Source organism: Aedes albopictus, chromosome 3 (genome assembly GCF_035046485.1).
Source record: "Aedes albopictus strain Foshan chromosome 3, AalbF5, whole genome shotgun sequence".
Taxonomy (NCBI): Eukaryota; Metazoa; Arthropoda; class Insecta; order Diptera; family Culicidae; genus Aedes; species Aedes albopictus.
In genome coordinates this window covers 148513810-148802167 of record NC_085138.1, presented here as the reverse complement: position 1 = coordinate 148802167, position 288358 = coordinate 148513810, and the positions used below count along the sequence as shown (strand labels likewise).

General features: G+C 40.9%; 6 protein-coding genes across 12 annotated transcripts in view; 2 read left to right on the top strand and 4 right to left on the bottom strand.

Annotated features, from left to right (window-relative positions):
* Positions 1-68108, bottom strand: part of LOC109416416 (solute carrier family 12 member 1) — a 304485-nt gene extending 236377 nt beyond the window's left edge. Inside the window, exons 1-2 of one of the 4 annotated variants that reach the window (XM_029871839.2) lie at positions 30305-30908; positions 13567-13751 (exon numbers count right to left, since the gene is read on the bottom strand). The gene's annotated coding sequence lies outside the window, so the exon portion shown is untranslated. Of the gene's footprint in view, positions 1-13566; positions 13752-30304; positions 30909-68004 lie in introns of those variants that run through there. The other 3 variants (XM_029871840.2, XM_062843069.1, XM_062843070.1) reach the window with 3 other exon arrangements.
* Positions 68109-88498: 20390 nt separating this feature from the next.
* LOC109426709 (RNA polymerase II-associated protein 1) lies at positions 88499-187195 on the bottom strand. Its single transcript, XM_062843068.1, has 10 exons — positions 187069-187195; positions 186768-187000; positions 185486-186708; positions 184977-185426; positions 184825-184907; positions 107524-107752; positions 107274-107422; positions 89730-90450; positions 88898-89461; positions 88499-88706 (listed from the first exon to the last, which is right to left on the bottom strand). Exons 2-10 carry the CDS (start codon positions 186931-186933, stop codon positions 88515-88517), a joined length of 3777 nt encoding a protein of 1258 aa, XP_062699052.1. The 5' UTR covers positions 186934-187000; positions 187069-187195; the 3' UTR covers positions 88499-88514.
* LOC109426243 (general odorant-binding protein 83a) lies at positions 141652-161266 on the top strand. Its single transcript, XM_062843082.1, has 3 exons — positions 141652-141831; positions 160539-160839; positions 160905-161266. Exons 1-3 carry the CDS (start codon positions 141763-141765, stop codon positions 161012-161014), a joined length of 480 nt encoding a protein of 159 aa, XP_062699066.1. The 5' UTR covers positions 141652-141762; the 3' UTR covers positions 161015-161266.
* LOC134284287 (uncharacterized) lies at positions 166547-179865 on the bottom strand. The gene is made up of 2 exons (XM_062843066.1): positions 173582-179865; positions 166547-173527 (listed from the first exon to the last, which is right to left on the bottom strand). Exon 1 carries the CDS (start codon positions 179860-179862, stop codon positions 173914-173916), a length of 5949 nt encoding a protein of 1982 aa, XP_062699050.1. The 5' UTR covers positions 179863-179865; the 3' UTR covers positions 166547-173527; positions 173582-173913.
* A 3082-nt stretch (positions 187196-190277) lies between the features above and the next one.
* On the top strand, positions 190278-220112 carry LOC109424031 (stalled ribosome sensor GCN1). Its single transcript, XM_019699085.3, has 5 exons — positions 190278-190430; positions 190545-190647; positions 211643-212613; positions 212685-213934; positions 214001-220112. Exons 1-5 carry the CDS (start codon positions 190416-190418, stop codon positions 219633-219635), a joined length of 7974 nt encoding a protein of 2657 aa, XP_019554630.3. The 5' UTR covers positions 190278-190415; the 3' UTR covers positions 219636-220112.
* Positions 220113-229607: 9495 nt separating this feature from the next.
* Positions 229608-255643, bottom strand: LOC109424032 (fatty-acid amide hydrolase 2-A). Of its 4 annotated transcripts, none has more exons than XM_019699087.3 (3): positions 255239-255643; positions 229997-231467; positions 229608-229925 (listed from the first exon to the last, which is right to left on the bottom strand). In XM_019699087.3, the coding sequence occupies exons 1-3, from the start codon at positions 255322-255324 to the stop codon at positions 229827-229829; spliced, it is 1656 nt and encodes a 551-aa protein (XP_019554632.2). In that variant the 5' UTR covers positions 255325-255643; the 3' UTR covers positions 229608-229826. The 4 variants fall into 4 exon arrangements, with proteins under 4 accessions (XP_019554632.2, XP_062699056.1, XP_019554633.2 ...); XM_062843072.1 differs by lacking the exon at positions 255239-255643 and adding an exon at positions 254120-254813; XM_019699088.3 differs by lacking the exon at positions 255239-255643 and adding an exon at positions 253987-254127.
* Positions 255644-288358: the final 32715 nt, after the last annotated feature.

Below are 288358 nucleotides of genomic sequence, written 5' to 3'. Positions count from 1 at the left end.
TTTCTGGACATCCTAGGTCATCCAAACTATTCTTGAGTTTAGATCCTTAAGTCTATGGCTGTAACGGTAACTTCTTTTATTATACAAAGCTGCGATTTGTAATCTATCATGTCCAGTAAGTCTTCTGAAAATTCAATAGACAGTAACAGATCATTCGGGATATCCTAGGTTATCCAAACTGTTCTTGAGTTTAGATCCTAAAGTCCTAAAGTGGAGGACGATCTGCGGAACCTACGCAGAGTGCGGAACTGGAGACAAACAGACATGGACCGAGTGGAATGGAGGCGGCTACTATGTGCAGCAGAGGCCACCTCGGCCTTAGCCTGATCGATAAGGTAAGTATGTCTTCTGGAAGGTAAATAGACAGTATCAGATCAGTCGGGATATCCTAGGTCATCCAAACTGTTCTTGATTTTATATCCATAAGTCTACGGGTGTAACGGTAACTTTTTTCATTAAAAGTTATGATTTGTAATCTATCATATCCAATCCAACAAGTCTTCTGAAAGTTACAATTGTTGTTTTTATCAACTAAGCTTCATAACAGTAAGGAGCCCATAATATCCCAAAAATATATAACAACGCGTATTGTTCCTCTAACTGCTTTGGTAAGTACAGTGGCTTATGTAACACCTTAACGTAGTGGCAAAAGCTATTATCACAAGTGTAGACCTGAAGCTATGGTCTCCGGAGTAGTGATGTTGATCTGGAATATCTTAAAACTATCATTACAGATTACAGTCTAAAGTTCATTGTGAGACTAACTACTGTTACTATCAACATCTAAACTTCAGGATAGTTTGGACGACCCTCAATGTTCCAAAGGTTCATAAAAATATATAGTAAACTTTAGGTTGGTCCAGTCATCGCTATTGATTATGAAACGTTACTCAGTATGTCAGATACAGCTGATGTTACGAGTGTAGACCTGAAGTTCTGAACTCATGGATAGTTTGACTGACCTGGAACATTCCCATAGTGTCTCTAAATGACATTTCAGATTTCAAGAGTTTCATGGATCTCAGCAGATCCTATGCTATTATTTATGGTAAAACACAAAGTTTTTCTTGTAGATTTGAAGGGCTTCATTATAGAACAGTTTGGACGACCGTGAATGTCCCAAAGGGTTATAATAAAAAAAAAGTAGACTTCTGATTGCTCCAGTAACTGCCGTTGATTATGCAGCGTTACTCAGTATAACAGATATGGATACTGTTACGAATGTAGACCTGAAGTCCTGAACTCCAAGGTAGTTTGGCTGACCTGGAATATCTCTGTAGTATCTCTGAATGACATCTGAGATTTAAAGAGCTTCGCGGACCCCAGTAGATTGTACAATACTATTTATATGGTGAAAACACATATAATTATTCTTGTAAATTTGAAGGACTTTATTATAGAACAGTTTGGACGACTCTAGATGTCCCAAAGGTTTAAAATAAGCTGTTAGACTTCAAATTGCTGCAGTAACTGCGATTGATTATGTAGCGTTTCTCAGTTTAACAGATATACGAGTGTAGACCTGAAGTCCTGAACTCCAAGATAGTTTGGCTGACCTGGAATATCCCTATAGCGTCTATAAATGACATTGTAAATGTCAAGAGCTTCACGGATCCCAGTATCTTATGTAATGCTATTAGTTGCGGCGGAAATACATAAAAAATTTCTTGTAGATTTGAAGGACTTCACTACAGGACAGTTTGGAACACCTGTAACATCCCAGAGTATAAAACACCTTTTAATATTCTTGATGAAGGCTAAATGGATACATATAAACGAAAGCCAAATACAAATATCCCAATTTTTCCCTAATAGAGGACTCAATTTGCAACAACTTTGCCGAAGACAGTATTCTGTTTTATCGAATGGGCGAATTTATACAGCCGTTTCTCTGGCTCTAAAGGGGTTTAAAAAGGAATTCTATGGAATTCCAGGGATTCCGAGAATCCAGAGTCAGAAAGCACTATTAACGCTCTCGAAACACATTGAAAGGCACTGCAACTCACCAAAACATCCCCGAATGCCCACTCAACTACCCTCTAATCTAAGACCCTCCTAAAACGTTCCTAAACAGCCTTAGGACGCTCCTGAGACATTCCTTTAATTTTGAAATGTACTGAAACGCTTATCAAACACATCTAATGAGTCCTAAATTCTCATGAGACTGTAAACAATGCTCATGAAAACCCATAAAAACCCTGAAACACTCTCGAAACCTCTTCAAACGCCCTGAAGCCCCCTACGATATCCCTGAACGAACCCTTAAATCTCGTGAAAAACTCCTTAAACCGCTCTCGAAACCACATCAATGGCCGGGAAAGAGCCCTAAAACTTCCCTAGAAACGCTTCTGAAACTCTATGAAACGTGCTTTAAACTCCTTTAAATGCATCTGAATCTCCCCGGAAATATCACTGAAACTACTCTGAAACCCTCTTTAATTTTGGTACCACCTTGGTCAGACCTCATATGAAACGCTCCTAAAGCATTCTCCCCCGGTCTTGTAGCAACGTGTGCGACACGTAAAGAGTTTCGGATCGCATCTTAACCATAGGTTTAAGAGGAGTTGCCAGAGTATTAATGAGGTTTAATGGCAGTAAAGAAAAACTTAGAAAACGCCTCTGAAACGCTCTGGGAAGCTCCCTGAAACCCTAGTTTCAGCGGTATTCCAGGAAGTTTAAAAGTGATCCAGAGTGCTTCGGGGGGTCCCAGTGGTGTTCTAGGGGTGTTTCAAGGGATTTCAGAGGTTTCCTATTACGTTTCAAGAGGTATCAGAAGCATTCCAGGGAGATTCAGGGATGTTCCAGGGGATTTAAGTAGCGTTCCAATGGGATTCAGGGACGTTTCAGGGTCTTTCAGCAAGTTTCTGAGGGTTTCTGAAGAATTAACGGAGTTTTCAAGGAGCTTCTGGGGCCTTCCAGGGAGTTGCTAACGTATTCCAGTGGATTTCAGGGACGTTCGATGCGTTCCATTCAGGGACGTTTCAGGGTGTTCCAGTGGGTTTCAAAGAGTATCAGGAGCGTTCCAAGGGGTTTTCAAGGAGTTTCAGAAACATTCTAAAGAGTTCCAGGCGTGTTGCAGGGGACTTCAGGGGATCCCTGAAGAATTCTAGGGTGCTTCAGGGACGTACCATGGTATTTCAGAGATTTACAGGACCGTTCCAAGGGGTTTCAAGGTGTTTCAAGGGTGTTTCAAGGGCGTTCCATGTGGTTTCAGGGACACTGCAGGGTGTTCCAGCGGGTTTCAAGAGCGTTTCAGAAATTTCATGGGGTTTCAAAGGCATTCCACGGGATGTTATCCTGCAACGCCTTGAAACCGCTCCGAACACCCATGAAACTCCCTTGAAAGCCCCCTTAATTCTCCATGAAATCCCTCGGAAACCCCTTCCAACTCCTTCTGAAACCATCTAAAAGTCCTTCAAACTTCCCTGAAACATCTCAGAAACCCCAAGGCCCTAAGCAACCCTCTGGACCCCGAGAGCTTTTTCGAAATCATTTTGAAACTCCGAAGAAAATTTTCTCGTTAATCTGGTTAATTTGTAACAGATCATTTAAAATATCGACTACCGGAGAGACCGTACAAAATCGGTCAACATTAGGTCCAGATTTGGGCTCCAGACATCCGTTACAAGTGTTCTACAATGGAACCTATTTTTATCCACATGGGGTGCATAAATTAAAAAAGGCAAAAAGAGGGAAAATTGTGCATAAATTAGGTTTGGGTTTTAATGAGCGAATCAAGTTCGCGAGAATAGGTCGAGAAAGTTCCAAGAGAGCCCAGAAAAAGGGGCTCTAAGAGGTTTCATGGGCGTTTCAGCTTCAGGGGGTTGTTTAAGGGGATTTTATGAGCTTTTCAAGGGCCTTCTGTTAGGTTTTGTTGGCGTTTTAATGGGTGAATTTAGGAGAAATTCAGTAGTATTTAGGGGGTTTCAGGGACGTTTCAAGGGGCTTTGAGAGGATTGCAAAAGCCTTTCAAGGGCGTTATAAGGGATTTTAGGGACATTTCAAGGCATCTCAGAGTCATTTCAGAGAATTTCAGGGGGTTTCAGGAGCATTTTCCTAGAACGTTCCAAGAGGGTTTAGGGGCGTTTGATAGCATTTCAGGGCGTTTCAAGGGGTTATCAGGTGCGTTTCAAGGGGATTCTGAAGCCTATTCAAGGCGCCCAAAGGGGTTTCAGAGGCATTTCAAATTGATAATGTCGATTTCATGGGCGTTTCAATGGGATTACGGAGATCTCTGGCCAGGGTCGTATCAGGGAATTTTAACACCAGGGAAAGAACACCTTTAAATCAAAAAGCACTTCAGGAGCGTTTCAAAGGATATCGTGACGGGGCTCTGGAAATCATTTGAAACTTCCTGAAATGCCTCAAAGATCCCCCTAAACCTCCTCGAACACCATGAAACGCACCTGAGACCCTTAAAAGCCCTCAGAAAAGCCTTCGTGACGCCTCTGAATCCCACCAAAAACGCTATGAAACTTCCTGAAATGCCCATCAAATCGCCCTGAAGCCCCCTAAGACCCCATGTAACGCACCTGAAACCCCGGAACCCCCAAAAACATTTCCGTATCGCCTCTGAAACTAGTTAAAAATGCTCTGAAACTTCTGAAATGCCTCCAAATTCAGCTACTCATCCGATATTACAACAGACACAGTGTGGTGGACCAACAACGCTCGGGACATACCTCTTCAATCTAGCTGAAGTCAGAGGGTCAACAGTGTCAATGGCTTTACTACCAGACAAGCAAACAACTATTAGCTGGCGGTCTTCGTCGTGGATTGACCCGTGAAAGCAACTTGTGAGGACCAGAGCAGTGTAGCACTGGAATACCAAACAAAGTGAACAGGTCTAGTGTCTAACCTTGAACGAGTCCCCTTGCCCAACAGAACTTTAAATAGGCATATATTTTTTTGCTCTCTATCATCGAGCCCTAGGCCCGTCGTACCTACTCGTTCTGGTTTGCCTTCGCGTTGAGTTTTTTTTTTTCATTATTATTTGCATGCGTTCGCTTCATTTCGCATCGCGCAGTCATCCATAATCTGTTATTTACGCGAGCGAGCCCAAGCAGGAGCAGCACCCCAAGAGCAAATAAGCATCATTAAACAAAAAAGTGAAATAAAAACACAAACCATCTTCGACGCCACCGCCGCAGCATCACGCCTCGTTTTCAGCATCCATTCATTCATCTTCGCAGGTTCTACACAGAATAGTTTGATTCCGAGTCGTGCGGACTACGGGGATAGAATCTGCGGAGTTGCTTCTCACGCACGCAGCACGCAAGTTTCGCAGATATGAAATGGGCGAGCTATATGGAAATGGATTGTATACATGTAGGATGTAGGTACTGTGACGAAAATGCTGGTGAAGGAAAGTGTAGCGCTTATAGCTAAATATTCATATGATGAGTAGGTATAATCGCTATCACAATCGGCGTCGGAAGGAATCGAGTTACTATTTTGCTGGTCTTGCTTGACCTTACTCAAAATATTCGAGTTGCGCAATAAGCTGCCGGGTGTGCGAATATTGTGTATGAGTGTATGAGCAAGGCGACAAAGCGTGGCTTTTAATAATAAAAGCTACATGACGTGTGACTTGTGACATTGTGTCTGTTAGGTAAAAATTTCAGTTTTCGACCAGCTGTTCCAAATATTAAAAGGAATTTCGCCAGTTTCACTAGTTTGCAGCATTTTTGAAACCAACAAGCTGCAGATTGCAGATTGTATTTGATATACTAATATTAGTCAATAAGTTATTAACTTTCTGTTAATTAATTTAATTACACTTTCTTTAAAGATAATAACTTCTTACGGGAAGTGTAAACGCTTTGTACTTTTTTGAAATAAATGAAAGGAAAAGTAAGTTTTATGCCTATGGGAGAAGAAAGTTAAAATAAAATAAAAAGAAAAGAAAATAAATTTTAAAAAAAATCAAAAACGTGAAGGAAAAAAACCACAGTAGAGCAGATTGTTTTTCGACTTCCCATGCAAGACACCAATCAGTAGGTCGGCTCCAGAGGCACATTTCCCTCCATTTACAAAATTTGTACCATTACTGCAAGACTGAAGATCTGCTTTGTTCGGTTTTTGTTATATTGTTAGTTTTTCACTTCATACATTTCATTCCCCATAATCAATGCTTTGAATGAGCTGAAGATGTTTCTGTGAAATCAGAGTTTAAAATTTTTATTGTCAATGAGTACAAAGCGTGAGTTTTGAAAATTCTATACAGACGGATCAAAATGAAATTTATTTTGGTGAATGAATTTTTTCCTTATACATTAATTTTTCTGCCAGTTGAAATATTTATTGAGAAACAACAGGGCCATAACGACCGATTATACTTTCAATCACCACAAAACTTGTGTTACGTGATAGATTGGAATCCTATCCAGGTAACCAATAAGCATTTGAATAAGCCGTATTCCTGTTTCATATCTGCATTCGACCTGCTAACTGCCGTATCATAGCAGTTCGACTACTAAACTGCCCTATATTAATCATAATTGCTACTTTATTGCCATAAAACTGCTAAGAAAGTTGAGTGATGCTCAAACCAAAACACATTTCCACTTACTAATTTACGTGCCACGGCCGTAGAAGCCACTATCATTCGCATGTACTGCCATTCATAGGTAAACAAAGAAAATTAATGGGAAAAACATGCTTTGGCAAAGAAATTCAATTGTTGGTTATGATCGATTTTATTATCAGCATCTGCCGAGCCAACAGCATAACGAAACAACTGCCGGTGTAAGCCTTAAATAGATCAAAAATCCAACGCACATTATCTAGTCATCTATAGCTTACCCTGTAGCGCGGTTTGGCACCATCGTCAATCCGAGGGTCGAGGGATCGAATCCCTCTGTGGCCGAAATTAGCAAAAAAAAAACAACAACAGCAGTTCAGAATGTTCCCCAAGCCTCAAAAGTTCCACAGGAGTGCAAAAATAAATGAGAAAGGAAATTTGTAAAATGGGCATGGAAAAATATTTGTTTATATTTTTGACAATCCGGGATAAGGAGGGTTAAGCATTTAATCAGCCGTATATCGGGTCAAAACCTGCATTTAATTAGCACACATGGCGCATATATGGCAGATTAGCATTTAATGACTTACTGCCGAATTAATGCCATTTCAACTGCTTATTGGTTACCTGGGTAGCTACCTGTTCTATTTGTTCATTAAGTCTGTACATATGTTTCTAAATATTTGATATTTACCGATATGTAAGAAAATTCTCATGGCAGAGAATTGAATGAAAAAGAGAAGCATTCAGCTGATAAATGAATGCAGCGAAACGCGAATGAAAGAAATGACAATGTCAATCTTCACTTTGGATCTTCGAACACTGGATATAATACGTTAAAATCCTATATTTGAAATGTAAGTTGAGGAATTATTTTTTCTCACTAAAAAAAATATGTATATCCCAATTTTTTTTTTATTTTGCAAAAAAGTAAGGATGTCTTTCCATAAACTCGTCAATATCTCGAATTGCACCCATAAGATACAAAACGTGTGTTCAGATGATATTACATTCATCTTTAATTTCATGCAAAGGGATTGAAAATGTGCTGGCTTGAACGTAAGATATTTGAATTTCAGATCGATTCAAAATTTTTAAAAACAGTAAAACTCGATTTTCATTTGAAATGTAAAAAAAAGTTCACCTATTTTTTTCGAAGCACAAATCCAAAATCAGCTCTAAATTATGTATGAACCATTTTAATCGATGATAGATGTTCATCACTTTCGTTCAATGTTTTAAACAAGTGTAACAAATTCTTCTCCATCGTTCGTTGGTTAGAAAACTCTTTTAATGCATTTTTCATGCAGATTCAGTTAATGCAACTATTGTTTATGAGGCAAAGAGCCAGTGGATAAGTACCAGTATCGCACATAAGAAAATGTCATAATGATAGTCGAGACTCTTATAAGTTCACTGGTCGGGGGACGTAATAGGAATCCACTTAGTAGGAGGGATTTCGGATATGTTAAGAGATAGCACAATACTTTCTTCGGCAAAGTTTTAGTCCTTGAAAAGAATTTTGGTTTATATGATTAGTTGAAAACTTGGCCGCTAGAGGTGCCATCAATAGTTTGAAGCTAAATTGCAGTACAGAAACCATATAAGGTTGTCAAACAACTGTTACGATATGCAACAGCGGATGACTCTAATAATTTGGAAGGATAGTATCTTCTAAAAAATCTGTGGGATGGTCACTTACTTACAGATTTTGTAAACTAGTTCACTGCGAAGCTTTTAATTCTTCCCCTAGGCGGTGCTAGTGAGCAAGTTCATTTTCAAAACCTCTTGTCGCAGAGTTCTATGACAGAGTTGTTGTCATTGTAACGGTAAAGGACGGCGCAATTGAAAGTCTCGAGGAGCATTAAGACGTTGCCAACAGGGGCTTATAGGCTTTACATCTTAGCGGATTATCAAGGTTTCAGAGTAGTTTCAGTGACATTTCAGGGACGTTACAAAGGCTACTTCAGGGAGTTACAGAGATATTCCATGGGGTTTCAGGGAATTGCAGGAAATTTCAATTGGTTCCAGGGGGGTTTGAAGCATGTTAGGAGGATCCATTAATCTTTAGAAGGGTTCTAGGGATATTTCGAAAAGGCTGAAAAGGGGCGTTTCAGGGGCTTGTTGGTAATTTTCAGAGGCGTCTCCCTACGATTTCAGTGCTTTGCTAGTTATTAGTTAGACTGGGGCTTTGATAAAGCTCACTGAAGCCCTCTACAAACCCCACTCCTGAATCCCTTCAATGACATGAGTGAATCCAAAGCTGGCCGTCACTCAAACTACACACATAATTGAAAAAGCCTTTTAATGCTTGCTCACTTGCAGTAAATATTGAGTAGCATTTTCAGCCTAGTGCGTTTTGTGGATGACGAAGCCCATGACCTTGGAACAGTCAATCAAAAATATACCTGGACGTGCTCCCATCTATACAATTGTTTGCACGTATAACGAAGTTCAAGTCAAGGTGTCTTGCACGGCAACGAAAAAAATAAAGGCGTGGGTGTGCAGTGTTTGGTATTGTGTTGTTCCTTGTTGTGAATGCATCGCGGATTTCGTGCGAGAATATTCGAATATTAGGCGGGTCACAGTGTTTCTTAGCTCCACGACGTTTTTGATTTAGTCGGCTGGATCGTGGCTTGACTCGTTGCGCTACAGACGCAAACATTTTTATTTCATAAAAGCACAGCCCGTCAGTGGGCGATGGATTGTACATGCACACATACTACATACATACATACCCAAACAGCACACAAGTTACAAAGAAGTGTCGACAGCGTAGTTTTTTGGTTGTAAAGGAGCTATCCAGTCAACCAATCATCGTAAAAGATGCTGCATAAGATGTTAAAGTGGAGGCGATATGCGTACATTTAACATGCGCCTAAATGGAGGCATGCACGCATAAGGCCTCCACTTTATCATCTTATGCAACATCTTATACGATGTCTGGTTGTCTGAGTACATTCATGTTATTCTAACTCAAAGGCAGAATAACTTGAATATGGCTCGTGTCAAACCAAAAATCTGCGCTGTCGACACTCCTTTGTGACTTGTGTGCTGCTGGGGTACATACATACATACATACATAACGAAGTTTAAGACATTGTAATACGAACTATTATATGAAAAAGTTACATAGCTTAAAATTCAGCAAAAGCGCCATATGCGTACAAAATTGAGGTGAAGTGCGTACGCTGTAACGCTGTATGACTTCAAGTGATGTCTTATGCAGTTTAAAGTGTACACTATTGCAATGTAATGTAGCGTTGTAATGTAACATTCTTGTCAACGCAGTATTGAACCAATCCAGACAGAAACTCTCTCGCAAGAAAATGAGGAAGCGATTTCGGCGATTTTCTCAGGAGTGTAAAAACTCAGAAATCACAACGCAAATCCTCAATAGCACCGAGCGCGAGCTTGTCGCGCAACGAGAAGTTCGTCCAACACTCATAATTGCTTGTTGTGTTCACGTCCACTCACACTCAAAAAGCACTCGGGAGTTCCACTCCCATACAAAGAAAGACTCTCGAGGCAAAAATCGCACTCAAAAACCCGAACTAATCATCGGCTCTTTTTTCGTTCCTCTCTTCCTCGCTCAGTTTTTATTGCCTCTCTGTTTGGGGTTCGTTCGCTCCCTCGTGACGAGGCAGAAGCAAAATACCGCTCTGCCAAGGGCTGAAAGTCCCTTTAATAAAGAAAAATCAATCAATCAATCAAAATACCGTTCTAGAGCATATTGCAAAACTCTTTTGATTTCGAGGAGGAATATCAAGCCTGGAACCAATGACCTTTGGATTCAGAAGCCGCACTTTACGCTTTACATCAAATGTCAACAAACACGATTCGCGTTTAAAGAAGTTTGCATGTACCCTTTGAGAAGTTTATCTATACATTTCAACAATTTTATTTATACACCTATGCGAGTTAAGCTGTCATAGTAAGATAAAGTGCTGAACGAAGTCGCTTAATCATAGCATTACAAGGGATAGACAATATTTTCACTTCTCAAAAAATGGTCAACTGGCTGTAACTATTCGAAAAGTGTACTTTTGAGCGAATTTTGACAGAATAAATCCACATTATCATTATTGATTTCAAACCCCACTTTCTGCCAATAGTTTAAAGAGCATAGCCCAAACGCACTTTTTGCCTTACTAATCACGGACTCAATTTAAGCATTCCAATTCAGTTCTGCATCCAAAATCAATCCTAAGTATTTGACCCGATCGCTACGATGAATTTGTACCCCTCTAAGCTGAAAAGCTCTCCTAGTGAAAGGGACAATTACGACATTTGACGGGTTGACGCTAAGGTCCTCCTTAATACTCCATAAATTTGTATAGTTTAGGACCCTTTATATTAAGGGGATTTACTTAACAGCGTAAACCGCTTATTGAAGTTTATTCTGATTAAACGTTGCGATCACCAAGGCAATCTTCGATGATTTCTTTCGCACTCTCACTATAATAACTATATCGTCTACAAAGCCCACAACTTCGAAACCTCCTTCCTTCAAGCTTCTAAGAAGATCGTCTACAACTAAGGACCACATTAGTGGTGAGAGGACTCCTCCTTGTGGGCAACCTTTACAGAAGAACTTCCCTACTCAGAGGTGTTCCCTATTTTTGCCAAGCACAGTGTAAATCCAATGTATGATATATTGATCGATGTTTATATTCCCCGTGGTACGCTTCATAGATGAATAGGATGCATTTTCAAAAGCTCTTTCTATGACTAAAAGACACAAAGAGCTATTTCTTTTGCTATAAACGTTTTTTCCACCTTCGTTACAAACGAATGAAGAGCCGTACCGTTGATTGATAAGCAAACTGGAAGTCAGATAGGGGATGCTCTTTTATGTAAGAATAACTGATAAAATCCTTCAAAACCTTTTCCATAGTCTTCAACAAAACTGGAGAAATACTAATTGGCCAGTGGCGTAGCCAGAAATTTGCTCTGGGAGGGATTTTCGACGATCAATGATAACTTTTTTTATTTGACGCTCACATTTCGTAAACACCAATGAGCAATGAGGTCAAATTTTGAGTCGTAGTTTCCAAAAAAAATTTTTGTCAGGAAGTGTTTTGTGCTGAAAATTTTGGTTCTGGGGGAATCGTGTTGGTCGTCATAAAATAGTTTACTATTTTGTTTCAGAACTCCAAGAATCTTTCGTTCGCCATGGTCTCTAATAGGTCCTGAATAAGCGCCACTTCCTTTAAAACTTCGACTTCGAAACACATCAGAAGTACATTTTGCGTGATGAAGGTTTACCTTTACAAACTTAATTCCTTCCAAGAAACTATGCATTTACCCACTTTTATCAAGCCATGGAATTGAGACTTAAGAAAAGTAGCCGATAATCCTGGAGACATATAGGGGAACTGCGGGCATAACGCCCCCCGGGGGCAAAACGCCTTCACGCGATTTCATCATATTGTGGAGGTTTCCGTTAGATGCAAGCAAACTAGAACTCAAACTGAGCATGTTAAGCCCAAGAACGGCTGCTATTGTCGAAAGAAAAGCGTGAAAAACGACGATTTTCCACATTTGGAAAGATTCCCTAATTTGCAGCGCACAGAAATTAAGACATTGCGCGCTGATTATATGGCATCAACCCATGAAACTACCACGCGCCTCCTACTCCTTCATTTGCTGCTGGGAAGAGTTCGATGGAGCCCCTTGGTATTTCACAACAAGTCAAAGCGGGAAATGCCAGCGGGCGTTTTGCCTCACCCAAAAAGGCGTTTTGCCTCCTGCAGTTTTCCGGCACCTAAAAAGTAACACTTTTTTGAATTGTTTATTTGAATGGGAAATTTTGTGGGCACGCGAGCCAAAAGTTGGAGTCTCTTAGGTAAAGGAGTAAACTGCTCTCCAAGGCAGAATACGACCTTAAAATAAGCATCATTTGAGGTTTATTACCACATATGCTTAGCCGGGGCGTTATGCCCCTCTTTCCCCTAAGGTCCACTGCGTCATTGCTCCGTTTAAAACAGTAAGGGCAAAATACCGTCGAGGGTGCCGTGGTACTCAACAGGCACCGTTAACGGTGAGGTTTTTATTAGACCCCCACAGCCATCCATTCCTTGGCACGGTACGCATAAAGCCGCTTGACACCATGAAGTAGAGGTCGCCTGTTAGGTGCACTCCTAAGCAACACACATGTCACATAAGAGCTACGGCAGCGCAGATTTTGGTTGTATAGAAGCTAATTTGACGTTATTCTGGCATTGTGTCAGAAAAATGTAAAAAAAAACATCTATAAATCCAAAATTTGCACTGCTCTTACTCTTATATGACCTGCTTGTTACTTATGGGCTTTTACCGTCGGATCAGACAATCCGTAGAGATATTCTTAGCTAGTTAAAGGAACTGCTACCGACATTACACGGCTATCTAATATGATGCAAAAGAAGATGGAATAGAAACTAATATTGATGATCAACAGCTTTCAAATACCTAACCAATTCTAAAACAAATTCTACCTTTGTATGTTATATGTTGTTATACACAATCCAGTAATCGTATTTAAACAACCTGAAAGACTTGCAATATAGGAAACCAAACTGTAAATCCTGTTTAAATATACTTCTTAATACAATCTAAACTATGTCACACAGTTTATTACAATTCCTTATCGCAAACATCACTCGTGTCCCTTTAACAGATAACACATAAATGACACCAATCCCAAACGATCGTGCCTTGGTTCATCATTCTTCCGATCGACTCGGCGCGCCGCACGTGACATTTACTCAGCTGAATGCTGAATCTGAATGTGTTATCGCCGGCTGAAAATCAGCACACAATCCTCAAAACCATCCAACCGCGTGTGCGCGCGCCAGTTGCTACCTTCCATTCAATAGCAATATTTACGACTTTGTCGTGCTTCAGCAAAAATCCCTATATTAGGTAAACAGAACACAACAAACCTCACGATCCCTCCCCAGTGCTGCTGGCCCACAATATGCCTATTACAATATAGCAATAAGTTAACCCATAAAAGGCGACAATGGAAACCTATAAAAATTCTGATAACTTCCACCTACCTTTTTGCATAGATGCACACCAATCCTCAACAAAACAGCAGTTTTTTATTACACCTGCGCCAGCGCGAAAGTCAGCAGTTTTTATTGTTACTCTTCACTTCACTCACTAACAAGCAATGCAAAAAAAAACCAGCGTTCACACACAAAAAACACAACTCAGCAATGAGTTAAAGTTTAAAGATTCACTGAAATAAGAAGCGCAGAATGACAAAAAAAAGAAATTTATAAATAAAACTCCTCGCACGCCCGCGGCAACAGAAACTACAGCAACAAAAAAAAGAACTGGAGAAACAGAGACACCCCTCGTGAGTTAGTTCACAAGAAGCAAGATCCGCTTGAGAGTCGTCGTCGTCGTCGTTGTCGTTGTAGTCGAGTTGCGCCAAATGTTTCACTTTGTTTGAACAGTGCGTCGAAAAATTGTCCGTACAGGGAGTAGAACTTCCACTGATACTTTGTGTTGAGCTGTTAAATCTTACCTCCACTTCTATATATCTATTGTTTACTCTATGTCCAAGAAAGTCAAAGAAAATTTCCTATACGAAAAGATCCTGAACCAACCTCTTAACTAGTTTTTAGTGAGCTAGCTCTACTAGAATCCAGGGGTCACAACGGCCTAGCCAGGAGCTGTTTCTTTTTTTTTTTTTTTTTGCTCACTCTCGTAAACAAACAGGAGAAAAAGTGGGAAGAAACCATTGGCGAATGGCCCCCTCTGCATCCTTCTCTTTCACATATTTGATGGGGAGAGCGCTATCGCCAGGGTCCAAATATTTTATGGTGTTTTTTTTATTAAAAATTATCCACAATTCTAAATAAATCTTTAGAAATTGAGCCTAAATTTATGAACAATATTTCTGCAAAAAAAAAACTGACGCAGTTTCAAATGAAGGTTTTTGTAAACTTCTGAAAACGACAGGTTTTTGCACTTTTAAACGGAATTTAATTCGAAATTTTGAAAACTTTATAAAAAGTCAGTTGCTTAATTACTGAAATCTCTGGATGATATCTTCAAAGCATAATTTCAGTAAGTCCTGGGAAAAATGGTGAATATATTTGAGTAGCCCAGACAATCAGGAATCGCATAAGCATGCACGCATTACATCGAATAAAGTACTGTATTAAGTTACTATCGCATACACATGTACGGCGGAGTGACAATTTTCTTCGCTAATGATGTTATATTTTGAACTTTTAGCGATGTATCTGGTAAAGTTTTTTTAGGAATACAAATCAAATAAGATATGGCTAGATCGCAAACAAAAGATATGCTAATATTTTCTTGTGATAAACATAACTTATTGGAATAAATGTGCGAGTGATCTCACAAAATGATAAATAAATTCGCACAACTACGTACTGCGATGATTTTACAACTTCTCTTGGTACATTTTCATATTTTGACAGTTTAAGTCGCATACGTGTACATATAAAGTTGCATGATTGTTAGGAGAAACTTGTTAAAGAGTACATACAAACTCGCATAAGCGTGAATCATATATGATGATATAATGCGATTTGATATGTGATTACAATGAAAAATTTACTGTTAGACTGCGAATTCAATGCCAAACAGCTGCGAGAAAGCAGTCATAGTCATAGTCGTCATAGTGGTTTTTTCGTGATTCTGATAATCAGCAATGGGTAGCACTAGCCTGTAGATTATACTGGGAAATTGCGACCCGTCGTTTTTAACTCCAGGTAGCGTAGGTAAACAAAGCACATTTCAACAATCCCTGAGGTGAGCTAGAATGCCATGATAGTTCATCAGGCAGTCACATGTGTACTGTATGGTGTAAAGTTTGAAGTGTCGCTCGTGAATCTAACGGTCATTTGTTCGACACTGAGGATACAAGAATGGTTTCTTTTTACGAATATTATTGTATTGTATTTATTTCACGATTAAGTCGCCAAACAGCTGCGAGAAAGCAGTCATAGTCATAGTCGTCATAGTGGTTTTTTCGTGATTCTGATAATCAGCAATGGGTAGCACTAGCCTGTAGATTATACTGGGAAATTGCGACCCGTCGTTTTTAACTCCAGGTAGCGTAGGTAAACAAAGCACATTTCAACAATCCCTGAGGTGAGCTAGAATGCCATGATAGTTCATCAGGCAGTCACATGTGTACTGTATGGTGTAAAGTTTGAAGTGTCGCTCGTGAATCTAACGGTCATTTGTTCGACACTGAGGATACAAGAATGGTTTCTTTTTACGAATATTATTGTATTGTATTTATTTCACGATTAAGTCGCATAAAACGCTACGTTATCGCAATAGTGCTCACTGTACATCGCGTAAGATATCACTACAAGTTATATAGCGCTATTATTGTCCTGACCATGCAGCATACCGCCTTCACTTTTGCATGCATAAGGCTCTTTTGCTGCATCTTATGCTATGTAACTTGCCCGTATAAGAGTACGAATAACACGATTATAAAACCTTTGATAGATACGCATATTTTGACTACAACTTGTAATCTTCTTCAGTGTCAGTTATCCACTTCAGTTATTTCAGGCATGTAATTGAATTTTTATCTCTACGTACACTCGAGGAAAAAGATATATCGAGTTACACTAAAAATTTCATATCAATCGGAGAATGAGATGCCTATATAAGCAACTTTGCTTCAAAATAGGGCAAACAAGGATTTAAAATCACCAGCCGGCATGTCAGACAATTTATTTTCGCCTATTTTTTTTTTCCTTTGCGTTCTCGACCTCACGGCTTAATTCTATAGGAAAGTGGAACCATCTCGACAGGGGTCCCATTTTGGGCACTTTTCTGCTGGGCATTTTTTTTATTATCGTACAAATTGGGCCGAAGGGTCTCAGATTTTCATGAAACTTTTTTCACAGGCAGGGCTCATGGATATATGAACAAAAAAAAATTGAGGAAAATTTAGGGTTGCCTATTTACCCTGAAAACTCAGGTGGATTTTTTTTGTTTTCTCATGACACTACTTACTTTGAAAAATCATAACTCAGGAACGAAGCGTCGTAGAAACAAAGTTTTTTTTAGTGAAAATGAAAGCAAATTTTCTCAGGAATTCAAAAAAAATGAAGTGGGAAAAGTTTTCCACAAAATTTTTTCACCGTTGAGAAAATTCATAAAGAAAAGCCGGAAAACTATGTTCAAACTCGTGGAAAATTTTCAAAAAAATATTTTTGGGAATGTAATTTTATAAGCTTTGGTCGCTGAAATTATTGGAATGTATTTTTTTCTCGTTTCTGAGTTATGGTCAATTATATGAAAATGACCATGTAAGCCATGGTCATTTTTCACAAAATTTGCCATAACTCAGGAACGAAAATTAAGTGCATTTCAAAAATTTCAGCGATCAAAGCTCATGAAATCACCTTTTCAAAAATATTTTTTTTTTAATTTTCCACGAGTTCGAACATAGTTTTTCCAGCTTTTCTTTATGAATTTTCTCAACGGTGAAAAATTTTGTGGAAAACTTTTTCCAATTCATATTTTTTTCATTTTTTTCATTTTTTGGGTTCCTGAGAAAATTTGCTTTCATTTTCATTAAAAAACTGTGTTTCTACGATGCTTCGTTCTTGAGTTATGATTTTTCAAAGAAAACGCTTTAATGGCACATTTGGACATTGTCCAACAAAATTGGCCATAACTCAAAAACGAAAAAAAGTGCAATCCAAAAATTGCAGCGATTAAAGCTTATAAAATAACCTTCCCAAAAATATTTTTTCGAAAATATTCCACAAGTTCGGGCATAGTTTTTCCGGCTTTTCTATACGAATTTTCTCAACTGTGGAAAATTTTGTGGGAAACTTTTTCCAGTTCATATTTATTTTGGATTTCTGAGAAAATTTGCTTACATTTTCTAATAAAACTTTGTTTCTACGATGCTTCGTTCTTGAGTTATGATTTTTCAAAGTAAGTAGTGTTAGGGGAAAACAAAAAATTTCCACCTGAGTTTTCCGGGAAAATAGGCGACCCTGAATTTTCCTCATTTTTTTTTCATATATCCATGAGCCCTGCCTGTGGAAAAAGTTTCATGAAAATCTGAGACCCTTCGGCCCAAACCCGTACGGTAATAAAAAAAAAAAAAAAAACCTGCTATAACTCAGCCAATTCTGAACCAATTGACACAATTTTTGGAATGCGATGGGATACCTATAGTATCTAGCCATGTACAAAATTTCAAATCAATTGGTTTGGAATTGACTGAGATATAGCGAAGAGTGCCCAAAATACCGGCCGCTGCCCAAGTGGTTCGCTACCCTACTCATCATACTATACTATCAGCTTACCGAGTTCAAAAATGCTGCAAGAAGTACCATTAACTTCAAAGAGCTTCTAGTAATCTCTGCTAGAACCTCTGTGAAAACATGTATAGAAAATATTCCTAAATTTTGATCCCAACATTGCATAAACTGCAATATTTTTGATAATTTGTCAAGAAAAAATGAATTTAGTAATTCAGTGCTTTCCACTGTGCGTCGTTAATCTTTCACAGGTGCGTTGTCTCACCCTCCTTAAATCCAAAACACATCATATCGGAATTCACCTAAATCCTTCCATTTTTTATCTTTACTAAGGCGCTGTCCATAAACTACGTAGACTCGTTTTGAGCAATTTCAGACCCCCCCCCCTCCCCCTCCGTAGACTTTCGTTCATACAAAATTTTCGAAATTTGTATGGAGCGTAGACTTTGGCCAGACCCCCCCCCCCCCCCCCCCGTCCCCCCTAAGAGTCTACGTAGTTTATGGACAGACCCTAACCCACCAGCAGTCGCGTCTTTGACTCCTGTAGTCACCGAGCTCACGCTGTGCACCACATGAGTACATTTTTTATGGTGCGTGTACTCAGTACACAACGCGACCGCTCCCGTGTTAACGAGATGTTTAATCCGGTGCTAGTTCACGTGGGATTCGATGCCAGATCCTCGTCGTGATAGTCACGGACTTTAACCATTTCACCAAATCCGCTCCATTTCGATTACATTAAGATTCTGAAATTGCTTGCTGAACTGCTGAATGTTGTAGTTTTATAGTCAATTCTACTAAAAGCATGGTCATGTAAATAAAAAAAAACAAAGATTTGAGTCTCCTTATAAAAAATATTTATAGAATAATTACCGTCGATTTCCCGTTCTCATAAGGACATAATACACTTAAAATAGTAATACCTAATTTTTTCATGTTTTTTTTCTTTCCACACACTCAGTTTTATTTCACGAGCTCGGCGATATTTATTGTTAAAATAACCATGAATTATTTGCAACATGTAAGGAGAATTTATGATTTTTTTTTTCATTCTTTTCCCAACAAACATGTTTGGGTGTAATCTAAGGAGACATCATGAGCATTTTTTTAATCTGTTCCTATCAACATTTAAAAAAAGACGTGACAAGTCTGAGTCCTTTTACAAAAAAAATCCAAACCTTTTCAGATTATTTGAAGAATATGTTAATTGTATCAGTTTTTTTTTATTAGGGCCGATATTTATTACAGTTCTTGTTCTTGGTGGACTGCTGAATGCATGAAATTTATTCAATACTAGCTGTCCCAGCAAACTTTGTCTTGCCAGATGTGGTGGTTTGACAGCTGCTGAGGTTATAGCAGCACAGCACTCTAGATTGGTGTTATTGCGGTCATGTTGACTTTGTACCCAGTTCGCACAAATCTTGTTAATATTTCTACTTTCTCAGTTCATTTTTGTAACTTTTTGTACATATAAACACAGCTACCACGAATACGAACCGAACCGTGCAAGAGTCATGCTGATCGGTTCAGCTGTTCTTGAGTTTTGTTGCCTCAAAGGAACTTCAAACTCATTTTTATATACATAGATTTTGGAATGCTTTCCTCAACAAATTGTTGAAATGGTTTCAGAAAAAAAAAGTTCTTTATTTCCATACTGGAAAAAAACTGAAATTTGTGAAAAAAAAACATCGCGTTCTGGTGGGATTTGAACCCACGACTCCGTATTTGCTAGATGGCGCATCAACCAACTAATCCAATTTTTGCCACAAATTTCATCTCTCAATTTGCCAATTAGCATCATTTCGTGCCTTCTAATAACTAATTTTTCCAGTATGTTTCGGACATACCAGCAAATCTGGCAAAATGCCAGTAAAAGGGCAATATTATTACTTACTTACCTTACCGGTCAGGCTAAGGCCGGGGTGGCCTCTGCTGTACATAGTAGCCGCCTCCATTCCACTCGGTCCATGGCTGTTTGTCTCCAGTTTCGCACTCTGCGTAGGGTCCGCAGATCGTCCTCCACTTGGTCGACCCACCTAGCTCGCTGCGCTCCACGTCTTCTTGTACCGGTCGGATGACTCTCCAGAACCATTTTAGTCGGGTTGCTATCCGACATCCTGATGACGTGACCCGCCCACCGTAGCCTCCCGATTTTCGCGGTATGGACGATGGTTGGTTCTCTTAGCAGCTGATGCAGCTCGTGGTTCATTCGCCTTCTCCAAGTCCCGTCTTCCATCTGCACTCCGCCGTAGATGGTACGCAACACCTTCCGTTCGAAAACTCCAAGGGCGCGTTGGTCCTCTGCACGTAGGGTCCATGTTTCGTGCCCATAGAGGACGACCGGTCTAATCAACGTTTTGTAGATGGTTAACTTCGTGTTACGGCGAACTTTATTCGATCGTAGAGTTCTGCGGAGTCCAAAGTAGGCACGATTTCCTGCCACAATGCGCCTCTGAATTTCTCTGCTGGTGTCGTTGTCGTCGGTCACCAGTGAGCCCAAGTACACGAATTCTTCAACCGCCTCGATTTCATCACCGTCGATATGAATTCGGGGTGGCGGGTGCGGTGATTCCTCCCTGGAGCCCTTTGCCATCATGTACTTTGTCTTCGACACATTAATGACTAATCCGATTCGCCTGGCTTCACTCTTTAGTCGGATGTACGTTTCCGCCATCGTCTCAAATTTGCGAGCAATAATATCAATATCATCGGCGAAACCAAGCAGCTGAACGGACTTCGTGAAAATCGTCCCACTCGTGTTTATCCCCGCTCTTCTTATTACACCCTCCAAAGCAATGTTGAACAGCAAGCACGAAAGACCATCACCTTGCCGTAACCCTCTGCGAGATTCGAAGGGACTCGAGAGTGTCCCTGATACTCGAACTACGCACATCACTCGATCCATCGTCGCCTTGATCAACCGTATCAGTTTATCCGGGAATCCGTATTCGTGCATAATCTGCCATAGCTGTTCTCGATCGATTGTATCATACGCCGATTTGAAATCGATGAACAAGTGATGTGTGGGCACGTTGTATTCGCGGCATTTCTGCAGTACCTGGCGGATGGCGAACATCTGGTCCGTTGTAGCGCGTTCACCCATGAATCCAGCCTGATATTGCCCCACGAACTCTCTTGCAATCGGTGATAGACGGCGGCATAAAATTTGGGAGAGTATCTTGTAGGCAGCGCTCAGTAGTGTGATCGCGCGGTAGTTTCCGCAATCCAACTTGTCGCCCTTTTTGTAGATGGGACACACGATACCTTCCATCCACTCCTCCGGTAATACTTCCTCCTCCCAAATCTTGGTAATGACCCAGTGTAGTGCTCTCACCAGTGCTTCTCCACCGTATTTTAGAAGCTCGCTTGGTAGTTGATCTGCTCCAGCGGCTTTGTTGTTTTTCAACCGGCCAACCTCCTCCTCAATCTCTTGAAGGTCAGGGGCCGGAAGTCTTTCGTCCTGTGCACATACTCCTAGATCTGTTACCACGCCACCTTCGGTACTTGCAACGTCGCCATTGAGGTGCTCATCGTAATGCTGCCGCCACCTCTCGACCACCTCACGCTCGCTCGTGAGAATATTCCCGTGATTATCTCGGCACATGTCGGCTTGTGGCACAAAGCCTCTGCGCGAGCGGTTCAGCTTCTCGTAGAACTTTCGTGTGTCCTTAGCGCGGTACAGCTCTTCCATCGCTTCGCGATCTCGTTCTTCCTGCTGGCGCTTCTTCATCCGGAAGACTGAGTTCTGCCTGTTCCGCGCCTGTTTGTAACGTGCCTCATTCGCTCTCGTACGGTGTTGCAGCATTCTCGCCCATGCTGCATTCTTCTCGTTTTTCAACTGTTCACATTCGCCGTCGTACCAGTCGTTTCTGTGATTCGGAGTCGCGAAGCCTAGTGCTGTAGCCGAGGTACTACCTATGGCGGATCGGATGTCCCTCCAGCCATCTTCAAGTGTAGCTGCGCCAAGCTGCTCTTCCGTTGGTAGGGCCACTGCTAACTGCTGCGCGTAGTCTTGAGCCACTTCTACGTTACGAAGTTGCTCGATGTTGAGCCGCGGCGTTCGACTTCGACGCGTGGTGATAACTGTCGAAAGTTTTGAGCGCATGCATACAGCGACTAAGTAGTGATCCGAATCTATATTCGCACTGCGGTATGTGCGGACGTTGGTTATATCCGAGAAGAATTTACCGTCGATTAGAACGTGGTCGATTTGGTTTTCTGTTTGATGGTCGGGTGATCTCCAGGTGGCTTTGTGGATATCTTTGCGGGGGAAGAAGGTGCTTCGGACTACCATACCACGGGAGGCTGCAAAGTTTACGCATCGCTGGCCGTTATCATTCGATACGGCGTGCAGGCTGTTTCGCCCGATTACCGGTCTGTACATTTCCTCCCTTCCTACCTGCGCGTTCATGTCGCCGACAACGATTTTCACGTCACGCGGCGAGCAACCATCGTATGTTTGCTCTAACTGCGCGTAGAACGCTTCTTTCTCGTCATCGGGTCTCCCTTCGTGTGGGCAGTGGACGTTGATGATGCTGTAGTTGAAGAAACGGCCCTTAACTCTCAACATGCACATCCTTGCGTTGATCGGCTGCCACCCGATCACACGTTGTCGCATCTTGCCCAACACTATAAATCCTGTTCCCAGTTCATTGGTGGTGCCACAGCTTTGGTAGAAGGTAGCCGCTCGATGCCCGCTTTTCCACACTTTCTGTCCAGTCCAACAAAGTTCCTGCAACGCCACGATGTCGAAGTTGCGGGGATGTAGTTCGTCGTAGATTATCCTATCACATCCTGCGAAACCTAGTGACTTGCAATTCCATGTTCCAAGTTTCCAATCGTAGTCCTTATTTCGTCGCGTGGGTAAAAGGGCAATATTATTATTGTTATTATTATTATTTATTAGAGACACTTTATACCGAAAAGGTGCATTCGTGTCAGATTATTTAAAATACAAATACAACTATGTCATATTTTTTTTCTTCGATCTAGCTAAGTTCAGTAAAAAGATAGTGAAAGATAATAGAAAATAGGTTATATAGAGGTAATCACGTTCAAATGTCTGCGTGCCTTTTTTGTAGATGTAGTTGTGAAACTGCGAGGAAAATATTTGCACTCTTGCCCCGGACGTTAGTTTTATCATTATTTACCCGTTTTACCCAATTCGATTGGGTAATATTTGCATATGCAATCTGAATAGCCTTTCAATCGGCGTGCACTTTTGTGTGAGGAAAAACTTGCGCTAGTGTTCGTGTGTTGAAATGTCACTTATCTCTATTACCGCTCTCGTCTTAAAATTTGGTCGACCCAATTTCCAGCTACATTGGTTAAGTTTATATTCATTTTTTTAGAAAAATTTGGCAACTTTGGGTTATGTTTACATACCAATATTTTTGAAAAAGCTTCACCTGAATCATGTTCAAAGTTACTTTGACTTATAATCTTTTGAATGAGACCTAGGTTTTTGAAATCGGACGCAAATTGGCGGAGATATGGGCCTAAAAAACATGTTTTTGAAGGGGTGACCCCAAAACTTTTGATCGGGAGTGTATAATGCTTTCAATGACATATCAGAGCAACTCGAATGAACAGCTCTTGATTTAGAGTAGGACCAATCTCTAACGGTAGGGTCGGCAGTCTAACCAACAAAAAACTCACCAACGCTATACTTTAAAGAACAGCCCATTTTCAACAGGGAAAATCTCAGATGATGTTAGCAGTTTGATCGCTAGCCAAAAATATTATGTAACAGAAAACTTGAAAGAATAGCCTATTATCAAAAGAAGGGCAAATCTCCTATAGAGTCATCAATTTGATCACCACACCAAACTACATTAACAGCCTTTGATGAAAAGTAGGTAAACGTTGGAAAATTCAACAGTCTCCTATCAGCGATGTTTGGATAGAACAGGCTTATTTTGAAGAAAAGAAAATCCCTGATAGAGTTAGCAATATGAGCGCTCGAAAGTACAACCTATGTGACAATGATGGCTTGTTGGTTATTGCGCCTAAGGTGTATTCAGCCTTATTTCCATTCGACCTATTGACATTCGGACTAATGGCTTTTAGCCTATCGTTTAGATGTCAGAAGAATAGCCTACGAATCAAAGAAGGTAAATTTTTGTTCAGAAAAGTAGGGAATCGCGCTACTTGGGCGGTGGCTTCTATATTCGTCTGTTTTCCACTATAACTCAGTCAATCTTGAACCAATTGACACAATTATTGGAATGCAGTGAGATAGGTATAGTATCTAACCGTGTACAAAATTTCAAGTCAATCGGTTCAAAATTGACCGAGTTACAGTGGAAAACAGACGAAAATAACAGACGAAGAAAACCACCGCCCAAGTAGCGCGATACCCTATAAGATTTTTTTTTTTTTTCTATTGCGTTTATTTGTTAGGCTCATCGTTTAACTAAAAACTTTACTGAGCCGAAACTCAAGTGAATACATAATTTGTTATTCTAGTTATTCAATTTAAACACATCTATCAATAGAAAGTCTTGCGGGCGCACTTTTTCTTAGGACGCGAGCTTGATCCGGAACCAGAACTAGAATGGGAAGCTGCGAATTGAGCCCGTCGCTGATTGGCCAGGTGCTCTCCCATTGCTTCCTTCAACGCCACCGCCACCGCTTCCAAATCCACTTTTTTCTTCACAGGCGTGTGGTCCTCCAAATTAGGTTCGCTGATTTCCGGCTGCGCCTGGTCCACTTCTGTCGAATCCAACACCTCGTCGATGATCTCCTCTTCCAGAATCTCAATAATAGGACTCTCCGTTACGTCAGGTACCGTTCGCGTTTCTGATGCAGCATGTCTTCCTGCCACAACCCCAGCATACGAACATGATGCGTTTTCCTGGTTTCCTTGGGATCGGCGTCGTGGGCATGAGTCCTTCCGGTGACCTACTCCATGGCACAAAAAGCACGTATCTTTAAGCCCTTCGTAGAAGATTCGACCTTTCCGGTTTAAAACCTCTATCATCGGTGGTATATCTTTTTTGATGTCGATATGTACACCGCGTATTCCGGTGAACACATGATCCAAGCCCAAGTTTGCAGGAAACCGTTCTCTAACTACGCGCTCTACCTTTCCAAACTTGCTAAGTTCGGACGCTAAAGTGTCATCACTCAACTCAGGCGGCAGATCAAACACCCTAACGTAGTGTACGTTGGTGCCGGCTACGGTCATTCGAACTTCCACTGACTGTCCGTTTGAATAGACAAAGGTTTTCGGCTCCGCATTTCTCCTCAATGCCTCTCTCATTGCAGCATCAGAAACAAATTTAACAAACAGAGACCGATCATGCGCTGTTTTATATGCTGTTTCTATCAGCTTAACATCCGTGTCCAGTTCCTTGAGAAAACTGGCAATGTCATCCCAAGTCGGTCGCGGGCTGCCCACCGGGAACCGAAATTGTGCGGTGTTGATAATCACACTCATAGCGATAATCGATTTCAATATCGCACCGAAAGCACCGTCGTCGCCGAGTTGTGCAAAAATGTTAACAATCGGGAAACAAAGCGACCGAATAAACTAGGGTATCGCGCTACTTGGGCGGTGGTTTTCTTCGTCTGTTATTTTCGTCTGTTTTCCACTGTAACTCGGTCAATTTTGAACCGATTGACTTGAAATTTTGTACACGGTTAGATACTATACCTATCTCACTGCATTCCAATAATTGTGTCAATTGGTTCAAGATTGACTGAGTTATAGTGGAAAACAGACGAATATAGAAGCCACCGCCCAAGTAGCGCGATTCCCTACCTACAGCGCGGGCTGATTGGAACAAAAAACGACCTACAGAGCGCAAATTGCCTCCGCCTGTATTCACCGACAGTTGCGACAGAACTGAAAAGTATAAGATTTAACATCAATTAGAACAACGTACAACCGTAGAGCCAAGGAGATTATGATTGCTCATGAATCGGTGATGGGGCTAGTAAAATTTAGCAGAGAAATTATGATTCCATTGTTATTTGCAAAATATTAAATTCCGCGAAATGGTATTCCGCGAAACAGTACATTCCGCGAAATGGTGTTCGACGAAATGGTTTATTCCGCGAAATGTTACACCGCGAAAGAAAAATCCGCAAAATGGTTTTCGGAGAACCGAGTAAAACAATTTACATAGTGAAAAATCAAGAACAATTTCTAATCTGTTTGCTGTTTCTTATTTTTTTTAGGAAATATCGTGTCAAGTCTGACTATTTCTACAAAAAAAACTAAACTTTTATATTAACCGTTTAATTTTTTATGTTCAAATTGTTTGAATGACAACATACAAAATTTGGTCAAAAACTTTGTAGAAAAAAGGAGAGTCCGAAAGACAAAACATCAGCCTTATTCATTGTTTTCTTTCATATCGAACTCTTGAATTTGTATTGATCGAAATGTATTCAAAAACTTGAAAGGAATGCTTTGCAAATAATTTTTGAAATGGTTTCAGAAAGTGGGGTTTCAGGATTTTCACCAAAAAATTTTACGAAAATATCGCACAGATACTATATTTCTAGAAAAAGCTGCACAATTTTCGATGACAATTGTATGTCAAAAATCAATTTACCTAATATTTGTTCACAAACAAAAATGCATTATCATATTCGCATTCAAATTTATACAGAAACGACTGTAGGCCAAATGTTTGCAAAAGATCATTTCTACAGACATTCCAGGCAACGTATTAGAATTCTTCACAAAGCACTTTATAAAGAGGCATTTAGAAATTTCTTGAAACATTTCCCAACCAATATTCTCAAGAAGTCTTTCGTTAGTAGTAATAAATCATAACTGTAGTTCTATACATTAAATCTGAAACTTCTGTCTGAAAATCATTTAGGCCGTTACAAAAATAATAAACCATTTAATCTGGAAAATATTTAAAACTCATCGGATTTGTTAAAGACTTTTCACCAAACCCCGAAATTTTGATAAATATTTTGCAAAATCCAGCCAAAATTTTTTGAAGGGGGGGGGGGGGCGAGACAAAAAGTCAAAATATAATTTGTATCAGCCTTATGTAGATATTCATAATTTTCTCGAGATTTCAAAATCTATCAGAAATTGACAAAATCAAAGATCTTTGCCAAACATTTCTAAAAAATACTTTAATCAGTTACAGGTGTTTTTGTTTGTTTTTTTTTTTAATTGAACAAACAAATTTCTTTAAAAAAAAATGCAGGCAACGCTTCTGTTGACTTCAACTCTACATATTTTTGGAGATTCCTATACATTTAACGTTACTATTGCTTTTGTTTTTGTGAAGACATTTTACAAACATTTGCTTCATGTGTCTCGATGGCATAATTATTGTCAACCACAGATCCTATAATATGGATCAAAAAACCCAAAGCATGAGCTTGACTTATTTTTTTGCTGACAAACATTCTCTGAATTACACTAGAATCCCACAGGTTTTTCACATTAAATGTCAAATGTAAAGCTTATTTCACGCTAGTATATTTATATTCTATAAGAAATTGAGATCAATGTGACCCAGACAGGCCATCATGGTGAGCCTACCGTAATATCTGCATAACATTAAAGATTTTCGGCAAAATATTGACGTTTTGTGGCAACGATTTCTAGAAATGAAATCATAGAGAGCTCCGAAGAAATAAGCCTGAAAAATCTTCTGTTGAAACCCCTACAAGAGATTATGATGGGATTACAAAAAAAAAAAAATATTTTGGCAAAACTAATTTACGTTTTTCTTAGAATACCTAATTCATCAATAAATTACAGGAAAGTTATCAAAGAAGGCCTTGCAAAAATTGATGGCGACATCCAAAGAATATGAATCGAAGATGTTTAATACATATCATTTATGAGAAAGGTTCCTGGGAAGAAAAATTTAAAAGAAAAGGTTCTGTCGATGGAAGAACCGATGTCGGAGGAAGAATCCTTAAAATAGTCTTTAAAAATGCGCATCTCTTTGCATCTTTTTTTTAATTTTGAGATTTTTAAAGGATTCTTCCACAAACATGGGGCCGTACACAAATTACGTCACGCTTTTAGGGGGGAGGGGGGGTTTTGCATAACGTGACAACCCTTCCAAAAAATATTGAAGTCCCATACAAAAAGTGTGGCATACGGGGGAGGGGGGTTGAAAATGGTCGATTTTTGCGTGACATAATTTGTGTATCACCCCCATCGACAGAACTTTTTCTTCGAAAGATTTCTACCCATAAACTTTTTTTTTTCTTAAATGCTCCCATCCGTGGCAATTGTCGCACATTCCGAGAGAAATTCACGAGAAACCCATCGGAGAAACCATTCAAATGATTTGTTGAAACTATCTAGAATACTTTTTTAAGATTTATCAAGAAGTATAATAAAGAAATACTAATAACTAATCCAATCTTGTCGGTTAGTTTACACAGTGTTGAAAAATTGATTTCGTCATATCCAAATTCAATCACCTACAGCTCATTTTAGAAGCTGAAGCTGAGAATATGGTATATGGAAAACATGTGTGGCTAGACCAGTTCTGCAAGAAAGTCACGGAAAAACCGCTATTTTTCGAATATTTAAGGTAAATGTCACGGACTACCTTAAAAAAATGCGAATGATATTCACGGTGAATATCATTTGGCATTTTTCAAAGGTAGTCCGTGACATTTACCTTAAATATTCGAAAAATAGCGGTTTTTCCGTGACTTTCTTGCAGAACTGGTCTAGCCGCACAAGTTTTCCATATACCATATTCTCAGGTTCAGCTTCTAAAATGAGCTGTAGATGATTAAATTTAGATATGACGAAATGAATTTTTCAGCACTGAGTTTACACATTATATAGCTAAATATTATGAACTAAGTATGGCGTTTAAAAAGTTTAGTGGTTTAAAAAACATGATTAGCACCAGTGCCGGATTTAGGCTTTGGGGGGCCCGGGGCAAACCCTATAATGTGGGCCCCCAAAAACAAGATTTTGAATACATAAACCATACATTACCGGTTTTTTCAATGTTGTGAATCATTTGTTTTTTTGTTTGATGATTATTGCGGTTTAGGAAGAAAGTATGTCACACAACTGTTTCAATAATTTGAATTGGCTGAAATATAAACGACTCATCAATAATTCCAAAAGTCTCAAAAAAGAAACAGGGGTGTAAGCAGTAATAAATAACAAAATTCCCATAAACAAATAAAAAATGCATAAATAAATCAAACGTTTCTATAAATAATTGATTTTTGAGCAATTAAAACATCAAAAATGCAATGAATAAATCAACTGTTGCAATAACAAAAGCCAATTTTCCCACCAAAAAACTTCGAATTTTCCATAAATAAATCCGATTTTTCCATAATAAATTAGAAAATTCACAGTAAAAAATATCGAAAAAGCAATAAAAAATTCAAAAAATGCAAGTGCTCAAAAATCAATTATTTATGGAAACTTTTGATTAATTTGTGCATTGTTTTTTTTATTTGTTTATGGAACTTTTGTTACTTATTACTGCTTACACCCCTGTTTCTTCACTGAGACTTTTCGAATTATTTATGAGAAATTTCGTATTTATTATGCAACGTTTAATTGTCTGCTAATTGTCTGCTAATTGTCTGCAAATTCGAAATTCATTTATTTTAATTTTTTATGATCTAGGCAGCAACTACAGCAATAACACTAAACAAAATATTTTTCCGAGATGCTTTTTAACTCTTTGAACCGTTAAATAATGTACTAAATCTGGGGTCAATATGATCGTTTGGATTCCCTAGACTGAGTAGGCCAAATCCTCCAAACATATAATTTCCAGTCGAAAATTTTCAGCAAAAAAAAACTTTCGCTTCACCTAATTACTGTAATACCTCTCTAGATATGAATTTGTTGCAACCAAGCATAATAAGCGATCCGATCCCTCAAATAAGTCATTCTGGAAAATTAATATCAATTCTACCATTGGATTGCTTAGCAATTAAAATATAGTTTTTTTAAACTTAATCGAAAGAACAAAATATGTTTGCACTAAATATCATAAAACATTTGATTTTGAATTAACAAAAATGATCAAACTTTGGTTCTTAAAACAACTACTCTAGTACAAGTATGAAACGTAATCGTTTTTTGAAAAGCATTGTTTTGTTGACGAAAATATACATAGCTTCAGGATTCTTGGGGGCCCCCCTATTCGGGTGGCCCGGGGCACTTGCCCCCTTTGCCCCCCCTTAAATCCGGGCCTGATTAGCACTGTACGGAAAATTTTTCGATTCACTGTAGGTCCACAGTCAGTGCCCTAATCGGGTTAACTTTGCGTTTGTTTCTTTTTCCCGCAGTTCGTAACAAGCTGCAACGTGGACTTTGCCGGCTTGCCATCCCGTCGTTCCCGGTCAGAAGGCTGGACTTTTCGCAAAACTATCACCAGAGACACCAATATAGTTGCTGCTGCCCCCACACTCACTGCCGGCTGCCACGCATGAAGGTTGTTCAATCGGGTTCCTCTTTGATTGTACCTACATACCAAGGTACGATTTGGTGTATTTTGCACTGATGAATGGAAAGACAAATAATTACCCGGGTAATAATGGGACTGTTGAATGCGAACGGAGACACACTCCAGCGACGCTTCAGTTAATGTTTCCTTCTTGTCGCATCGCACCCGCCGGCCGCGGTCCCACACAATCTATGCACATAAATTATCGTTTAAGTTTACTTTCCAGCCAAACGGGCAAACAACAGTGCAAATAATTCTTTCACTAGAGAAAACACCGATTCTCAATCAGTGCGAGGCGGAACGTACAAGCCACACTCACTTCTTCCCTGCACTGGCACTGTCTTCACCGTCCACACTTCGCGCAACCGACACTTCTTTACCGACACCTGGACGAAGCACTTCTGCAGAGCCTTAACCGATCACCGGCCAACCTTATAGCTAGACCGCATCGCTACCCCCCTTAACACAACCACTCGCACATGATCCACACGGGCCTGATTCGAACCACGCCCGTGCCCGAAGCAATGATGATCGGTCGGTAATCACACTTTGATTACCGTCGTCGCAATATAGGAATAATACAGCGATCGCGGTAAATCCAAAAAAAAAACGACTACCAAAAAACACTGAAACCAACCCAACAACGTGTGTGTACTAGGTAGGTAGGTAGGTAGGTAGGTAGAGGTATGTACTCGCCTTGTTCAACGACACCTTTTGCACACGCGAACACGAGCGAACAAACGTAACGTTCCGCGGAACAACCGAATCCAAACTGAGAAACCCTTGCCGATGCTCGCTGGAATTATATATGCGCGTATGCGACGTCTAAAGACGCTGCTGGCTGGAGGACCAGACCATCAAACGAGAGCACGACGACGACGCCACCAACTACCTACAATGAGATCTGCGACGATCCGCGATTTCCATGCTTGCGGCGCGGTGCGGCGATGCTCTGCAGAAGCCGGTCTCGCGAAAACGTGCCGCTCAAGCGCCAAGTCAACTAACCAACAACCGGTCGTCGGTGCGCAGAATCTCACGTGGTCGGAGGCGTCGCGACGTGATGCGAGATGCGCAGAGTACTCACTCTCTTTGTGCGAATGGCGCGACAGACGTTGCGCGGAATAAATTTGCCCGCCGTCCCTATGTACGCGCGAAAACTGTTTTGCGGCTGCTGTGAGGAGTGATGACACCACGTGGTCGGTGCTTAGTAGTACGATACAGAACAGTCGAGCCCAAGGTGTCTCGCAATTCATATTTTCAAATAAGTTCGATATCAATAGTCTAGTTCCAATGAAATAAACATGATTTCCTGAAAAATAAATGAATGTCTGTGACGTAGTTCCAAAAAAATGTTCAATGTTGGTCCTTATATAAAAAAAACACTTATGCAGAAACTCATACGTTCAGGAGTTTTAGTAGTACATATTCTTCCGGACATCCACTAGAATTCCTCCTTCAATTCCTTCAAGAATAACTCTAAGATTTCTTTCCACGGCTTCATAAATTTCTCCTGAAACATTTCCAAGACATTTGTACAGCATTTCGATCGGAAATTCCTCAAGGAAAATTTTAAAAATCGGTGGTGGTTGCCAACGTGAAAAAAAAAGTTTTGGTATAAAAATCCAAGATGGCGGCCAAAATCAATAGAGCCGATCCAACTTTTTATGACTGTGAATAGTATCTCTCTCTCTCCACTTTTCAACATTTAAGGGAGTTTTAGAAGAAACTTTCGAATTATAACAGTTCAAATGAACCAACATTTGACCAAAATCAAGGGGTCCACGAACCTGAACCTGAACCACTGTGAAGCCGCACAACAGTTGCTATGGCAGTCAGTCTCGGAGTCAAGTACAGACATCGCACTACTATCGGACCCATACCGCATCCCTCCCGATAACGGAAACTGGGTAGCGGATAAGGCCAAGCTAGCGGCGATCTGTACAACCGGTCGTTTTCCGGTCCAGGAAATAGTTTCCACGTCGCACGAGGGCTTCGCAATAGCGAAGATCAACGGGGTATACTACTGCAGTTGTTGTGCCCCTCCCAGGTGGACGATAGACCAGTTCTCGTCTATGCTGGAATCGTTAACAAGCGCAATGGTGGGATTGAGTCCCGTGATCATCGGTGGAGACTTCAACGCCTGGGCGATTGAGTGGGGTAGCCGCTTGACTAACGCGAGAGGTTGGGCCTTACTCGAAGCTATGGCTAGACTAAACGTGGATGTCGCGAACGTAGGCGACAAAAAAACCTTCAGTAGGAATGGTGCAGAGTCCATCATTGATGTAACCTTCTGGAGCCCGGGACTAAACCCTAGCTCGGACTGGAGGGTCGACGATGGATACACGCATAGTGACCATCTGGCGATTCGATACAGAGTGGAACACGGAGGAAGACGGCCACAGCCGAAGGTCATCGCCCGTCATCGGGGATGACTGACCTCGCGATTCGATAAGCCGGCATTTGTGGAGCGATTGTTTATGGAGAGTAACACCGACGATCTATCCAGCGATGACCTTGTCGGAACCCTAAGCCGTGCATGTGACGCCGCTATGCCAAGGCGATCCCTACCCAGAAATGGACGCAAACTGGTGTACTGGTGGTGTTCAGAAATCGCAGAACTCCGCGCATCCTGTTTAAGAGCTAGAAGGAGGATGCAAAGGGCTCGTACCGATGAGGATAGAGTTGAACGAAGCGAGGCCTACAGGGCGGCTAAACTGGCACTGAAAGAGATTAAGACTCGTAAGCGGGCGTGCTTCGAAAATCTCTGCCAGGCAGCCAACACGACCCCATGGGGTGATGCCTACAGAGTAGTCATGGCCAAAACGAAGGGCGCGTCAGCACCCCCAGAACGCTCCCCAGAGATGCTGCAGAAGATCGTGGAAACGCTGTTCCCGCGCCACGATACAAGACCATGGGCCCCCGTTCCCTATAGCCAAACCGGCCATAGCGAGGTAGCCCCGGTGACGAACGACGAACTCATTGCAATAGCGAAGTCGCTTAAGTTGAACAAGGCTCCGGATCCGGACGGTTTCCCGACATTAGCCATCAAGACGGCCATCGAGGCTAAGCCTGACATGTTCAGAATGGCTATGCAGATGTGCCTAGACAGAGGCGAATTTCCGGAGAGGTGGAAAAGGCAAAGATTGGTTCTACTGCCCAAACCCGGGAAGCCACCTGGCGACCCGTCGGCATACAGACCTATCTGCCTGCTGGACACCGCCGGAAAACTGTTGGAACGGATCATTCTGTCGAGGCTGATGGTCTATACCGAGAAACCTCTGGTCTCTCGGATAACCAGTTCGGCTTCCGGAAGGGTCGATCGGCGGTGGACGCTATTAGGGCTGTAACCAAAACGGCCGAAATAGCGCTCCAAAAGAAGCGAACAGGAATCCGCTATTGCGCGGTCGTCACGCTGGACGTTAAGAATGCGTTCAACAGCGTCAGCTGGACCGCCATTGAGTGCGCAATACACCACCTAGGAGTCCCGGTTAGCCTATGCCGGATATTGGAGAGCTACTTCCAGAATAGAGTGCTAATCTATGACACCGAGGAAGGCGAGAGGAGCTACAAAATCACCGCAGGGGTACCGCAGGGGTCCATCTTGGGCCCGGTACTATGGAACGCGGCGTATGATGGTGTATTGAGGCTCAAACTTCCACCGGGCGTAAAGCTGGTCGGCTTCGCCGATGATATTACCCTCGTGGTATACGGCGAGTCGATAGAGGAAGTGGAACTGACAGCAACTCACGCAATTGGCATAGTGGAGGATTGGATGAGGTCGAGACATTTGGCACTCGCGCACCACAAAACGGAGGTGGTGGTGGTAAACAACCGCAAGTCTGAACAGCAGGCAGTGGTCACCACAGGTGGATGCACGATCAAATCTAAGCGCTCACTGAAGCAACTGGAGGTCATGATCGACGATAAGCTGAAATTCGGAAGCCACGTAGAATTTGCCTGCAAAAGGGCAAGCATGGCGATAATGGCATTGTCGAAGATAATGTCAAACAGCTCGGCAATAGTCTCGAGTAAGCGTAAGCTGCTCGCGGCAGTAGCGGTCTCCATACTACGGTATGGCGCCGCTGCATGGTCGAAGGCGCTAGTGGTTAACCGAAACGTGAAGCGACTTGAGAGTACCCACAGGCTGATGTGGCTTAGGGTGGTGAGCGCATACCGCACGATCTCAAGGGACGCGGTATGTGTGCTAGCGGGCATGATGCCCATAGCTTTAGTGGTGGCAGAGGATGAAGAATGCTTCGAGCGACGCGGCATAAGATGCGCGAGGCGTATCGCCAGAACCTCGTCTATGCTGAAGTGGCGAGCGAATGGGATTCCTCCAGCAAGGGTAGATGGACACACAGGCTCATACCGAGCGTGTCCAAGTGGACGAGCAGGCCCCATGGCGAGGTGAATTTTCACTTGACTCAATTTCTGTCAGGCCATGGGTGCTTTAGGTGGTATCTGCACAGATTCGGACACGCAGGCTCCTCCGCATGTCCGGAGTGTGCAGACTGCGACGAGACCGCGGAGCATGTGCTCTTTGAATGTCCACGTTCCGTGGAGCAAAGGTCGAGTATGCAGGAGGTATGCGGTAGAGATATCACGCCTGACAACATTGTTGAAAGGATGTGTATGGGGGCGGACAAGTGGGACTCCGTTACTTCCACGGTTTCTCGAATCGTACTTGAACTACAGAGTAAATGGCGAGCCGAACAACAGCTAGTCGAGTGTGCCCCCCTTCCCCATCCAGGAGCTTGAGTTCAACGGGTAGTCTAAGTACTAGCCAGGACCCGAGCCTCCAGGGGAGAGTGAACAACTTAAGGCCGTAGCTGGTGGAACGCTTACTATTAGAGTGTACTCATGTACGGCCCCCCCTTCTCGAAGTCATCCCTAACGGGCGTACCGCGAAGGTAAGGAAGAGAGAGAATGACTTTTTAGTGGGTCGATCCCCACATCACCCGAGGAACCACCTCTTGGGTACCGTCGTTGGGGGTGAGAATGGGTCAAAAAAGGATACTCAAAGATTGTTTGTTAAATAACAAATGCAATTGAAGTCGGAATAACTTTTTATTTGGTATGTATACTCTTCTATATGGTAATGAAAGTTTAGCAAGAAAGTATCACATTATATGAATTACTTACTAAACTACAAATGATTGAAAATTGACCCAATCTCACCCCTTAGAGGGGGTGAGAATGGGTCAAAGTATTCGAAGTCACCTATCTAAGAATATAAGTTAATTTTATTGATCATATCTAGTAAATCTATTTAAAATACAATGTAATCATGACGAATAAAAATTTAGGTAATTTTAAAAGATGATAAATCCACCTAAAAGGGCTAATACAACCGAAAAAATGGTTGAAATTTGATAAAATAACGTTTGTATGTTGTATCGCCATTTTTAGCCACCATAATCATCCTCATTTAAAGTTTCAACCTCCAAGAGAGGGGGAGGAAGATTACAATGAGGGAGGGACGCATTGAAAGATTAATTGAAAAAAAAAATGATATTTTTAGTATACTGCATACGAAATGTTCAACCAAGCCCTCCGTTATAAACTCTTATGTACATGGTCATTGGCCTCTCAAGATAGAGGGTCGTTCAAATATTATGTTATACAACATTTCACATTGTTAGACCCTCTCTCGCAATAACATTTAAACGAATATGCAGTACACTAAAGGCTAGATGATGATTAGAGGAGCTGTCCAAACGCATGGGTGTATTTTTATAAATGATTTTAGGCACTAAACGTATGAACACACTCGCTTGACGCTTCTTCGACATATTTTCGAAAAAAGCGTGCTTTTATGAAGATACGGTAAACAAGGCACCACTTTAAAGTCGAATGGGGACTGGATAACAAGTTGAATTTTTTGTTAAGGTTATGTGCAGTCGATAACTTGCTTGACCTAATCTCACCCCCATTCTTAATATTTAGACATAGGGTCGAAAATATTGAATTTTTAAATAAAAAGTGCATTGACAGCCCACTGTTTTCGTTGCTTCAACCAGGTAATACCTACAGCTAACTACTTAAACGAAAATTTATGGTTAGGTGCTTGTGTGGAACATTGCGAAGGAGATTTTTTTTCAGAGTGATTTACTAGTAGTTTCATCACATAAGTTTAGCCACAAATTTAACAAAAAACGATTGTTGCTAAACATTTTATCCTCATAATGACGTTTAAAAACATCTCCTCTTTGAAATAATATAAAGTTTTCAATATAAATTAGCGATAGTTGACGAGTTATTTCAAATTTTATGTTTCTCCGTTTTGACCCAATCTCACCCCCAGACCCATTGTCACCCCCATCGACGGTATCTGTTGCAGATTTTCTCATTCTATAAAAAAAGGGGTCCACGAAAATGGTTGTGGCTCTAACTTACGGGGGGTCCATGAATTTGAGTAACCAAATGCATTTTACTTACTTTTTTGGCAATGTTATTCAGAATCGCCACCTTAAGCATTTTTAAAGACAAGATGTAAATAGTGGGCCGGTCTCAGCGAGAGTTACTCAGATACTCAGAAAAGATTTCTCTAGCAACAGTTCTAAAGTTTTCCAATAAATTCTCTTGGATTCCCACCAAGCGTTCCCTAAAAAGTGTCCCCTGGTATTCCTCCAAGAGTTTCTTCAAAAATTCCTCCTCAGATTGCTTCAAGGATTTTACAGGAATTAGACTGAAGATTTATTCGAAAAATGTTTCAGAAATTTTCATAGCAATTATACAATGAATTCCTTCTGGAATTTCTAAAGGGAGTTCATTCGAATTCCTGCTGCAGGTTGCTCCAGGCTGCAGGGACTCTTTCAGTGTTTGAGGTAGTTTTTCAAAACTGCTTCTGCGATTCCGTTGTAAATATCTCCTGGGATTCCTGATCCCCGCCAATATGCTGATCAAGTACCAACCTTAAACTAACGCAAAGCAGTTATGTCCAGTTCCAGTCGAAGTCACTATCAACCCACTCCAAACCAGCCAGGACGCACGCAAAGAAGCACTTTGGGAGCCCCTTCTGACAAGTTCGTGAACGACCAATGAAAGGAAGCTGGCCTGCCCACTACGATGATACACGATGGTAACTGGAGCACAGACCTCAAACCGTCTGCGACTTTTTCGCCGATAAATTTGGAAGCGTCTTTTCTAATGAAGCAATTACTCTCCGACAAGTTGAACCTGCAGTCGAAGATGTGCCCTTTCTCGGCGAGTCTTTTACCCACATCGAGGTTGATGAATCAATGGTCATGCGGGCCATGAACCAACTCAAAACAGCTTGCACCGATGCGTGGGGCCCGATGGGATCCCGCCCATTTTGCTGAAAAAGTGTGCCGTTAGCATGGTCGTTCATCTCCAACGCATCTTTGGGTTGTCGCTAACCAGCGGCAAGTTTCCAACCTTATGGAAATCTGCATTCTTGTTCCCTGTTCATAGAAAAGGGGATAAAATGTGCGTCGAGAACTACCGTGGTATTTCCACCTTGACCTCAGTTGCAAAACTGTTTGAGCTTGTGGTTTTTGAGCCGATCTTTAGCCATTGTCGTCACTACATCGATGAAAATCAACATGGGTTTATGCCAAAGCGATCTACTACAACCAACTTGCTGTCGTTTACGTCGAATATAATTGATGGCTTCTGTAAAGCTAAACAAACTGATGCGCTTTATTTGGACCTTTCGGCTGCTTTCGATAGCATAAATCATGAAATTCTAATTGCCAAATTAGCAAAACTAGGCTTCGGTGGCAGATTTCTTAGTTGGCTGCGTTCGTATCTCATCGGCCGCCAGCTCACCGTAAGAATAAGAGATGTGACTTCACGTATTTTTGAAGCTCCTTCTGGGATTCTCCAAGGTAGCCGCCTTGGTCCCCTGATCTTTCTTATATACTTCAATGATGTTAACAAGAAATTGAAGGTTCCTCGCTTGCCCTTCGCTGACGATATGAAAATTTATTTTCAAATTAGGGTGACAATGGGTATTATCGGCAGGTTTGTTCTCTTCGTCATGGGGGGTTTTTGTCAGCCAAATTGCCTGAAACTTGGCCATATAATTCAGCTTAGTTGGGAAGGATTTGAGACCAACTCTGAGGTCAATAGGTTTCAAAAAAAAAACCAAATTCGGCTTTGTACTGAAAACAAAAAAAACTTCCAAGGAGTTCCAAATTTCTTTGCAAATTCTGCCTACAGGGATTGCTTCGGAAATTCTTCCCACAGTTTCTCCAAGAATTCTTCGAGAATTTCCTTCAGTGATTTCTGCCGAAATTCCTACAAGGATTTTTTTTTTTTGAAAATTGCTTTTGCGGTTCCCTCAGAAATATCACCTGGATTGTCCTTAGAGATCCCTAAAGAGTTTGTTCAAATATCACATGAGTTCTTCCAAAAATTTCATAAAAAATACTGAAGAAGTCTTTAAGCAATCCTTGGATCAACCTTTCACGAACTCTTTGGAAGATTGTCTAAAAAAACACTTTAAAAGCTCTGAAAAAAAAAATTCCTAAAATAAATTCTCGAAAATTTGTTGGGAGAATTTCTGCACAAACACTCCTTTATTGCCTAAAAAAATCCTTGGGAACTTATGGAGGAACTCTGCAAGTGGTTCCAAGGGAAAAATACTTAAAAACCTCTGAGGAATCCCTCTTCTCAAAGAAAATCTGAAAAATCCCTGGAGAATATTCTGAAGGAATGCGTGAACTCCTAGAGATACCTCTGAAGGAATTCTTAGAAAAAAATCTGAAAAAAATCTGAAGCGATTCGTACACAAAAATCCCAAACCACTACCTGGTGAAATTTCTGAAGAAAATCCTGTAGAAACAGTAAAAAATCCTGGAAGTATTCTTTAGAGAACCACTGAGGAAATTTAAAAAAAAATGAAGGAGAACGAGAGCATCGTATCGGATTAACGTGATTGTAAGGTGGCAACAGTGCTTCGACGAACAGCTGAATGACGCAGAAAGTCAGGCACGTAGCATCAGAAAAACCCACCTCACGCTGAGTAAAGTTAGAGATGACATTCAACAGAGGCTTCACAACAATCCCAAGTAACCATGTAGCTCAAGCCGTAACGCGTACTTAAACGGTGTGAATAAAGTAAGCACTAATTACCGAGAAATTTGTAGCAGTTACATCAGTGGATGTCGTCCCTACCATGGACACCGGGTTAAACCGTCATAAAAAAGAATTCATTCCCGCAATGTTGCATTACGGAAATCTGAAACTATCAATGAACCCGTCAATCAATCAAACCAACAACAGTTTTTTTAATGGATATCTAGTTAACACTGTTTGTATTTTTGATTCCCAGTCTCTGGTGCTAATTAGCATCACATTGCGAATAGAATCCAACATACGTACGTTTTACGCGTGCCATGCTCTATTAATGGGACCTCGTTTGAACAGTAGCAATAACGTGTCATAAATAGACGAACGCTAACCAATTTGTCATCCGATAGCTACCAGGTGTCAGCTAGATTTGAATATCAAAGATTGTCTATAGTAGATTATATACACCAATTCCGTTGAATAATCCAGGGACTTATTGATATGCCAGCGATAAAGCCTCAATTGAACATCACACGCTCTTCAAATCTCAGCGCCAGACGACTCTCTAACTTCCAACTGTTTTGGCAATCAGACACACTGCCTCTGCGCTTCGTTCCCATAGTAAAATTTGTCACATTTCTAATTCCACATACACACAGCTTTGCAGAACGTTCTGAACAAACTTTATGGATAGCATCATTTCGAACAACTGCCACAAACGAGCAATACGGGGAACTGAACTTTTCACACGCGCTCCTTTACCCCCATCATCTGACGACGAACTCCCCAGATAACGTACGGGTAACTGGTGCCGTTGTTCTGAACGACTATATCTCAGGCGATTGATTGTCTTTTGGGTGCAAGCGACTGCCTGGTGGTGGTGTTTGTAGGTGGTATAATTGACACTCAAATTAATAAATTTCCAGTCATCACCTGCATTGTGCCGAAATGAATGAGCTTCCGATGATGGCGTGTGTCTGACCAGCCAACCGCGTGGTATCCGTATCGGTCAGTGGGTGTGATGACTGAATTATGCAAATCGAGTGGAGGAGCTGCTTTGCGAATTGAGTCGTTGAAGTTGAAATGTTTGTAGAGATAGATCAAATTACCATACTTTTTTTCTCCTTTTTTACCTATTACATATTTGATGTTTTGATTTTAAAACTATTATGAGAATCAACAAAAATATGATTTTCTTTCCACAGTGTCACACCCACGTTCATGGTCTTGTGCAATGATCCTTCAGTTTACGCGAACATTAAACATTTTCAGATCTTTTTCAACCGTGCCACCGACCGTATCTACGGGACCTCCCAGAAAGTATTCTTTCGGAGAGGGGCTACTGCACATCGCACCCTCGATGTTAACTGCGTAGCCTGCAGCAACGAACATCGATGACTCGCTTTGAGGAGTCCACCAAGGTAGCATGCTGGCTAGCCAGTTTCCCAAGTGGTCCTCACCCTCACCCTTTGTCCTAGGAAGGCGGGCAGAGTCAACCACCATGCCCGCGCTCAACTGTTTTGCGAGCAAGGACTGATACTTGCGTGCAACGCGATTCGACCTGCTGAAGGCTCAGCCCATATCAGCTAGCACCCGAAGGAGTTGCTGATAGTTTGTCCTTCACCTACCACAGCCCCGGTAATCGCGGGCTCGGATCCAACCCAGTAGACTGACGCCATCACAGCAACGCTACCAGGATGTTCTCTCCACGGCCACTTATCGCTGCGATCATTCTCCTAGTCAACGCGCCATACCTCCTCTGTAGCTCCAAGCCGTTGAAAGGGCATTCCAGCCAAACTTATCCCTACATCCTTTTTTTTCCTTCTAAACCATAGGGGGGAAAATCTGCACAAGACGGGCTTGGTGGTCTAGTGGCTACCGCTTCTGATTCGTATGCAGAAGGTCGTGGGTTCAATCCCTGGCCCGTCCCTTTTCATCCTACTTTGTATCTTTCTATCCACTTCCTCTCACTCTCTCTCTCTTCTCTACATATACAACTCATGTATATTCATATGTTCATAGCCATCGCTACAACCAGAAACGAATTGGAAAAAAGTCGTTTCCCTCCCTTCCAATTTCCACTCACAGCACAGTGTATAGTAACGCCTACAAGTTATGCAACCAAAGCGTGCTGTGCCGCTTGACCTTATTCACCTCATTCACCACACAATCTATACACTGTAAAAATATAACCCCTATCCATGGATCGCATCACCGACCCAACGGTGACTCCCAGATCTCCCATCCTTTCCGACTAACAAATACCCCAGTCCGTGCTGGATGTGGGGATGCAGAGGTGATCTCGGTCTTTAGTAGCAACAACCAGCACACTCTAACATTCCTTTCCCTTCCCAACTGACTATAAGGACGTGGCCGGCGCCGGTATTGATCCAAAATATATGAGCTGCTAGAATTGCACTTTGAGAATAAGTGGAGTGTCCCAGCCCTTATTCATTTGGATCTCAGTGCAATTGGTACCAGCTCAGATTAATAACGGAGTAGCAACCATTGACATGTATAGTCAGATTTGATCGTTTTTTTTTGATCGTTTTTTGATCGTAAACCATAGGGGGGAAAATCTGCACAACAGACACCCTAACAGGAAGGTTAGGGTAGTGTGGGGTTAAGGCCGTCTTCTACAACACTAGTAAAAGCCAGGACTACTCTCTCCTCGACCCACTAAAACACATTCCTATGGTCGCCAAACCCTACGTCTCTCCGGAAACACCAAGAAGGTATAGCTTCAGAAAGGAGCTAGTGCACATCGCACTCTCAAGGTTAGCTGCATAGTCTAGCAGCAACGAACATCGATGACTCGCTCTGGAGAGTCCATCACGGTAACATGCTGGCGCTTAGTCAGTTTCCCGAGTGGTCCTCGCCACTCCCTTTTTCCTCAGGCAGGGTCAACCCCGCCCGCGTCCAACTGCTTGGCAGACCTCAAGAACTGATGCCCACGTGCAACCCGATCTGACCTGCCCACAAAGGAAGGGTATCACTACCCTTCAGGCCCTATCAGATGTACCCGAAAGTTGCAGACAGCAGGGTCTCACCTGCCCCGGGACTTCCTTTCCACGGCCGCTTAATCGCTGTAAGGGTTGATCTCGACCGCAGGTCACCTGACCTTCGAAGCCGACTCCGACCCCTGGACCACCTCTTGTACCGCATCTGAATTAGCCATTCTCCGAGTCCACGCGCCACCTCCTTTGTAGCTCCCAGACGATAAGCCAAACTTATACCTACACATCCTCTGGACCAAATTGTCTGGAGTTGTGTCCTCCCCGCATGTGGCAAGCATGCGGTCACGCATTGTGCGAAAACGCGGGCATACGAACAAAACGTGTTCCGCAGTTTCCTCTAAACCATTGTACATTGGACATTCAGGAGAATCCGCGTGCCCGAAACGGTGTAGATACTGTCGGACGGAAGCAACTATGGCCTGAAAGGACCTGTGTCAGGAATGTTACTTCTCCATGGCGCCTATTATTCCAACTATCTACCCTCGGTATCAACCTATGGATCCACCTTCCTTTGGTGGAACTGTTCAACGTGCGCTGCCATTTGACAATAGAGGCCATCCTAGCAATCCTGCATATATCCTTGTGCCGCGCGTTTCGAAGCACTTCATGTCCTCACTGATAAGGATGCCGATAAGTACCATAACAGTAAGGACACAGAGAGCGTCGTGTGACACGGTACGGTACGCACTCGCAACCCTCAGGCATATAAGCCTGTAAGTATTTTCCAGCTTCCGTCGATAGCATTCAGTACTTAGCGCGGCACCCCACGCCGGGCCGCCATACCTAAGTATGGACGTAGCAACACTAGCCAGAAGCTTGCGCTTACTGGCGTACACCGCAATAGCTGTGGAGGCTCTTTTACAGGCATAATCGACGTGGCTACCGAAGGTAAGCATATCGTCGATCATCACGCCCAAGTCAAAGATTTTTAAGTACAAGATAACCCACTCCTTCCATTTCCCATACCATCGATCGGCGAACAGATTCGTCCGACAAGAGCACCTACTTGCGGCAGGAAATTGAACTATTCAAACAAGGATAATCTAGGTAGCTTTGGTTTTTCACTTCGCCGGACATCACTTTTCAAACGTCATTCGAGAGAGTGCCGGGTCGTTGATTGTTGAAGCACAAATCTACTAAAATTTCGTAATTCGCAATCATTCATTGAAAGAGAGTAACTCGTTTCCCGCTTTGTGTGTTTGGAAACCATTTCAGTTTTTTTTTATCACACCGGTCAATATATGAGATGAGCTTCGGACGGTTTTTGGACTGTAATGAATAATGACCATCAGAATGGTTAATGAATCAGAACTGCCGTTTACGATAGGTTCTATTCGTTATCTGGGGGATTATAACGTTAAGATTTGCCTTGGGCCGGCCGTGAATCAGATAAGGCAGACCAGGATGAGTATCGATTCGCCTCCAAACGTCATCACCCCACCGCAAAATCGCTAGCGTAGAACGATCGACGCGCCACCATTTTTCGAATGTTGGAGAGCACAGGTACCCTTTTCGCGGTGTTGCTTCACCGTAAACAACACCGCGAAGAAGGTACCTACACCCTCCACTATTCGAAAGATGGTGGCGCGTCGATCGTTGCAGTTTATCGTTTGACAGTCAATTGGGTGGGATGGTTTCGATACAATCGTGAGCTTCCCAGAGCTTCCACTATCTACAGAACTCGTTCTGTTTGGTGTAAGCATTTACGTTACATAATAGCAAATTAGAGAATAAAACGGAAAGGGTTCCACGCAACATTGTTGTTGTTTGAAAACTTATTCACCCAGAAATTCCCTTCAGGAAGTGTTGACAGGGACCGGTGGAAATAAAGTAGGGTTTGAGTTGCCTGTTCTGATAAGATGGTGTCTACATTAAGGTCTACACCAAAATCGCATCATTGCTAGACTACCTACCGTGTTTCTAACTCCCATATTGAATTGCATCCACAAAATCCCACAATTTTGGACGTGGAACCTTGGAGCACCGAAAATTGACGTCTGTCCTCCTCTCCTCTCCTCTTCTTGGCGTAAAGTCCTCACTGGGACAAAGCCTGCTTCTCAGCTTAGTGTTCTATGAGCACTTCCACAGTTATTAACTGAGAGCTTCCTCTGCCAATGACCATTTTGCATGTGTATATCGTGTGGCAGGCACGAAGATACTCTATGCCCAAGGAAGTCAAGGAAATTTCCTTTACGAAAAGATCCTGGACCGACCGGGAATCGAACCCGTCACCCTCAGCATGGTCATGCTGAATACCCGTGCGTTTACCGCCTCGGCTATAGGGACGTCTGTGGTTCGTCCAAAATTTTCATTGTTTGTCACGTTTTCTTTTCAATCAAAGCCACCTGCGGCTTTGCAGCAATAAATTAGTTCGACCGCGAGTCAACCGTGTCGCTGCGATCACTAAAATGCGTTCGCCAATTCAATGCTAGAGTGGGTCATATTCTTAATTTATTATATTTGCCCAAGTGTTTGACGGAGCGCTTTGACAGGATAGTGCACTTACCTACACTGATCTACTTCCGGTTGTTAACAACCGTCACCTCAGTCTTGTGGTAAGCCAGCTCCAGTATCCACGCCTCCACAACCTTGATCGGGTGGTCGGTAGTCAACTTCACCTCCTCGATCGTTTCACCGTAGACTTCGAGGGTAATGTCGTCGGCAAATCCGACAATCTCCACTCCCACTGGGTACTCTAACCTCAACACCTCATCGTACATGACATTCCATAACACCGGACCCAGGATGGAACCTTGCGGGACTCCCGAGGTTATGTGAAAGCACTTCCGATCCACCTCCGTGTCGTAAACTAGTACTCGATTCTAAAAGTAACTTTCGAGAATCTTGTACAGGTACTCCGATATCCCCAGACGCAAGAGCGAATTGGCAATAGCAGACCAGCTGGCGCTATTAAACGCATTCCTTACATCCAGAGTCATTACCGCACAGAAACGAATCCCTCTGCCCATAGGCTGGAGTGCTTTCTCGGCGGTTTTTGTAACCGACAAGATAGCGTCTACGGGGGACCTCCCCTTCCGGAAGCCGTACTGGTTACTCGAAAGACCATTTTCGCCCTCGGTGAACCGCAACATTCTATTGAGGATGATCTTTTCGAGCACCTTCCACGCCGTGTCAATCAAGCATATTGGTCTATATGCCGACGGGTCTCCGGGTGGTTTCCCCGCCTTTGGCAATAGTACCAGGCTCTGCCTCTTCCAAGCTTCTGGGAAAACTCCCTCGTCCAGTCCCTCGGAACTCCGTCCGGACCTGGGGCCTTACCTACGCTAAGGGACTTAGCTATCCCCGCAAGTTCCACATCGGTGACCCTCTCCTCATCGCCAGCCCCAGTCCCCGGCTGTCCTACGAAAGGAGGCCAAGGACTAGGATCATGACGCGGAAAAAGTCCTCCAATGATCCCCTCCAACATCTCTGGAGATTGCTCTGTAGGAGCCATCACCCCTCTCGTCTTGGCCATAACGATCCTTTAAGCGTCACCCCACGGGTTCGTATTGGCACTCTGACAGAGACCCTCAAAGCAGGCCTTTTTTCTTGCTCGTATCTCGGTCTTAAGCGCGGCTTTTGCAGCGGCGAACACCACCCACCGTGCGTTTCGCTCTTCCTCAGATCGTGCTCGCTGCATCCGCCGCCTAGCACGTAGGCAGACGCGGTGCAGGTCCGCAATCGCGTCGATCCGCCAGTTGGCCTCCCATTTCTAGGGTGGACTCGCCTAGGCATGGTCGCATCACACGCACGTGAGAGCACCGCTACCAGCTCGTCGCCGTCTAAACCAAGTTGGTTTTGCTCACGGCGAAGCGCCTCCCAAATACCCCTTCGTCGAAGTATGATGTCTTCCACCTGCGAGGGATTGGCCTTGGCCTAGCCGCCTCTTCCTCTACCTGCTGCCTGCTGTTGTTGTAGTCGGTACTGTATCGAACCGCCAGGTGATCGCTGTGAGTGTAGCTATCATCTACTCTCCAGATCGAACTACTTGTTAGGCCAGAACTACAAAAAGTAACGTCAATTATCGACTTTGCACAGTTTGGACTCAAGGTACTCTTCTGGTACCGACATTAGCCAAAACAACATCTGGTATGACCAGTGTCTCTAGCAGGAGCCGACCCCACTTGTTCGTGAAACGGCTTCCCCATTCTACGACCCAGGCATTGAAGTCACCCGCTATTACCATCAGCCCTGTTAGCACGGTCGACATACATTCTAGCATCTGCATGAACTGCTCGATCGGCCACCGCGGAGGCGCATAACAGCTACAGAAGAAGACCCCGTTTACTTTGGCGACCACGAAGCCCTCATAGGTAGTAGACATAGGTAGTAGCCGTCGACCATATCACCGCCATTTTTCTGGACCCATCTACGGCCCAATTGCCGTTGCCGGCGGGTACTCGGTATGGGTCCGTTATGAGGGCGATATCCGTCCCCCACTCAGAAACCGCCTGACAAAGCAGTTGCTGAGCCACGTCACAATAGTTCAGGTTCAGCTGCGTTACCTGCACTGTGATTTGTTCACTACGACTTTCTTGAAGGCCGGGCACCTTGAACCACCCTTGAACCACCCGCTTGTTGTATAGTCTTCGCCGCCGTATCCCCTACACAGTTTGCTCTTGTCAGGGCCTTTGCAGTCACATGATTCGTGTCCTGGTTCCAGGCGACGGTGGCCACTGTTGCCACAGTGCCGTGACGATCTCTTCCGCTTCGGTGATCGCGTCTAGGTTCTTCACCTTTAGAGTCGCCTCCACTGTAAGAGTCCTCTCCTCGACCCCTTCGACAAGGACCAATTCCGCCACACTTTTATAGACGACGCCCTTGCGCCCCATGTCACGCTTGAGCTATAGGATTATTCCAGCCGTACGAGTACGTCTAATACTGCGCACGTCGGCTTCCAGATCCACGAGCTTGGCGTCGCTCTGCATCGCCTTCAAGACGTCCGAGTACTTTAGACTGTTCGATCTTGATGACGAGCGCCTTTCTCACGCTTGGTACCTCTCCTTCTACTTCTCCTGGGTTTGGTGTTCCTACGCTCCTGCCCATCTATCGATTTTTGCTTCTTGCTCTTCCGCTCAACTGCCGTCCAAGGGGGTCCTCCCCCTGGTTCGCTATACTTTGTGGTTGCTGAATGCTGAGAGCCGAACAACGGTCGCAACTCCCTGTTCCCTTCCATCCGAGACGGACCAGCCTTTCCAGGCCTACCCTTCCCAGCTTTCCGGGACGCCTAGCTAGGGTCCGACTTACCGGCTGGCATTACTGCCAGCCTTCGGGGTTAGTAACCGTCAAGCCTTGCGGGCATCGTCTGGCAACTCCTCACCTGACGGGTGCCTCACCCGCTTCTGCGAGTGCTTATCAAAAGCAGTCGCATCCACCATACCTTTTGGACTACTTGCGAATGCGAAGGCTTTCGTCTGGGTAGACGTCGTAACCATTGCTTTCGCCGGTTCTGCCACTGCCGCAGTTTCCACGAGTTTCTCGAGGTCTTGTTTGGCTTCGTTCATCGACTTTCGCACTCGGAACAGGGCCTGTTTAAGGTCCTTGCTTATGTTGGACATCGAGGACGCAAAGTCGATTATTTGCCAAGCCGCTGCACAGCAACCTTCATCGCAGACAGCCCATCTCGATTTTGGTTGATGCCGCGCTTTTTAGGCTACTCGCGAATGCAAAGGCCTGCGTAGATTTCGGAACCTTCAATATCACGGGTTCTACCCTTGCCCCAATTACTTCGAGTTTCACATGGCCTGCTAGGTAGCCATGACTACAATTCACTACAGTGTGTTCAATTCAAATCAATTGATATGATGGGAAATGAGTTATTGCAAAAAGTGGCCAAAATAGGCCCCCTGCCTAAATGATCCCACATCCTGTTTCCTATTCAAATAATGAGCATCTTCTTCTTCTGTAGGGCTCTACGTTCCCACTGGAACTTGGCCTGCCTCTCTCAAACTTAGTGTTCTTTGAGTACTTCCACAGTTATTATTTGGAGGGCTTTCTTTGCCTGCCATTGCATTAATTATATTGTGAGGCAAGCACAATGATACACTATGCCCAGGGAGTCGAGAAAATTTTCCCGACCGGAACGGGAATCGAACCCACCGTCTCCGGATTGGCGATCCACAGCCTTAACCACTAGTCTAACTGGAGACCCCTGAGCATATTCCTAGCAATATGATGTGTCTCGTCTCATGTCTTTGCTAAACCTTTAAGATTTTCACTTCAAACCACTCCACCACAGTTTCCATAAGTGATTTCTTAGTAACTACAAACAACATACCCAGCTGTCTGTGATATCATAACCAATCGAAATCTGCTCTGCAAACATAACCCATATAACTTGTATAACCACTTCTACAAACCATTCAGCCCAATTAACAGCAGGTTGGCACACAAGCTGAAAATAGAACAACGGTTTCATCCGATCCTGGTAACAACGTGCTCCTCCAGATAATTATGCAAAATTCCTCCATTATGATGTTGAAATATTGAATATGCTTGCCGAACTAAGAGCGCACACAAATGAACATTCGGAACGGAATAAATTGCTCAAATAGACAGCCATGCACAGGGCTATCTAGCTATAAACCGGAACGAACATATTTGCCAATTTCATATTTGATTGCTTCTATTGGATGCAGTGTTACACTTCGACCATCGAGATAGGGCAAGAACATTCTCAAATCTTTGCTTGTTAGGTGTGTATTAAACGGCCCTAAATTAACCCTTCAACGGGCAATCTCTGTTTTACCAAACTTTTTTTTCTTTTTATTACAATTTAGATCAATTATATTTTTAAAACTTTCAATAGTGAAAAAGCTCAATTCATGGCAGTTAAAAATAATCACGGAGGACCCTCACTCCGTCTAAGCTATCCTAATAACAAGAGCATACAAAATCTCTGAACAGGATTGGATGAAGCAGTCGATACGAAAAGGGTTATTCCTAAAACTGTACTGGGGTTGGGGTGTAGGCTTTCCAAATCTGTTTCGGAATAATTTCCCGGAATTACCTAGCACCGACTGCATGGAACGTTTTGGTGATATTAGAACCGTTCATAGCTGAGTACACAGCGAGTAAATGTAGGTGTAGATTCCTGGACCGGAAGCAAGCATTCCTGTCTGCTAATACAGGGAAATGCTTTTTGTCCTGTCTGCAAATGGATGCAGCCGAGTTGTAACCATACGAGTGCAAAATTCCATTTACACCACCAACGCACTCTAGTCAATTAGCACCATCCAGTTTAATCTAGTGATCAGCATCCGAAAGTGCTTTTGATAAGTGAAAGGAAAAGGCTGAGATTGAGTAGGTTAGTTATAATCGATGATGAGGATAACTCTTTACATGGAATCAATGAATTTTAAATCGGAATTATTTTAACATGTAGTATGTATGAGTTAACTTTAAACTCAGGTATCAGGTATCAGAAGGCCGGCTCCGGAGGCACGTTATCCTCCATTTGGGACATTTGTGCCATCGCCATACATATGAGCCTATTTCATCATTTACCTGAGGGAGAATGGGACAAGGGATGGGAATTGGGAAAGGGAAAGGTGATGAAATAGGAAGGGGTGCCCTAGAAGAGGGAATGAACACCTAAGCGCAACGAGAGCTCATAGCCCATACCACAACGGGGTTAATCAGTGCCCTGAAAAGGACACTGTAAAACGCATAAGCGTAAAGAGAGCCTATAGCTCATTGGAGGTAGCTTGCGACGCCATGCGACTTTCAATATGACATAGAAAGGCACGTCATCAAAAGCATCCTCAATATTCAAGAAATCACCCAAACAAAAACTACGTTTGAGCGAGTGCTTTCTTGAAAACGTATACAACTTTGTGTAAAAGAGTCACTGTGGACATCCCAAATTGGGAGACATGTGAGTTCACATGAACAGGCATGTTAGCCAGACGAACATCACAGATGTGATAATCGACAATGCGTTTCAAGCATTTCAGAAAGAACTAGGTAACCAGATAAATCTGGAACTTATTCCTTCTTTTTACAACGCACGCACCCTTTCGGGATAAAACTACAGAGTAATTTCACGCCATGAAAATACCCAGTAGAAAACTACAAGAGTTCAAAACATGTATGGAAAACTCAAAGCCCTCAAGAGAAAAATAGGACAAATCCTCATTCCCGATCAGAAAGGCATAACAAAGCCTCATTCCCGATCAGAAACGGTTGATAGATATATCACCGTTTGTTATATTTAGATATATTTGACAAAAAATATTTGAAAACCTGATTTAATTATATCAAAATTATAACAAGGTCAGTTATAATACAAATAAATTCATTCTGATCATCTTTATATGAATATTATAACAAACTCAGTTATAGTTTTGAAAATGCAGTTTATTTGAAATGATTTTTTTTACAGGTGGTGTTTGGTATGCAGTTACGCCGCTGTGCGGTGCTACTGTGCTTGTAAAATACAGTATTTTTTACAAGTTTGAATCATGATCCAGACCCTTAAGAAAGTTCAGGATATTTATGCAACTCGGCAAGCCTCGTTGGATAAATGTACGGCTCGTGCTGTAAAAATCCTCATTTTGCAACTCGTTGCATAAATAACTATTACTGACATACTTGTAGATTGAGGGTTATCCCTCATTGGAAGTTCACAATCGATTTCTTGATTATCTAGGCTCAAAAACACTAACATAAATCAAACCTTTAATAAACTAATGCAGCATTTTTGACATGTTTGAATCATGATCCAAACTTTTAAGAGAGCTCAGATAGATATTGTCGCGCTTGTCTTGGATTCTTAGCCAGCTGCGTTCGAAATGCGCAGCATTAGATCGCGCCAGGCCACGCACGCACCCTGGGACAGGACTGAAAATACACTGCGGCTAGTTAACGTTGAACAATTCGTCATTGAAATCATCACCGTTATCAAACATATGAAAGCAATTTTTTGTTCAAAACAAAAGTCTTTGCTATGAAAATATATTCACTGTACTCCACATGAAGAATAGAATGCAGTGAATATATTTTCATGGTCCATGTTTTGATTTACAGCAAGAAAACTCCAAAAAGGATGACGGTTGCTTAAGCCTTCGCATCGCACAGAACGTAGTTAAAAAAAAATAAGAAATGAGTTTCCCAGCAGTTGTCATTGTAGGTGAGCCACACAAGAGTATATAATCAAATTGAATGCCCAACGTATGCAGTGATGTAATCCTCCTAAGATGTTAGGTTTTTTGAATCACGATGGCGTAGTGCACGTTCAGCGTGCCTGTCTGGGTCATATTGACATCAACATCCTACTAGGGTTAATGCAACTCTCAAACAGTCACATGAAGCTATAATAAGTGAGGCAACATAATGGATATGCAAAAAATGACTTTTATTGAAACTGTTAACATTCCTGAAGTAAGTTTCACAATCTTCCATAGGTTTTACAGTTTGTAGATTGTTTTAATAAATTATTCTGAAATTAAATGATTCATCATTGTTATTGAATTAACATGACACATCTGGATCAATTCGTCGTCTGCAAATTAAAATCACCTTAGTTTTTGAAGAATTCATCGATAACAAATTATTTGTGGAGCTTTGAAATTTATATCTAAATTCGTCACGTCGTGTCGCTAGTCACGTTTCATTGCCATGCAATTAACATCCATTTTAATTCAGTAGAAATACAGCTTCTTGTCATCTGCAAACATGTGGATATTACATACTTTCTAAGATGATGGAAGGCCACCGAAAAATATGGCTGGTCCTGAAACCGATCCTTGTGGCACTCCCGATAGAATATCGATCGGACTTCAATGATTTCCATTAACTTCCACAATTTGAAAGCAATTATTCAAATAAGACTTACTCAATGAAATAGAATCTCAACTGAAATCAAATACAGTACAGTAGTTCAAAATAAGAAAGTCTGAAGCTTTTGAAAAACCAATCAATACCTAGCAGAAGGCTATTTCTTTTTTACCGAAATGTTGATGGACATCTTCATGCATTTTGAGCAAATTCCGAAGCAAATGCTGACTAGGTGCTTTTGACTAGTGGGGGAATTTTTTGTTTAAATTTTTTTTTGCTGAAAATAAAAACATAATAGGGGTACTCACTAAACAGATTAAATTGCTGCGTAAGCCATGATTTTCTGCTTAATTGAAATGTTCCATGATTTTGCGAATGAAATAATCAAAGATTGCCTTGGTGATCGCGACGTTTAATCAGTTTAATCAGTTTTCCCCTAATGATCTCATAATCACGAGGCAAAGCGAACGTCACAGAATTGCTTTAGTATGTTAATTGTCGTACCATGTGTTAAAATTGTGCTTTAAACACTATTTTTGCCTTTCTCGTACACTAAGTGTACTGGAAAGGCTATATGTTCACTCCAAAAATGACTTTTTGATAGAAGGCCCGGAGGGTCGAGTCACATATACCAATCAACTCAGCTCGACGAATTGAGGTGATGTCTGTGTGTATGTATGTGTGTGTGTATGTATGTGTGTATGTGTGTGTACAAAAAACTCACATCACTTTTTGGCAGTAAACCTCAACCGATTTTAATGACCGACGGTTCATTCGACGCGGAATCTGGTCCCATTGTTTCCTATTGAAAATGGTTCGGATCGGTCCAGCCGTTCCGAAGTTATGGCCATTTAGGTGTTCCGGACCGGTACCCCAGGAAGGGGCCAGATATGAAAATGCTACAACCCTATGCATGCGACACATAAAACCGCGGCATTTTCCGTAACCTGATGAACGGTATGCAGGAAAATACTCTCAGACCATATCTGAACCGGTAGTGTTCCAGAACCGGTTCCGGGTGCCCCGCCGGAAGTGGCCAAATAAAAAAGTGAACCAAATCCATGCATGCTACACATCAAATAGCGGCTTTTTCGATAACCTGATAAACGGTTAGCAAGAAAATAGGCTCACACCACATTAGAAACTACAGGTAGTGTTCCGGAACCGGTTCCGAGTGTCGCGCCGGAATTGGCCATATACAAAAGTGAACCAAACCCATGCATGCGACACACCAAACTGAGGCTTTTCTAATAACCTGATGAACGGTAAGCAGGAAAAGAGTCTTAGACCATATCTGAACCGGTGGTGTTCCGGAACCGATTCCGAGTGTCCCGCCGGAAGAGGCCAAATACATAAGTGAACCAAAGTAATGCATCAACACATCAAATTGCGGCTTTTCCGAAAACCCGATGAACGATTAGCAAGAAAATAGAACCAGACTACATTAGAAACTACCGGTAGTGTTCCGGAATCGGTTCCAGTTGTCCCGCCGGAAGTGGTCAAATGTAAAAGAGAACCAAACCGTGCGGCTCATTAAATACCGGCTTTTTAGATAACCTGAAGAACGATCAGCAAGAAAATAGTCTCAGATCACAATAAATACTACCGGTAGTGTTCCAGATTCGGTTCCGGGTGTCCTGCTGGAATTGGTAAAATGTTAAAATGATCCAAATTCCTGCATGTGACACATCATTTCGTGGCTTTCTAGGAAATCGGGTGAACAGTTAGAGGAAACTAGTTTTATGTCATATTTGCAGGGTGGCCACACAGAATCAAAATTGAAATTCCCGCATTTTTCCCGACTTTTTCCCGCATTGATTTTGAAATTTCCCGACTTTTTTATATACCTGTGGAGCATGTAAAACATCCAAGAATCCAAGCTTTCAAGTGGATCTGTAAAACTTACTGAAATATTCACAATGTCATTGTGATGCTGTGACAGTTTTACAATATTTTGGAGACGTTAACATCGAAAGAAATTTACATGTCACATATGCTTAAAATTTGCGTCTAATTCTGGATGATTTGTAACTTGAAAATATATGTGTCGGAATCACCAAAAGTTTTTTATAAACTCTGTAAGGATTCCTTGATGAAGTTCCAATAACAAAATCTAGTTAGTTAGTGAAGGAATGAAGGACGGCATTATTGATGTAATTCTGTTTTGATTCCTATAGCCCGAATTATGGGAGTGTTTTCTGGTGAAATTCTTCGACGAATTAGCTAAAAAAAATCCTGGTAGAAATTTATTGCAAAAATACTGAATGAAAAAATAAATAAATAATGAGTTTTGCTATGAGAGCACTAGCGATGAATTCCTTAGCGGATTTGTTTCTCAAATTTTGGGAATTACCATAAAAGGTTTTCTATTTATAAACAATTTCTAGCTAAATTTGAAGAGAAATTCTCAAACCCTGAAAAACAAAACTATGACATTTCTGACGAAATTTGTAAGGCCCTTTTTAGACATTCCGGGAAAAAATCGATATTCTGGGCTTAATTTCTAATCCCGTTTTTTTTAAAAACTCACTTGGAAACTCGTGAATATTTTTGTATGGAACCTGTTGCGTAGAGTATACATCTTTGAAAAAATGAAGGAATTTGTCCAATTTTACTCTAATTTCTTTCGGATAGGAAAATAAATCTAGGATTAAAAATGAGATCTAGCACCGGTTTTGAGTAGCATTCAGATCATTGGATTAACCCAGGGTAACGCAAAAAAAAATCATCAGATGTACAGGTACTCTTCTATATAACGTATAAAAAACTTTTCTCTTTGTACGTTATATCGAAGTGTACGTTATATCGAAGCAGAGAAAAAATTAATATTTTTTATGATAGTGTTGATGTATTCGATGTGAAATTAACCCCAAATAATGATTTCGGTGAAATTTACAAAACAAATAATGAAAAACATGAGTTTTCACGCAAAAGTAATTTCGTTTTTTGTGCTTCGATATAACGTACACTAAATTTTTCCCCAAATTGCATTAATTCTGGGTAACAAGGCTAATACTGCAACAAAACATTGGTTTGAGTAGTGTAGAATTAGCTCTAAGTTAAAATACACAAAAATAAAAACAAAAAAAAATTGGTTTGAGTGATTTCGTAGTTTATCTGATCATTATTCTTTTAAAAAATAAAAAAAAAAATCAATGTTGTACGTTATATCGAAGCAAAATGTACGTTATATCGAATTCGCTATATCGAGGGTACGCTATATCGAGGGTACGCTATATCGAAGATTACCTGTACCTACAAGAAATGGGCTTAAAATATTTTCAGTACTTATGTTTCAAATTTCTTTTGACATTCAAGATTTCAGAACAACGTTTCGTCAGAAAACCCTGAAGAACCCCAAGAAGCACATAAAGAAATTTTTCAGATTTGCATTAGGAATTATGGTTAAAAACTAAGCTTCTACAATGTTCATATGTTTGTCCTAAGGAATTCGTGCAAGAAGCTTTTCATGTTTTCCATTGGTAACACCAGGAATTTCTTCAGTAAGCAGACCATACATAAACAAAATCATAAACAAAAATCTAGAGAATGTCTTCAGGTTTTCAACTTGCAATTTTGCTTCCGTTTTAATGTCATGAATCGCAAGGATTCTAGGTATTTATTTGTAAATTAATCCAGTAAATTCTACAAATCGATACGCAGAAATCACTTTAAGAGTCCCTCCCAGAATCTCATCATCAATTCACAATTCCATGACAAATTCACCAGAAATTCTTCCGCGATGACTGAATTTTCAATGTTTTCAGTAATCATTCAAAAAACAAAAAAAAAATTCCACTTTTCGAAATTGTTAGTATGATGACTTTGGTGATTGCAGGAAGCTTTTCTATGAACTCATTCTGAAATTTCTAGGAATACCGTTATATACCCATTTCAGAAGTCCTTCACTAGCAAATTAAGAAATATGTTTAAAGTTTCAATGAAAACATTCATTAAAACTTGTCCCAAAGCTCAGCCAGATATCTCGCCAAAAAATCTAACTATTACAAGGAACTACTACAGAAAAAATCTGAATCTCTAAAATTATGTCAATAATTTCTCCATGGTCTCAGAAAATCCTTTTCAAAGTTCGTGAACATACACAATCTTTTCATCAAGAATTCTCTGATAACCACCAGAGATTCAGGGGTTTTCGGCTAAAATAAATTTGCTTAGTTTTTCCTGGCAGTAGACAGTCGAAACCTTGCAAACCACGTGATTCCTCGATTATACTCGAACTGTATTTCTCGACTTTATGAAATATTGTGTAGAAAATAATTGAAAGAATTTCATACTCTTCTAGTTGAAATAAAAGCTTTTTGTGCGCATGATTTTGATGATTTCTGCTTAACGTCATCATTAAGCTATGATTAACCATGTATCAGTAGGTCTGCTTCAGAGGCACGTTCTCCTCCATTTAGGAAATTTGTACCAAGTAGGTAACAGGCTAAAAAATGTCTAAGAAAATGTTGAAGAAGTAGGGTGACAATGGGTATTATCGGCAGGTTTCTCTTCGTCATGGAGGGTTTTTGTCAACCAAATTGCCTGTAACTTGGCCATATTCAGATTCAGCTTAGTTGGGAAGGATTTGAGACCAACTCTGAGTTCAACAGGTTTAAAAAAAAACAAAACCAAAGAGAAAAAAACGGCCGAGAATAGGTAATTTCCCCTATTTTATGACAATTTTGATAAAATCAATCAAAGTTTGATTACATACCAAAATTATTTTTTTGCGATACTTTTTTTCACGTATTGTAGATTAGGTTTTTAAGTCGTTTAAAACATTATTCGTAAAAATTGTGATTTAAAATATGTTCAACCTAAATTTAAGGCCTAATCGTTGACTCAAGCATCTGGACAATTGAAACATGTCACCCGGATAATCTCTATCAAACAAGAAATCACTCGTAGTTCTGAATCCAATGCTCATCTACATCATTTGGTTTTTGAGATTCCTGAGTGAAACTTCTGAAACTGTGTAAGAATCTGGATTTATAGTAAGTCAAGTGCTAAACCTAGGTTTGAGTTTACATTCTGCAGGCGCTACACATCATTTTGAAAATTCCCGATCATAAACGAAATTCCCGACTTATTCCCGCATATTTCCCGATGGATTTCAATTCCCGACTTTTTCCCGCATTTCCCGAATTTCCCGAGTCTGTGGCCACCCTGTATTTGGGACAATTGGTACTATCCTGGTTCCAGATGTCCCGCCGTAAGTGGTAAAATGTAAAATTGAACCAAACTCATGCATTCGGTGCATCAAATCACGGCCTTTTCGATTACCTGATGAACGGTTAGACGGCTAGCGTCTAAAGTTACTACACAAAATTCTGATGTGACTGGTTGCGCCCTCGCGCTCTGTAATGTGGTTGAAATTTGATAAGGATTTAGTTTGGGAAATTTCACTTGCTTGCATTTTTTTTGTTCAATTTTACATGGATCTTGTAATCAGCGATAATAAAATAAGTGTACAGAAAAAACTTTGTCGACGACCCCAAAGTGATCTGTGGTTGTGAAAAAGGTTATATCTTAGCTTGTAATCATCGTCTTCATATTGATTGGCCTCCAATGACAGTGAAGGTGGTCAAGCAGTCAACTGAGAGCTCTGATATTTTTAAGCTCTGCCTATACGTTGAACATAACGTCGGAATATGCGTCATCAATAAGTTTTTCTATTCGATAATGGCTTTGATAAAATTCTTGCTTTTCTCAATAAAGTATTCTCAGGATTCAGGAACACTTCGGCGTACGTCGACATCATGAGTACATATTCGACGAGAAAGGCTCTATCACCACTAGGTGGATTAATCAGGGTTTTTTTATTTCACAAGCCATCTAAATCTGACAATCTCCAGAAATGTACAATAACGCCACGAAGCGGTGAAGTTTCCAACCCCAAGACTACTGCATAACTATGCTATAGACAGAAACTTCCTTGATGGTGAAGAGCATTAGATAATTATTTAATAAAACATGTCAAAATGTTCTAATTTAATTACTCGCTAGCACCAACAGAAGGTGAAATTGTATACCCCTATTTTCACTGTTTAAGAGGCATTAACTATCTCTACAACTTTGATTAAGATACGACATGCATTTATTTCTGGTCTGAATCATGAGATGAAGCCAAAATGCAGAGATAATTTTTGAGTTACAATTATAACTTAATTATATCCACTTTTGTTATTATATCCTAAGATGACGTAATTGCGATCAATTGTACCAAGGCACTTTTATGTGACGTCATATTTTCACTCCCCTGTACGTTGGAAAAGTGAGTCTATTTATAGACCGACCGTCAAAACGAAGAACCACTTGATCATATACCGCCCTTCACTTCAAGTGCTGCAATGGCCTCATTGATAAAGGCGCCGGATTGCAATTGAAGGCTGGCGTCCTTGGTTCGATTCCCGTCTGAGTGAGGGTTTTTTATATAGTACGTGGGGGAAATTTTTTATACAAAAAACTTGTCGCTAAAAATGAATAACACTTTTAATAAAAATTACCCAAAAAATGAGTTAAAATTTACCCAACTCAATTTTTACCCAATATATTTATATCTAATTTATAACAACATTTGTTATAATTTATTGATTATCCAATATTTATTATATCTCACGTTGTTATAAATTTGTTAAAATTGTATCAACACCTGTTATAATTATGTTATGGCTAGAGCAATTTCAGTTATATTTTTTGTTATTTTAACACCTAACCGGCAAATTTTATAACCCCTTCTGTTATGAAAAATCTTTGAAATAAATAACTCAATCCGTTATAATTTTGTTATGCCTTTCTGATCGGGTTTGCTCCAGGAGATTTGAAGTAAGCAGAGCTTTTTAGTGCCCACTAAATCGATTCTATAGTTACAATCCTCGGGGTAGAAGCAAAGATTCGTAGCTATACAAAAGACTGGTTTATCCGAAGATATGTAGAACTTGAACAGGTCCGAGTTCCGTTCAGGAATACCTCTTGCGGTCCGCACAGACCGCAGAGGACAAGCTTCTTTCAAGGCAGTAGCTATGGTATACCACAATGAAGGGCATTGTAATAACAAAACCACAATGAAACTCTCTTGGAGTAGCAATAGAAGCGAGTTATCCATAAAATGTGATCGCAACCAATTAGGTTCCCTAGTTTGTTGAGCAGGGACGCCTGAATACGCAATGTTTGCGAAGGAACACTCAAAAGTACAAAGAAGGTCAAATGGAGATTCCTTATCTGACACATGCCAATCAGTCAACTCATGACAAATTTTGCTCATGCAGAGTTGGGTTAGGCGCAATTCTATGTTAACTATGAACTGTACTAACCTAAGAATTCCATCAAACTGAAGCATCTCAAATCAATGTTTGAGCTACTTCAGATGCCAAAAATCAGCGAAAATATGCTGAAAACAAGAGCTTGCTTGAAGGCATCCATAAGGAAAGGTTGAAACATACTGTTAACGAAGTAGATCCACTTGGGCTACATACGCTTTTTACGTTGAAAATTGATCTGACGTTTCCTTGCCGTAGCCACTACCCAAACTAGACAGGATTACACTCTTCACAATCACAGCATAAAAAGGAAACATCAACGACGAACCAAATCGGTGTCAATTGAAAAACGCCAATGGCGAAAACGCATTAAGTGAACCCATATAGGTAGAAATGTAAGCTAATTAACAACATTTGAATAACCCCGCCCTTATTTAGCCTCAAATTTGAGACTTAAGGACAGACTTGTTAGAATCCCAAAATGGCCGCCACAATGCACTAAGGGCCAGAATCGCAATCTAGCGGAACTAAATTAATTACTCCAAAACGAAGCATTTCCGACACATGGTGTCTTCGACAAAGTTGTTTGACATCAGCAGAGGCATCTATTGCTAAGAACGTAGTAGTTCGCAACTCGTCCGCATAGGTGGCGCCACCATCCAACTTCTTTGTATTACGTCCTAGAGACTTGACGTCTTCGGCAAAAATGTTTATTTTGACAAAATAAACAACTCTTTCTCAGACGTTAAAATTCCACAGCCTACTGTTTTCGAGTTATTTAAAAATGAAAACCAATCAAAGAAAAAACAGTTTTTAGGCTAATTTCGACATTTTAACCAGAAACCATGTGAGTTTAATTTTTTTCCTAATGCATATTTGTCAAACCAAACACATTGTACGGGAATATGTTGAATATTATCATTAAAAATAAAAAATAAAAATACAAATTCGATAAAACACTGTGAATTTCATGCCTTAATATCTCACAAAGCGCAAAAAATCGCAACTTCAAATTTTCAGCAAATACGAAGCAATACTAGGTGAACATACTGCCAAAAATTTGGAGAGGTATTTTTTGGTGTTTTTGAGATAATAGCTTTTCAGTAACAGTATAAATATAAGTAGTGTCAGCATGTAACTTTTTACTGTCACACATTAGAGAGTTTATGTCTTCGAAAAAGTTGTTCATTTTGACAAAATAAACAACTCTTTCTTAGACGTCAAAATTCCACGGCCTACTGTTTTCGAATTATTGCATATAAACTAGATAATATTGACAAAAAATGACTATAAAACACATTTTTATGCAAAAGTATGAACTATTTTCATTGTTTTTACTTTTACGATACATAGTAGGTCATGAACATGTCAGTTTCGTGGAGCTTGAGTTTCACAATCTTCTATCAACGTCCTTTCCATCCAGGTACAGATCCTCGAGCTTTCGACAAGATATTTCGCGCTTTAGAATTTAAAATAATTGACAAAATAGGTTAAGTTTAAAACATTTTGAAAATGACATGCAAAAAATTAAAAGATATCTTGACCCATGCTAACAATAGTAAACTGACATTTGCTGACAATAGTAAACTGACCTACTTTGTATCGTAAAAGTAAAAACAATAAAAATAGTTCATACTTTTGCATCAGAATGTGTTTTATAGTCATTTTTTATCAATATTATCTAGTTTATATGCAATTATTCGAAAACAGTAGGCCGTGGAATTTTGACGTCTAAGAAAGAGTTGTTTATTTTGTCAAAATGAACAACTTTTTCGAAGACATAAACTCTCTAATGTGTAACAGTAAAAAGTTACATGCTGGCACTACTTATATTTATACTGTTATTGAAAAGCTATTATCTCAAAAACACCAAAAAATACCTCTCCAAATTTTTGGCAGTATGTTCACCTAGTATTGCTTCGTATCTGCTGAAAATTTGAAGTTGCGATTTTTTGCGCTTTGTGAGATAAGGCATGAAATTCACACTGTTTTTTCGAATTTGTATTTTTATTTTTAATTTTTAATGATAATATTCAACATATTCCCGTACAATGTGTTTGGTTTGACACATATGCATTAGGAAAAAAATTAAACTCACATGGGTTCTGGTAAAAATGTCAAAATTAGCTTAAAAACTGTTTTTTCATTGATTGGTTTTTATTTTTTAAATAACTCGAAAACAGTAGGCTGTGGAATTTTAACGTCTGAGAAAGAGTTGTTTATTTTGTCAAAATAAACAACTTTGCCGAAGACGTCAAGTCTCTAGAACGTAAAACAAAGAAGTTAGATGGTGGCGCCACCTATGCGGACGAGTTGCGAACTACTACGTTCTTAGCAATAGATGCCTCTGCTGATGTCAAACAACTTTGTCGAAGACACCATGTGTCGGAAATGCTTCGTTTTGGAGTAATTAATTTAGTTCCGCTAGATTGCGATTCTGGCCCTTAGTGCAATGGCCGACTTTGGCACCTACTCACGATTTCGAGGGCACAAATCTCTTCGTAAACAAAACCAGCGCACCTGATCTTCTTATTTTAAACTTATTACAAGTGAGCAAGAACAGAATAATAAAATGCACTATTGTGTGAAGCTTGCTTCTTGAGATTTGTGCGTTTGAAGTTCTGATGCACTTTTGAAGGGGGATTTCAAGACGTTTGTCCTTAAGAAGGGCAACTGATTATCTCGGAAAAACGCAAGGTCCACTGCACCATTGCTCCGGCTAGCGCAGTAAGGGCGTAATACTGTGGAGGACGCCCTAACTCTCCACAGGCTCCGTTTGTGATTAGGTTTTTATTAGACTCCCCTAACCATTCATTCTTTGGCACGGTAAGCATAAAGCCGCATAACACCATGAATTAGGGGTCACCTGTTTAGTGGACTCTTACCACTGGATCAGGCGGTCCGTAGTGTTATTCTTAGCCAATTGAGACAACCGCTACCGACACTACACAGCTATCTAGGCTGATCGGGAAAAGAGAATGCTTTTTGTCCTGTCTGCAAATGGATGCAGCCGAGTTGTAACCATACGAGTGCAAAATTCCATTCACACCACCAACGCACTCTAGTCAATAAGCACCATCCAGTTTTATCTAGTGATCAGCATCGGAAAGTGCTTTTGATAAGTGAAAGGAAAAGGCTGAGATTGAGTAGGTATAATCGATGATGAGGATAACTCTTTACATGGAACAAGGAATTTTAAATCGGAATTATTTTAACATGTAGTATGTATGAGTTAACTTTAAACTCGGTCGTTGCATGTATTTTTTATGAATCTTGTGGAAACCCGAATATTACTTGCAAGTGAGAACCACCCAGCTTCGCGGATTCCACTTGATGCGTCCGTATCGTCCGATGGACCATCGATCAAAGAGGACGCAGCACGATGCCGCCGCCGCTCGACGAACGGCACTCTGCCGGGATGGATGAATGCACGTTCATCCATCTGTCAGTGGGGGGGTAACACTCGGTACCATTCACACACTAAAGGGAAATAAGTCACAGGGCAATGTGCACCACACATCCCACTTCCACTCTAATAAAAAAAAATAAAAAAATGATTTTCACTGACACACATCAATAATACAAACATCACTCAAGTAACAATGACGACTGCTGAATAACAGCTTATTCAGCCAAAATTTTCAAAATCAAGCTTAAGAGCGGCTTATTCATCTATTTTTACAGCAATTATGTTTGTTGGGCAATCTGCTTTTAAGCCTAAAATGCCATAGAAAGGAAAACCCAGAACACTGATATCACCACAATAAGAAAATGCTTGTTGGTGTAAGACACCGGCGGAGAAGTAGTATATTATATTTAGAGTCCCTTACAATACGGTTCTGGAGTACAACGCATTGAAATTATTTCAGGTTCCTATTTTCCCCAACTTGTTTGTGAATAGCGCATCACCCATGCTCTATGACAATTCGAAAGTCGTACATGGCTTAAAACATTAATTAAACCACAGACGGCGCAGCACAAAACCAGATTTCGCCAGTTTGATTAGCGAAGCAAAACAAACGTTTATTTCCTATCCAGCCCGAAAAGCATCCCGAATATTTTCAATTTTAGTCCGATGACGTGCTGACGATCATGCTGACGCAACTATCCTGATTGAGATCTTTCAAAAGCGCCAAAATTCAAATCAACATGTGTACTGAATCAAATTTCAGCCGTCGCGCAACAATAATGACAATGTCGCAACCGAAATTTGTTGTGACTATCCACTCAATGCATAATCCCGCATAAACGACGTGCTTAATCGCCCATTCGGTATACAATTCGAACAATATGCGGTATTGTTGAACCATATATATTACAGTCAGTGTTTGGTGTTGGTTTATTAGGGTAAGTTTGTACCAACTTGAACAGAATAGGATAAATATCGTATACCACGAGTTGGGAAATAAAGTTTTGCATTGCAACTTCTGAGCGGCAACCTCGAGTCGATAAACACCGCAAGGCTAACGAAAATCTATCATCAAACAGTTTCGATTTTGGGTTAGTAATATTTGACTATTCACTAGTTGAACAGCACTCACCAGACTCAGCTTCCGTCTTGTCTGCAACAAATTTTGCAAAAATTTCGAGGTGGTGTCATTATCCCCGCGTTATCTTTGTTGCTCGTTTTGCGTCTCTTTCTTCCGACAACTCTCTACTCTGAACATGTAATTTTAATGGTTAATTTGTGGTTATTCAATTAATGCTCTGATCAAGCCTCAATTGATCTAGTTCAGTTTTGCTCCCACTTGCTGATTGATTAGCGACGTCTCTGGCGTTCCCGCGGTGGATTCATATCGTCGCCTTCGATAAGGTGCAACATTTACAATATATCCAGAACCAATTACTTCATTTTTTGATAGTCCTTGATGCTCCTGTTAACCTACGCAAAAGCAAAACTCTACTATGCAGTATAAACCTCATGTGAAAAAAAAAATCAAACGTTCAATTTCCAAGACTCACAAGCGCCACCTAGACGATCAGTTTAAGATGGAGTACTTCATTATCGGACAGCCCTAGATCCTGATCATGATTCAGCCGAAGACAACCATCATCTAGCACAACCTAGCATATAACACTATAGTGAACTAGATCATCGGATAGCTTTTGATATCCTGGTCAACTTTTAAAGAAGACTCCGCGCACAATCCCAGAATAGTCACAACTTATGCTTAGCTTATTACGTTTTGTTAAACTACGCTTGTTAACATGAACGCTATGGTAATGACAGTGACTGTTGAGGAGACGCTAATCAAATCAAAATGTTCCATGTTCACTAGAGCCATCTGCAGGAATAAAAATGTACTATGTAACGTAGTCTCTGACTGCTTGAGCAACTTTGCTGACGGCACCAGTTCTACAACAGGCATCACATCTCCTGAAATAAACCATCATAAATAACCACAATAAATCACCATTTGACATGATCCGGCACATCTTGCGGAAACAAAACTACATCTCCGTTCCCATTTTGATAGTATCGTCTTGCTCGTCGTCACCTCTGTGTTGCAATAAACGCTGGTAGCACATGGTCTGCGAAATGCTAATCAAGCAAATTAATAGGCGTACAAAACGGTCGTCGCGTCACTACTTCGCGAACGTTAAAATTAAATACCAGTTACTTCCTGGGGTACCTGCTTCTCCACAATAATTTTAAGCTCCACAAACGCGACTGCCTAATTTTCTTGTATGGTAGTAATCTTATCTTCCCCTGCCACAGAAATGCTTCTCCGAAACACGAAATTTCCTCTCAAATACCTTGAGCAACATGTATTGTTTGTTTGTAGTGTTTTTGTTTCTCTGTTTTTTTATTTAATGAAAAATCTTTTCCTATAGACAGGATCATTGTTATTGACTTTCACACAAGAAGACTAGTGTCATAGTTTCCTTACAGAAATATGAACACTGATTCGAGTATTCACCAGATATGTTAAAACACTACCCAATTGGAAACTGTGAAACAAGTGATCTGACAGGAACTAAAAAAATACATCACCGCTTCACGGATTCAAAGTACACATACAAGAGGGCCTGTGCAACGAGCGGATTTTCAACGGGCAGATGTTCCAAACATTACTCAATTTCCTTTTTTTGAGGCACATTGATACATGACTGTATCCATCAACATTAATGCGTGAACTCTGAATATAAAATGCTTCAATTCATGGCCGTCCAAACAACATGTAACGTCTTCATGCATGGTCACCCCGATAAACACACAAATTCGTCATCCTCTGAGAAAGAAATCCTTCAATGCAGGTCATCCCAAACAACATGGAACGTCCATTCATTCGTATCCCACAGCAATGGTAAAGTGTCGTTAAATAATAATAATGCCTGGTCGTCCCGATCAGCACGCTAACCCGTCTTCCTTTGAGATATTCCTTGAGTGCATGGTCGTTCCGAACAACATGCCACGTCGTTTCATGCGTGGTCGTCCCGATCAATACGCGAATTCGTTACTCTGAGATATCAATCCTTTAATGCACGGTAGTTTCGAACAACATGCAACATCCCTCTATGCGTGGTCATCCCGATCAACACGCGAATACGACTTCCTCAGGGCAGAAGTTTTATAATGCATGGTCATCCCGAACAACATGCGGCGTCATTTCATGCGTGGTCATCCCGATCAACACGCGAATCCTTTTTTCTCTGAGATAGGAAATCCTTGAATGCACGGTCATCCCGAACAACATGCAACATGCCCCCATGCGTGGTCATCCCGATCAACACGCGAATACGACTTCCTTAGGACAGAAGTGTTATAATGCATGGTCGTCCCGAATAACATGCAACGTTTTTTCATGCGTGGTCATCCCGATCAACACGCGAATACGACTTCCTCAGGACAGAAGTCTTATGATGCATGGTCATCCCGAACAACATGCAGCGTCTTTTCATGCGTGGTCATCCCGATCAACACGCGAATACGACTTCCTTAGGACAGAAGTGTTATAATGCATGGTCGTCCCGAATAACATGCAACGTACTTCCATGCGTGGTCATCCCGATCAACACGCTAATCCGTTATCTTTTGAGATATCGATCCTTTAACGCACGGTCGTCCCAAATAACATGCGCCGTATTTTCATGGCTGGTCGTCTAGATATACACATGAATCCGTCTTCCTTTGAGACATAAAATCCTTTAATTTACGGTCGTCTCGAACAACATGTAATGCGTATAACTGACAAATCTTTCAAGGTGAGGACGCTTGAAAATCAATAAATAACATTTCAAAATGCAATAACAACTCATATAGTCTAAGGAATTTTGCTATTTTCAGTTGTAATAACGATTTAACCCACATTGCAATTACTTACGTAATTTCACTCACCAATACCGTCTGTAGTCGGTAGATATTATATTGCCATTCAATTATTGCATACTGTTCATACTTTTATACCGCAAACCTAGGCTAAAACTGTTTTTTCCCACCGTTTCGTTTAAATCAAATTAATGGTTGAGATCACCATGATCTGAGTAATTAACAACTAATATAGTATTAAGTGGTTGTGATAATTATTTTTTTCTTTTTTATCTTTTGGTTGTACGTTAAACTAGCAACCGACTCACAATGTATTTTACTATACAACGCTCGGGTCATGTGAATCATAATGCTGCATTTTGAACTTCCTGAATAAAATATCATTGGCAATGGGTTCAGCCAAGGGTATTAAAGTCTCTCTAATAAAGACAAATCAATCAATCAATAGGTGAATTCAGATGACCCCCAATTGTAGAGGCGCTTTGTGAGATAAGGAGAAAATCGTTTGTTGACATAAAAAAGTCAATTTTTTTTCGTCAAATTTTATTCATTTTTTTTGCTCTAGAAGTTGCTATTTTCCATTTGCAATGACTTCCATTATCATCATTCTTGATGCCCACGCCGACAGACATCGGATTGGCCAGCTAACAAAAAAAACGGAAGATCGCCCTCCGGAGGCATAGCAAGAGCTCCTCAAATTAATCACATAAATTGTTCGTAAGTACCTACCGGATCTAAGCGCATCTGAAAGAGAATCAAATTTTCTTTCCGAAACGTGCTCGTTTGTTTCTCTACGATGCGGAATTCGATACGAAAAAGTGAAAAAAGTGCACTTTTCCTATGCTGCGCCATGGAAAATGTTAGCGGAGCCACGTTTTTCATAGGGTTCTTATTCCTGCCACCAGATGCGGAAGGATCGTTAGCTTCCGTTGGATTTACCTATTCAGCCAAGGGTAAACTTTTAAGAAACATCTTATCTGTATTAGCGAGATTTACAGCTCTATGCTTGTTCATCTCGATTTGAAGAAGGATCCCTTATACATATCCTGACACTTATAATGACCAATAAGCAGCAGAAAATCATCCGGAACGCTTGTGTTTTATCTTGGTGTAATATTAAAACACGTTTCCAAACCAAGTCATACTCGAACAGCAAACAAACAGTGAACATAAAGATCATTTGCATATGTGCCACTTTGACCCGCGCCCCTTAACAACTGAACTCTCGCAGCGCGGTGTCACGACCACTAATGCAAATCTACTGATTGCATTGAAATGTGCCCATTTGATTTGGCCGGGAGCGGATGATTTTTGTTTACTTTTTTCAACAGTAACTAAGCTAGTGTTCGTATAATACAATGTGCACGTACACACAACCCTAATAAACGCAGAAACTACTATCAGAAGCATTAACTTACCATCACGCACGACTTCTTCAACAAGGTAACGTGAGATGAACTGGTCATGGAACTGCTCCACACTTTCACACGATCACCACAACCTCGATCTTCGAATCGCACCAAGAAATCAAAATATTTAATCATTTAAAACACAAGCGAGCATGAATACTTGGAACACAAACATGTTTCATCTCTTCCCCTCACCTCGGGAAAGGCTGCACAAAAAAAAAATCACCGAAAGGAATTAAACACTGTCAAGCTCAATCTTCACTGCTTCATCACTGCTGATGGAATTGGTGCTGCTCTTCAATCAAACGCACACACACAACACACTAGACAACGCAATTTGCACTGCTTTTCTCCATTTTTCAGTCTCCCGCTCGACGCGAATTTGTTCCACCAAACTTTTCGAAAACTTTGCTGGATGGTTCTCACTATCCTTGTTGGTTCGTTAATTTGTTTTGCTGCCAAAAACGAACAGCAAAACCTGGCAGGATCGCCATTGTGGAAACCCGAATATTACTTGCAAGTGAGAACCACCCAGCTTCGCGGATTCCACTTGATGCGTCCGTATCGTCCGATGGACCATCGATCAAAGAGGACGCAGCACGATGCCGCCGCCGCTCGACGAACGGCACTCTGCCGGGATGGATGAATGCACGTTCATCCATCTGTCAGTGGGGGGGTAACACTCGGTACCATTCACACACTAAAGGGAAATAAGTCACAGGGCAATGTGCACCACACAAATCTGATATACCTGTTGTTGTACTATCACTTCACAACTCTTCGTTTCATTTTTTTTCTATGAATATAGAATGTCGTTTGCCTTGTGTCTCTTTTCTGCAATATTTTTATTCATTGCTTCGGCTATAATGTTCTTAACTGGCAGCTTTGATAATCATTTCGTCTATTTATCTGTGACGATGACCGTTTGTAAAATGGCAAACAACTTTAACAAAACTCACTAGCATTTACCATAAGTTCAAGCTGTATAAAAATTAACTTATTTAAGCTTCGTTTAGCTAATCATTCATATATCTACCTCCACAGTCCTGAGTGGTTATAACTAAATGGCTTCAGGTGCACTACTCCAGCATCTCCTTCTGCCAGTATCAGATATCATTCAAGAAGCTATCAGCAATCTTTCCACCCCCATCCCGAGTGGAGAACTGGTTGGTTTGTACACTAACGAAAGCGTAGGTACATATCTACATTCTACAATGAACTTCACGCTTGCTCGATTGTGTAAAGACTTTCAATTACGGTGCGTTGAAAAGAAAGGAATTCCTATTGGTTCATTGTCCACTTCTATGGCGACGAGACAGCAGTTCTACATTGATCTGGATACCGTAAAAAATGACTGTCAATTTACAAGGCATATTGGCATATTATGTGATTTTTCTTGACTAGTTACCTTGGCACGCAAACGGAATCTAATCCATATTTTATTTATTTATTTATTTATTTATTTATTTATTGAATACCTTGTAACGTAAGACATACATCTTTTTTGTTGTTACAGTTTAGATTATTAATTGATAAACAGATATCTAATGTGCATAATGAAAGATTGTTCTCTTCAACTAACTAAATTACCCGTCTATTGCAAGTGCTGTAGGAGATTTCTTCTAAAACCTGATTTAGAAGTGATTGTTTTAACAGAAATTGGTAAACTATTCCAGTTAACAATACCTCTGACGAAGAAGGATTGGCTGTAATACATAGAATTATGTTGTGGAACTCTGTAATTTGCTGTACGTGTGCCTCTCAATGGAACCAGTTTTTCGAAAAGGAAGCCTGGACTGGAGGTAATTCTTATTCTGAAAACATTGAAGCACGATCTATACTTGTAGAAATTAGCGAAGGGGAAGCCTATAAGGTTCTTTTGTAGATGGGATACATGAGAATACCTAGAAAGGTTATACACATATCTTACACAGGCGTTTAGTGCAATTTTAAGCTTGTGAATTGTACCACTTAAGGCGTTTGTGTAGACAAAATCGCCATAAATAAAGTGGGGAAGCAATAGTGTTTTGAAAAGTTGTAATTTTGTTTCGGTACTACAACTTCTAGTGGTCAAGTTCAAACGTTCTAATGAACCATACACTTTTGAACACTGATGATTTATGTGATCATCCCATTCTAATCCATATTTTAATAGCTATTTATGTAATGAGTTGCAAAAAGTTGATTTTTTCAGCACGAGGCGTAGGATAAATACGAAGAGTGCTGAAAAAATCGAGTTTTGCAACGAGTTCCATACAAAATTTTATGCAATGATTTTTTCATAATGCAACCCATTTGAGTTGCATAATGTTCATAACGCAACTCAAATGAGTTGCATTATTAACATTATACAATAAGTTTTCATTATGCAACTCATTTCAGTAGCATAATGAACCAGTTCGGAAAAATTGGCCATTATGATGCCAAAATGAGTTATATAAAATATAAATTTTGATATTGAGTTGCATAAAACAAATACTGGCCCTGTGAGATAGTGTTAAGCTGCTTGAAAACTATTTTGAAACCTTTGAACATTCTTACAAGTTGTGTGCTTTATGAGTAATTTTAGGAGCACCAAAATCTAAAATTTAGATATCACCTAAGGGTAGGCCATTTCTGAAGAAATAAAATACAATTATTTGGATTGCGACAGGGTTTTTAGAAATTGTCCCTCTGTTATTGGCTATTTCCGGTCAAAAATGGTTTTAGGCAAAATTACTTAATAGCTTCCAACGTTTCGGCCCTTGGTTTGGGAGGTTATAGGTGTACCGCTAGCGTTTCACCGCCCTTTGCTGATCAGTTGCAGTTGCTTTGATTCAGTGTTCACACTGTTCACTTCCATTATCATTTCATCCGTTAGACTAGCTACCATACGCTAGGAATAGTAGAACAAATCTTTCAATTCGGCCCTCTGCACCACTTTGGGTGCCCAGGACTGAAAGTAAGTAAGTCAATGTCTACGAGGGGGGAGGGAAGGATCTGAGATGGTATAAAATTGTGTCAACGTAGTTTATGAACAGTAAGTGCCTCAAGGGTTTCTTCGTTGCATTTTTGCAAGAATGCCTCCACGGATTCGTCCAAAATTTCCTCCAAACTATTCTTCAGGAATTCTAACAAGGATTGCTGCAGGAATTTCTTCAGGAATTCCTCTAAGTACTCCTTCAGAAATTCTTCCATGGATTTCTCCAAGAACTCCTCTAGGGATTTCTCCAGGAATTCGTCCAAGGTCTCCTTCAGGAATCCGTCCAGGGTTTCCTTCAGGATAACCCCTGAGATTTCTCAAGGAATTGTTTTAGGGATTCCTCCTCGAATTCCTCACATAACTGCTCCAGAAATTTTCCAATGATTCCTCCAGAAATTTGTCTAGGAATAACTCCAGGAACTCCTCAAAAGATTTCTTTAGAAATTTCTCCACGGTTTTCTCCCAGCATTGCTGTAAGGATTCCTCCAGGAAATCTTCCAGGGGTTTTTGTTTTTCAGGGATTCCTCTTGGGTTTCATACAGGAATTCCTATTGGTATACTATCTAAAATTACTATTGGAATTCCATTAGGAGGATTCCTCCAGGGATTCCTTCAGGGTTTCCTCCGGGGATTTTCCAGGAATTCGTCTAGAGATTGCTCTAGGAATTCCTCTAGTGATTTCCTCAGAAATTTCTCTCGAGATCTCTTCCAGTAATGCACCCATAAATTGCTCCAGGATTACCTGAAGATTTTTTGTATTATTTCAAGGAGTTCTAGAGAAAATCCTCCAGCGATTTGAATTGGAATTCTCTAAGATGATTTTTAAAGAAGCCAGGAAATTCTCCAAGATTTTATCCAGGAATTCTTACTTAGGCCTATGTTTCTACAACCCCAATATTCACGGAAAAATTAAATGCGCGTAACTACTAAAATACATTAAAATAATCGCTTTCTTCTTTCGAATGATGTCTCCTTCTGAAATTTACATGCCATTGAAGAAGCTTTTCTGCATAGTGTTTGTTTAAAAAAAAAGCACTCACTCACTGTTACTCTGCGAGTCGCAAATCGACAATCACTGCGTTTCACTTTTGTCAAATAATAATATGATGAGGGATTTCGAGTCCAGCAACGCTCACTATAGAAATTATGCTGAATGGATGGGCTGTGCCTGGCTTTGCTAGGTAACCGCCAGAAGTCAATGCACTTGGCAATTCGCGGTCCTTATTTGATACGAAATTGATGGGATCCTATTAACAAGCTTAAGGAGAGAATACGCATCCTTTCAATTCAAGCTGATTATGTGGAAGCACGCCTCAGCTTATGACCCTTGCAATACCGAAGCTATAATGAAGTATTAAATGTCTCTTAAAGGATTGAAGACTTTTCGCATAATCACTGATGTCTAGAACGTACCAAGCTCATTAAATTGTATTAAAAGTTAACATCAAAAAGTGAAATGTTTCAAGTATTCTGGTTTCAAATGGGATAATAAGGCTGAATGGCGATTTGGTTTCTGCGTCGCAAAATCATTGTTCGCGAGACAACAACCGGTGTCTCTCCATCAGCATCCAATAAATTCCAATCTTGTCACTGAATGCCACATCTTCCCGTAAGAGACCAATTAGGGTACCATTCCTCCGAACTCCACCTCATCTGCATCTCGACTTCCTAGTACTACATCCTATCGTACATATCGTCCAACTTTCGTTGATAGGTGGTCATATGATAATGATGCCTCCGGAACAAGGCGACACGTGTTCATGTCATGTCATTTATTATATGAGTACTCCGTGCGTGACGCACCTCCAAGCACGAGGACAATTGGACATCGATTACGATATGATTACGATATCAAACTTGTGCAATGTCATGGTTTTCTTATAGCAGCAGTTGAACATAACGACGCTTCTAATTAGTGGTTGTGGTTGATTTCCGAAAGTTGTTTGGAATGGTATGGCAAGGATTTGGTTTGATTAAGCGATTAGCCTCCTTTTTGACGTCCTGATAGAGAAGGCTGCGAAGCATAGAAATTGGCTGGATACGTGAAAACCATTTACACGGGCGAAGGCCTGTTCACTTTAATTCCTGCAGTAGAACGTCTGATTATCTGTGTGATCCATCATCGAGTGTGAATTTACCGGATACATCCTGTAAATTTAATTCCCATTCATATGTCATAGAAACATTCACGATTATACGATACTTGTAGCCACCAGACGCAAACCGATATCAACTTATCGTAACCAACATCTGGACCACCCGGTACCGGTAATATCGCCAGCGAGATCTAGAATTCGCACACTATTGATAAGCGTAATTGGAAAATGAAATTATCAAAACATGCCAACGTGCATCGATATCGTCTCGTCGTCACACCTTTGGAGAATGCTCAAAACCTGAGATCTAAATACGTCATCGAGTCACCCGCACCAGCAATCGGTAATGAAAATGCACGAGAAAGCGTCAAAGCGATAAGATAAGATGATACCTACAAATGAAATCTTTTGCCGATTGAACGACCGTTGAGTGATGATGTGAACTTCGAGATTCGATTGTTGATAGACATCTGAGAAGAAGTCGTCTCCGTAAGATAAGTTCGTTTATCAGTCAGGTCGAAAATGAATTCTATGAGATCTTCAGGTTTTACCACTGGTCGTTCGTCAATCAGGGAAGATTGGTGCTGTTATCTACTTACGAGATTTCTTATTTAATATGAGATCTCTATCACGTTTGTTATGACATAGATGCGTGAAGTTATTGCCAAGCATTGCAAAATCGTTTTGTTATTTCAAAATAAGAAACGCTCAGACTGCGCATAGATTTTTATTTTATTTGCTAGGTTTCTAACTACACTCTGAATAGAGTCGAAACCTCTGCACTAGACCTGCGGATAGAACAGAATATACATTTTTTCAGAAGCAGTTTTTCAGACGTACGCGGATACTGACATGCATTAAGACACTGTTGGGGATTTTTTTTTATTGCTGGTTGCTTTCAAAGATGGATTTTTGATGCACTTCAGCTATCACACTATTTCTGTGCTCGGGCACGGTTGCTGACATCATTTTCATAAATTATACATTTCAAAAACTTTTTACTCTAGAAGAAACGCACAAACCTGCATGACTGGCCACACTGCGCCAACTTTCGCGAGAAAACAGAGAGAAAATTGAATCGGAGAGTTGTCAGATGGCTGAGAATCAAAACAAAACCGAAAAAGAATTCGACGAAGACACACCACGAGCTAATCTGTGACATTTCTCGACGTCAAAATGCTGTCAGACAGCATGGTTGCACTTGTCGTCACACTTTTTAACCGTCACACTTTCATACTGTGCAGTTCGATTTGGTGGGAACAGTGCAATATTATCGTTTAAATTGGGCCGAAGGGTCTCAGATTTTCATGAAACTTTTTCCACAGGCAGGGCTCATGAATATATGAACCAAAAATATTTGAGAAAAATTCAGGGTCGCCTATTTACCCGGAAAACTCAGGTGGGCATTTTTGGTTTTCCTTCCTTACTTACTTTGAAAAATCATAACTCAAGAACGAAGCATCGTAGGAACAAAGTTTTTTAAGTTAACCCGTAAACACCCGGGACGATCTACAGGGGGTGGCCAAAATGTTTGGAATAAGCATGATTGGTACAAGTTTGGGCTCGATTGGTTAATTTTTCGCGAAGCTGGAACTGTTCTCGTAAAACACTATTTTTTAGACAACTAATTTTTAAGCTGTCATATCTCGGAGACCAGTGAACTGAATTGAATGAAATTTTGAACGTTTATCAACAATATATTAATGCTTGAAAATTCTCTAAAACATAGGTACTTTTGAAAAAAGTTGAAAAATGTTATGATGGGCTGACACTTTTAAGATCTTTCTCAAAAAATGTATTTTTTTCACATCTATGCCATTAACCCTTTATAAGGCCGAGAAAACCAGGCACGGAATCCACTTGTTCTACATTGGAATATAATGTACATGTGGTGTAATGAACAAAAACGATTTTATTTTCAAAAAAATCGATAGTCGATTTTGTATGAAGAAATTGGTTTTAATTTCAACTTTTTGTCAACAAAGTTTAAAATGTTGTTATTTTGTGATGCGTTTATCAATCACGCTAATTTTTTGATAAGTTATTGCCGCAATATTCATTAGTAACATGTGTGGATTTGAACTCGATTGGTCAATCATTTTGGACGATATGGCAATTTTAGTACATGCCCATTTATAATAGTACATTTTTTCAAAAGGCTGAGTTCCTAAAACTAATGAAGCAATCAAGTTGAAATGTTGTCCACACGTATGAGGAACATTGGCCTTTTATTCCCCATTATTTGATTTTCAATTCGCTCACCACAACAGAAGTTCGAGCTTAAAAACCTTTATGCACCCAAAAATGGCAGTTTTTGGACAGACATTTTGTTCTAAAAAAGCCCATTCATATTTGTTATGGCTCAAAAAAAATATGAGTGTTCACAAAGGCCTAATGTGTCCATCAGTTAAAACAGAAGTTGTAAAAATTTTCTAAACGAACAGAAAAGAATATGTGTATAAGGTGGCAATATCTTATTTTTGATATCCAAAGATTTTCTACTTCTGTTCTAAAGATATCTATAATAAGATATATTGCACTGTTCCCACCAAATCGAACTGCACAGTATGAAAGTGTGACGGTTAAAAAGTGTGACGACAAGTGCAACCATGCTGTCTGACAGCATTTTGACGTCGAGAAATGTCACAGATTAGCTCGTGGTGTGTCTTCGTCGAATTCTTTTTCGGTTTTGTTTTGATTCTCAGCCATCTGACAACTCTCCGATTCAATTTTCTCTCTGTTTTCTCGCGAAAGTTGGCGCAGTGTGGCCAGTCATGCAGGTTTGTGCGTTTCTTCTAGAGTAAAAAGTTTTTGAAATGTATAATTTATGAAAATGATGTCAGCAACCGTGCCCGAGCACAGAAATAGTGTGATAGCTGAAGTGCATCAAAAATCCATCTTTGAAAGCAACCAGCAATATAAGAGCCCATTTAGATTAAAGGAAGAACACATTTAGTATTTTTGTGCGGTATTGTAAATTTGACTCATTTTCCTCTATATAGGTGAAAATGTCAAATCATCATAACTTTTTCCAACGTTTAAAAAGTACCAATGTTTTGAGTAATTTTCAAGCTGTAATATATCGTTGATAATCGCTCAAAATTTCATTCAATTCGGTTTGATGCACTCTATAAACAGTTAGAGCATGTTAAACTTTTTAGTGAGAAAAAAAAGTTGGCTATCTCAAACATTTTGGCCATCCCCTGTACTTTTGGCAGAAATGTATTATCTTCTTTGTTTTTAAACATTTCACCCTGGATTTTTTTTTATAGTCAAGGGGAATAGTTGTGCTAAGGAATGCATGGTACCTCCCCCCTTTGCACCCTCCCCTCTTTTGCTAGAAGCCGAAAATACATGGCTTTTTTGTATTTTTTTTTTTTAGATTCTAGGGTATTGGTTCCCTTATGTGGCTCCCATTTTCATCCTACGAAAAACAAAGGATTGAAGCGCTGTTTGTTTTGTTTCTTATTTTTGCATTTTTTGTTAGAAGTGAGTACCCATGAAAACAAAAAGAACTAAATCAATCGAGCGGTAATCGCTTGTTTTCGAATAGGATGAATATGGGATCGTGAGATTACTGATGGCACACATACCCTACATGTTTTTTCTCAAATTTCATCTTTTTACTAGTCATCAATAGTTTTCACTGATCCTTGATATACAATGTATTACTATAGTACACCCATCATAGTCTGTTGAAGTTTTGATCCCAGAGCTATTCTAAGGTCTCCAAAGTACTCCAAAGTAGTTTGTGTCACAAATCCAATATCCTATACCAAATTTTATACACGATGAATCATCACAGAACAGAGTCTACGGTACTCAGAAAGCCTTAAAGCACTCCTGAAATATTCATGATACATGAATTGGGTAATCTAGGTCATCCAAACTACTCTGGAATTCATTTTCTTAAGATCTACAACAATGATGGTATTTGTGCTCACTCTGTTCATGAAATTTAGTCACGTTGATGTCCATTAGACCTCGCAATGCTACGAGCAACTCGATATTGTGGTAGTTGGACATTCCGTGAAATACAAATGGCCTCCAAAACACTTTGAAGTTTGGGTTACGATATCTACATACTGTATCATGCTTTAATTGTAAAAAATATTCGTGGGATGTAGTCTATACTGCTGATGGAGCCTCAATGCACAATTGTAATGCTTTTGGTACATTCATGGGGTATTCCAGGCTTTCCAAACTATTTTGGAATTAGGACCTTCAAGTTCGATAGACTTTGCTCTTGTTTTTCTTCACTCTATCGGCATAATTCTTTCACGATTGTATCTGTTGCACCTCATAATATTGCGAGTATCTCTATGTGTTACTATTTGGGCCAGTGTACACCCATTAACCCAATGTATTTTGAAGTATGGGTCGCAATATCTGTAAATCTTATGTTATTTTTATTGTAGCGAATGTTCACCGAATATAATCATCACTACTCTTAGAGCCTCGGAGTGCAATTCTGATAACTTAGCAACATTCACTTGGTGATCTAGGTCATTCAAATTATTCTGAAATAAAGACCTTCAAGCTCCACTGAATCTCTTTACTTTATCGGTGTGGCTTTTCCAAAAAATCTTTCAGGAATTCTTCGAAGACTTTCGCCAAGAATTCCTCAAATAATCTTTCCAGGTAGTTCTCCAAGTATTCCTGGAAAATTCTTCCAGGAATTTATCAAGAAATTCCTCGAAAATTCATCCAAGAGTTCCTTCAAGTATTCTACCAGAAATTCTCAAAAGATTCAAGTAATCAAGAATTCCACCGGGAATTTCTTCAAGAATTTCTCCGAATTTCTCTCTAAAAATTCTGCCAAGAATTCCTCAAAGAATCCCTCAAAGTATTCTTCTAACAATTTCTCCAGGAATTCCTCATAGACTTCGGCCAAGAATTTCTCCAAACATTCCTCCAGGAATCCCTCCAAGAGTTTCTCCAGGAATTCCTCAAAGAATTTCTCCAGTAATCCGCAGGAAATCGTGCAGAAATTCTTTCAAAAATTACTCCAGAGATTCATCCGAGATTACTTTCAGGCATTTCTTCAGAAATTCCACCAGGAATTCGTGAAGATTTTTTTCAAGGAATTCCAACAGAAATTACTTCAGGAAATTCTCCAGGAATTCCTCCATGGATTTTTCAGGAAATTTCAAGAGTTCCTCCAGAGATTCCATCATCAATACCTCCATGAACCTTCAGGAAACCATTAGTAACTCCACAAGAAAATACTCCAGAGATAACTCTGAGACTTCGTACGAGAATTCCTTCAGATATATCTTCAGAAATTCCTCCAGAAGTTCTTAAGGAATTACGGCAAAAATCCTCCCAAAATTACTCAAAGGACTCCTTCAGGAATTACTCCAGGAACACTGTCCTTGATAAATTCTACCTGAAATTCCACCAGGAAGTTCTTCAGGGAACTTCCCCAAGAATTCCACCAATAATTCCTCAAGAAATTTCTCCAAGAATTCATCCAGGAATTCCTCCAAAACATCTTCCAAGAATTCCTCCAAAAAACCTACGGGACCTTTCCCGAGAATTTAACAAGGGTCCCTCTATGACTTCTGCCAAGAATCCCTTCAGGAGTGTCTCCACAAATATCTCCCAGGATTTTTTCAAGAAATTCCTTCAAGAATTCATCCAAAAAATCTACCATCAATTTCTTCATGAATACCTCCAAGATTCTTCAGGAAACCTTCAGAAATTCCTCAAGAAAGTACTTCTGGGACTCCTCCGAGGAACGGCTTCGAGACTTCTCAGAAATTTCTCCAAAAAATCCTCTAGGAATTTTTCCATGAATTTCTTCAGTTATTGCAAACAAAAAACTTCTGCTAAGAATTTCTCCAAGAATCCGTCCAGGAATTCCTCCAGAAATTCTTTCAAGAATTCCGACAGTAACTCTGTTAAGAATTTCTCCAAAACCTGCTCCATTGCTTCTGTCAAAAGTTCCTCCAAGAATCCCTCCAGGAATTTGTACAGGGATTCCTTTATAAATTATTCTGGGAATAGCTCCAGGGATTTTTCAATAAATACCTTCAGGAATTCTCCCAGGAAATTCTTGTGAAATTTCTCCAGGAATGCCTACAGGAAATTCCTTGGGGAATTCTTGGAGGACTTCCTGGTGGAGTTCTGAGAAGAATTTATTAAAGAACACCTGGAAGAGTTCCTGGAGGAATTCCTGGAGTAATGCCCGAAGGAGTTTCTTGAGGAATTTTGGGAGGAATTTTTGGCATAATACCTCAACAGTTTTCGAAGGTATTTGTGAACGAATTCTTAGAGCTATATCAGGAGTTTTTTTTTTATTTTTTTAAGGAATTACTAAAGGTTTCCTGAAGTATCCCTGGAAGAATTATACGAAAAAAAAATCTCTGGAAGAATTATAAGAAGAATTCCTGAAGAAGTTCCTGGAGGATTACCTGAAGTAATTTCTTCTAAATTTATTCAAGAATTCCTGGAGGAATGTTTGGAAGATTTTTTGGACGATTCCCCGGAGGTTTCGGGATAAATTCTTTGAGGATTTTCTAAAGAAATTGTTTGAGAGCTTCTTGGAACAAAACCATAGAGGAATTCTTGGAGGAATTCCTGGAGAAACTCTTGGAGGAATTTCTGGAGGAATGTTTGGAGAATTTCTAAGCATAAGTCTATCAGGAATTCCTGGAGAGTTTTTTGGAGGAATACCTAGAGGGATTCTTTGAGGAATTCCTGGCAGAATTTTTAGAGTGATATCTGGAGAAATTCTCGAAGAAATTCCTGCTTCTTGTAGGAATTCCTGGAGAAACTCTTGGAGGGATTCTTGTAGGAATTTCTGGTAGAATACTCGGAGGAACTCCTGAAAGAATTTTCGAGGAATTTCTTGAAAAAATCCTGGATGAATTCTTCCTGGAATACTAGGAGGAACACCTGGAAAGATTTATTTGAGGAATTCTTGGCGAAAGTTTCGGAGAAACTCCTGAAGGATTTTTTGGAGGAGCTACACCGATAAAGTAAAGAGATTCAGTAGAGCTTGTGGAGCTTGAAGGTCTTTATTCCAGAATTATTTGAATGACCTAGATCACCAAGTGAATGTTGCTAAGTTATCAGCAAGGGTGCGACCATTCATTTGCAAAGATTTACATTCACTTGCTATTATCTCAGTTCAGAAGCATACTATCGAAAAACAATGTATGGATGAATTTAACCTTGTAGTTTTATCTGAAAGTTTGCCGAATAACATTGGTGTCGCACACGCATACCAAAGTCGTGAGCGAGCTGTGTGTAGAAGAGCGTGTAGTTCGGTTGTTTACTATATTCACAATGACGTTTATTTCCTGATTCCTAGATTGGCCTACTATAATAACAATTGTGATCTCAGCCTACTACATCTCTCCCTTTCTTCAAAAAATAGCACTATTGTATTTAATATACCATATCATGAATTTAACAACATTCGATGATTCTTGATTTTAGCTCTGTTGAACTCATATACCAATATCAGGCCACCAATCGTCAGGCCTTCCCATGCGTTATCTGACAACTTGACATAGTTTTGGTTATCTATAAAGAAATATAAAATAAGGATTTATAAACCATTTGATATCTTCAAGTAAGTGGCGTTTACTTGGCCATTTTCACATACGTTTACCTTGTTCTTTTTCTTCATTCAGTGGAATAGTCTTACCAGAGTCATTGGGAAATTTTATGTTTTATGTTACGATCCTCCTTTGAGCCCCAGCTTCAGCTTCGATCTTGATAGTTTCTTCAATTGTTCAATTTATTTTTCTGGGATATTAGCTACAATGAACTTCAGAATATATAATTTACAGATTTATAAACAACATACTAAATATTGCGCCAAATGAACTGAGCTGGACTCCTTCATTTTGGTCTTTACTTTCGCTTTTTTTTTTTTTTTGAACTCCAAATAGACTAGGATAACTTTATCCCCTATATTTGGTAACAGAAACGGACTAGAACCATCCAAAAGCTCCCTTCGTTTCATACTAGGAATGGACTAGGATTCGTGATCCCCTACATTCCATAATTTCTTTTTTTTTTTCGAACTCCAAATAGACTAGGATAACTTTATCCTCTATATTTGGATACAGAAAGGACTAGAACTCCTTGAGAGGTCCCTACGTTTCTTTTTAGGAATGGACTAGGATTTTTATTCCCCTGCATTCCATGTTTTTGTTTCGCTTTCCAAATAGACTAGAATGTTTTCATCCACTTTATACGAAAACGAGCATTCTTTGAACTTCCTACGTTTTTTTTATGCATTTGAATTTCAGTGAATCTACGTAAATTCAGCGAGAGTCTGGAATTGTTTTTTCTGTCGTCTGTCGTTGAACCAGAACGTTGTAGTTTAGTGATCTTTTCTTATACATGAACTTTTTTTTTTTACAATACCACTTTTTTCGTTAACAGAAAAATAGTCTTAATTGCTATTGCTTCTACTGATTTATTAATCACGTTCACAAGCATAGGAAGGAAACACTCATTTAATTTTCACTCACTACCACGTGTAATCTGACAATTTACTGAATGTGCCTCAGGTTTGTTCTAATTGAATCGAATACTTATGGCTTTTTTTTCATCTTGCATTGCTCTTTTATCTGATAAATCTCTTCTCTGCCAGTAAATCTCATGTATTTTTTTAAGCTCTGATATACAGGGTGTTAGGTTCATGAGTGCAAACTTTTTAAAGGGTGATAGAGGACCATAAATGGTGAAAAAATTGTTCTACGCATATGGTCATATCTCAACCGTTACGTAGTTATTGAACTCCCCATGTTTTTGACTCTTATTGCTTTAACTGGCTATAACTTTAAAATGGTCAAACTTATCGCAGTTTTTTTACTCTTATTCGAAAGATTATTGAATTTTCTATCAAATGGCATCTTTGAACCGATTGGTTTAGCTAAATAACTAAGTTTTCTGGAGCAAAAAAGCTAAAAATAGCGTGTTTTTATTTGTTTATGTCCATTATCTTTAAAACATGCGTAATAAATTAAAATTCTTTCTTTGGCAAAGTTGTGGCCCCTGTTTCACTCTACAATTTGTTCTTTGACGCCAAACTTCTCTCTCTTATCGTTTTCTTGCAATTTTGATTTAAATGTGCAGCACAGTGCGCAAAAAAGTGCTTACCATGACGATTGCAAATTTCTGATCTGAAATGCGACGTTTAAATCAAAATTGCAAGAAAACGAGAAGAGATAGAAGTTTGATGTCAAAGAACAAATTGTAGAGTGAAACAGGGGCCACAACTTTGCTAAAGAAAGAATTGTAAATTATTACGCATTTTTCAAAGATAATTGACAAAAACAAATTAAAACACACAACTTTTAGGCTATTTGATCTAGAAAACTTAGTTATTTAACTAAACCGATCGGTTCAAAGATGCCATTTGATAGAAAATTCAATAATCTTTCGAATAAGGGTTAAAAAAGTGCGATAAGTTTGACCATTTTAAAGTTGTAGCCAGTTAAGGCAATGAGAATAAAAAACATGGGGAGTTCAATAACTACGTAACGGTTGAGATTTGACCATATGCGTAGAACAATTTTTTTCACCGTTTATGGTCCTCTATCACCCTTTAAAAAGTTTGCACTCAGGAACCTAACACCCTGTATTTATGCATGTTCATTTTCACTCCAAACTCTTTTTTTTTCTGATACGTTGACGATACGGTACGATCTTTCAAGACATTTTGTGTTTCGCGTGACGAAAACTGATAATTAGGCCTTTACAAATATTTATTTCACTTTTTGTCCCACTACTCATTGGCTGGTCGAGGGGGGGGATAAAAATAATAAAGTATTTAATTTGAAAAATATTAAAAACTCATCGGATTTGTTAAAGAATTCTTAGCAAAACCCGATATTTTGATAAATATTTTTTTATCTGCCCCCTCAAAATGCCAAATCCTGCCAAACATTTTTGAAGGGGGGGGGGGGTGGTGGTGCAGACAAAAAGTCAAAATTAAATTTGTATCCGCCTTATTGATAAACGACCTCCAGTTTGTAACATTGAATAAGTGAATGTCTTGCTTAGCTTTTAACAACCTGATGATGGTGATGAAATAATGAACCATTATACAATATAATCTATTCTAACAACTGTGTATCTAATACACATTTTTGTTTTGTTTGAATGTTTTTTTTTTAATTTCAGAACGCTACTATGTTAAGTAAAATCGATAAACAAATCAGTTTATCTAATATAGATGCTATTCGTAAAGTTTTGTCTTTAATCAATTCGTTTAATGTAAAGATACCGCTACAAACACAAATATCCACAATTTAGATATTTTTTTTTATGTAAGAACGCATTATAAAGCAGCTCAAATTAAAAAATATATAACAAACCTCTCGTATGTAGTTCTTGATTATTTTTTTTTTTCGTTTTATTTTCCAGTTAACTATGTCAGAAAGTATGCATGCTGTCCTCATTAATTTAACATAAAAATCAATTATAGATTAGGTTCAAATATGTTTTCGGATGTGTATAAAATCAATAAGTTAATTTTTTTCTTAATCCGATTTCTCTTCCTTAGATTTTATAAGTGGCGTCTATTGCAACTTCACAATATATTTTTTTTTACAATACTATGACTTATAAGGACAGTACAACTATGCCTATCCGGACATAATTTGCGAAAATATCCAAATATTAGAAATCACGATATTCCTATTCTCGTTAGTTCCGACAAGGGATAAAGAGATACAAATGTAAATTCACGTTCCGAGCAACATATATGCAAATTTATGTTTTTTCGATAAGACTATGTTAAGTTATGTTTAAGATACAGTACCCAAAATTTTAAGATACAGTAGCCTCCATTTCTTCAAGTTGATGTTTACTGCGAACAAACAATTAACAAATTACAAATTTACAAACTACAGTCGAACCTCCATGAGTCGATGTTCCTTGACTCGATATCGACTCATGGAGGTAAATTTTTCCATACTGAAAAATAATTTCTGGGTTACTATGATGGTCCCTCCAAAAAGCTTCCCAAAGGATTTTTGTTCCACTACTCGATATTTCCTTGAGTCGATGGTCCCTTCAATATCGACTCATGGAGGTTTTACTGTAGTATCAATTATTTTGCCGTCACGTCAACGTAACTTAAGAAGGTAGAAAAATGCCAAATCAATGATAAAAATTCAAAATATCATTTGGTGTAAGGCTTTTTTAATGGCAGAATAATCTATTCTAATACAGATAATAACAAATAATTGAGATAACTATACAATGGTTAAACCGATATAATATTCAAACTTATGTCCATATTGTATCAAGATCGTTCCATTACAAGTTAACGATCATTTTAAAATTGGTTTGTTTCATATATCTGAAAAATGAACACACTATATCAAATGACTTGATCCACAGAACGAAGCCATTTTATTTCCAATTTTAAATCTAATTAACAAAGCAGCTATACCATTTGCTGTCCCGTTGCTAAGCAACTGCTTCTGTCAGCAGCAAACAACAAATTATCAGAACAACGTCTCAACCAAGCTTTCGTGATAAATTACATCAGTGCACTGATTTTTTTTTTTTCAATGAGCAAATTTAATCTTGTAACATTTCTCACAGGAGTTCCCATGGGAATTCCTCATACGCGAATATGGCGTTTCTTACCTCCCACCTTTGATCAATAACTCCTTATTTTTCCTTTTCTGATGGCTTTTTAGATCAATCTTTATCTTCCTTCTTACTGTTTAATTTTCTAATTGAACAAGATCTTGTCACAGTTAGTTTTTTCTGCAGGCGTTTACCATCCAAAAGACAAATCTCACAATATTACCTCAGAGCTTTCATCGACGACGCAATTTCCTTGTCTTTGTAATGAATACACTCTTTCAACAGTCCTGCTTAATGATCACTTCTAAACACTTCCAAGGGCTGAAAGTCTCTTTAATAAAGACAAATCAATCAATCAATCTAAACACTTCACATGCACTTCACTTCTCAACAGTTCTGCTGTTTTAAAATACAATGCACTATTTTTTTAAGACAAATATCTTAATCGCGGAAAATAAGTTTTTATTCTCGTCGCCAATGTAGAAGAGCGTGTAGTTCGGTTGTTTACTATATTCACAATGACGTTTATTTCCTGATTCCTAGATTGGCCTACTATAATAACAATTGTGATCTCAGCCTACTACACTGTGAAGGCAACTCTCCACGCCGTGAATGTAATTCCTACTATCTTGAACATCCCTAGCTACGACCAATTGCGACTCTCGATGTACAAGCGCTCCAGTGCTCTTGCCATGCATCCTAGATGGTTTGGGTCTTCAGCAAAGTTGTCTAGGTTGATTGTTCCCGGGTAGAGGTGAATGGCAAACCAAAAACAAAAGAATAACAAATTTTATTATCATAACTTATTTTGTCATTCATGAGTTCTTCATGAAGAGCTTAAAACAATATGGTGAGATATTGTTGACCTCTTACGAGTTTGATGAACCATCGCTCAGTTTGGCACTTATCAAGAACAACATAATGACAAAATTTGAATTTTAGTTATTCTAATGATAACTTTTGATAGTTTTTTTAGTTGACAGGCGAATAACTAATTTTGATATTGTTCTGTTTTCAATAACTTAATAATGGTATATTTTGCAATTCTCAACCTTTATTTTTTTGTCCTTGGTTTGCCATTGTACCGTCAAGGCGCCATTCACCGTGGGGGCTCCATTCACCGTGTGCCTTCGAATATTTTTTCATTATTTCCATATTATGATTGAATGATATGACAATTTCAACATTGTATTGGTGAAATTGAAGGGAAATTGTCATATCATTCAATCATAATATGGAAATAATGAAAAAATATTCGAAGGCACACGATGAATGGAGCCCCCACGGTGAATGGCGCCTTGACGGTAATATCAAAATTTGACATTCTTCAGTTATTTAAAAGAACAATGTCAGTTATTATTTTTGCACATTTGTCGCTTATTTCAAACAAAACAATGGCAAATTTTATTATTCAGTAATTCTTTTTGAATGGTAAAATTTGCAATTGTTTTGTAATTCTTTTCTACCCGGGTTGCTACACTTTTATGTCTTTGGTTTTGATATAAATCTACAGAAACTGATCAAGAAAAGTTTTATCTTTCAATACGACGCTCTAGTGTTCCCGATATACATCCTAGAGGGTTGGAGTTTTTGGCAAAGTGCTTTGGATTGGTTGGTACTACATCCTTACGTCTTCGGTTTTAATCTAGATCTGTAGGAATTGATCTAGATAAGTTTTATCTTTCATTGCGACGCTCTACCGTTCTCTATATGTATCCTAGAGGGTTGCAGTCTTCGGCAAAGTACTTTAGATTGGTTCTTACTACATTCTTACGTCTTCAGATTTGATCTAGATCTGCTTTAACTGATCTTGATCAGTTGTATCTTTTGATATAAGTGTAGTGTTCTTGATATGCATCATGAAGGGTTGGAGTCCTTGATGAAGTTTTTATTGGTACCCCATTCAGAAGTCCTCGATTTTACTCTAGATTGGCTGTAACTGCTCTAGACCTTTTTTTTTGCTTTTTGTATGTCACTCCCGTCCACTGGAACTTGCACCATAGAGGGTTGCAGTCCTCAGCAAAGTGTCTTAGGTTGATAATTGCTACATATTACATCTTCGGTTTTTGTATAGATCTGCTGTAACTAATCTAGAGAAGTTTTTTTCTTTCGATTTACCTCTCCAGAGCTTTAGATCTAGATATAAATCTTGTAGGGAGGCAGTCTTTGCTATAGTGCTTCGGATTAGTCAATACTACGTTCTTACGTCTTCATTGCTACCATGAGATGAACCAGCCAACGGCTGAAAATCTCATAAATAAAGTGAAGTGAAGTCTTCATTGCTGAACTTGATTTGTCTTTAGTGACCTTGATGAAAGATGAATGGCAACACTGTTAGGCTGACACGCAACTTGATTTATTGTCCGCGTAATTTCATTAAATTTGTTGTGTTATTTGATTATTTAAACGTTAAAGATGTGTTTCTTTCAAAAGTGATAACGTTCTTAGTGCAAAAAAGAGTGTTTTTTTATTCTATTATTTATTTAAAAGGCTCATTCGTGCAGAGCACATTACGGAGCCAATTTCAGTTATTGTATTACATTTTGTTTTACAATTGTTCTTACAAATAAACGTCACTTTGAGCTTTTGCGGGCGGCCTTCTTTGGACGCAGCATCTCCGTGGATCCAGACGCTGCAAACTGGGCCCGTCGTTCACTCGCTTGATGTTTAGTAACCGCTTCTTTTATCGAGGTCATCATTTTCACAAGACCTTGCTCCTGCATCCTGTATCTTTGCTCCGCTTCTTCTGTCCTCTGTTGTTCCGCTACTGTTTCTTGTGTGTCCTCTTCTTCAATCAATTCCTCCTCAATGATATCGTTCTCTACAGAACCCGTTTCATCCAACAACGATACTACTCCGGATTCAACCACTCCCGCATACGATAGTTCCTCGTCTCTTCTCTTTCTTTTTCCAAACTTTCCGTTGCGGGCAAGAGTCTTTTCGATGCCCTTCCATGTTGCACGCGAAACACCGATTCTTAAGCCCATCGTAAAATATCCTCGCCCTCCACTTGTCTAATTCCAGGGATGCTGGGATATCCTTTCCGATGTCTATGTACACCCCGCGTACTCCAGTTTGTACATGGTCGAGTCCAAGACCGACTGGGAATTTCTCTCTCACTACGTTTTCCACTTTTCCAATTTCATCAAGTGCCAGAGATATGGTGTTGTCCGGTAATTCCGGGGGCAAATCAAACACTCGCACGTACGAAATTATTCTTCCCGCAATAGACATGCACACTTCCACGATAGCGCCACTGAAGTAGGCGAACTTAAGCCGTTCCTCATTCCGTTGCAATACATCTTCGAAGGCGTCCGATGATTTCAATTTGATGCAAACAGATTTATCCCGTGGCATTTTGTAAACCGTTTCCAGTTGCGTTTGGTCCAAATTCAACTTTTTTATGAATTCCGCGATCTCTTCCCAGGTAGGAGGTACTGCTCCTACGGGGAATCGAAATTGAACCGTGTTGCAAATCATTGCCTTCGACATATTCTGCCACAGTCCAGCCGCAAAGCGAACAAAAGAGTTCGAGCACCGACACTAGCTATCACAAAGCCGGAAAAAAAAAAAAAAAAAAAAGAGTGTTGTTGATGGTGATTTTTTATTGGATTAACACAAAATCGTGTAATAAAAGTCCGCCTCCCCCCCTCCGTAACGCTTTTTTGTATGAAAACCCTATTTTGTATGGGCCGTAACGCTCGACCAGATTCCCCCCCCCTCCCCCTAGAGCGTTACGTAATTTGTGGACAGCGCCTTAAAAATAGTTCTCCACAACTTGATATTTTGGTCGCGTTATAAAACCCGGCTAAGATAAAGCTGGTAATCGATGGATGCGGTGATAAACTAATAACGTCAACTAGGATACACATTGATATCATGTTAGAATCCGTTTATCTGTCAGCATCATTAGAAGCTTTTCTTTCGTTGGTCTTTGCACGGTACGCCTGTAGGTGGTGTGTTGCTATCCGAGCGGGAATGGACCCCGGGCGCAACAGGTTCGAGTTCAATGCTTGGCTGTAGAACTTGAGGAGGGTTACATCTGTCTCCACTGGTTGCAGATAATCTTCCATTGTCCCGAAGAGCTGTGATAAACAAGGAATAAGAAACGAGAACCAAGAACAGAAAAAAAAACAACTGTAATAAAAGCTCTTCTAGGAGAAATATTACTTAATCTATTCAGATTTGAAGATTTTTTTTCAGAATATTGATGTTGCATTCTTTTTTACTTTTCTAGATCTGTAGACAATAAAAATAGTAAAGAGGCAGATCAAACCTGTTGCTCGCTGCAGGTAATAAATCGCAAAACGGCTACGTGCTCCGACCACACCAAGTTCCGCCACTGGATGTCATAGCACTGGGCCAACGGAGCCATCACCAAAGCGCTGAACGGTGCATGACCGTAGCTTGAACTCTGGAAAATGTCCAACACCAGCTGGTACAGCCCGTGGAAACTCTTTCGCTCCTCAAGCCGGACATCGAAGTCGAACCGTTCGCCACTCCGCAGCATCTCGGCGCGCAAGTCATCGATCCGGCGTGTTATGAGCGTGGAAATGTCCCCGTCGAGGAACTTGGCATCCGGTCCCAGGAAGGCCGTCATCAGATACATCAGCCGGTGGGTGACGCTGGCCAGCAGGATGGAGTTCTGTTCCAACAGTTCGGAGAATTGGAGCGTCGTTTTGATGATTTGCTCTTCGGAGTAGTACTGCAGTTTGGTCGATCCTTGCTCGGTTTTCTCCAGGAGCAGATATAGCAAGGAGTAGGGCCACGTCGGGGCAAGGAGTGGGGTGCGCCACTCGGTAACTGTGTAATTGTTGTGACGACGGTCGGATGAATTTTCCTGGAGGTAGGAAAAGTTGTGCAGCGTGAGTTAAAGGATGTTGAAAGTGAAACTTTTTACCAGAAAATGACGATGGGAGTAGAAGCGATTTTTTACGCTCGGATGGGATAAATTATTTTGTAGCCAATACGGTATCAAGGATAGGTATCAACAAGGTATTGATCGGTTGTGTTGATATTTTAAATAGCTAATGAACTGTGTAAGAAAAATATATGTTTGATCAGTTAAAGCAAGATATACATAATAGTTACTTGTAAAGAACACTTACCTCACGTTTTACCAGCGACTTCAGCTTCACCTTGTAGTTGAATTTCCAGCGCTGCAGTTCCTCAGCTGTGACCGTTCCGTTACCAACCGACCCCAACTGACTGGGATAAAAATCTCGAACGAAAATGATCTCATCGAACAGCCGCACAATGGCAGGATAGAACTCCTCGCTCAGATGCAGAAGCACTTTGAATGCCACCGGCAGTAGTAATCGCCCATCGTCGGTGGGTTGTGTCGTTTCACTGGAAGTCAATTGTTCGTCTGGTTTCTCCATTTCAAGGTCATCGCCCTCGTGTCGTAAGGGGACGCTTGGTCCTTTGTTCGCACCGCAACGGCGATTTCGACCATCCTTCACCAGCAACGCCAACACATCGAGCAAATAATTCAATTCGCCTTTCAGAAACCAGTTCGTCGACTTAATGGCCGGCGGTACAGATTTTCCCGATTGTTGCCCGGAAACCATGGCGGCCAGTTTGGCCAGATAATTGTGGTGACACTTATTGTTCACAAAACGCCGCAGTGGAAGCTCGTCGCATTCGGCATGGGAACGCAACAAGCCGAGCATCGAGTGGAGCATAAATATGGGGTAGGATTTCGTCAGGATTAGCGTGGGTGCCGTGGGTTGATTGGGGCGCGTCAGAACGCCACCCACGTTGGGAAGGGGTGCGATTTTCTCACTGCGATCCTCCATGCCGGAGCTGAAGCCGAAGAGCGGCGAGTGGCTGTGGGAAGAGAATAATGAATTGATGAAAGGCATTGAATTGTTCCTTAACGAAGTGGAAAGCATTAATAGGTCTAAGTACTTTAAAGTTATTAAATTTATAGTTATATATATAGTCGGTGATTCAGAAGACGAGTAATGGTGGACAGGTATGGTAATGGTAACAGGTAAAATTACTTTTAGTTAGTTCAGATTATTATTAAAACATTTAAGCCTAAAAAAAATAATAGAAAAATACAATTGAGGGGCCCAGAATCAAAGGGCTGTAAGTGAGCATTTTGTAGATTTTGAGCTGAGCATACCATAAAATTCTTCAGATTTCAAGCTTTCAGAAATTTTTTTAAGATTGTTTCTACGATGATTGGAAAAATTACAATAAATCAGAAAAAATTGGGTTGATTTTGAAACTTCATACATTTTGTATGGGAAGAAAAATTGGTCAAAAACTTTAAACCTCATTTACTCGAAAGTGGGCTTTTGTCACTTACACCCCTTTGCTTCTAACCCCCTCAATTAAAATGTGAAGATAGCACGTGGTTATCGTGAGATTCGAACTCACGACATCGTATCCCTACTCCAGCGCTGTAACCAATAATTCCTCTAAATCTAAATCTAAATCAAAAGGTAGTTTTCATTTTTTAGGGGAAGCCAAAACCAGACCAAATTTCACTCGCTTCCACCGGTGTTTATTATAAATTCCAAATTGCGTTTGTCACGCCATCATTGTTTTGAAAAGTGAAGTATGATGATACCTGTTTCTGGATATGCCGAGGATTTTCGAAGATAGCCGTGGTTTCGATCTATGATAGTATTCTTGACATAACTTTGAAACCACTTATGACCCTGGGAGCTCCTGCTGGCCCTGAAGGAGCCAGCCTAAACCCCAAGCAGCTGGTCTAAGCCGCGGCCGCTTCCGGGGTGGGCACACAAGGCCTCTTTTGCTCCCAGGTCCCAGGGCGTTTGACGGAGGGAGAGCTTTCGGAAGGAAACAATACTTGAAACAATACACAGCAAAGGAAATACATTTACATACCTTTTCTTTTATTGTGCGACTACGGCAGTGATCCTCAGGCTAGCTGTCTTTGCGGGCCAAAATTGAATTTTGAAAAGGGACTGAGGGCCGCAAGTCACTCAAGATATAATTTTAACAATTTTCAGGTTGCACCAAAAAATCCATGCGTTTGATTTCAAAGTTCATGTAAATTTACGACACTTTGGATGCACATATGCAAGCAGCATATATGACGTAAATTTAAACGCCCAAGTGACGTAATTTTCTGTCACATTTAACTGAATTTTTCGTCATATGAAACGTAATGAAGCACGATTCACAAAGTGTTTACGTCACATTGAACTCAATTTTACAAGAATGACGTATTATTAAGTCAAAAGGCTTATAAATTTACGTCATTAAATTGCTTACGTTTTGTGCAATAAATTAAGGTCACGTGTAATTCTGATTTTGTAATTTCTGAGTGTGTAGAAAAAATTCTGAAAATCGTAGAAAGTTAAAAAAAAATTAGGTTTTGTAGTTCTTTGCATTTTGAATGTTGAGCAAATTATTTCAGACAAGTTACTAATTCATACAAAAAATATACAATAGCGAATCTGGCTAGAAAATTATGGACATATTTCGCAAAGATGTTTAGAGGAACTCACGAAAAGGATTCCTATGAAGAGTATCTTGCCCAATCCTTGAAGTTTTTAACGTTATTCTGAAAGTTTTGGAAGCAATTCCTTTCGTGAGAAATTATAGTCAAAATATATGAAAAGTTATGGAATTTATTCCTGGTAGAATTGCTGAACATAAAGTGTATTGAATGCAGCGATTTTTTTCACCGATAAAAACAAAGTGAAAATTATTTTTATTATCGTAAAATTAAACAAACTAAACACTAATGACGATTTTTCTTAAAAAGTCCAAAATCCATGGCAGAGATCTTGTGAAATGTAACCTAAACTCATTATTGAAGCGAAAGAATATCTTCGCAGCCAAATTAGGGTAAGAAATATTGGCAAAGTTTTAGTAATTCTCAAAAAAGTATCAAAATATTGTGAAATTTATGATTGTCATTATGAAGTTTTTTAAGTGGACCACTTTCCAATGCATTTCAAAATCCGTTCGCGGGCCGCACAGAATCTGCATGAGGGCCGCATGCGGCCCGCGGGCCGCAGTTTGGTTACCACTGGACTACGGTGTGAGCAGATGGCGTATAGCGTGGATGAAACATTAGTCTACGTCGCGCTGAGGGGGGGGGTCTTGCTAGCAGGTCGTTCACCCCTGAAGAAACGCCGCCCAATAAGGGGGGGGGGGCGGTACGGTTGATCGTGGTGGAGAGTGGCAGTGACCACATCGAAGCGCCGCATTGGCCGCGACAAGCGCCGACGTTGACAGCGACGAAGGGCGCCGGTGGTGGAGACCGCCGAGAAGGGTGGCGTCGGCCGCGGTGAGGTTTGACGACGATGGGTGGTGACCAACGTGGCAGTGGTGTGCTCTAGCTTGGAACGTAGTTAGCCGTCGTGAAGAGCAGCACCATGAGGCTTCGACCTCGATGACGAGCGGCTGTGGTAGCATATGAAAACGGCGGGGGCCGCCGTGAAGCACAGTGGTGGCCGCAACGAGAATCGTCGACAAAGGGTTCTGGCCACAGGTGGGTTGGTCGTGGCTTGGATCGGCGTTGGCCGCCGCAAAGGGCAGCACAGCGCGGCTTCGGCAGCGATAATGGGCGATAATGGCGACTGATGAAAACTGCAGTGGCCGAAACGCGGATCAGCGACGAAAAATCTTGGTCACCGTCCACGCCGCGAGTTTTAGAGACGCGTGGTCCTGATCGGATAATTTAGAAAAACCGATCTTCGCAAATCGACGCGGAGAACGATCCGACCTCTCGGTCTAACGAACACCGACTGACCCCTGTTCTTGATGCTCATCGTGCTCCTCCGCTCATTGCTCTTCATCCGCTTCGAGAACAAAACGCGAAGCTCTACCCGAGGATAGCTTCGGTATAACGCCCAAAATGTCCAAAACGCAACTTTTGCTCACACCGCATTTAAACCGAACGTTAAAATAAGTTTCGCGAGCTTTGTTACCGTTGAAGACGGTAACAACTTTGAATATTTCAAGAAAGAGCTGGCGATTTCTTGCAGAATAATTACGAGCTCCTCCTATAGAAGTATTTATATAGGAGTTTTTTTATGATTCATTCAGGAGCTCCACCGATGAATCTCTTCAGTATTATGTTTGGGTCTCAAGAAGTTCTGCACAATTATTCCAGGTGTTCCGCAAATGCTTTTCAGGAGTACGGGAATACTTTCAGAAGATTATAGAAAAAAAAATCCAGAAGTTGGCACGGGAATTGATCCAACAGTTTCAACAGTTATTTTTGCAGTTCTAACGGGAGTTGCTCTAAGAGTTTCTACGACAATAATTGTCGGTAATACAGAAATTGTGGAACTCCTGGGATTTCCATGGGAGTTGCATGTGCATGAGCATGAACATATATGACCGTACAATTCGTAGTTGCTACTCCGTGATTGACCAGAACAATCGAAATTGCACAAGGAACCGACAAACGGAGCTTGGGAGTAACGGTCAATAACGGCGCCGGCCACGTCCTTACGCTCATCGAGGAAGGGAAGGAATGTTAGTATGACGTACGTTGCTACTAGAGACCGAGATCACCTCATCTTTTCCACGATTGTCACGGGAAGAAGTTTTTGTTAGTGGAGAGGGGGGGTGTCACATGATTTGGATTCACTTTGGTAAGTGATGTGATTCATGCAACCTTTATTTGAGTCAAAATATTTATTCATTTTGACTATAATATAACAAATGTCGACACCGAAAATGACGAACCATTCACATTTTTGTGTACATGCAAAATATGAAAGAAAAATATTTATTATCAACTAAATATGCATTTGGAACTAGCGCCGACACATGACGTGACGAACTTTTCAATATTTGTTAGATAAATACGCAAAAACCAGAGCAGAGTTTTATACATCCTTTAACATTAATTATTATGATAAAATTGGAACGAGCTCACCAATAAACATTTTTCGAAGTGTCCAGTGCGTATGTGATGCAGCATCTTCCACTAACTGGCCTCTTCTCCGAAATCACATTGAACCGCTACAACTACACACGGGTACGACGATGTGCACATTCAAATTGACGACGACGACGACGCGGCCGATCCGAATGAAAAAAAACGGCGCTTCCACTTTGCCTCCAAAAACACACTCTCCTGGGTTTTCCATGGTAGTTTCTCAATAAGTTTCTAGTTGAATTCTCCATGAGTTCTTATGGGAATTTCAACAAGAGATCGTCGAAGAATTTCTTCAAATGAGTTTCTGTGATTATTCCTCTCGGAGTTCCTATGAAATCGCTCCAAGAGTTCCAAGGATTTACTTCAGGAGTCTCTACGGCATTTCTTCCTACAGTAGACGTTCGGTCGGTGCAAACGGTTTAACTGCAATGCTTTTTAACTGCAAGTCCGGTAAGTGCAACAAATTTGCAGTTATCGCACCGCTATCCGTCAAAACGGTGCGCCAGGTTAGCCCAAATGAACAATCGAATGATTTTTTTGTTCATTTAACGTCAATTGATGGGTTGTTGACGCCTATCTGACGTTGCAGTTATCGAATTTTGTTCGCTAAGTGAAACGTAAACATGTTGCAGTTATCGAACGTCTACTGTACTGGAATTTCTTCCTACTGGAATTTCTTCAGGAGTTCTCAAGGGGAGCTCTAACGAGAATTGCTCTAAGTGATCCTCCACGAGTTCCCATAGACATGGACTTTTCCAGGAGTTTCTGTGGGAATTCCTTCAAATTCTCTACGGGAAATTCTCCAGGAAGCAAAAAGAAAATCGGTTAAGTACTGTCCCAAGTAACACACTTGTCACAGAAGAGTTACGGCGCGGCAGGTTCATGTTGCGCAGAAGTCACTGTGACTTACTTCTAGCTAGTAAGTATTTATGTGAGGATGAAAGAGACAGAAGAAGAGTAGCGAACACGAAGTCCAAGCCGAGCGCTTCAGTGAGCTGTGGACTACCGCGAGATAAAGAGTAGATTTTCGACCGCTCCGCGATAATTTGGTCAAGTGATTTTTGTTATTATTCTAAAACACTGAATTGGCAATCTTTGTAAATTAAATAAAGAAAAATCGATAAATCGTTGTTTTTCTTACATGGGGGCTCAACCGGGATTGCCTCCAAGTGTTTTTGTTCCGGAAGAGTTGGCAAAAGGCGATTTTCATCCGTAAATGAAATCGGATTGTCGCGACGCCATTTTGTGTTGTCTGAGGTTGACCGAGTGTTGTGAGTCCGGAGAGAAATCTCTACACTGCGAGCTGTGAGACCGAAGTGAAATCCCACCACCACTGCGAGTGATGTGGCTTGTGGGAGAATACCTTCCCCTGTGAGAACAGAGTAGTGTTTGTGTGGACGAGAAACGATGTTGCTGCGGGATGTCCGAAAGCGAAGAGCAGCTTGCACAACGGTCACTAAAAGTGTTGCGTGAATTGTGTGCGGAGAAAAGTTTGCCCACCAGCGGCAAAAAAGCGAAGCTTGTACGAAGGCTTCTGGGTAACAGTGCGGTGGAAGACGCCACAGTGATAAACGTCGATGAACAAAAAGTTTCAACGTCAACCCCGAAGAACGCGAAAAACCAGCACGAGATGGATTCCGACGACGGAGAAGAAATCGCGCATTCGCCAAGGTTTAGCTTCCATGACATCGGTGACTCTCTCGAGAAGTTTTCCGGAGACCGTTCGGACCGCGATGTGCGCGAGTGGTTAGACGATTTCGAGCAAACTTGTGACAATTTCGGCTGGCAGGATGTGCAGAAGTTTGTTTACGGCCGCCGGCTGCTAAAGGGCACGGCAAAGCTTTTTGTGAGTAGTTCATCTGGGCTGAACAATTGGGCGTCCCTAAGGGCGGCCCTTGAAGAAGAATTTGAAGACAAAGTGACGAGTGCGGAAATCCACGAGCTGCTGCGTATTCGCAAAAAGAAAAGCGACGAGTCCTATCTGCAGTACATCTACCACATGCAGAATATCGCGAAACGTGGCAAAATAGAAGAAGAGGCCCTGTGTGACTACGTTGTTCGTGGAATCGTCGACGACCCGGTGAATAAAGTGTGTTTGTTTGGTGCGACCGAAGTGAGCGAGCTGAAAAACCGAGTGAAACAATACGAGAAAATGAAAAGCCAAATGCGAGACAGTGGTCGTAGTAGTGCGAAGCCCGCCGCGAGATCCGAGAGAGAAAAAGTGAAAAAGAGCTCGAAAGTCTCCACCAAAGGCGACACATCCGAGCCGACAGTTGAAGAGGTGCGATGCTACAACTGTGGAAATCGTGGGCATTACGCCAACGATTGCGACATGAAGTCACGCGGACCAAAGTGCTTCGTGTGTAGTGATTTCGGGCACCGTGCAAAAGACTGTAAGCAGCAGAAGGAGAAAGAACCCGAAGTCAACATTCTCACCGAAGAGAGAATGCCCGTGCTACAGGTCACAGTGGGGAACAATGCACTTCGTACGTTGTTCGATACCGGTAGCCGGTACAATTTAATTTGTGAGAGTGCATACAAGCGAATTGGAGAGCCGCCGCTCACCACCACCCCGATGGTGTTCAGTGGTTTTGGTGCCATGAAAACGCGAGCCCGAGGCAAAATCGTTGTTGGTGTATGTGTCGACGCGGAAGAGTATTCGGATATGTCATTCTACGTGGTGCCCGCCGGTAGCATGTCGTACGACGCTATTCTCGGCATGGAGGCGCTAAATCAACTGGATGCGGAGATCAACAAAGAAGAAGTGAAAATAAAGAAGAAAAACGAACTGAAATGCGACGAAGAAAGTGAAATGTTGTTGGTATTGGAGGGAGAAAAGCCTGAAATGGCGATCGACGTGTCGTCACGGTATGCGGACACAATCAGAGGGATGATCGAGAATTATGTCCCGAACAGTGATATCAAGAGTCGAGTGGAAACGAAAATAATTCTGAATGATGACGTGCCGGTGCATATTCCCCCGCGACGGTTTGCACCGAAAGAAAAAGCTATCCTGGAAAAAACTGTTGACGAGTGGCTTAAGGCTGGTGTAATAAAGGAAAGTGTTAGCGAGTACGCAAGCCCCGTGACTCTTGCACCTAAGAAGAACGGATCGATGAGAGTGTGTGTTGACTATCGACAGTTGAACCAAAAAGTGGTTAAAGACTGCTTTCCGATGAGAAATATCGAAGATCAAGTGGATAATCTCAAAAAGGCAAAGGTGTTTACCACACTCGATTTAAAGAACTCGTTTTTTCATATGCCAGTGGAAAAATCGAGTCAAAAGTACACTAGTTTCGTAACACACGCGGGACAGTACGAATTCCTGAAGACGCCATTCGGATTTTGCAACAGTCCGGCCAGTTTCAGTCGTTTTGTGGCCGACGTTTTCCGTGATCTGATCCGAAGTGGGCACCTGATAATTTACGTGGACGATGCGATAATTCCGTCCGAGACCGAGAAAGAAAACATTGAGGTGTTGAAAAAGGTGTTGAGAGTGGCTGCTGAGAATGGGATTCAGTTCAATTGGGAGAAATCTCAATTTCTGAAAAATGAAGTGGACTATCTGGGGTATGTGATCGGCGATGGAAGTTACCGCATATCTCCAACGAAGATTCGTGCAGTGCAACACTACCGTGAACCGTCTAATGCAAAAGAGCTACAACGGTTCCTGGGGCTCACGAGTTACTTCCGCAAATTCATTTCGGGGTACGCGTTGATTGCGAAACCACTCACGTCGCTGCTGAAGAAGGATGTGTTGTATGAGTTCGGAGAATCCCAGCGGAAGAGTTTCCGGTCGCTGAAACAGTGTTTAGTGTCCGACCCCGTTTTGAAGATTTACGATCCTGATGCCGAAACCGAACTACACACCGACGCCTCTAAAGAAGGGTACGGTGCAGTGCTGCTTCAGAAGAGCGACGACGGGAAGTTGCACCCAGTGTACTATATGAGTCAGCAAACTTCGAGCGCGGAGAAGAATTACAGTGCGTACCATTTGGAAGTGTTGGCAGTGATAAGAGCCGTAGAACGATTCCGTGTCTACCTGTTGGGAATCCCGTTTAAAATCGTAACGGATTGTGCGGCGTTCAAACATACGATGAAGGCGAAACAGTTGGGACACCGAGTGACAAGGTGGGCCCTGCTGTTGGAAGAGTTCACCTACACTGTCGAACACCGAGCGGGAACGAGGATGAAACACGTTGACGCGTTGAGCCGTGCACCAGTAATGCTGACATCCAGTGATCCAATGGTTGAAATGATTCGAAGTGCTCAGAAGCGAGATGAGAAGTTAAAAGTGATAACCGAACTGTTGAAAACTCAAACTTTCGAGGACTATTTCGTGAGTGATGACCTACTGATGAAACTGATTGATGGTCGAGAGGTCATTGTAGTTCCTTCAGAACTTCAAGGTGAGGTGATAAGGCGAGCTCACGAGAATGGTCACTTTGGTGTGCGAAAGCTGGAAGAAGTGATCACATGGGACTATTTCATACCGAGTCTGACTGAGAAGGTAAAGCGACAGATTGAGTGTTGTGTTAAGTGCATTTTGGCGAATCGGAAGCGAGGAAAGATAGACGGGCTGCTGGCTCCGATCCCTAAAGGCGACGTGCCTTTTGACACGTACCACGTGGATCATCTGGGACCAATGGACGTCACCGAGAAGTTGTATAAGTATCTGTTCGTCGTGGTTGATGCGTTTGCGAAGTTCACCTGGATATACCCAACCAAGACCACAAATGCTCAGGAAGTGATCCAGCGACTGCAAAATCAGAATGAGATTTTCGGGAACCCACGTAGAATCATCAGTGATGAGGGGGCAGCGTTCACTTCGAATGACTTCAAGGCGTACTGTGAAGAGCAGAACATCCAGCACGTGGAGATAACCACCGGAGTACCACGAGGAAACGGCCAGGTGGAACGAGTAAACCAAGTGATCCTGGCGATGCTCACAAAGCTCAGCGTGAACGACAAGACGAAGTGGTACAAACACGTTGCAAACATACAGCGGTGGATAAATGCGAGCGTTCACCAAAGCACAACTGTGTCCCCGTTTGAAGCCATGTTTGGGGTACAGATGCGCCACGCTGGTGATGTACGTCTGTGTGAATTGCTAGAGGAGATTCGCGTTGCGCAGTTCGATGATCAACGGAGAGACGTCAGAGCGAAGGCCAGAGCAGCGATTGAGAAGGCACAGCAGGATCAGCAACGATCTTACAATCTACGAGCACGGCAGGCACCCACTTACAGAACTGGGGATGTCGTTGCGGTCAAGCGAACGCAGTTTGGTCCAGGCAAAAAATATGCGACCGAATACCTTGGGCCGTACAAGATAGTCAACGTCAAGCCTAACAATCGATACGATGTTGCAGGATGACCGAGTTGTGAGGATGAAAGAGACAGAAGAAGAGTAGCGAACACGAAGTCCAAGCCGAGCGCTTCAGTGAGCTGTGGACTACCGCGAGATAAAGAGTAGATTTTCGACCGCTCCGCGATAATTTGGTCAAGTGATTTTTGTTATTATTCTAAAACACTGAATTGGCAATCTTTGTAAATTAAATAAAGAAAAATCGATAAATCGTTGTTTTTCTTACATGTAATTGTCAGAAGTAAGTCACAGTGACTTCTGCGCAACATAAACCTGCGCCGCCGTAACTCTTTTGTGACAAGTGTGTTACTTGGGTTTTCTTTTAATGTCGAGTCAAGTACGAGACACTAAAGACTGTTTTACAGTTGAGGTCGAAATACGTATAACGTATACGTATAAGGATGCAAATTCTTAGTGGAATTAAAAGGAGCAATACTTAACCCGATTTTCTTTTTTCTTGTAGGTATTTCACTAACACGCCCAGGTTCATCACATCCTCCAGGAGTTTTACGGGATTTCCTCATATGGGGATTCCTTCAAGATTTCTCCCGAAGTTATGTACGAATAAGGAATAAGGAATTTTCTGCGGAGGTTCCTTCTACGGAATTCCTCCAACATTCCTTTTGAGAATTCCTTTAGAAGTTTCTATAAAACCTCTACAATAGTTCCTTTGCGAATTACTCCAGAAGTTCTTAAGAGAATTCCAACATGAATTCCCATGGATTTTTTCCAGGAGTTTCAAAAGAAATTCCTCCAAGCAATTTTACGAGAATACCCACTGGAGTTCTGATGGGAATTTCTCCAGGAGATCCTATGGAAATCCAGAAGTTCCGTTGGAAATTCCTTGAGGATTACACAGCTCAATTTATAGGGCAAAATATGCGATTTTGGGCTTTTTTGACTGCACGTTATTAAGCATGGAAATATTTTTTTTAATCAATCAAAAGGTTAATTGGTCAATTAACATCTAAATAACCGACTCATGCAAAATATTTCGTTTTACCAAATCGAATTTGATAGTTTTAAGTGATTTATGTTAGGTACGATATTTCCCATACAAGTCACCCTCCAAAAGTTGTATGCAAGTTTTCATACTAATATAAAATGCTTACATCTATCTAATTTGATTAGGTAAAACGAAATATTTTGCATGAGTCGTTAATTTAGATGTTAATTGACTAACTAACCTTTTGATTGATTAAAAAAAAACACGTGCTTGCTTAATGGCTTGCAGCCAAAAAAGCCCAAAATCGCATATTTTGCCCCATAAATTGAGGTATAGCTCAAAATTGTGACGTGTTGGAGCAAATCTGAGCCCGGATTCGGATTCAGCGGCCCAAAATCCTTCGGAGACACATAAGTTTGCTCTTGAGACAAAAAAATGTTGCGCTGTGTTACCTATGCATATTCCTACAGGATTTCGAACGAAATTCCTGAAGCATTTCCGGGAATTTCACCCAGCATTTTTCTTTGAAAAGTCCTCCAGGATTTCTACGAAATTCCTCCACGAATATACATGAGAATTACTTCAGGATTTCCTGAAAAAAACTTCCTCCAGTTGCTATGACAATTCCTTCGCGAGTTTTTATGGAACTTCTTACGGGAATTCTTCCAGGAGTTCTTACTGAAAATCTTCAAGCATTTCCTACAGAAACTCGTACAGGAATTTTTCCAGAAGTTTTTATGAGAATTTCTTTACAAATTCCTATAAAATTTCTCCAGAAATTCATATGCGGAAGTTTTTACGGAAAATCCTCCTTCCGGAATCTTCTATAAAACTTCTCCATATGTTAGTTCTTCAGGAGTTCTACGGAAATTCTTTCGCAAGTTCCTATTGAATTTCTTAAGAAGTTCCTATGAAAATTCCTCTAGGAGTTCCTACATGAATTTCTCCAGCAGATCATAAGGAATTCTTCCAGGAGTTCCAATGAGAATTCCTTCAGGAGCTCCGGCAAGATTTTCACTACGAGTTTCTATGGGAATTCCCTTATGATTTTTTTTCAGGAGTTTCTACGAGAATAGGTTTACAGGGAGTTTTACAGCACGCTAAAACTGCTCAGAACTAAAATGTGTACGATCTACTCATAAATGCATAATTTCCATACCACTCATAAAATGTGTAAGAGTTACACATTCACAAAATCTGCTCGTACACTATTCTAGATGCTAAATGGCTGTATTTTTTGGTTCGCCAAGGTCACTAGTAAACCTAGCTAGATTGCCATACAAAAAAATTGCAACTTAAACGATTTTGTGGACGTAGGAGCAGATTTTGTGAATATGTAACTCTTACACATTTTATGAGTGGTATGGAAATTATACATTTATGAGCAGGTCTTACACATTTTAGTGCTGAGCGGTTTTACTGTGAGGGCATTTATACCGGAATTTTCCAAGAACTTCCTTTTCACCGGAAATGTGACCATTATTTTCTTCGGGAATGCTTAGAATATACTTTATTCAATGCATCCAAAAATTACTTCGGAAATTCTGCGGATACTCTGCAGCACTTCCTTCGGGAAATACTTGATGGTTTCTCCGGGAATTCCTTCACGGACTTCGGAATTTTCTCAGTACACACTCAATCTTGGTTTCTCTGTTCGATAATTTATTTTACGGTTTTTGATCCGCAAAATACAAAAAGTACTGAGTCTTCAGCTTTTTCATTCACTATTACTGATCTTCATCATTATTTTTTGACGATTTACTGAATACCGTAACATTGCATACCGATAACTCAGCAAAAATTCAGATTTACTGAAAAGAATCAAAAGTCAGTAAAAACCAAGTACCGACTTTTCGGCATAAGATCACTTTCACTGAGTTTTCGTCAAAATAAAATGTAAACATTCAGCTGCGCGCGCATCTAGCTGTCAAAATAATATTTCCAAAGATGAAGCTCGCAGATCCAGATTCAACGACGGCATCGAATAAGAGAAGATTCTTATTTAATAATTCTTATTCCGATTCATGCGCTCATGCTGCTTTTTTGGTAAGTATTGGCATAAAACTGGAACCATCTACCGGGAATAATTGATTAGGCAGCTTTCGGTTCTGCCACTTCAGCTGCTGCACGGGTTGTGCCGGCAGGATACTCCTGCGGCCTTGTGCATTGCTTTTCAATTACACAAAATTCATTTTGCTGGAGTTGTGGCAAACTTCTGTACTTTACGGCGTTTGTAATCTTTCCATGCAAATCTGACAGAAGCAACTACATCGGATGCTGAAAACAAATTGAAATTGAAAGATTTAGAAAACATGAACCTGGTGAGGGACCAAAATCTTTTCCAGAACTGAAAAAGTCAGTAAAAAAGAAGTAAACAAAAAATCTACCGAAAAAGACAGTAACTATTACTGACTAAGTCAGCTTTTATTTTGACAGCTTGATTTTTTTTGCTTTACTGAGTTTTCGGTACTTAGAAAATATTACTGAGTTAACTCTGCTGTTCAAAAACCCAGTAAAATTTTACCGACTTCGGTAATCGAATCTGAGTGTGTAGTTTCTTTTTGAGAGGTGCAAAATTATGTCAGGATTTCTTGCGTATTGCTTTTGGAAATTCCTTCAGAAGCACCTCCGGAAATTTTTCCAAGACTTCCTCCAGGAATTTCTTTGAGAATTCCTCCGAAAATTCCTGAAATTTTCATTAACAGTTTATCCGGGAACATTTATTCAAGGTTTCTTCGGGAATTCCTACATAAATTCCCTCGAGATTTTTTTTTCATGAACTTCCCTAGAAATTCTTTAAGAAGTTACTCAGGGTGTTCCTTCCAGAATTCCTTCAGAATGTTCTCTAGGAATTTCTTCAAGAGTTTTTTCGAGAATTCCTGCAGAAATTTCTTCTAGAATTCCAGAGAAAATTCGTGCCGCAGGTACTCCTCAACGCACCAAAATCCATTCTGAGCTCCTCTGGAAATTTCTGTTAGAGTTCGGAAAATATCTCCTATATCTCCTTCATAATCTCCTACGGAAACTTCTTAAAGAGTTTGTCAGAGAATACACTTAGATATTTCCCCGGGAATCGCTACACAAGTTTCTCTAGGAATTTGGGCGGTATTTTCGACTGGGTGTCACCTGGGATCTTTAATTGTAATGGCTCGGTAGTTTTATAAAAGAATAAAGCGAACTACAATTTTCTCGCTCCGGCGTTTCGGTCCAGGTTTGGGATCTTCTTCAGGGAATGTTCGCTCTTGTCCTAATACTTTTAGCCTGTCGTGTTGCCGTTTTCGTTCAAACATTTGTGGAATCCTATTTTGTGTTATAATCTTAATTTCAAATTGTCTGTGTCGTAAAATCGTTTACTCACTATCGTAGGTGTACTAAACGGTCAACGGTATTGTATGTTGTTCTAGTAGCGGGAGTATTTGGCGTTTTCTTTGCACTGTTTTTACTGTTTCATGGTCGGGTGTAGGCGATTCTAATGTTTTCCAGCTTTTTAAGATGGTTACTTCAAGAGTTCGTTTGAGAGAACCTTCAGAAGTTCCTCAGGGAAACCATTCAAGACTGCCCCTGGGAATTTCTTCGACACATCTTCCGAAAATGCCTTTGGGAGTTTCTTCTGAAATTACTCCCAGAATTATTCAAGAAGTTCCACTGAAAGTTTCTTCTGGCATCCCTCCGGAGTTCCTCCAACAATTTCATCAGGAGTTCCACCAATCATCCATTCATAAGCTCCAATAGAAATTTATTGAAGAGTTGATCGGAAATTCATTCAGTTGCTCCGGAAATTCCCATGCGAGCTCCTGTAGGGATTCTTTCAAATTTAGCATAGCATAGCCGACCGTACACATCCTGGCGTGGCTGTCGATAGAGAAGTTTAATGCGCCAGAAAAGTTGCCTGGGACTTGACAAACCTTTCATTTAACGAACTCTCGACACCTGGCCAGGTCCTTACGATCAGCGGGGATGGGAAGGAAATGTTGATTAGATATCTACTCAGAATATGTCCAAGAACTTGGCCCACTTCATAGATATCTGGAGTTGGCAAAAAAGCGTACGAGAAATTGTCACGGTTTAATAATTTACCTGGTTACCACTGAAAAAGTAAAAATAAGCATTAAGCAAGTCGCACAAATTTCGTAGGTAGTACAGCCATAGACCACAGTTATGAGGATTGCGTCCTTTCCGTCGGATACCGAAACACAAAGATTGGAGACTTACCTCTGACTTCTCGACAAGACTGACGCAATCCTCCAACAGTCGACAGTTGTCCTGGCCTCGTTTTTGCGACTGCTGAGGAATATGAAAGGATGGTTAGTTAGACACCTCTTCTAGACCAGTTCTCAGGCCTAGGTGTCAAGGGGATATGGGTGTTGTTCTAGGTGTTGTTAGTGGAAGGGTACTCCAAAGGATGCGGTTGGTCAACGTTCAGGTACACCATTATTAGACTGCTCCGAAATAGTTATCTGCCCGATACGTCCTGGTTTCCTCGTCATCTTAATAGCATTTATTTGTATTACTTGATTTTTCGGTTGAGAATCTGAAATATTCCTGTAGGGATTCATTCAAATTTATAGATAAAATACAAAATCAATTTATTCAGGAAATTTCTCCAAGAATCACTACAGCAATACTTAAGGCAGATTCTTCAACAGCTCTTTCGAATAAACCATCAGAAGGTTCTCTAGAAATTTATCCTGCAATTCCTTCAGGAGCGTTCCCGAAAAAAATCTCGAAAAATGTCTTCTGATTCGGAGGAGCGGACCTGGTGTGATGGTTAAAGCACGTGACTATCACGCCGAGGACCTGGGATCGAATCCCACTCTCGACAAACTCACCAAATGTGAGTTCTTCGTACGGAAGGGAAGTAAAGCGTTGGTCCCAAGATAAACTAACCTAGGGCTAAAAATCTCGTTTAATACAGATAAAAAAATTCTCTGATTCAAGAGTTCTTACGCCATTTTCCGCTCCAGCTCCAAGGAGAATCCATTTTAGGAATGCTTTGGTGAATTCAATAGGTTTTATAGTTTCCTTGGCAATTCCTTTCCTCCGAAATTTCTTTGAGAATTCCGTTGAAACATCCTTCCAAAGTGTTCCCTGGGATTCATTAGTGGATCCCCCGAGAATACTTGAGGTGTACCTACTTCTGAAAAATTAGTCAAGAGTTTCGCTGGCATTTTTTATGCGAGCTTCTCTGGGAAATTCTTCAAAAGTGTCTCCGAGTATTTCTTGTGGATTTTTTTTCTGCACAAAATCCTTCGTAAATTACTTTAGGAATAGCACTAATTAATGTTTGAGGAGTTCCTTATACATTTCCTTGAAAAATTTTCACGTAAATGCTTTCAAGAGTTTCCCAAGGAATGCATTTAAGAGTTTTCAGGAATTGCCTCCGCAGATTCTCCGGTCATTTCTACAGGCATTCCTGCTAGAATTCCTTCAGGAGTTCCTCACAATATTCCTTAGGATATTCCTCTAAAATTTCTATTTTCTTTAACATGAATATAAGCCGAAGCTTAACCGAGAATTCTTTTTGGAGTTCCTCCAGTAGTTTTTCTGTAAAATGTAAAGAGGAATAACAGATGGAACTCAAAGGAAAATTTCCGGAGAAACTTTTGCACATATTCTTGGATATGTTTTCGAAAAAACTGATGCAACCTGCCGGAGAAACTCATATAGAAGAGTTTCCAGCAGCTATCCCGATAGAATTTTTGGAGGAACTCCTGGGGAAAAAAAATCAGAGGAACGATAACTCCTGAAGGAACAGCTGGAAAAATGTGCAGACCTACTTCAAAAATTTCTGTAAGAACTTCCGGAAGGATTCCTAGATACTTCGAAATGGATTCCAAAAGCGTTTTGTTTTCTAGAACTTTTAATTGAAATTTCAAAAAAAAAATAGGTGGAATTTCCAGCGAAGTTCATGGTAGAACTGCTATAGTAATTATTGAAGAAACTTTCAGATGAATTTGCAGTAGAACTCCCAGAGGAATTGCGATTGGAACTTCTAGAGGAATTCTTGGTGGAACTTCAGAAGAAATGACCGGTGGCTTTCCTATGTAAATATTCAATGAAGTTCTTATAGGAATTTCCTGTGCAGCTTTTGGAGGAATACTCGGTTGAACTTATACAGGAACTAACCCCCCCCCCCCCCCCCATTTTCCTATTAAAGTTTACGTAGTTTATGGACGGGCCATAGATGTACACTGTTTACATATAGCTAAACTTAGAGATATTATTTACACAGGACACCCGTGCCCAGAATCCGAATATCCATGAAAATTAAACAATCCAACATAAAAATACATATTCTGACAAGCTGGGAAATGAAACTTTGTTGGAGCAAATTCTATGAAGCCATTGAACTATCATATTTCTCCACTTTGGTAATTTAGTAATTTTTATCTCTGTGTAAATTTAATCAAACGTAACATAAACTTTTCAAAGATAGTGTGCTTTAAACACTAATTACTCACCTCAGTTGCTTCATCAGGTCGTCCAACTTGCTGCTCTTCAGAAAGGCGCCAAAGTAACCGTCGAAAAAGCTCCGATAGAAACTGCCGGCGAGGGTTCGCACCTTGGCCGCCACATCCAGACAGGCCCCCAGCAGCAACTTCTGGGAAAACTGAAAAAGGAAAATTTACGACGGGCAATCAATTCGAACGTTGGCGGCTGGCTGTCAAGCATCCCACCTCTGCTGTGTCCCCGCAAGTGAAAGGTAATTACCTCATTAACACCGTACTTGGCCGCCGTGTTGAACCACTTGCTGAAACAGGCAAACAGGCGATCCCAGTTCTGCGAAGTGAATCCGGTGGCGACATGCTGAACCCGGTCGTAGCCAATTAGCGCTAACAAGGACGCACAGTGCTGACGGATGATGAACGGGCCATTTTCATCCAGGACGAGATGCTGGTAGTGCCACTCCAGCAGGTAGAACAGCGCCGGATGCATATCGCTGTTGGAAGGAAACGAGATGGACGACCGGGTTAGGTATAAACATGATAGACTTGTTAAAGGCGATTTAACAGACATAATTTAATTGAAAACCGTCACATAGCGAGGCAAGGCAAATTTTCCGACTGCCAGCCAGCGTTACGACATCTATTGCGAGAAGCTGTTTGTTCCGAATCAGGAATCGATCCGAGCTTCAGCTTATGCAACAACCGATAAAATTGCTTTTGAATCCAAGGGGAGTAGACGTTTGCCTGGCAATTAGCTACCTAATGTAATAGTTGCATTGACTGGTACGTAATCATATAACTCAGTAACTCATCAATCTAGGGACGTCATATGCATTGCAATCAGAAGCTTTCGATATGTGATGAAGGGAGGTTTACGGTTGTAGATCCGCTGAGAACATTGAGTATACATACATACATTTATTTGTTCAACATCACATTTAAGACAAGACATAATCAATAGTACACTCATTGCACAATTATGGGCTACTCAAGGAGCAATGATTTCATAATATGAATCGTTTTTCATACAAAAATAACATTTTCATTATTTTTATTTTATATTCTCTTTATTGAAACTCCTTTTTATTGTTTTATATAAAAGTCTGCTTGTAAAACTCACTTCAGGTGGTGCAAATTACTAAAAAGTTGGTAATTAATGAAAACTACAATAATGGGTCAAAATTGGTTGTGTAACAATTATGGGTCAATTTGTTGCCTATTATGGGTCACTCACTAGGAACCGGCTCAGCAATAATGTTTTGTCTATTTTTCGATGAATGATCACTTATTCTCGGTAGATCAACTATAGTAGAATCTAAACCTAAACCTATAGTAGAATCTAAACCTGGTCTCAAATCTCTTAACGAAGCGTGTTTTCACGATTTGGAATCAATTTTTCAAAATTGAGACAAAATCTCCAACACACCCACCGATAAACGCCTAAAAGTATGTGTTCGCTCCCAACGCGAAGTACCATTTAGATTTTGACCGCATCTCCCACCCAAACTAACCTCGAGTCGCCGCGAGTATATTACGGCTCCAAACCCGACTAACAACCACCCTATTACCCTCACACACACCACGTCGTTTGTTTGTCCATCCCACCAACCGAGCGACAACGTGAACAAACATGTACGCAAGGATCAGCCAACCGACCACGCATTCTTTGCGTGTCCTTATGTGCCAGCCGCCGACGACGCCCCAACCACCGCCGCATTGCCTATGTACATATAAGGAAATTTCCACCACCGCCACAGCGCAGCGCAATTTTCTACCTCCATTCAGTTGCTACCCAGCCTTCAAAGATTGCGTGCGCGAACATAAAAGAGTCTTCATTCAACCACAGAACTGTACAAACCGAAGAACAGAAATATAGTAGTTAAGTAGTTTTTAGTGTACAAACCGCCTTTTCCTCCCCAGTGGAAGCCATAGCCTTTCCGAAGGTTAAGATTCCCTCCCTTCCCATCGAGCTACCGGTTCTGTGTGTCTGTTCCTCCGACGGAACATTTGGTCCTAGCGAACCGGATAAAGGATCCAGTGCCCTGTGAAGCTGCAACCGCAGCTGTGTTGTCGCCAATCAGCCGATTGGGATAATTCCCTTCCATTGCTATCGCCGATAGCATAAAGCTTTCCCACCGAGTGGATTGCTTGTGTTCCTGCCCCGGTAGTTCGATCCCAGTGTTCAAGTGATTTTCCGTGGCTTTCTCTGGCGGAGAGAAAGAGACTGCGTTTCCCAAAACAAAAGTGATGAAAAGCGAAGAAGTCCGAAACCATTCCTTCCGAAAGTCTCGCGCGCGCGTGTAGTGGTTCCCAATCACTAGCGGTTCCCAAACCCAAGAATGGCCGAAGTGAAAGTGCTATTCGCCCAACGTAGTCACGTTGAGGCAAGAATTAACAAGATTCAAGAACAGATCCGATGTGACAGTGGTATCCAACCTGATTACTTGCGAGTGAAAAAGTTTGAACGTGAACTCCAGTGCCACTATCAAGAATACCAGAGAGTGTATGGTGAACTTTTGTCAGCACTCCCAAACGACAAATTCGATGAATTAGATGAAGATTACTGGCGCTTCGAAGATACCCACAACGAAGCCTGTGTTCTGGTGGAAACCCTGTTGATTTCCTGCCCGACCACCAGTGACAGGTTTAACAAGCGAAAGTCGTCATCCAGCTGCTTTGTGGCGACCACTGTACCACGCTGGCTCAGTCCTTCTCCTCGAAGAAGCCAGTCACCGAGTCCAACGACGGAACAGCCCGTTCCGAATCCTGACGTGATGGAGAGGCCACGCACGTCTTTGCCGAAAGAGAAAATGGTGAGTACGAATGTTACCAATCCAATCCAGACTGCGAAGCCGCGTTGCGGCGAAGATTCCTCCAAGAAGAAGACGCCTTTGCGTGGACCGGCCGAGGTCCCATCCGAGAGTGGTTTCGTCGAGGTCACTATTCCTGAGTCAGCAGCCCCGCCGGCCGAAGAAGCAGTCAAGCGTGAAGAAAAGGTAATAACCGTTGCCTTTGAGAATCCTTCGACGAGCCAGGAGGACTTCCTTGTCGGCAACGAGCCAGCCAAGTTTGTCGGCATTCCATCCGAAGATCCAGAGACACCGACGTCAAGCAAAGCGCTCTCCGGAACCAATCCGGTGGCGAACCCGTTCCGATCTCCATTCGATCCGACTGGAGTTTATCCGAAGCTGTTAACGATTCCTACCGGATTCCATCCGGTGCTGAAGCCGTTCCGACCGCCACCAGGATTCCATCCCAAGCCCATGCAGATCCCGAAGCCAACCGAATTGCCTCCGGTATCCCAGTATCCGACCGGATCGCTTCCGGTTCCACAACCGCCCCAGTGCAAGGCCGGTTCCCATCCGGCATTCCAGCAACAGAGTCCGACCGATCTCCTTCCGGTACCCCAACAGTTGCAGTCCGTGACCGAATCCAGTTCGGTATCCCCGTCGCTCCAGTGTAAGGCCGGTTCCCTTCCGGCATTCCAACCGAAACAGAGTCCGACCGGTGTCCTTCCGGTATACCAGCCGTTCCAGACTACGACCGGTTCCTATCCGGTACTCCAACAGTTCCAGCGCGTGACCGGATCCTATTCGGCAACCAATCCGATCCTAAGGTCTACCGGAGCCAGTCCGGTGGTCGATTCCGCCCTGATGCCTGCCGGCACCCGTCCGGTGGTCAAGTTGCACGAGATACCTGCCGGTTCCCGTCCGGGGGTTGAAGCCAACCTGATGCCCATCGGTTCCTGCCCGATGGTCAAGTCCTTCCAGATGTCTTCCGGTTCCCGTCCGGTGGACAAGCCACTCCTGATGTCTGCTGGTGCCAGTCCAGTAGGCAAGCCTAGCCTGCGCCCACTGTCTATCGGTACCAGTCCGGTAGTCAAGACAACCGTCGATACCCGTTCGGCGGCCAAGACAACCAAGAGTTCTACCGGTGCCCGTCCGGTCCACTCCTCCATGATGTTCGTCGGTTCCAGTCCGACGGTCAACTCAACCAAGATGCCCATCGGTGCTCGTCCGATGGTCAAGTCCAACGAGATGCCTGCCGGTTCCCGTCCGGTGGTCAATTCCATCCAGGTGTCTGCCGGTTCCTGTTCGGTGGACAAGCCACTCCTGATGTCCGCTGGTGCCAGTCCAGTGGGCAAGCCGATCCTGTGCCCATCGTCTATCGGTACCAGTCCGGTAGTCAAGACAACCGTCGATACTCGTTCGGCGGTCAAGATGCCCAAGATGTTTGCCGGTCCTCCTCCGGTAGCCACGCCGATCCCAATGTCCACTGGAACTAGTGCGGTGGACAATTGCGCTCCGATGTCCGTCGGTTCCCGTCCGACGCTGAAACCGAATCCGATATCTGCTGGAAGCAGTCCAGTAGACAGTTTCGCCCTGAAGCCCACCGGTTCCTGTCCGGCAACCAAACCGAAGTTGATGCCCATCGGTGCCCGTCCGGTGGTCAAGTCCGTCCAGATGTCCGCCGGTTCTTGTCCGGTGGTCAAGCCACTTCCTGAACACGCTGGTACCAGTCCAGTACGAAAACGAATCCTGACGTCTGCCGGTGCCCGTCCGGTGGTGAAGTCCATCCTCCGATCCACCGGTGCCCCTCCAGTGTTCAATGTTTTCCAGATGGCCGTTGGAGCCTACCCGATGGTCGTGCGTATGCTGATTCCCACCGGTTCCCGTCCGGTAACCAAGCTGTGGTCTGTCGGCACCTGCCCGATGGCCAAGATGTTCCTGAAGCTCGTCGGCATCAGTCCGATGATCAAGCCCAAGCCGTTTCCGAAGTCCACTGGAACAAGTCTAGTGGTGAAGCCGCCCGAGACGTCCGCCGGTACTAGTCCGGCAACCAAGCCCTTCGTAAAGCCAGCCGGTCTTCGTCCGGTGACCAAGCCGTCTTCGAAGTTTGCTGGAAGCCGTCCAGTGAATATGCCCTTCCCGATGCCCGCCGGTACCCGTCCGGTGACCAACTCAAGCCTGACGTCAACCGGCACTCCTACTGAGAACCCGCCGGTGCTCCTTCCTGCGATATTAGCTGGCATCCCTCGATCGGTGAAACTAATCCCGAAGCCCGCAACGTGTCAAACCAAGAAGCTACCTCCAACGACAGCCGGAATCCGTTCGGCACTCAAACGAATCCAGAGCTTAGAAGAACGAGTCCCAAGGCCGAAAATAGTCGGAACCCTTCCGGTAGCGAGAGAACCTCCCGAGAAGAAGAAGTGGATCGTGGTGTTCTCGACGATGAACCATCCACCACTGGATCCGCCGCCGATCAGCCCGACTGGTGAATGCAAGCATCTCCATTCCGGCACAAGGCCGAGGAAGCCGCCCGATGGACCATCCAAGCGATCCCGACCCAGCGAAGCCATCTCAGAGCGCGGGTCCCGAACGCGTCCATTTAACGACCCGAAGGAAGCCAAGCAAGACGCCGCAGGTGAGCAAACATTCGATCTGTGGTGTGTGAATTCCTATCCTGGCTTCATGTGGTTCCCCCAGTCCTCCATTGAAGACCCCTAACGAAATCAACAAAGTTCCCTTTTCTCCCTCGTCATTGAGTTGTCAACCATTGTTGAGTTCCTGTCCTTATTGTTGATTATTCCTGCCTAACCCTGAATGAAAATCCATCGAATAAGAAAGATTCCTTGAAGTTTGTAATCCTTGAAACCCTAATAACACCTAGAACCCATACCATAATCTGAATCCTGTATGCCTAGTGATTTCCAATTCCATCGAAGATGAAGATCCTGCTGAAGAATCCAAGATTACCTTTCACCTGACTGAATTTTGCCTTCCTACGTGTTATGATTGGTTCCTCTGTGTTCAAAGTGAGTCCTCTTCTTCAATCTTAGTTAGTTTGAAACCTCCATTCCTACGATGTCAAAGTATTCAGTCATGTATTTTACGCTTTCATTTTGAATTTTGTCCTTATGTCTCCCCTCGAGCACCTACGCTGAGACCATGAATCCTTAGTTGCAAGTTCTTCCAAGATATCTAAATACAGTCCACAATAGAAACGATCCACCTCCGGTAGAATTTCAATTCCTAGCCTGAAGCATGAATCCGTCATTGTTTATCCTCCTAGTTTCTTTCCTACAGTCCACAGTAATCCTCCAGAACATGAGCTCACTTCCTGCAGTTTGAAGTCCACAGAAGTAGTTTTCCTCCTTTCCTAAAGACATAAAGTGATGCATCCAAACCTACAAAGAAGTTTTGTCCTCCCGAGCTCATAGCGTTCCCGAATAGTGAAGTCCCATTGTCCAGTTTTGAAGTTACCAAGTCCACCTAAGAAGTTTCCCTAAGTTATTCTAAAGTTGAACAGTAAAGTGTGTCCACATAGCCTGCCCTAAATCTCTTTTGAAAGAATAATTCTCCTAAAAGATCAATGAAAGTTTCCTGATTGTTAGTCCTCCTGAGTTGCCATGATAGTTGCCTCCCTGTCCAAGTCCACAGTTCTACATGTTTCCACCTTTTCCGGCCCGGGAGTATGTTCGCTCCCAACGCGAAGTACCATTTAGATTTTGACCGCATCTCCCACCCAAACTAACCTCGAGTCGCCGCGAGTATATTACGGCTCCAAACCCGACTAACAACCACCCTATTACCCTCACACACACCACGTCGTTTGTTTGTCCATCCCACCAACCGAGCGACAACGTGAACAAACATGTACGCAAGGATCAGCCAACCGACCACGCATTCTTTGCGTGTCCTTATGTGCCAGCCGCCGACGACGCCCCAACCACCGCCGCATTGCCTATGTACATATAAGGAAATTTCCACCACCGCCACAGCGCAGCGCAATTTTCTACCTCCATTCAGTTGCTACCCAGCCTTCAAAGATTGCGTGCGCGAACATAAAAGAGTCTTCATTCAACCACAGAACTGTACAAACCGAAGAACAGAAATATAGTAGTTAAGTAGTTTTTAGTGTACAAACCGCCTTTTCCTCCCCAGTGGAAGCCATAGCCTTTCCGAAGGTTAAGATTCCCTCCCTTCCCATCGAGCTACCGGTTCTGTGTGTCTGTTCCTCCGACGGAACAGTATGCAATGCTCATGTACGCAGAACTCTCAATTTTATGCTGCACAAAAAGTGACCCATGATTGTATGATTTTCGGTGTTCCTTGGCACAATAATGAGTCACTTAAATTTTGCCTGAAATTACCTTTAATTAGCTGCAATCACATGAATTTCCACATTGAGAACGTAAATTATACCTTTGTTCTGGTGGCGATACCATTTCGCACTTAAAAATCACAAAAGCTCGCTTTTGCAGAGCTTACGAAAGCAGCGCACACACTTTCCGCTATTCACAATCGAAGCGATACTTTGACAGATGGTTATGCGCCGAGCAAAAAAAAAATAATCGAAAATAGGCTCAGTGTACCAGTTATGGCTATAGTACCTCAAATTCGCCATAGTTGATTTTCATCCTTTAAAGATACAAATCAACAAGAAAAATTTCGAGAACAACAGATCACGATCACAAAAGATGATTGTAATCATTCAAACTTCACAATTTGCTCAAATTATGGTAGAAATAAATCATTTTCCTTAACTTTTCGGCCTCCTTGCACCCTATTTCGCCATAGTGTACCAGTTATGGCAAATCCCATAAGGAATGCATGTAAATAGTGCGAAGTGGAACCCAAATTAACAAATGTATCCATAACTGGTACAAGGTTCCTATCATTGGCACACGCCGTAATAAATACTAAAAGTATAGTTTTGGCTCCGTTTTTATATTTTTCCTGTAAAGTATGAAAACTAATCATTCATTTGACTTATTGTTTACATTCGTCGGTCTTCTTCTTATTTTTGTAGAAATAGTTTTTCTTAGGTGGTGCGATAACTGGTACATGCACCCTATGTATGTTTTGACGTATAAGCCTGTGTGCGATACGTATAGTGACATAAAACAAATCAACTTATGGACGAAACATGATATTGGCTAACAAAAGTTTGCAAATAATTAATATTTATCTATTAAAGTGGAAAGTGACTAATAATTGTGTGTGACCGAAGACTACTTCATCAAGAAGACATGCAACTCTGTTATTTTCTCATACTAACGGCAAGCGTTACCGACGGCACTGCCGTCTGTTGAGTTAAGGTGGTACCTTTGTATAAAAGTGTAAGAGTGTATTGGTGCGAGTATGAAGATTTACACACACTATCATAAAAAGTTCCACCTTTATCCGTGATGGCGCTGGTAACAGTGACTCCCGATCTTCGGCAGGGTTGCAAGTCTTCTTGATAAAGTGGTCTTCGGTGTGACCCATAATTGTTCGATGAGTGTACGCCACAATACTCGGTTTGTGGCTGCCGTTCTCCATCCTCGGTCGCGCCCAATGCTCGCCAAGTCACGCTCCACCTGGTCCGCCCATCGTGCTCTCTACGCTCCACGCCTTCTTGTGCCAACCGGATCAGTTGCAAACACCAACTTTGCAGGATTGTTGTCCGGCATTATTGCAACATGCCCTGCCCACTGTATCCTTCCGGCTTTGGCCACCTTCTGGATGCTGGGTTCGCCGTAAAGTGCAGCGAGCTCGTGGTTCATCCTTCTCCGCCACACACCGTTCTCCTACACACCGCCGAAGATCGTCCTTAGCACGCGTCGCTCGAAAACCCCGAGTGCTTGCAGGTCCTCCACGAAAATGGTCCATGTCTCGTGCCCGTAGAGGACTACCGGTCTTATTGGCGTTTTGTACATGGTGCATTTGGTGCGTGGTTGAATCTTTTTTGACCGCAGTTTCTTCTGGAGCCCGTAGTATGTATCGGGCCTTCCGCTGATGATGTGCCTCCGAATTTCACGGCTCAAGTTGTCAGCCATCAGTGTGACATGTGCATCTCACATGTTCCCTTCTTTCAAAATTCTTACAGACCACACTCGAAGCGCAGTCGGCATAACCTTCGTCAGTTATCGACCCATTGCATTCGTATGTCGCAATCGGTCTTTGTACTGCATAAACATTTTCCCAAGCCATATTTCATGACGTAGGGGTATTAGGGGCATAATGGACACCCTAAGCAAATGAGTATGTTAGGCCTGTATAACAGACAAAAACTTAACATATTATCAGTTGACTTACTACTTTAACTTGTTTCCTACGTATTTCAATCATTTACAGCTGGTAGAATGTCATTATTGTGAAGAAATAATGAATTGAAAACCGTGTGTTTTTTGGGGGCTGGCAGCAAAGGTACGGGGCGAAATGGACACCCATCGGGGCATAATGGACACCCCTGCATATTTTATGCTGTATCTTTGAGAATATCGACTAGTTAAGTAATTTGCCAACGGAGATCAATACCACAGATATAATACTCCATCTTAGGCGAGTTTACATAACTTCAAAGTTAATTAAACAAATTTTGGGCTAAAATAATCGGATTGAATTTTTTCTAACTCTCTAAAACGCCTAACAGTATGCAACGCGCGTACATCCATTCATAATTGCCAGTGTTCATTTCGCCCCGAATAGACTACAACATTGAAATTGCTATTTTCAGTGTGTTCTGATCAAAAATATAATACTTCATCCATTACTAAATCTACGTGTACATATAGATAAGCTAACAATTCACTTGTTTGTATGGTGGACACACTCAATCACTCGTAATACTTTATTTACTGCTGCTTCGAAATTATAAGAAATCCACCATATAAAAACATACTTCAATTTCAATGATATTTTGGTTATTTTAAAGGCATATAAATGGCATTTTTGAAAAATAGAACAATGGCTTGATCCTTTACACTTATGCATTGAAAGTTTTACATAAAAGTCAACGGTTTCGGCAAAAACAGGGGTGTCCATTTCGCCCCGGGTGTCCATTATGCCCCTAATCCCCCTAACACATTCAAATATCAGTTTACAAAGTCATTATCCCATGGCTGTTTCTAAGCCGTATGCGGCGCCACATGCGCTTACGATGCAGTCTGTTCTTCTGAGAGAGTCTGATTTCTGAGAGAGAAATATTCACTCTCTTTCAGGTGAATATATAACGAAGCCACAACTCGAATTTTCAAGAGCACAAATCTGAAGAACCAAATGTCGATTTGAGCTGAAAAGTTGATCGATTGGTCACCACCAGCGGGTAACCAATCGATCAACTTTTCAGCTCAAACCGACATTCTATTCTTTAGATTTGTGCTTTTGAAAAATCGAGTTGGGGCTTATTCATATATGTGGTCATTCTGCACTTCGAATGAGGTGACGAAAGTCGAGTCGAATGCGTCACCCGATTCCCGTAGTCGAATGCGGTGAGAAGAGTCGATGTGAGTGAACACCGATGAACTCTCACCGCATTCTCATAGTCGATTTTGATCGACAAACGTCGCTTTCAAGTGACGTTTGCGGGTGAGAATAGTCGCAACCTCCAGAGGTGTCGAGAGCGATCGAGTGTTGTTAAAAACAAATTGAAATTCTGATACACATGCACTTTTTAGGTACAGAACCTTCAATTAATCGACAGGGAATATGGCCTTCACAAATATCGAGCATTATCTTCACTGCAGTCACATCGTTTACAGGAAATCAGCGCTTTCGAAGAAAGTTTATATTGTGGATTTAGCACCACATATAACACATATGGAGGAACTTGTGTAGGTATAGCGCATTTAGTTCACCACTGGACTATCGCACTAGTTTTCACGAGTGCGAAAATGCAAATAAAAGTGCGCGATTGCATCCAATCGGCTAGGTGTCTTCAGAGCACTTATTCAGCATACTTCGAAAAAATAGTGCGCCGAAGACATCAATTTGATTTGATGCAATCGCGCAGCTTTATTTACGTTTTCGCACTTATAAATACTCAATGCGCAGTCCAGTGGTGAACTAAATGAGGTATATTATCGGAAGCTTTGTTCTGTTCGACATGGAGGGTTTTTTGTGTGGAACTCATAGTTGATCCCAAATACTTCCCAACTTAGCTGACTAACATGACCAAGTCTCAGGCAATTTGGCCATTACAAACCACCCATGAAGAAGAGAACAAACCTGCTGATAATACCCTATATGTATCCGCGACAGTTCGGAAATCTGGTACATCTTATCGCCTCAATCGGAATCCTTCGGCCAAAATGGAGCTTGGTCACATCCACAATATCGATATGATTGATTGGCTGAACTTGAAATGCTGCTGCCAATCTATTTGCTCTTCCTAATTCCAGGGCTACAACTCCGATGGTAACGCAGCTTTCTGCATTTTAAAATGATTCTCCTGCCGGCTCTTTTCCGCTATCTCCTGAATACGGTCCGAAAACATTCACCTGAGCAAAGCACTCAGTCATTTTCATCTGAGGATGAAGGAATCAAATCTTACTCTCAAATACATTTTAATATGATTTATTGCTCACACCTACCTGGATAAGGTTGATGATTTTTCAGTCTTTCCTATATGGATGGACATCCAGTTGAAGGAAAATGTTTCCCGGAGTTCGTTCCGGGGCAGGTAAATATCCATCACAACATCCTAGATCACAACCACCGTTTACGTGTGCAAAAAAAAACTCAAAACAAACACCCACCGTCATAGGCGCCAACTTGTGACGTAGTTGGGGGGGCGAAGCTCTCCAAAATTGGACAAAATCCAACTTTTTTTAGCTCAATGCACTAGTTTTCACGTAAATATGCCTAAACTAGATGAACTGCGTCGAAATTTTACGAACTTGGTTGATTTTGAGAGGCCTCGCCCCCCCAACTACGTCACAAGTTGGCGCGTATGCCCACCGTTGTTGAGATCAGGGCGAGATGCGAAAACAAATTTTGGATATAAATAATCAAGAAAAACACCCATAACTAAATAAAACGTTTGCTCATTGTTTGAAAATAAGTTTATTTAGATTTTTCTGGTAGGTAACTTTGTATTTCATTGAATAAAAATAGAAATATTTGAGATTAAAATAAAATACTTATTTTGTTGTTTAATGAGTACGACATAATCCGAGTGCTGTCGTGAAACTCTATCCAGTTGACAGATGTGCGAATGAACATTCGTTTGTTTTGGTTCATTCCATTTCTCACATCGAAAATGAAGCTCTCACCTCACTCGAGTCGACAACCGGAATCGAGTGAGAAGAGTCATGTGACGACGAGGTGAGAATAGTCGACTCGAGTCATTCGCCGTGCAGAATGACCACAATATTCACCTTCATTTACTCCTTGCGAGCCTTCTCCATGAGCCATCGATCGGTGATTGGCTAAATAATACATAAGACTTCACGTGCCTACAAAATGTAAGCTAAGGCTAAGTTAAAAATATTGTATAAAGAGGATTCTGGTTTTAACCACCAAGTGATACGCGTCGTGCATGTTCTTGCAATAATGTCCATGTCGTCCGCAAAGCACACAAATTGACCGGATTTTGTGAAAATCGTTCCCCGGCTGTTGAGCCCGGCCCGTCGCATCACACCTTCCAGAGCGATGTTGAAGAGTAGGCATGAGAGTCCGTCACCTTGTCGCAGTCCCCGGCGAGATTCGAATGAACTGGATAGTTCACCCGAAACCCTTACGCAGTTTTGCACACCTTCCATCGTTGCTTTAATCAGTCTAGTCAGTTTCCCAGGAAAGCCGTTTTCGTCCATGATTCTCCATAGCTCTGCGCGGTCGATACTGTCGTATGCCGCTTTGAAGTCGATGAACAGGTGATGCGTTGGGACCTGGTATTCACGGCATTTCTGGAGGATTTGCCGTACGGTGATGATCTGGTCCGTTGTCGACCGGCCGTCGATGAAACCGGCTTGATAACTTTCTACGAACTCATTCGTTTTAGGTGACAGACGACGGAAGATGATGTGGGATAGCACTTTGTAGGCAGCATTCGCGCTGAAGTTCTCACATTCCAAATGGTCGCCATTCTTGTGAATGGTGCAGATTACCCCTTCCTTCCACTCCTCCGGTAGCTGTGCAGTTTTCCAGATCCTGACTATCAGCCGATGCAGACAGGTGGCCAACTTTTCTGGGCCCATCTTGATGAGTTCAGCTGCGGGATGCGTTGAGCTTCTGATAGAACTTCCGTGTTTCTTGGGAACGGCACAGCAGTACCATTCCTTCACACTCCGCTTCTTCTAGGCGGCGCTTTTTTTTTTTTTTTTTTTGAAGGGTGACCAGGGAAGAGCTGCAGGACAACTTTCCCCCTTCTAGGACCAATACTCACGATGGACTAGACCATGTCGTCAACTTGAGCAAAGTGTGTAGTAATTAGCATTGGGTCGTAGTAGTTTTTAAAAATACTGTTTTTAGCTTTTCCCATCGCACTAGTGTTTTGATCGAATGGAAGCTTCAAAGATGATTTGATAATTGAACAATATTTCAATAATCGAAAATCTCCGAGGTCACTGGACAAAATTCAGAGATAAAAAAAGGTTGTCTATCTCTATGTTAACGCCTTCAGAGTACTATTCTTAAGAAATATACCGTGACTGTACCTAATTCCGTTCACTTAAGGCGATGAACTAAGTCTAATAGCTGTAGAAAATACATGTTCTGCATTTAGTGACTGTAATTGTGCAACGCTGTTCCATTATGTCTCTATACTGCTAGAAAAATATAATCAAGGTTGCAAGCACTTCACTTTTTTGAAAATGGCCGCTATTTAGAACAAGTTGTTGTTCCTTATTCCAATCAGTATGATCCTAATTCCGTTCACTTGTGTTCCTAATTCTGGTCACTCCAAGTAATTATCAAGTTGACAAAATAATCATATTATCATAGGTTGTTATAGTTATATTTATATTTAATATGTCGAAATACATTTATTTACTTATCAAAACATGTTATAGTTCTATAATAATTTGAAGTGATAACATTGGATTGTTTTAATGTTGTTGCGTTTTTGAGAGCTTTCTGGGAAAACTACAAAATTCCACCAGACTGAAACAGTGTCGAATGTCGCGTCAAAGTCGGGTAAAATTTTATCGAATGTTGGACCAATGTTGGGCCCACATCGCATAACTGTTGGGTCTATGTTGGGTTTGGAGACCAAAATAAAAACAGGTCAATGATAGGTTTATGTCGGGTTTGACGTCATCTATAAATTTTAAACCTACGACACCACAATTTATGCTTGCTAGCTGGGGTTACCAATAAATGATATGAACCAAACATCAATCGTCTGGGAGCCTTGACTGATGCTGGAGTTGGTTGTATCGATTGTACTGCAGATTTTTTCATAGTTTCCTTTGAATTTATATGGTGATTGGAATTAGGAGCAAGTACAACCTGTAGTATCCTAATTCCGGTCATGTGCCTTTTTCATTTCTAGCATCAGGAGTCTTCTTCGAAAAGTTGATTTGATGTTAAATTTATAAAAATATGTCCTTTATTGTTCTGCTTTGGTGCTATTTTGATTGATTTTGTTAATATTTCAATGAAAATACTTTAAATGTATAAATTGATGCAATTCACAGGTCCGCAAAAGAAAAAAAGTAGAATGACGGCCGATTGGATAAGTAATGGCATTTAATGTGTTTTCACAAGAAACCCTTTAACTTTTTGATTATATTCTGGCGTGGACATACTTATTGAAAATTACAAAACTCAATTTACTAAAGATTTGCGACAATTTCGACAAATACTCGGTGTTTTGATTCGTGTGAACGGAATTAGGAGCTGATTGGAATTAGGCGCGGTCACGGTACAAAGAGCAAAAAGAAAAAAAAAAATGTGTCGTAGCTAATTTTTAAACATTTGATATTTCTGAAAATTATTCGAAGACAGCTACCAAAGCTAGCGTTTTTAGCCGATATGGGCAACTAGTTTTTCTGACAGCTTCCCCAAACAATATTCAGATAATATCCTCAATTATTTTATAATACATTCTGAAAATTATTTCAAGCTGATTACCAATAGTGTCAATAACCGATGTTAGTCATTGACAGCACCAGCATCATCCGCAAAAAACTCTCATATTAGTGTTAGATAACACTTTGAGCTTCCATTCGATATTGTAAAGAAATTTGTCAAACCCTATTTGTCAAAATATAGTCAATAATGTATCAAATTGTGTTCCTAATTTCGCTAGTCGTCTTCTGCATATCTGTGATCATCTCAGTCCAAAGTAATATTATATCCATCGTAACCCTTTACATTGTCAACCGTCCTAAGTCCTAACTAAATTCCTGCTTTTTTGATCAGTGAAATAATACCGTCTAAGATATGAAAACAAAAAAGTTCAGTCAACTGAAAAATGATAATGATTATTTGTCAACTTTTATAAATTCACAAAACCCATAAAAATAAGAAATACAAATATAAACTCCTATAACACAAGTTTACAAAATAAAACGAAAGTCGTGAACTTCTGTCAACGACCAAAATTTTTGAAGCACAATTTAGTGCTGATTTCGAAACCGACCTTCAAAAAATTTAAAGTAGAACAGTTTTTTAGATTTAGCTCAATATCGAGTTTTGCAACTTTTCAAAATATGTAATTTACTAAAATTCAAATATATTGCGTTTTGTTCAACCAATTCTAAATCTTTTTCCATAAATTAAAAGCTGAATACAATACCATTCGGTCATCTGAATACAGGTTTTGCGTCAGATTGATGAAATTCAAGATATTGGCGAGTTTTAGGGACGATCTCCTTAAATTTTAGCCAAATTTCCAAAAATATATGAAGAAATGTATTTTTTTCACTAAGAAAAAAAATTCTAAAAATTCTATCTCAACGTTTATATGACATATCATATGTAGGCGAGTTACAGTAAAAAATTCAGCTTAATCGGAGCATTGATTACGGAGAATGAGGTGTGTGAAGTGAGCGACGTTGCTTAAAAATAGAACAAAAATCGATTTCAAATCCTCAACCTTGTATGGAAAGTCGAAAAATTTTCCGCTCTACTGTAGTTTTTTTCCTTCGCGTTTTTGAACTCAGGGCATGATTCTACACCAAAAATGATCATCAGCTTACCGAGTTCAAAAATGCTGTAAACTAGTGTAATCAACAGTTTTATCTTTACCTAATCAGTCCATAATTTTCTAATTGTAATGAATCTAATCTGTAAGGCTGTAAGTCAACTTATCCTAGCGTCCCCTGTCCTGTGTACTTTCGATTTCAAGTAATGAATGATGAGTGTAACGCAGAGGCCTCCCCTACTCAGTCTTGCGTTACGTTAAATTTAACAATTATTGGAGAAAATTCAATGAATACAAAGATTAGGTCTATGCAAGCTGAATTATAACTTGTCTTGAACTTGTGATAAATGCACAACGGATACTCCTTTGGTTCCCATTAGCACTTACGGCCGATTTTTTGACTTGCGCTCTACTCGTAAACCAGATATATCTAGCTCAAAGTCCAAGCGGTGGTGAATAAACTGGCACTAAAGTGCTAATGGGTTAAGCCCTCCCATCGCGTCAAGATTGAATATCCAGGGGGAGGGTTCTTCCAGGCGGCGCTTTTTCTCCCGAAAGAGGCGGGTCTGCTGTTTCCACTTCTGTTTGTAACGTTCCACGTTCTGTCGAGTCCCTTGCTGCAGCATTACCGCCCTCGCAGCGTTCTTCTCCTCCAAAACCGTTCTGCACTCTTCGTCGAACAATTCGTTCCGTCGCTTCCGTTCCACGTACCCGATGGTTCTCTCGGCTGCGTCGTTGATGTCTGCTTTCACTGTACTCCAGCAGTCCTCTAGAGGGGCCTCATCGAGCTCGCCCTCGTCTGGCAACGCGGCCTCGAGATTCTGTGCGTATTCTGAGGCGACATCCGGTTGTTTCAGTCGCTCTAAGTTGTACTGTGACGGTCGCTAGTACCGTACATTGTTGATGACGGAAAGTTTTGGGCGCAGTTTGACCATCACCAGATAGTGGTCGGGGTCGATGTTGCCGCCACGATAGGTCCTGACGTCGATAATGTCGGAGAAGTGCCGTCCGTCAATCAGAACGTGGTCGGTTTGAGATTCCATCTGCTGTGGTGATCTCCAGGTGTAACGGTAAGGGAGACTGTGTTGGAAAAAGGTGCTACGTATGGCCATATTTTTGGAGGCGGCGAAATCAATGAGTCGTAGGCCGTTTTCGTTCGTTTGCTGGTGGGCGCTGAACTTACCAATCGTCGGTCTGAATTCCTCCTCCTGGCCTATCTCAGCGTTCAAACCTCCTATGATGATCTTGACGTCGTGGCTTGGGCAGCGATCGTACTCGCGTTCGAGCTGCGCGTAAAATGCGTCCTTGTCTTCATCAGTACTTCCGGAGTGTGGGCTGTGCACGTTTATTATGCTGAAGTTGAAGAATCGGCCCTTGATCCTCAACCTGCACATTCTTCCGTCGATCGGCCAGCAACCGATCACGCGCCTCTGCATATTACCCATCACGATGAAAGCTGTCCCCAGCTCGCGTGTGTTGCCGCAGCTCTGGTAGATGGTATGATTACCTCTAAACGTTCGCACCATGGATCCTGTCCAACACACCTCCTGCAGCGCTACGATACCGAACCCGCGATCCTTCAGTAGATCGGCGAGTGTGCCGGTGCTCCCAATAAAGTTGAGAGGTCGGCAGTTCCACGTACCGAGTTTCCAATCGCAAGTCCTTTTTGTTCGCTGTGGTCGTTGCCGTTGGTCTCGGTTCGTATTATTCTGTTGCTGATTTTCCATTACAGTGGTTTTTCACGGCTGGCTTTCCGGAGCACCATGGTGCACAGTTGAGCTTAGATTCCTTCTCTGGCACTCGGACGTTGATCAGCCGCCCCTAACATGGGGATCAGACGCTGTTGTGAGCCGTTCCTCCTGGAGAACAGACGCTCAGGTTTGCCGAAGCAAACCCCCCCTTCCCTGTCAGCCTACGACCAAAGTTCCCACCGGGGTTGGTTACCCGATCTTCCCTAAGGTTGCTCATAGTTTCCGGCCGGTACCGCGAAAAGGTAAGGATAGGAGTTGCTGGGAAGAGGCTAGTGGATCACAATGGGATCTGAATTGCGCAGCATACCCAGCCTTTACCGTGCCAACATTGAGTATTAGGTTGTCCCAAAATTGCACATGGTCAAAAAGCTTGGGGGCTCACCCTGCAAATGATAGCTGAGGGTGTTAGTAACAAACTTTTTTGTATGACGGCCACTTTCAGAAATTACGTTTAGAGGTCGCCCCGGCGAGATTTTCGAAAAATGGTCATTTTTCGTAATAAATTTCATACAAATATTTTTTTACCGTACAAAAATTGGCAATACCCACTATTTTTATATTTTTTACTGCTTGATATGGATCTAAACTACTTGGGAAAAATAATTAACGACATGTTTTGCAGGTAACTTTTTGATACTAATTTTTTGAATTTACTAAAATTTGTCAGTTTTTGATATATGGTGCCTTTTACCCATCAGAAAAAGTATCTGAACCTAATGCTAATTTAAAACAATTTCCATAAGAAGATCGGAAATTTTATGAGGAAAAACTTTGCCGAAGACAGCATTGCGTTTTTTCTATCCGTTTTAGAGTTATTCACGATTTACTATTTAGTGAAATTGGGATCTCTAAACGTCATTTCTGAAAGTTGCCGTCATACAAAAGTTTGTTTCTAACACCAACTACCATTTGCAGGGTGAGCCCTCAAGCTTTTCGATCATGTGCAATTTTGGGACAACCTATTGAGTATATCCCTTTCGTGACGGAGCGCAAAAAAGTGAAATCTCCATACAAATGGCTTAACTTTGGCTCTCCAGAACTCTAAGATTTCCCAACAAAACAACAATTATGTTACCTCATTTGAAAGAACTACTCTTTATCTTTCGATTTCTAGCTTTGACTACCTAGATAAATTGGAAATAAAAAATATGCGACAAATAAAACTTTTTCATGTTTTACGGTTTTTGTCCACTTTTTATTTACCTTGTTGTGGTAAATCTCACAGGCAACGTAAACAAAAGTTTGTTTACACACAAACAAGTATAAGTAATGGCTGAATTATAGAAACAGTTTACATCAATGAAACAAAGTCTAAACAGATGAAAACAATATGCAAAACTGTTACCGCTAAACAGCACAATTGTGCTGGTTCGTCACGAAAGGGATATAGATGGCAACATGCTTGTCTTAACATTGATAGACAGTGCTCTAAGTCGAAGAAGTCATATTAAGTTCACCCTTAAGGATTAAGTGCGGAAAAGATCTAAGGGCAGAAGATCGAAAAAAAGAAAACATATATTAGGGTATGTGTGCCATCAGTAATCTCACGCTCCCATATTCATCATATTCGAAAACAAGCGATTACGGCACCGATTGATTCCGTTATTTTTGTTTTCATGGGTGCTCACTTCTAACAAAAAATACAAAAATAAGAAACAAAACAAACAGCGCTTCAATCCTTTGTTTTTCGTAGGATGAAAATGGGAGCCACATGCTTAAGAAGGGAACCAATACCCTATTAGCTCAAAGAAAATTCATTCTTCTTTGAAAACACAATTTTGACTTCATAAATACTTTGGAACTGTTAGTAAAACATGAATATCTAGTTTGAATTAAAAAAAAAAACACTATTACTTCACTTTTGCAATAGAAAAACTAAAAACGAAACTTTTAAAGAAAACCTAGAAAAGGACGACCAAATTCTTTTTAATTCCACTACTTGGCTCATGGATGAAAACGGCTTTCCTGGGAATCTGACTAGACAGATTAAAGCAACGATGGACGGTGTGCAAAACTGCGTAAAGGTTTCTGGTGAACTATCCAGTTCATTCGCCGGGGACTGCGACAAGGTGACGGACTCTCATGCCTACTCTTCAACATCGCTCTGGAAGGTGTGATGCGACGAGCCGGGCTCTCAACAGCCGGGGAACGATTTTCACAAAATCCGGTCAATTTTCGTGCTTAGCGGACGACATGGACATTATCTCCAGAACATTTGGAACGGAGGCAGAGCTGTACACTAGGCCGTCCCTTATTTTGCAAAAAATAGAAATGTTATAAGTTCGTTAGTGGAAAATGATCGTTTTAGCTAAGAAATGATCGTGTCAAAATTTGAAGCCCATATCTCAAGGCTAAGTGGTCCCTCAAGGGGCCTAAAGTTGTCAAAAATGGTATGGGACCAAAAAAACATGATTTTTTTTTTCGACGAAAAAATACGCTATTCTATTGAAACCGGTGATTTTAGGACCCTAAAGGGCCGAAAATGTGCTTAGATTTGCGATATCTCTACTCGTTTCTGAGTTATTGACAAAAAACAACCGAAAAGTCAGCATTTTTGACATTTTTTGCCTTTCTCGTACACTAAGTGTACTGGAAAGGCTATATGTTCACTCCAAAAATGACTTTTTGATAGAAGGCCCGGAGGGTCGAGTCACATATACCAATCAACTCAGCTCGACGAATTGAGGTGATGTCTGTGTGTATGTATGTGTGTGTGTATGTATGTGTGTATGTGTGTGTACAAAAAACTCACATCACTTTTTGGCAGTAAACCTCAACCGATTTTAATGACCGACGGTTCATTCGACGCGGAATCTGGTCCCATTGTTTCCTATTGAAAATGGTTCGGATCGGTCCAGCCGTTCCGAAGTTATGGCCATTTAGGTGTTCCGGACCGGTACCCCAGGAAGGGGCCAGATATGAAAATGCTACAACCCTATGCATGCGACACATAAAACCGCGGCATTTTCCGTAACCTGATGAACGGTATGCAGGAAAATACTCTCAGACCATATCTGAACCGGTAGTGTTCCAGAACCGGTTCCGGGTGCCCCGCCGGAAGTGGCCAAATAAAAAAGTGAACCAAATCCATGCATGCTACACATCAAATAGCGGCTTTTTCGATAACCTGATAAACGGTTAGCAAGAAAATAGGCTCACACCACATTAGAAACTACAGGTAGTGTTCCGGAACCGGTTCCGAGTGTCGCGCCGGAATTGGCCATATACAAAAGTGAACCAAACCCATGCATGCGACACACCAAACTGAGGCTTTTCTAATAACCTGATGAACGGTAAGCAGGAAAAGAGTCTTAGACCATATCTGAACCGGTGGTGTTCCGGAACCGATTCCGAGTGTCCCGCCGGAAGAGGCCAAATACATAAGTGAACCAAAGTAATGCATCAACACATCAAATTGCGGCTTTTCCGAAAACCCGATGAACGATTAGCAAGAAAATAGAACCAGACTACATTAGAAACTACCGGTAGTGTTCCGGAATCGGTTCCAGTTGTCCCGCCGGAAGTGGTCAAATGTAAAAGAGAACCAAACCGTGCGGCTCATTAAATACCGGCTTTTTAGATAACCTGAAGAACGATCAGCAAGAAAATAGTCTCAGATCACAATAAATACTACCGGTAGTGTTCCAGATTCGGTTCCGGGTGTCCTGCTGGAATTGGTAAAATGTTAAAATGATCCAAATTCCTGCATGTGACACATCATTTCGTGGCTTTCTAGGAAATCGGGTGAACAGTTAGAGGAAACTAGTTTTATGTCATATTTGCAGGGTGGCCACACAGAATCAAAATTGAAATTCCCGCATTTTTCCCGACTTTTTCCCGCATTGATTTTGAAATTTCCCGACTTTTTTATATACCTGTGGAGCATGTAAAACATCCAAGAATCCAAGCTTTCAAGTGGATCTGTAAAACTTACTGAAATATTCACAATGTCATTGTGATGCTGTGACAGTTTTACAATATTTTGGAGACGTTAACATCGAAAGAAATTTACATGTCACATATGCTTAAAATTTGCGTCTAATTCTGGATGATTTGTAACTTGAAAATATATGTGTCGGAATCACCAAAAGTTTTTTATAAACTCTGTAAGGATTCCTTGATGAAGTTCCAATAACAAAATCTAGTTAGTTAGTGAAGGAATGAAGGACGGCATTATTGATGTAATTCTGTTTTGATTCCTATAGCCCGAATTATGGGAGTGTTTTCTGGTGAAATTCTTCGACGAATTAGCTAAAAAAAATCCTGGTAGAAATTTATTGCAAAAATACTGAATGAAAAAATAAATAAATAATGAGTTTTGCTATGAGAGCACTAGCGATGAATTCCTTAGCGGATTTGTTTCTCAAATTTTGGGAATTACCATAAAAGGTTTTCTATTTATAAACAATTTCTAGCTAAATTTGAAGAGAAATTCTCAAACCCTGAAAAACAAAACTATGACATTTCTGACGAAATTTGTAAGGCCCTTTTTAGACATTCCGGGAAAAAATCGATATTCTGGGCTTAATTTCTAATCCCGTTTTTTTTAAAAACTCACTTGGAAACTCGTGAATATTTTTGTATGGAACCTGTTGCGTAGAGTATACATCTTTGAAAAAATGAAGGAATTTGTCCAATTTTACTCTAATTTCTTTCGGATAGGAAAATAAATCTAGGATTAAAAATGAGATCTAGCACCGGTTTTGAGTAGCATTCAGATCATTGGATTAACCCAGGGTAACGCAAAAAAAAATCATCAGATGTACAGGTACTCTTCTATATAACGTATAAAAAACTTTTCTCTTTGTACGTTATATCGAAGTGTACGTTATATCGAAGCAGAGAAAAAATTAATATTTTTTATGATAGTGTTGATGTATTCGATGTGAAATTAACCCCAAATAATGATTTCGGTGAAATTTACAAAACAAATAATGAAAAACATGAGTTTTCACGCAAAAGTAATTTCGTTTTTTGTGCTTCGATATAACGTACACTAAATTTTTCCCCAAATTGCATTAATTCTGGGTAACAAGGCTAATACTGCAACAAAACATTGGTTTGAGTAGTGTAGAATTAGCTCTAAGTTAAAATACACAAAAATAAAAACAAAAAAAAATTGGTTTGAGTGATTTCGTAGTTTATCTGATCATTATTCTTTTAAAAAATAAAAAAAAAAATCAATGTTGTACGTTATATCGAAGCAAAATGTACGTTATATCGAATTCGCTATATCGAGGGTACGCTATATCGAGGGTACGCTATATCGAAGATTACCTGTACCTACAAGAAATGGGCTTAAAATATTTTCAGTACTTATGTTTCAAATTTCTTTTGACATTCAAGATTTCAGAACAACGTTTCGTCAGAAAACCCTGAAGAACCCCAAGAAGCACATAAAGAAATTTTTCAGATTTGCATTAGGAATTATGGTTAAAAACTAAGCTTCTACAATGTTCATATGTTTGTCCTAAGGAATTCGTGCAAGAAGCTTTTCATGTTTTCCATTGGTAACACCAGGAATTTCTTCAGTAAGCAGACCATACATAAACAAAATCATAAACAAAAATCTAGAGAATGTCTTCAGGTTTTCAACTTGCAATTTTGCTTCCGTTTTAATGTCATGAATCGCAAGGATTCTAGGTATTTATTTGTAAATTAATCCAGTAAATTCTACAAATCGATACGCAGAAATCACTTTAAGAGTCCCTCCCAGAATCTCATCATCAATTCACAATTCCATGACAAATTCACCAGAAATTCTTCCGCGATGACTGAATTTTCAATGTTTTCAGTAATCATTCAAAAAACAAAAAAAAAATTCCACTTTTCGAAATTGTTAGTATGATGACTTTGGTGATTGCAGGAAGCTTTTCTATGAACTCATTCTGAAATTTCTAGGAATACCGTTATATACCCATTTCAGAAGTCCTTCACTAGCAAATTAAGAAATATGTTTAAAGTTTCAATGAAAACATTCATTAAAACTTGTCCCAAAGCTCAGCCAGATATCTCGCCAAAAAATCTAACTATTACAAGGAACTACTACAGAAAAAATCTGAATCTCTAAAATTATGTCAATAATTTCTCCATGGTCTCAGAAAATCCTTTTCAAAGTTCGTGAACATACACAATCTTTTCATCAAGAATTCTCTGATAACCACCAGAGATTCAGGGGTTTTCGGCTAAAATAAATTTGCTTAGTTTTTCCTGGCAGTAGACAGTCGAAACCTTGCAAACCACGTGATTCCTCGATTATACTCGAACTGTATTTCTCGACTTTATGAAATATTGTGTAGAAAATAATTGAAAGAATTTCATACTCTTCTAGTTGAAATAAAAGCTTTTTGTGCGCATGATTTTGATGATTTCTGCTTAACGTCATCATTAAGCTATGATTAACCATGTATCAGTAGGTCTGCTTCAGAGGCACGTTCTCCTCCATTTAGGAAATTTGTACCAAGTAGGTAACAGGCTAAAAAATGTCTAAGAAAATGTTGAAGAAGTAGGGTGACAATGGGTATTATCGGCAGGTTTCTCTTCGTCATGGAGGGTTTTTGTCAACCAAATTGCCTGTAACTTGGCCATATTCAGATTCAGCTTAGTTGGGAAGGATTTGAGACCAACTCTGAGTTCAACAGGTTTAAAAAAAAAACAAAACCAAAGAGAAAAAAACGGCCGAGAATAGGTAATTTCCCCTATTTTATGACAATTTTGATAAAATCAATCAAAGTTTGATTACATACCAAAATTATTTTTTTGCGATACTTTTTTTCACGTATTGTAGATTAGGTTTTTAAGTCGTTTAAAACATTATTCGTAAAAATTGTGATTTAAAATATGTTCAACCTAAATTTAAGGCCTAATCGTTGACTCAAGCATCTGGACAATTGAAACATGTCACCCGGATAATCTCTATCAAACAAGAAATCACTCGTAGTTCTGAATCCAATGCTCATCTACATCATTTGGTTTTTGAGATTCCTGAGTGAAACTTCTGAAACTGTGTAAGAATCTGGATTTATAGTAAGTCAAGTGCTAAACCTAGGTTTGAGTTTACATTCTGCAGGCGCTACACATCATTTTGAAAATTCCCGATCATAAACGAAATTCCCGACTTATTCCCGCATATTTCCCGATGGATTTCAATTCCCGACTTTTTCCCGCATTTCCCGAATTTCCCGAGTCTGTGGCCACCCTGTATTTGGGACAATTGGTACTATCCTGGTTCCAGATGTCCCGCCGTAAGTGGTAAAATGTAAAATTGAACCAAACTCATGCATTCGGTGCATCAAATCACGGCCTTTTCGATTACCTGATGAACGGTTAGACGGCTAGCGTCTAAAGTTACTACACAAAATTCTGATGTGACTGGTTGCGCCCTCGCGCTCTGTAATGTGGTTGAAATTTGATAAGGATTTAGTTTGGGAAATTTCACTTGCTTGCATTTTTTTTGTTCAATTTTACATGGATCTTGTAATCAGCGATAATAAAATAAGTGTACAGAAAAAACTTTGTCGACGACCCCAAAGTGATCTGTGGTTGTGAAAAAGGTTATATCTTAGCTTGTAATCATCGTCTTCATATTGATTGGCCTCCAATGACAGTGAAGGTGGTCAAGCAGTCAACTGAGAGCTCTGATATTTTTAAGCTCTGCCTATACGTTGAACATAACGTCGGAATATGCGTCATCAATAAGTTTTTCTATTCGATAATGGCTTTGATAAAATTCTTGCTTTTCTCAATAAAGTATTCTCAGGATTCAGGAACACTTCGGCGTACGTCGACATCATGAGTACATATTCGACGAGAAAGGCTCTATCACCACTAGGTGGATTAATCAGGGTTTTTTAGATCCCGAAGGAAACCTATCCTATTTTGTTCAATAACTCAAAAACGAGTAAAGATATCGCAATTCTAAGCACATTTTCGGCCCTTTAGGGTCCTAAAATCACCGCTTTTAGTAGAATAGCGTATTTTTTCGTCGAAAAAAAAATTTCATTTTTTTTTGTGCCATACCATTTTTGACAACTTTAGGCCCCTTGAGGGACCACTTAGCCTTGAGATATGGACTTCAAATTTTGACACGATCATTTTTTAGCTAAAACAATCATTTTCTACTAACGAACTTATAACATTTCCAATTTTTGCAAAATAAGGGACGGCCTACTGTACACCCGCATGAAACGTGAAGCAGCAAAGGTCGGACTGGTGGTGAATGCGTCAAAACAAACTACATGCTGGTAGGCGGAACCGAACACGACCGGGTCCGTCTTGGTAGTAATGTCTATGTCACTATACACTGAAAATATAGTTTGTGTTATTGTACGAAATCGCTCGTCCAGTGTTTTTTTGTGCGATCCAATCAATTATCAGCGTTGACTGAAAAGCTTTGTTGCATTCTACGAAGTGAAGTTTTTTTATGCATGGTTGGTAAAACACTTTTGAAATTTGTATTTCTTTTTTTATTCTACAAAACCGTAGTTAAAATCTAAGTGATTTCACTGCAACACTTCGAATGAATCGTACATTAAACGCATATTGTTCTTAATTTACGAAAACTGGTTATACAAAACGTATTTGTTGAGGTTTTACGAAAGAATATTATCAGTGCAGAAATTCCTTCTAAGATTATTAAAAGAGTTCCTCCTGGCATCCTTTCAGAAAATCCTTCTGGGACTGCGTATCGAAAACTGCAAGGTCAAGAAAAAACACCTGTATTTCTGAGATTTGTCATGCTATTTCTCTAGAAGTTTGTTCAGGGGTTCCTCGAAGAGCTGCTTCTAAGCTACTGGCAGTAGTATCATGTGAGATTTCAGTAGGCATACCTTATGGAAATCCTCCAGGAATGCGCATTTATCGGTAATAATATTGGTGAATTGCATGGTCTTTAGATGTAATGTGCCTTCAATTGACAAGTTGAGAGATAACTTGTAAAAAAAAAATATCACTTGGATTGGTTTCGAACTTGAGATTTGTATCGCTAGTCCTGCGCTTTTATCAACTATGCCACAAAACAAGTGATGATTCTGCGGTATAAAAACCAACCTATATTGGCAGCACCACCCTAACCAGATCCGTCTTTCACAAATTTTAACTCTCTATTCGGTTTGAGACGTCAATCTGTGTGATACAATTTTACTAACTTTTTCGAAAAAAAAAGCGACATTTTGATGGGAATGCAACTCCTTACATCTTGTGTTTTTTCTATCGTCAAGCGAAAAGAATAGCGAAAGGATTTTCTTTTCAAATCAATACAAACACTTTTCCCGGGAAATACTTGCTTTGGTAAAGCAAAAACTTCATAGTGAGCCACAACACTAAATAGTTACGGTTCAGTGCAAATGACGCCAATTAGTGTCGGCATATAGTAGCAAACGAAGCGGAAAACAACTAAAAGACGTCCTGATGCTTTTAACAGGATATGTATTGCATGCGATATGCTGGATGCACGGACAACCAAAGCAGCATTTGTAGAGGTACTTGACACCATACAAAGTTGCCTGTAAATCCGTTTGTTTTTCCCCGTACTATTACGCGAATCAGCAGGGGAATTGTGTAGACTGGATGAACAGAAAGATATCAAGCCGTGTTTCGTTTCGATTGGCATATAATTTCACACGCCTGAACTGTTGTTCGCATATAAATGGGCTGCTTTTGTCTTCGCACCCAGCGGCTATCATTTCTAATTAATCCAAGTAAAACACCAAATTTCTTGGCCGCTGGCATTCAAATTGATTGATGGCAGCATTTGTTTTATCGCGGTTGATTGAGTCATCACTCTTCATTTGAGTGCAACAGACTAATGGACGGCGAATTATCGCTAAATGAAGCTGACAACCCAAAACTAATATCTATTCAAGATTGGAGTAGATTAGGCATTGGTGATTTGCATAATTGGAATCGTTTGCTTTCGAATCTTGCTAATACAGTCGAACGTATTTTCTTCTGTGTGAGTAATGTTGATACTGGGATATAGGTAATAGGTTACAATTACACTACAATAATCATGGATTTATTTGCTGAATATACGAAAACACACAAGAAACATGAGACATGAACCAGCCTAGGGCTGAAAATCTCTATAATAATAATAATGAGACACATGAGAAATTTAATCAAAAATTGCAGCCAGCACTTCCAAAGTACTACACTCTTAAAAAAATAGGAATTTACATGTGACGTAAACTATAAACGTACGTAAATATTTCATGACTGATTGGCAAATTTGGCTCAATTTTACATTTATCATGTAAGTTCGGGTTGGTTGCACAAGATGTCAACAAACATATACTGCCGTGTGCAGCATAGTTGTCCCATGTTACTTTTTGACGATTTTGACTTTTTATCATCAAAAGGTCTATTTTTGCGTATACTTTCAGAATCTACTCTCGGTTAGTATACTTTGTTCAGAAATTCCATGCCAGCTGTCCCATATTCACTTTTGCAGCATAAGTCTTGGCATAAGCAGTCCCATGTTCGTTTACTTTTCCTCAAAAGCTATCCCATGTTCAATTTTGTTTTTATTCTTAGGGTAGGTAATCAAAATTTGAACCAAATTACGGCTTTCTGAAGCAGTGCAAATTTTAAGTTATTTTTTCTCCCACATGGAAATAATTTACTACGGCAAAATCGTATGTACATGAAAGCCAAGGGTATAAGCTTTCTGTTAAATGGTAAAAAGTTTGTATTTGCACCGAATATAATTGAAATATTTGATGTTTCATCAACAATGATTTTAATCTTAATTTGAACCATCGTAATCTTAATTTGAACTACTGGCGGCAGCAGCTCGAGCAACTCACAAAACAGCCAATTCCACGCTAAACAATGAAAAATCACATGAATCTGCTAATTCTCATACCTATTTTTCATTAGGCAGTGGAATCCCAACTCAGAATGTTCGAAATTCTTTAGGAATTTGGAAACTAAATTTGGAATTTTTCATCCCCCAAGAGTAAACAAAGCAACCACTAGCGCAATCTACAGGCCAACACTAGAAGCTCACCTCCGTTTACTAGTTCAAATTTAGATTACAAATGGTTCAACTTAAGATAACATTCTCTAAATAAGAATCACTTAAACTTGATAATTTTATGACAAATAATGCGGAATATTATTCGGTTGGTCAATTCTACGATAAATAAGCTTTCATTTGACGTGTTCACATATTGCGTGTACTAAAGTGGAGGCCATATCGAAACATATATACGATTACTGCGATTCCATCCAACATAATTTACGATTTCTCGAAAAATGTCTACGATTTCGCCGATTTTATCCGTCTAAATATACGATTATGCATGATCTTATTACGATTGAGAGTACCAATATACGAGATTTTCAAATAAAAAAAAAAAACAAATGGTGTTCAGTGGGAATCGAACTTAGGTCCTTTGATTGAGAACTGCGCGTTATCTCTATTGGCTATATTGCCAAGTTGAAAATAGAGAGTTCAAAGTGAATGGCATGAAACGAATAAAAATTAGCATGATACGGTGTGAGACTTGTGGTGGGAGCGTTGTTGTTGTGCATTGAGTGGCACATCGTTGTTGGAATCTATACATCACTTATTGTAAGTCATCTGCTAGTATGAAAACCTATATATTTGGTTGAAAGTATTGCTACCATGGTTGGAATGTGTCATCAACAACAAAAATACAAATTTGTGATGAATACCATTTTTTTCTTTTTCTCCATCATACAAATATGTAAACAAAACCATTTACGATTTCCGAGATTGCCATTCGACTATTTAAAGTGCAGTAACAATCATATGCGACTGTAAAAATGAATATACGATTTCTACGATTTCATTCACTTCGTATACGACGCAAGTGTGACGCAAACGATCAATATACAACGTTGTTAAAGTTGTATACGATTTCACCGATTTTCATCATACCTTTAGGTAGCAAGCTCGATTTAGTAGATACATATACGATGTGAAGCGACGATTTCCACGATTCAAAGAAATCAGATATACGATGCTAGCGAACTTGCAACTTGACACTAAGAATGTATGTTTTTTTCACGATTCTATCCGATTCTGTGCGATCCTACCGATAATATCTCGCACCTTTTATGATCGGAGACGACTATATGAAACAAAATCGCAATTGAAACTTAATTTGACATGAAATGCGATTTAACGCAGTCATTGTGAACAAATATACATATTATTATACAATTCTGATTCAATATATTGAAATATACGATTTTTTCTACACAATGATTTACGATATGTGGTTGGCTGGGTATGTGGATGTGATGTGGGAGGCTTAGTGATACTTAATTACTACAATCCCGGAAAGAATTCCTGCATTAATCGCGGAAATTTTTTTTTATGTAATTCATGGAGTAATCCTGGAAGGAAATTGTGGAAGAATATTACATGGAACTACTGAGGGATACAAATAAAAAAAACTACTGAGGGAATCCTGGAAGTAGTTTTTAGGGAAGAAATTCATTGGAGAAATCCTGGAATGATTTTCTGGAAGCAGTTCTAGGAGGATTCTCGGAAGGAATTCCTAGAGGAGTTTCAGAAGAGAATCTTGTAGGAATCCCGAATATAATTCCTGAGCAAACGCGGAAAGAACTCTAGGGGAAAAACCGAAAGGCACTGCCTGGATGATCCCAGAAGGATTTCCTAAAAAAAAACTGGAAAATCCTCCAATAACAATAAATATGAATTTCATGAATTCAGAATAATAGTAATATAATATTTTCGAATTAACACTTACAAAATTTCAACTAATATGATAGGGGTAGGCGGGGCAATATGGACACCCGGGGCAGAAAAGACTCCCTCAATATTTTGAAATATGCGAACTTTTTTGAACTTTTAATGAATGGAGAATATAGTCCATTTGTCTAAAACGTAGTTTCAGGAAAAAAACATTCGAAATTAAAATTATACTTAATTTTACGCGAAAAAGATGCGTCCTCCGTTTTTTTTTTTGCATGGAAATTATAATTTTCACACCATCTAAAATAAGATTTAGTGATTAATTTATTGCAGGTCGATTAAAACCTGATATTTCTAGAACACATGCTAGTAGTTTTGCTGTATCTACAAACTTAACATGTTTATATTTTCTTCTTTATTATATCAAAAATCAAGTTTGGAAATATCTTCAGCTGCCGGGGAAGAATGGACACTCACCTTTTTGAAAGAAGCGGCAAGGGAAAAATATAACCTAAATCACAAACTAACCAAATTCTTCGATTTCAGTATATTTTCGGTTAAATGTTCACTATAGTAGACATAGGGTGAAACAAATTGGTCAAAAAACGACAGCAGTGTAAAATAGTTGTTCTAGGCACAGCTGTTCATGGCGACAAAAATGAAGCTTCATCCAAAACAGCCTGAATTTAAATTAACTGAACAAAAATGAACTACTTCGGCGTATTATTCATAAATTAAAGTTGTTTTGTAATGAAATGACTTTATAGGTGTAAATAATGTACGAAATTCGTAAAAGTCTCATGGTGTCCATATTGCCCCATGGGGGTGTCCATTCTGCCCCGTATGCTTGAAGACGGTCATGAAAAACTATCATTTTTCATAACATTTTTTGAAGTGGATAAATCATTTTTCTTCGTGAGCATTCTTATGCAATAGATGCTAAATAGACTTTAAAAAGATACATGTATCAAAAAACTAAACTTTTTTGACATCTTGCCAGGTAAAGTTGGCAAAAACCTTAGGGTGTCCATATTGCCCCGCCTACCCCTATTAGTGATTAAATGATCAATACCGTGGAAGTTATCCAGTTTTAGACTGTTGTTTATTAATGAAGTATTGCATGGCTGTTCTATCTTATTTATTTAAAAAGGGCTTATTTTAAAAGGCTCAATCAGCTACTTTTATTTAATTTATAGATGTTTTTATTGCACCTTTAATTCTCATATATGAGGAGTTACACAATATGTGGAAGTAAAGAACACTCAAACGTCGTCCTACATGTTCATTAGCGTGGGTCATCGGAACCGTTTTCTCAGCTCAAACCTTTTCTGGTTCCGTTTCGGGTCCTGAGTATCTGTGCAAAATTTGAGCACGATCGGTTGCGTCTACACTTTGCGCATTGCAATTGAAATTTGTATGGGATTTTGTATGGGAAAACATACTTTTTTGCATTTTTGGAGATCGCAGCAGTCCGCGGGCGAGTGCGGACGTGTGAAAGTTTTGGCTGTCACAATTTTCTCGTCCAAATATTGTTTTTGTGTAAAGTTTTCGGTTGACCACTAAATCCGCCAAAGGTGAGGGCCCATATAGCCGAGGCGGTAAACGCACGGGTATTCAGCATGACCATGCTGAGGGTAACGGGTTCGATTCCCGGTCGGTCCAGGATCTTTTCGCAAAGGAAATTTCCTTGACTTCCTTGGGCATAGAGTATCTTCGTGCCTGCCACACGATATACACATGCAAAATGGTCATTGGCATTGCTGTGGAATTACGATATTTGTTGCGATATCGGAGGAGTGGATGCCGAGAATGGTCCTTTGACGGAGAGGTAGGATCGAGTATGGTTGTCGGCATCCAGTGGCTGGTGGCTGCATCGAGCGCAGCTGTCAGCATCTCCAGAACCTTGGCTGGTGACCGGTGCACGGTTGTCGGCATCCGGTGGTCGGTGACTCTGGGTAAGTCGTCGGTGCTGTTTATCCAGGTAAGTGCAACGAACCTATCTCCAGAGAACTTCAGTACGCAACAGTATCAGTTAAATTACATTCAATTATTTCAAACTGTATATATTATTTCATCATTATTATTATTATTATTATTATTATTATTATTATTATTATTATTATTATTATTATTATTATTATTATTATTATTATTATTATTATTATTATTATTATTATTATTATTATTATTATTATTATTATATTTGACCATACCCGTACCAAAATCCCATCTCCTTTCTATTTACGAGGGCGTCGGTGAGTCGCTGGCATCTCGATAAATAGATTCCTTCCCTGATATCCCTTCCCATCTGCATAACGTATTTCTTATCGTTTCAGAGAGCGAGCAATGGCGCTTAAGCCTAGGCTTGTTAGCCAGGACACAGTGTAAATGCCTGTGCCCTATCCCTGAAGCAAGATGACCCAAGGAGTGACAAAACCTTTTTAGCTACGTCACTCCCAACGTTGGTGTTTAAACATACTAAAACACTCACACTCACATGAACACATCTGCATATACTCTTCAAATACACTCCCAAAATCTTGTCGTATCACTCGCTTATAGTGAATCCCAAATCAACCCATTCCAAATATCCAACTCCTTGACACCTATGGGGGCGCCGGTGAGTCGCTGGCCTTTCATAAAGTAGGTGTCATATCATCACATTCTTTCCTATCCGCGTAACGGAGAAGATGGGCATGGCCGGCAATGGAAGATCTCATGTCTTTTTACTTCAACTTCTAATTGGATAGCTATTCCCTCCCAAATAGCATTCCATAAGCAATTAGAATAGGAGTATTAAAGTTTTAACATGACAACTTTCAGTATGCAATCTACGAATTACTCCGTTACCACGCAACGGAACGCAACGCAAAACATACTTTTTTGCATTTTTGTTATAAATTGAAAAAGTTTGTCTGAAACTTTTTAACCGATACTGTAAAATGATAGCCTAGGATGTACTGAAAAACTTTGTTGAAGACCGCAAAGCGATCCGATGCTTGTGAAAATAGTTATAAGCAACAAACCGCATGCATGTGTTTATGTTTTAAAATGTAAATGAATAACAATGGCAACAAAATCATGCTGTTTCGGGAAACAATGACAACGCTATAACTTTTTTCATAAGCATCAGATCACTTCGCGATCTTCGACAAAGTTTTTCAGGACACCCTAGGCTATGTTTTCATTTTATTGGTTACATGGTTTTAGAAAAATTCGAGCTTGTCATGAGAGAAATGCAAAAAAGGATGTTTTTCCATGTAAAATCCCATACAAACTTTAAACGCGATGCGCAAAACGTAGACATAACCGATCGTGCTCAAATTCTGCACTTATTTGGGCCCTGAAATGGGATCAAAAAAGCTTTGATCTGATGGAATACCATTGAATTTTTCATTTTCCATATAAACGATGACCCACTCTAATGTTCATACACGCAATTCTTGTTTACGCGGTTCAAATAAATCGGATGAAAAAAGATAACCAACAGTAATTGAGTTCAAATCTAGCGTTCAGTCAGTGAAAAGGTTATGAATCTTAAGTTTTTTATCCATAATATGATAATTAACATCATTCAGAGTTGTTCGCATTACTTCAAGGATGAACACCCTCTCGCATAAGTCACCACATCAGAAACTTCTAAAAAGCTAAAAAGTTTTTCACCAGCTTTCCTAAACAAATTCAATAAACGATATCGAGAGCGAAACCCACGCCGCCACGCGGCAGCGTAATTACCACCCTTGGCAGTAGGTAAGCGGCTTTTTGCGCATAACGCATCATGAATATGCATTAAAAATTAAAAAAGTTTTCCCCCCACGAGCCAAAAAATTCACATGTCATCGCGCGCGCGCCTGTTTCATTGCGAATTCAATCGACGACATTTGTGGTGTGGTATCATCGTCTGGCGGCCCTCAGGCAGCAGATGATCATCAGGGGGCCCAGCAGGTGTACTGTGAACTTTTGCACAGATAACATTTTCCCCTTGGCAATCGGTGACTCTAGTGGTTAGTGCGTGTCACTTGTGACCCATCATCATTCAATCGCCAGCAATGTGGAATGACACGTGCGATTTCCGTGCGTATAAAAATGCGATGACAACCAGGGGAATATAGTCATTAGGTTGCACTTGTTGAACGAGTAGACGGTGAAGTTGGGAAGCATCCTCGTACGAGATTTGCATTCATTTTACGTTCGAGAGATAGCAGCTGCCAGTATGGTGGGTCAACTTATGCTGGCAGTTTCGCTCGCCGTTCTTCTTGGGCACGTGGTGGATGTTTCTGTGGTAAGTTTTGAATAGATTAAGAGGATTTGTGCCTTATTAAGAACGATTTAATGAAGAAAATCACTCAAAGGGGGTTTCCCACTTTCTGAATTAGTTAACTAAAAGTAACTTTAATAATGAATTTGAAAACCATAAAGTCCTAGTCAAAATCGTTCACTATGATTCGTTTGAGAAATTATAAACTATAACGATTGACTGCTATTTCAATTAAAATTCAGTATCAACTTAAGTTTTGATTGGATCTTAATATACGTATTACTTCTACTCCTCTGGTGGCTGTTACTCGTTCTTCAGAATCTGACAATCAACTGGTGTAGACTGTGGTGCCTAACATTGCCAGGTAATTTCAGGCTGTAATACCATCACTAACATCATTCAGCGAGGAAGTTGGTTAGTCGCCTATACCTGCGTTTCTTGCACTATTCAGGTGCTCAATGGAGGGCTGCTTCCACCTTTCGATCACAACAGTGATCGTAACAGCTCGGTCAAGAGACTTTCGTTGTTATCCATGTACATTTTGACTCGCTGCATATCGCCTTTTCGAATTGAGATCTTCGGATATTCTGGTAGAACTTCCGAGCATCTTGAGACTCTACTCTCTCAGGCGGTACCCGGGTAGAGCGAAAGGGCAAATTTTACCAATGTTTTTAATGGCAATTTCAGGAGGGTCTACTTTTCTGCCACCGTTCCAAATGTTTACGCAATAATATCCATGCCATCTACAGACAAACAACAGGCAAATTGGCCGAATTTTGTGAAAATTGGGCCCGCAACAGGGTATTGAGGCCTGGGTTTCGCGGCATTTTTGGTGGATTTGCCGGTGCAAATCGTTGTCGAGCGGCTGTCAACAAAGCCGGCTCGATAACTTCCCATAAACTCGTTAACTTTGAGTGATGACGGAAGATGACCAGGATAGCACTTTGTAGGAGAGATTCAAAATTGTGATCGCTCGGAAGTTCTCACACTTCAATTTGTCACCTTTCTTGTAGATGGCGCAAATGTCGCCTTCCTTCCACTCCTCCGGAAACTGTTCGGACTGAAGGCTGAACTTTTCCGGACTCATCTTAATGAGTTCAGCTCCGATACTATCTATAGTAGCTGATTTATTGTTCTTGAGTTGCTGCATAGCATCCCTAAATTCCCTCAATGTGGGAGTTGGCTCGTTGTTGCTCCCTACTGACGTATTCATTTCTTCCGCTGATGATGCGGGAAGCACAAACATGGAGTATTTAGTAAGTCATGTTTGGGCTTCCCGCATCATTCAGTTGTTCGTCGTAGTACTGCTTCCACCTTTAGATCACCTCTGTCCGTCTGTCCGTCAGGATTCTCCCGTCCATAGCTCAATGACATATTCTTCCGTGAGGTTACAATGTTTTGACGTCTTTTTTTGGTTGATTTTCCACTGTAACTCTTAAACGCGACCGTAAACCTCAAATATGTTTGCATATTCGGATTCCTTGTAAAATTTGCAGTATATATAGTCTGCTGAACATTTAGTTTTCATTAGAAAAGCTTGTTCAAAATACGAATTAGTAACGTGACGTTACAACGTTGTAACGTCACACTACTAATTCGTATTTTGAATATACTTTTCTAGTGAAAACTAAATGTTCAACAGCTCATAGTGGTCAAAGTCGATGCTAGAACTAAGATAGGTCCAATATGGCTTAGGCAGCGATGGTTCTCGGTTTCCAGCTATGCTTGAGCTTGAGTTTGTGCTTGACTGATCACCCGTTGTTGCTACTCCAGTATTGCCAGATCAAGTACATTCACACAAGATGAGATACTTAGCTGTTTTTGGACTAACAAGTATCTCCAGTGTGTGAGCGTTGGTGATCTTCTATTATTTTTTTTTTGGCGAGAATGGCGTCTGCTACGTCAGGTTGTAGGATAATGTGGACAAGGGGAGCGAAGTGATGATTGCAATCATTTTCCCACTTCAGGCCGTTGAATCGTCTGCGCCTGCAAGGTCATACGGATGTCGGATTGTTTTTGAGTAATGTTACTTTGGCACAGGTTTTACAAATTGGTACACAGGCTTAAAGTGATAGATTGTGTGAAATTACCATTAAGGTGATTCGGCACAGTTCGCTTGGTTGCATAACTTGTAGGCGTTAAATGATAGATTAACACTGTGCTGAGGAAGTTGGAAATGGCTTTTTTTTAATAAGTTTCTGGTTCTTGCGATGGCTACGAAAATAAGACTATACTTGAGATGCATATGTAGGGAAGAGAGACAAAGTGAAAAATACAAAGTAGGAGGAAGGGAACGAGCCGTAGATAGAACCCCAGACTTTCTGCATATGAATCATAAGCGGTAGTCACTGGACCACCAAGCCTGTCTTATAGTTCTCGCGTTCCAGCTGCATCCAGTTGTAGCTGCATCGCGGTTTTTCTAGAACACCCCGAGACGTTCCCACCATGCGTCCTGCCCATTACACCTCCTGTGGGGTTACGATGTCAAGCATGCCGTTTTTTAGTTCACAGAAGAGTATGTTGGTGCTCCCGATGAAATTGAGAGATCGTCAGTTTCACGCCGCAACTTATTTTCTACCGCTGGGATCGTTTTCGTTTGTTTTGCTTTGTGTTTCTCGTGTTGACTTTCCATTGCAAATAATTTCTTACCCAGGGTTGAACACCAACCACCTAAGATTTGGGAAAACTATAATGCACAATGGTACTTAGTGCGCTGTTATGGTCAGGGAATGAAATTATCGATCACGATCGCTAACATATCATTTTCTCTCATGCGCATTGTCATTGAAAAAAGCCTATAGGCAGAGCAGAAGAGGATAACAACAGCATAACAAGTTGTGTTATTTGGGCAAAATTACTGAATAATAGAACCGATTATTTTTAAGTTATTAAGGTGAATATATAACGAAGCCACCCCTAGAATTTTAAATAGCACAAATCTGAAGAACCCCATGTCTGACCACGCTGAAAAGTTGATCGATTGATCACCCGCTGGTGGTGACCAATCGATCATCTTTTCATCACAATCCATTATTTAGTTCTTCAGATTTGTGCTCTTGAAAATACGAGGCGTGGCTTCGTTATATATTCACCTTAACATAACATAACATTATTATTATTATTTGTCTTTATTCAAGAGGCTTTCAACCAAATGGTTGGTTCACCTCCGCACTATATATAATTATTTTATGTTATAAATTCATATGCTTTCGTACAATTCACAATTTCTTAAAAAATTGAGTAATTTGTCTTCTTCGTCGTGATCGTTACACAAGATATTTCTAATAGTTGTAGACAAATTGGATAGATCTCTTTGTTCCTGGTACTGTATGCAATTTACAAGGATGTGCTCAACAGTCAGTCGTTCTCCACAAGGTACACATCGTGGTGGCTCGCCATTTGAGATGTATTGCGCATGTGTTAATCGAGTATGCCCCACCCTCAAACGGGAAAGGATACGTTGTTCACGCCAGTTGGATCGATCACTCATTTGACCGGGTCACCCTTAATTTTACGTAAGAATGCACTACGATCTTGTCTCCACTGAAGATTCCATGCATCGATAACGCCAGCTGCAATCGTACGTTTCGCATCAAGTGCTGGTACTTCGGACACGAAAAGTCTACCCGTTCTTCCAGCTGCCGCCAGACGATCAGCTTCTTCGTTCCCACGTATGCCGCAATGTCCTGGCACCCAGCACAAAGTAACAGTGTCGGGCGCCGTACTCTCTATACGCTGAACCCAGGGATGTGTTGATCTACCACTCTCCAATGCTGCCAAAACAGTAGCCGAGTCCGTGAAGATAACTGTTGGCTTGTTAGAGTGCAACGAGATGCCACACCAGATAGCAGCTGCTTCAGCCGAAAAAATTGAGCAGCAGTCTGGTAACCTGGCTGCACGTGATACTGCGCTATAGATACCAATTCCAACTTGTCCATTCGCTCGAGATCCGTCAGTATAAATACGATTAAAGTTTTTGTATTTATCATTCATTAGGGCATTGAAGCAAGGCAAAACCTTGTTTTTCGAATCACCCGCTCTAACATGTTTTTTCATTGTCCAGTCAATTTTAGGTCCCACTTTATTCCAACGCCTATCTCCCATCCGATGGATCTCAGCAACCGGGGGGAAATTCATGTTGGCGTGCTTCTGGAGAAGGTTCGTAGCCTCCGTTAGGAGGAATACACCTTCTCTTTCCCCATATGTTTTTTCGACAAAACTTGTGGCTCTGTTCGATGCTACCTTGGTTATAAGAAGATTGAAAGGAAGCACACCGGCTTCTGCGCATGTTGCAAGAGTCGGAGAGCTTGGAAGTAGTCCAGAGCAAAATCTGATACATCGGTTATAAATGGGACCTAGCTTATTAATCAAACGATTGGCCGAACCACACGTTATTTCTATCCCGTATACCAAGCGACTAACCACTGTTGCATTCACCACTCGAAGGATAGTGTTCCTGTTGCAATGCTGATGACGTCCGCTTATTGCGCGGATTATTCTTAACCACGCTTCTGCGGATTTTTTAACTTTCTCGAAATGTTCTGCAAAATCCACGTGCCTGTCGATGTTAATTCCCAACACTCGTACATTTTTCTTGTAGGGAACCGCCACGTTATCTATAGTTACCGGGATTTTCCATGGGTGATGCCTCTGGTTACAGCAATGAGTAATCGCGCATTTCTCAGTAGCCATGTGAAAACCACTCAAGTTTGCCCATTTTGCAACAGCTCGCACCGCTGCTTGGATTTTCCTCCGCAATGCTTTAGGATGCTTACTCACAGCCACCAATAAAATATCATCCGCGTATACAAAAATGAAGATCTCTTTTGGTAACCGCTCAAAAACGCTATTCATGGAAATCAGGAACAACGTTACTGCCAACACCGATCCTTGAGGTACTCCAGTGTCTTCCTCTTTTGGCTCAGATCGATGATTTCCAACTAATACTTGAAACGTTCGATTGGTTAAGAAGCACTTTATGAATTTAACCATATTTCCGGAGAAACCCCAATCGATCAGCTTTCGCAGTACTCCTGGGGTCCAAACCCTGTTATATGCTTTCGCCAAATCCAATGTAGCAAGATCCACGTGTAGATTCTTGCCTAATGCATCGTGAAGCACTTGGCCTAAATTGGCTAGATAAATTCCGGCACCTTTTCCTCTCTGGAACGCATATTGTCGCTCATCCAGTAGACTCCGCTCCCGTAGAACAGTTGACAACCGCCTGTTCACCATTCTTTCCATAACTTTACCGATACAACTAGTCAGAGAAATGGGTCGATAATCCTCAGGTTTCGTTGATCCAGATCCTTTTTTAGGAATAGGTATGACGAGGCTATTTCGCCATTCATTGGGGAAGTTACCAGTAGACCAGATGGAGTTATATGCATCCAACAGTGCAAGTTTGCCTCTGAACGGAAGTCTATTGATCATCGGGTAACCCACTTCATCTGAGCCAGACGATTTACCTTTACCAGCATCCAAAGCGAAAAACAGTTCTTCTATAGAAAATGGTTGGTTGTAGTCTGCAGCTTCTAAATCATCCGGTATTATGGTGTCACCAAGAGCCTGGCTGTATACTTCATCTGAAGAAATTTTATGGAAATAATTGGCTAGACTATTTGAAACTGTGTCAGGGTCTCGGCTAACTGTATCCCCGTTACGGATTTCCATTCCAACAGTGCGCTTTTTGCCGCTCAAAGAGTTGATCCTACGCCATACTTCTGCAGAACTTTGAGAACTATTCATGCCATCGAGAAAATTTTCCCATGCTTCATTCTTAGCGTTTTTTACGACAGATCTGCATTCACTGCGTTTAAGCTTCAATTCTTCCTTAGCCTTTTCTTTATCTGGATGGTCGTCGGGCAATCTTTTATATGCTCTTAGAGCTTTTCTTCTAGCTCTGACCGCTATTCTGGTATCCTCATTCCACCATATAGTGGCTTTTTTACCAGAAAAAGTACTAGTTTCCGGAATACTAGCTGAGGCAGCCAGAAACATGATTTGAGTAATTTCATCAATGGTGTATGACTTCTCAGGACTAATTGCTGCAAGAATATGCTGCTCATAATTTCCCCAGTCTGCTGCTTCGTATTTCCATCTCCGACGATGCGAAATTTGGGTTGGTGCTTCGTTGCCAAATATTTCTATCGGAAAATGATCACTTCCCATAGGATCTGTCTTGATGTTCCATCGTAACTTAGTTAGGATGGAGCTGCTACCCACAGTAACATCGATAGCGGACATTTGGTTACCTCTCATGAACGTTTGAGCACCATCGTTCATCACAATCCAATTTCTTTCTTCACAAAGTTTTAAGATTGCCTCGCCTCTTTTGTCGGTCTTGTGTGATCCCCATGCGTAGTGGTGGCTATTCATATCACCCATGATAAGCACAGGCTCCTCAAGTTGATCGAAGAGATCAGACAATTGCTTTTCAAGATTGGGCACATTTGATGGAATGTAGATTGAAACCACTGTTAAACGGAAAGGTATTTCGATTATGGCTCCTAAAGCAATCAGCGGAGTGTTCAGTGCAACCGGTGTAGCTGGTATGGATTGATGAACTGCTAACGCGACGTTTGCGTATCTTGTTGATCCATTTTTGGTGTACCAGTGATATTTTCCACGCAGCGTTTTATCGAGATTTGTTCGAGAGCAATTGTGAATCTCTTGTAATGCAAGGACCGGAATGGGATCATTGTTGACTAGAAGTTCCAAGTCGGGGAGATTGCTATAAAGTCCGTTGATATTCCATTGAACAGCAATACGCGCATGCCGGTGGATGTAACTCGATGTTGGAGTGTGATCGCTGGAACTTGATGACGCATATGAAGCACGAGAATGATCAGAAGTCACGGTGGGACCAGCAGTTGTTAAGTTGAATTCTGGAACAATTGATATGCAACAGGCGCTACGTATCACCGGAGTTGTTTGTACTTGCCTTAGGATGAAGGCAAGCCATATCGACCACCTCACGGAGATAATCAGGAGGACCTGAGACGTTCCGCACAGGGGTCGATATGGAAGGCCATGCTCCAGTGGAGCCGTTGAGTGATGGATCGCTGTTCTGTGGTTCGATGGCGGATGAGGATACTTCATTGTGCCCGTCCGCGTTAGCTGGAAGCGTGGAGACGAGTCGGCAGGAATTGTGGGAACCAGTATGAATGTTTGATAAACTTGCCTGAGAGGGTTGGCAAGCCATATCGACCGCCTGACGGAGATAATCAGGAGGACCTGAGACGTTCCGCACAGGGGTCGATATGGTATGCGTGGCTCTTCCAGAGCCGTTGGTGTTTTGATTGGTGTTCATGTAGATTTCTGTTGATGGGGTGTTAGAGAAACGTAAGTCTAGTTGATGATGAAGAAAAGTTCCGTTTGCAGAGTCCGTTGTTGCGCCTGGGTCCATATCCATGGTTTGGTTGGTGCTTCGTTGAGAAATCGTAATCGTGTCCAGATTCATAGCAGGTTCTTCAATGATGGGAATTCTGTTGACTTTTATTTCATCAGGCGTCACTTCTTTACAGCAACACCGGAGACCACACGTCCAGAGAGAGCTTTTTTGTCCTTCGACCGTAATTCTACGCCGTCTCTCCTGTTGCTTCTGCTTCGATTCCGGTCGTTGCTGTGTTCATTGGGTGTCTCAGTGGTGTTCTTATGCTCTTTTTTGCCGTTTGAAGTAGTAGTCAGATCTTTTCTTGATTGACGAGTGTTAGGATACTCATTGGTCATGGTAAAAGAAGTCGTTGCAGCAGGTGTGGGATGTTTCGTATTTTGCGTAGACGAAGGAGATTTTTCTTCGGGCTTCTTTCGTTTGCTCTTGGTAGAAGGCTGTACCTGGTTATTTTGAAGCTGCTCTTGGAGTTTTTCCTTCAAACTGTTAAGCTCGGCTCTTACTGCCTCGAGTTGTTCGCGAAGCATCTGAATGATTTGATCTTTTTCTGTTGATTGTTCGACAAGCCGTTGTTGCACCACATTTGCGTATGTTTGCTGTGCCTTCTGATCTCGGAAAATTTTCCGAGCTTCCCCGAGACTGATGTTTTGATCAACTCTGTATCGCATAATCTTATCTTCCTCGACATAAATGGGACATGTTTTAGAAAATGCAGAGTGACTACCTTGGCAATTTTTACAATGCGCTTCATTGGCACACGGTATGTCGTCCACCATTTCGTGGATTTGAGAGCAATGCAAGCAAATTTTATCGTTTGAGCACGCTTTCTTCGTATGTCCATAGTTACCACAGTTATAGCAAAGCATTGGTGCAGGATAATACATCCTTGTTTCAACCTTCAGCAGTCCGAAATATACATGGGGTGGCAATTTGGTTCCTTGGAAGGTCAGAACAATTAAAGGTGTGTTTTGTCGTCTTGATCCTACCCGTCTAGAGATTCTTCTTACTGCCTTGACACCCTGCGGAGTAAGGAATTCCAAAATAGTTTTCTCATCCAAATCAATCGTGTCTGGTTCAAAAACTATTCCCTGAACAGAGTTTAGGGTTGGATGCGGAAAGACCTCTACGTTTGTGCCGTCAGCCAACATTTCCAATTGTTGCAATTTATGATATGTGGTGTGAGAGTTTGTCCGCAGTAGATAGCGAAGTCCGCGAGCCTCCCGAATGGATTGCATTGCACGAGCAGCCTCTACTCCGATAACAGCTTCAATCGATTTCCCAACGATGAACGCATGAGGCAAACGTGTACCAGTTCTGTTTAGCACATTGGGGAGAGCAGCTGAATCAATATCGTTTTCGTCTCGTTTCACTTGCATTACGAGAACTAGGTTTTGACCCATCTCGTCTGATCGTAACATCCAACTTGGCTGATTTCCGCCTAGCGACGTAAGATCAGGGGGATCTTCCGCGACCCCCCATGGTGGGGGGCGGGCCACTGCAGCCATCAAGCTGAGCTAATTATTTGGGAAGCACCCAGCACTCAGAGTGGAGATTATAACGAACGTAGCAAAAATTGCGATGTTTTTTTTTAACGGTCACTCAAAGCAGGTACGTTTATTCGTGTAGACGTGGAAAACAAAGCAATACACAAAATAGAATGTGCACCACGTAGAAGCCGCAAAAGGCTTTGTGTTCACTAAACTGGAGGTACGTTAAAGTCGATTATCGCGCCGCGAAACTAGTGAAATTTACGATCTATGAAAACCGTGGCTAGTTACCGACTAGTTTGCACACAAATCTGGATTAAACACCTGATTTATCGCGCAGAAACGATCGAAAATTATCAACGATGCAGGCTTCTGTTATTACGTACAGGTAACCCGATCAAAAACTGAACATAACATATTATGTTAGAAACTTGTCTGTCTAAAGCGGCAACATCACAAATATCATAACAAAAAAATGTTCTTGGAAAACCATTTTAATAACTTGTTTTGTTAGTTTCAATAACAACTTAATAATAGTAATTTTGGTAAATATTTTAACAACAAATTTTGATAGTAATATGTTATTGATAAAAATCTGAGAGCAAAATTTGTTATATGATATCAAATTCAGTTTTTAAGTTATTATAAGAGATTTAAAGTTGGCTCACTACAACGCAAGATAATTGCACTCAATAATGTTTATATTTCCAAATGATACGACTTCCATTCTACAAAGATACCTCCAAAAATTGCTAGAATTTCTCCTGAACTTCCTCTGCTGATTCCTTCAGGAATTTCACCATTAATTTCTGCAATATTTTTCCTAAAATTCCTCCATCGATTTATCTAAGGATTACGTCAGAAATTCTTTCTGTGTTTTTTCAGAATTTCCTGTGATAGTTTGTCCCGAAGTTCAGATTTCTCTGAAAATTTCTTTGAGGATTTCATCAGAAGCTTTTTCAAAAAAATCTCCAAGAATTTTTCAAAAGATTCTTCCAAGAACTCCAATAATTTCTCAGAAGAACTACTTTTGGAATCTCTAAGAAAACTGCGCCAGGAGTTTTTTTAGGACTTCTCTAAGTACCGTGATTTCGGGTGAAATTGATCACTTTTCACACATTTTGGCGTCTAATTTTTGAATAGTGTCCGATATGACCAAACTTAATGCTTTAAAACAAGTACGATCATGGATTTCATCAGTCAACGAGGTTGAAACGGTTACTGCAACAGGTTGTAATGTAAAACTGTAATTTAAAATAAAAAACCTGAAATTTTAGTTTCGGGGTGAAATTTATCAGTCATAGAAGTGCACTTACAAAACCGGAAAGTATAATTCCCAACTAAATTTGACATTCCAGAATGCAAAAAGTGACGCAAAACTTTTACAAGTTTTCTAAATGTTTAATTATTTAAGTTAAAAGTTTAAGTCCGCCGAAAACGCCTGAAAGTATGCAATTTTTCTTAAAAATAATCAATAGCTTACGAAAAAATCACTTTTGTGCATAAATACAAATATTTATAGAATTTTTTATTACAAAATCGGGTTTGTCGATGATTGATTAGCTAGAAACATTCATTGGATTGTTGATTGCATGTGAGATACTATCACGGCGAGTAAAGTTTGGACATGCCTTTCAAGATCGCTTAACACGCAGTTCGAGAAAATATCAAATTTAATACAGAAATATGTCACTAATTAGTTATTAAAATTCATCATTCAATAACCCTTGAATCAGATGACGATCATTTTCCATATATTGTTTCAAGTATAAAGCGTTATATTTGACAAATAAAGATAGACCTCACGGCGATCAATTTCACCCGAATTCACGGTATTTATCGAAGGGTTCCTCAGGAATTTTTAAGTGTTTTTCCGAATACTATTTAAGGAATTCTTCAGACAATGCGTTCAGAAATGTTCTTCTAAACTGAAGACAAAACTTGAACAAAACAAGGGGACACGTCATAATTGTCGGATTGTTCCTTTGATTTCAAAACTTGTTACTGTTATGCTATTGTTGATAAGTTGATCAATAGTACAAACATAACAAAACTTGTACTTCAACAAAACATGTTATTTAAATGGAATTTAATGAATGTATATGAATAGCTTGATTATAACAAAATGAGATTGTCCAACAAAATTTGTTATGGAAAAGCTATGCCTTGATAATTTAATAATAACAAAACAAGATATAAAAACAGGTTATGTGATTTCGTTGTAATTAATTTGCCATTCTCCTCTGCTCGGTTATGAGATCCGATTTTCTCTCGAGAAATGTATTCTGGCTCGTCGGCCTGTCCAATTTATAATAATGTTCTTTGATTCTCGAGTCCACCCCCATATTTTGATTGGCATCCAAGAAGAAGTAACTTGTCAAAATATTTAGCCAAATCCATTGAAATTATGAGGTGCATCAAATCAATTTTGTGTTTTTCGACTATTTTCCAACTTCAAAATATCATAACTTGTCAAAAATTAATTCTTTCAGCACAAATTGAAAGTTATACTTATTCACGGGTGGCAACAAACAAGCGTGTTGGCCATCAAGACACTGAAGACGACCTTACAGTTGAGGTCGAAATACGTATCTGTCAAAGGATGCAAATTCTTAGTGGAATTCAAAGGAAGAGTATTTAACACGATTTTCTGATTGTCATGCTGAACGTGCATTACGCCAACGTGTTGCACTTGATGGGATTCTCTAAAGAACATTAAATTAAGAAAACCTACGTAGACGACACTAAAAATGCTGATATGAATTGAAAAAAGAACCTTAGAAATCAGAACGTTGTGGACAAGAGAGTAAGGTGTCCAAAACATCGATGCGGTAAACATTTGTTTAGGTCATCAAAGTGCGATATTCGAATGCTCACATTTCGAATTTGTAGCGCAAGAAATTTTTCAATTCATGACTATGAAATCGCTCATAGAGCACTACATAAGCTGGCTTTGCCCCAGTGGAGAAATCACGAAGGAAAGGAAAAAGACGGAACTAACCTTCAGTTTGCTGTGAAATAAATCCATTTCTCCAACAAAGTAATCAATCGCAGAGCTTTCCTGCTATGACATATGAATCAATGTCCGTTAGTATAATTCTATATGATCCTTTCGGATCGGAAAATTCTTGCACTTCATCCCAGTGAATGTGCAAGCCACAGCAAACAATTCGATGTACAATGTACAACATTCCCTCCGGGAGGCAACACAGCATATTTTGTGATGGAAGACAGTGCCGAGAAAAGTTAACAAAATTGATTGTGGACGATAGAATGCACCTCTACATCAGCCCTATGTGCGGCGATAGAGGAAAGTTTCGCAAAATTCAATCATTGTGTTGTGAATTCTATTCTGCTGCCAAGGCCTTATTGCACCTGCACTTGGAACGAAATGTATGCAAATCTTTCTCGAATCTCCGGTAGGGAAAACTTTGCCACCAATAATGCGATAACAATTTACAACTTATGTACGAGTGCAGTTTTCAGATGCACAAGCTTAGACTGAACGTCAACATTCGAGTCGTCGACCTCGTGACGACTAGCGATGCCTAAGTAGAGATCATCCAGAATCAAAGTCGACAAAAAAATCTGATGACTTTTTTCACGATAGGGAATCGCGCCTCTTGGGCGGTGGCTTCTATATTCGTCTGTTTTCCACTATAACTTAGTCAAATTTGAACCAATTGACACACCTTTTGGAATGTGGTGAGATAGGTATAGTATCTTCCCGTGTACAACATTTCAAGTCAATTGGTTCAAAATTGACTGAGTTATAGTGGAAAACAGACGAATATAGAAGCCACCGCCCAAGTGGCGCGATACCTTGAAGAAATCGATATATATTTGAATCAGAAATCTTCCAAAGATAAACACTTACCAAGAACTTCATAAGAAAGCATTTGAAACACATAATTGAACTTTTGAAGAAATTGCTAGATGCAAGAATTCATAATAAAACCAGAAAGAAATTATTACTGAAAAGCATCATCGCGAATGAATTGATCAAAATGATGAAAACTCCTCCAACTCTTCCATTACTTACACAGACTGCAGAATTCTACCCCACACAGGGACAAATTTCGCTGTACCCCACCATGACAATTTTCACCAGAAAGCAAAACTTCCAGCAAAACGGATTTATATTTCGGGAAGCGCAGCGCAAAGTTTCAGGAAATTTTGGATCCGATTGCCCAATTTACGCCATTCGCCAAAGTTGGAGTTTGTTGGTGTTTCGTTCGAGAGGATTTCAAAATTTGCCTCTCTGTCGGTATCGGTACCTAAGTACAACAAATGCACAACAACACATCATCACCAGTCGAGAGAGCTAATTGAATGATCAAAGTGGAAAAGTTGTTCTTATTGCCGCCATTAGAGGGTTATAATTGTCTGTAGGAGGTGCTATTACATAGGATGTTGAAATCAATTGAATTACAGGCTCGTGGCAATTTTCATTATTCAGTTACTAACTAATAGTCTGATATTTTGTCAGAACTTTAGACGTTCCAATATATTAAAATTTAGGATAATTTAAGAATATTCGAGATTAATCAATCTATCTGGACCTAGAAGTTCAGCTCTATACTTGTATCCGGAAGCCTTAAGCTTTAGTTTGACAGCCCGTATATGCTCAGCAACTAACATTTTGATTAGGTTTATATTTTGCCAGAATATTTATCGCTTATACTGCTTTAGTATTACGTTTCTAACACAAAACCGAATTAACGACATTATCTTTTATGTCCGCTGCTTTTTCGATAACAAGTTAAACATAATGTCAGAAGCGCGCTGTAAAGTACACAGTTCAATGACTGTCTGAGAGTGACCGAGAACTTCCTGGAGTATGGGCCATAGGATCTATCTATCTATCAGTGATGTTTTGGCACATTTTGAATGAATTTAATGCTACACTGCATCATGAAACTATGTGATGAGGTGAATGTCTGTTGGATGTTTTCTAAGAACTCCCTGTTATCGGGTCATCGAGCCTGAAAACTGGTGAAGCCTTCTGAAACTCTCGCCTTGAAACGCCATGAAATTCCTTGAAACCGCTCTAAAGCCCCTCGAAATTTCACTTTTGAAAGCCTCCGAAACTCTTTAAATTCACGGAAACGCCTTGAAAAGATTTCGAAGGCTTCCTGAAACCTTTGGAAACTTATGTTTAAGCCAGTGGAGCCCCTCAACTCCCAGAAATCCCCCTAAACCAACTGAAATGCTTGGAAATACCCTTGAAACTATCTTGAAACTCTCGTGAAGCTCATCTGAAAGTCTGTATAGCCCTCTAAAACTTGAAACCAACCAGAATATATTGAAAGGCCTTGAAACGCTACTGAGTTACCTTGAAACTTGACGAGGCTGACTTGAGAGTCTGTGAAACTCAACAAAATCCCCTGAAACCCATCTAGAATTCACGACACTCTCTTGAAGCTCTCCTAACAGCAAATGAAGTCTTCTAAAATCTCCCTCAAATTGCCTGAAATTGCCTTGAAACACCTCTGAAACTCATCGAATCCTCCCTTAAGCTCCCCTAAAAGCTTGTAAAGCCCCAAGAAACTTTTCTGGAATCCGCTGAACGCATTTGAAACCCCTTTAAACTTCCATAAACCCATATGAAACAGCTGAAATGGCTTGAAATACCCCGGAAACCCCCATCAAGCTCGCCAGAAAGGATGTGTAGCCTCCCAGAAATCCTCTGAAATCCCCTGAATAATCCTAAAGCTCACCTGAAAGCATGTAAAGCCCCCTAAAACCCCCGAGAATCCCTCTGAAAATCGCTGAAGCTTTCTGAAATCTCCATGATACAATTTGAAATCACTCTAAAACCCTCTAGGTTCGCTCTTGAAATCCTCTAATCCCCTTTGAAAGGATCGTTCATAAACCACATGGCCGGGGTTCTGCTAAACCGAACTAAGCGCCAAAAAGTTTATTCCGAGATAATTAAGCTTCAAGTTCAACCACTCAGAAATAAACAACAGTTACGATTATTTGAAACTTTTTCGCACACATGTAACCTACAAGCCTTTATTAACCATCACAGATGAAGAAAACATGTAAATTATTTAAAATCATTGATATAATACCATTTAATTTCTCAGTACTTTGCACTCAGTTCACTCTGGCTGAACAAAAACATTGGAATATGATTTATAGTTCAGTGTGGCTGACTGTGTTTCTTTGTTTCAGAGAAAACCAGTCGGAATGTGATAAAAAATCTCGATTTTTCAGTGTCTATGAAGTTGAAATCGATATCACTCACAACCCTTTACATGAATCAGAGAGGACGCGTAGTATGGTAGCACAAAGGTCTCAAAATAGTGTGAAATGTAAACGGCGGAAGCCCTCCCAGCTCAGCCCTTCCCATCTATGTTTTTTTTTATAGGCGGTGCATGTGCAGGCGCAGAACAAGAGTGATTATGTCAAATGATGTCCTTGCATGTCCTGAGGTCCTGAGATGTGAAAATGGAGCAATTTGTGTACTTCAAATTTATACTGGTCGAAGAAAACCATGAAAATGATCTGCCAAAGTGAACTAAGACAAAAAAAAAATCGAAAATATTAAAGAGATTTGAACTTGGGTCCTTTAAGTGATAACCAAGCACGTTACCACTAGGTCATTTTACTTAGCTGAAGGTCAGTTGTTAAGTCTGAATCAAGTTCTAAACATTCTTCTCTAGCATGGTTTTCGTGAAAACGCCATTTTTCGATCAGCCAAAGCGAACCAAGTGTTTGATTTTTTTTTCAAGCTTTATTATTCTTATTATCCTTGTTGTTCAATGACGGCTCCTGGGTTAAATAATCAGTATGAGGTGTATCAACATAACGGATGTATTCAAAGCCAGTTCATCTTTGTATTGTTGAGAATAAATTGATTTTTAAATGCAGTGGATTTGGTTCGGTCTGGCTGACTGTGATTTGGAAAAATGGCGATCAACGCCATCGAAATCCAAATCCATCCTCCAACACCCGCATTTTTGATTACGTGTTAAATTCTCTCACAGATTGTTACTATGAGTCGGTTAGAAGTTAGAAATCTAACAGCGATGAGGAAAACTTGAAATGTTCATCATTTGGACCAAAACTAAAATATTTCGCTGATTCTATGGAATGGTTTACAGTTCACTCTGGTTGGATGCAATTTTATTTTTTGTATGTTCTGCCAAACAGAAATTTTGAATTTACTCCACGAAGAGCTGTCAGAATTACTGGATTTTTACACGAAAAGAAGATCATCATATTCTTCATCTAATGGTTAAGAAAACTCAATTTTTCAAAAAATGGTCTTTGGTTCGGTTTAGCAGAACCCCGACCACATAGACTTTTTTTGGGACAGGGTAGTCTGAAAATGTTTGCATGGATAAAAGTCTACGAAAGGAGGAGGGGTATCTTAGAAGGCCAAATTTGGTATACGTTGTTTATTCCTTTCGTGATGAACCAGCACAATTGTGTTATTAAGCAATAACAGGTTTGCATATTTTTTTCATCTGTTTAGTCTTTGTTTTATGTGATGTAAACTGTTTTAGTAACTGAACTAATATTTATACTTGTATGTGTGCAAACATACTTTTGTTTACGTTACACGTGAGATTTACCACAACAAGTTGAACAAAAAGTGGACAAAAATCGTAAATTATCTGTCGCATATTTTTTTTTTTTCGATTCATGGGTAGTACGCAGATCGCAAGAAATTTCTTGGCCTATCTCGATGCGTGGAAAATTCAGGCAAGGAATTGCTCAAAGAAATGAGAAAGCGTCGCTTTATAGGGCACCGCACTGTTTTGATTTTGTATGGGATTTTGACGTTTCTTGGCCTTGTTGTTTACACAATTTCTGTAGGAGTGAAAAAGAAGGAGATAATTTCATGCAGTCCCCTATTCCGGATCTTAGTACGGAGCTGAAACGGAACGTCAAATCAAATGAGGCTTGCTGTGTTAAATTTCTTGACCATTCCGGTCACGGAAAAGTAATGCACTGAACGATAATTACTTAAGCGATTCCGTTTGAAGTGCATACCTAGCATTATCTAAGTAGTCAAAGCTATAAATCGAAAGTTTAAGAGTAGTTCCTCCAAATGAGGGATAAAAATTGTTGTTTAGTTGGGAAATCTAAGAGTTCTGGAGAGCTAAAGTTGGGCAATTTGTATGGACATTTCACTTTTTTGCGCTTCGTCCCGAACGGGTTAAAAACAGCCTCAAACCTATAGAAACGCTCTTGAACATCTTGAAGCCCTTCTGAAATCCCATAAAACGTCCCTGAAACGTTTTGAAACAACTCTGAAAGGCCCCTGAAGCTTACCTGAAGAAATATGAAATGTATGTATAATTATACAAATGTAGTCAAGTTTCTTTCATAAAAGCCTTGCAATTTTATGGAAGAAACTTGACTACATTTGTATAATTATACATTCATATCAGCAGATTCAAACAAATTTAGTCCTGGAGCTCTACTGTATTCCAACGACCCATTTCAAGGATGCCTGAATCTAGGATCGCTATCAGATGTGGCAAGTCTCGCATTATTGCATCCAGACAGATATCAAAAGGATGTCGTATATCCTGCAATAACACTTTATTTCAAATATTATCATTGAAACTAACACGGATTTAGTTCAATTTGTTGTTGCAATTACTTTATGAAGTTCTTTATCGGTTCCTCCCGGAATTTCTTTATGGATCTCTCCAAAGATTATTCCAGCGCATAGACTAAAATTCTAGAAATTACTCAAAAATTTCCTGCTGAATTCCTCGTAGGACTTCACCTAGATTTATAAAACAAAAACAAGAATTATTTTGAAAATTTCTTAGGAATTCCTTTCTTTCTAGCGTTATATAGTTCAAGAGTTCTACAATGATTTTTCCAAGAGATCTTATAGAGAATCCTGTAGAAATTTTTCCAAGAATTCATACAAGAATTTCTCCAATGCCTCGTCCAGGAGCTCCTCTAAGCAACAGTCCAGGAATTTTTCAAAGCTGTGCTCCAGGAACTCTCCCAGGAATTTGTGCAGGTATTTTTTTTAAAGAAATTCATAGATTTTTTTAAAGAATTTTCTAGGAATTTATTCTTTTAAAGATGCTTCAATATTTTTTTCAAGCATTCTCCTAGAGCTCAGTGACTTCTTCAGGATATGTTTAATGGATTCTCTTGAAATTACATCGAAGATTTATGTAGGAACTTCTTCAATGATAACTACAGGAATTCCTCCAAGGAGTCTAATGATTTCTTAGGAATTATTTCATATATATAATTGAAATATTCCAAGGATTCCTCTATGATTTTTTCCAAGGGTTCCTCAAGACTCTAAGTGAAATTTCCGAATGAATCTCAGATGGAATTTTCAAATAAAACCCAGATAGAATTCCCGAAGGAGTCCCAGGAAAAATTCCAGAACCAATTCCAGAAGTAATCCCAAGATAAATTCTTGAAGGAATCCCTGAAAAAAAAATCCTACGGTAATACCACGTGGAGGGCCTGAAAGAATTTTGAGTCGAATTCCGGGAATTTCTGAAGGAATGGCAGGTGAAGTACCGGAAGGTCCATTTCTCGAAGAAATTCTATGACAAAATTCAAGAAGGATTCATGAGAATTACCGAAACAATCCCAGCAGGAATTCCCAAAGAAATCTCTGAGGAAATTCACCAAGGATTTTTGGAAGGATTTCTTGAAGCAATCCTTGGACAATCCAGGACTTGTTTAGTAATTCCATCTGACCTGGGATTCCTTCAAGAATTCCACCAAGGATTTCTTCAATAATTTATGTAGGCATTTGAGTCATTTATTCAGGAACTCTTCTTGATATTACTTATATATATACTACACACACCTCTAACTAACAAACTTTCATCCATTCCTCCCGACAGGCCGCTCAAATCAAGGACTCAAACTTGGAGCTACCGGAGTACTACAAACGGCCGGCCAAAATTCTGCACAACATCTGCCTGGCGGAGTCCGGTGCCATGGAGAGCAAGCTGAAACAGTGCATGGATGGGGTGCTTCATGACGACCGGGAAGTCAAGTGCTACATTCACTGTCTGTTCGATAAGGTGGACGTCATCGACGAAGCCACCGGACAGATCCTGCTGGACCGACTGGCGCCGCTGGCACCGGACAATGACGTGAAGGATGTGTTCAACCATTTGACGAGGGAGTGCGGTCACATCAGTAAGTTGGACTTTTTAAAGTGGTTGTACGATATGATTCAACTGATGATCCTTTCTCACCAATAGAATTGCAAGACTCCTGCGACACGGCCTACGAAGTGGCCAAGTGCTACTTTGCGGCACACGATCAGGTCGTCAAATTCTGCCACCTGCTGATGGCTGATGTTACTGGTTAAGACGGCATAGTCTTACGCAGGAATATTACCATGTGACCTCCGAAGCAACGTACGAAAGGCTTATCCCTCCGGTTTATATGTACAAGCAACTGTAAATAGCAGTTGCTTGTAGCACTGCAATACTGATCGAAACCATGTAGACTACGTAGATAAAGGCATCATGAGCATACGTATGGGACCACCTCGCAGCTAGTAGGAAAATTGTTAAAAATGAGTATTTTTTTTACATAATAAACGATTTAAGTGAATTAACTGTATTGTGTTTTATTTATAGACAATTACTAATAACCTTCACGTACCCGATCCCCGACAACTAATTGTCAAAATGCTGGCAATTAGTCAATTTTCATCTGATTTTTTTGAAGTCGCCCTCAAGCGATCATAAATTGTTGCAAGTTTATTATACTCAAGTGGCCATGCATTATCCGGAACCATTCCGGGGATATTCCGGATTGTGCTGGGGTCAGGGGTTTGCCAAAATGGCTAAAAGTGATCATTTCGTGTGTAACTGTGTTTGCACCATCGATTTTTAGCGAAATTTTTGTTGTGAACAATGAAACACAACGGCGATAACCAGATTTGAATAAGTTGACCCATCCGGATCCCCATGACAGGTTCCGCGGGGCCTCATTGGGGACACTTCTGGTTTTCAACCTAAGCATGCTGTGCGACATATCAATTTTCATGATTTCGAATGACTGAGTCAGAAACGATAGACAGAGGTCTGTATCAACTAATATGGCAGCCCCGGACCATCTGGCACAGGTTCCATGGGTGTGTTATCGGGGACATTTATGGTTTGCAACCAAAACATGCCGTGCCACGTATCAATCTTCATGATTTCGAAAGAATGGGGCAGAAAAAAATGACAAACACAATAACACACGAAAAAAAAACAGATCAAATTCAGGTAATGCTGAAGAAATTCTTGGAAAAGATGATGGAAAGATTTCTTAAATTTCTGAAGGAACCCTTGAATAAAAAAGAGGAGGAATTTATAAAGGAATTGCCAGATGAACTCTCGGAGCAAGCCCTGGAGGAATTCCTGGAGAAACCCCTTGAGGAGTACTTGGATGATTCCCAGGAGGAATTTGTGGAGGAATTTCTGCTGGAATACCTGAAGGTAACCCCGGAAGAAATACTGAAAGTATACCTGGACGAATTTTTGAAAGAATTCCTGGATGAATTTCTGAAGGAACCCGTCAGGTATCAGGTATCAGTAGGCCGGCTCCAGAGGCACGTTCTTCTCAATTTGGGAAATTTGTGCCATCGCCATGACCACGAGCCTATTTATCATTTACCTGACGGAGAAGGGAAGGAAAAAGGATAGGACAGGTAAGAGAATAGGATCGTCATACACGCAAAAGCGTACCACAATGGGTTCACATAGCGTCCTGAAAAGGACACTATAATGGCGCTGTGTTGACACCGCTCAAACGTCAAATTTTCTATGAGAGTAAGCAGGCCAGCACAAATTCGTGCAGTGGACCATGGTCCACTGCACGAATTTATACTGACCTGCTTACTCTCACACGAAATCTGACGTTTGACAGGTGTCGGCACCGCTCAAACGTTAAATTTCGTGTGAGAGTAAGCAGGCCAGAATAAATTCGTGCAGTTATCCATTTTATGATTGAGCTTCGTCGTAAAGCCGTAAAGCTAGTCGTTACCGATGTTCTATCGGATGACGATGATTTTATTGTTTTCTTCACGGATCGCAGACGAGAAGGACGATTGTCAGCCCTGAGTAGGGGAAACAATCGAGCATGTCGTTGCAGGCTGTTCAGTGTTAGCTGGATCAGCCTACCTCGATCGCCTCTAGGATAGGATGCGTCACGTAGTCAGCCAATTTGAGACCAATTGAGTTCTCGGATAAAAACTAACCATAGGGTGTTTGGTGAAAACCATTCCTGCACCATACAGTGTACCAGCTACAATAATGTGTATTGTAATGAAATGATTCGCCAAAAGCTTTGCACATTGTAGCTACTATACATTAAAATTCGATTTTTATGTAACAATACACTCAGGAAAATTGCCTCACACTCAATGACAAATATCCATGTGCCAAACCACATCCAAAGTATATACAACCAATACCCGATTACGCAGGCAAATTAGCGCATGAATAGTATGTGCTCTAAATTGTATGAGTCGCTGCTGTATAACCGACGAACCGACGTGACAGTGGTGTTTCAAAAGTGTCCCCCCTAAATTTAACGGTCGGCCAGCGAAGCGAGCGATCGCTTCTGTCAAATCAGCGCAGACGCAAACCTTTTCCTATATGAACACACGGGGGTTTGGGATCAAGCTATCAATACAACGCGAGCCGTTATAGGGGTGGCGGTAGTGTTCGGCTATTTTTCATCATGGCGTCTGGGACAACAAATTTGAATTTGTTTGTTCTAGCTGTCACGTCGGTTCGTCGGTGGCTGTATGGTGCCTCATCAAAAGTATGAGTCGCACTAATGGAAAACATTTGTTTACCCCCATTGCAAAAATCCATGTCCCGGACACATAGAAGGAATGGAGATTTTTTTTCCCAGTGTATATTATACTGTTTTTCTTACGTTTGAATCATTCACTTTTACGAAACATTATTTTTCCGTGCATTTTTAATTATTTATTCAGTTTTAGATTTTTTTCCGTGCTTTGTTTTGTTGATGTTTGTGACTTTTTTGATGCAATGGAAAGGAAAGAAAAAAAGTGAATAAGTTGAAACATCAATTTAAGGACAAGGTATTTGGAGTACATTGCTCAAAATTTCTAGAGCACCGTTTTTTAGAACCGATGAACGGATTTGGATTAAAATGCATCACGCTGTTGACAACCACTGAACAATTAGCGTGATGCATTTTCATCCAAATCCGTTCAACGGTTCTAAAAAATGGTGCTCTAGAAACTTTGATCTGTGTACTCCGAATACCTTGTCCTTAAAGTCAGTAAAATGTTTAACCTTCCTTAGTCCCTAAAAAAAAGTTACAAATAAGACCCTGGGGTCATTTTTGACCCCAAACTTTGAACGGCTCTCAAAAATCAGTGGCTGGGCCGATTTTGATTTTCTTTGGCCCAAATGAAAGCCACACATGTCTAGTTTTCAAAACCCCCGGAGAGTTCCGGATTTGGTCACTGTGGCCACCGGGAACCTGCTTCAACTGAAAAATGCCGCTTTAGAGACCCTAACTTTGGCAAGCTATAACTTTGCAACCAAACAAGTAATCAGGACCGTTCAAGAATCGTTGGAAAGGTATTCATGTGGACTTTGATTAAAGACATTAATATTGACTAATTCTTAAGAACCGGTTCCGGAAATCCGGAACATCCGGAAAGTAATGTTTTTCACGATAATGTGCTAGAAAGCACATTCATATTATTAACAGGATAGAAGTTTTTGCATCAAACTTCTTTAGGCCATAATACAATCTGTCGAGAACTATTTCTGTATGTTTCTGGTTATGTCCCGTCCTTCTGGAACCGGTTCCAGGGATCCCACAAGATGGCCAACGAGTTGACTGTAATGAAATTGAACGGTTTTCCACGCTAAACACATCTGCGTTGGTTAACTCATGATGAAATCTCAATAATTTTACATGCTCCATATTGTTGTGATATGTAAAAATATTGTTGGACATTGTGGTCTTATGTGGCCACCGGAGTGACCACCGGAGAAACCCGTATTGAGGGACTTCCATGTTTTTGCAACAAAGATAGGCATTCGACGGCTCTAACTTCATGATTTTTCATGGCCATGTGGCTTCTGGCATTAAATAGAAGAATTGACCATTCTGGTCTGTTTTGGCCACCGGAGTGACCACCGGAGAAATCCGTATTGAGGGAGTTTCAGGTTTTTGCAACAAAGGTAGGCATTCGGCGGCTCTAACTTCATGATTTTTCATGGCCATGTGGCTTCTGGCATTGAAAAGAAGAATTAACCATTCTGGTCTGTTTTGACCACCGGAGTGACCACCGGAGAAATCCGTATTGAGGGAGTTTCAGGTTTTTGCAACAAAGATAGGCATTCGACGGTTCTAACTTCATGATTTTTCATGGGCATGTGGATTCTGGCTTTGAAAAGAAGAATTAACCAATCTGGTCTGTTTTGGCCACCGGAGTGACCACCGGAGAAACCCGTATTGAGGGAGTTTCATGTTTTTGAAACAAAGGTAGGCATTCGGCGGCTCTAACTTCATGATTTTTCATGGCCATGTGGCTTCTGGCATTGAAAAGAAGAATTAACCATTCTGGTCTGTTTTGACCACCGGAGTGACCACCGGAGAAATCCGTATTGAGGGAGTTTCAGGTTTTTGCAACAAAGGTAGGCATTCGGCGGCTCTAACTTCATGATTTTTCATGGCCATGTGGCTTCTGGCATTGAAAAGAAGAATTAACCATTCTGGTCTGTTTTGACCACCGGAGTGACCACCGGAGAAATCCGTATTGAGGGAGTTTCAGGTTTTTGCAACAAAGATAGGCATTCGACGGTTCTAACTTCATGATTTTTCATGGCCATGTGGATTCTGGCTTTGAAAAGAAGAATTAACCAATCTGGTCTGTTTTGGCCACCGGAGTGACCACCGGAGAAACCCGTATTGAGGGAGTTTCATGTTTTTGAAACAAAGGTAGGCATTCGGCGGCTCTAACTTCATGATTTTTCATGGCCATGTGGCTTCTGGCATTAAATAGAAGAATTGACCATTCTGGTCTGTTTTGGCCACCGGAGTGACCACCGGAGAAATCCGTATTGAGGGAGTTTCAGGTTTTTGCAACAAAGATAGGCATTCGACGGTTCTAACTTCATGATTTTTCATGGCCATGTGGATTCTGGCTTTGAAAAGAAGAATTAACCAATCTGGTCTGTTTTGGCCACCGGAGTGACCACCGGAGAAACCCGTATTGAGGGAGTTTCATGTTTTTAAAACAAAGGTAGGCATTCGGCGACTCTAACTTCATGATTTTTCATGGCCATGTGGCTTCTGGCATTGAAAAGAAGAATTGACCACAATAGTCTGTTTTGGCCACCGGAGTGACCACCGGAGAAACCCGTATTGAGGGACTTCCATGTTTTTGCAACAAAGACAGGCATTCGACGGCTCTAACTTCATGTTTTTTCATGGCCATGTGGCTTCTGGCATTAAATAGAAGAATTGACCATTCTGGTCTGTTTTGGCTACCGGAGTGACCACCGGAGAAATCCATATTGAGGGAGTTTCATGTTTTTGAAACAAAGGTAGGCATTCGGCGGCTCTAACTTCATGATTTTTCATGGCCATGTGGCTTCTGGCATTGAAAAGAAGAATTAACCATTCTGGTCCGTTTTGGCACTGGCTCGGTCCACGGCGACGGCGACGACGACGACGACGACGACGAAGTGATGATGAAGAATAAATTAACGACAGTTTGGTTTTTGGGAGACCACGCAAAGTAGTTGGAACGAAACGAGGATAATGATCGAGCATATGATGATGAGGATCAACAACGGGGCGCAAGTATTTTTTTAGGGGTTACCAATCGTGATGTTGTCAGAGGCGTAGCTGGATGTTCATCATACGTTATTTATTTATCGGCGCAAATATTGTGTATACGACAGTTGTGGAAATTTTACTATACTGTTGTTGAAAGCTTTATTGAATTAAGGCTCTGATTCATTTGACGGACTTTGTGGTTTGATGTTTAATGTTCCTGATTACTCCTGGGCACTGGGTTTTATCCCTGGCCCTGGCCAGACTCTTTCAACCTATTTTATAACTTTGTAAATACAGTCGAGACTCTTATAAGATCACTGGTCGGGGGGCGCAATAGGAATCCGCTTAATAGGAGACTAAGAGCTCATGGGTTTTCGGCCTTTCGGGGGTATGGCCTATTATCTCGGGTGTGTTAAGAGTTAGCGCAATACTTTCTTCGGCAAAGTTTTAGGGCTTGATAAGATCTACCATTTAGAACTTTGATTCATAGTATTAATTGGCAACTTGGCCGCTAGAGGGACCATCAACAGTTTGATGCTAAATTGCACTACAGAAACCATATCAGGTAGTCAAGCAAACGTTACGATATGCGACAGCTCAAGACCCTGATAATTTGGAAGGATAGTGTCTTCGGAAAAGTTGTTGGGTACGCCAATAACTTACTGACGATGAGTTGCGAAGTTCGAAATTCCTCCACTGGGCGGCGCTAGTGAATATGCAAATTTTAGAAATTTCATAGCTCAGAATCCTGATAACTTACGAAGTTGGTGTCTAGGGCAAAGTTGATCAGTATGACATAAACTTACATAAAAATTAACACTTGTTTCGCAATTCTGCCACTAGACGGCGCTAGTGAACATGCAAATTTTAGAAAACTAATAGCTCAAAATCCTGATAACTTAGAAAGTTGATGTCTTCGGCAAAGTTGAGCAGTATGACATAAACTTACATAACAGAAAACACATGTTTCAAAATTCTGCCACTAGGTGGCGTTTACCGGTTTTTTCGTCTTTTTCCGACTTTTTTGTAGTTTTTTGGCTTGGCCAAACTTGTGTCGCTCCCCCCGATAACTTAGAAAGTTGGTGTCTTTGGAAAAGTTAATCAGAATGACATAAACTTTCATAACAATGAACACTTGTTTCGCAATTCTGCCACTAGGCGGCGCTAGTGAACATGCAAATTTTAGAAAACTCATAGCTCAGAATCCTGATAACTTAGAAAGATGGTGTCTTCGGCAAAGTTGATCATTATGACATAAACTTACATAAAAATAAACACTTGTTTCAAAATTCTGCCACTTGGCGGCGTTTACCTTTTTTTTCGACTTTTTTTGAAGTTTTTCGGCTCAGCAAAACTAGTGTCGCTCCCCCCGATAACTAAGAAAGTTGGTGTCTTCAGTAAAATTGACCAGTATGACATAGACTTACATAAAACGGAAACCTTGTTTCGCAATTCTGTCATTAGGTGGCGCTAGTGAACTTGCAAATTTTAGAAACTGTATAGCTCAGAATCCTAATAACTTAGGAAGATGGTGTCTTGGGCAAAATTGATCATTATGACATAGACTTGCACAAAATGGGACACTTGTGACAGAATTCTGCCTCTAGGTGGCACCAGTAAACACGCAAATTTTAAAAATCTCATAGCTCAGAATTCTGCAATCTTGGAGAGACTGTATTCTTCATTGATGAGATACTTGGTTTGAAATTCTGCCCCTGGGCAGCATGCACATTTTATTCATTGTATACCTTGATGTCAGCCGGACTCGAAAGGAATCCTCCGTGGAACTTTAAGAGTATGCCAGTTGAAACGACTAGACGAATTAATTTTATTTAAAAAATTAAAGAATTGCGAAGTGTTCATAAAACTCACTAAATGGAAAATATTTGTGACTGAATTCCTCGATTGCAGAACTTGATAATTCCCTAATTCAAGTGAAACATTGTTTGTCTTCCTCAAGAAAGCCCTTCTCCTACCAACTAAGACAACTTTTCATTCTAAAAAAGCTGACTTCACGTAAGTATAAGAAAATAGAGCCAGCAAGAAAGGAGAAAGCATATCAAGTACTAACAAATAATGTGGACATATCTAAAAGGATAATGAAAAGAAACGATGTGATTATCAAGAACAGTGAACATAGACGACCAAAACGTTAAGTGGTGTTAACCAAAATATACGATGAAAGGTTTGTTTGTGAACCGAAGTAAAACTATCCTCAATTCTCGAACTAACCAAATTACCATTGACAGTGCAGTATCAGACTACAAGAATCGTAGTATATTTTAACATGAATTGCCTCTACTACAGAATAACCTTGTTGAACAATAAGAATAACAACTGAGCATAAAGATAATATGTCGCGTGTCGAAGCATGAAAATTGAGCCGTCGAAAGACTGCTTCTGGTGATAAATCTAGATAATATGAGCGTTTAAAAATAAACATAGGAGTTCCCTAGTATGTGTTTCTCCAGGTGGTCACTCCGATGGCCAAAGCAGACCAGAATAGTCAAAATAGTACACAATCATGAAGTTATAGCCGTCGAATGCCCATCTTTGTTGCAAAAACATGGAAGTCCCTCAATGCGATTTTTTCCGGTGGTCACTCCGGTGGCCAAAACGGACTAGAATGGTCAATTCTTTTCAATGCCAGAAGCCACATGGCCATGAAAAAATCATGAAGTTAGAGCCGTCGAATGCCTATATTTGTTGCAAAAACATGAAACTCCCTCAATACGGATTTCACCAGTGGTCACTCCGGTGGCCGAAGCGAACCAGAATATTCAATTGTTCTTTTTGATACCAGAAGCAACATGTCCATGAAAAATCATGAAGTTAGAGCCTTCGAATGCCTATCTTTGTTGCAAAAACATGAAACTCCCTCAATACGAGTTTCTCCGGTGGTCACTCCGGTGGCCAAAGCAGACCATTGTGATCAATTCTTCTTTTCAATACCAGAAGCCACATGACCATGAAAAATCATGAAGTTAAAGCCGTCGAATGCCTATCTTTGTTGCAAAAACATGAAACTCCCTCAATATGGATTTCTCAGGTGGTCACTCCGGTAGCCAAAACAGACCAGAATGGTCAATTCTTCTATTTAATGCCAGAAGCCACATGGCCATGAAAAAACATGAAGTTAGAGCCGCCGAATGCCTACCTTTGTTTCAAAAACATGGAACTCCCTCAATACGGGTTTCTCCGGTGGTCACTCCGGTGGCCAAAACAGACCAGATTGGTTAATTCTTCTTTTCAAAGCCAGAATCCACATGGCCATGAAAAATCATGAAGTTAGAACCGTCGAATGCCTATCTTTGTTGCAAAAACCTGAAACTCCCTCAATACGGATTTCTCCGGTGGTCACCCCGGTGGCCAAAACAGACCAGAATGGTCAATTCTTCTATTTAATGCCAGAAGCCACATGGCCATGAAAAATCATGAAGTTAGAGCCGTCGAATGCCTATCTTTGTTGCAAAAACATGAAAGTCCCTCAATACGGGTTTCTCCGGTGGTCACTCCGGTGGCCACATAAGACCACAATGTCCAACAATATTTTTACATATCACACAATATGGAGCATGTAAAATTATTGAGATTTCATCATGAGTTAACCAACGCAGATGTGTTTAGCGCGGAAAACCGTTCAATTTCGTTACAGTCAACTCGTTGGCCATCTTGTGGGATCCCTGGAACCGGTTCCAGAAGGACGGGACATAACCAGAAACATACAGAAATAGTTCTCGACAGATTGTATTATGGCCTAAAGAAGTTTGATGCAAAAACTTCTATCCTGTAAATAATATGAATGTGCTTTCTAGCACAGTATCGTGAAAAACATTACTTTCCGGATGTTCCGGATTTCCGGAACCGGTTCTTAAGAATTAGTCAATATTAATGTCTTTAATCAAAGTCCACGTGAATACCTTTCCAACGATTCTTGAACGGTCCTGATTACTTGTTTGGTTGCAAAGTTATAGCTTGCCAAAGTTAGGGTCTCTAAAGCGGCATTTTTCAGTTGAAGCAGGTTCCCGGTGGCCACAGTGACCAAATCCGGAACTCTCCGGGGGTTTTGAAAACTAGACATGTGTGGCTTTCATTTGGGCCAAAGAAAATCAAAATCGGCCCAGCCACTGATTTTTGAGAGCCGTTCAAAGTTTGTGGTCAAAAATGACCCCAGGGTCTTATTTGTAACTTTTTTTATGGGAGCTCCCCTAGGGGTCGTCCAATGTTTTGGATGAATGGAAATGATAGTTTTCCACAAAAAAATAATTGTCTGAAAATTTCAGATTTCTAGGCCTTTCGAAACAAAAGCTATAGCGAATTGAAATTCGGAAAAGGTCAAAAACGACCCCAAGACCTTACTAAGGTTAAATAAGTAGTAAACCAGATGTCCTAAGAACTGCAGATTCAAGAAATATAGCGGGCTAGGTATGTAGAGTGCGATGAGAGGAATACGATTGACGAACTTTATCTTTGACGTAGAGCCATCTTCTAATATAGGTTCGTCTGTGGGTTCGCTTTTTAACCTAACTTATGCTTGAATCAAACTTGACAGTTTTCTCATGAGTTGTTATGTATTTCCCCGTGTATTTCAAACTTTATTCAAACTGGAGCCTCAATATTGCAATAACGATTAAGCATGCTGTAATGGTACTTATGTACCTCGTCACCCACTTCATGCAACTACATTACTGCCCCCATTCGCACAACAGTCCCATGTGAATAGGAAACCCAGCAAACATGGGACTGTTATGCGAATAGGGGCAGATTAGTAGTCTAATAATGCTTAGCGCACTCGGCATAGTTTCATCATGTCGCTCAAAGTGTTGCCATAAATAATTCTTAGTTTGCAAAACCCGGTTATCTGGCTGGTGGTGCATGGGAGCCTAAGCTTCAACTGTTAATGCAATTAAGTAGAGACTAGACTCAGACTTAGACGTGGGCGATTATATAGGGTGCGTGTACCAATTATGGCACTACCTAAGGAAAGCTATTTATACAAAAATAACGAGAAGACCAACGAATGTCATCAATAAGTTAAAAGACAGCTTAGTTTCCATACTTTACAGGAAAAATATAGAAACGGAGCCAAAACAACTTTTAGTATTGATTACAGCGTGTGCCAATGATAGGAACCCTGTACCAGTTATGGTTACATTTTTTAACTTCGGTTCCTTTTCGCACTATTTGCAGGCATTCCTTAGGGGGTTAGCCATAATTGGTGCACTATGGCGAAAAAGGGTGCAAGGAAGCCGAAATTTTAAGAAAATGATTTATTTCTACCATGATTTTAGGAAAATGTGGAGTGTAAATGAGTGCGATTATCTTTTGTGAACGTGATCTGTTGTTCACAAAATTTTTCTTGTTGATTTACATCGTAAAAGGGTGAAAATTAACTATGGCGAATAATTGGTACTATAGCCATAATTGGTACACTTACCCTATATGAAGGGTTATCCAAAACGCTCTGGAGAATTCGCAAAGCGCATTCTTATAATGCTAGTAAGCCTAAGATGCCATTAACAGGAGGAAAATGACAAGATAATATAACATTATATGGTTTATATAATGTAAAACAATACAACATAACAAAAGACAACCATTCCAAAACCATAGTTAACAACCCGTATAGTATATTGTAAAAATCTTATTTACAATTCACTGTATGATGTCTACATTACATCTTATTGTTTTTGTATTTTTATTTTTACAGTGGTGTCTACAGTGGTATTGTAAAAATATGGTTCTAAATAGTACTGTTACATTACAACTTTCGATTTTTCTACTGTATTTTTTATTCGGGTTGTTTAATGAATAAAATATAGCTATTTTCTATAGCCTAATCGAAAGAGCTCATTTTTCTGAGTATTACGAGATTTTACTGGATTTCAATACCTTTATTTTGATGGTCAAATTAACAAAACAGTTTTAATTTTCGTGGATAGAATGACAGTTCTGTTGGCAGATTCCGGAATGCGGCAGTGGAATACCCAAAAGGAATTTCAGATTGGCGAGATTGGCGGAGAAATCACACACGAAGTTTACTTGCTAAATCACACACTTTAATGATTGCAGAAAACGAGAATGAAAAAGTACAGTTTACACGCTAGCGGACGACGAACGAATGCTGAACGACGATGGGCGCGCAACGCAATGTAGGGGTGCGCATATGGCTGTGCGTGATAGGGTTGAGCAAAAGGCACACAGAATGAAAAATGTCGAAGATGTGAGCATTGCCCCCTTCAATACTCCCCCTCAATGCGAAGACTCTTTATCCGGTGGGCTTTCGTCATGTCCGAGCAGCTTGCGTAATCCCGGAAACTTAACGAGATTCAGCAACCTGTTTCCGATGCCCGCTTCTGCCTGGTTTGTCGGGAGAGAATTCGAGGAAATCGGCTTGCTGTCGTCGAATGAATCCTTTCGTCCTCCTAATGGGTACCGGTTGGCCACCGGTTCATCGGTTGCATCGTACCACACGACATCCTCCTGGAACGAAACATTTCTGGACGGCGAATCGCTGGTCATCCTTACGACCACGACTGATTCTTTTTCCTGCACGTGATTTTCTGCAATCCTTGCTGCAATCCGAGTTTGGGGGTCTACCTGCTCTTTTGGCTCATATCTATAACCAGAGGCGGCTGGCGGCTGTATCATGTTCAGATAATACAAGCCGCCATGTTGGTGTCCGGTAGCAATAACCGCTCCATCAATACCTACTTTATCACATCCTTTACCAGCAAACAACACTTTGTAGTTCTTCTTTGCCAATTGATCGACGGAAATCAGGTTTGCTGAAAGTCCTGGCACATATTTCACGTTGTTCATTGCGATCTTCATTACCTCCCCCGAACCGTCAATACCATTGTTATCACGGGCTACGTGACTAAAACTGGACAGCAAACACACTTTGTGATGGTGTAAGCTTCAAGCTAAAATTTCATTTTATTAATGGACATAATCATTACAAGTAAATGGGTCAACTCACGATTTTAGTGTACGTATTCTACACTGAGAGGGAATCGTATCGGTAGCGTGTCCGCAAATGTGTTTACAACTAAAAATATAACAATCAATTTCATGGTTCATAAGCTTTCGATCTACTACTTACAATAGTTTTCAATTCTAAACACTCGGTTAAGGTGTAAATTCACAAATTAGCAATAACGTAGGTTAAACGATAGTATAATATTTCCAATAATTCGAAATGCACAGCTGCGTCTCATAAGGAGAAAAACAATATTATGATGACTTGCATGTATCGTCTAGCATTCCCTATTTTCGGCCTTTTGACACTTCCTCTAGTGTGCTGTCACGCTTGACAAGTTGGTCCAGTGCGGCCAACGGACAAATAACTGCTTCTTTGCAGGCGGCGTCGCTTTACCGAAGAGTGTTGTCGTCACATTCCCCCGCCCGTGAACCTAGGTGATGTTCCGGATCCTCCTAAAGTCTCGTAGGTTCACCTTCTTTCTCGACGTCTAACACCGCTAACCTCGTGGCAGGTCGCCGCACTATTCCGTTCGACGTTCGTACCATAGCTTGACGAACCCTTCCATCACCACCAACAAATACTTGCTCCACTCGTCCCCTAGTCCATTGAGCTCTTCCAGGTCCGTTCACGATAAGGACCAGGTCTCCTTCCACCAAGTCCTTAGTTTCCTCGAACCACTTGCTCCGGCGTGTTATAACTGGCAGATATTCCTTTATCCACCTTTTCCAAAACTCCCACACGATATGCTGAGCCATTCTCCAACTGTTACGCAGAGAAGCGTATCCAGTGATTTCTGTTGGTTCGATTTTGTTTCCTGTAGAGCTGCCCAAAAGGAAATGATTGGGAGTAAGTGACTCTTGGTCTGCTGACTCCAACGGGATGTACGTAAGCGGTCTAGAGTTCACTAAAGCTTCAGCCTCGTAGATTATAGTTTCTAGCGTTTCATCGTTCGGTTTACGAGGATGATCCAGGGCCGAACCGATTGCTGTTTTTACTGATCTGACTAAGCGCTCCCACACACCACCCATGTGCGGAGTAGCAGGGGGAATGAACTTCCATTTTGTTGTAGTACTCGTAAAGGTAGACGCTATTTCTTCGTTTCGAGCAGCTATCTCTTCCAGCAGTTGTTTGCTGGCACCTTGGAAGCAAGTACCATTATCCGAAAAGAACACAGCAGGCGAACCACGGCGAGATACGAATCTTCGGATGGCCATGATGCACGATTCCGTGGATAAACTATGCACTACCTCCATATGCACGGCTCGGATTGATAGGCATGTGAAAAGCGCGATCCAACGCTTTGCCTGACTTCGGCCCACCTTGACAAACACCGGTCCAAAATAGTCCAAACCAACATACGTGAAGGGTCTCACAAACGGTTCTAATCGCTCCTGGGGAAGAGGAGCCATTACCGGTGGTTTTGGGACAGCCTTGTAGATACGACACCATGTGCAGCCTCTCGCAACTTGTTGCACAAGAGATCTCATGTTTGCTATTTCAAAATGCTGTCTTAGCTCATTAATAACTGTTTCTCGATTTGCATGGCGATACAGATAGTGAAACCATCGTACGATCAAAGAAGTTACTGGATGTTTCTTAGGGAGTATCACTGGATATCTTGCTTGGAACGGTAAATATTTCGCCGCTCCTATGCGGCCTCGCATACGCAGTATTCCTTGACTATCCATGTACGGCCAAATCTTGTAGAGTGAGCTCGATTTTGAAACAGCAGAGTGTTTTGCATCTGGTTCGCCCTGTGTTTTTACCAATACAGACCGCTCCTCTGCGAAGGCTTCCTGTTGTACCACTTTCCACAGTAGAATTTCCGCTTTTGATAGCTCTTCTTGGGTAAGTGTATCTCGGTTGAAGTCCCGCACAACATTTCTTCGACGCAATCTATCTATGAAGCGTATGACGTACGCCATCGTTCGTTGAAGTCTTGTCCAATTGCTGAATCTAGAATAATCCATAGGCGGTTCATGGTTCCAATGAATTTGAACACGTCGAAGTTCTTCAAGGGTTGTGGTTGTGGACCGTTGTGTTGGCCATGTCATTTCGTCCAGGCGTAGAAATTCAGGACCTTTCAACCAGCAGCTATCCGAGTCTAGATTAGGTCCGTTCTTCCACTTCGTTGCATCGTCGGAAACGTTTAGTTTGGATTGTACCCATTTCCATTCCTGTGGCTCGCTCAAGGTTAGAATTTCGCCTATCCGTACTGATACAAACTTATGAAACCTTCGATGATCGGACCGGATCCATGCCAGCACAGTGGTGGAGTCGCTCCAGAAGAATCGTTTGGATACCGGAAGCGAATGGTATTCAAGAATTGCCGCGACGAATCTTGCTCCCAGAACTGCAGCCTTTAACTCTAGCCGTGGAGTGGACAATGTTTTTAAAGGGGCGACCTTACTTTTGGCTCCGATCAGTACTGTTTGAACATGACCCTCATGCACTAGCCGAAAATATACAGCACAAGAGTAAGCTATATCGCTAGCATCAACAAAGGTGTGAACTTGTAGATCTTCGATGTTGGGTGGAAATGGCGCGAAGTAGCACCGGGGAATGTTCAGTTCGTTGAGCTTCGGGAAGAGTGTTACCCACTGGCGCCATTTTTTATTGAGGTCTGCATTGATAGGCTCATCCCATCCAGTTCCAGCAGCCCAAGTTCCCTGAATAATTGCTTTTCCATGGACGAGAAAGTGGGAAACGAGTCCTAGTGGGTCGAAAAGGCTCATTACGACTTTCAAAACTTCCCTTTTTGTAGGAATGTGTGCTTCATCGATTATTGAGAGTATATCGTCCCGCAAATTGAAAGAATAAGAGAAGCAATCGTTTGTGGGATCCCATGACATCCCAAGTACGGACTCCCTAGTGACACTGCTTTCCAACATCAGGTTCTTCGGTTCGTCGGCAGTAGGTTCACCTATTTTGCGGAGAAATTCAATGGAGTTGGAGCGGAAACGGCATATTTCGAATCCTCCCCGCGAATGGACCAATGTCACTTCCTGTGCTACAGTTGCAGCTTCTTCAGCGGTCATAAAACTATCCAAATAGTCGTCGACATAATGGTTTTTGACGATCGCGGTAACTGCACGTGGATATAATTCGGTAAATTCCTCTGCATTCAAGTTTTTAACATATTGAGCAGATGCGGGTGAGCAGGTTGCACCGAAGGTGGCGACGTCCATGATGTAGACCTGCACAGGGTTTGTCGGATTGTCTCGCCAAAGGAAACACTGTGCCGGGCGATCTTGTTCACGGATAGAGATCTGGTGAAACATCTCTTTGATGTCACCACATATTGCCACGGGGAACTGGCGAAAACGGCAAAGAACTGAAGGGAGAGGCGTCAGTAGGTCGGGTCCTTTTAGTAGTTTTGAGTTGAAGGATACGCCTTCCACCATAGCTGCTGCATCCCACACCAGTCGTATCTTATTCGGTTTCCTGGGATGAACGACAACTCCTAATGGCAAAAACCACATTCGTTTCCGTTCTACGTTTCTCAACTCCAACTCGGTTGCTTTGTGAGCGTACCCTTTTCGCAGATATTCAGAGATTTGTTCGCACACCCGCTCTTGTAATAGTGTGTTCTTTGCGAGTTTTCTCTCTAGCGCCTTCAAACGACGAACTGCCATTGGGTAACTATCCGGGAATATCGGGTCATCATCTCGCCAGAGGAGGCCAGTCTCGAATCCACGGTGGGTACGCCTTGTCGTTAGTTGCAATATTGTCCTTGCCCGTCTTTCTTCATCTGACTCCAGTACTTCCTTCCGTTCGGCGACTCCAGCGTCCTCCAGAGCAAAGTAGTCACGAAGTTGGTCGTTCAGCTGCCGATCGTTATCGACAGGTGCGGCAACATGGAAGTGAACCACAGTGTGTGGTGTTGATGGACCCGTCACGTATCCGTACACACTCCAACCAAGTCGACACTTTGCAGCTATGGGATCTTTAGTACCACCCTCTCGCAGCTTTAGGGGAACAGCAAGGTGAAGGTTGTCCAATCCAATCAACAGCTTCGGTTGGATTAGCTCGTAATCTTTCAGCGGAAGTCCACGCAAATGAGGATATCGATCGCAGAGTTCGTTGTATTTCATCGACTGAGTAGGTAAAACCAAACAGCCAACCGTTCGCACTTCGCATAACTTATAGAGGCTAGAACTATCCTCACCAGAAATTTCCAATTGTAGACGTTGAGACGTCCGTTCTTCCCGCGTAACCTTACCCGTCCACTGCAAGGTTAATGGTTCGACTGGTCCAGATACACCCAGCCGATCAGCGACTGTTTTTTCCAAAAGAGTGGTCGATGATCCTTCGTCGATAAACGCAAACACGACTTCTTTCCGCTTTCCCGCATACAATACTACTGGGAGAACTCGAAACATGGGAGAAGATCCACTATTTTGTGTGATATTACTGACGGAAACATTCAGGGAAGGGTGGAGGGGAGAAGGATGAAGTAGTGTATGGTGTTTTTCGCGGCAGCCTGCAATCTCACACCCTTGCCAAGTCCTACACGGCCACTTCCCGTGGCCATTCAAACACGTGCTGCACAACCCTTTTCCATGAACGACTTTCCACCGTTCGTCGTGGCCTAATGACTTGAATTGACGACATTCTGCCACACGATGTCCCTCTCGTTCACATGCTGCGCATGTCTTACCTGCCCTTCTCAGCCTCGGTGATGCGCTCGATGTCTCGAAGGATGAAGCTGGTGTTGACGAATGAGCGTTTAAGTGTCCTTTTTCTTTGGTGCGTCGTTGGTCACCTCTGGAGTGGCTTGTGTTCGGCAGTTCGTAGGTTACCTGACTTGCCGCATCCAATAGTCCTGTCATGAAGTCCCCGAACGTTGCTAAAGTCGCATACGGTTGTTTGCTCCGGTATACTGCCCAATCCAGTTTCAGCGAACCGGGGAGCTTCTCCACTAGTTCCTGCATCAATACCGGGTTGGATAAGTGGGTGTACTGCTTTGCTGCCTTCAGGTGGTCCACGAGATTTTGAACCACTAGCCCGAATTCTACTACCGATTCCAGACGGTCGTGCCTAGGCGCTGCCGCACTGCGTACCTTCTCTATAAGCGTTCGTATGAGTAGCTCTGGTCTGCCGTAGAGTGTACGAAGTGTGTTAATGACTTGCGGGACACTCGAGGGGAGGAGTAATCTGCTCCGCACCGATTCATACGCCTGCCCTTTCAGGCATCGCTGTAGTCGCATGAGGTTTTCGGCATCGCTGTACCCACATGCTGCTGTCGATTGCTCAAAACTACAAATGAAGATTGGCCAATCTTCGGGATTGCCAGTGAAGTTCGGCAGTTCTTTCCCCATCACCTGCCTGGCTGCTAATTGACTGGGAGAAAGTACCACGTGAAATGCTGCCTCCTCCGGCTGATACGCATGCCGCGATTCTGGATTTTGTTGATAGGGCGCGTTTGAGTCTCGAAACCGTCCGTGTTCTGCTCGAGATACGGATGCCCGACCATCTTGTAGTGGTGGCTGGGTTGGACCGTTGAAGCGAGATCGAAAAACATGGTTATCTTGCTGATTTGCAAGGTTTTCGATGCTGTCACGTTCGGACGGCAATGTTTCCTGGTAATCCTGGTTGGCTCTAGGTCGTTGATATGATAGACGTTGGTTTGAAGTTAATGGTGGTTGATCTTGTGCGAACTGCTGTGCTTCATCTGCGGCGTCAATCTGCAACGAGCTGAATCGATCCTCGAAGGGTTCGGGAGAACATTGTTGTAACCACCGGGCTATCTGTTGCTCCGAGTCCGGAATGGACTCACTCTTGCTACTACATACACTTAACTGCCGCGCGATAGTGTTCCTTTTCTCCAAAGATTCCATCCTGATCACCTGCTGCCTCTTTTGGTACTCCCTTTCTTCTTGCAGCTTTCGCTGCCGCAGTCGAGCTTCTTCTTCCAACAACGCTTTTCTTTCTTCTAGTCGGCGTTCTTCTTCCTCCATTTCTTTCCTTCTCATCGCTTCCTGGGCTTCCAGCTCCTGCTCCTTCAACACTTGCTCCTCTTCGACCAATTTCATTTGGGCTTCCAGACGGGCAGCTCGAGCACTCGAAGTCGTGCTATGTGCGCTCCGAGAAAACTTCGACGCTAAGGTGGTCACTTTATTGACTGGCTTCAGACCAGATTTGGCCGTTGCCGACCGTAGTGATCTACCTTCCGATGGTGGTGGCCTCAGACTGCGAGATGTTGATGCGGTGGGGACTGCAACTGTTAGTTCGCACTCCTTGCACAAATAACGGAGGTTCTTCACGGATTCGCTCACTCCCGCACATTCGAAGTGCTCCCAGAGCTTACAGTGGTCGCAAGCAACCCACTTCTCGTCGTCAGTATCTGGCCTCGTACAGGACTTACAGCTGTATCCAGCGGGCTTCCGATGTTCCTCCATTGTAAGCCCCGTGTGTTAAAATCCTTGAAGATTTGTTATCACGGGCTACGTGACTAAAACTGGACAGCAAACACACTTTGTGATGGTGTAAGCTTCAAGCTAAAATTTCATTTTATTAATGGACATAATCATTACAAGTAAATGGGTCAACTCACGATTTTAGTGTACGTATTCTACACTGAGAGGGAATCGTATCGGTAGCGTGTCCGCAAATGTGTTTACAACTAAAAATATAACAATCAATTTCATGGTTCATAAGCTTTCGATCTACTACTTACAATAGTTTTCAATTCTAAACACTCGGTTAAGGTGTAAATTCACAAATTAGCAATAACGTAGGTTAAACGATAGTATAATATTTCCAATAATTCGAAATGCACAGCTGCGTCTCATAAGGAGAAAAACAATATTATGATGACTTGCATGTATCGTCTAGCATTCCCTATTTTCGGCCTTTTGACACTTCCTCTAGTGTGCTGTCACGCTTGACAAGTTGGTCCAGTGCGGCCAACGGACAAATAACTGCTTCTTTGCAGGCGGCGTCGCTTTACCGAAGAGTGTTGTCGTCACAATACACAACACCATTTCCTTCGCCTTGACACTGAATGTTCTTCCCATCCGCCAAAACGATGTAATCACCAGAAGACTTCTTCAAGGACGTAAAGAACGACCTGTCGCTGCACATATGCGCACATGCGCCACTGTCGATAACCCAGGATCCACATTTTCCTCCACCAACGGCAAAAGCAACACTTCGCGAATCACTTTGTGCTACTTTCGCTTTCCCGCACTCACTGCAACTGGTACATGATGAATCAGCTTCCTGCTTCAGCGTGGCCAAATATTTTCGACAGTTGCGCTTGATGTGGCCAGGATTCTTACAATAATGACAAATCCGAGAATCGGCATCCAGTCTGGCCTCCGTCGATCTCATCGCTTTTTCATTTCTGGCAAATTCACCTCCTCTTCTTTCTAACTGTCGGTTGTACTCATCGACGAGCTTCGACTTGACGACATCCAGCGAGATGTCATCGTCCGACCGACTGTCCATCGCGGTAACTAATCCGTCGTACGAGGGCGGCAGACTCCGAAGCAACAGGCATATTTTGGTATCCCTGTCCAAGGTCGTACCAGCTCCATCGAGACGATCGAACAAATCATCGAACTCGCACAAATGAGCGTCCATGTCACCGTCCTCCGCGAGATTGAAGGCACATAACTTCTTCAAAAGCGACACCCTAATCGATCGTGTCGTCTTTTGATGGTACCGTTTTAACGCATCGTACACATCGCGCGCGAGCACACAGTTCTTAATTAGCGGTAACTGACTGTCCTCGAGAAGCAAGATGATCGTCGCTTTGGATTTTCTATTATCCCTTTTCCAATCTTCGGAACGATCTTCTTCGTCAAACACCGGCTCGTCGATCACGTACCACAAATCGTCACGAGCCAACAAGTTCTCCACGCGCACATTCCATGTTTGCCAGTTGGTACCATTCAATTTCGGAATCGAAAACTTTGCATCCCCCATTTCGACTCGAAAAACACTTTTTATTCGGGTAGGCAGTCAACACACCAACGAACACGCCGACTGGCAAACAGTTTTTTTTTCTCAACACGGCACTTTTTCTTCGTCCCTTCCTCGAGCGGCGGCTGCTCAATGCACTAGGGAACACGATGGAAAAACCCTGAAATGTCTTCTTTTTCCTTCTTCAAACACTTTCAGTTCAGAACACCTTCCACTTTCTCCCCCTGGAGAAGTAATCACTTTCTTCGAGAATTGACTCGGAAATCACTTTTCTTCACCCTCTCCTGGGGCGGAATACCTGTCCGCAACTGTTTTCTACACTTTTCACCACGCGAAACTTTCCGTGCCGACGCAGCAGCGGAAGAATAACACCCTATCCGGCTCTTCCCGGCCGAATCTTTCCACACAAACTTTCTTCCTTTCTGGACCGCTTGCTGGGCCCATAACCTGTTGGCAGATTCCGGAATGCGGCAGTGGAATACCCAAAAGGAATTTCAGATTGGCGAGATTGGCGGAGAAATCACACACGAAGTTTACTTGCTAAATCACACACTTTAATGATTGCAGAAAACGAGAATGAAAAAGTACAGTTTACACGCTAGCGGACGACGAACGAATGCTGAACGACGATGGGCGCGCAACGCAATGTAGGGGTGCGCATATGGCTGTGCGTGATAGGGTTGAGCAAAAGGCACACAGAATGAAAAATGTCGAAGATGTGAGCATTGCCCCCTTCAACAAGTTCAATCGATAAAATGACAATTCGTCCCGAAAAAACTTTTCCCCATACAAACTTTAAATGCATTTTAAAAATAGTTCCCGGACTCCAAAAATTATGAAATTTTGGATTAAAACTAATTTTGAGGCGGGGAATCCGATTATGAAATAATCCGGATACCCCTATAGAACCCAATTTGCTGTCATACGGGGACCGGTCGCTGATTGGTCGAAATCTAGGTCGAAATTGATAAATCTGGAGCTCGATTTGAATAGGTCGTATGTGCTTTTGTCGATATAAAATTCGATCAGTTTATTTTAGTAATTGTAGCAATATGGCAGATATTTTGCAAACGTTCAATGATGGAACAGAAAGCCTGTTTTGTGAGGATTCTGCTGTTTGTATCAACTTTGCTCAATTTCAACGGTTTTCGCTATAATAAGCGAATCCAACTGATCGAATTTTTAATCGACAAAAGCACATACGACCTATTCAAATCGAGCTCCAGAAATGTATGCTGCGATCAGATCGCTTTGTTGTTGGTTTGGCAGTGTTACTAGTTTGTAGGTTTAGCACTTGATACTAAGATAAAAATCATTGTATATTTTTTCTTTACGCTTTATCGCTTCAAATTGGTCAGCAGTCAAAAGAAAATCAATCTATAGTGTCTCCCATGCCTGAACATTTCAAAAACTATTGATTTAGTGCAAAACTAATCAAATTTTTGATATACTTTACTAAATGAAAGAATCTTCCGTTTGAATACAATTTTAGTTGTAAGTTAAGCTATTCCAATGGATCACTAAAATAACTAAAACGTCCGTTATGAAATGAACAGATAGCGCCACCGTAGCCTTGTGTGTTTGACGTAACTCGACCGCTGTCACTGTGTTATCGTCCATATACGGTGGCGCTTTTGTTTTGATGCGGTGAGTAGCGGAAAAGTCGGCTTTAATGATCCATTATTGCTGGTTGCTTTCAAATATGGATTTTTGATGCACTTCAGCTATCACATTATTTTTGTGCTCGAGCACGGTTGCCACCTCCGATTTAAAAAAAAATACACGGTTCACAAACTTTTTCCACGAGAAGAAACGCAAACGCTGCATAGCTGGCCACCCGGCAACGATTGTTAGTGAGAAAAACAGAGTGAAATTCGAACCGGAGAGTTGTCAATGGATGAGAATCAAAACAAAATCGAAAAAGAATGAGGTGAATCACACACCACGTGCTTATCTGTGACATTTCTCGACGTCAAAATGCTGTCAGTCAGCACGGTTGCACTTATCTTCACACTTTTTAACCGTCACACTTTAATACTGTGCAGTTCGATTTGGTGTAAACAGGGCAATACAAAATTTGTATTTAATTTTAATTTAACTATTTAATAGTGCTTTATGGTGCAGAATATGCATCAAAACATAAATCGGCCAATTTAAAGTGTTTGAAAGATTCGGAAAAATTTGCCATTTTAAATTTTTCCGAATCTTTCAAACACTTTAAATTGGCCGATTTTCAACGTCGACAAAAACGAACAGAAAAATATCAAGGCAGACGAATTTCATTGGTCACATCCTATCCTAGGATCGCCACAACCTAGGATAGTATGCTTCACGTAGTCAGCCGATTTGAGACCATTTTGCTGTCAAATGGAGACCAGTCGCTGATTGGTCGAAATTGATGTCCGTTTACTGCGATCAGATCGCTTTGTTATTGGTTTGGCCGTGTTGCTAGTGTGTAGGTTTAGCATGTGATACCACCCTAATAACCATTAGCACTATATTTCGCCACTTTTGGTTCACAGAGCTAAAAAGCAGCCAGTGTAAAGCATATCAGCTCCTGATTAGCATTATATTCGTCTCCAGTAGAATTATCGTGCTTCGTGGTTAGGCGCTGTCCATAAACTACGTAGACTCATTTTGAGCCATCTCAGAACCCCCCCCCCCCCCCCTCCGTAGACTTTTGTTCATACAAAATTTTCGAAATTTGTATGGAGCGTAGACTTTGGCCAGACCCCCCCGTCCCCCCCTAAGAGTCTACGTAGTTTATGGACAGGCCCTTACTTGGGCAATATTCAAAATCATTGTATTTTTCTATTCGTTTTATCGATCTAATGTCAGCAATGCTGACTCAGCATTCAAATGTAAAGCAACATATAGTGGCTTCTTTGTCTAAACATTGATAAATACCATTGATGTGGAGCAAAATCAGTTGATTTTTTTTATATATTATACTATAAATGAAATAACCTTTCGTTTGAAATCAATTTTACTTGCAAATAGTGCTATTCCAATTGCAACTAATGGTTTGCCGTGCGAAATATACCTCGATCGCGACATTGTGGTTTATGACAAAAGGATGAAGAGGGTAACCCTCACTGACATCGCTGTAGCACTAGACCAATGCCTAATCAACGTTCTCCGACAAGATAACCAAGTGCCACAACCTAAACGGAGGGGCTGAAGCAGATGTGGCACCTGGAGGATGTCCATATAGTTCCGGTTGTCCTCTCAGCCTGAGTTTTTTGAAACCTGTTGAGAGTTGACCTCAGATCCTTCCCAACCAAGCTGAATTATATAACCAAGTTTCAAGCCATTAGGCCGACAAAAATCCCCATGGCACCGAGATGTACTTGCCTAGGGCTAAAAATCTCGTTAATACAGATAAAAAACATTCACCTTGGGATAAAAATAAGTATTGCAAAAATAGTACTTACCAATACAACTCGTCATTCTGAGTGATCTTCAGAATCAAACGCATGAATCGGAATGTTTCAATCTGAGTCTGAATCAATGTTACCTGTTAATAAAAAAAAAATATATATATTATTTAGTTTCTCTATTTCACATAAGCTCATCCCTATCTTACATTGATGTCCCTCCGGTTGAAAACGTGCCGTTTCAGCAAACTGGTCACATGGTACCTCGCAAGGTATCTCTCGTACATATCACCACCATAGGAACACAACACCCGTAGCAACTTTATGACCACATGCTGCGGAGGAAGTTGCTTGCCCTCTACCGGTTCAACCGCAGAGCTCAAGTAACCACTGATCAAACCTCCCATTAGCAGCTCGTTGGAAGCTATTTTCACCGCCATCGACTCGTTGGTCCGAGCGAGGCGAATCAATAGCTTCGTGCAGTTTATGACCGTGGTTCCTTCGGGTCGCATTGAGAACAGAATGTACCGAATCCGCTCTAGGATGTTCGTTCGGAGAAGGCACTCTAGCAGATCGGTTTCTGCCAGGTGGAAGTCGTTCATCGTTTCCCGATTGTTGATGTCGTCCGGGTCGTCGAAGACTTCGGCGGAGAAGTGCACCTATGGGGAGAATTTGTATAGATTAGTTTGCGAGTTGATTTGATGAATTGGTAACCTACCTTACGGGTGGCCTTCTGCGCCTGCTTGCCACCGGTCAGCTTCAACGAACCCAATCCCGTTTCCAGCTCCTTCTGGCGTTGTTCCTCTTCCTCCGTTCGGCTGTGCGTAACATTGAGCCCAAGCTCCGGCTGGAGGATCCCTTGTTCGGTATCGTAGATCGTATCCAGCAACGTTTCATCCGTGTCGTTGTAGAAGAGGTTAGCCAGGGCTCGGGAGGCCGCCTCGACTACCGCTGGTGTGTTCTCGTCCAAGGCAAATCTCAGGAAGAAGAATATTTTCGAGATCGGGAGTTCAAGAACTCCGTCATAGAACCCTTGGTTGAGAATGTTCAGGATGCCTCCGATGGCGTTCAGGGCGGAAATGCGTTGCTGGAGGACATTGGCTCGAGCCAGGCGGAACAGTTCTTGGAGGGTGTATCCGGGACGCTCGGCTTCCTCTCCATGCAAGTACAATTCCCGGTCGTCCTTGTTCTGGTCTTCCTGTTTCACCACATACGGCTGGAGCACTCCCTTCCAGTCAAACCGAGCCTCGAAGGTTTCACCCGGTTTGAGATCCTTCAGGCTCTTCTGGATGTTCTTGGTCCATTCGAGCTTTTCCGGCTCCAAAATGTCGAAATTGATCCACTGGTCGGATCCTTTCTGACAAAATACGTCCAAATTCGGAGCTTCAGTGGTTATCTCTTCCACTTCTTGAATCGGTTCGGGAGCTTTCGTCTGACTCGGAACCGGACCTTTCTTCCTGGCCTTTAGAAACTCCACGAGGTTGGGATCCATAGTGCTCATCAGATGTTCCCTTTCTTTCAGGATTTCACTTTCGTCCATCTGTTTCATTTTTTCCAGATTCTCTTCGTGGATTTCCATCGCGTCTGACCCTTCGAGGATTACACTTTCCTCGGGAAGATGAACCTTTGCATTCTTACTTTCCATTCCAGCGGAAGTGTCCGAACTGGTGTCCTCTTTGTGAAACATCTGGGCGAATAAACTTTTCTTTTGGCCACTTCCCCGGGGAAGCACTTTTAAATGAATCGGTTTTGGGAAGGCTTCCACAGTCGAACTACCCGCCTCTTCCATTTCCATCGGCAAAACTTTCTCATCATAGGGCTTCTCAACGATTTCTCCGATAATTGTGTTCTCCGGAACGGCAGGTTTCTCCACCGGTGCCGTAGTCTCCTTGCTAGCTTTCTGTAGCTGGCGGCGACGAGCGAATTCCGACTGTCGGGGCACTAAAATAAGGAAATCGTGAAGCAATGAGGCATGCACAATCATCAATATTCTTACGAACCCTTTCCGGCCGGTGCCCCATCTTGAGATTTGCCGTCTTCCTGCAGGACACGCACCACTTTGGCGGCCGGTTGAAACGCGGCATCTCGATTCGACTCGGCGTAAAAGTCCTGCTGCATCCGGAGGATGTCATTTTCGCTGTCCTTACTGGACGGTCTTTTGATCATTTTGAATAATTTCTTTCACAATAATGATAAAATTAAGAAATTATTCACCGCGCGCGACGTAAAACACCTAAAAAAACGATGCAATAGTCTATTTTACGAAACGACAACAGTGTTGATAATGATATTAACACTCACGGGCTTGGGCGCAACCTCCTGTCAAATTTTCATTCATGAAATGAGCGATCAGCTGATCCGAAACGTCTCGTAAAATGGCTCATTTCCAGGCTCAGCTGTTGTTGTTTACAAACTGCTTGTGTGCGCGTGATGCCGTGGAGAGAGAGAAACGTCAAACTTCTCCAAATTACCCACCGCCAAAAGTCTCCACAGATGTGGAGAGATATCGATCCGCTGGAGATGTTCCCCACCGAGCCCAGTGGGCTTGCGAAGGGGCAAGCCGCACTTGGATTATTGAAATATTAAGCCCATATGAATAAAGCTGAGTAAATACTCTATACTCAGATCTCTGTGAAGATTCCAGGCCCCTGGCATCAATGAAATATATCGTAGCCAACATCTAACTGCCTTATACTCATATTCGTGCAAATTGAAACGAGCGTGTAATCAACAAACGCAGCTTTTGTTTAATGTTGTGAGCCACACACGAAATCACATTCACAATGCGTGTTTGTTGGGTTGCTTTATTCAACTAATCGCATGCTCCTCGTACCGTACATTAACATTAAAGCGAGTTTGAAGTGTTTTGTGTTCATAACAGGTGGAAAAAATGATTCCAAAAACTGATCAATAAGCCAAAATAAACGTTAAACAAAAAATTGTTGATGTTTTCGCATTTGACAGTGGGCGCTATTTATTAGCGCCCAGGACATCCTGTCTACCATGATTCCAATGCATTGATATAGGCCGTGTCAGGGGCCTGGAAGATTCACAGAGATTTGCTCCACGGCTTCACATAGATTTAGTAAAGAGTATTTATTGTCGGGCCGCCACCAAACTGGACTTCGCACAATCAAGTCAGACCAGTGTTGCCACATTTAAATCTGTACTTTGCCTTTCAAAAATCTTTATAATCTGTATCACCATTTTTTGTCAAAAATCTGTAAGAAATCTGTAATATTTCGCGAAAAATCTGTTTAAAATTCTGTAATTTTCTGAAAAATCTGTATAATCTGTATCATTTCCAAAAATCTGTAATATTGGTATACAGAATTATGTATGAAAAGCAGCAAGAAAATCTGCATGATTACATAAAAATCTGTATATGTGGCATCCCTGGACGCGACCCAACTCGCAACGTTTTATAATCATGTCAAACGTAGTGCGCATCCTTCCCGTTGTTGTCAGCAACACAGCGCACTAGATGCGAAGCAGTTGAGACACTTGGGACCAAGAAAATGTATATTTTTGATTGAATGTCGGTCTTGATTCCAACCGGGTAGACAATACTCAACTTTAGGGCACTATAGGGCAACTATAGGGCACTGCATGGAATTCTCTCCTTCTCTTTCTTGCCCCCACTCGCATAACAGTCCCATTTGACTTTTCATCACTTTTAAGTTAACGTTTTTGATCATTTTTGATGTACTTCCAAAAACAACAATAAAAATTACGAATTTTTATGTCTATGTGTGAAAAAAATACCAAATTATGAGCGTCCCATATCAAAAGTACCCGCATAACAGTCCCATCATGGATTTTTGTGTTACGTAACACAAAACTGAACAACGTTGTAGTTATTGTAATATTTTTTACAGTCATATATTCATGTGCAAAGCAATCTGTGAAAGTTTCGAGATGATCGAAATATTTTTCAAATTTTGGCGTTTTTTCAAAGTTTTATATGGAAACAAGTTTTCAAACTTCAAATGCCGTTATCTCAATTCCTACTTTTTGCAAATGGGACTGTTATGCGAGTGGGGGCAGTTTCATTCTTACAGAAAATTTGTAAACAACAAAGACAACAAGGCCAATAAACGTCAAAATCCCATATAAAATCAAAACAATGCTGTGCCCTATGGATAACTGCACGAATTTATTCTGGCCTGCTTACTCTCACACGAAATTTGACGTTTCAGCGGTGTCGGCACCTCTCAAACGTCAAATCATAGACAAACAGACGTAACACCTTGAACGATTTTCATGGAAATCCATCGCCCAGTTCCCACTATCATCACCTGGTAGAAAAGTTGCACGAATCACTGTGTTGTGCAATATCGTCAACAGAAGCTCGAACAGAAGGGGCTAGTGTGAAACGTCAAGCGCATAGAAAAACGATGTTTGCGCCTCTGGTTGTGAAAGCCACAACTATGTAAATTTAAAATGATCTTTAAAACGCGGTCGATGGAAATTTCGCAAATGTTACGTCTGTTTGTCTGTGGTCAAATTTTCTGAAAGAAGCAGGCCAGCATTACTTCGTGCAGTGGACCGACCATTCTCCGTGTACACGGAACTACAAATCAACCCAAATTTAAGTTCTTTTGACGCAATTCCGCACCTCCGTGGAATTACTCAAATTTGCGTCAAACCGCGATAGTGGTCACTAATTATTTATTACTTAAGTAGTTCTCATTTGATCGTGGCAAAAATTTTCACCCAGTGGTAAGTTATTTTCACCCAGCGGAGGCTTTATTTGACGCAAATTTGGGTTTAGTCAAGATAACCCAAATTTGGCTTCTTCCACGCAGTAGAACGCATGTGTCGGTGCTTCTCTCTAATAGAGGTAATAAACTATAGAGGGAGAATGTCGCTGGCGTCGCCGCCGCAACATCTTTTGCTGGCGAAGATATAATCCCTATAGGGAGGGATATAAGCAGCGGCGTCATGGTCGCATTTTTTTCCGCAGTCAAGTTCGCAGATTGTGAACAATCCTCGGTACTCACTTTACGTAATTTATGTTTAGTCCCTTACTGACAGAGCTGTCAGATCAGTGTAACACGCTAAATGAAATTTACACAAAAGGCAATTTACACGGAAAAAAATACACGATTATGAATATTTATTGGGTACCGGGCTGGTCACCAAAAATTTGATCGTTTTCTTTGGTACATCGAGGTCTTGAAATTAGTCTATGATATAAGTGTCAAAGCGAAAAAATATGCAGTTTGACAGATAGATACCCGGGATGTTTGCGAACGAGAACAAAGGGAACAGCAGCGACATTCGTCCTCTACAGTTTATTAACTCTATTTTCTCTCTTCGTTTTTGACAACATTCGTGTGGGGCGAGGGGGAAAACAACCCAATGCTGAGTAAAAACTAAAAGCTGTTTATCCAAATTTGAGTTTTTCAAACTCATTCCCTGGTTTAAAATATTTTTCAGTGTAGTGCACTGGGCGCTCCCCGGCGCGGCGGTGGGTGCAACTCCGAACTGTCAAACCGCGCGATAAACATCGGGCGAGCGGAGAGAAAAAAAAGCAAAGAAACCATCCAAGCGGTGTCCAGTTGTCAATTTCTACTCCGTTTTTTTCATTCTGGTGAAAAATCCACGACTGACGATCCCGAAAAAATCCATCGTTCGACTGAAAAATGGCAGATGCTGAGGTAAATTTGGCTTAAATTTGTGCTACAACATGCATGGCGCGTAGTGCACTACCGGAAAGGCGGTTTTGTGGCGATTTGAGATGAATTCTAACGCAGTTTGTATTTCCCCTGTAGCTTGGAAAAGCACTGAAGGACCTGCCGAATCGGGTGCTGAACGTGAGCGTCGAGGAACGCCCGGAATTGTTCCGCAATGTGATCGATGTGCTGCCAAATCCGGGTAAGTGATGATGATTTGGGGAGGGTTTTTTGGGTTTAGCTGGAAAACGGGGGAATTGTGCTAGTTTTATGTGAAAATTTTTGAAATTGAATATTGTAACCTCAATTTGTTTTGGCTGCAGGGCGAAATCCCCACCCTCCTCAAAACAACACCTCAGTTTTGCCAGATTGTGAAATGATGGCAGGGTGGCTGGATGAGTGTTTAGTGAAAGAGGAACTGGAAGAACAAATCCCTTGTTCCTTGCATTTGTTCGCATTACATTATGATCCCATTATCGCCGAACATTTTACATAATCCCAATATGTTTATCAATCTTTAGGCTCCAAACATAATTATTATACGGAAGTGATGCAGAACTCCTCATGATTCCGATGTATGGTATTTGACCGCATTTTCTTTCAAAAAATTTAACAGATCTTGGCGTATCGTCCTTATTTCTCCATGAATTTATTTCAGGAGTTTCTTCTGTGATTTCCAGAAGCTCTTGATTAGATTCTTCCGGGGGTCTATTTAGGATTTCTTAAGAACTTCATTCTGGAGTTTCTTCTGAGATTCCTGAAAAGGTTCCGTTTGAAATATTATCAAAAGCTTTTGCCACGATACCTCCAGGAAGTACTCCTGGGATTCATTCCTGGATTTATCTGAAAAATAATTTCCGATATTTCGCCAGTATTGCTCCTTCTAGGAACGAGTTCCCAAAGGAATCCCAGAAAAAGTTCCCGGAGGAATCTGGGAAGGATTTCCTAAAAAATCCTGGAAGTAGTTCCTGATGGAATCTCTGAGGAAGTACCAGATGGAATAACCGTAGGAATCCCGGAAGGAAGTCTTTAACCAAAGCATAAACATACAAAGAATGCCCTCTCTTGTCTTTTTCTATGTAAACGTCAAGCTACAAGAGAAGTGGCGCTCTCTAATAAGCGTTTCAAGGTGGAAGCTCTATGTAACAGCGTTCGTAATTTGTCATAAGAGAAGGTGGTGTGCGTGTGTTTTGGTATCCGCATACAATCAGTAACGCACACTACCGCATGAAGGTTGAACTTTCATCCGCAGATAACGCTGCGGTAGTGTCCACTCGAGCCCACTCCGCGGCTTTCTTGATATTCTTATTCTTTGCTTTAATCCTTATGTGGCCAACAGGGTACCAGGGTACCCAGCACCCATTTAAAATACACGGTGTAGAAAAAAGCAAAAAATTTGTCGGACACATACTGCTGTTCTAAGCATATCTGTACCATGTTGTTTTTCTACGCATACTGTCCCACTGCTCTAACTTAAGTTACAACTTAAAATCAATGTCAGAAAGATGCTTGACGTTATCGTGGAATATTTATGTGTGATGGAAAATGAAAAAAATATAAAATTAACTTCAAATGGCTCTGTTACTGAGAAAAACAGGGCAAAAATGCAAAACAACATGGGACAGATATGCTTAGAAGGGCAGCATAACGGTTAAGCAATCCCAGAAGATACAAGAAGTTCCTAGAGGGATGCTGGAGAAGACCCTAAAGCAGCGCTTCTCAAACTATGGGTCGCTACCCACTGGTGGGTCGCGAAGGCTTGCCCGATATTGTAATAAATTTAAATTAACTTATGTCAACTTGCCATTTATTAATTCACAAACACTCCCTTTGAGAACGGCAGAGTAATTTCTAGAAATAGCGTTTCTCCTTAATTATGTATATTAAAATCTTTGTATTATAGGGGTAGGCGGGGCAATATGGACACCCTAAGGTTTTTGCCAACTTTACCTGGCAAGATGTCAAAAAAGTTTAGTTTTTTGATACATGTATCCTTTTAAAGTCTATTTAGCATCTTATGCTCACGAAGAAAAATGATTTATCCACTTCAAAAAATGTTATGAAACATGTTAGTTTTTCATGACCGTCTTCAAGCATACGGGGCAGAATGGACACCCCCATGGGGCAATATGGACACCATGAGACTTTTACGAATTTCGTACATTATTTACAACCTATAAAGTCATTTCATTACAAAACAACTATTATGGATGAATAATACGCCGAAGTAGTTCATTTTTGCTCAAGTAATTTAAATTCAGGCTGTTTTGGATAAAGCTTCGTTTTTGTCGGCATGTACAGCTGTGCCTTGAACAACTATTTTCCACTGCTGTTGTTTTTTGACCAATTTGTTTCACCCTATGTCTACTATAGTGAACATTTAACCGAAAATATACTGAAATCGAAGAATTTGGTTGGTTTGTGATTTAGGTTATATTTTTCCATTGCCGCTTCTTTCAAAAAGGTGAGTGTCGATTTTGCCCCGGCAGCAGAAGATATTTCCAAACTTGATTTTTGATATAATAAAGAAGAAAATATAAACATGTTAAGCATGTAGATACAGCAAAACTACTTGCATGTGAAATATCAAGTTTTAATCGACCTGCAATAAATTGTTCATTAAATCTTATTTTAGATGGTTTGAAAATTATAATTTCCATGCACAAAAAACGGAGAACGCAACTTTTTCGTGTAAAATCAAGTACAATTTTAGTTTCGAATGTTTCTTTCCTGAAACTACGTTTAGACAAATGGACTATATTCTCCATTCATTAAAAGTTCAAAAAAGTTCGCATATTTCAAAATATTCTGCCCCGGGTGTTCATATTGCCCCGCCTACCCCTAATATCACGACACGAACTATTTACATGGACTGCAAGTGACAATCTTGCTGAGCGGGCGATGACAGATATTGCCGTTTTGTATGTGAGTATTGTCAGATTTCTTGAAACGTAAACACCACGTGGTAGTTGAAATGCTTCAAAAAGGGGCTTTGCACAAAAGTTCACGCGGCCTATCGTTTTCGAAAGGAACAGCCGCACCGTAGGAAACGCCGCAATGTTATTTCCCATAAGGATGAAGTAAACAGGGAGTGAAAACCGCGGCCTTACCTTTCGGAAGCGATAGGCCTCGTGCACTTTTGTGCAAATCCCTCAATATAACTCCATCTGGATGACAGGGCTGTTTACACGTGGCGCGGATTTTGCGTTTCGCACGGATTTCGCGCGTTTTTGCTAATTTCGGTGCGGATTTTACGGAAATCGTTTGCATTGAATATTTAGACATGAAGCTCAATACAATCACAAAAAATAATGAATATTTTCAAATTAGCTTTATGCAGGGTGGCCACTCAACCGGGAATTCCGGGAAAACCGGGAATTACCCGGGAATCGCAAACAACCGGGAAAAACCGGGAAAAAACCGGGAATTTGCTTAGAACATATACCACCCTTAAAATTGAAGGTCCAGGATAATAATTTCTATTGCATCTACACTGCCCCCACTCGCATAACTGTCCCATTTGACTTTTCATCACTTTTGAGTTAACGTTATGAATAGTCATCATTTTCGATGTACTTCCAAAAACAATAATAAAAATTATGCATTTTTATGTCAATATGTGAAAAAAATACCAAGTCATGAGCGTCCCATATCAAAAGTACCCGCATAACAGTCCCATCATGGATTTTTGTGTCACGTAACACAAAACTGAACAACTTTGTAGTGATTGTAATATTTTTTACAGTTATATATTCATGTGCAAAGCAATCTGTGAAAGTTTCAAGATGATCAAAATATTCTTCAAATTTTGGAGATTTTTCAAAGTTTTATATGGAAACAAGTTTTCAAACTTCAAATGCTGTTTTCTAAATTCCTAATTTTTGCAAATGGGACTGTTATGCGAGTGGGGGCAGTACATGAGAATCGTTATTTTTTCTTAAACATGATCTATATTTTTGTAATCTTAAGATACTATATCGCAAATACTAGATTTAGAGTTCAAAACTTAATTTAGATTTTTTTAATATTGCCATATTAAAAAAAAATACCTTATTTTACCGCAGTGTTCCTTTACAATTACAAATGTGTATGATTTTAGAAATTTTGTTAAATCGATCGTCTTCAAGAATTTCATAACATTTTTTCCAGTATTCCATGTTGGACATGTTCTTTAGATAGTATACAATCGATTCTTCCAGGTTGCCTAACATTTCTCTTGATGATAAACCAAGGTTTTCTTCGCAGATTCTCCTAGAGATTTCTTTAAACATTCATTGAGAGATTTAACAAGATATTTTCCCAGGGATTTCTTGAAACGTCTTACAAGTAACTTTTCCAAAACAATTCAACCATATCAAGCAGTTTTACCAATGATTTCCTTTTTTTCAAGAAAATTATTGATAAAATTATAGGGTAAGAAATCAAACTTTGAACTAGTCAAATTGTAATCTTAATTTGAACCATTTCGAAATTCATTAAAACGACGTATTTCTTTGGCAAATATTGTCCCGAAAAAGATGGTAAACATCTTTCCGTAATATAACCTGATAACATGGACTTTAAAAGCATTGAAAAATGCGTTTTTGTCATGGAAAACAGGCAATTGAAAAATCACTGAGATTCCACCCATTTTCCCCCAGAGAAAGCACATTTTCGGTGCACTCGTACAGCTCATGCATTGTATCACACACAATAAGTGAACACGTCAAATGAAAGCTTATTTATCGTAGAATCGACCAACCGAATAATATTCCGCATTATTTGTCATAAAATTATCAAATTTAAGTAATTCTTACTTGGAGAATCTTATCTTGAATTGAACCATTTGAAATCTAGATTTGAACTAGTGAATGGGGGCGAGCTTCCAGTGTTGGCCTGCAGACTGCGCTAGTGGTTGTTTTGTTTACTCTTGGGCGATGGAAAATTCCAAATTTAGTTTTCGAATTCCTGAAGGATTCCGTACATTCTGAGCTGAAATTCCACTGCCTAATGAAAAAGAGTTATGAGAATTAGCAGATCCATGTGATTTTTAGTTGTTTAGCATGAAATTGGCTGTTGCGGGAATTGCTCGAGCTGCTGCCGCCACTAGTTCAAATCTAGATTAAAATTGGTTCAAATTATGATTACGATGGTTCAAATTAAGATTAAAATCACTATTGACAAATAATTGAATTTCTCAATGAAATTTGGTGCAAATGTTAACTTTTTGCCACTTTACGGAAAGCTAATATCCGTGGCTTTCATATACGTGAGACCTTACCGTAGTAAATTATTTCCATGTGGATGAAAAAATCGATCAAAAGTGCCGCTGCTTCAGAAAGCCGCAATTTGGTTCAATTCATGATTACCTACCCTACATAAGTATTTGACAAAAAGCATGTAAAATCTTTAAGAACGTCTTTAGAAATTATTTAGGGTAGGTAATCATGAATTGAACCAAATTGCGGCTTTCTGAAGCAGCGGCACTTTTGATCGATTTTTTCATCCACATGGAAATAATTTACTACGGTAAGGTCTCACGTATATGAAAGCCACGGATATTAGCTTTCCGTAAAGTGGCAAAAAGTTAACATTTGCACCAAATTTCATTGAGAAATTCAATTATTTGTCAATAGTGATTTTAATCTTAATTTGAACCATCGTAATCATAATTTGAACCAATTTTAATCTAGATTTGAACTAGTGGCGGCAGCAGCTCGAGCAATTCCCGCAACAGCCAATTTCATGCTAAACAACTAAAAATCACATGGATCTGCTAATTCTCATAACTCTTTTTCATTAGGCAGTGGAATTTCAGCTCAGAATGTACGGAATCCTTCAGGAATTCGAAAACTAAATTTGGAATTTTCCATCGCCCAAGAGTAAACAAAACAACCACTAGCGCAGTCTGCAGGCCAACACTGGAAGCTCGCCCCCATTCACTAGTTCAAATCTACACTGAAATAAATTTTGTTGTTGTTTCCACCGAATCCATGGTAAAATTAAGAACTGTACCAACAATTTTCAACCGAATGCAAAATTCTGTTAATTGTACTGAAACATTGTCAATATTACCATGCGTGAAGTACCATTGACTAAATACATTCTTGATGTTACTATTTTGACATTGTATTTTTGACCATGTTTATCTAAGACGCGCAACATTCAAGTCTACATGGTCGAAATTACAATGCCCAAATAGTAGAACCAAGAATGTTTTTAGTCAACAGTAATACACGCATGGTAATATTGACAATGTTTCAGTACAATTAACAGAATTTTGCATTCGGTTGAAAATTGTTGGTACAGTTCTTAATTCTACCATGGATTCGGTGGAAACGACAACAAAATTTATTTCAGTGTAGATTTCAAATGGTTCAATTCAAGATAAGATTCTCCAAGTAAGAATTACTTAAATTTGATAATTTTATGACAAATAATGCGGAATATTATTCGGTTGGTCGATTCTACGATAAATAAGCTTTCATTTGACGTGTTCACTTATTGTGTGTGATACAATGCATGAGCTGTACGAGTGCACCGAAAATGTGCTTTCTCTGGGGGAAAATGGGTGGAATCTCAGTGATTTTTCAATTGCCTGTTTTCCATGACAAAAACGCATTTTTCAATGCTTTTAAAGTCCATGTTATCAGGTTATATTACGGAAAGATGTTTACCATCTTTTTCGGGACAATATTTGCCTAAAAAATACGTCGTTTTAATGAATTTCGAAATGGTTCAAATTAAGATTACAATTTGACTAGTTCAAAGTTTGATTTCTTACCCTAGTAATTTATTTGGGAATTCCAACTATATTTTACCTATTTGAATCCTCCCATGGATTTCTTCAGGAATCCCTCTTTCATTAGTATACTATCAAGCATCTCAACAGTGAACATTATCAAGAAATCCTTTAATAATTATTCCAGAGATTCCACAAACAGTTTTTACATTCCAGATTACCTTTACAAGTTTCTTCAAGAGATTTTTCGAATAATCTCCCAGGGATTGCTCCAGTAGATTCTCGAGAAATTGATTTGATCTTTTTTTTTTTCAAAAAGTTCATTTGGCATTTCTATTAGAAATCTCTACCCTAACTTTGAATAGAGCATATCTAATATGTATAAAATTCCGAAAATACTTTCTTGAGAAATATTTTAAGTTTTTAAGACTAGAGAAAATATGGGCTTCTTACTAAATGTGGCCTATATTGGATTTTGTTTTTCCACCAAAGATGCTCTAATGGCAGGGCTCATTCGCTTCTAATTGTTAGGCATGATTTAGTTTTCGCTTTGTTCGAGATTTTACTAACGTTTTCTGACTTTTGAATGTTGATAACTTGCACATAACAAAAGAACTTCTTGTATAAAAAATCGCATTCAAGTATTTTTATGTCATTTTGAGCGTTAAACAGTTCAAGCTTAGAGCATAAAATTGAACAGTTATGGTGTTATGTTGCTGGGGAATTCAAAAAATATATAAATGTAAAATTTATTAAAGCCGCCATAAATTGTCAACCTCCTAGAACGCGATCAATTGGGTTGTTTAGTGAATAAAATATTGCTATTTTCTATAGCCTAATCGATAGAGCTCATTTTTCTGAGTATAACGCGATTTTATTGGATTCCAATAGCTTCGTTTTGATGGTTAAAATAACAAAACAGTTTTAATTTCCGTGGATAGAATGACAGTTTAATCGATAAAATGACAGCTCGACCCGAACAAAAAATTTTCCCCATACAAATTTTAAATGCATTTTAAAAATAGTTCCCGCACTCCAAAAATTATGAAATTTTGGATTTCGACTAATTTTTGGGTGGAGAATCCAATTATAAAATAATCCGGATACCCCTAAAGAACCCAATTGAGCCAAAAGTCTACTTCACTTGGGCTGTTTATGATGAATGCAGAGAAAATAGGTAGAGAAGCGAAGAGTGTGAAGCCAAAAATACCTTATCGAACCGTCAAACTGGTATCCTATCGAACAAAATCAACAAAACTTTACGATTGCCGCATAACTCAAGATAAGTATTGCGATCATTTGAAACATTTTTTTACCAATATTTTTAAATATCAAGGATATTACTGTAAATTGATGAAAATTTATTCTTTTTGGTATACCATTTAGATGATTTCTTGTTAATAATTCAGCAGCATAAATCATTTTCTAATGCAGTACACAGGCCTGGTAGCGAGTCACTTTTTAGTGATTTCCCGAATAAAACGGTATCGTACACCAATTGTACAGTGTGCGGTTTTCTTATGATTTGGGTTATCATAAACTGGATTATAAATCGATGATACAACCAACCATATTGATGATAACAGTTATTATTTTAGGATTTTTAATGATAGATCGAATGGGTTGTTAAGTATCGTTACCATTCAAAAACGCCAAATTTCTCGAACAAAATATTTGCGGAATCGTACGTAATATAATCACTTTATCATCAACTTAATGATTCGGTGAATAATAAAAACAAAACTGAAATATTTCACTCACCAAATCTGTTTTACCGATTGGAAAAAAGCACACCCCTGCGGGCACTTGTAGGACACTGTCAAGTTTTTCTACGATTGTGTGAATCGTTGTTTACATCGACGGTGTTTTTTGTTGTGTCGGGAATCGAACCGAGTAAGATTAAGATTGAAAACTCTTCGCGTGGTGCTTACACACTATACCAAATTGAATCGGTGTTCGCGGTAGGTTGAAACGCGTTGGTGTTGTTAATGTTAAATTGCAATTTGTGAACTCATCGACTTTGGAAATCTGCTATAGAAGCATTCTGGGTGAAAAGGGGACCTTTGAAGCTGTCGACTCCTGCGTGCTATGACATCCGGTAAAGGTAAGATTTCAAGTATTTCGTGAAATTCAGAGGACAGCAGCTTCTGGCGTGAAAAAAAGCAGCCGCCAAGAGTGGCAGTTTTTGGGTGACAAAGTGATCCTCACAAGAGCAAAATGGAACCATCACTGCAAAGTTGTTTTTGGTGAGCAAAGGCATTTAGAAGTACGTAACATTGTCACTGATAACGACACAGCAACGCATAATATCGTAACTTTGTTCCATTGCATTGTTTTTACACTGAAAACGTCCACAAAAGTTGCCAACTTACCAGAAAGGTATTATTAGAAATGATTCATGTATCATTGAATGTATGGTTATCGCAAGCATTATGATACTTTAATAATATTGAATAATGTCAATTTTCCAATTTCAATCATCGAATCATAGAACTATTATTGCTTTTGTAGTAATCATTCCACGGATGGACGTCTTATGATATGAACGATAGCAGTAATTGTAAATTTTTATGCGGGTTGGTCACTATTTTTGAGTCGGTCACTAAAAAGTCACTATTTGCATGAAAAAGTCACTAAAGTCACTTTTTTCAGTAAATTGGTCACTAAAGTCACTATTTCGTTAATCTGACTACATTGAAAAACATTTATTGTCAAAATTGATGGACAAATTTCCCTCAGAAACCTTATCCTTAAAAAAAATTTCGGCTGCGCCGCTTATTACACTACTATTTTTGTTGTCTTTATTAACCTTCATCACGCTGGGAGCAGCTCGCTGACGCTACAGAGTTCTCGTATTTCGAAGAAACAAAAATTAACTTCTGAAATATTATACTTTTTCTATAATAACATTGCAATATTCCTTAAGTATTTTCATTTAATTATATAATTCAGTTTAATTATATAGATTCTAGGGATTTTTTCAGTAGATTTCAGAACTATTTCTGTTACAAATGCGAGATAAATTTCTGATGAAACTATTGGAGGTACTAGTCACATCATTTTTTTGATTGAAATCCGAAAAGGTTTATAATGAAGTTTATTTGGGAGCAGCTCATACGAAATCTAGCAAAGATGGGACAGATATGCGATTCACGGCAGCAGCTTTTGATGAAAAATTTCATGTTTCTACAAATATTTTTTCATAAATCTTTCGTTAATCTCTGAGCTTTTCTTGGAACCTAATTTTACCAAAATGTTATCCAATATGCGATTGTGAGATTTAACAAGAAATTTCTTCCGCAAAATTTGCTCAATTTCTGTAATGATTTCCATAAAACATAGATCAGTTTTTCAACTGCGTCTTCGATAAATTGATTGAACAGTTTTGCCAGAAATCCACTTTCTCTGAAACATTTCTGGGAAAGTTTTCCAGGAGTGCAGTTTGATTTTTTTCAATTTAATTCAACCCTCTACTTACCTCTAAAGCACAATCGATTTTCGGCGACAAGACAAAAGGAATTAGATGCATACGACAGAATAGCTTTAAGACTATGATTGTCATCTTATTATGTTAACCCTAATGCTAACTGCTTGTTTCCATAAGGAAACTATTGATCTTACTATTGATAGACAATCAAACAACTTTAGGTTCACAACTATTTTTTTTCATTGCTTTTGAATTTTTTTTCATTGCCTTTCATTGCATTGAAGAATATTGTGTGCATCAGATGATACCATACTAATTTCAGCGGAATCAGAGATGTATAGACGCAAGAAAATTAGATTTTGGGAATCTTGTACAAGCAAAGAATTAGGAAAAAGTATATTTCTATAGAGACAGAAACACTAAACAGATTGCAATGAAACAATTTTGTAAGATTACCTATGTATGTAGGAATATTGTTTGAAAATTGCATTTGATTTGGTCAAACCTTCAGAAAGTTGTGGTCGTATATTTGTCTTGGGAATCTATAATTTTTGTACTTGTTCTACGAAGAAAATGAAATTTTCGTGCTGGTGGGCAATAGAAGAAAATTTATTGTAAGAACGTGTGTGTTAGACTTCGACCACAGTAAATAAAATTATCAACGGATTCATTTTTTTCTCATTGGAAAATAATGTGCTGTAACCAAAGAAGAACCTGGAAATAGAATACAATAAAATACATCATCAGTAGGACGACTCCAGAGGCGCGTCCTCCTTATAGTATACACTATACATCATTATTTCGTTGTTAAAAAATGTTGTGGAAAAGTGTAAGCAAAGCAAGAAACAGTATTGAACTTGAAGAGTTCCGAATGTCTACAAACGTGCAAACAAAATTTAAAAAAAAACTTGCGTGATTATGTACGATATGTATGTACGATGTATTTTTTTGTCACTTACAATCAGTTATCAAAACATTTGTAAATAGGAAAATATAGTAAGGACTTCCTAATTTGAACACTTTTCAAAACAAAAAAGATTAAACAATAAATAATTCATGGGCACAAACTCTGGAAGTTAAAATGCATTGGTTTTCTTGGGAAATCGTTAATTGATCGAAAGTTTAACATATAAACTCGATTTTCCGTAGATTTTGAGGTCACTACATTCACGAAACGCGACGCGAGACAAGACACGACACTTATAGTTCTTACAATCGTCAAAATAATTAAAAAATTACCTTAATGCCGACCGGTTTCGGGCTCGATGCAGCCCATCTACGGGACAATGTCCGACTGATTGCGATGTTGTTCGTACTGATCCGGGTCCGGGGAGAGAGAGAATGTTACTGCAGCCGATTCGTGTCGATGAGATCGTATAGACTCGACATGATGGGAGGATCGTCTTCATTCATCAGCGGTTTTTGGGCATTGCTGATGAACATTGACTCCCATGTGTTTAAGTGGGAAGCTTTTCTCACACTTTTTATGAGCTTCGCACTATCCCAATCTATTTCATGGTTGGTTTCCATCGTATGAGCCGCCACGCTCGATTCGTTGTTCTTATTCGACACTACGGCATTCCTGTGTTCTCTGATGCGAACTTTGACCTTCCGACGGGTTTGGCCGATGTAAACCGCCGGGCAGTCCTTGCAGGGAACCTGGTATATGCCAGACTGCTCGTCAGGTGGAACCTTGTCTTTAAGGTTACAAAGCAGGTCACGCAGAGTGTTCTCACTTTTATGAACAACGTGTAACCCTTGTCGGTGGAGTGTTGTTTTTATGGGGTTTGTTATTTTGGGGTAGAATGGCAGGCTGACTCTTTTCACCTCTCTTGTGTCCGGTTGTAGTGTAGTTATACTGTGGCGATGTGTTTTACGTTTGTGTTTACGAATTATTTTATCCACAAAAGACCGATCGTACCCATTCACCTCGGCTGCTGAATAAATTCGGCATTTTTCGGCAGTTATTCAGCAGCCGAGGTGAATGGGTACGATCGGTCTTTTGTGGATAAAATAATTCGTAAACACAAACGTAAAACACATCGCCACAGTATAACTACACTACAACCGGACACAAGAGAGGTGAAAAGAGTCAGCCTGCCATTCTACCCCAAAATAACAAACCCCATAAAAACAACACTCCACCGACAAGGGTTACACGTTGTTCATAAAAGTGAGAACACTCTGCGTGACCTGCTTTGTAACCTTAAAGACAAGGTTCCACCTGACGAGCAGTCTGGCATATACCAGGTTCCCTGCAAGGACTGCCCGGCGGTTTACATCGGCCAAACCCGTCGGAAGGTCAAAGTTCGCATCAGAGAACACAGGAATGCCGTAGTGTCGAATAAGAACAACGAATCGAGCGTGGCGGCTCATACGATGGAAACCAACCATGAAATAGATTGGGATAGTGCGAAGCTCATAAAAAGTGTGAGAAAAGCTTCCCACTTAAACACATGGGAGTCAATGTTCATCAGCAATGCCCAAAAACCGCTGATGAATGAAGACGATCCTCCCATCATGTCGAGTCTATACGATCTCATCGACACGAATCGGCTGCAGTAACATTCTCTCTCTCCCCGGACCCGGATCAGTACGAACAACATCGCAATCAGTCGGACATTGTCCCGTAGATGGGCTGCATCGAGCCCGAAACCGGTCGGCATTAAGGTAATTTTTTAATTATTTTGACGATTGTAAGAACTATAAGTGTCGTGTCTTGTCTCGCGTCGCGTTTCGTGAATGTCGTGATTGTTCTTACGTTAGCACTAAATGCACAAATTGATAGTTTGAGGTCACTATTCAGTCACTATTTGGTCACTTTTTTGCTAATTTTGGTCACTAAAGTCACTATTATTTTGCCACCTGATCGCTACCAGCCCTGAGTACACGAGAAAGACACTACCCTCGATAGGTGGATTAATCTGTTTTTCGGCAGTTGCCAACATTCGAGTGACGAAATCAAAACAGAAAAAGTGTTGCCGTTCAGACGGCTGTTCACTCTTCGCTTCTCTACCTATTTTCTCTGGATGAATGATATTTTTTGACATTGTTAGACCTTTGACCATGGTGCGCTTCCAGTAAGGTTAACTGTTTACAAAATCAGAAAAGTGATAAAATAGAAAATAGCAATATCAGTGTTCCGATTTAACCATATAAATCAATTTCTAGAAAACCGGGAAAAAACTTTTAGGTACCGGGAAAAACCGGGAAATAACCGGGAATTTATTTTACCGAGTTGAGTCGCCACTCTGTTTATGGGCTGGGCTTTCTTGATGATTCTGAAAGCTGTTTTTTTGTGGAATTTGTAAAAAGACGCCTACCAAAAATTTTGGAGAAACATCTGGTTGAATTTTGCAGTCAAATTTAATAGAATCTCATAAAGAAAAGCATTGGTTTTGCATGTGTCGTAAGAAATCAATCTTATTGGTTTTCTGACACCAATTCTGAAATTCCTGAAAAAAAAACAGCTAAGACCAAGGGGACGGCTACCTATTTTTTTACTATGGAGTTTGACAGGTTGGATTGTGCCTCCTTAAGTGGAGCATAAATTTATGCTCCAGCCAAAATATTCACCAACACAAACGTAAAATTTGAATGTTTACCTTTTTACGAGGGATATTGGTGCAAAACACTTCTATCACATTAGATCTCATAAAAGTGTTGATCATGAAAAAGCGGCCTATTTGAAAATTTTCAATTTGAGAGTGTGAATGTTTAGGTAAAGTTCCTACAGAGATTAGGAATTGTTTGTGAAAAGACACACAACACCTGTTTTCGCAAACATTGTTCACCAAAGTGCGTTTTTCCTTATTTTCTGCCGCTGCTGTATTGAGCGAATGTTGGTATTAGTGAGCTCTGGTTGCGCATGATAAGCGGCAACAAAATCAGATCATCATAGCACCCCCGTGGCTAAGACGTATTGAATATTTTTATGATTGCATTCTTAAAAAAATCCATGGACAAAGCTTTGGAAAAAGTCAAACGATTTTTTTTAACATGCATGACTTTCTTGATTCATTATGGATGAGTTAAACGGAATTGACGAAATTTCTAAATCAGTTATTTGTGGAACTTATGTCAAATTGATTTTTCATGCTAAACATAGAATTATTCTAAAAATACGTTAACTACTGTTTTAAAATTTCGAAAATTTCTGTTTGATTTCCAATTGTAGCACTTGTTGAGAGGGGAGTTGCAGAAACAATTATTTAAGGGTTTCTTAGTATAATTTTTGGCGGATTTTTTGTAGATTTCTTGAAGAAATTTGTTGAGGCTTTCGGAATCTCAAGACTGAGGACATTTTTGCTAAACTGAATTTCCAAGGGTGTGGTGTGACCAAAAACTCTTATCCTAAATGTCTATTGGATTAATACTTTTCTACATATCTTTTGCGCATGGATTTTTTTGTAGAAAATAATCCATGAAATTCCCAAAAAGTTTCTGAAAAATGTTTACCTGAAAGAATTTTTACCATAATGTTGATTATAAATTGTTTTAAAAGATTTGCCAAGAATGCTCCTTTTCTGGAATTGCTTAAAGGAACAGGAATACCCATTTTCGTAAAAAAGCCGATACACTGATTAATAAACAATCAAAGAACTATCGATCCATTTTTTTTTTGTTATTTCATTAAAAAAAACTAGCCTATTTGTAACATTTTTCAACTCTTGTTTGATGTAGAAGTTGTCAGCTAATGTCATAGATTAAAAATATTTTGAAAATTTCAAATTAATTTAATTTAATGGCTTTTTATAAGTTTAAGTCATCAAAACCGTATGTTTTTGTATTTACTGGCGTGGAATTGATGACCTCGGCGCGGATTTCAGATGGCTTGGTGCGGATTTTGCGGTTTCCTAATCGATAATTTTGTAACAACCCTGGGATGACAACCCAAGCAACACGACTTGTTCCAAAGCCAGTAATAGCAACCTTAGTGCAATTTATTCACTGTCCGTATTATAGACGATAGAACACAATTGCTTCTTCTTTGAAACCCAAAAAGCGCAGATTCTGAATCGTTGTGCAACTTGAGTTAGAGGAAATGATTAAAAATGGAAAAAATATTTTGTCCAGACTCGAACCATGGACACCAGGAGTATTAACTACTCACCTTACATGCTACACCAAACGCTCTGTGGGAAAGTTGCTGCTCAACACACCATAAAAGCTACTAAAGTGACTTGTTACTTCATTGCACCTTCTTTGTCACAAGTTGGAGAACTGTCAAAATAAAAAGACGCGAAAGTTTTTCGCAACGCATTTGGAACATAATCTGAACAAACAAACCAGAGTTAGATGTTGCATGACTGTAACATAGCACATTAAATGCAAGCTGACTGTTTTATCACTTGTGAGAAATATGTTAGCTCCGCCTCCACGAATCGATGTCAAACACGAGGCATTTGGTGATTTCTATGAAACAGAGCCGAAACTTTACGAAATTCGGAGTTTAAATGTAACTTAATTGACAAGATGGAAGTTGCATGTGCTTTCAGTGCAAGTCAATTAGACCAAAGCATATGCAGCCACATTTTGGATAATGTTGCAGTGCAGGTGCTGCTTGGGAACCTGGTTGTCATCAGTGAGCCCACAGTAAAAACGATGTGCAACTTAGATGCGGGACCGTGTTGCCAGATGTATTTCAATTGATCTAACAGACTATTAGCCGTGTGTAGTATTAGGGCAGTTCAGACTTTAAACATGTCAAAAATCCAAAGCTCCCATATGTTCGTTACAATCATTGGTGTAAAACTAGAGTCTTGTCAAATTTTCAGCCATTTCTGTGGTGATTCAATGGTGGCCCAAGAGCAAAATAGGTTTATATGGGAATTACTATGGAGAATTTTCGAAAAAGGCTCTCCGCGCTGTAGAGCATTACCACATGGATGAAGTCATAGGGTCAAGGCCAAATTGAATTCTTCAGATCTCAATGATGAATGTTGCCGAAGACCGGAACTTATTTCGACAATCTGGGAAAAAGTTATTAAACAAATTCTCACTCGCATGCGCATCTTTATACACGATGTCCTGCAAGGTGTGCAAGAAGGTAGCACGCATACTATGATTGCGTGTCAAGCGTGTCGATCGAGCTGTGGTCTTCTGTTCAAGCATGCATGTATGAATATTGATTAATAACTTCTGTCTCGTGAGTCGAAACGAGTTGCGGTCTTCGGCAACATTCATCATTGAGATCTGAAGAATTCAATTTGACTTTGACCCAACGCCTTCATCCATGTGATGATGCTCTACAGCGCGGAGAACCTTTTTCAAAAATTCTCCATAGTAATCCCCATATAAACCTATTTTGGTTTTGGGCCACCATTAAATCACCACCGAAATGGCTGAAAATTTGACAGGACTCTAGTTTTGCACCAAGGATTGTAATGAACATATGGGAGCTTTGAGTTTTTAACATGTTTAAAGTCTGAACTGCCCTAGTGTAGTATCCTTGCAAAATTTCGATACAACAAAAATACTCTACCGAAAAATATTATACATTACGCAGCGCACAAACATCCGTATGTCACAAATTTAGTTAACAGACTCACTTTTCCAGTTCGTTCGCCGACCCGTCTCAGCTCGGCACAAACTCGCCGCTCTATACATAATCCTCAATCTATCCCGCTCTTTCACATCTTTCATTCTTCTTCTTTCATTCACACCATCCATCTTTTCCCACTCATTCAAACGGTCGCAGTCAAGCTGCGAAGTTCAACACAGACAAGCATTGGTTTCCCGCGGTTCAATGGAAGCTCGCTTCCAGTCAGTCATGCGATGTTTTCTTCATAGTCCGCGTACACTGGTCAAAACAAGCGTATAGTTTTCATAATAAAATTTATTTTATTTTCATTTTCGACTCAAAACATTAAGATCAAAAATAACAATTCAAAACGCTGAAATATTTATTCCAACATAGTTTTTGGCATATTTGATTGCTCTGCAACTCTTTTAATCTTATTTATTTTATATACCTCCACTTCACTACACCGTGTACTCAAAGTTTAACTGTGCCCGAGATCTGTTGAAACTAATCTTGTAGTTCAGAGAATTTATCTCCATTTCATTGGATATATTGTGGATTTACCGGCTACTTGTACTGTACCGGTTACTTAAGTAGCCGTTACAAAGTAGCCGTTTTCAGCGCTGTTTGCAGTTCAGAAGGAATTTCTCTGCCTATCTTGATGCATGGGAAATTCCTTGCCTAAATCGCCCAAGAAACCGTTTTTCTTCGATCGCAGTACGCAGTTGCGAAGAAATGCCAATTCAAATGGCAACCACAGTAGACAATTTCTGCCAGGAATCGGTCAAGAAGTTTATTGAGCGATTTCTTTTGAACTCGAAACTAGGCTTTCATGTAAAAATCAACTTGATTGTCAAAAAATGAATGTCGCTGAGTAGCTGGTGGCAACGAGGAATAGCGCCTACAATAAAAATGTCTAAAATCATTTTTAAGTTACCCTTTTTATAAAACGGCTACTTTAGAGGCCATACTGAAGCGACCGGTAGAATACAAGTAGTCGGTAAATCCACAATACACCATTCAGCTATAGTGTCGACATCTTGCTGAAAAGTGGCGCAGTCAACCGTTGAGGTGACAACTCGATATTACATATCTTCAAACCGTACAAAAAATGATTCGACATCAACCGGACAAATAGGATAAAAATTAGTGAGCCAAGTTGGGTTCCTTGTGGCACGCCGGATGGTATTGCAAAAGACGCCGATTTTGCTGATCTCGTGGGGAACTTTATCAAAAGCTTTGGAAAAGTCGACATATGCACTATTCACTTGAAAACGCTTTTCTAAAGCAGAATTTAGCAAACACAGCTTTACCGCAGAGTGCATACGATCGTGAACCAAAAGTTCGAGCGTTTTGGCTAAACAGCTAAGAATGGTGATTGGTTTATAGTTGCTGTGGTACTCTCCATTTGACCATGATTTCGAAGGACTTCGTGTCCCATTGTAAATCTTGGAATCCAACCTCCTGTTCTCTAACATCCGTCGTATCGGCTTCTGAGAGTGACTTGAATATTCGGCAAACATGCAGTCCAAATGATTCTGCGCAACGTTGAATTAACGCAGGGAGAAGATTATCCGGCCCAGGCCCTTTGGACGAATTAATAGGTTTCAGTGTTTTGGTGGCTTCTTCTACGGTTAGTGTAGGCAACGGGAGATGGATGTTAAAAGACGGCAAGGTTTCTATCAGGTCATGAGAGTTCGGTAGAGAAACAACATTGTAACCCGATTTGAAATAGTCAGCGAGAATCTTAACTGATCCTTCGGTGTCATGACTTTTTGTATCGCCAGTTCTGAAGAAATGGACGCTGTAGCAGCATTTATTTTAAGGCAAGTTGAGGGATGAGGATATTTACTTGGATCAACCTGAATGCTTTACTGGCGATCCAAAGAAGGTATGCAAGCTGAAGCGTGCGTTGTACGTTCTCAAACAATCGAGCAAGGTTTGGAATATTCAGCTGGATTAGCACTGCAAGAATTCGGCTATACAAGATCAAATCAAAATTCGTGCCTGTATTTCATCATTGAAGGAGGACAAATGACGTTTGCTATCGTGGACGATTTTTTAATTTTTACAATCGATGCTGAAGTAAACTTTTACTGAATAGCGGATGCTATTGTCTGGGATTGCAAATAACAAAAGTCACAAGAAAGGCAAGATGTTCACTAGGGTTGTTCATCGATCAGCAGAACTATATTGAAGAAATTTTGAACCAATTCAATATGGCAAATAGTGATCCCGTGTCGACTCCTCTGGATGCAAATTTGGAACAAACTATTGCATATGCTGTTAACATGGTGGGGATTCCACGAGAATATTCTCTTTGGATTCCACCAGGACTTACGCTTGGGATTCCTTCAAAAATTCATTCAGGACATTCTTCTAGGATTCCTCCAGGAATTCCAGCCTTCAGAGATGTTTTTCGTGAATTACGTCATGAATGGGAGATCTCGCTCTCCTTGCTTAGAATTCTTTCAGATATTTTCATTAAAAAAATAAAAATTGTATGTATGTATACTGCCTATGATCGCATAACGGTCCCATATTTGCTGGATTTCCTATTCAGCAGGGTAGCAGAGCAGGGATGGGAACATTCACTTAGAATGAGTTACACTCACTTGCTATTTTCTCAGCTCAGAAGCATGCAATCAAGAAACGTTGTATGGACGACTTTTGCCTTGTGGTTTTATCTAAAACTTTGCCGAATAAAGTAGGGGTCGTACACGAATCACAAAGTCGTGACAGAGGTGTGAAAGCAACTCTCCACGAGGTGAGTGTAATTTACATTCACCTCGTGGAGAGTTGCCTTCGCAGCTTCCTCACGACATCGGTATGCGTGTGCGACCCCTATTGTTTTTGGCAAACTTTTAGACAAAATCACAAGGCAAAACTCATCCATACATCGTTTTTTGATTGCATGCTTCTGAGCTGAGAAAACAGCAAGTGAGTGTAACTTTTTCGAAGTGAGTGTTCCCATCCCTGCATATGGGACAATTATGCGATCATAGGCAGTATATTTACTGGAGATTATTTGTCCGGTCGGTTCATGAATAAGATTTCTTAAGTGATTTCTGTGAACTCCTGGGATTTGTGCAGGGATTCGTCCAGAGACTCCTTTAAGGATTCCTCCAGTATTTTTTTTTTCTGCAACAAATTAAAGTATTTCTTTGTAGATTTCTATGGGGTTTATGCTTAAATTGATTTCAGATATCCCTGGGCTTGGATTATATCTTCCAGGAAGCTTTGATTTCAGGCATGTGGTCGATGGCCTTTGCAGTAATGATTAGAATAGCTGAATGTATAATCAATGGCAAACAATTCTGTAAGAATCAGATCTCCAAGTCATCTGATATAGTTATACTGATCATGACGCTGCATAGTATATCGAACATTTGTCGAAGTCATTTATGTGCCGGGAAAATATAATTCCAAGTTGGAGAGAATATTACAAACTGAGGGAGGGTAATAGGCCCAGTCAGACCCCTGAATGGGCAATGTGGGTTAGTTTATGGGAATGCCATTGAAGGTTTGTAATATTCTCCGAGGCTTTCGAAATCCAACAGGGCGCGTCCCCGGGTTGCGGATAGGGGGAAAAGGGAGATTTTTCACATTCGTACTGTAATCAGCCAATGTGGTATTATCTCCTATGGTGTTGTAGTGCGAATGAATGATCTCATTCTATGGGAATTCGAACCTTGTAATGTATTGTTTATCAACTTCAATTTTCTAAGCTTGATAAGGTTTTGAAGACAAACATGAGATGAGAGAATTGCCTAATACGAAAGTCACATCAGCAAAGCTTTTACATATGCAAATGCTATCCATGGGGTCATGTCTAGCATTTAATATGTATGGCAATGACTGATTCTTACCTAGCAGGGGTACTACAAGACCACGCGGACAATTCGATTAAAGGCTTAATTGGGGATAATATATTTTCCAGAACTGAAGGGACATTTTTTCCGGGGTGACTGGCGAGTCGGAGAGGGTAGAAGTTTCCGTTTGTTATAATTGACAAAATAAACAATCGGGCGCTTTTTCTTTCTATGACTTGCTTGGTATTTTGTGGATTATTGTTTTTTGGTTTTGGAAGGTATGCGATTCACTATTGAGCCTTAAAGTTATTTTGCATCTGAATAGCATTGATATCGTCAAGTCTGCACCAACACCCTAATCCCACACCAAAATACCCTTTTCCTATCCCATGGCGTTTATGTGGTCAGCAAAGACTATTCAGCCATTACCCCTCCTTATCATCGGCTTTGGACTGACTTGCGCTCTCATTGCCCCACCAAATGCTGCAAAATGAAAATGAAAATGAAAATGAAATTGATTTCAGATATCAATTAAAATACTTTGAATTCAAAATAGTTGTTGCTGAATAAATGATTGTAGTTTTGCTATGCAAAGTTGCGCCCCTACTTTTAAGGACAGCTTATATTATGACATTTTCCATATGTAATCAAGCCATAAATAAAGCATTCGATGAACACTACCTTATACCTACTATATTTTTTTTCTCTTTCCAGGAATCAACGCGACTATCGTGCGTGGAATCTGCAAGGTGATCGGAACCACCTTAACCAAGTACAAGGACCCGACCTCCCAGGGTCTGGTTCGGGAACTGCTAGTTGCCCTACTGAAAGAGCATCCTGACCTGGCATACGAACACTTCAACAATGTGCTGAAGGCGTTGGTCACAAAAGATCTGGCGGCTGCTCCTCCTCTAAAAGGAGCTCAGGCAGCCGTGTTGGCACTGGGATGGGCGAACCTGGTGGCACTGCATGCCAATCACGAATCCGACGTGGGAAAAAAGGAGTTCCCGAAGTTGATCGAGATCCAGGCTGGGTTGTACCAGCTGTCGTTGACGTCCGGTGTTCAGAAAGTTTCCGACAAGGCGTACAGCTTCTTGAAGGAATTCTTCGCCAAGAAGGAAGATTTGGAGAAGGTCTATTTCAGCAAGCTGTTGGCAATGGAACCTTCCAGCGCGGTCATTCTGTTCATGTCGGCCATTCTAAACTACAGTAAGGAAGAATTCGAGGATATCTCCTTACTCGAGCAGAACAAAACCAAACTGCTGGATCACGTCGTAAAAGGATTGATAATCGTCAAAACGAAGCCCCATGCCAGCGATGTCGTGGGTTGTTCCATCGTACTCAGTGCCATCACAAAAGATGAATTTAAAGCCACCATCTTGCCGGCCTTGCAGCGATCCATGCTTCGATCGCCGGAAGTGATCCTCCGAGCGGTGGGCGCGATGGTAAGCGAGATCCCCGTGGATGTCAGCGACTTTGCAATGGATTTGGGGAAAACGTTGGTGCAAAATCTGGCATCGAAGGATGAAACCGTGCGACAGGAAGCCGTTGAGTCGTTGAAGCAGGTGGCCATGAAGTGCAGTGCACCGAAGGCCGTCGAAGCACTGCTAAAGGAGGTGTTTGCCGTATTCAACGGATCCGGCGGGAAGATCACCGTTGTGGAGCTGAGGATCAATTTACTGCAGGTGTGTGGTGCCTCAAAAGTTTTTTTTGATAATCAATTCTTAAACATCTACGTTTTATTTTGTCCTTTCAGGGTGCAGGTAACCTCAGCTATAACCAAATCAAGTCAGACGACATCCCAGCTCTGATGCCCACGGTGATGGATCTCTTCATCAAAGCGCTCGAGACCGAAACGCAAGAAAAGGTGCTCTGCCACGCGTTGGAGATGTTTGGCCTGTGGTCGGTGAATGTCCACGGGGAAATCCCCACCAAGATCGTACAAACCTTCAAGAAGGGACTGGAAGCAAAAGCGCAGGTGCTGAGGACCAGTTATCTGCAATGGTTCTTAGCTTGTCTGCAGAATGGGAAGCTACCTTCCGGAAGTGATTTCACCGCTCCTTTGTCGAAGATCGTCGAGAAAGCAGCGCAAAATCCGACTCAGACGCCGGCCGTTTCCGAAGGGGTTGGGGCGGCCTGTATTGTCCTGCTGACCAATCCCAAGGTCAGTGATCAGCTCAAGGACTTTTGGAACGTGGTTCTGGACATGAACAAGAAGGTCTTCTTGGGAGAGAAGTTCCTCTCGGCCACTGCTCCGGAAACTCTCTGCTATGTGATGCAGTTTTGCGAGCGGATCTTGCTGAACCACTTGGAGGATTTGAAGGGGTCTCCGGAACCGCTGTTCAAAACAGTTGTTCTCTGTGTCAATTCGCCTCATAAAAAGGTTCGCAAGTATTGCTTGCCGCTGCTGAGGAAAATCGTGAACAGTCCCAATGGTATTGGTTTAGCAAAGAGTTTGCTGCTGGAGCTGACGAGCTTTGTGGAGAATACTAAGATCCTGAATGAAGGTGAACAGGAAGAGGGTGTTGTTCCGGCGCAGGCCATCGTCGACACTGTCATGGCCGTTACTGACATCGAATCCATTCAGATATCCGACGCCCAAACGATTGCCGTTAGCTCGCTTTTGCCGGCACATCATCCGGCAGCCGCTTCGGTCCAATCGGACCTCTGGGAATCGATTCTGAAGCGGTTCGAGCTGGACGGAAAGTATTTCATCTCGATGAACACCGCCCACATCCAGGAGGTGTTCTTCAACGGGTACAAAGCAACGCCAATGTACGAAAATACACTGGCAACACTGTCGCGAATTAGTCCGGAAGTGATCCTACCGGTGCTGGTCCGGAACGTGACCGATCAGTTGAACAACTCACGAATGTCCAACGTGACGGACGAGGAGTACTTCACCTACCTGACACCGGATGGCGAGCTGTACGACAAGAGTGTGATTCCCAATTCGGAGGAGCAGACCAGCACGGCTCATTTGAAGCGCGAGAACAAGGCTTACAGGTGAGTTTTTATAGGGAATTAGATTCTCTGTGTGTCACAACTTAATTAAAATTTCCCTCATTTCAGCTACAAGGAACAGCTGGAAGAGCTGACCCTTCGCCGAGAAATCGAGGAAAAACGTCGCAAGGAAGGCAAATCAAAGCCACCCCAGTTGACCCCGAAGCAAAAAGAAGCCATCGAAAAGCAAACCGAGAAGGAAAAAGCCATCAAAACTCGCCTCCGCGAGTTGAACAGTATTATCACAACGTTGATCTCGCAAATCGAGGGGGCCGCCAAGGGAACTCCCCGGGAGTTGTCCCTATTCTTCCCCACACTGTTGCCGGCAATTCTGCGGGTGTTCTCATCGCCGCTGGCCGCTCCATCAATGGTCAAGCTATACCTGCGCCTGCGGGAGACCTGCTTCTCCGGGGAGCTGGTTGAAACGGGTCGGGATGTGGCCATTGCGACGATTCGCCTGAGCAAACCACACTGCGATCTGGAGGAGAGCTGGTGTACGGAAAATCTGCTGGAGCTGGTCAGCGATATTCTGGTGTCGCTGTACGACGAAACGATCGATAAGTATAATGTGCATATCGAGGAGGATGGGGCCAAGAGCTACCTGCTGAATGCTCCGTCCTTCAGCTATACGTTCGAGTTTTTGAAACGTGCGATGGTGCTTCCGGATGCGGCCAAGGACGAGAGTTTGCTGATCAACGGAATTCAGATCATCGCTTACCATGCACAGATCAAGGGCGACACGGTTGATGGGCAGGACTTTGAGGATCTGTACCATCCGAAGTATATGCCAAGGTTGGAGATGATCAAACTGCTGCTGAGTTTGATCCAGCAGCATCGGGGAAGGGTGCAAACCCAGTCGGTTGCCGCTCTGCTGGATGTGGCGGAGAGTAGTTCCGGAAAGGAGTACACGGCGAAGGCGGATACCCGGGAGGTGGAATGCTTGCTGGTGGCGCTGCAAGATGAGCTGGATGCCGTGCGGGACGTGGCACTGCGAGCGTTAGCCATCATGATTAAGGTGCTGCCATCTATTAGTGACGATTACGAACTGGGATTGAGACTCACCAGGAGACTGTGGGTTGCGAAACATGATGTTTGTGAGGATACAAAACAGCTGGCGGAGAACGTCTGGGTCCAGGGAAGTTTCGAAGTTCCAATCGTCATGGCTGATGAGTTATTGAAAGACATTATCCATCCGGAGCCTTGTATTCAGAAGGCCGCATCTTTCGCGCTGGTCTCGATCCTAGCGGAGGATTCTTCCATCATCGATAGCATTCTGGAGCAATTGCTGGAGATTTACCAGGACAAACTGACTATGATTCCAGCGAAGCTCGATCAATTCGATCGCGAGATTGAGCCGGCCATTGACCCATGGGGTCCCCGTCGGGGAGTGGCCATTGCCCTAAGCCACGTTGCGCCATTCCTCACGGAGGAGCTGGTCAACAGTTTGACCCAGTTCATGGTGTCCACCGGACTCCGAGATCGTGAAGAAATCGTCCATAAAGAAATGCTAGCTGCCTCGCTGGCCATCGTCGAACATCACGGAAAGGAAAGCGTCTCCTATTTGCTGCCAACGTTCGAGAAGTTCCTGGATGAAGCCCCGAACAACAGCGACTACGACAACATCCGCCAAGCCGTGGTCATTCTGATGGGTTCCCTGGCGCGCCATTTGGACCGGGACGACGAACGTATCCAGCCAATTGTGAATCGTCTCCTAGCGGCACTGTCCACGCCCTCGCAGCAAGTTCAGGAATCGGTTGCCAACTGCATCCCGCACCTGATTCCTTCCGTCAAAGAGCAAGCACCTCAAATGGTCAAGAAAATGATGCAGCAATTGGTCAAGTCGGAAAAGTACGGAGTTCGGCGAGGAGCCGCCTACGGCATTGCTGGAATCGTCAAGGGCTTGGGCATCTTATCGCTCAAACAGCTGGACATCATGACCAAACTGACCAACTACATCCAGGACAAAAAGAACTTCAAATCCCGCGAGGGAGCGCTGTTCGCCTTCGAGATGCTGTGCTCTACCCTGGGTCGTCTCTTCGAGCCTTATATCGTTCACGTTCTGCCACATCTTCTGCAGTGCTTCGGAGATTCGTCGTCATACGTCCGGGAGGCCGCCGACGAATGCGCCAAGACCGTGATGGCCAAGCTCTCCGCTCACGGAGTCAAACTGATTCTCCCATCCCTGTTGAACGCGCTGGACGAGGATTCCTGGCGAACAAAGACCGCTTCGGTAGAACTCCTGGGAGCGATGGCCTTCTGCGCCCCGAAACAGCTGTCATCCTGTCTACCCAGTATCGTGCCCAAGTTGATGGAAGTTCTGGGAGATTCCCACATCAAAGTTCAGGAGGCGGGAGCTACCGCTCTGAAAATGATCGGCTCCGTCATCAAAAATCCAGAAATTCAGGCCATTGTACCAGTCCTTCTGAGAGCTTTGGAAAATCCCTCTTCGAAGACCTCCGCTTGCCTGCAGAGCCTGCTTGAGACCAAATTCGTACATTTCATCGACGCACCCTCCCTAGCTCTGATCATGCCCGTTGTCCAGCGAGCTTTCATGGACCGCTCCACCGAAACTCGAAAGATGGCAGCCCAGATCATCGGAAACATGTACTCGCTGACCGACCAGAAGGATCTCACCCCGTACCTCCCGAACATTATCCCAGGACTAAAAACCTCGCTTCTGGACCCGGTGCCAGAAGTCCGTGCCGTATCTGCCCGAGCCCTGGGTGCCATGGTGCGAGGAATGGGCGAATCGTCCTTCGAAGATCTGCTGCCATGGCTGATGCAAACCCTTACTTCCGAAAGCAGCAGCGTAGATCGTTCCGGAGCTGCCCAAGGCCTGTCCGAGGTCGTCGGAGGCCTGGGAGTCGAAAAGCTGCACAAACTCATGCCGGAAATCATCGCTACGGCGGAACGAACCGACATCGCGCCGCATGTCAAGGACGGCTACATCATGATGTTCATCTACATGCCGAGTGCGTTCCCGAACGACTTCACGCCCTACATCGGGCTGATCATCAATCCGATCCTGAAGGCGTTGGCCGACGAGAATGAATACGTGAGGGACACTGCGCTGAAAGCCGGTCAGAGGATTGTAAACTTGTATGCCGAGTCAGCGATTGCTCTGCTGCTGCCGGAACTGGAGAAGGGACTGTTCGACGACAATTGGAGAATCCGGTACAGCTCGGTTCAGCTGCTGGGAGATCTGCTGTACAAGATCTCCGGAGTTTCCGGAAAGATGACCACCCAGACGGCTTCCGAGGACGATAACTTCGGAACGGAACAAAGCCACAAGGCCATTATTAGAAGTTTGGGTGCTGAGCGGAGAAATCGTGTGTTGGCCGGGTTGTACATGGGACGCAGCGATGTTTCTCTCATGGTCCGCCAGGCGGCGTTGCACGTATGGAAGGTCGTTGTCACCAATACGCCGCGTACTCTTCGTGAAATCTTGCCGACATTGTTCAGTTTGCTGCTGGGATGCTTGGCTAGTACTAGCTACGATAAACGTCAAGTTGCTGCTAGAACCCTTGGAGATTTGGTCAGAAAATTGGGAGAACGTGTTCTTCCGGAGATCATTCCGATTCTGGAGCGAGGTCTCAGTTCCGATCAAGCCGACCAGCGACAGGGAGTCTGTATTGGACTTTCGGAAATTATGGCCTCCACTTCAAGAGACATGGTTCTAACCTTCGTTAACAGTTTGGTTCCAACGGTGCGCAAGGCTTTGGCTGATCCCCTGCCGGAAGTCCGTCAAGCTGCGGCCAAGACATTCGACTCGCTTCACACCACGGTGGGAACTCGAGCTCTCGACGACATTCTGCCATCTATGTTGGAAAGTCTCTCCGACCCCGATCCAGATGTTGCTGAATGGACTTTGGATGGTCTACGCCAGGTTATGGCAATCAAGTCACGAGTTGTCCTGCCGTACCTCATCCCGCAACTCACGGCCAACCCGGTGAACACGAAAGCACTGTCCATTCTAGCATCCGTTGCTGGTGAAGCTCTCACAAAGTATCTCCCAAAGATCCTACCCGCCCTCTTGTCTGCTCTGGCCGCAGCCCAAGGTACACCGGAAGAAGCTCAAGAGCTGGAATACTGCCAGGCTGTCATCCTGTCCGTCAGCGACGAAGTCGGCATCCGGACCATTATGGACACGGTTATGGAATCCACAAAATCTGACATCCCGGAGACTCGCAAAGCCGCCGCCACCCTCCTGTGCGCCTTCTGCACCCATTCGCCTGGAGATTACTCTCAGTACGTGCCACAATTGCTACGCGGTCTTTTGCGACTTCTCGCCGACGGCGATCGAGATGTCCTGCAACGCTCCTGGGATGCCCTTAATGCGGTCACCAAAACCCTGGACTCGGCTCAGCAAATTGCTCACGTAACGGACGTACGCCAGGCGGTCAAATTCGCCAGCAGTGACCTCAAGGGCGCCGAACTCCCCGGATTCTGCTTACCCAAGGGTATTACGCCTCTGCTTCCGGTGTTCCGCGAAGCTATCCTCAACGGTCTACCGGAGGAAAAGGAAAACGCTGCTCAAGGCTTGGGAGAGGTGATACAGCTTACTTCGGCGTCATCGCTACAACCCTCCGTGGTTCACATTACCGGTCCACTGATTCGTATTCTTGGTGATCGGTTCAACGCTGGAGTCAAGGCCGCTGTTCTGGAAACTTTGGCCATCCTACTACACAAGGTCGGAATCATGCTGAAACAGTTCTTGCCTCAATTGCAAACCACATTCCTCAAGGCGCTGCACGATCCCAGTAGGATTGTGCGTATCAAAGCCGGTCACGCCCTAGCGGAACTGATCGTCATCCACACGCGTCCCGATCCGCTGTTCGTGGAAATGCAGAACGGCATCAAGAACACCGATGACTCAACCATCCGAGAAACGATGTTGCAGGCCCTGCGAGGAATTCTGACCCCAGCCGGTGACAAGATGACCGATCCACTGAGGAAACAAATCTACGCCACACTCACCGGAATGCTCGGCCATCCGGAAGATGTCACCCGGGCAGCTGCAGCCGGTTGTCTCGGCGCCCTCTGCCGATGGTTGAACCCCGATCAGCTTGACGATGCCCTCTGCTCTCATCTGCTCAACGAAGACTACGGTGATGATGCGGCCCTCCGACATGGACGAACGGCAGCTCTCTTCGTCGCTCTCAAAGAATATCCCTCCGCCGTCTTCACCGAGAAATACGAAGCCAAGATTTGCAAAACCATTGCTGCATCGCTAATATCGGACAAAATCCCCGTGGCGTTGAACGGCGTTCGAGCAGCCGGATACCTCCTGCAGTACGGCATGTGCTCGGACGAAGTGAAACTCCCGCAACAGATCATCGGGCCCTTCGTCAAATCCATGAACCACACCAGCAACGAAGTCAAGCAGCTCCTCGCCAAGACCTGTCTCTACCTGGCCAAAACGGTTCCCGCGAGCAGGACAGCCCCCGAATATCTCCGACTCGTCATCCCGATGCTTGTCAACGGTACCAAGGAGAAGAACGGTTACGTCAAGTCCAACTCGGAAATAGCCCTAGTCTACGTCCTGCGGTTACGGGAAGGCGACGAAGTCCACCAGAAGTGTATCGCCCTGCTGGAACCGGGAGCGCGGGATTCGCTGAGCGAGGTGGTCAGCAAGGTGCTACGCAAGGTCGCCCTCCAGCCCGTTGGCAAAGAAGAGGAACTGGACGATACGATTCTCACGTGATTGCTGCATAGTCATAGGAAACAGTATAGAAGGCATGGCTGGGATCCAATGGCCACCCTTTCAAGACTTCCGGCAGCAGCGGTGGGATACAAAGTTTCGCTCACGATTACCATCCGGCAGCGGTTGCAAAGTTACAATTGGCTCATGTGGATCGAAAATAAAGAAGAAATTAGATGTGGAATAAACGCTCGAAGTTGTGACCGATGGATGGACTGTAAAAGAAAGTCTTGATTAGTGTTGAATCTGTGCTCTAACCATAATCAATATCGTTCGTATCGTGATAGTCGTCGGGGAGAGGAATCTTGCTACCACCTATTTTCAGTACTACTACTACTTAATCTACTACAACTATCAATATTACAGGACATTCGGTGTAAGTGTAGAATTTTTACTCTAGGTCGTACTATTTCCATTGATTACCATTACCAACATTACGTGAAAGTCTGTGCAGTTGCTATAAAGCTAGATAAAAATACAGCCGAACCGGTGTTGTCATTTGCTTTCAGTTGGTATCCTTTTTAAGTTTTGATCAATTTAGATCGCAAATTAAGTCGGTATCAAATGAGTTTGTGGGGGTGCTTACGCCAATTACACATTTAAGTGCAGTGCATGCATGTAACCATTATGAATTGCCGTTGTGAAAGTATCACCAAAAAATATTAATAAACTTTTTTTTTTACTCTTTCTATTTCATATAACTTGTTCACTACTAATGAGGACATCATCCATCCCATAAAACGCGTCCATGTTATGCGGGACAACCAGGGCATACCGGTAAGTACGCTTTTTATTCACTCAATTCTCAACGTTTGAGACCCTGTCGCTTTGGAAATTTAGGAAAAGAATATATCAAATTACCAACATGCGTACGTGTTATAATGCACTCAGCAAAACAATGCAAAGGGTTACTGGTTCGATTGTCGGTCAGTTCAGGATCTTTTCGTAATTAAAATATTCTTGACTTCCATCAAAGAATAAAAATAGAAAGAATGCCCTCTCTTGTCTTTTTCTATGTAAACGTCAAGCGACAAGACAAGTGGCGCTCTCTAAGCGTATCAAGGTGGAAGCTCTCTGTAACAGTGTATGTCATTTGTCATAAGAGAAGGTGGTGTATGTATGTTTTAGTATCCGCATACAATCAGTAACGCACACTACCTCATGAAGGTTGAACTTTCACCCGCAGATAACGCTGCGGTAGTGTCCCCTCACGCATCATCGGAGTGGGAATTCTTGATATTATTATTCTTTGCTTCCATCGTACCTACCATGATATGATGGCACAAATTTCCCAAATGGAGGAGAACGTATCTCTGGAGCCGACCTACTGACCTACCATATGATACGAATGCAAGATGGCCGTAAAGAATGCTCTCGGTTTACCTCGGCTAATGTCCAAAGTGTCTCACAATTCAAATCATCAAATATGTAAATTAGTTATCAATACATATTTACTAAAATTCCAATAAATGGAACATGATTTCACGAATCTAATTCAAACTTTTTTATTCAGTACGGTCGATCCAGGAAACCCATAAATGACGTTGTTTTTTTTTTATCATTTTTTTACATTCTTCTGCCCTTGTAGTACCGTAGCTACCGAAGAATACCCTTACTTCACTTCCCACAAGGAGTAAAAAAGATTCCCTGAAAGAATCTCGGGAGAAATCCCACTGAAAATGAAGGAATCACTGGAAAAATTCTCAAATAAATCCCCTGAAAGAATGCCGAAGGCAATCCCGGGAGAAATCAATGATGGGATCCCGGAGGGAAGAAATCTCTAAAGCAAACCCGGGAAGAATCAATGAAGAAAGAATCCTGGAATAACTCAATGAAGGAATCCTAGGAGGAAAAGGAAGCCCGGATAAAAATCCAGGAATAATTCTAAGGAAATTTTAAGCACACCAGAAGTCGCAAAAAGAATGTAGAAGTAACCTCAGAAAGAATCTCAGAGTCCCTTTGAATTTCCAGAGGAATTCTTGGAAAAATCCAGGGGTGAGATTTTTGAAACCATCCTAGAGAAATACCTGAAGGAATTAGTATAGGGATCCCGGCAGAAAACCTTGGAGGAATCCCAGAAGGATTTTCTGAAATAATCGCGGCAGGAGTCTGGAGAAATCCCTGAAGAAATCTCTATAAGAATTCTTGAATTAAATCCGTGCGCAAAAGTTCGGGGTTTTCGGATTAAACTTTCTGAAGGAATCCTATGAGAAATCCCTAAAGGACCGGGTAGAATACTGTTAGATATATCTAGCTTGAAGAAAAAACCTCTACTCGGGTTGAGAGAACAATTGCGAATGAGCTTTATTAAACAAATTTTACATTATTATGCTGATATCAATAGTTGCTACGTTGCTACTTTAAACGATGCATGGTAACAGCAACATTGAGTTGCTACGATTGTACCTCCATCACTCCTCCTCATCGGTTGCAGGTAGGATTCCCATCTTCTTTCGTAACATCTCCAATCTTACTCTATTCAAAGGTTTCGTAAGCACATCTGCTATCATAGTTTCAGTCGGGCAGTAGGTTACGTTGATTTCGTTGCGTTCAGCAAGATGTTTGACGAAGTGAAACTTGGTGTCTATGTGCTTCGATCGTTTTTCTCCATTGCTGGTCAATATCTTGATACAGCTTTGATTGTCTTCAAAAATTTGAATAGGATGCTTCACTGCTGCTCCAAAATCTTTCAGCAGTCGTTGAATCCATATCAGGTTTTAGCAGCTTTCAGCAACCCAACTAACATTTATTGTGAATGTAAACGTCAACAAAGCGTCCTTAATACGGCTTGATGCTGAGTTACTGTGTTGTACATATGGACGGAAGCTTCTATGCAAGCCCTATACCAATGAATCTGGCGAACTTAATCAGCTTGTACATGCTGTGCGATCAGCTTCTATGCCACCTAGTCATAGCTCTTTTCTCGGCTCCTATGTAACCACTAACTGAATAACATCTTGAGAAGGCGCTTTTTCAGCCTTTTCGCAGTTGTTAAATAATAGTTTTACGGCATCCCCAAATGGAACGATTAAATATAATTAGGTTATGGATACCGTGACGCAATACATGTGGAACTGGAATTATCACTTTTAAAATTGAATAATGAACTTGCCGCTACTTGGAATCGAACTCCCGATCTCCGTATCCACTGGTCCCGATGATGTCCTCGCTGCCACACTGCTATATATAAATAACATAGAAAATAGCCCGTTTTGTTTTACTCCAGACAAGGCTTCATAATTGTGCCACAAGAAACCTTACCCAACTTCATCTTGCTGTAAAAGCAGTGAAACGTCAAACGCAATAATGTTTACATTGAACAAGCTGTGTGGTTGCGCCAACAGATTCTTCTTCACAGCATCTAGCTGAAAGAGTGTTCTTTAAGGTGAATATATGACTAAGCCACACCTCGATTCTTCAAAATCACAAATCTGAAGAACCGATGGTCGGTTTGTGCTGAAAAGTTAATCGATTGGTTACCTGCTGGTGGTGACCAATCGATCAACTTTTCAGCGCAAAATGACATTCGGTTCTTCAGATTTGTGCTTTTGAAAAATCGAGGTGTGGCTTCGTCATATATTCACCTTAAACGGCTACGAAGCGCTGCTGTTTTGTGTTTTGGCAACAAAACGTACTGTATAAAAGTAGCTGTTGTAGTGGCTGGGACTCTTACTCGATTTGCACATCTTCCGGCAAATCTTCCGGCATTGAATAAAAGTGCAATGGATAGCTGTAAAGAATTTGTGTAGTAGCTATATATTCCGCTTAAAGTTTGTTTTGACAATAATGTTTACATCCGACAAGCCGTGTTGGTAAACCAACAGTTTCTTTATTACAGCATCTAGCCGTAATTAAATCGCATAACGGCCTTTAAAGCGCTGCTGGTTTGAGGATTTGCCAGTATAATGAATTGTACTGTATAGTAGCAGCTGTTTTGTTAGTGGGGACTCCTATTCGATGTGTTCAAGTTTTCACATCTTCCGGGAAATCTCACGGAGTTGGAATAGGGTGGAGTAAAGGCAGCCCTAGTGACAACCAATGGATTTCTGAAAACCGAGTTTGGTAGCTGTATGGTGCTTGTTTTGCAGTCGTGTATTAGCTTATGATTTATATTTGACTAGCTTTCCTTTTATTCAGCGTTGACTGCTTTTACTCGATGGTTACACAACAGAAAGTAAATGACTGAAGCTTATAGCGCTGAAAATGTTAGTTGGGAAGGGCAATGTACTCCGCTTCGGTCGATGATAGGGCAACACAAGACTGCTTTCTGGCGCACCACATGATCAATCCATTGCCGTATCGAAACAGATATCCGGAATTTGACTTACGGTCCTTAACGTTACCTGCCAAGTCAGCATCAGCATAAACTTCCAGATCTTGGGATGCCTTTCCCAGTTGCAGTCGATGGTCACTAGTAGATTTCAAATAGCGCAATACTCGTTTCGCTTCAACCCAGTCAGCAGTAGTTGGTTGGCTTACTCTTCTTCCGAGGATCGAAGCGCTGATTGCAATGTGCGGTCTAGTATTTACGGCTAGATACAGCAAACCTCCAATAAGGCTTTTGTATTGATCTTCGGTAGGTAGCCTTTCAGACTCCTCCTTTTGCTGTATATATCCAGGGTCCATTGGTATTTTCGATCCTTTTACGTCCGTCAATCCAAAACGACCCACAAGCTTCTCTATGTAGGTTTGTTGGCACAAGCAATAACCGCGGGTAGGAAATGCTTCTCAACGCCTAGTTCCGTCAGTTGAAACTCCGATCCTAGCTTCCGCATAATTTGACGATATTCTTGTTCATTCGTTGTGACCAGTAGCATGTCATCTACGTATACTAGAAGGTACGTTACTTGATTCTTCTGTATCTGTATATACAATAGAGTGGGTCATCGTTTATATGGAAAAATGAAAAACTCAATGGTATCCCATCAGATCAAAGCTTTTTTGAACCCATTTCAGGACACAAATAAGTGTGCAAAATTTGAGCACGATCGGTTATGTCTACGTTTTGCGCATCGCGTTTGAAGTTTGTATGGGGTTTTACATAGGAAAACACCCTTTTTTCCTTTTTTCATATAACAAGCTCGAATTTTTATAAAACCGTGTAACCGATAAATTGAAAACATAGGGTGTTCAGGGTGTCCTGAAAAACTTTGTCGAAGACCGCGAAGTGATCTGATGCGTATAAAAAAAGTTATAGCGTTGGCATTGCTTGTCGAAACAGCATCATTTTGTTGCTATTGTTATTCCTTTACATGTTAAAACATAAACACATGCATGTGGTTCGTTGATTATAACTATTTTTACAAGCATCGGATCGCTTTGCGGTCTTCGACAAAGTTTTTCAGAACATCCTAGGCTATCATTTTACAGTATCGGTTAAAAAATTTCAGACAAACTTTTTCAACTTATGGCTAAAATGCAAAAAAGTATGTTTTCCCATACAAAATCCCATACAAATTTCAATTGCAATGCGCAAAGTGTAGACGCAACCGATCGTGCTCAAATTTTGCACAGATACTCAGGACCCGAAACGGGACCAAAAAAGCTTTGATCTGAGAAAACGGTTCCGATGACCCACACTAATATACAAGCAAGGGTCCGATTCAGCTGGTTTGAAACCACTCTGCAGGAGAACTTCGTTCAGCTTCCGATTCCACATTCTCGCTGACTGCTTCAATCCATACAGGCTTTTTCGGAGATGACAGACTTGACCTTCTCCGCCGTGAACTCCTGAGGGAAGCTTCATGTATACTGTTTCTTCAAGTTCTCCATGGAGGTAGGCAGTCTTCACGTCCACGTGTCTTACCAGCATCTTCCTCTTGGCAGCTATGGTTAACAGCATTCTGAACGTAGCCTGCTTAGCTACCGGCGCAAAAACCTCATCATAATCCAGTCCTGATCGTTGAGTAAAGCCCCGGGCCTTGTACCGGATGACTCTCCCAGACTGGTCCTCTTTCTTCTTGAAGATCCATCGCGAACCAATGGCTTTCTTTCCAGCGGGTAACGTCGTAAGCTCCCTAACACCGTTTTGCTTCAGTGACTTGAGCTCGTTCTCCACTGCTGCTTTCCAGGATTCTTTCTCCGGACCACTGATGGCTTCTTGATACGTACGTGGTTCACTAGACGATTGATCCACCATTTTTCCATTTGCAGTAAACCGCTCAGGTGCCACACCTTTCGTTGAATGAGTCGATCTTCTTGGTGTTTCAGCAGTCAACTCCTCCTGCAGGATATTCATGTCCTCCTGAATTTGGCAATCCTCAACGGTATCATCCGATTCATCATGGTCGTTTGCATCCTCATACATGCTGCAGTCATCGAAACCATAAAAATCTTCTTCATTGTCATCTGGTAGAACTGGCGCCTGGATTGCTTCTCCTCTGGTCGGTATCGTCGATAGAAAAACCTTATCAGCATCGTTTTCCTTCTTGAGAACTTCACCAGAATTCTCCGCTGTAGCTGTGCTACACGACTGACTGTAACCGTGCACCACGACTGACTATGATCTTGTTCGATTCTGTATCAATGAAACGCCACGCCTTGTGTTGATCCGAATATCCAACAAAGGTCATCTTGACTGACTTGGGCTCCAGCTTCTTCCGTTTCTGTTGAGGTATGAAAACGTATGCTTGCGATCCAAAGATTTTCAGTGATCCAAAATCCGGTTTGGTTCCGTGCCAAATTTCAAATTGAGTCTTTTGAACAGATTTCGTCGGCAAAATATTTTGGAGGTAATTGGAAGTACTGACGGCTTCTCCCCAATACCGATAGTCCAATCCGCTGTCCAGTATCATACATCGTGCCATTTCCACTAACGAACGATTTTTCCTTTCTGCAACGCCGTTTTGTTGCGGCGTATACGACACTATGAACTGTTGCTTGATCCCGTTGTTTCTCAGGAACTTCTTGACTTTGTTACCGCAGTACTCACCACCTTGGTCCGACCTGACTATTCTGGGTACTCTGCTAAACTGGGTTTTCGTATACTGCACAACATCTTTCAACGCTTCAAATGTCTCGGACTTCTCTCGTAACAGGTACATCGTTGAATATCGACTAAAATCGTCAATAAAGGTGAGGAAATATCGCTGCCCTTCAGGTGTAACCGTATTCATTGGTCCACAAAGATCACTGTGAACCAGGTCCCAGTATCGCGCTTGACTTTCTTTTTGAAGCTTTCGGAAACGGTAGACGGCACATTTTTCCTTGGAGACATGTTTCGCAGGTCATCTTCATTCCACAATGCCGAACATCGATGCCACTTGCTAGCTCTCGGCGCTCCAATTCACGGATAGCTTCAGCATCACGGTGTCCAAGTTTACGATGCCATTCATGAATGCAGTCCTTCGTACAACATTGTTCAACCACCGTGGTCGCTCTCTCCACCAGACGAATATGATACAGTTCATTTTTCCGAGGTGCAACAGCAGCAATTCGGTATCCTTTTTTGATCGTACATCCAAGACTCCAGCACCTTTTTGCACCAAACTGCCGACGGATACATACCAGATTCATGTCGAGGTCCGGAACGAAGAGTACATCGCTTAACAGGATTACTTTTTATTCCCCATTTTGTCCGTAGCAATTGATCTTACACTTTCCAATTCCTTTCACCGCAGCACGCTTGCCATCAGCAACTGTCACATAACGCGACGTGTCGTTCTGAAGGTCTTCCAAAATGACAAAATACTTCTCGTTGGCGCTCATGTGCGAACTGGCTCCGGAGTCCACTATCCAGTTAACTGCAGGATCTTCTCCGACGGTGAATGCAAACGTTTCTTCATCGGACGTCGCAACTCTCGCCTTTGGTTGTGGTTTGGTCTTCCTTTCATATCCTGCGGTACGATTCTTGTGACTTTCATCGCTTGAGTCCTTTTCTTTCAGCCATAACTTGCAGTTTCTTTTGTAGTGTCCAACCTTCTGGCAATAGCGACATACTATGCCCTTGGTCTTCCCGTCAGCCTTCAACACCGTTGATTCCGCTGATGTGAATTCATTTCGCTTCTGAACCTCGTTGATGATTTTCGTCTTCACGATTTCTAGCGTAAGTTCATCTTCAGATCGGTTCTGCAAGGTAATTGTAAGAGCGTCAAAGGAACTTGGCAGGATCACTTGCAAATCATCGTCCAACTTTGTACCCGCATTCGAGAACTTCTCAAACAAATCTTCAAATTTCATCAGGTGCTCTTCAATATCGTCCCCTTCGTGGTACTTCAAATCACAAATCCGCTTTAGATTATGTACTTTTGGTGTTAAGGATTTCTTCTCATGCTGCTTCTTGAGATTTTTCAGACGGCTTTGGCAGATGTAGTGTTCCGAATGTGACCAAGTTGACTTCTGCTTAACAGCAATCCAATCGTCACTTGGGCCCTTTGGTCACCGTCACCCAAGCAGCAACCTCCGCAGCATTCGACCGATTGGCATTCAACTCGGGCTTCAATCCAGGCACAACGTATCTCCACAAGCCTTCCCGGACGAGGAGGAACTCCACTTCCAACTTCCAGGTGTCGTAATTCTCGTTCGTCAGCTTGATTATTCCCGTTTTCTCCATCTTCACAGCTTTAGATAGCGCAGGCCCATAACCTGTTAGATATATCTAGCTTGAAGAAAAAACCTCTACTCGGGTTGAGAGAACAATTGAGAATGAGCTTTATTAAACAAATTTTACATTATTATGCTGATATCAATAGTTGCTACGTTGCTACTGTAAACGATGCATGGTAACAGCAACATTGAGTTGCTACGATTGTAACTCCATAAAATACGTGAATCAATCCCTGAATAAATCTCAGGAGGAATCGTAATAAAGAAACCCTGGGCAAAACCAGTGAAAAAATCCCAAAAGCAATCCAGAAGAAATATCTATAGGAATCCTGGATATCCTGGATATATTTCTGATGGAATCTCGGAAGGAATCCGTGAAAAAATCCCATAAGTAACCCTGAGAGGAATAATTGAGGGAATCGCGGGAATAGTCCTTGGTGGACGCGTGAGAAAACCAAGGAATGATCCTGAAGAAATTCTCGATGGAATTTCAGGAATAATCCGTAAAAGAACCTGCAAGGAATCACAGGAGAAATCTACGAAGAAATTTAAGAAACGATCCCTGAAAGAATGCCGGAAAATATCTCTGAAAGAATTTTGAAAGGATCCTCCCTAAAGGAATCCCGGTAGGAATCATTAAAAGAATTCCAAGCGGAAGTCTTAACGGATTTCCTGAAAAAATATCCTTGTAAAAATCCCTGAAAGAATCCCGAAAAAAAAAATCCTAAAGGAAATCCGAGACTGATCAATGGAGGAATCCCGGAAAAATTCTCTATAGAAATCCCGGGAAAATTCCTAAAAGAATGCAAATCAATGAAACAATTTAGGGAGGCAGTTAAATATCCTACGAGGAATTCCTGGAGAAATTCTTGACGAAAACCCAGGAGACATTAAAGAAAACGTGAGAAATTAATAGGGGAACCCCGGGTGGAATTTTTCGAGAAATCCTTAAAAGAATACTTGAAGGAATCTCAGGAAGAATCCTGAGAAAATACTGGGAGGATTTCTGTGAGAAAACTTGGGAAGAATCTCTCTTGTAGAGAGAAATTACAAGATGAAATCTCATGATCTGATATTCACAGCAATTCAAGAAGATTTGCCGTACCGTGAAGATCTGATCTGTTGTCGACCGGCCGGGAATGCAACCAGCTTGATAGCTTCCCACGACGTAGACATTTCTTCCGCTGCCTTAAGGGCTTGCGATCTCTGCACCCTTCAGATGTTCGTTGAAGTGCTGCTTCCACCTTTCGATCATCTCACGTTGGTCCGTTAAGAGGCCCCTGCCTTTTTTTTTGTTCGCTGGTTTCGTTGTCTTTGGTCTCGGTTCGTATTATTCAGTTGCTGATTTTCCGCTGTATTGTTTACAGACAATAACAATTATGGTTTCCAGACTTTCCAAAAGTAATTCGGATCACCAACAAATACAACAGATTTTATGTCAAAAGAAACGTTTATTCTGTGTCGACAAGCATGCAAAACCTACAGTCAAACTTTTTGATACATAAAGTCTTAAAGTACGGATAATTAAAAAAAATATATACACTATTCTATCTCATCATTTCAAATCACAACGGTTGTTCACTTGTAAGTTGCACTTCATCACTGAGCCTCACCCTATCGATAATAGTCGATACAACACTCGCCTCAATATTACCCATGCGATGGCGGAGGCACCCAGCCACCGTACTTCCGTTCCAATTCTTGTGCCACTGCGAAAATTAAATGATCCTGACCGGGACTGGCAACGATCTGCGGACAAAACAAAAAGCATAAATTTGTTAGTTATTGAACTCTTCAAGAAAAAGGTACGCCGTGCTTACCTGTACTCCAATGGGTAGCTTTTCGCGATCAAGTCCCACCATACAGGAAGCGGCCGGGAAACCCAGCGTGTTGAACACCATCATGTAGCTCGTATCGACCAGCTTGTGGAAGATCGCAAAGTGTCGATGTGCCGTATTGGGGAACACTGGGTAGATGAAGACGCCGTTCTTGCCCAGAAGGTCCAGGAAGTCCTTCCGCAGCAGTTCGGTCTGTTCATCCAGGAAGGCCAACCTCGAGCTGGGAATGTAGTTCTGGACTATGTGCTGCATGGGGCCGATGACTACGGACGGGAGATCAGAGTCGGAACAGCCGCAGAAGTACTTCAGGAGTTCCTTGCCGGCGGTGGTGTTCGGCTGGCCGTCATGCTGTTGCGTGTAGATGGTCTCGATGTTCTTCATCCGGAGCATTTTGCAGATAGAAATGTCTAGGGCCCAGATCAGGCGTTTCAGGTGGACTTTCTCGGCGTTGAAGTGGTTCACGACGTTCTGGATGGCGGCCTGGATGTCCGGTTGGATGGGTTCTGTCAGGCCCGTGGGGCCGTCGTTCTCCATGTAGAAATAGTTTATCTCGGTGAGGTTCACCGTAGTTTCCAGGGATAGGGGAACTCCCGAGGGATCACTCATGGCTTTGAGTAGTAGGGGCAGATCTTCGGCGTATCGGCACATTGCTCCAGGGGTGAAGAAGTTGCCCCAGGATTCGTCTTCGCATGAGGGGTTGTGGCCGTAGGGGGACACACTAAATGGGGAAGGTTTGTGGCCGAATACACCGACGAAGGCGGCAGGAAGCCTCGACGAGCCGGCAATATCTGTAGTTACGCCTATGAGAGATGCGGCTGAGCTTATCAGAGCTGCTTCACCTCCGGATGATCCTCCTACAGTACGCTTAAGGTTGTAGGGATTCTTAGTAAGACCTGTACATTTGTTGTAAGTTTCCCAACATAGGCAAAGCTCTGGAGTATTGCTGACCAGAAGAATAACTCCTCCGCTTTTCCTGATTTGCTCTACCACTGGCGAGTCTTGCTGAGCGATTCGTTTCTTCTTCAGTTTCCTCCCGCCCGTATTACTCATACCTTTCACAGCTAAGCTCTCTTTGATGGTCACGGGAACTCCCAGAATGGGAGTTTCAGTCATCATTTGCTCTTCAGTTCGTAATTTCTTGGCGATTTCATCGTCAATTTGCCGGGCTTCCTGAAGAGCGTGCTCGAATCGTTCCTCAACGATAGCGTTCAAAATTGGATTCACCTGTCGACAGCGTTCGATGTAGGCACTGACTACATCTTCGCTCTTGATCTGTCCCGTTCGGATCTTGGCGGCCAGCGTTACGGCTGGGATTTGTAGAAGTGGGTTCTCGATCGGAGGTAACCGATTGGACCGTATCCGTGCACTAACCAGATATGTGTACGGCACCACGAACCAGCTGAACACGTGCATCGCCCCTCGAAGTAGTCGTCGTATGGCCCAGCTCATTCTTCTGCAAGAGATATGGAAATGAGAGAGATGTAGGTCATTCGTTATCGACATGTGCGTTGATGATTTAATTGATCTAATGAGCTTTGTATGCGAGAGACTTTAATTGCTTGGTCTGAATGGAATCCGGGAAACCTCGCCACTTACTTAACAATCCCAATTTTGATAACAATTACGTACAACCTTCTTATCAGATTCTCCACGGAAAGACTCAACTGGTTGTAAGTCGAAGTGCTTTTACAAATTGAATGACTAAAAAATCCCATCAAGGTGCTACTCTGGAGAGGTCTAGACACTTCAGTTGAATAAACGTGATTGTCCAAAGGAAACGTCGGGAAATAGCTTTCAAAAGCGTGTTCCCGTAGAACTTAATCAAATATTGACTATCTTGTCGACTACATAGCAGCCGGCTCGTCTTTGTTCGTTCGATCACGTTATTGGCTAGTCATAAATTTATCCAACGATTACCGACCTGATGCATTCTGCATATACTACATAGGAGACTGACGTAAATGCACCCACCTCAGACGGAACGTAAAATGATACTCGAATTGCTGAGGTGCATCCTGGAGAGCACATGTCTTTCCTTAAACAAGCTGATGAGCAAATTTGAATTGCGTGGAGAACATAAAATAAGTGGCTATTAACTAACCACCTAGTAAACACAGTGTTAGAATTTTGTCTATAGAACTGTCGTCATTACGCAATTATTTATTGCTGCTTAGCTAGTAAGGCGAGACGCCGCCATGTGCCTCGTGATGACGTGCTAATAATAGGTATGCAAAGTTTTCCCCAATGATTGGGCATAATAACCACCCGGAGATGGTTGATCGAGCATCAGATTTTGCTGATGATGATGAGGGAGGAATGATTGATCCGAAATTCAATTGTTTTTATATTACTTCATTAACCACAGGAAGTTTAATATAAGCTTGTATTTGCTCATGTGTGGTAGACTGCGAGTTGCAGTTGGTAAACGCACAGCTATTCAGCAATGCAAATTACGGGCCTATACAATGTATAACTGCAATCATTGACAGCTGGTGTAGCAGCTGAACTCATCAAGATGGGCCCAGAAAAGTTGGTCACCTGGTCTTCACCGGTTGAGAGTCATGATCTGGGAAATCGAACAGCTACCGGAGGAGTGGAAGGGAGGGGTAATCTGCTCCGTACGAATGAGTTCGTACGAAGTTATCAAGTCGGCTTCATCGACGGCCGCTCGACAACGGACCAGATCTTCACCGTGCGGCAAGTTCTTCAGAAATACCGAGAATACTGGCTTCCCACGCATCACCTGTTCACCAACTTCAAGCCGGCATACGACAGTATCAAAAAATGCAGGCTATGCGCGCAAGCGGCTGCGTTTCAAATTAGCTGTCAATTCGAAGGGCCAATTCGTGAAATGACTTATGGTTTTACGCCATCCCGGTTAATGTTCATTATTTTCAATACCGCCTACAAAAAGCTACCCAAGACCATCTTCCGTCGTTTGTCACCAAAAACGAATGAGTTCATGCGAAGTTATCAAGCTGGTTTCATCGACGGCCGCTCGACAACGAATCAGATCTTCATCCTTCAGGAATGCCGTAAATACCAGGTCCCCACGCATTATCTGTTCATCGACTTCTAGTCGCACCCCAATTCAAGGTGTCGGGGGACCTGTGCCGTGGAATGAGTGATCGAGGGGATGACAAAGATGCTACTCGTGGAATTTCATATGATTCAAAACAAAAATAATAATCAGCAAACAGGTAGTGATGGCACAGAGAACAGACATCCAGGCTAAAACAAATTTCATTCGGAAAGTTGTGTAAGGATTTGAATCTTAACTTGAGTAAGGTTGCAAACCAATACACGATGACAACATGAACGCCACCAAACACCATATTGCCACAGTCAGTGGTGGATTGAAACATTTCAAGTGGTGAATTAAATTAGTATGGGAAATTAACCGATTGCAGCGCCACGCTATTGCTACTTGTGTTGCCGATTTCAAATGGTCGTTAAATACCTTACACAGTTTCGGAACTGGACTTGGATGTCTGTTCTCTGTGGTGATGGTGATACGTAGCACCTTTTTCCAACACAGCCTCCCTTATCGTTACACCTGAAGATCACCACTGCAGACGGAATCGACCACGTTCTGATTGACGGACGGCACTTCTCCGACATTATCGACGTCAGGACCTATCGTGGCGCCAACATCGACTCCGACCACTATCTGGTGATGGTCAAACTGCGCCCAAAACTCTCTGTCATCAACAATGTACGGTACCGGCGACCATCACGGTACAACCTAGAGCGACTGAAGCAACCGAATGTCGCCTCAGCATACGCGCAGAATCTCGAAGCCGCGTTGCCAGACGAGGGCGAGCTCGATGAGGCCCCTCTAGAGGGCTGCTGGAGTACAGTGAAAGCAGCCATCAACGACGCAGCCGAGAGCACCATCGGGTACGTGGAACGGAATCGACGTAACGAATGGTTCGACGAAGAGTGCAGAACGGTTTTGGAGGAGAAGAACGCAGCGAGGGCGGTAATGCTGCAGCAAGGGACTCGACAGAATGTGGAACGTTACAAACAGAAGCGGAAACAGCAGACCCGCCTCTTTCGGGAGAAAAAGCGCCGCCTGGAAGAAGCGGAGTGTGAAGAAATGGAACTGCTGTGCCGTTCCCAAGAAACACGGAAGTTCTATCAGAAGCTCAACGCATCCCGCAACGGCTTCGTGCCGCGAGCCGAAATATGCAGGGATAAAGACGGAGGCCTCTTGACGGACGGACGTGAGGTGATCGAAAGGTGGAAGCAGCACTTCGATCAGCACCTGAACGGCGTGGAGAACGTAGGCACGGGAGCCCACGGCAACGGAAGGAACGACGACGCCAGTGCAGCGGAGGACGGAAATGAACCAACTCCCACGCTGAGGGAAGTTAAGGATGCCATTCACCAGCTCAAAACCAACAAAGCAGCTGGTAAGGATGGTATCGCAGCTGAACTCATCAAGATGGGCCCAGAAAAGTTGGCCACCTGTCTGCATCGGCTGATAGTCAGGATCTGGAAAACCGAACAGCTACCGGAGGAGTGGAAGGAAGGGGTAATCTGCCCCATTCACAAGAAAGGCGACCATTTGGAATGTGAGAACTTCAGGGCGATCACTATTTTGAATGCTGCCTACAAAGTGCTATCCCAGATCATCTTCCGTCGTCTGTCACCTAAAACAAATGAGTTCGTGGGAAGTTATCACACCGGCTTCATCGACGGCCGGTCGACAACGGACCAGATCTTTACCGTACGGCAAATCCTCCAGAAATGCCGTGAATACCAGGTCCCATCGCACCACCTGTTCATCGACTTCAAAGCGGCATACGATAGTATCGACCGCGCAGAGCTATGGAGAATCATGGACGAAAACGGCTTTCCTGGGAAGCTGACTAGACTGATTAATGCAACGATGGACGGTGTGCAAAACTGCGTAAGGGTTTCGGGTGAACTATCCAGTTCATTCGTATCTCGCCGGGGACTGCGACAAGGTGACGGACTCTCATGTCTACTCTTCAACATCGCGCTGGAAGGTGTGATGCGACGAGCCGGACTCAACAGCCGGGGAACGATTTTCACAAAATCCGGTCAATTTGTGTGCTTTGCGGACGACATGGACATTATCGCTAGAACATTTGGAACGGTGGCAGAACTGTACACCCGCCTGAAACGCGAAGCAGCAAAGGTCGGACTGGTGGTGAATGCCTTAAAAACAAAGTACATGCTGGTAGGCGGAACCGAAAACGACCGGATCCGTCTGGGTAGTAATGTTACGATAGACGGGGATACTTTCGAGGTGGTGGAGGAATTCGTCTACCTCGGATCCTTACTGACGGCTGACAACAACGTGAGCCGTGAAATACGAAGCCGCATCATCAGCGGAAGTCGGGCCTACTACGGGCTCCAGAAGAAACTGCGGTCGAAAACGATTCACCCACGCACCAAATGCACCATGTACAAAACGCTGATAAGACCGGTGATCCTCTACGGGCACGAGACATGGACCATGCTCGAGGAGGACCTGCAAGCACTCGGAGTTTTCGAGCGACGCGTGCTAAGAACGATCTTCGGCGGTGTGCAGGAGAACGGTGTGTGGCGGAGAAGAATGAACCACGAGCTCGCTGCACTTTACGGCGAACCCAGCATACAGAAGATGGCCAAAGCCGGAAGGATACGTTGGGCAGGGCATGTTGCAAGAATGCCGGACAACAACCCTGCAAAGCTGGTGTTTGCAACGGATCCGGTTGGCACAAGAAGGCGTGGAGCGCAGAGAGCACGATGGGCGGACCAGGTGGAGCGTGACTTGGCGAGCATTGGGCGCGGCCGAGGATGGAGAGCGGCAGCCACAAACCGAGTATTGTGGCGTACTATTGTTGATTATGTCTTGTCTTAATGATGTTGAACAAATAAATGTATGTATGTAGTGATGGTGGCGAAATACCCTTCGCGAGAAACGGGTTGGCTAGGTCTCCGTTAAGAAGAGCAGAAGGAGCTGTAGAGAGCTGCGCACGTAGTGCCAGCGTTGCTAATCCGATTTTCTCCTCGATTTGCGGGTGAGGTATTGGACGGAGCGTGGTTGATGAGGGCTATCAACAAGAATCTAGATGGGCTCTCTACGGTGGAGGTTACTGCGCAGTAGCTTGACTCCATCATTGACTTTGCGTCCTCGAAGTTCAACAGCAGCAAGGGCCCCGCGAAGAGAAAGGTTCCGATGTCTACCCAAATGAAGGTCTTTGCTTTCGCGGGTAGCCCAAAGTGTAAAGTCAGCAAGTCGGTCCCCAGCCAGGCGTCCCGGAAAGACGGAAACGGTGGAGATTGCAACCACTTATTGGTCCTCAGCAACCACAAGTTAGGGCGGGTCAGGCGAAGGACGTCCTGTATACCAAAGTAAATCGGAAGAAAAAGATATCGCAGGGGAGTAGGGACAACATGCCTAGGAAACGTAGGAGGACAGATGCAAAGCGCGTGATAGGCGATGCGCTCGCCGTCAAGATTGAGCAGTCTGAGTACTCGGAAGTCTCGGAAGGCGATGATTTTACCAAAACTGTCAATGGTGTGTGGAGAAACACAACGCCTTCTCCCGTCCTAACAGATAAAACAGGCTACCAGGTGGAGTGAACACTTCGAGGTATTGTTTAAGAGCGACAGACAGAATTCAAATCAACGAAGACGGACAATCTGTGGAACCTCCAACTCAAGACAGTCATCAGAGGACTGAAGAACAACAAGGCTGCTCCAAAAGAAAAACTCCCGGCCGAGCTTTGTAAGCACGGTAGTGAGCAGCTATAGCAACTCTTACATCGTATTATATTGACGATATGGGAAGAGGAAGAACTGCCCGCTAGTTGGTCAGATTGGTGGACTGGAGTGCGCCAACTACAGGGGAATAGCACTTCTAAATTCAGCGTACACTTTGTCCGGAATTGATGATATGATGATGATGATATTGTTCTACCATCTATTGTAGCAAGGCAGCTGCCTATAGCACTGGAATAATCTGAAAAGCGATTTGATCAAGATTGTGCTGTTGTTAGTGGTCAGTCATTATCCTGTATGAAGGGCCAAAAGGGTTGTGCGGACCCGCAAGCAGAGACACTTGCGCGAAACCCGCGTCAGGGGAAAAGAATCTCCTTCCAGAAGAAAGTTCTCACGAACAACTGCAAAATCAAGCCCTCGATTGACAGAATACTCCCAATAGATGGGGTCGAAGAGCCCGCCCTCTATCCACGAAATGTTAACAACAAGGAGGAGGCAGTTCCAAGCTCCTGTCCAAATCGTTTCAATCGGGTGCCCTGATAGTCCCTCCCTTTCCCAATATATGATGAGATGTAATGTATGTCAGTGTGTGTTGTGTATGTTTTGTTATACATTTGTTTGAAAAACAATCATAATCATGATTAATTAGCATTTATAAACGAAACATTTACCTGATTACTCCTGAAATAAAATGTGGATTAGCAACAAAACATTAAAAAAAAGCACGTCAAATCTCGATCCTGGAATGTCTGCTCACCACTGATCGGCCACTTTAGGCATGAAAACATTAACAAGATCGAAATTTGATGTGGTGGTAGATCTTACGCCGCAACGCACCATTCTAATGTGATCTACCCACGTTACGGGGCGCGTACACTTTGTCCGGAATTATGCCATAGAAAATGCCTTTTAGAGTGGATCTGGTAAGTTCAATCGCCAGCCCACCACAGCTGGTTGTTTTAGGTTTAGTTAGGTAGGTTATCAAATTAATTAATTCAAAAATCAAAACAAAAGCTAATGAGGCCAAAATGTAAAACAATCCTATGATCACCAAACACAACATTGTAAACACAACACAAAAATCATACTAGAGCTGAAATGCCCAAAAGGGCAGAACCAATCAAAATGTAAAAATCAAATGTATCGAACACAATTTACTGAATAAAGAGAATTTAAAGTAAAAAAAAAAAAAAAAAAGTGTAAAATGGTCAGGCCGATTGAGCAGTTTTTTTCCGTCGGCGAATATCAGGCGGGTTTTCGCGAGGGCTGATCAACGACGGATCAAATGTTCACCATGCGGCAGACTATCAATTTCTGGAGTACAATTTGTAGACCGATCTTCTGTTTCTTGATTTCAATGGAGAGAAACGAGTTATGAGCGAAAATGGTTTTCCGGCGAAGCTGATTAGACTGATTCGTGTGATGCTATTTCAAACCTACTATTCAACATAGCACTGAAAGGAGCGATAAGGAGAGCTGGCGTGCAAATGAGCGTAACCATAGTCACGCGGTCCCAAATGCTCCATCGGGATCGACTGTTGGGTCATAGAAGAGGCATTCATACCTTTCAAGAGGTAGACTGCAAGGATTGGCTTTACGATTAACACCACGTAGACCAAATACATTACGTCTGTCCGGCCGTAGTGGTAGTGAATAGTTTGGTTTAGTGGACGACTTTGTTTATTTTAGTCCTCTAGTGACGTATGATAATGATGTTATTCGCGAGGTGAGAAGACGAATAGCGGTTAAAAATCGGGCCTGTTACGGACTGGGAAATCAACTGAAGTCCCGTATGCTGCAAACAAAAGTCGCGTTGTACAAGACTCTGATTCTTCACGTCGCTTATACGGCAATGAATCGTGGACGGAGAGCCTTTGGAGTCTTCGAATGTTAAGTGTTATCTCTTCATATACTTAATTGTATCAAGTATAGAAGAGATGGATATAGTGAAGCGAATAGGACCCGGCATGTTGCGGTGGGCTGGGCACGTAGTTCGTATGCCGGAGGAACGACAAGCTGAAATCATATTCACCGGAGAACAAGCACGAGATCGTCAGCTTCATGTAAGGCCGCACACTCGTTGTCTTTTTGCAGTTGAAGAGAACCTGAGGGCTCTCAACGTTCAGGGCGACTGGAAGAGATTGACCCAGGACCGAGAATAGAGGAGGCGCATGACTTACCGAGTTATGGCCCTTCCAGTAACAACAACACTTGAGCATTCATATCATACAAAACTATGTGTTTACCATTAGTTTTAGATTCGGTAGGTTTGACTGGGCCTAAAACAGTGCTATCATGTGCGCAAAGATTCAGATAAGCAGCAACTAGACCACGTGCTTTTAGTACATATTGCTTTCGCTTCCTTTGCTTCCACAGTCGACTAATCCCCAATTTGCTTAGGTGATAATACTCCTTTGTGATTATGTTTCCACCAATTTCGTTGTTTCAGATTTTTGGGGTAGCATACCAAAGTACTAAGTGCAGTGTCCTCAAAGGAGACCATCCCCTGAGGAAACAAAGCAACGCACTACATATTTCCATTTCTCTCTTGCTCCACCACTTTTTGGGTCACCAAACGACGACTCGCCGTTCCGACCGTGACCGAACGTGAGACCAAACACGTGAATCGGACACTGTGGTTCAGCGGCGTGGCTTTGAATTCAACAGCAGACGAACCGATAAAGACCTCACCGTGTGCTATTTCATCATTATGCAAATGCACGGTCACACAAACAAACCCCCCGGTAAAAGTCAACGAACGAGTTTTAGTGGTCTTCTTTGGATCAGCTGTGAGTCTGCTAGTTGCTTGTTTACTGCTGCACCAGGCCCTAGGAAACCAATTCGATTTGGAGGCCATGGAACATTCTTCAGCGCAGGCTTGTTTGGTTGATTTGAGTCGTACGGCTAAGCTTGACAACTAATAACCAAGTCAATCAAGTTGTTTATTTGAATAAATATGGTTCAGTTTATAACACAGTATAAAGAACCCAAAAGTTGAACAGAAGATCATAAAATAAGTTATTAAAACTATTAATTAGAAGCTTAAGCTCCAATAAATGCTGTGCCGTTATTAAGTATCTTAAAAATTATATACTTTTTGGCAGTTTTAAATCATTTTTTTTTCAAAGAAGCTTAATACTGCACTGTAATAACCGAGAGAGCTGAATATAATATAATGCATCTCTCCACATTTTATTTACAAACCACCCAATTTTGCTTTTTTTCAAGTAAAAAGTAATGCATCCTTCATACGAAACCCCACTTCATTACGGTTAAAAGTTCAGTGTGATTCCGAGCGCCTGATTTTTGTTTTGCTGTTTTTTTTTGATTGTGTGGCGACTTTTCAAATTCATTGCACTAGCGAACAGGTCGACTGTCGAAACGAGTTTCAAATTTATGGACTCGTGACCTTGTGTTTGTTGCCTGCCGCATGCACCACTGACCCCTATTGGTATCAAAACACAGTATTAGATACAGAAGCGTGTGGCCTTCGTAGGTGAAAATGGTTCAAACTTCACTCCTTGCAAAATGGATCCTTCTAGAAGCCTTTCAGGGTAACTTATAGGAAAACCTTTAATTTTCCGATCAATCACACGTTCTTCTGAAAATAGAATAAAAAAGAATCTTTCTCTTATACTCTGCTAATCAAAACTGTCTGATTAGCCTCTGATAAACACACGGCAATGTTAGATACTAATATCTCAACCAGCTTGCATTTATTTTCAAATTTAAAAGCTTATTTAAAAAATAATGAAAAGTGAACACAGATGTTAAGGCGCAGGCGATACCTACTAAGTGTTCAGCATGACTATGCTGAGGGTAACGAGTTCGATTCCCGGTCGGTCCAGAAACTTTTCATAAAGGTTTTTTTTTTACTTCCTTGGTCCTAAAGTATTTTCGTGCCTGCCACATCATATAAACATGCAAAATGGTCATTAGCAGCAGAGGAAGCTCTCAGTTAATAACTGTGGAAGTGCTCATAGAACATTTAACAGAGATGCAGGCTATGTCCAAGTGAGACGTTACGCCAAGAAGAAGATGAAGAGCAGTGAACTTGGTAGTGAATGTCTTCCATTAATTATCAGTCTGTATAAGCCAAAAAGGTCTGTAGACAAATGGTGGATTATTGTTCTTAAAATGAGCAAAATTGCAAACATTTGCCTATTGGCGTATTTTAGTATTAAACGATGGGGTCTCCAGTTAGCCTAGTGGTTAAGGCTATGAATCGCCAATCCGGAGACGGCGGGTTCGATTCCCGTTCCAGTCGGGAAACTTTTCTCGACTCCCTTGGTATAGTGTATCATTGTACAGGGGATGGCCAAAATGTTTGGGATAGGCAACTTTTTTTCTCCCACAAAAAAATTCAACATGCTGTAACTTTTCATAGAGTGCATCAAAAAATCTCAAATTTTGACTGTTTGTCAACCTGTTATATGTGCATCATTGGTACAAATTTGGGTTAGATTGATTGATTTTTCGCGAAGTTAGAACCGTTCGGGTAAAACACTATTATTTAGACAACTAATTTTTGAACTGTCATATCTCGGAAACCAGTGAACCGAATTGAATGAATTTTTTAACGTTTATCAACAATATATTGATACTCAATACGACGTTATAAAATGTAATATTTTCTTACGGCGAATTAAGTTATACCGGATTTAAATTTTTACCCATATAGAGGAAAATAAGTCAAATTATCAATACCACACAAAAATTACTAAATGTGTTCTTCCTTCAATCTAAATAGGCGCAAATATATAGGGTGCGGGCACCGGTTTTGGCCAGTCTAAGGGAAATCATTTTTATACAAATAACCAGTAATCCTATGAAAACAACCAATGCGTCAAAAGAAAAGTTTCAATCTATATTTTGAAGGAAAAATGCAGAAATCATGAAAATACTTGAATTTTGTATTAAAAGTGGCACTGGCCAAAATAGAAGCTCTGCCGCAGTTTTGGCCATATTCTTAAGTTTGGTTTCTATTTTGGCCAATCACGTGTATTTCTTATGGGAGTGGCCAAATTAGAAGCACCCTGGCCAAAATAGATATATGGGAGCAGATTTTTTAAGGAAATATATTTTTTCTTCCAGTTTTTAATCAAAATGTGTGGTTGTCACAGCTCTGTAATCATCATATTGTATTAGGATCTACTAGTAAAAAATAACTTTACTCCGATTTAGATCGCAACAGGCTCAATACCGCACTATGGCCAAAACTCCGGACTGGCCAAAACTGAAGCTTCTACCCTATGATTAGAGATTATTTGAATACAGAAGTGGAAAATCTTTGGATATCAACACTAAAATTTATTGACATTGATGTAAAAAAATCATATTTTTTCGAGAAAAGTGTCAATCCATGATAACTTTTTTCAATGTTTAAAAAGTACCGTAAAACGGGGTATCTTTGATAATATGGGTAACTTTGATAGTGCGGCAGGCATTGTGTAATTCATCTTTTAACTATGATTCCTTCAACCAGTTAAGAAAAAGGTAAACGCAAATCAATTCTATACATATGAAAGTTCATCTTAGACGTATTTTCATCAAAATCTAGGTTATATACAACTTTTTGAACAAACAATAAAAATTGTTGATATTTTTGTCATTTATCAACCCCTTCAAACAGTCTGCTATACGACTTCATTAAAACTATTTTTTCAATGAATGGACTTTCATTCTCGATAGATTCATCATAGTAGATTCCAAATCTGGCCTTGAATCTCTTAACGAAGTGTGTTTTTACGAAATGGAAGCAATTTTGTAAATTGGGATATTATTCTCCATACATTGATAAAAGCCTAAAAGTATGCAATGCCCTTGTAATTTTATGTAGATAAATATGTGTTGTTCAAAATTTGTTAATAAAACATTAAAAAAACTACCAAAAAGAAAGAAAACTAACCATGAATAGCATGTAATGATATGTTGATGTACCGTTAAGCATTTATTATTACAAAGATAATGATTTTTGATAGCTAAATTTATTGTGTTTTGCACTCAATACTCCACAAACACATTTTTATATGTAGAATTTAGTAAAGAATCAATGTTTTGATATGAAATTTCTATCTAATATATTCCACAAACCTTCTCTCATCATGTTCATACTCCTAAGATTTCAATCTGTGATTATTTTTTGAGATTTGATGTGTTTTTAGGGTATTATCAAAGTTACCCCAAAATGAAAATCTGATTTTCGGTTATATGAAAAACTAAAAGTTATTCAAAATATTTCAGATTATCGAATCTTTTAATTGTAATTGATAACTGAGACCCCAGTACTTGTTTTAAAAATATAAAACTCGGGGAAATACTGTTACATGTAAAACTGTTGAGAAAAATCGCTAAAAACTATCAAAGTTACCCCATTTTACGGTATCTATGTTTTAATAGTTTGTAAAGCATTTACATATTGTTAGTGTACGTTCAAATTTTAATTCAATTCGGTTCACTGGTTTCCGAGATATGACACCTCAAAAATGAGTTGTCTGAAAAATAGTGTTTTACGCGAACGGTTCTAACTTTGCGAAATATTAATCAATCGAGCCCAAATTTGTACCAATGATGCACACATAATAGGTTGACAAGCAGTCAAAATTTGAGATTTTTTGATGCGCTCTATGAAAAGTTATAGCTTGTTGAACTTTTTTGTGAGAGAAAAAAAAGTTACCTATCCCAAACATTTTGGCCATCCCCTGTACTTGCCACACAATGTTCAAATTCATGCAATGACATGCAAAGAAAGCCATTCAATTAATAACTGTGGAAGTTCTCTAAGACCACTAAGTTGAAGAGAGGCAGGCCAAGTTCCAATACGAACGTCGAGCCACAAAGAAGAAGAAGAATAAGTATTAAACGATAGTAATAAATCAACCTTGTGGTCGAATTGATACCTGTGGCATTTATTTGAAGTAATATTGTTTAAACAAATTCACATCCGTTCTCCATTGATCGGCTTAAAACAAACTCATTTAAACTGAACTTGGTTGTAAAAAAAATAAAAAAAATAAAAAACGGGGGAAAAGTAGTTGACTTTGCTCGCTGATTAGCGACAGGCACCCAGCACTGATGATGTGATGGATGTCAAGCCAAGGCGGTTGGCTAAATCGGTGTGGCAAAGACAATTCGCCACGCCATGCTTGCGTGCGTGCATTAGCGGCAGCACCGCAGACCGGTGTTAATTGAATAAAACGAATAACTGCGGTTTTTCTATTATACAAATGTGGATAATGGACAATCGTTGACATCTAGTATAATAATATAATTAAATTATTTATTGGCCGCTTGGTATCCCAAGTAACAATCAGCATGCCTTGAAGGTTTATTCATGTTTTATCCTGGTTTTATATGAGCGTGTGAAAAAGCTAGTTGTTCTATATTAGTTTTATGAGCTAGTTCTTTACTCTGCACCTTTGGAATTCCATAAAACTATCATATAACTTCTGCTACAAACATCTTTATTTAAAGACTTGCAAGTGGTCATGAATTGGTTTTATCAGAAATGTAACAACAATCCATTGATTGCGCTTGTAGATCTTAAGGCCTTTACTCGTTGAAGTTCTTGGGCGTCCTAGCTCATCTTTGGAAATTATTTCTCTAAAGAACTATGCTTCCTGGATCTGTATGACGCTACACTGTATTAATAATGTGACAACAAGTCATTGATAACGCTTGTAGATATTCAGGTCTTTACTCATGGAAGTTCTTGGAGGACCTAGAACATCTGTTGGGAATTATTTCTATACAGAAAAATGGTTCATGGACCTGTAGCATTTTACAACGTATTAGAAATGTAACAAAAATTCATTGAGTACGCTTGTAGATCTTAAGGCCTTAACTCATGGAAGTTCATGGAAGACCTAGCATATCTTTATAAATGAATACTCTTCAGTACAATGCTCAATGGATCTCTGGGATGTTACAACGTATCAGTAATGTAGCAAGAAACCATTGGCTATGTTTGTAGATCTTCTGGCCTTTACTCGCGGAAGTTCTTGGACACCAAAATTGGAGGTCATGTTTTAAAATTATTATTTTACAGAACAATGCTCCGTAGACCTGTAGGATGTTGAACAGTATCAGTGATGTAACAACAATCAATCGATTACGCTCGTAGATAAAGCCTTTACTCGGGAGAGTTACTGGGTGTCCTGGAACATCTTTCTCTACACCACCTTGCTGCGTGGACCAGTAGGGTGTTGACAGTCTCCTTGATCCTTCGTTTCGTCCGTCTAGACAGTCCTTAAAACCCCAAAATATCCTTTGCGATCTTCTTTGGAAACAGTATGCACTCTGCTCCTCATAACCTATCCCTTATCCCCTTCCCCACTAACCCCTAGATTCAACCCTTACTTCTACCCCCCCCCCCTTCCTTATAAACTCTCTAAAACAAACCTCGGATATCTGAAGGTGAGGACATTTCAAAAATTTTCAGATTTCCCTCAGTTTTTTTACACGGATTCCCGAATTAGCACGGTATGTTTTTACACGGTTTCTCAAATTACCACCGTTTTTTTTACACGGTTTCGTGAGTTTATACGGTTTTTTACACGGTTTCGAGAATTACCACGCTTACCACGCTACACGGTTTCGTAAATTAACACGGTTATTTTACACGGTTTTTTTTACACGGGACGTATCCCCCGTGTAAAAAAGACCTTAGTCACTAAGTGTATATGGCAGCCTTATTGGAAAGATGTAATTATTTGTGGGATTTTCTGGAACTTCCTGGAGTCAAGTCCATGACATCTACAGCCGTTATAGTTGTGCAAAAGAGACATAGAACCTGTGGCATAATCGTTGACAAAGGCAGTTTAATTAGGATATCATACTGTTTTCACAATCAGAGCAATTTCCAGCTACAAAGGGGTCCACGATTGGTTGAAATACCCTATTATTTTATATAGTTTTTGGGATATTGTGGGTGATTTAAACCATATTGGAGCATAGTGCATCGAATTAACTTTCGATTATCTAGGGCTTGAAAAAACACCCGGGATCCCTGGAATATAGAGCCATTTGGTTCGTTGCTTTTTAACTTTTTTGAGTTAGGAACAACTTTACTGCACACTCAATCCTGAATTACCTATTCAGCAATTTTTTGACGAAAGTAGAACAGCAGAACTATTTCGGTAATCGATTTTACTGAGGCTCGGTACACCAACTGTCAAAACCTGGTGCAAAAGGTAAACAATGCAGTATAGCTGTATATTGCTGTTCTATTTTCGTCAAAACTTTACCGAACACGGTATTCCAAATTAAGTGTGTGGTGTTCCTTTTGGGTACACTTCCAGGGATTGATGATACATATTCTTAAAGGAGTTCCTTCCGGTAATACCAACTGTAACTCCTCCTGGGGATTTCTTCAAAAAATCATTTCTACAGATTCATTCAGGAATTTCTTCCTAAGAATTTCTTAGGAATTCATTCCTAAGAATTTCTCCTCTTATAGGGTGTCCCAGAAAGTATGGGCACAACTTTGTATAACGAAAATAAAGTCATTTTCTTAACAAACAACATTTTTTATATTTTTGTATTTTTATTCAAAGTATTTTCATTGATACCTGTTAAAAGTTTATACATTAAAAAGGGTTTTTGTATGCAGAATATTTATAATGAAAAAACAACTTCTAAAACTTCTGCACAAACTACTTTTTTACGGTTTTGCCAAAAACCCAAATTTAAAATATTTCTTTCGAATTTTTTTGGCATGATATATTCGAAAACATGATTTCATAGATGGCTGATTGAAATTTTTATAAAAATATGTTTTGCCTGTGCGTACGGGTACTCCAAAATTTTGAGAAAACTGAAAAAATCGTCTTTTCTATTTCTGGATAAGACATGCCCACAGACATTCGAGTTTTAAAGGATGTTTTAACAAGAATAAAAATAGTTCAACCTACGCTTTATGAAGCTGGAGCATTTATTTAACTTATAGTGAAATTTAGTTATAATTTTCTGCATGCTGTGATATTAAGGACATAGTTGCAGGGGTTGCAAAATGGCAGCGAGTATGGCCGCCACTCTCTCCCTTATACCTCCCTCCCCTCACCATAGTCTCCGAGAAGCGCGGAAGTTAGCGAACAATTTCTCAAAATTATACTTGCTTACCTTGTTAAATTGCACTCAGGTTGCTACTTGTGGTAGACAACTATATTTTTCATCCGTTAGGATGTACTGCTTTGCAATTTTCACAATATTTTCACAATTTCGTGCCAAAATGTAGCACACACTGCACTTTTTTTTCTTTGTCAAGCGCGCCACCCTTATTTTCAAATCACTTTTTAACAGTCTTCTACACAACACAGCACTTTAATAAGTTGATCGATTACGTGAAATTGTCCGCACTTTCGCCTGACCCACCGTTTATCGCGAAAAACTTACGCGTTTTCCACTTTTGTGGCCGAAAACCCGGATCAATTTACATCGCGGTTCGCTAAAACGGAAAAGCGTACCGTTAAACTGAGTGGCATTGTTCAACGTACGGTGAAATTGATTAAACCGCAGTTCATGTATATCACGAAACAAGGCTGTTATTTTGTTAATCTTTTTAACTATTTTAAATATCATACTGCCAAAGTGATTTCAATAGATAACAGAACAATCGTTCGCTGTTTATGAGTTGAAATTACATCAATTAATGTCACCCCATAACACGGTAGTTTTCTACGGTCAGAGAGAAAAAGTACGAGAGAAGAGAGGAGAGAGTTGTCAATAAAAACGTAAATAAAGTGGTGCACAATGGGATAATTGGTGAAAATATTGGGCAAAGTAGGGATTTCAATAAATTTAAAAATATTTTATAAGAACAAATTGTGTTGGTGGGCATATGCAATAAATCATATGTGTGCCAAAATTCAAAGGTACAACTGCTATTTTAATACAGCTCATTTTGGAACGTTTTTGTTAGTTTATTTGACCAAGTCACACTACACTGTGCGCCGTCTGATTTGTTTGTTTTGAGTGGGTGGTTGAGAGGGTTATTAGAGCGGGAGCCAAGCTTATTATTATGATCTCGAGCAACCTTCACCTTAATTCAGAAGCTTGTTTTTAACTATTAGAAAATCGGGGTTTCGAAAATATCGATTTTGGTGTTTGAAATCATTTTTCAGGTTCAAAAGCATATGTTATCAATTCAAACTCAGGGTTTTATAATAGATACCCATGTAAAAATACACGATTTTATTTTTTGAAATTTTTATTGAGCTTAATTTCATGCGTAGAAAACAATTTGTTAAGCGATGCTATTGAAAAATATAGCATTTTGTGCAGAAGCTTTAAAAGGTCTTTTAGGGAATGTTCTACCCCATTCAAACGAAGTGTAAAATGCCAATTCTAATGATTGGCATTTGATGCTGATATATTAAGGCAGGACATGTGTGAAAATAAAGTTTGTTTATGCATCCATTCCCAAATGGCAGAGCTGCAAAGTTGTGCCCATACTTTCTGGGACACCCTATATGTCTTCTGTAGATTTCCCCCTCCTTTGTGAATCCCTCCTGGGATTTTTTTTCTAGGAGTCGGACTTCTGAGAAATAATACAAGAATTCAATCTAGGGATTCTTCCAGTAGCTCTTGGAGGATTAAAAAAAACTGGGAAACCCCATAAGGAACTTCAGATGGAAATCCTAGAAGATTCTCAAAATGAACTTTTGGATGATTCCCAAGACAAGTTTCACAAGAAACTTCTGAAATATTGGGAGAAAGTTATTGCGGATGATCCCCAAACGGAATGTCTGAAGAAGAATATCTACAATAAACTCGTAGAGGACATTCAGATAGAAATTCTTGGGGTTACCCAGAAATAACTGCTGGAAGAATTTAAGAAGGTACTCTAGAAGGGCCCAGAAGCAACTTCTGGAAGATTTTCAGAAGCAATTCCATGGGGGATTTGCAGACGGAGCTCTTTAATGAAATCAAGTAAAAAACTTAGACCAAATCCAGACAACTCTGGCTAGAATTTAGCAGAAACCCTTGGAGGAATTCCAAAACGAAGTCATGAATGAATTCCAGAGGAAACTCCTGCAGGAGTTGCAGGTGAACTCCTGAAGAAATTATTGGACGAAGCCTAGAAAAATTTCCTGGGAGAATGCCAGAAAGAACTCTGAAGAATCGCAGCAGAAGCTCCTTATGGAATACCATTAACACATTTCAAGAATCTCAAGAAAAACCTCCAGGAAGAACTCCTAGGGGAAGGAATTTCATAAAACAAATATTGAAAGACTTCCCGTAAGTAAATCCCCAGAGGAGGATCCTGGAATGATTTCAGAAAAAATCTTAGAAGGTACTCATAGGGGAATTTCAAGAGTATCTCTTGGGTAACACCGTAAACCCAAAATTAGTTCATTGAGGAATTCCAAATCCCGTATAAACCTGTAGAAACTACTGGATCCAAAATGGACATGGCGTAAATGTGAAAGGAACTTCTCAAAAAAGAGTTCGTGACACCTGGGATTTCTCCAATAGTTTCTTCTGGAATTTTAAAAGGAACTACTAGCTAGCCGGGGCCCGTGGCGCAATTGATCACACGTTTGCTTCATAAGCAGATGGTCATGGGTTCGATCCCAGCCCGGCACTTTCGTCAGTTGCTTTTTCCTCCTGAGAGCAGCTGACACTGACCCTCTTCTGAGCCCATGGCTCAAATCGACCCGGATACTTGGACATCGGCGAACAGCAACTCATTCATAATAGACCCACAATCGGACTGGAAAAAGGAACAACCAGCAGCCACACATCAACATCCTCGTACTCAGCATTGTACCATGATAGGGTAGAAAGTGAAAGCAGCGCAACGGCAACCAGTTCGATATAGTAGAATTAGAATAGAATAAATTTGGGCGCTGTACACAGTGTAAGTACAGCTTCCAATTGGAATCGCTCACCCAGTGCCCTAGTGCACAAAAAAAGCTGGTTAACTGCCGGTGGACGCATAAATGTCCCATGTGCAAAAACAGACAATCGAGAAAATCGCGTCCAAAGTTCGAAAAAAGTAAATTGTCTCAACTATGAAGTATAAGTGCTGAATCGTGTTCCAACATCAACCAATTTTTAATTTGAGCATTATTTTTTTGTTTTAGAGCGATTTTATAATTCCATAGGATTTCCAATGAAACGTGACGCCCCAAGTAACAATCTTAATTCTATTTGGTTTTATTTGTTTTTATGATAGTTTTATCGGAACATTGCATATTTTAGTTGATCTTATCGGAGTTTCAGCTGAGCACAACTATTCTTCATCAAAATGAGGTTTTAAAAACACCTCCAAGAATACTTGAGGTTCAGTTCATAAAACCATAAACACAACAAGAACTGTTGAACTTATTTTCAGTTTTATAAGGTTCTTGTAATGATCTTCAATCATCCGTTCTTGATCAAGAGCAACTGTTCTCGCATAAGAACAGTTTGGTTCATGAAAAATACAAGAAAAAACTCAAGCATCAGATTTTGATTCCTATCGTTCCATTATTGCTGCCAATCATGAACACCTACCCGGAAACCCAACCGCGACGCGGTGCAGTGCCAAGTTCCTCCGGTTGCAGCATCCGAAATGAGGTGGGTTTGGTTATCCAGGACTTCGATTCCCGTGCAATCGAGGTTCCAATAATCGAACTTCAAAATCAACAACTACTTACCTGTTGGAAATGCTGACCGGAGGAATGAGGCACTGCACCGCATCAAGGCCGGTTATCGAAAAAGGTCTGCCTGGTTGGAAACGGTACCGAACTGTTTAAATTCATCGGACGAGATTCACAAAATCCACCGCGGTGCGAAAATTTATTGTTTGTTTACATTTAGGCGTACATGATTTATGACGTTCCCAGCGGAGTTTGCATAAACCTACATTAAGAACGTTATAAACCTGAGTACTCTTGAGTGATACTTTTTACCCTTGCTTAAGATGAAATAAATTTAAGACGTTCTTGATGGAGGCCATCCAGGCTGCATTGAGAACGTTATAAATCCTAGTATTCTTGAGGTATGCTTTTAGCTCTGGCATGAGCTGAAATAAATTTAAGACGATCTTATGATGATGTTGATTAAAACTATCGATAATGGACCGACCACCGGCCTAGGTTTCAATGGAAGCCATGTTGTTAAGAAAACTCATGAACAATGTTCTCATGACCAGGAACAATATTTTTAAATATTTTATTAGTACTATAAAATTAAAGCGCGTTGCAATTTTTTGAAGTATCTTGCAATATATATACGATAAATTTTGTTGGCATTTGGCATCCTTGTTACACCACGGAAATATTTAAATTTTGTGTAATAAATTAATCCTGATTACAATAATGTGTCATTTTCATTGTTTTGTTTTCAATTTAATTCACCAAACTTTTCTGTCGACATAAAAGCTGCATCAGCAACAACACTGGCAAATTTATTATCGTTTTATCGTGCACTTGAAGAATTCTACAAGGAGAGAGCAATTCGCCTTGAGGACAACATGGGAAGTACAATAAGTTTTAGGAGAAATTTAAAAACAACTTTCCAAGAGCATCTTAGGATGGGCCGCTTTGGTCTTATGGCGGGCTTATGGTTGAGTTGATGTCGTTTTGCAGAGCAATTTGGTTTATGCATGGTTTTAAAGAACGGGTGTTGAAGAATACTTCAAAAGCATTATAAAATCAGTTTTGTTATTTGGGCCGTTACAATGAGTGTCAAGTCTATCCATGTTTTCTGACCCTTCCTGCAGGGAAGGGATGCCACATGATTCTTTGGAAAATCTATATAATCCGTTTCAAGAATCTGTATTCCATACAAAATCCGTGTGAGAAATCTGTATTCCATTAAAAAATACAGATCTAGCTCAAAAACCTTGTTTCATTTAACACAACGTCTGCACGGATAATCGAAAATCTGTATAGAAACAAATGAAGTTTTTAACGTTAGATGAAATGATGGAAATTGGTTGTTTTGATTACTTGATAAACTCCAAGTAAGAACTAATAAATGTAACTTTGGAATAAGTAAATGCTCAGTTTGAAAATCAACCATGCGTTTTATTGTTTTAAACAAGCCTCATTTTTGTGCGTGTAGGGTAGAAAGTGAAAGCAGCGCAATGGCAACCAGTTCGATATAGTAGAATTAGAATAGAATAAATTTAGGCGCTGTACAAAGTGTAAGTACAGCTTCCAATTGGAATCGCTCACCCAGTGCCCTAGTGCACAAAAAGCGCTGTAAATTAGGTTAAGTGATTGAAGAATTAAAAAAAATCCCAGGTATCTTTAATATTCAATCAAAAGCTGTTGGAAATATCAACAATCGGTTCTTTAGTGGTTGTGCGAGCGTACGCGGTAAATGTGACAACGTAATAATTCCCGATAGAGTAGAGTGGAGCGAGTTTGAATCCGCGGATGTCACTCGACTAGCTAGCTAAATCGTTGGTTTGTGCACTTCAAACAACTTCTTTAAGTTTCGACGTCCGATACACCATGAACTTCTCGGTACGAACCGCATAGGGTACGGTGCATCACCCGTGCCAACTCTGAGACACCATCACTGCAGGAGATTGGAACAGCCATACGAAGTATGGTGTCCAACAAGGCTCCTGGTGTTGGTCACAGATAATCAGAGATGCTGAAAGCTGACCCCATGCTATCCGTGCATATATTTCACTGTGCATTGTTGTCAAAGTCATCTGCAAAGTAATCCTAAACCGGATTCAGGAGAAGATTGAGGCAACTCTACAACGACAGCAGGCAGGATTCCGTGTCGGACGCTCCTGTGGGAACCATATTGTCTCACTTCGTATTATCTAGGAGAAAGCCAATAAATTGCAAGGGTAACTCTACCTCGTGTTTATTGATTACGAGAAAACTTTCGCCAGTAAAACCTGGTGTGTATCAGAAGAGAGCACTCAACGGCTGAATGTCTTCATAAACAGATGTCTGTGGTATAAATACAATTCGTGCATGGTGGTCTTGTAGTTGGATCTCCAATGCGAAGCTGCATCGTTGATGTATCTCTACTAACAAGCCTTTAATAAAACTAGTTTACTGATGAAGATTTGAGCCACCACAAGCTGAAAGGCCGGAAGATATTTCATAACTAAAATGTTATAATCAAATAAAAGCAACATAGGGTAGATTGCTTTCACTGCTGAGGATGATACTGTGTGATGCAGTCACTATGCAGACTCCTTTGAAAAAGCGGTGATACTAGAAAAGTATTACAGTTGATTCTCCAAATCTGAATACATATTAAAGGGATCAAATGATAACTAAAAAAGGTTCCATATCGTTCAGATGTGGAGTGTTGTATTACACTAGTTTACAGCATTTTTGAACTCGGTAAGCTGATGATCGTTTTTAGTGTAGAATTATGCCCTGAGTTCGAAAACGCGAAAGAAAAAAATTACAGTAGAGCGGAAATTTTTTCGACTTTCCATACAAGGTTGATGATTTGAAATCGATTTTTGTTCTATTTTTAAGCAAAGTCGCTCACTTCAAACATCTCATTCTCCCTAATCAATGCTCCGATTGAGCTGAAATTTTTACTGTAACTCGCCTACATATGATATGTCAAATAAACGTCAAGAAAGAATTTTTAAGTAGGTTTTTTCTTATTGAAAAAAATACATTTCTTCAAAAAAATTTGGGAATTTTGCTAAAATTTAAGAAGATCGTCCTTAAAACCCGCCAATATCTTGAATTTCATCAATCTGACGCAAAACCTGTATTCAGATGATCGAATGGTATTGTATTCAGCTTTTAATTTATGGAAAAAGATTTAAAATTGGTTGAACAAAACGCAATATATTTGAATTTTAGTAAATTACATATTTTGAAAAATTGCAAAACTCGATATTGAGCTTAAACTCAAAAACTGTTCTACTAAAAATTTTTTGAAGGTCGGTTTCGAAATCAGCACTAAATTGTGCTTCAAAAATTTTGGTCGTTGACAGAAGTTCACGACTTTCGTTTTATTTTGTAAACTTGTGTTATAGGAAGCATGCGTAAACGGTAGCGTTCAAAAGATTGGCTTCAACTGTTAATATCTAATCAAATTGGCACACATCATGATTATTGATAAGTTGAATTACGATGGAGGTTGCTTTTCATCACGACTGCGTATACCAGCCGGACTTATCAAAGTCTTTATCAAAACAAGTTCTTAATTGTACCCTGTGTGTTTTTTGTAGATAGTTGACTGTGGAGTCTTTTCCATATCACTTTCACTAGAAAATTGCCAATTAGCCATGCACAACTTTCGAAACTGACCTTTAGGTGATGAACTTGTTCTCTGATGTCAAAATGCACAATCACTGCCACAGCTCTCCGCAGCTCCGGTTGCTAATAAATAGCTGTTCCACAAATAAATTATCGACGAGAAATTTTCACCTTCTTCACTTACTTCTACACGTCCGGTTCTACTGCACGAGAAGAGCACAATAAACGCCGCGATAAGCTATCATCCTGCCAAGATTTACGCAAGAACTTTGATCTTTCGCAAAACAGCACTTCACTCTCCACAGCACAGTAGATTACATTCTTGATGATTTGTGCTTATGTGGCAACCGATTTTTCACAGTGAAAGGAGGAGCAGCTTCGCACTTTTCACGCCTCAACGCCACAATCGGAAAGTGCATCACTGCTGCTTTCACAGCGTTTGTTTCGGAAGAGCGAAACTATTCTCCATTGTGGCATTGCACTTCACTTCCACAACTCTTCCATCGTTGCGGCTTTCTCTTCGTATGTAGGTATGTAGAGAATACCGAAGAAATGGCATTGCTTCAATTTATGTTTCTCAGTCATGTAGAGAGATGCCTTCACCAACATGATTCTCTCCAACTGATGTTGGAAACCTTGAATCATTGGAGCATTGAAGCATAGACACAGTCACAGCTGTTGCCTTGCCGCAGTCAGCTGGATGGATAAAGCCCCGAAGGGGGTACAAGAGAGATGACGAATACATTCCGGTTTGCTTTACGAGTTTGAGAGGCATAACCATATGGGACTTTGTACCCCGTGCTCACTTGGAAGCACTAAACCGTCTACGATACAGGTATATTAGTCTGAGATGTGTGAAGAGATATCCAATTCTCAAGCGTAATTACGTAAGTGAGAATGTTCTAAAGTTGAAAAGAATTTGCATTTGAACAGGTCATAGCAGGTTAAACATGCAAAATAGTGTCTATACTACTTGGATAGATATACTTGTATAACGTTTCTGGTTTTATCAAGGGCTTAACATGGATTCAAAACACAATCTTTGACATTGTAATGTAGTAAAATCTGTAATATTAGTTTTGTTACAGTTCTAAAAGTTCTGTCTTAGTTATAATGTAGTTATTAACCACTATTAGCTCAAAACTGTACTTCATAAAAATGGAATAACTTTATGAAATGCCCTGTACCCTGTCTGCACTAAAACTTCATTATTGTTGTTTTCTTTATGTACATCGCAGTACAGATTCAGGCAAATGATAAAGCTAACACTCTTCAACTCACTTCGAAATTCCCCAGCACTTACTTGTGAAATTCTCGCTTGATCATCCGACATCCTTTGGAGAAGATCCGCAGCAGCAGCTGGACTGCTGCGAACACGTATGACAACATTTTCACGCACTTTTTTCACTAGAACTTCCAATCACGCGTGTAAAACACCCTTGTAGCGAGAACCGCAGAGAAAGATTCACTATCGGCTTAATAACAGCCGTATAAATCGATGTCCTCGCTGCGAATCACGTCGCGGCTATTATGCTACCTCTCGAGGGCGACAGAGCGACCAGCTTGGCCCGTCCGGTTGGCGTGCACGCGCTAATGGGACTGCCTTGATGTCTGCTTCTAAGCTCTGCTAGCAAGCACCACTCTCTTTGGCTTTGGGCGCCTGGCCTGGCTGGAATAGCACGTTTAACTGCACCCGCAGTAGGCCGAGAATTAACTCTCAAACACCATTCGCCGCGAAGGCAAAGTCTACTACGTGCATACATAGACGATAGTATCGACGACTTCATCGCAGCAGGCAGTGCGAGAAAGATATTCAACTGCTTTCAGCAACACTACTCCAAGTAATCGTTATATTATTAGACTTTGGGCAGGTTGCTACGATCGGGGAAGATATCCGACGAAATTGGTGAACCGGAAGTAGATTGTTCAAATATACGCAACTAACATTTTTGAGATTATCAAAACGAGGTACGTGGTTGCTTTCAGCACCGGAGGCAATCCATCGGAAGTCAATTTTTGAACCGGGCACCCTATTGCATATGTACGTACTTAGATGCGGCGACGACCACTTTGTTAGTCATCGGGATCCATTATGTACGGTTTAAGGTGAAGGTACAGGCACTGGTCGGTTGTTGGGCTAAGCAATGAAAGATACCCATTAACCCTCCTTTGGCGTTAGGGTCATTTTTGGCCTAAACCGTACACTATGTCAGCGAGCTGTTCCTAACGTGATACAAAAGGAAAGTTTAACAGATGAAACTGTCATTAAGTTTTTCACAGCTTAATTTCAGTTTTCAAAAACAAATTATTCGTTTTTCATAAACATCATTTCAATATCAACATCCTCACCTTCTCTACTTTTCTACTCTTTGGTTATATGGGCATATCCGTCCATAACAATATATTATTGTTTGATTTCCCAACATTGTCATGAACAACTTGATTTTGAAAAACTGTACAAAGTATACTTGAATAAATAAGAATTAGAGTGTTAAAATATATTTTAACAGAAATGTGTCTGCCTTCAGATCTTTGCTACAAAATTTCATAATTATTTTTATTTCGTTTCGTACGACATTGAAAAATGGAAGCCTGGGCTAACATGCACCATCACCTTAACTGGGCACTAGCACCAAAAACAAAGACGCAACTAGGTCGTGTTGTCGTTCGCGTAAACATCAATCAAGTTCTGGTTGGTAGGTATAAGGCGAATGGAAATATGGAAGCGGTCTGTGGTGGTCATACCGGTTCATTCCATGATGGAGCTAACCAAAAGGTGCCGTTTGTTTGTATATTGTTTTAAACAGGGTATCGTATGAACCAAAACTGGCGTTGAGAGATCTTTGTTGAGAGAGAAATTAGTGCTCTGCTGCTCACCAAATGCGAGAGCTAAAATGACGATGGTTCATTGGCACTTTGTGTTTGTTCAAATGACCGGTTCGATGGGTTTCCAGTTTGAGGGCACATGGTAGGAAGTAGAGGTTCATTCAATTATTGAAAAAATTCGTTTATATTCAACTCATTTATATATGTGCATAGCCATCGCCAGGCTTGTCCGCACTGAGCGCATGAAAATTCTGCTTACTGGATTTACACCATCAAACACATCATAAATTAGAAATTAGGGTATGAACCCTAACGGCTGAGGCGAATCTCCAGTGTAAAAGCCTGAGATTGCCGACGCAGAAGAGCTTGCAATCGCACCTAAACGACACTGCGAGGTAGGGGAGGAAGGGGTAACCCCGTCACCTTAAGCATTGGGACTATTCAAAATTAATGTAAGAGTTAATTTAATATTTTGACTACGCAGAATGTTTGATTCATTGGTATTTTATAAGGTTTGTGCATTAAAATTTTCAAAATATGTTTATTCTACCGAATTATGTACATAACACAAACATATAAAATATTGATGTTGTAAATGCAGTGCGGGTAAGTCCGTCATACCTTTTTTTCATGATACTTTTGAATATTTTAATTTGAATATGTTTCCAACATATTTTTGATGAGTTGTGATGGTTTACCAATTATTCTAATCAGTCGTTTTTTTTTATATGAAACAGCTTCCATATAATCGTTAATTTTACAGTATATGCGACACATAAAATATTTCCAGAAATCATTCGTTATAGAGTAATTTTTCTTAAATAAGAATTTTGGTTCTGTGCCATTTGGCCGAATGCCGATTGGCCAAAAACCATTTGGCCAAAAGGGTCATTTTTCGGTTTGGCCGAATGCCAAATAAGGATAAATCTACTTAAGCGATCATGCCGTTGTTCTCCATGTACATCAGTGTAACTGGAAAGAACAGCATATGATTTAACCTTTCGCACCTTTGTAAAAAGTACATACTACCAAAAAACCTCGCTCTGGACCGACTGGAAATCGAACCCATCACACACACGGTCACACCTCGATATATCGTAACTTTTAGCTTGATATAACGTTCGGCTCCGTAAAGCCTCCGTCATTGCGCCTTGATTAACTGAACTAGATAAAAATAATTATGATTCTCTTTTGCCTGCCCTCCTTGAAGAATCCCTGGAGGAATACCCGAAAAAATCCCAAAAAGAGTTCCAGAAATGATCCTCGCCGATGAGTGACGGGCTTACCCGAAAAGCCAACTTTTCCTAAATTGCACTGTAATTTCCGAAAAATGGTTGAAACTGACCGTTCGATGAACACTAAAGAGTAGTACAAATGGGAATACATGATTGATTAAAATAAATTTCTGTACGTGTTTTGCAATCCAGAGGCTAAATTCTACCGACGAAAAATTACATCCACCGTTGGTGCAACAACGTATGCGTTTGTTTTGTTTATTTTCTTCGCGTTTGACTGGTCAATATCGGTATCATGTGTCTCAAAAGAGTAAAAATGGTACAAACAAATAAGGTGTGTGGCCAAATAGCTGCTAAATAACTATTTTCTGTTAGAATCATTGGGGTGACGGGCTTACCCACCCTGACGGGGTTACCCGCTTTTCCCCTAGATGTATCAAGTGCATTGATCTGCCTGCGAAGGGGCCCGGCTGGCACGCAGATCGCCAGGATCAAGCTCCCCGTAGAAGAGGCGAACACGACGATTGCAGTTGTCAAGATCAAGGTATAATCAAGGTAGCTTGGTCAGTGTGCTCGCTCAGCATATATGAGCCGCCAGTGGTATTAAGTCGTCCCGATCAGAGCAAGCTTTGCAGGAATTGCAAAGTAGAAGGCCATATCGCCAGGGAGTGCAACTCGGCACCAAAATGCCTAATTTGCACGGCGAACAAAGGCCACACGACGGGTGGGCCTAAATGTCCAGGCACGCGAGGAGGTCGCGTATGCAGACGCTCATGCAGATTACAAAACTACACCTGATCCATTGTGAAGCCGCACGACAGTTGTTGTGGCAGTCAGTCTCGGAGTCAAGTACAGACATTGTCCTACTAGCGAACCCAAACCGCCTTTCCTTCCATTCCAGCAGGTCACAGCCAAAGGTCATCAACAGTCATCGAGGATGGCTGACCTCGCGATTCGATAGCTCGACATTTATCGAACGACTACTTATGGAGGGTAATACCAACGATCTGTCCAGTGAATAGAAATACACTAGAACGCCAATGGCGCTGTAATCAGTTTTCCTATTTAATTATTTTAATAACTTTAGTTGTAATAATTGATTATGTTTAAGTGCCCATCTTGTAGAGGACCTTTTGTTTTGGTAAACAAAATTTATTTGACACTTATAGTACCGCTACTGACGCTGTAAGGGCGAGGCAAACTAGATGTTAGTCACACGAACAGTCACGACATTGGATTTCTGTGGCTGGTTATTCTAATGTCCAGTGTGGATCTAATCGGAACTTTGAGCCGTGCGTGCGACGCCGCAATGCCTAGATGCTCCCTACCTAGAAATGAATGGAAAACGGTATGCGGATGGTGTCCAGAAATCGCGGAGCTCCGAGCATCCCACCTAAGAGCTAGGATGCAAAGAGTTCGCACCGATTATGATAGAGCGGAACGAGGCGAGGCCTACAGGGAGGCTAAACTGGCACTGATCAAAGAGATTAAGACACGAAAACGTGTGTGCTTCGATAATCTCTGCTAGGCAGCCAATACGACCCCCTGGGTAGCATCAGCATCAGCAAGGCCGCTATTGAATGTACTATTCACCACCTAGGAGTCCCGCATAGCTTTTGCCGGATACTGGAGAGTTACTTCCCGAATAGGGTGCTACTCTACGACACCGAGGAGGACGAAGAGGTACAACATCACCGTGAAAGTATCACAGGGGTCAATTGTCGACAGTTCTTGGTTAGTCCGTCCGAAGGAAATTGTTAGAATCATTCGCCACCTGAAAACCAAGAAAGCCTCGGGACACGATGGAATTAAAAACTGGGTCCTAAAACATCTTCCAAGGAAAGGTTTTGTAATCCTCGCCAAAATCTTCTCCGCTTGCTTGAAACTAAGTTTCTTTCCAAACGAGTGGAAACACGCTATAGTTGTCGCCATACCACAAGCAAACAAAGACATGTCTGTACCTACAAATTACCGACCCATAAGCCTTCTGCATACACTGAGCAAGATTTTCGAACGCATCATTCTGACGCGTATCGAGAATCACTTGGAAACAACCCGTATAGTCCCCAACGAACAGTTCGGCTTCCGTAAGGGCCATTCTACCAACCATCAAATCGTTCGGTTGATTAATGAGGTGAGACGCAACTTCCAACCAGGTAAATCATCGGGCTTGATCCTGCTCAATGTAGAAAAAGCGTATGATTCTGTTTGGCACGGTGCAATCTTGTACAAAATGCTCCTCGGCAACTTTTGAACGCTGATACAAAAATTATACGCAGCTTTCTCAAGGACCGTTCTTTCCAAGTCTCTGTGAACGGATGTCTCTCAGATCGAAAGCCCGTCCCGTTTGGAGTTCCCCAAGGTTCTGTGTTGAGCCCAACTCTGTGCAACATTTTCTCGGCCAACATAGTTGAAGTCAACGGAATAGAATACCACTTCTTCGCTGATGACACTGGTTTTTTTGGCTTCTCATCGCGACGCAGAAGTTGTCATCGATTCCCTCCAAGAAGCACAGAACTCTATCCAAGATTATCAAAGAAAATGGAAAGTTAAGGTTAATTCTGCGAAATCCCAAGCTATTTTCTTCACCCGCAGTAGAAGCCCTAGGTTTCTAACGCAGCGCCTTGTCTCTTGCAATGGTGTAGACATTCCGTGGTCTCCAAATGTCGACTATCAGGGTGTAACGCTTGACCAAAAGCTGAAATTCAACTGCCATGTGACCAACTGCCTTCAAAAAGTCGACAAACTCATTTGAATGTTGTATCCGCTTGTCAGAAGGGGATCTCGCTTGGACTCCAACATCAAAATCCTGCTATACAAAACCGTTTTCCGGCCTACGGTTTCGTATGGGTTTCCTGCTTTGTACTACTGCTCCCTCGTTCATGAGCATGAGCATAGAGCATAGCATGAGCATACATGACCGTACAATTCGTAGTTGCTACGAATAGATTTCTGAAAAAAAAAATCTTTGAGAAATTCCGCGTAGAATTTCTAGAGAAATTTCTGGAGGAATTCCTGGAGAAATCCACGAAGGAGTTTCTAAAGGAATCATTGGGGGAATCCTTGGAGAAATTCGTGGAGAAATCCCTGAAAAATCTCTGAAAAAGTTCCCGGAGAAATTTTCAGCGGAACTCCTGGAGCAATTCCTGGAGAAAAATCTGAAAGAATTCTTGGATGAATTCTTGAAAAAATTCCAAAAGTATTTCTAGAGAAATTTCAAGAAGAGTTTCTGAAGGAATCCCTGAAGGATTTCCTGAAGAAATACCTGGATGAATTTCTCACATAATTTATGATGGAGTTCCTTGAATAATTCCTGGTGAAATTCCTTGATGAATCCCTGAAGAAATTCCTGGAGAAATATCTGCAAGAATCCAAGGATCAATCCCTGAGAGAATGCCTGGAAAATTTCCTGAAAGAATGCCTAGGACAATTCCTGGTGGAATTCATGGATAAATCTTTGGAGAAATTCCTGTAGGAATATCTGGAATTTTTTGGAGGAATCCGGTAAAGAATTCCTGTCAACATTTTTGCAGGAATTCCTGGTGGAATTCTAGGAAGAATCCCGGAAGCAATTACTGGAGGAATTTCTAGAGGAATACCTGGAGGAAGTCGTGATGGAATGCAAAGTGGATGAATTTCTAGCGGAGTTTCTGGAGGAATCTCTAGTTGCACTCCTTGAGGATTGTTTAGACAAATCCCTGCAAGTATTCCCAGAGGAATCCATGGAAAAATTCCTAGAGAAATAGGTACAAATTCTCTTGAGGAATTTGTAATGGAATACCAGAAATAATTCCTGAAGAAATAGCAGCTGGAATTCTTGGACAAATTATGGAGAAAAGAGTTTCTAAAGAAACTCCAGAAGGAATCTCGGAAGAAATTCCAATTGGAAATACTGAGGGAATCCCTGAACAGCTCCTGGATGAAGTTCTGAATTAATTCCTGGCAGAGTTCCTTGAATAATACAAGCAGAAATTCCTTCCTGGAGGAATCCTAAGAAGAGTTCCTGGGAGAATCTTTGGAGGATGTTTTAAAATTAGTTGTTCAAGAAAGAATCACAGAAGGAATTCCCGAGTTAAGTCCTGCAAAAAATTTTAGAGGAATCCTTGGAGGATATCCTAATAGAATGGCTGTAGGGACTAATGGGGTCATGCACAATTTCGAAGGAATCTCTAGAGACATTTTTGATGGAAATTAATTGCTGGAGGAGTTTCTAAAAGAATTCCAAGAGAAGATAACTCCTGAAGGAATTCTAAAAAGTGTTCTTGGGGGAATTTTCAGAGGAATTTTTAAAATAATCCCTGGAGTTGTTCCTGAAAGAAACACAGAAGGTATTCCCGGATGAATCCCTGCAGAAGTTCTTGAAGGAAAATCTTGAGGAGTCCCAGAAGCAATCCCATGAGGAATTCCTTAGGAAATTCCAGTTTTCTCAACAAATTACTGGAAGAATTTCTGTAGGAAAACAATTTAAAGGAATCCATGTCTGCAATAATTTTCAGACGAATTATTATTGGAATCTTTGGATGGACTCCCAAAATAATGTTTTGTACAATGTTTTAAGGATTTCCTGGATTTATTTTAAGCTAATCTCTAGTAAAATTTCTTGTTAGGGTTTCTGGAAGATATCCCTGCTGAAATACTTGGAATTATTCCAGATTTAATTATTGGATCAATCTCTTGTGAAATTCTTGAAGAAAAACATTGATTGATTGATTGATATGTCTTTATTAAAGAGACTTTCAGCCCTTGGCTCGCAGAAGACGAAATACATGGAGAAATCTCTGAATCTCTGAAGGTACACTTGCAGAAATACCTAAACTAATTTCTGTTGACATTACTTTGGGAACCCCTTTGGGAGAAATTCCTGGAGGAATCCTTGAAAAATGCACTGGAAAAATCACAGGACGAACCTCTAAAGATATCCCAGGAGAAATTTCCGGAGGAATGTCTGGTGAAACCAATATAGGAGTTCTTGAAAAAATCTCTGGAGCAATCCATGCTGAACTCACTGAAGAAAGCTATGAAAAAAATCCTGAACCCTGCAAGATGCCCATGGTAGAATTCACGGTGGAGAAACACCTGGAGACGTCCCTTGAGGAATTTCTGAAAGAATCTCTAGAGAAGTTCCTGAATAAATGCCTAAAGGAATTTCTCGAGGAAAATTTGCAAAGAAATTCCAGGTATTTTACTTTTAGCATGCCGTTTGTTTGAATTGAATACCGTAAACCGGGGTCAAATTGATCTCCGGGTCGAAATTGATCAGACGATTTTTCGTTAGATAAAACATACTTCAAATAGTTTCCAAGCAAATATCGTTTAGTATCGGTTCCCAACTGCACGATAGTTGAAAGGAAATTACTTAAAATATGCTAAACCTAACCGAAAAACGTGTGATCATTTTCGACCCGAAGATCAATTTGACCCCGGTTTACGGTACTAGTGAAAATTCGTGTAGCAGTAGCGCATAACTGCACTCTATAGCAGCATATGTTCTACAAAGTCCTTCTTTTTCCCTACCGTAACCGGTTCCAGCATATCTGGAAAAACTTGCCATGCTGTTTTTGTATTCCATGAATAAACATCACAAAATTTAGCCATTCAACCAAGCCTAGGGTAACCAATATAATTTGGACCCCCATATATTTTGGACCCCCTGTGTCCTATTATCACAACTTACACAGGTTTAATGATGAGATGACGGAAATTTTTAGAATCATTCGCTAAATAAGATCGCTCTGCACGGGAAGCAATCATTACCTCACTGGAAATATCCATATTTGCCTTGAAATTATTTTTTTCCAATCTCGTCATCCGTGCGAGTGTCGCATCATGTTTACAAAAAGAGATTGCGGTGCTGAGGAAACTTGTAGATGTAAACAAAAACGTTTATCATTCTAGCGCCATAAATTCACATAGTTCGTCTAATCAGCCTTTGTCAATCAAGTAATTAGGATGTGATCAAGCATATTCAAGCGACAAATTCTTCCAAAATAGTTTCAAACGAGTTTAAACACCGGGTGTCCAAAATATATTCTGAAGAGGGTCCAAAATATATTGGGGTGTCCAAAACAGTGAAAACTGAAGCTCCAAAAATCAGTTATTTTCATCAAATTTTCAGCCAGAAATGACCTTGTTGGTATTTTTAACGGACAGTGGAGGCTTTTACGAACATACTAACATCATCATTATGTGTAAATACCCTCTGAATCTGTTTGATTTTGAATTAAATTCAAACTAATGTCCTCTAGGGGTCCAAAATTCAACCGTTACCCTATTTTTTGGTAAAATTATATGATAAGATTAGAGTGGTTCTCTTGAAGAAATCCTCGACGAAATTTCCTGCGGTTCTCGAGTAAAAATGGTTTGATCATTGTGGATACTCTGAATTATTGATAATTTTTAGTTGGCTTGAATTTAAAAAAATCTGGCGGCCAGGGGGACACATGTAACCCCCCCCCCCCCTTGCACCCCCCCCCCCCTCTGGCTACGCCTATGTTAGCATGTTACACTTGGAAAATGATTGAGCCATTTTACAAAACGACAAAATTGTTGATAATGATATTGATATTCACGTGTTACCACCTGCAATCTCCTGTCAGATTTTCATTAATTAAATTGGCTCGGTTTAATTTTTCTATTGGACTTTTGGTTTAATTTTTCTCATGTTCAAATAAACACCGCTAGCCATGATGGTCTCCGCGGAATAGGTCCATAGCGGAAGGTCCGAAAGAACTTGAAACTATTGAGAAATCATCATGTCTACAGGTCGTAAGCCCTGATAAAGTGTGGAACGTTTTGATGGCTGTGATCCCTGACCATCATGTCAAAAACCCAGGGATACCCAAGTGACCATACTGTTAGGGTGTAGGTAGGGGTTGCATGTGTGAGGCGCATATATTGACAGGCATTGCTATGGACCGTTAGGGCTGAATAGGGTCGGGGAATGGATCTACGATTGCTGAATTATACTGAAAAAGTCGTGATTCAGCAGTGGTGGCACCGCTTTCCGCTTTTGTTCGGCCTTGGTGGTTTCTGTGGGGTGGTGTGTGTGTGTGCTTTGTGCGTGCGGTACATACGGCTTCAGCAGGGTGGTTACTTGGGTAGTGTGGGATAATTGGGTTTGGGACTGAGGGGGTCGTCGTTGATAAGGCCGACATCATTGAGTACTCAGTGTTAGTGGTTGTATTAGTGACGATTTCTTCAGCCTCAAGATCTCATTTATACCACGCACAGACTTTTAGGAAGAGGGAGTACTTTGTATAATGCAAGAGAGGGATTTTAACTCTGTGTTACGGGTTGGGCGAGGTCATGCAGATAGACTCAACCCAGGTGACCGTGCGGCTCGGACAGTGATGCATGAATGAGTGCGGTGTGGGTGAGGTGCGCTGCCCTGTGGGTGCAGTTGAGCCCGGGTTGGAGTGGAAAGAAACCCTTCTCTACTCTAGGTCGGTTTCGGTTGTACGGGCGGGGTAGTGTTTGTCTTATTTGTGCCGTGCTGTGCGTGATTTGCGGCTCGAGCTGCGTGGTTACTTGGGAAGTATTGTGCTCTGTAATCTAGATTTTGGTTTTAAGGTGAAGCTGGCTGGACTGTGCCTCGGATTTGTTGGGCGCAGGTCGGGAGAGCTGGTGGCACTTTGTGCTGGGGGGTTTGCTCGATTGGTTATTCACTGATGGTGGCCAGTCGATCGACTTATCGGCGCTGCCTGTCATTCGGTTCTTGGGGTTTGTGCTCTCGAGGTTCGGGGCGTTGCTTCGTTGTATCTTCGCTTTAATGCTATTATTCCTTGTTTGATTTTGTGGGATTCCCCAAATTATACAAATCTGGAAGACGCTCCGGTTTCGTTCCGGACTCCCGAGAGAACTCCACGACTCAGTAAACACGCCACAACAGCTTCGGACTGCTTGCCCTGACTACTGTACACACTTATCTTGCACGACTCTGTTAGTGTTAACGTCAACCTCAATGTCAAGGTATATATAAATACTCATCACAAGGTTAACACATATATCCAGTAGCGCTTAAGGTGATTCTGCTTAATAGGGCACCACATCTCCTTTTTTCTCATAGATTCAAACTGACCTTTCCAGTCATAAACAGAACGAACAAAAAGTCTCATTAATAGACAGGTTGTTCTGTGAGGAAGTTCTCGTATTTGGTAACTACCTCCTCATTTTTGTTCTCAGTCTGAACTCATCGCTAGTTTGTTAGGCTTAATGTTTACCAGTTGCTCAGTATCACCATGTGTGGCTATTGACTTTAACTTCTATTGTAATCGATCACAATATCCTTCATCTCTTTTCAAATACCATTATGTTTGTCATAATTTCTCTTGATATGCAATTATCTCCTTTAACGTTTCCTATGTGTTCAGTTTTTATGCTAAACAGCTTTGATTCTTTTCTCACTTCAGTTCTTCTAACATATTTGCTTGGCTTCCCAAAGAACACCATGCTCTTCTTCAGAATCTACATCTACTTTCTTCTTCTTTTCATCTTTTTTTTGCATGATATCTCAACTGGGATAGAGCCTGCTTCTTAGATCAATATCCGCCGAGTATTTGCACACCGTAATACACCAACACCATACACAGGCCGTAATGTAAACGGTTCAACAATACCGCATACTGTTCGGATTGTACCCCGAATGGGAGGTTAAGCACGTTTTATGGTTATCGTTTATGTGGGCAGTTAATAATCTAGAGATTATTTTCCGGATTGCTTATTTCGCATCCGCATATCGTGTAGTAGACATGATTATGCTCTATGCCCAAATGAGTCATGTATGTTTGCCACGAGGTTTGCCATTACGACTCCTGTACCGAAGTTACCTCAAGTCAGTACTATACCCTCAGCATGGTTTTATAGAATATCTGCTTATTCACCGCTTCGATTCTACATCATCTTCCTTTACTTTGATATGGTACACTCTCTGAGCAATGCCACAGTACAACGAATCAGCCACACTAGCATCGCCCACTTCAATTCCAACGAGAATCTCAGTCCGAGGCCAGTTCATTCTGAAACCCATGACTCCACGCTTCTCTTTCGAAGAAAACACTCACATTCCGCGAGATTTTCGGCCTTGGAACTCGATCACATATCCCCGGCGTGAAAGGCTTACACTTTAATCATTACAATGGTTCCGCTTCACCACTGGTATCCTCCAATACCTGGGTTGATTTGACAACCAACCATTTGAGACCAAACTCCACCACAAAACTGTATTGCTTTGCGACTCACGTTAAAGGGCTATTCACACCAACGGGCCGGGACCGGGGCCGGGCCGCCGCCGGGGCCGGGGCTCGACGGGACTGTTTTCGCTTCGTTCTCACTGCAGACCGTGCTCACCGGGCTAGCGCATGCGCACCAGCAATTTATGTTGCGCGAACTCACGCACACTATGAAGCGGTTGTCATTTTTTTTGTTTTTGCTTCTGCGCAGTGTCTCCCGATGTGTTTTGATGTGCAGTAACAATCAATGATGCCACATACACAGATTTACCTACAATTACACAGATTTTTTCCAGTTTTCGCCTACAGATATCTGTGATCACAGATCAAAGATATTTGCAATTAAAAAGATTTTCAAGATTTTTGAAACAATAATGACTTTCGTGAAGAAACACTTTTTTAATTCTCACTTTTTATCAACTGATTTTTATGGTAACGATGAACATTACTTTGTGGTTTATCTCTCGCTGACTGGGCTTGAGCTTGAGCCGTGTCAATGTGACAAATCAGCGAAAACGAGCTTGATTCTGATCCCCTGGCCCTGACTCACGCTCCTTTTTGCAAACTGATGTAACGAGCTGTCCAAAATACCTGAAACACCTTGACCACTTTCAAAATTGTATAGAAAAGGTAAACAACTCATTATAGCAGTTAAGAAAAAAAATTTGGTTTTCATTGTATAAAAATTAGCGGACTCGGTGCTCAAATTTAAATAAGTTAAATATAAATTAAACTTCTAGTTCAAGTGCCTCTGGCGCATTGTTTTTAACGTTCTTGTGGTTTCTGATGATCTTCAGATGCAAAGCAGTTTTTTGGTCGATGTTTTTATTCCAGGGAGATTATTTTAGGGATAACATCTGTTCATCCGTGACAATGAATTAACTACATCGGCTGTTTTCCTACTCTCCGCATCGACCAATGTGGCGCTAGCTTCTATGCGCGAAAAATCGCTAAAAGTAAATCGCAAAAATATTGTATGGCGAATAGCATCTAAAGCCAAATTCATCGAAGTGGAATACATTATTCGAAAAAATATTTGGTAGTGGTTGTGCACAATGGCGAGCACAATGGTGACTACTATTAAGCCTACCAAATATTTTTTTAATAAAAGCTTTCAGTTTCAAGTAATTCAAGTTTAGATGCTTTTCACCATACAAAATAAAATGGATTTACTCTTGCTGATCAACTGTGGGTGTGCGCCAAGCGGATAGTCCATAGCATTATCACCGAATATCACCGAAAAAAGCCAATTAAAATTAATTATGACAATTGGCCTCCTAAAGTGCGGTTAAGTTTTGTGAAATCCCGTTTCGTATTTTAGTGATTGAGTCGTTTCAGATAAAATTTAATGTGGGATCGGGGTAGAAAAAATCATTTTATCGATAAATTTACCAAAAAAAATAATGATTAAACTGATGGGGAACTGGTATTTCCTTTTCAAACTTCCAAAATTTTCACGACATAACCTCAACTTCTAATCGCCAATAGCATAATGACCATTTTTTCGTTTTTCCATACAAATTGTTCAAAACAATTCGATTTTTAAGTCATTAACTCATCACAGATTTTTATTAAGATTTTTTGGAATTCCCTACAGATGAAAAAGATTTTTTTTACCAAAATCACAGATGAAAACCGAAAAAAATGTGGCATCACTGGTAACAATGATGCAGAAAGGGGAATCAAGTGAATTACTGGCAGAACGTTTGTGCGATTTGAGGCAAATTCATGTTTGGATTCTACTGGAAGTTTTTTTTGCAATTCCTCCAGCGTTTGCTTGTGGGTTTCATCCAGGACTTTCTTTTGTTATTTCTACAGGAGTCTGGCATTCCTCCAGCTCTTTTTGTGATTTCCCTGAAATTTCCCTGGGATTTTTTCAGGTTTTTCCGGAAATTACTAAAGGACTCAAGGGAATTTCTCCAAAAATACCTCCATTTACACCTTCCAGGAATATCTGCAGGGATTCATTTAGAAAAAAAAAAAATCTCCACGGTGTCCACTCCAAATTCTTCCAGGAATTCCTCCAGAAATTCATACAGGAATTCTTCAGGAATTGTCCAAGACATTACATCAGGAATTCTTCGAGGGATTTCTCCAGTTAATATTTGAAGAAATTGTTCCAGGACTTTCTCCAGGAATTCATACAAGGATTTGCCTAGGAATTCCTCTAATAATTCCTTCAGAAATTTATCCACGGTGTCCCACAGAAATTCTTCCGGTTATTTCTCCATGAATTCCTGCAGGTATTAATCCAGGAATTCCTACAGCAATTCCTCATGGGATTTCTCCAGAAACTCCTCCAGGGATTTCTCTACGGATTCCCCCAGGAATTTCTAAAGAGGATTCCTCCAGTGATTCTTCCATAAATACAGCAACTACTCCAGGAAATTCTCTAGAATTCCTTCCAGAATTTCCGCCAGAATATCATCAAGAAATTCTTCCAGAAATTTCCCCACTTCACAGAATTCCTCTAGAATTTTCTCCAGGGATTCTTTCAAAAATTCTTCCAGAAAATACTTCAGGCACTCCTCCAAGAATTACTTCAGGATTTGCTCCAGAAATTACTCCAGAAAATTACCTCAGAAATTCTTCGAGCAGTTCCTTCAATAATTTCTCCGGGAATTCCTCCAGGAATACATTCAGAAATTTCAACAGGAAGTCTTCCAAGAAATACTTCAGAAATTTCTTCAGGAATTCTTCCAGGAATTACTCCAGGATGTCCTACATAAATTTCTCGAGGAATTCCTCCAGAAACTCTTCCAGGAATAACTTCAGGAATTCCTCCAGTAATAATCTCAGGCATTCCTCCAGGGATATCTCCAGGAATTCTTCCAAGAATTACTCCAAAAATTGCTCCAAGAAATTCTTTAGAGATTCCTCAAAAAATCCTTCTTAAATTTCCCCCAGGAAATCATCAAGAAATTCCTCCAGGAATTTCTCACAGAATTCCTCTGGAAATTTCTCCAAAGATTCCTTCAAAAATTCATCTAGGGATTTCTCCAGTGATTCCTCCATAAACTCCTACAGCAATTGCTCCAGGAAATACTCCAGGAATTCCTTCAGGAATTTCTCCAGTAATTCCTCTAGGAATTCTTCCAGAAATTCCGTCAGGAATTCCTCCAATTCCTTCCAATCCTCCTTCCATTCCTCCAATCCTTCAGAAATTCTTCCAGGAAGTCTTCCAGGGAATACTTGATGAATTCCTTTATAAATTTCACTAAGAATTCTTTTAGGAAATTCTCCACAAATTAAGGAATTGCCCCGGAATTACTCCAGGAATTTCTCCAATAATCTCTTTTGGGATTGCTCCAAGAGCTCCTCCAGAGGTTTCTTCAGAATTTTCTCAAGAAATTTCTCCAGATAACCCTCCAGAAATTCCTACAGAAATCCATCCTGAAATTCATCCTGGAATCTCTCCAGGAGTACCTCCAAGAATTCCTCCAGGATTTGCTCCAAGACTTACATCAAGAATTGCTAAAAGAATCCCTCTAGAAATCCTTCCAAAAAATTGTGCAGAAATTCCTCCAAGACTTCTGCCAAGAATTTTTTCAGAAATTTCTCCAAGGGTACTGTAAAGAACTTCTCTAGGAATTTTTTCACGAATTACTCCAGCAACATCTAAAGAATTCATCTTCAGGAATTCCTCCAACAAATCCTACAAGAATTTTCCCAAGAATTTCTGCAAGAATCTCTCCAGGAATTTCGCCAAAGAAATCTTAGAGGTATTTCTCCAAAATTTCTCAAAAGTTTCTCCAAGAATTTAAATTTAAAAAAGTTTTTCCAATAATTCCTCCAACAATCCCTTTAGGAATTCTTCCAGGGAATCTTTAAGAGATTTTGCAAGAGATTCCTTCAGGAATATCTCGAAAAATTCCCCCAAAAACCTGCAGGATATCTTTCAGAGACTCCCCCAAAAATTACTCCTGGCGTTATTCCAAGGATTCCTCCAGGCATTTCTCTACAAATTTCTCCAAGATCTCCTCCAGGAATTCTTCCGGAAATTTTCCAAGGAATTCCAACAAAAATTGCTACTCCAGCAATTTCTTAAAAATTTCTTCTAGGAATTGCTGTAGGGATTTTTAAAGATTTTTTTTTTAAGAATTCCTTAATAAATTCTTCCATAAATACCTACCCTTCAGGAAACCTCCAGGAATTCTTAAAAAAAAAACTAATGGAATAACCCCAAGGAATCCTCCGAGAATTGCTTCAGGAATTTCTCCAGGAATTTGATATTCCTCGCCAAAAAATCCTCCAGAAATGAATCCAGTAATTCCTTTATAAATTCTTCCAGAAATTACTTTAGAAAATACTCAAGAAATTCCAACAGGTGGCCCTCCAGTAATTCCTTTAATAATATCTTCATTCCACCAAATATTCCACCAGGATTTTTTTTAAATTTCCTTCAAGAACTCCTACAAGTATATTTTCAGAAGCGTTTCCAAGACTTCTGTCAAGAATTCTTCCAGGAATTCTTCAAGGAATTTCATCAGAAATTTATCGTAGAATGCTTACACCATTTCTCCGAAAGTTCTTTCAAGAATTCCTGCAGGAAATCCTCCAAGACTTCATCCAAGAATTTTTACAAAAATTTCTCCAGTTACCCATAGAAGAATTTTTTCGGAAAATTCTACAGAGAAGACAGTTTTCTACATGAATTCTTCAAATAATTCCCACAGTAATTTATCCAGAAAGTCCTTCAGGAATTATTCCAGCAATTCTTGCAAGAATTCCTAAATAAACTCTTCTAGGAATTCCCCCAGGAAGTCCTCCAGAAATGTCTGTAAGAAACACGTCAGGAATTTCTCTAGGAATTACTCTAAAAACTCCCCCAAGAATTGCTCCTGGATTTCCATCAAGATTTTCTCCAAAAACTCCTACACAAATTCTCCGTTGCATTACTCCAGGCACTGCTACACGACATGTTCAAAAAATTCTTCATGGAATCCCTCCAGGAATTCTTCGAGGAATTCTTCCAGGAATTCCTCCAGGAAATTTTCAATAATTTATTTCGGGAAATCTTCTAAGAATCCTCCAAAAATGCCTACAGAAATTCCTCCAGGAATTCCTTCAAGAATTCTTCCAAAACCAAATGCCTCTAGGAATTCTTTCGAGACGTCCGCCAAGAATTCCTCCAAGAATATCTCTAGAAATTTCTCCAAAAATCCCCCAAAAATTTTTTTTCCAGGGGTCTTTGAAGATTTTTTTTTTTCAGGAATTCCTTTACGAATTCCTCAGGAAGTTCTTCACGAATTCCACCAGAAACCTCCAGGAAATCCTCCAAAAATAACTGATGCGATTATTCCAGTGATTCCAGTGATGCTCTAGGAATTCCTCCAGGGATTCTTCCAGAACTTCCTTCGGAGATTCCTCCAGGAATTCCTCCAAGAATTCTTCTTGGGATTTCTCCAGGAATTTTTCAGAATTCTTGAAGGAATTTTTAATGAAGATTCTTGATGAAATCCTGGAGTTATTTCTAGAGTAGCTCCTGGAGTAATTCCTGAAGTAATTCCTGAAGGATTTCCTTGAGGTAGTCCTAATTCTGGGAGGAATTTCTGCAGAAATTCCAGGAGGAAATTCTTGAGGAATCCCAGGAGGAAATATCGTGGGAATTCCTGCAGGAATTCCTGGATAGTTTCCGGGAGGAATTCTTGAAGGCTTTCCTGAAGGAATTCCTAAATAATTATCTGGAGGATTTCCTGGAGTATTTCCTGGAGGAATATCTGCCGGAATCCCTGGGGTAGATCCTGGAGGAATACCTGGAGGAATCCCTAGAGTATTTCCTGGAGGAATTTCTAGAGTATTTCCTGGAAAACTTCTGGGAGAATTTTTGAAGGAATTTCTCACGGAATTCCTCCAGATAATTACCCAGGAATTTCTCCAGAAATTTCCACAATGTTTCTTCCTGGAATTACTCCAGGAATTCTTTTAAAAAATCCTCCTGGAATTCTGGATCCTTTAGAAATACCCCAAGAAAGTCTAATAATGCCTTTAAAAATTCTTCAAATCATTTAGGAATTCCTTCACGAAGTACTTCAAGAACTCCACCAGGAATTACTTCAGGAATATCTTCAAGAATTCCCCCTGAAATTTCTCCAGGTCTGCTTCCTGAAATTCCCCCAAGAATTTCTAAAGGATTTCTTTTAGAAATTTCTCCAAGGAATTCCTCCAGGAAAGCCTTTTGGAATTCTTCTCGGAAACACTCCAGCAAATTACTACAATAATTATCCAGAAGCTACTCAAGAAATAACTCTTCCTCAAGAAATTCTATCAAGCATTTTTCAGATAATACTTCAGCAATTCCTTTAGAAATAACTTTAGAAATTTCTACCGGAATTATCTCAGGTACAGGAATTTCTTAAAGAATTACTTCAGGGATTCCTCTAAGAAGCACTTCAGAAATTTTTCAAAGAATAACTCCAGGAATTCCATTTGAATTCACTCCTTGAATTTCGTCATGAATCACTCCAGGAGTTTCTCTAGGATGTCATCCATGAATTTCTCTAAGAATTCCTCCAGGGACGCCTCCAGAGATTCTTCCAGAGATTCCTTCAGGGATTACTCACTGGAAGAAGCCCTGCAGGGTTTCTTAAAGGAATCCTTGGAGGATGTACTAAACGAATTTCTGAAGAAATAGCTAGAAGAAGTCCTGTAAGAATCTCAGGATGAATCCCTGGAAAAATTCCTGGAGAAATCCTAAGAAGAATTCCTGGAGGAATTACTGGAACATTTTCTGGAGAAATTCCTGGAGAAATTCCAAGAGGTATTGCTGCAGGGATTCTTAGAGCAATCCCTGAAGGAAATCACGGAGGAATCCCAAGAGTAATCCCAGGAGTTTTTTTTTTTTGAGGATTTTCTGGTAAAATTCATAGAGAAATCCTCGGAGGAATTGGTGAAGAAATTCCAGAGAAAAATCTTCAAAAATCCCTGGAGGATTTCCTAAATGAATTGTTCGAGGGATTTTTGGAGAGATTCCTGAAGGGATTCTTGGAGGAAGTTTTGGCGGAAGTCTCGAAGAAATTCTTGGAGGCATTCCTAGAGAAAGTTTTGAAAGAATTCTTGGAGGAATTCCTGGATGACCTCCTGGAAGGATTTTCGGTGAAAGTTTTGAAGGAATTGGAAATTCTTGGAGGATTTCACGAAGAAATTCTTAGGGAAGTTCTGGAGGAATTCCTGTAGACATTTCTCAAGGATTTCTTATAAGACTTCCCGAAGGAATTTATTGAAAATTTCCTGGAGGAATTCCTGGGAGAATTTCTCGACAAATTCTTGGCGATATACCTGAAGGGATTCTATGAGGAATGACTTCCTGCGGAAATTCCTAGGGGAGGATGTTTATGAATTCTTGGAAGAATTCCTGAAAAAAAATCCTGAAGTTCCAGGAAGAATTTTCTGTGGGGACTCTTTGAGGAATTCATGAAGAAATTTCTCTTCTCTGTAGGATTTCCCGAAAAAAGTCTTCGATGAATAACTGGAGAATTTCGTGTAAAAATTCTTGGAAGAAGTCTTGGAGGAATTCCTGCATGAATTCCTGAAAAATCTTTTGGAAGAATTGTGTAAGCATTCTTGGAGGAATCTCGAAAGAAATTCCTGTTGGAGTGCTTGGTGGAATGAAGATATTATTAAAGGAATTACTGTAGGGCAATCTGTTGGTATTTCTTAAATAATTTCGAAAGGAATTTATGGAGGGTTTTATGAAGGAGATAACTTTGAAACAGTTCTCGGAGAATTTGCTGGAGTTATCCCAGGAGTTTTTTTTTTAAGAATTTCTGGAGGTTTTCTGAAGGATCCTGGAGATATATATAAAAGAATTTTTTGAGGGAATCTTAAAAAGTTTCTTGAAAAATCCCTGCAGCAATTCCTGGAAGAATTCTTCAAGGAATTACTGGATATCTGGACGTGGAGAACATCATCCAATCCAACCACGGGAGAGAGATCCAGCAGCGCAACAGGTCCGCGGTTGCGAATTGCGGTTGAGGATTATTTGGAGAAGTTCCTGTAGAAATTATTGGAAAATCCTGGAGGAACTCGTGAAGGAATACTGGGAGGAAGGAGTTGGTGGATCATCTCGTGAAGATATTCCTGGAGGAATTCATTGAGGGAGACCTGGAGGCATTTCCGTAAAATTTGTTAAGGGATTCCTCCAGAAATTCCTCTGGGATTACTCCTCGGATTTCTCCAGAAATTCCTCCTGAGTAGCTACAAGGATTCCTCCAGGAATTTATCCAGGAATTCCTCCAGACATTCCTCCAAAGATTCATCCAGGAATTACACGAGTGATTTCTCCGGAAATTTTTCCAAGAAATTATATAGAAAATCTTCTTGAAATTTCTCCAAGGATTCTTCCAGTATTATCTCCAGGGATTTCTCCAGGAAAGTCTCCAGGGATTCCTCCAGAAATTCCTTCCGAGATTCGTCCAGGAATTCCTTCAGAGATTCGTTCAGGAACTCCTACAGAGAATCCTCCAGGAATGCTTCCAGGGATGTCTCTAGGAATTCATTCCATCAGGAATTTCTTCGATGATGCCTCCTGGAATTTCTCCGGGAATTCCTCCACGAATAGGAATTCCCCACGATTGGGAATTCCACCAGGAGTTCTCTGAAAATTTCTGTAGGGATTCCACCACAAATTGCTCTAGGATTATCACAAGAAATTCCTCCAAGAATTCTTCCAGGAAATACTCAAGGGATTCCTCCAGGAAATACTCCAGGTATTCCTTCATGATCTAGTCCAGGGATTCCTGCAGATATTCCTCCAGAATTTCCTCCAGATAATTATCCAGAAATTTCTCCAGGAAAGCCTTCAAGAAGTTCTCCCTGAAACTATCCAGGAATTCCCCTAGGAATCTCATAATATTTGCACTTTGGAATAACTCCAGAAATCCCTCAAGGATTTCCTTAAGAAACTCCTCCATGAATTCTATGTGTTATTTCTGGAATATTCCAGGAATTGAAGAATTTCTGAAGTATTTCTCGAAACAATTTCTGGAGGAATTCGTAGGGCAATTCCTGTAGGAACTCCGGTAGGATCTCCTAGAGTACTTTCTACAGGAGTTTCTGATGTAGTTTCTGGAAGTAATTGTTGGAGGAATTCTTGAAGAAATTCTTGGCGAAGTTTCTCCAGGAAATCCTTTAGAACTTTCTCCTGAATGAATCGGTGGAGGATTTTTTTTATCACTCATGGAGAAAGCCCAAGAGGAATTTCTGGAAAATCCTTGAAGGAATTTCTAGAGAAATATCTCTGTGAACCCATACATGATGGAATTCTTCGAGGAATCCCTGGAGGTATTCCTGAAGGAATCTCTGGAGGAATCTCTAGAGGAATTCTTGTTGAAATTATTGATGGAATTACTTTAGAAATCGCTGAAGGAATTGCTGGAGCAATCTTTCTGGAATCCCTGGAGGAATTTTTGGAGGAATCCGTGCAGAAATTTCCTGGAGGAATTCCTGAAAGATTTCCTGGAGGAATTTTTGAAAGAATCCCTGGTGGAATTCTTGAAAGATTCGTGTAGGAATAAATTTGTTGAGGATTTCCTGGTGATTCCTAGAGAAATTTATGATGGAATTCATGAAGAAATCCTGGAGGAATTTCTGGAGTAATCCCAGGAGATATTTCGGTAATCCCAGGAGATATTTCGGGAGGATTTTTGGAGGATTTCATTGAGGATTCTGGTGGAATTTATGGAAGAATCCCTGACAAAAGTCCGGAATATTCTTAGGGGAATTCCCAGAGGAATCCCAAGAAAAATTTCTGGATAAATAGCCAAAGGAAATCCTGGAGAAATCATTGGAAGAATTCCTGATGGAGTTCTTGGAATAATTTGTTGGGGAAACCCCAGAGAAATTTTTGGAGGAGTCCCCGGATTTTTTGTTGTAGGAATAGATTCCTGGAGAAATTCCTCCAGATATCTTTAAATGAATTCCGTGAGAAATCTCTAATAGAATACTCGGAATAATTCCGGGAGGAAATCCCAGGGAAACTCCTGGACTGATTCTCGGAGGAATTCCCGGTGAAGTTCTAGGAGAAATTATCGCAACAATTCTCGAAGGCATGCCTGTAAGAGTTGCTGGAGGTTTACCCAGGGTAATTCGTGGAATTTGTAAATCAATAAATAAATAAATGAATAAATAAATAAATAAATGGAATTTGTGAAGAAATACACGGAGGAATTTTTGTTGGAAATCCTGTTGAAATTCCTGTTGGAATTCCCGGAGGAATATTTGGATGAATTCCTGGAAGTATTCCTGGAGAAATTTCTGTAGAAATTTCAGTAGGAATTCCTAAAGAAATTACTGGAGGAACTCCCGGATAACTTTCTGGAGAAATTCCTGGAGTAATTTATCCGGCAATTCCTTTAAAAATTCATCAAAAAATTGCTTTATGTAATCTTAGACCAATTTAATCTAGAATTCCTTCTGCATTTTATATATCATAAGGACATATTTTTAAGAAATCCTTGCGCTATTCTTTGATTAATTTCTTCAAAGATCCCTGAAGACATTTCCCAAAAATTCCTCCAGGAATCCCTCCAGAAATTTCGTCATGAATTCTTCACAGAAATCTTAGCCTTTGGCCAATCCTCCAACAATCCGTTCAAGAATTTTTCCAGAAATTTCGCAAAGGATTTTTCCAGGAAATCCCAAGAGATTCTCCAGGAGACTCCGTCAAGATTTCTCAAAGAATTCCTCCAGAAACTCTTTTAGGAATTGCTGCAGGGATTTTTTAAGATTTCTTTTAAAGAATTCTTCCAGAAATTTTTTCATGAATACCTCTAAGATCCTTCAGGAAACCTCCAGAAATTCTAAAAAAAAAACTGCTGAGATAACTGCAGGATTCCTGGAATAATTCTAAGAGTTATTTTTGGAGGATTTCCTGGAGATTTCTGGTAGAATTTATGGAGAAATTCTTGAAGGAATTCGTAAAAGAATTCCTGAAAAAAAAATCCTGAAAATCCTGGAGCCTTCTTAGAAGAGTTTTAAGAGTAATTTCTGGAGCCTGGAGGAATTCTTTTCGTAAGTCTTAGAGGAATGCCTGGGGGAAATTTTGGAGGAACTTTTTTGAGGAGTTCTTGGAGGAATTCTCCTCCAAGGTATTTCAGGGGGAATTTCTGGATGGATTACTAGAGAATTTTCTGAAAAAAATTCTTGAGAAAATTCTGTAGAAACCCTCGGAACAATTCTTGAATCGCAGGAGAAAATCGCTGGTGGAATCATTGGAGGAAATTTTAGAAGGTTCACTGTAGGAAATCCTAGAAGAATCTCCTGAGGAATTCCCGGAATCTCCGAAATAACTGCTAGAATCTAGATGAATCTCTAGAGGTATACCTGGAGAAGTTTTTAAAGAAATTCATGGAGAAATTCCTGGAGTAATTGTTGATGATTTTTCTGTAGGAATTCCTAGGAGAATCCCGCGCAGAATCCTAAATCCAGGATTACTCCCTGGAGAAGTTCCTTGAGGGATCTTAGGAGAAATTAATCAAAGAATAGCGCAAGAATTCCTAAAAGAAATGTCCTTATAAAATATAAAATGCAGAAGGAATTATAGATTAAATTGTTCTAAGATTTCATAAAGCAATTTTTGGATGAGTTTTTATTTAAAGGAATTTCCGAATAAAATACTCCACGAATTCTTCCAGAAAGCTATCCGGGAGTTTACCCGGGAATTTCTCTAGGAATTCCTAGAGAAAATTTCTACAGAAATTCCTCCAGGAAAACTTCCTGGAATTCATCCAAATATTCCTCCGGGAATTCCAACAGGAATTCCTCCAAGTATTTCTCCACAAATTCTCATAGCGATTCCTCCAGGAATTACCCCGGGTGAACCTCCAGCAACTCCAACAGGCATGCTTCCGAGAATTCCTGCAACAATTTCTCCAAGAACTCCTCCAGGAATTCCACCGAGAATTCGTTCAGGAGTTTCTCTGGGATTTCCTCCAGGAATTTCTCCAGGAATCTATTCCTAGAAAAAAAAACCTGCGATTCCTCCAAAAATTTTGCTGGGGTTTCCTCAAAAAATTATTCCAAGAATTCCTCCAGGAATTCTTTCAATGATTTCAGCCATTTCTCCAGAAAGTTCTGCTGGGATTCCTCCGGTAATTCCCCTAAGAATATTCCGGAATTTTGTCAGGGATTCTTTCATAAATTCCACCAGGATCCTCCATTAAATCCTCCAGGAAATCCTCCCGAAATAACTCCTGAGATTACTCCAGAAATTCCTCCAGGAGTTCTTCGAGAATTCCATCATAAATTTCTCTAGGAATTTCATCAGGAAATCCTCAACAAATTTATTCCTACATGAATCTCTCAAAAATTCCACCAGGGATTTTTTCAGAAATTCCTCCAGGAAATCTTTCAGGAATTCCTCCAGGAAATTTCTGCAGGGATTCCTCTAAAAATTCCTCCAAGAATTCCATTACGGATGTCTGTAGGGATTCACAGAAAGATTTCTCCAGAAATTCCATCTGGGATTTCTCCAGAAATTCGTTTAGAGTTTTCTCCAAAGATTTCTCCAAGAATTCTTCTAAGGATTCCTCTAGGAATACCTCTAGGAATACCTCCAGGAATACCTCCGATTTCTCCAGGAATTTTTCTTTGGCTTTTACCATGAATTCCAGCAGTGATGAAAAAAAATCTCCACCGATTCATTCAGAAATTCCTTCGGGAATTCGTAGAAAAAGTTCTAAAGGATTTCCTGGAAAAACTTCGCCAAGAATTCCTCCAACAATTACTTAAGAAATTCCTGTAGGAATAACTCTAGGGAATCCTATCAGAGTTCCTGCAGGAATTACCCTACGAATTCCTCCAGGAGTTGTTTCGAGAAATACTCCAGGAATTCTTCATTTCCTGGAATATTCCAGGAATAACACATTGAATCCCTCCTGCAATTATTTCAAGAATTCCTGCAGGAATTACTCCAGGAAACTCTCCAAGCAATCTTCTAAGAATTACTTCAGGAATTCATCCAGAAATTCCTCTAAAAATCCTTCGGAAAGTCACTTCACGAAAATTCTTGGTAGAAGTTTTGGAGGAATTTCAGGAGAAATTCTTTTTATAAATCCTTAATGAATTTTTGAAGGAATTATTGAAGATATTCCTGGAAGTATTCTAGTATGAGTTCTTGGCAGGAATTCTTGGAGGAACTGTTCGAGGAATTCTTGGAAAAATTACTGAAGGGATTCTTTGTGGAATTCTTGAAAGAAGTCTTGGAGGTATTCTTGAAAAAATTTTTCGAGGAATTCCAGCAGGATTTTGTGAAGGATTTCCAAATACCTAGAGATTTTTTTTGGAAAAAATCCCGGAGGAATTCTAGTAGAAATCCTTGGCAGAAGTATTGGAGGAATTCCTGGAAGAATCTCTCGAGAACTTCCTGGAGAAATTCCTGATGTGTTTCTTGAGGAATTTTTGGAGTAATTTCTGGAGAAATTCTTGGAGGAATTCTCGGAAGAATTATTGGAAGAAGTCTCGGAGCAGTTGCTGGAGAAATCCTTGAAGGAATTCTCTACAAAATCCTAAGAGTTACCGCATGAGTATTTTCATGAGGAGGGATTCTTGGAGAAATTCTAGGCATATATCTTGGACGAATTCCTGGATGAATTCTTGGAGAAATTCCTTGAGGAATTCTTGATTCCATTCCTGGAGGAGTTATTGGGGGAATTTAATAAGATATTAATAAAGGGAGTTCCAGAAATCCCTCCATTTATTCTTCCAGCAATTTCTCAAGAATTCCTACAAATAAATCCTCGAGAAATTTCTCCAGGGATTACTCAAGGGACTCCTCCGAGAACTTTCAGGGAGATCTGCAGGAATCACTCCACAAAATCCTCCATAAAATTCTCTTGGAATTTCACCAGGAATTTCTCCAGTAATTTCACCTTGGATTTATCCAGGAGTTTTACCAAGAATTTATCCAGGATTTTTTCCCAAAAAAATCTTTTAGATTTTTTTTAAGAATTTCTCCCGGATTTTGTCCATAAATTCTTTTGCAATTTCCCCGAGAATTCTTCCAGTAATGTCACCGACAGCAATTGTTTCAAGAAATCCTTCCGAAACTCCTCCAGAAATTTCTCCAAAAGTTCCAAGAAGCATTTGGCCAATTTTTTAGAGTTTCTCCAAAGTTTTGCCCAAGTATGTCTCCACGAATTCTTCAATTTCGATATATTTCCTACGAAAAATCTTTTAGAAATTTCGGCAGAAAATTTTTCAGCAATTTATGTAAGAACTTGCCGAGGAACTTGTGAAGCAATTTCAAGAGAATTTCTTACAGGAATTCCAGTAGAAATTATTAGAGACATTCCTTTAGAAATGGTTATAGAAATTGTGGGAGAAATTCTTGAAAAAAAAAAAACTGTAGAAATTGGAAAAATTCTTGGGGAAATTCTTGGAGAAATACATGGAGAACTTTTTGGAAAAATTTTGAAAGAATCTCGGAGCAATTTCAGGAAGAAATCTTGGAGGGATTCTTGGAGGAATTTTTGGAGGAATGCCTGGTTAAATTTCTGAAGTAAACTTTAGAGAAATTCATGTAGGAATCTCTGAAGCAATTTCTAGAGGAATATCGGGGGGAATTCATGGAAGAATTCCTGAAGGAATTCTTGGAAGAGTTCCAGCAAGAATGCCAGACGGAAAGAGTTCCAGGAGGAATTTCCGAAAAAAAATCCTGGTGAAATTGCTGGAGGAATTCCGGGAGAAATTCTTGGAGAAACTCCAGGAGGAAAACTTTGAGGAATTCTCTGAGAAATTCCTGGGATTTTTTAGAGGTTTTCTTAGGGAAATTATTTGGTTTTAAAGAAATTCTTTGAAGAACTCCTGAAAAAAATCCTGAAAGAGTTTCTTGAGTTATTTTAGACGGAAATTCTGGAAAACTTCTTTATTCTCCTAGAAATTCTTGGAGGAATTCTTGCAAGAATTTCTATTAGAATTTCTGCAGGAATTCCTGGAGAAATTACTAAATTCCATAGAGAAATTGCTGAAGAAATTCTTAGAAAAATTTCTGCGGAAATTCTTCGAGAACATCATGGAGAAATTCATCGAAAAATTTTGGAGGAATTCTTGGAGAAAATCCCAGAATCAATTGTTGGAAAAATCTTTGAAGGAATCCTTTGAGAAATTCCTGGAGGAATCCCTGGTGGAATTTCTGGATGAATTCCTGGAGGAATCCTTAGAGGACGTTTTGGAAGAATCCCTGGAGAAATTTTTGGAGGAATCTTTGGAGAAATTTCTTGGTGAATCTTTGGTGGAACCCTTGAAGAATTCCTCGGAGAATCTCTGGAGGAGCTCTAGATGAATTCCTGGTGGGCCTGGAGGAATCACAGGGTACAACCTCTGGAAAAAATCATGGATGAATTTCTACCAAAACACCTCGAGAAATAAATGAAGGAATTTTTAGAGGAAAACTTTGAGGAATACTGTAACATTTTCTGGTAGAATTTCTGGAGGATTTTCTTGGAGAAATTCCTGGGAAAATATTGGAAAATTTTTAGGAGAAAATCCTCGAGGAACTCTTGGAGGAAATTCTCAATAAATTCTTCAAAGAATTACTGGTGAAATTCTTGGAGAAATCTCTTTGATGAATTTCTTGAAGAAATCCTGAAAGAACTCTAGGAGGAAATCCTGGAAGAGTTTCTGGATTATTTTTTTACAGGAATTACTGAAAGATTTCTTGGTGTGAAGGCTAAAGAAATTTTCGAGGATTTATTGGGATATTTTTGGAGAAATTTAGGGAAAAATTCCTGGAGATGTCCCTGAAATGATTTCTGGGGGAATTTCTAGAAGAATCTTTGAAGAAATCTCTAGAGTAAATTTTTAAGAAATTCCTGAAGCATGTACAAATTTCTAGAGGTGTTCGTGGAAAAAATCCAAGAGAAATTTTAGGAGGTACATTTAGTGAAATTATAGGAGGAATACTTGCAGAAATTTCTGAAAGAGTTTTTGGAGTAACTTCTGGAATAATTCCTCGAAAATTGTTGAATAAATTCCTGGAGAACGTCACGCAAAGAATCTGAAGAAATTCTTGAAATAGATCGTGCGAAAATATTTCGATAAATTCCTGGAGAAATTCTCGGAAAAATCTGAAGAAATTCATTAGGAAATTTTTGGAGGAACTCCTGAAAGAATTCTTGCAGGAATTCCTGCAAAAATCACTGAAAGATTTAATAGAAGAATCCATGAATGAATTGCTGCAGAAATGCTGGAGGAATCCTTAAAGGCTTTTTGAAAGAATCCTTGGTGATATCTCTCAAGGAACCTTCGGAGAAATTTTTGGGTGAATCTCTGGGGGAATTCTTGGAGGAATTTCTGGTGTTATATCTGGAGGAGTTTCTGGAGGATTTCTCTGAGCATTCCCTCAAAATACTTCTGTAGGAATTTTTGGAGCAATTCCCGGATTAATTTCCTTTTTTTCTGGAAAATCCCTGAAGGAATTGCTGGAATAATTCTGAACTGCTGATGAATTTTTCTAAGGAATTCTTCAAGAAACTGCAGTAAAAGTTTCGTAAAGAAATAATGGAGAACTTCCCAGAGAAATTACCATCAGATTCCCTTAAATTAACATTCGGAGGATTTCATGATTTATTTGTCGGATTTCCAAAAGTTATATAATAATTGAAAAAAACTGTGGGAGAATATGTACTTTAGTTCCCGAGAATCCATGAATATTATATGTACTTTTTTGAAGATTTTAACAGTAATAGGCAAATAAACATAAACCTTGAAAGCGCACTTAACGCTCTTCTAAATGTTATGCACACATCCCAAACACAATTTCTAATGGCGCAAACGGAAAAAAATGCAATTGTTGCGGATTTTGGTCAACCTGTTTTTTTTTAACTAGAAGTTCTTATCGAACTTCTTCGAAAAATTGCTTTGAGAAATTGTTGCAGAAAAAAACAATCCAAATCCCAACCAGGTGAAGCGAGAGGAACCAAAACATTTTGTTATTATTTTCCTCTTGCTTTCTCCAACAGACGACCGACGACAGACGACCAAACGTCCAAAACAGAAACGAAAAACATTCGTCTTTATCAGCCACTCTCGTTCGAGCTCACAACTACCAACACACGACGCAAAATATGCTGCCCACCGTGCAGCTACCGAGCGTTCCAAATATCGTTGACAACGATATTTGCTGTCCGCCCGGTCGCACCCCGGTTTCACCCCGGGCACTGCCCGGTTGCCGTAGTGTGAACGGCTCCATACATTGTGCATGAAAGAAATTCGAAACATAGCCCGGGCGGGCCCCGGCGGCGGCCCGGCCCCGGTCCCGGCCCGTTGGTGTGAATAGCCCTTAACGGAGTGCCACACTTTGCATTCAATCGACTTTCCCAATTCCACTTCCATTCTGGGGCACAACTTTTCTAATTTCTTCTGAATGCAAACTATGTCTCTGAAATACCCTTACCTGTCTTCTTTTTGTTTGCTCTTTAAAACTCAACTTCTTACTCGTTCTCGAATAAACATCAACACTCTCTACCAACCCAACCTAAGCAATCCTCATGAATTCCGAATACCACATTCGCCCTTTTCAGTTTGCTCCTCATGTTCCGATCCACCTTTCAACCTTCACCACACTTCATCAGTCAGCCTCACGTGAGCAAAGTTTTACTTACTCCAGAGGTATTTGTATTTCAAACATACTTCCCTATGGCATCTGTAGTGCATACAAACTAAGACTCAATTTAGTCTTCATCATAGGTGGCTTGGAATTTAGCTTCCGGAGCAATATTTACACAGCCAATCGGAATCCTCAAATGTCTCCCATATCCAAGACCAAGACTTACCTCCCTATCAACCAAATTTTAATTTCCGAGCTCTGTTTCTGTTCCACTCTTCAGAAACAACCTATATACTTATAATATTGTACAACTCTAATGCACCAGCCAGCACCATCTATTTCAACCAAGTATTGTCGGGCCGCCACCAAATCGGACGTCGCACAATCAAGTCGCGACGCGACGCGACGTTTTTGAATAATGTCAAAAATAGTGCGCATCCTTCCCGTTGTTGTCAGCAACACGGCGCACTAGATGCGAAACAGTTGCAACACTTGTGGACCAAGAAAATGGCAATTTTTTTGATTGAATGGCTGTCTTGATTCCAACTGGATAGACAATACCCCACGCTCTCCGGGAGCTTCACCATCCATTTTTTTTTATTACGCTCTCCGGGAGCAAGCCGTGCTTTACATCAGCTATTCAAATACGGTCTCCGGGACCAAACATTTTCTCTACGCTCTCCGGGAGCATTACAGTGCATTATTCGAGCCACTTCGAATAACAACGGTCTCCGAGACCACTATCCTTTCCCAAATACGCTATCTTGGATCCCAACCCATGATCGTCATTTCTTTTCCAGCGCCTTTGCACAAAACTATCCCTTGAATTCAAACAGCGCACATCGCTATCTTGATCATGAGGTCTTCTCATGCTTGTCGTGACTAGCAGGTTATATCTCGCCACCAAACATTTCCTCTTCCGCCTTCCTCAGCTCTATCACACTCCTTTTCTTTCCACAAATGCTAAATCGCCGCCACGCACAGCTATCGATGAGAACCGATCTCGGAACAGCTCCAACCCCACTTCCACAAACTTTCGTTGTCAATCCGCCATCCCATCTTAGTCGCCACTGTGGGATTCCCCAAATTATACAAATCTGGAAGACGCTCCGGTTTCGTTCCGGACTCCCGAGAGAACTCCACGACTCAGTAAACACGCCACAACAGCTTCGGACTTCTTGCCCTGACTACTGTACACACTTATCTTGCACGACTCTGTTAGTGTTAACGTCAACCTCAATGTCAAGGTATATATAAATACTCATCACAAGGTTAACACATATATCCAGTAGCGCTTAAGGTGATTCTGCTTAATAGGGCACCACAGATTTAACTGACTGTTTTTTTTACAGGCGTTTAACTCATTCTATTTCATAGATTGCCAACTTTCAGGGTAATGATTCAATATCTCAGGTTCAAAAGGGTGTTAGCAATAGGGTCCTAAAATGAAAAATATTTTCCCGCTTTTGGTGCATAACATGAAAGAGCTTGATTTTCTGATCTCAATGATAATTTTTCCGAACTTGAACAATAACAGAATAGTTAATAAACTCGAAAATAAAACAATGATGAGCAAGTCTTGTTTGACATTCGAGGTCAACCTTGACGTAACGAAAGTGAAACGGCGGGTTGCAAAAAACACCACATTGGCTCACTTTTGACAACAAATGTTCTTGTTTGACATACACGGTAAACAAAATTTACCCAAAATTGAGTGCTAAACAAGGAGTGTTGCAAAAATTATTAAAATTTTTGAAAATATATTTTATGGGCTTTACCTAATAGGAATACTTAAAAAATGAGTAAACATGTCGTTTTAATCAATGCTTGATCGAATAATGCAGAAATTGAGATAGGCCTTTAGGAGCCTATTAGAGTGGATTAGAACGAGTTGGCGTCTACAATACACCAACACTAGCACACACTCCAATACTTACACGCACACATGTGCAGGAATCTGTCAATATGAATTGGTAAATAAACTAAACTTGGATTCCTTTCTTTTTCCGTCATCTTTCTTTTTATTCTTATTTCTTTCATCTTTTTTTTTTGCACTAGCACACAAACACGTCATCGCACCACAAAAACCGTTTCGAAACTGAGTTCGATGAAAGCTCATCTCGTCCAGTCCACCGGCGCCGGCCGACACGCGTCACGATCTCTCCCTCTCTTTTCATTAACCGGCTTCTCTCGCTGGTCTCGCTTGCTGCGAGATCTTCGTGCTGAATCCTTCTATCCGCTCATTTAGTCCTCTTAGTATTTAACCAGAGACAAATCATCGGTTTGATTTCTAACTATATTCATTTAATCTAATAATCATTCCTACAACGTGCACCTACAACTAGCTGTAAAAGACCAGTGGGCGGGACAATGGTGCCTACCCAACAGTTGTAGGTGATGTGTTTGGCTTAGCTACATGACTCGGTCCGGCAAGCCCATAAACATCAATTGGTTCACGTATTGCCTAGTGAAAAGACAACGCAGATGGGCGAAAGCCAGGGGATGCGTTGATAATAGCCGAATAGCATAATTTTTCTCATGTTCAAATAAGAAGTAAAATTTTTAGATGAATCAGCCACGGGCTGAACATCTCATAAATAAAGTTATTAATATGTACATAATAAAAAAATGTAAAGTAAAATTATGCCTGAGAGAAAGCATGAATTAACATTATTTACAGCTGAATTTAAAATGTGTTGAAAGCTACTTTGGCGTATACATTTTCTATGTCATCATTGGTAGTTGTTTCAAATTCATTCATGGATGCAATGCCTTAAGAATAATGTTAAACTATAAATAACTCGTGTTCGTGGGAACAAATTTGAAAAAAAAAAAATTGGTGTTGACAAAAACGGAATGAAATGCTGACGAAATCGGATAGTGACAAAAACGAATAGTGATAAAAACGAATAGTGACAAAAGCGGAACATACCTGTATTCTCATTTTCAACCGATTACCAATCTCTGTATGGATCATTTTGAAAAATATTTTTTGGGAAAATTTGTACAACATCAAACTGCGATCACAGTGCCCTCAAGCATGTTGGAATTTGGCTTTCGATGCAAGAAATCGGAGGAGTACTAGATTGAAAGTTGAGAGCTGGATTTTTGTATTTATCATGGTGTGATGATATTGTGCGTTGCATGAAAAACACGTTTATGGCGACTACTTTTCCGGGTCTTGAGAGATGGAAGAAATTCAATCGTAGTGCAAATACCACGTGCAGTCGCAGTAGTCATCACATCACCCGGCCACGTGGTGGACTTTTTTCATGAAATATCTAAGATCACTATCTAATCTCTAATCTCATACTAGCGCAGCCATTACTTGAATGCATCCTGGAAAATGACGGATTTTAGAATCAGTCATTTTTCTTGTCTAACGGCCAGGCCAACTGCGCAGCATGTGCCGCAGAGAAGATATCGAGGGATGGAACAATATTAACGTGATCACTATTTAATATTACTCCACACCTTGAGATCGAGGGGAAGGATGGAAGCGTGGACCTCCCGTACCAAACGCTTCCAGATTGTTGTGGTTATATTGTATAGTTATGTGTATGTATACTCGCCGAAGTCGTCTTTGCTAA

What these genes read in the sequence shown, in the direction of transcription:
- LOC109426243 (XM_062843082.1), top strand. Translation starts at nt 141,763, where the DNA reads ATGGTGGGTCAACTTATGCTGGCAGTTTCGCTCGCCGTTCTTCTTGGG. An exon ending in ACGTGGTGGATGTTTCTGTG is followed by an intron (nt 141,832 to 160,538) that starts GTAAGTTTTGAA and finishes TCCTCCCGACAG; the next exon opens with GCCGCTCAAATCAAGGACTC. An exon ending in GAGGGAGTGCGGTCACATCA is followed by an intron (nt 160,840 to 160,904) that starts GTAAGTTGGACT and finishes TCTCACCAATAG; the next exon opens with AATTGCAAGACTCCTGCGAC.
- LOC134284287 (XM_062843066.1), bottom strand. Translation starts at nt 179,862, where the DNA reads ATGGAGGAACATCGGAAGCCCGCTGGATACAGCTGTAAGTCCTGTACG.
- LOC109426709 (XM_062843068.1), bottom strand. Translation starts at nt 186,933, where the DNA reads ATGATCAAAAGACCGTCCAGTAAGGACAGCGAAAATGACATCCTCCGG. An exon ending in CGCAGAAGGCCACCCGTAAG is followed by an intron (nt 185,427 to 185,485) that starts GTAGGTTACCAA and finishes TTCTCCCCATAG; the next exon opens with GTGCACTTCTCCGCCGAAGT. An exon ending in TTACCTGCAGCGAGCAACAG is followed by an intron (nt 88,707 to 88,897) that starts GTTTGATCTGCC and finishes TGTTTATCACAG; the next exon opens with CTCTTCGGGACAATGGAAGA.
- LOC109424031 (XM_019699085.3), top strand. An exon ending in TGAGGATCAATTTACTGCAG is followed by an intron (nt 212,614 to 212,684) that starts GTGTGTGGTGCC and finishes TTGTCCTTTCAG; the next exon opens with GGTGCAGGTAACCTCAGCTA. An exon ending in CGCGAGAACAAGGCTTACAG is followed by an intron (nt 213,935 to 214,000) that starts GTGAGTTTTTAT and finishes CCCTCATTTCAG; the next exon opens with CTACAAGGAACAGCTGGAAG.
- LOC109424032 (XM_062843071.1), bottom strand. Translation starts at nt 231,729, where the DNA reads ATGGGATTTTTTAGTCATTCAATTTGTAAAAGCACTTCGACTTACAAC. An exon ending in ATCAAAATTGGGATTGTTAA is followed by an intron (nt 231,468 to 231,610) that starts GTAAGTGGCGAG and finishes TATCTCTTGCAG; the next exon opens with AAGAATGAGCTGGGCCATAC. An exon ending in AGCTACCCATTGGAGTACAG is followed by an intron (nt 229,926 to 229,996) that starts GTAAGCACGGCG and finishes TTTTGTCCGCAG; the next exon opens with ATCGTTGCCAGTCCCGGTCA.